This window comes from Phaethon aethereus (genome assembly GCF_964289735.1).
Source record: "Phaethon aethereus genome assembly, chromosome: 4".
Lineage (NCBI taxonomy): Eukaryota > Metazoa > Chordata > Aves > Phaethontiformes > Phaethontidae > Phaethon > Phaethon aethereus.
In genome coordinates this window covers 7,172,985-7,424,129 of record NC_138578.1, presented here as the reverse complement: position 1 = coordinate 7,424,129, position 251,145 = coordinate 7,172,985, and the positions used below count along the sequence as shown (strand labels likewise).

Sequence of the window (251,145 nt, the reverse complement as noted above, 5' to 3'; positions counted from 1 at the left end):
GCCAAGTCTTCTTTGAATCAGCCTTAAACTAGAAAACTCAAAATCAAGAAAAGTTTTGTTCTCTCTTGTTTATGCTAAATTACTGAACACATTTCCTTGCCTGCAAATTTCGTTTCGCTAACAAAGGAGCGCGGTTTGTTTCTCCCCCTGGTTTATATAAGACATAAATACACAAAAGTGACCACAGAAACGGCAAGCTCCCATAAAGCGGTAACGCGTCTGATCACAGGAGCCGCACTGTATGCCCTCCCTGGCAAGGGAACGCCCCAAAACGCCTCTCTCCAGGTACACAACCGCAGCTGCCACTCGCAGAGGTAACCGGAAATGCAAGTGGGCACGGGGCTTTGGGGTTTTTTTGCTTGCTTGTGGGCAGTGCTGAACACCCGAGCCGCTATCATTGCCTGTCAAGGGAAAAATCCCCAATAAGCTGTCCTCCTGGCTTGTCCCCTTCAGTCCTTCGTTCTTGGCTGAACGACAAAAACCATGCCTTGCGCGGGAAAGCGGCTGCCGCAGGGAGACCGAGCGGAAAGAGTTTTCCTGACACGGACTCACAAGCACTTGGAAACATCCCGCCGCAGACAGCCGCAGTCTTAACCTCGGAGCCGGGTACGTTTGCCCCCCACCCCTTCATCAGCTTCTCATCAAATGGGAGCTCACTGGGAGCGGTGCCGGAAAAAGACAAAAGTTGGTTTATCCCAGTAAAAAGCACAAGACCACCAAAATGCACAAGACAAAACAGAAGACAGATTGCTGCTCTCCCTTTCCTTTCCTTCCAATGGTGTATTTAACTGTGCAATGTTAAGTCTAATAGTAATTGTCTAGTTTTATCACAAATTTACTTTGTTTGCTAGGAAATTAAGTATCAAACACCGCAATGCCAATCTCTGTAAGGCGCCAATTACCCTGAAATCATAACTAATCCCTCCCTCCGCTTCCACAAATAAGAAAATAAACCATCAAACAAACAAAATCCAAAGCAGCTCTTTTAAACGGGCAAAACGCTTTTGGTTCTCCTCCCCGACAATGGGGATGTCAAGACCAATTAGCAGTTGTAGTCATCTTGGGTTTTGCTCCGTTTTCTTCCACTGCAAGTGGTCAACCCAGATCCGATGGCTCACTTTATACATGCAGTGCCACGGACAAATTACAGGAGACTAAGGCCTGAAAGGTTTTTTTCTACCCGACTATCCTTGACATTTTCATTACTCAAAGACAGGAAACAAAAAGCTTAAGCTGACAGCTAGGTGATAGTTTGAAAAAGTTTAATTAAAAGCAAAACAGTCCATGGAATTGCTTCTAACATAGCTAATAATTTGCTGCAGAGTTATTATTGTGCTGTTGCCATCTGCCAATAAGCATTTAAACCTTTGGCCAAAGGCAATCTAAAGCTTTATGTATTTCCATATGTACTTAAGGGAAACCATAAAAGATACCTTGGAAATAACAACTTCCAGTTCTTGATATACAAAATCGGAGCGAGAGTAGCGCATGCACCCATCAGCTTTTCAGTAGTGCTAAGAAACGTTACTTGACAGCTTCTACTCCAGGCAATGGTTTGAACGCTAAGACCAAAGTTTTGTGCCAATGCAAAATCTTTGTTAGGATTTAAATACAAAACAGCTACAGATAGCTCCCCTTAAAGTGCCTTCCTCAGTGGGACTGCAGCTCTCCTCCTCATCAACAGCCAGTGTTCAGGCACGCTGTGAAAACAGAAGTTACATGGCAAGAATGAAAATTTCCCTGTTTGACAACGTAGGTTTGGCTGCAAATACTTGAAGGCTTCCCTGTTCCCACATTCAGCATCACTGACTATCTTAATTACCAACAACTTCTCAAACTGTTTAAGAATGACTGCTGAGCAGCTTAATCTCACCAAAAAGCCTCCAACAATGTTATTGCTAAAGTTTGTGGACAAAGAAAGAGAGCAGAACAAAAGCAGATATTTCAACTATCCTTTTGCAAAGAATCTCAGAAAAATAAAATTATACATAATCAAAACCTCTTTGAAAGGAATACAGCAGAACGCATTTTCAAACTCAACTCAATGGGATGACAAGCAGCGTGTAAGCTTGCGGCTCATACACATTTTTAGGGATGGGAAGTATTAAAGCATATCACAATTAAAACGTTAAGGAAAAAAACCCACAAAAAAACCTCTCCAAATACTTTATCAATAACGATCATCCCTCCCAAAATAAACTCAATATTTACTTTACACAAATGAAATACTACTTCAATTATAGGAGAAAGCAATGGAAGCAGAACAGCTGATGCACGGTCTATACAAATGTAGCTTTAATAGTGACAGCTTTTAAGTTTGAAATTCAGTTCATTTGTTGTTCAAGATATTCACAGTCTAATGGCACACTTATTGATTTTATTATTCACTGTTAGGTTCCAAATTTTCACAACAGATACAATTACTTTGCTGATGACTGACAAAGGCAAACATCCTATTTTATATATACACAACGATACCAATATATAATCAAATATTTTAATTCATACACACATACCTATCCAATCTTTGCAGTTCAGTGAAGTGCAAACAGTTAGTGTTGTCATTAAAATACATGTTCTTTATTCACGGCAACAATACCCAGGTAGATTAATAAGCTTTTATACCTGGGCTTTGTTGTTCCTCTGCCATTCATTAACATTTCTTCCACCTTGACAGCAATTAAACTGGCGCAGTACCAGAAATACAAGTAGGTCAGCACAAGGTGTTCCTCTGTATGGTTTCATCTGGTATAAACATCCTATCTGAGTTAGCCTTCAGGTACTACGTTTAAATATTCCTAGTGCCAATTAAGATAATCATCAGAACTATTTTGGATATCATTGTCCAAATGCTACCCTTATTTCTGGAGGACTGATTCTGTGAAGGACGGAAAGGAAATTTTACTGCAGGAGCGGGGAGCCCTCTGCAGCTCTCCTGGCCAAGGTGATGCCCGAGATTATGCCTCAGTGCTACCTCCCTGGGAAACCCCCTTGAAATCCTCAGCATATCCAAGAGGAAAATGTATGTACACGTAGAGAAAGGCAAATTGAACACTGAGGTTTGATAGTCAGCCATTGTATACTATTAAAAGTAATCATAACAGGCACTTAAGCCAGTCGGACACACGCTAATCTTAAGGAGCATGAGAAATAGCAACGGGTGTGTAAGAATATTTACTTTTTTCCCCATTTATGAAAGAAGTCGAAACAAGTCAGTGGTCTCACAGGAAATGAAACAAAAAACTTGGGTCATATCTTTTGCTAACGTACTAAGACGTATTTAGTAGTTACAGCAATTTGTATACGTTGAGGATCTGGACCTGAAGTTGGAGTATAAGAGTCAAGGATCAGGAATTAATTCTCTATAAGTGCAATGACTTTTTGGTGACTTTCTCTAATTTGTATGCCTTGTCTTATACTTTAGGACTAGAGTTGAGTCAAACTCAAAGCAGCAAGCTCACTTCTAACAGCATACCCTGTCACACATGAAAACTTGTAAGACCAAGTGTCAGTACTAGAGGTTTAAATCAGAAAAACAGGTCAGTGTGAGGAAAATGTGCGCTTTTTTTTTTCCTTTCCTTTTTTTTAACATAAAAGCAAATTCTACCACTCTGAACTGATACGAGCATTTCTATTATGTAAATGAAAATACTTCAAAAGGCAGAAATAAACCAACATTTTAAATTCCTTCCTGATCATTACAAATGCAATTTTTACTCGGAATATTATATACCCCCGTTTATGATCATTATACTGAAAGCGTGTGCTTTTAAGACATTGAAGAATAATCCCCGCTGTCTGATTGAAAAAAAAAAAAAAAGAATAATGAATTAAATTAAAAGTTGCTAGAAATAACTCACAGGCAAAAAATAAAACTAAAAGAAAACAATAGCAGTAGCCTGAAGAGACATATTTTTTCCTTCAGGAATGAATTCCCATCTGCTTTTAAAGAGCAACATGTTTTTCCATTGCTGGGAATTACAGCCAAAACCAGGATAATAAAGCAGCAAAGCCAGAGGCGAGAGCAGAGGGCAAGTGAAGCTGGCTGATGGAGTATCAGTCTAGGTCCCTCTTTTATAAGCCTGTGTTTCGGTGACAGCTCAACCGTCCCCCGCTGTGCTGGCAACACACTCCCCTCCGCCGCCCTCAACGAAGGGGAGCTCCTGGTAACTCCGACCCACGCGAGGTAGCGTGGAAAAGGGAAGGCAAGGGCAGGGGAGGGAGGCAAACAGCAGCCAGCGCTGCCGCTAAAGGCGGGCGTCTCCCGCGGCCTCGGCTGGTTTGGTGAAACCAGAGCTTTGTACAAGCTCATCGGAGGCGAGCAGCCTCGTCGGCAGAGGATGGCTCACCCCGACACAAGTGATGCTCCTATTGCAGGCTCTGCCCCCAAACAGGCGTGCGACAAGAAACAACCCTTCAAAGGCCCAGGGAGGACCAAAGGAACACAAGTGCTCATTCACAGGACCTGGGTGCATGATGTCATTAAAATAGTTAACGGAGACACACGAAGGAAGAAAAAACCATACTGAAATTAGCTGTAAGGCCCCTGCACCCCACCTGTTTCAGCATTTAAGGAAGCAAAATGTTTACCTCTTTGGGCTGTACGGAGGAAGAAAATCTCAGGTTTGAGACACAGGCTAAATTTCATACCTCAGCACTGGCGGGGGCTCATTCAAATTCCCTCTGGCGTTTTCCCCAAGTCCCTCTGAGGATCACTGTTCTTTTGGGTTACTTAGGAAGCAGTTTCGATTGTGACCTCCTGAGCTGTTAATGGGTCTGACCTTTTCGGAAACGCTAATGTCCCTTCAGCCAGATGCATTAAACCTCCTCTGCTTGATTAAACTATTAGCAAATCACTATCGCACCGAAGGATAAAATGTTCTTTCCCAAATGAGCTCGCCACACATAAATTTCAGAGCAAATACCCTCCTGTAAACCAAACCTTACGTTTTGCATAAACATGCTAATTGCCAACCACGCTTTATATGCTCATAGGGTGAATGCATACAGTACTGCGTCGGGTCTCAGCTGAGACAGGACGTGATGAAAATCAGCCCACTTAGGGCAACAACCCCCCCACCCCATCTCTGAAAAATGCGGGAGGGGAACCAGGTCTTCCTAAAGCGACTGAAAAGGAGAGCGGGGGGAGGCGGCGTAACGCCACACACTTGCCGTTCGGCATCGCCGCGCCGGTTCGTGATTACCCAGACGCGCTGCCCTCGTTCCCAATCTGCCCAAGCACATTCTGCACGTACAAGGTTCTTGCGAGACCAGCAGTAAGCAAAATCCCATGGGAAGTCCTGTGTAGTCAGTTATTTCCTTTCCGGTGATTCATCTCGTTTATCCCAAACACTGACATTCGGAAAACATTCCGAATGCCAGGTATTTCCTCACCTTCCAGCCACCTGGGCCAAACACATCCTCAGCACTGATAAATGTGTGTAGGAAGGTGGTGATCCCGTATTACCCATATTGGATGAAGGCTGAGTCTCTTTTCCTCACCCACCCACACAAAAATGTTCACTTTTCAACGAGTGATATAAATTAACAGATCCTATGCATCATTCCAAGAGAAACTTCAGAGGTTCATCTGAGGCCTTAACTTTGCCGCGTTCCAATTTGATGGCATTCCTCCCTTTCAAAATTGTATTTCACTGTAACACTGTGTCCTGGTGTGGAGCTAAGCAGAACCCCTTCAGAAGGAAAGGCCGGCCAGCAGAGTCAGGCCAGAGTCATTTCAGCCACAGATGCTTTAACTACCAAAGTCTATTTTCAAATCACATATTTCTGATGAGACATACGCAATTTTTTGTGGTGTCTTAGAAGTTCCAAATCTGAGGGCCCCGTCCCAAGGCATGATGCGTTGAGCGCCTTTTGAATTTTGTTTGAATTCAACACCTGTTGAACTGAACACACTCTGCATCTAGCATAAGTAAGCATAAAAGGAACAAACGTGTTTGTATTTAAAAACTAAAACCATGAGCTTTAGCCAGGACATGATTTAAAGGGTCTACTTTTTTTTTTCCCCATACAGAAACTCCATTCCTTTGGGTTTCTTTATTTTTTTAATGCCTTCACTCCCAAAATCCCCTGTCTCTTTTTAAGATACTATACGGGATTGGATCTGTTACACTTTAAAAATGTTAAGCAGAAAGCCTTTCCCTTAAGTTTGGAAGATCTTTTCCTTCATTGAAAACTAGGTTTAAAGAAAATAACATATCCTAATTTGTTGGATATTCTTTTTCTTCCCCTTTATCTAAATCCTCTCTCACCTTTACTGCAGATGCTCTTTACTAAAGAGACAATTTTTTCCCAATCTCTTAAAAGACTGTTTACCCTCCTGTACACCTAGGATGGAATGCACCCTCATTTCTTTTGTAGTTGGTACCTTCCTCTATAAGAAAGAGAGGAGTTTGGGGAGGTTTTGGTTGATTTAAAAAAAAAACAAACAAACAAACAAAGTTTATAGTTTAAATAAGTCACTATGATAAACAAGAACATGCATGTTTTGGAATACATATTCTAAGAGTCAGAGGCTTTAGTTGATTCGAGCTAGTGTGCTGCTGCAAAGATACTTTTTGGCATCAAATACGGTCTTATTTGAGCCAGAGCAAACTTTCATTGGCTTGCTTCTTTCCCCCTTCATTCCTGTGTTCCCAGTGAGAGTTATTGCAAAGTGAGAAAGATATTTTTTACATTAGCTATTCTACTTCAACTAAGAACCACTGAAAGATTTACAGGTTCCCAGATTCCCGCTTTACTATTGTGTCCTGTAAGCATGGAAACTGATAATACTATAGAAACAATGCCAGCTTCTGCTTTCACCATGACCTGCTTTAAAAGCAGTCAGTCCCATTAGCTTACTTTTATAAGCACACTTGTCTTAAGAATATTGTCATCATATTCAGAATATTTAATTTTTTATTACTTCTAACCAACTTTAACCTCAAAACAACTCAACATTTTATTTCAGTTTCTGCCCAAAACCTCCCTCTCTGCTGCTGCCTTCTAAACTGTAACAAAAACATAATCTAACTAGGGCTCAGACAATAAAAGAAGGTCCCTCCTTCTACTGGGTTTATTTTCCTTTTTATCACCTACTTTCTGGAACAAAATATGTCTATGGTGGGGAAACACTGTCTTCATCCCTTGCTCGTCCCTTTTTGCAGAGCAAGGATTTGAAGACGGTCGCAGCCCTCCCACTTAATTTGTAAAGGCAAATGATACAATCTTTCCCCCCCTCCACAGGTCTAATAAAGACATAGGTCTTTGCATTTATAAAGGTAGGTGTCCTTCCTCTAGGCCAAGAGGTGTTCCAGCTACAACCTTTCTTCTTTTCTCTTTGAGACAACGTCTAATTTAAAAATTACAGGACAAGCAATTTCCTATCAGGCACTGTCCCCATGATTTTGTTCTTACTTGCACTAGAGACTACTGGGGTTTTCTATTACAACAGAGAGCAGCCAATAATATGAAAAACCTAATCTGAACCCCAAATTAAAAAAGTAGAGCACCTGAGTTTGTGGGAGGCCCATCATTCCTAAAGCAAGTTGGTTGCAGCAGCATCATGAAAGCAACCAAATGAGACCCAAAGAACTCACACTGTTTGCACTTTAAAACATTGCTTTCAAATACTTTGGTGGTTGGATCTTTAATTAATCGTATTTTATAGAAAGCCCAGTGAGAAATCAAAACGGAATAAACTTCTCAGCATGAAGTATAACAGTGAGAATGCTCTAGGAAAAAGCTATGATCAAACTGAAGAACCTACGAGTGAAGACATCCCAATTACATAAAACCATTAAAAAAATCATCCATTTTATAAAAGTTGGTTCTCCTGCAATTTTGCCCAAAATAAAATGCAGGAACACTAGAATAAACCTTATGAAAGTTTCAGTGCAGCACCACGCTTGTTGTTTTAAACATTTTCATTACTTTCAAAGACTAGAGACTTCTCTGTGTCCATCAGCGCTCCTTGCTAATGCTACAGCGTCTGGATGTGCCGGCGAGGCCAGCAGCGCAGCGCAGCCTCCTGCTGAACCACGCCAGGCGTCAGCTGCCCGGGCACAGCCTTTAGTAGAAATTTCCCAGGGAAAAAAAAAGCTGGGGACAAAGACAAGAGCAGTTCTGACTGCTCCTCCGCCACACCGTGAAACCTGCTGGTCTGCGTGCGAGGGCAGATGAGCCATACGGTTACTGCAGAGCTGTCCTCGCAGCAACCGGACCTGCCCGGCGCGTGTCTCGGTCACACCCGCTCAGCTAAAAAGGGGTTGAGGTGGTCCTGGGGAAAGGCAGATGCCTTCAGGGCAGAGATGCAGCCACATAGGTTGTCTTAAGAGGGAGGAGAGAACGATCCTCGGTGCCAGCATCAGCTCCAAGGCCAAACTTCGCTATTCAGAAATTTCTAAAAACAGTTTCTTACTTTCCAGATTTACAGATACTGAAGTATCCCTGAAGAAGAGCCTCAAGTGCTGCTGCAGGGCACTACTTCAGAAGGGCCTGGAAATTAAGATCAAACTCAAATCCAGATATTTCTAGAAAGCTAAGGCTTTGTTTGACCTATGCTATTACCATAATAAAAGCTACAGACACTGCTCCTCTAATGCACTTTTTTTTTTTTACATTAAACTTCACTTGCACATGAGAAGGAAATTCTAATTCACCCTCGTAAATTATCTTCCATCTTCTCTCGCATGAAACAGTGGGAAGTAATCACCCTATTTTGCTATCTTGATATATCTTTAAAGGTACTCATTAAAAGAAAGGTACATCCAGCAGGTGAATAGAGATAACTGGTCATAAGTGATGACAGGCAAAAATACACAAATATCTGATCTGAAAAAAGGCCAAGTTGGAAGCCAGATGCATACTGAACTATCCACTTTACTTGCTGTTTATTCAGCTCATGTCAGGATGATTCAATGCATCTTTACATGCAACTCCCTATTCATACAGCATCTTCTAGTCACAAAACCAAGCATTTTCCATTTCTTTTTCTAAACAAAGGGCAGAACAGTGGAATGGGAACTTGCCATTCAACAGCGGAAACTGTTTGTAAAGCTGGGAAGCTGGAGACACTAGGAAGAAAAGGCTTTAATGAAACTGGCCACTGTGCGTGCCAACTGTCAAGACTTTTTATATATTCTTCCAAGGAGCACTGACTGAGGCTTTTTCTGTATTTACTCTTTACATCCCAGTTATTATAATTCTTTGAATGATGCAAAAGAACAGAATTCATGAGAAATGCTGTATTAGAAACAGGCAGGCTTTTTTTCCCCTGCAACTAGTTTGTAGATGCACTCAGTGACCCATTAACTTATTTTTGGTTCTGTACAAAGCCAGCACCAAGACATTTGTGACTCATTATCAACTAGGCACAGGAATTCACCACTAGAGCCTCAGCTGATCCAGATCCAAAGGAAATCCCCATACGCTTGGAATTTCTGAAATACAAGCATTACAGTTGTTGCCTGGTAAGAAGAGTTTCCATACACAACAGAGGATATGTTTATATTTATGTTTTTGGGGCTTGTAACTCAGCCAGAGGCAGATAAATTTTCCCAGGGCAGCAAAAATCATATCACTGCCATCCGGGTAAAAACATAGTACTGTTTCAAGTCACTAGTCCAAAGTGTGGAAGCAGTAGAGCTGTGACAGTTTTCCAAACCAACATTTAAGCCTGCAGTCCTTTTTTTCATTATGAGATCCCATGTTCTGCAGCAAAAAAGATGTGCTACACAAAACAGCTTTGCTCACTACGCAGCTTTCATTCATTTGTTCCCAGAGCACAGTTTGTCCTGTGCCGTGTCGGAGGAGAGCTCTCGCGGGTTTGACTTCGGTGTCTGCTGTGACACAGCTTCCCGGGCGAGCCTGGAGGCTAGCCCAGACACCGCTGCTGCGTACGGCAAGGCCTGACCCCATCCCCTGGACTTGGAGCACTCACAGCAGTGCCCTCACCAGCCAGAGGTTACTAGGAGGCAACGCAGCGTTTTACAACATACCAGCATTTAAGCGATAGCTAAGTGAGCAAAAGTTTTGCCTGGGATCACGTCCAATGACCAGTCAGTTGAGGAGGGCCTTCAGCGTTATAGGAATCACACAAATACTCCACAGTCACCCTCACTTTTGGACCAAGACAAAAGTTTAGCTTATTTCCCGGCCTTTGTAAACAGCACATAGAAAGATGGGGGAGCTGAGGCAAGCACATCATATTTTCCACTCTGCTATGGAAAAAGTAGGTGACTATGTAATTAAAGATGGTGTGGTAATGCATACACTAGGTCTGGGTACAGTAAGGTGGAAATTTTAATTCCGGTATTTCATACCTTTTAAGAGCTGGAACTGGCAGCCTTAATAACATTCTTTGAATTTTTGAAGTAATATAATTACTTTCAATTAATCAAAATGAGGAAAGAGTGAAATATCCTTTCACGAGACACTGACATGAATAATATTCAGGGAACAGAGTGGTGACCACTAACGTACCAATGCTTATTGTAACTGCCAGGCAGCAGCATCTGAGAAAGTTTCTCCTCCTCCCCAAGACAGGAAATAATTGTCTGACGTCCATTGTCAGAAGCTGAGTAACTAACAGCAATGAGCTATAACAATAAGTGCTGCTGTGAGGTCTTGATTATATAGAATAGGAAAATACGAGCTTCAAAGTGACCACTGACTCCCTTGCAGTTCCTCTACGCTGTCTCATAACTGTCTTCTCCTCCCTCCATCTGCAGCTCTCAGTCACAACCCTAAATGCAAAAGCCTGGGGGCACTTGCTCCCACCTCCCTCCACTCCTCCTTGCAGCACATCCTTAATGAGGCCACCCATGATCCTACTAAGGCTCACCCTGGAAGAGGTCCTTCCCCTGGCAACAATCATCTGATGGAGACCTTGAAGGAAAAAAGCCCCAGATCGTATTCAGTTTTCTGAGCAGAAACACAGAAATCTCTCAAACATTCCCTTTCATAATTGCCCGCTACCACTTTGAGAAGACTCAAGGGATGATATCTGGATGATACCTGATTTCAATTTTAAAACCACAATTTTGTGCACCGACTCCGTGGCCATTACCATTCAGAAAGTTTTACCTCTGCTCCTGAGTACTTCTGTGTGCGCTGAACAAGCTCCGCTAAGCAGACTTCATCACTGACTGGCATGGACTGAAAATGAAGTTTGAAGATCTCCCCACGGGTGGCTGCATCTGGCAATGGCACATAAATAATTCTGTCTATTCGTCCTGGTCTCAACAAGGCCTGCAACGAAAGCGTCACAGGAAAAAGTTATAGCACACGGCACGTCACATCCAGAAAGTAAAAACCACAGCTCAATTAAAAACAACAATGCCGCCAAATAACCAACAATTTCAGCCAAAGCAAGAGGCTGCACAGGAACAATCGAGCTATGTGCAAGAGGGCTTATTCTCCTATGTTAGCATGGATCCGTCGCTGAAAAGACTAGTAAAGCTACTCAGCTTGAGAAATACCAGTTTATGGAAAAAAGGAATCATAAAGGAACCATAGCAATTTTCCTAAAATCATAATTTTAGGCCTGTTGCAAGGTGTGCTGGAATGTTAGGACTTGGCAGAGGGACAGGTGGCAATGGACACATCCCAAGTTCAGATCTTCAGTCAAGACAATTCACTTTGAAGTGAAGCTTATATTCTGGATTCATGTTGCTTTATCCCAGATTACTAGAGCTGCACATGCTTGCAGAAGAGCAGATTACTCTGACAGGGTTTTTTATGCAAAATAAGGTAACAACAGACAGAGGCCAGTGATGCTTAGCTTCAAAAAGGGAGAGGGAAAAAACATAGACTTGCAAAAGCACTATAGTTAATCCATTTTAGCATCAGCTTTGAACTGTTGGAGAATCCCTAGGTTTCTCTTGTGCCACAAGACAACTGAAAATTCAACAGAGGAGTAGAGATACAAGCTAAGGCTCCAACTTTGCAGTTTCATACGCACATATTGGCCCTTGCACTTTGGTTTACTCAGATTACGTGTACACTGGGGAGGTGACAGAGCAAACTCTGGGCAGCAGCGACAGACAACGTAAGAGGGGACAATGGCCACAAAGGGCAGCACGGAGGGTTCAGACCGGATGGGAGGAAAAAATCTCTAGGAGAAGCACAGCCTTGGGGCAGGTCATCGGTGAGGCTGCCAAAACTCTGTCCTTGGGGGTTTTGTGGCTCGGCCAGACGAAGGCAAGCCCTCACCAAACTGGTGCTCGTGAGTCCTGCGTTGTGTGGGAGGGGGACAACAGGGCCTTTGGAAGCCCCCTCCAACCAGCCCCCTCCAGTCACAGACCTTCTGTGACTCTATGCTTTCTGGACAGGGTCAAAAAGTAAACACTATCTATATATAAAACAATTATATCCGATACACAGGAGAAGCCAAGCTCTTAAATTCATGGGAAGAGAGGAAGCCTATTTCCCTATACTTCTAAAAATCTCCAAGATTCTTGAAAACAATCTGAAGTAAAAAAGTAAAAACCCTCCCAGCCTTCTTGACATTTGAAAACAACAACAAACTGTGCATAGCAAATGCAGATAAAGAGTATTTAAACTATTTTCTAAAAACTGAACAGTGTTTATAAGATTCAGCATGTAACCTAAATTGTTTTTATGTTATGGTTCTCCCTTGGGCAGAGTAGTTTGAGTTCCAGATGACTACAGATATTGCATGGCTGTCCTGGGCTGTCAGCCAATAAGTCTTTTCCCAGCCTGATCATGTCAGTGAAAGTCATGCTGAAAAAATAGTAGGAAAGAGCTTTCCTTCCTGCACGGCATTGATCAAGTTAACACCCTTCCTAGAGTTTCTTTAAAAAGACTGTTGTGGTGCTTCAGAGTGGAAAAATGTATCCTGAATGTTAAGAGATGTCTTGTTATTTTTAAAACAGAACATGAAAACGCTCAGCAGAAAGTGCGTGGCACTGCAGCGTGTTGCATCGAGCTGCGTAAGGAAGGCCGTACGAGGAAGACTAAAGGTCCCTATCCAGCCCGGTACCCTGTCCCTGGCAGTGGCCTGTGCTGGATCCCTACAAACAAGAGCGAGAAGCATGCCGTCCACTGATATTTCCTCTTCAGACTGTGGTACTTTCCACAGCACTCTTGATATATTCACCAAATAACCCACTGATGATAACTCACCCAGCATGTAGTTTGGTGTCTAAATCATGCGTCTATCAGGATACTGCCATTTTTTGCCAACACACTTGAAAGAGAAATTTGCATGTTTCAAGACGAGGCTTGGAGGGAGAGGAATTACACCACAATTGCGTTCTGCGTGCTCTTACGGAAATGCCCATAGCTAATTCTATTACTTAGAAAAAACACAAAATGTTCACATGAGTACAATGGCGTGCCTCTTTTAAATCAAGGCAGGTTTAATCAGGACACCTAGATAATTAGAACGTTTTCTAGAGCCAGTTTAGCTTCACACTGATAATGACCATGGCTCTTTTGCAAGTGGGACAGGAAAAAAGCTTGATGCCAATCATCTGGGAGCAAGCGCTCCCCTGAGTTCCATCGGCTTTCGGTTCTGAGACGGAGCCTTCTAACACGACGGAGCACCCACGCTTGCAAAGCGCAACTGCAGAGGTAAAACAGTGAATATATTTTTTTTTTTTTTCTTCTCAGTTACTAAAAATTGCATTTCCTCCAGTTTGTCCCAAATGTTTTGCGTTTTATATATAGTCATAGTTGGGGGCCCAAGTTTGAAGCACGCTATCATTACTTTTTGCTACAATCAAGCCTAGGGACTTTATCCAAAACAGCCAGATGTGCTGGGAACTGTACAAAAAAAGCACAAGTCAGTCTCTGCAGTGCTTGCTGCTTAAATAGACATAGACAAAAAGGAGAGGAGAGAAAAAATTCTGAAACCTCACTTGAGAGAAGAGTCAAACTCCCTCCAGCCCGCTGAGCGAAAAGCAGATTGAACTGAGAGCTGGTCTCCACGGGCCCTCCTGACAGTCCAGCTGGATGGGAAATGTGGTGACCCTGGGCACAGCCCCACGGCTCCGCACTCTGCTGTCACCACCCTTGTCCCTTTGGCAAGCCACTGGCCCCCTCCCCTCTGTGCTCCCGAGGAACTAAAAACGGAGGCAGAGAGTGAGGAAGGGGCCTGCCTTGACCTGTCCTGTGATATTGGAGGGCAAAGCCGCAGTAAGAGGCTGTAGATGGGCTGAGGAGCTGCACTGCTGCTCTCCGGTCTGCAAGCAATCGGAGGGCAACGGCAAGTTGAGGCCATTCTCATTTGCAGGACGTCACGTTGCCCTCTCAGGGCTTTTGTTCTCTCCATACTTCTCATGGAGATAATTTTCCTTTTTGGACAAAATAATTCAGGACTCAGAACTGAGCTGCACGTAGAGGTCGGCAATAAGGGAACAAGGTTTCCCTCTTGATGTTTTTGCACACTGAAGCTTCCTCTTGAGGAAAATGAACTCTTTCTGGGTTGCTTAGAGAAGCCTACTGTGGCATCTGATGCGGACACCTGCAGCAGCGGTGTCAGCTTTAACACCAAGGCTGAGGTCATGCTTACTTCTGCTGCTGGCAGCAGTACGGAGTCTGATGGCTGCTGGCACTACCTTTTTTCTCAACGCCGCTTTCCTTGCAGACCTGGAAGCTATTTCTCCTCTCAGAGGGGTGTTGTCTGATACAGGCTTCGCCACAGGAAGGGTTTTGGAGGCGGTTGCTCCAAGCGTGCCATGACTTTCACAGGCCATTCCAGAAGACGGAGCTTCAGTCTTGCAATCTGCGCTTAGAAAATCGCGAGGAGAGCGATAAGGGCACCCAGGTCATCTCCAGACCAGCCCCGCTGCCCACGGGGCACGTTGGGATCCGGCGCTGACCCGTTGGCGGGGCGGGAGGTGAAGCCGCCTGGGATTGATCCTTGCTGCCGAGCTGGAGGAGGAGGAATTCCTCGGGAGAAGGCGGTGGCTTGGCTCTGCAGGAGGAGAGGCAGGTAGGGGAGGGTGAAGAGTTGAAGCGGGGCTGCAGGTTCAGGCAGATATGAGCTGCCGGCAGTACAAAATTAACCGCTCGCGGCTGGGAGATGCAAAACTGATTTGAGGCTAGGAGCACACAGAAGGTGGGAAGTTGATGGGGCCAAAATTAATTGATGTGTGCGCAGAGCTACATAATTCACTGATGTTGAGATGTGAGGGTTGCATAATTTATGTAGGCCAGGAAGGGCACAAAATTAAGTAATTGGGGTTTTGGTAGAAACCAGAATACTCTGTACCATTAAGCAATTCTTTTGCAAGTTTATGTAATTTTTTTGTTGTTACCACAACAGTTACAAAAGGGGTCTAAGTGCACATGCACTGAAAGGTTACTAGTGGTACACACATACAATATTCTTCGGGGGAGCACTAGGAAAGTGGGATAATCATCATGTAATACATAATATCATCAATAGCAAAACCACATTTTAATTAAGAAGAAACTGCTCCCCTTTCAATAAGAAATGCTTAAATTCTTTGGTAATTAAAATAGAGTATTACTTCAAAATATGTCATTGGAAAAGATAGCTAGCTCAAAAATGTGTATTTTGTGCGCAATTACAAAGATAATTATTTCAGGAAAGAAAACTTAAATAGGTAAAGCCAGGAAAATATTTGTGGTTCCTGTTAAGAATGGACTAGAATTAACCTTAGGGCTTTGCTAATTTTCCTACTCCTCTTTTCTTTTTTTTCTTTTTTTTAAAAAGCATCCATCTGTAGTTAGCGTTTTCAAAGGATATTTGGCCATTTCAAGAACACTGACAGAAGCATACCCAGCTGATGAGCTTTCTGTGGAATAGGAAAAAAATAGCTTTCCTACTGACATACTTCTACAGCCATGCCTAACTCATCAAAATCATTCTTAACCAGACCTTATAACAAAATGTCATACATAAACGGTGCAAGAGGGTAAACTGACGTTAGAAAAAATAAATACAATTTTTTAAAAAAGTGGCAAACTGACAAAATTTTCAATAGCAACATGTAATTTGCATAGCAAAACGTAAACTGCACAGTAAAAGGCATATTGAGGTGTGTAAGAGAAAGCAAGTATGTTCAGCAGGTAACGAAGTTCATCTGGAGAATCAATGTTGCTGCATGTTCTCTGCTGCAATCAATCTCCACAAGTAGGAACAGATTTTTTTACTAAGTTTAAGACATTTCCTTTCAAGTAAATACATTTATTTTAATGCAGAACCTAAAAAATGCAACTAAAGGTTTAATCCTGCCTTTGCAGTCCATTGGGATTAGACCAGAGATGAAAATGAGAAGACTGGAAATAACAGAACAATCTGTTTCCTTTGTAACTAAATCCTTCCAACTTAAATTAACAATTGCTATTTATGAACCCTGGTTGTGGTCCCTACTTACACAGACTCCCAAATATGAGAGGTACTCTACGTCTAATAGTAATCTCGTTTGGTAATGTGAGGTTTTTTTACTTTCATCGTTACAGCATTTGAACGTATCTAAAGCATTTTAAAGTCAGTCATATTCTTCCTGTAGTCTGCGCAAGCAATAACTGCTTGCGAGAGCCTTGCAGTGTTTTTGCCCATCTCAGGACAGATGCATTGCAAGGGTGGAAAGTATTAAGGTAAAAGATAGGCTGAGGAAGTGAATTTGGTAACAACGATGAGAGGGCCTTCTTGTGCCACCACATTTATCTCTTGCAGGCGTGAAGTCAGTTCCCATAAAGGTGCTTCTCCTACGCTTTTGAGGTTCACCTTGGTGCCTGATATTTTCATGCTCACTCTGAGCCACAGCAGGTCATCCTCCTGACACAAGGGACCAGGAAGCACTTGGCATTTTAGGATCTTTGAAAGTTTCAAGTACGGGAAGCTCATCCATCCTGTTTGCTAGACAGGGTACTGGAGGCTTTTTGCAATCATGGATTAATTAGCAGAATTAGAAGGTGCTGAGGGGAAAAGACACATTAGAGTGTCACTGTTAAAGACTTAAAAACCACAGTCCCATGGAGAGCTAAATTATGTTGTTCCACAACGTTTTTATTCCCCCTTCATCTGGCATGAGCTCCTTCAGAAGGCAACCTCGAATTCCTCTGTTTCAGGTGACACACTTATCTGCTGCGTCACAAGGCTGAAGTCTTGTAATTACAGGCTCCCGAGTCAAGCGATACCGCTTTTTTCTTGCCAAGAGCCCCTTTCCCCACACTCTTCCTCCTCCCCACCTTCCTCCTCCTGTGCCAATGTCTGTCACCACTGTCAGCACATGCCAACATCTCTAACCAGTTCCCCTCTTTGATAACTTCTTTGCTGGTCACCACCCTTGTACTTCTCCCAAGATTTCTGCAGATTACTCTCTGGTGTTGTTACACAACATCTACGATTCCTCTCAGGGTGGAGCAGCTTGCTTCTTTAACCTGCAGTATATCCACTACTTCAAACACTGCATTCACAAACAGAATTTTATTAGATATTATTGGAAAGTAGTTCCCACAAAATGTTGCAGTTTCCTACTATCAGTCCCTATGCAAAGACTTCACCTTCCGCACAGAATTCTAAAAATCAGGCTGTACAACCCTTCCATCATGTCAGTCTTGCTCAAGACCTGGAGCATTGTGCAAGCTGACAAGAAAAGACATGATAGGTTTGACAGCAGGTGTTCAGGAAGAATGCACACTATCAAGTGGCAGCGAGCACAGCGGGAACATTTTACTCGGGCATTAACCAGAAGTACTAATTAAAGGCAGAGAACAAACATGTGGTTTGATACGCCAACAAACAGTAAACCAACTTCAACAGGGAGACAGTTTATGTCATCCGAGTCCAAACCAAGATGAAGCGATACGGAGAGCTAACCATCTGAAAAATAAGAATGCAATCTGTCCTTCGCTGCTAAGCGGTCAAATGCCCCTGCTTGTGCAGGATTCATCTACTCGCTTTGCTTATCCTCTAGGTCTGCTACACTTAATTAATCTTTTTCCTTCAACCGCTGATTTTTACCCGTTTCCAGTTTGCCTCATCAACAGAAGGAAACTTTTCCATGTAATTCAACGTACCTTCTGGAATTGCTCTCCTTGCTGGCTACCAACAGGAACTAACACCTTCAGCTATCGCTACAGATCAGTCTCTTAGTTATTACAGCAAAACACAGTTTACCCTATAGTTCCAGTATGCAGAAAAATAACAAATTCATCTTTCCTTATAAAAGGAAACCCGAGGAAAGAATCTGCCTTGACACAACAGAAACCATCGGCGTGACTTGCTTGAACGACATACCCTGCTTTAGCATGTTTCACAGCAAATCAGTCATTTCCACTAATGGTGGTGATTTTAAACAGACATAAGCGTAACTTAAATAACTAAGTTATAAATAGGCAGCGCTAAAAGTGCTTCAAGAAAGCAGAAATTTCCGGAGGTGATGTGAAAGCATATCGAGCCTTGACACAGACAAAGCATTCAGAGCTGCTTTTGATTTTATTTTCTTCCCCTGACGTCTGCTGTCAGGCACGGACGAGGTCCCACCATGCTACCACCACGCAGAGCCCACCGCACAGCCGGCTCATACGCCCCAGCAGCCCGCGGTGCTGCCGGCACTCTGGCATCTGCACCACAGCCCTCGCCTCGCTGCCAAACCATGGGGTTTCGGGCTGCTCTGGGCTGGAGGTAGCTGTGCCTCTGCCTTTGGGGATATGGCACCAAGTGTGTGGCGCCAGTGATTATTCAGCTGCCTTATCTTGCTTACACAGCTCAGGGAAGAGGCTGCTGTACCCTCCCGCCTCCTCCTAAGCTCACCTCCCACGGTCCCTCCTGCCCCACGGGCTGCACTCTTGTGCCAGACAGCAGCTGCGGTCACACGTGGAGAAGGGGCAGCAAGGAAGAGGGATGGGTAGTAGGGTTATCACCTCTCCACCGTCGAAAGAAACTGCCTGTGGATGCAGAAGGAGAAAAACTCTGCAAAAAGCCATGCTTCTATTTCCAAACCTGGACGCACCAGAATATTCTCCTCTTTTTAATCAGAGTAACATCAGTGCCCCAACCGCTGTACATCACAGTCCTGCCTCTGACAGAGTTTGATTAATATAGCTAATTCAAGGGGAGAAAGATGACTTGAGGAGACTTGTTTCATTGCAACAATGAGACCATGTAAACACAATTGTGAGGAACAATGTGCTCCTTGGCCCAGGCAGACAATACCAGAGCGCGTTTTTATGAGGTTTTGTTCAGATAGGATTAAAATATCTCAAGAAACCGAGTTTCAATCACTTTTCTTGGCAGAAACATTTGCAGGCAGATACTCTGCAGCTGCAGAACCAGTATCTCCATGCTTTTTCCCCCCCTGATATTTCAAGCAGTGAAATTGGCCAGGTGGCACAAATTACTACAGTGCTCACTGGGAGCCAAGGTTTGCCCAGGCCTCCATCTATAAAAGTCTAAACCTGTCAGTAACACAGCACATTTTCAATGCAGTAAAAGCAGTGCAAATCCAAGCAACCCTACTGATACGATTCCAGATACTCCAGTTTGGCACCGCAGAAATTCAGCTCCAAATCAAGAAGCTTACACATATTCAAAGACATGGAGGCACTGACAGGGAATCAGGCTCTCCTCCACTCTGCTTTGTGAACATGGTCTCAGAAAAAACTGAAGCAGTTTAGCAGATTCTCCACAATCTACCCATGCTTTTTGGGACACTCAAACACATGTTTTCAAGCCACAAACTGTAAAACACAGCATCCAACCTTTTTCCCCCTGCTCATGCAGGCTGCAGCTGCGCCACTCTCTCCTTGCACCCGTGCTGAGCAGCAGTCTCAGCTCAGGGCTGCGGCACCGGCTTCCTTCGCTGGGGGGATTTCAGCCAGAAGACCTTGTTCTTCTCTCCCCATGTCCAATCTGAGCAGTCTTACCGTGGCGGCACGTGGACAGAGGATGTCCCAGTTTTCGGCTGTTTGTCTGCAGTTATAGTAAGGAGTCGGAGCAACCTAGTCCTTTGCCACTTGCCGGGTCTCACAGAGAGGTTTTGATGTGGAGAAGGCACTGGAACTGACTCTCTTCTCCTTTAAACACTATGCAGCTCTTCCTCCCCCATTTCTAATAAAATGTTTTTTAGTAAAGTTAAAATTAACTGAAGGAAAAAAAAATAATCTATCATCAGCTAATAAACAACGTAACACACCCTCTTCAGTGTATGTTTACGTAAGAGAGTCCTCCATGCTCCTGTCTAAGAGGTGCAAAACCTCAGGAATGTCAGTTCTTTTTTTCTTTCCCCTCTTTTTTTTGGGGTGGGGGTTTAATAAAAGAACCCCTTTAGAAAAGATAACAATTACATGTAATGGAACCTGGAACCAGACTCTTTTGGCAATTAATCACCCAGGAGCCGTTGCAATCCTGCAGGCTGTTTCTGACAGATTTTGAGAGCTTTACAGGAATCACTGGGATAAGATGTGCCTGGGCTGGCTTCTGACAGGGACCGATCATGTACAAAGTGGATTGTTGGTTTTGGGTTGTTGTTTTTTGAGTTTGTATAGACGCACATACATATACACACGCACATACATATACACACAGATGTGTGCACCCATATACATATTTTTATAGGAGTCTGTCTTTACATAGATGGAACAACTGCAGAACTCATTTATTAGCCCAGAGGCAAAAAAAAAAAGGAGGGGGGGGGAGAAAAAAAAAAGCCTTTTCTTCCTCTCAGCAAAGTAGAGCTATCCATCACTTAACAGAGATACTTCCTGTTTTCAAGCAGTTGGGAAGGCATGACTTCCAACCCAAATACTTGGCTTGGCAAACTATTCCCGTGTTGACAGATGCTTTTATAACCACTTCATTCCACCTGAAGTTTCAGTATAAAAGGAGGTGGTTTTTGTTGGTTTGGTTTTGTTTTGTTTTCTGAGGGAGGAGAAAGGGAAAGCAGAAAGGAGAGGAAAGAGAAGGAAAAGGAAGGAAAATACCACAACTATAACAGCTGGATGACAGAGGTTAGCATAGCTCTGACAGATGTTACCATGTAACCTCAAAATGACATGTTAGAGAAAAAAAAACCCAAACCTGTTCCTTGTAGTAAAAAGAATTTTGAACTCCTGCCAAAATATTACAATTCTCCTCAGAAGCTTTCAAACGCTGTAACAATGATCTACCACATAACACAGTATTTTCCATAGATAAGCTATGCCTTTATATTACCATTGCTTTGACTGATTAAATTACCAGCACGGGATCAGAATCTTTTCAGAGAGACGACTTAGCCACCAATGACAAAAATCCACAGTAGGTCAGCTCCATCAGGACCTGCCTCATAACAGCTTTTCGTCTCGTATATTCTGTTTTCATAGGATTCATGTTTAACAGGACATGGTCTAAACACATCTCGAGACTGAATTCTTCGGTGTGTGACAAACAGGAGCAAAAATATGCTGCACACAAAAAGAGGTATTTGTAAAGCTGCATGATCCATTTTAGATTTCTGTATTGCTTATACCCGGTTACTTCAATGACTACCCTACTACAAAAATCTTGATGACTTTACCTGGCTTGTGACCAAACTTTACAGATGTGTCTAGCAAACTACAGATAAACAAGGTATAAAAGAAATGTTCATGGCACAAAACAGGTGTGTAAAACAAGCTGCTTCTAAAGAAAGAAGAGGTCGGAAGAGAGGTAGGCAACATCAATGAAACGATGCAGAAACAGTTTCAAAAGGAAATCAATGACTTTCCGTCGTTACAGCCAACACCGTGGCAGAAAAGAAAATAGTTTCTGGTTTTCATTATTTGAAAAATCTTATTTTACTGCCATGCTCTGGAAGACCATTTGAAGCAATGAAGTAGACACTGGTCACAATAACTGTAAGCTAAAGGAAAAGTCATTCAACGTGTAGAGAGAATAAAGTCACGATATAAGAAATATCACTCATTTGTATTTGAAATTGGAAACCAAGGTGACCGCGCCTTTTAAAAATCTGTCTTGAGGCTTGTATTCCAAAAAGAGAGGGAGTGAAACAAATAAATCCTGGTTTAAACCCCTCTCTTTGGGAGGTACAGCCCTCGTGCCCCTTCAGTAACTAACACACTGGGTACAATCCAGTTGCCAGTACCATTTAAGACCAGCTAAGGTATCTTAGATATCTCCCTGAGGCTGGCAGATATTACCAATGAGGCTTTCTCCCTGCCAAGAGGATAGCTGGTGGCCAGGCAGGAGCCTGCGGAGCAGAACAAATAGCACAGGATGCCTCTGTTCAGGCCACTGAATCCCAGGCACGCTTTTGGTATAGGAACAACCAGAAGACACAGCAAGGGTTTTTAACTCACTACCCGACAGTCCAGATGTTCGAACACCAATGAAGCCCACTCCCCCTTTCAAAAAATGCACTCTCAATCCATTTTTTAGTTATGCATTCAGGAGAAAAAAAGAAACAGATAAGTATATGCAGCAGGAAAGAAGCCTCTAACCAGCATCTGCAAAGAGGTGCGTGCGCAACAAAACACTGCTTGATGTAGGACATCTAGCAGCAGACACGCAACATACATCTTTAAATACAGTCACGCAGCTAAGGAGGCTTTCTGGGGCCAGCCGAGCACATCAGAGAAGACGACTCATTGGGAACAGCTAGATGTGGTCACCGAGGATGCCACCGGCATAACAGCACAGGTGACACAGTTCCAGAGGTTGAGAAAGTGCAGATAATACCGAAGAACTGCATGCTTGACTATAAAATCCCAGATAGTTACATGCCAGGATGTTAATATAGTCAAGACACAGCCTAATTAAGAACAGCGGTGCACTGGCTGGGTCAGAAGCCAAGATACTCTGCTTGAAGAAAAGGCCCTGGCAGACATGCCTTCTCTTATTATTGCAAGCAGACAATCACCGACTTCCTCCACCCGGATGCAGGAAGACAACCTGGTGGTTTTCTCCCTCATACCGGCAGAAACCACTTTGTGTGTTGATCTTAGAAACTTGTGGGTGGTGCTGAGTTTACATAAGTTACAGTGCTTACTGCAGCTGCCAGTTGCAAGTGACAGATAGAGCTTGGACTCTGGGATTAAAATATGTACTTTCTAGACATTAGGCCTGAAGCGGTGCTGATAAAAGTCCTGAGATCATTTTAGAGTTCTGCCAAGTGTTTATAGCCCCTAATAGACATGAAATATTAGATGAAAACCTTTGGTGCCACTCAACTCATATTTTTTTCCCCTACACTGCCAAGAGTTCCTTCAAACATATGTGAGACACTGCTGGTCATTGTCCATCTGGCTTTCTCCTTGACTGTCCCCAACTTTGTGAAGTCACCCATAATGTTTCCATCTCTAAGCACTTTTCAATGGAGGAATTATTTTGGTCAGCCCCTTTTACATGTTCTACAGTCAGCCCGAAGGCATTCCTGCCCTGGCAGACAGTCTGGCATCAGATCTGGCTTCAATCTTACCACATATCCTAGATATTTCCATCTTCATTTCTGGATAATTTAGGAGATTAAGTCTTGTTCAACTCCCTGACGAATCTCAGTATTTGTTATAAATTCATTCCACTTAATACCTACTATTTCCCCGAGGCACTTACTTTCAAAAGCTTTTAGACGTCTGTCTGTACCTTTGGTGGATTTCCAGCTTTCACATCCAACTGTTAAGGTGGAAACAAAATTTCAGTGGAAGACTCATAGATTGGTTTTAAATGGTGGATTATCAACACCTACATCTTCTTTATGCTGGTAAATGCAGCTGCTGTCTTGCTGATGTATTACACTATTCCTTTCTGGACATCCTGTTTGTTCACATCTTACTGCCATGCAATGGGAAGACGTCTGTTTTGCGTATAGCTTGTTTTTGTATCATATTATCGGAGTCGAAAATTACTGTGGTTCCCATTATGTCTATTTGTTTTTTAATTTACCTTTTTTTTTTTTCTTTTCTTTCTTTTGTGCATGAGTGTCTGCTGGATCTAGGTTACCTGCAAAACAACCTAGCTGTGGTTTCTGTTAAGTAACGTAATGCATGTTCTACTTGAGTCAACTTTTTCTCTCCCACTCTTTCCACTTAAACAAGAGTGGCTCCAAATAGCAGAGGTGAAGGATTGCACCTCTACTTGATACCATTGTCTGCATAAAGGAGTCTTCATCCTGTCAATGTGTGCTTCAATCAAGTAAGCTGCACCTTGATCTAAAGCCTTGACGAGGCAATTACTTCTCTCCACAAACCCTATAATTTCAAGATGTTACAGAGTCAATCCTGATGGACACAGTCAAATATTATCTTTAAGTCTATGAGTATAATCTAGGTTATAAAACATTGGGGAAGGTGTTGCAAATGAGTGCTTTGTTATGGTGGGGATTAAATCTGATCAGCACATGATCTTCTGTTCTACTGAACTTCAACTGATCCCTTTATTCTGCCTGAAACAGCACAGGAGAAGACCTTTTTTTTTCCCCTCCCCAATTACACTTTTTCTACTGATTCCATACTTTAAAAATTCAGTTACTTTTACCAATGTCTTTTTTCATTTTATGGGGCTGTATTCATTTATAGTCTTCCCTGTTTTTGTTTTTGTATCAAGTCCTTCCCTTTATGCCGTGATCTCTAGGATTATATCTACTTATAGATGATATATTTACTAAGATTGAAAAATTATTGCACTGTTCAAATGTTTAGTATTACCATTGCTTATTTTCTTCCCTTTTTGTTATAAAGAGCTGTTTTTTCCTTAGTAGACCTCCTGAATTGTATAAACATATGCTGTAAAGTGTTTTCCTACCATCTTTTTAACACTTGCTAATGCTTCTTTGATAAGATCCTCAGTGTATCTCTTCCCTTTTAATACTGCATTTATTTGCAGTATAATCTATAGAAATTTGTTTTTCCCTCTCCGAAATGGTATGTTTGAACAGTTGATTTCTACAGTTTTCACAACTTTTACATATATAAACCAACTATGATTTATTAATACTTGAACGTCTGGAAAGCAGCATTTATTGTGCCAGCTATGAAGCTGTCAGGCAGAAAGGACCAAAACAAACCACGCTGAGCTCCGGCAGTAAATTTGTTCTTCAGATAGGCTTTCTTGGTAAGTGTTGTGGGAGTTTTACTCTTCTTCAGTTTGTAGGTGTCCAAATAGATGTGAGCATTCTAGCTGAACAAGCCTACTTCCCTTATGGAATGCAAACTTTGTTATTTGTTACTCAGCTATTTCAAAACACAAATACTTAAGTTATTGCCATATCCGAGCCGTACATTTTCTCAGCTAATGTATTGAGAAGCCATTTCAGTCCAATCCTGTCGACAGTGTCACAGAATCCCACTCTTCAGCACAGGAGAGCTGTAACGTATTAGCCAAGCAGAAACAACACGTGATCACGCCATCACTTAAAAGAAGCATCGTGTTTTTCCTACCAAACTTCACTGGTGAGTCATTGTTCATTTGCAAAGTGGAAACAGGAAATATCTTCAGTGTTCATAGCTAAGGTCTTCCCAGAATTTAGCAGTGTTTGATCCTAAAAGCTTATTAAGTGCCTTGTTCGGGAGTCACTTTGAACTATTAGATTTATCTTGGGCTCTAATCACTGTTTAGAAATAGATTTGAACTGTAGTCAATTTAACATAAGCATTTGATTACTCCATCTGTCTTTCTGTAGTAATACTCTGCAGGGGTCATGCAGGCATGCAACGTACCATTTAAGACAGACAAGAGCACAGTTCAGGATACAGTTTAGGAATGATGTGCCCAGAGCTTGATGTTGCCCAAGGGCAATGTGGCTTGTAAGGAGACAACTATTTCTACCTTCTATTGGTCTGGATTTCCCAAAGCATTTGCAAATTGCAGGAACTGTATCGAGACATTTTAAATTTAGATTATTATAACTTACTTCACAGAGGCATCAGTACTCTCAGCTGCCCTCTTAACGAAGAGAAAATATGAACAGTTGCCCTTTGAATATGGACAACTCTTGAGCTCTAGGGTTAGGATTTATCAAAGGAACCTAAGGGGAAAAAAAAAAATAATCCTACTTCATGTTAATAGCTACATTTCTAACACTAAAAGCTTCAGAACTACTGATATTTCCTCCCACATATTCTTTAGCGTTCAAAATTATACTAATATTCATTCTTCAAGTTTCTGAATCCATAAAGCAGTGCTTTGTCTGAATACGCAGGATGAAACAGAGAATTTCATTTTACTCAAGGTGCTCTGATAGAAAAATCAGAGTTTCAGATTCTTTCTGGGGATACACAGATAATCTTTTGGTACCAATAGCATATACATGTAGAAATTAGTCTACGGGAAGTCTGCGCAGCTTCCAGAAGCAAAACAGTCACAGAAGCTGGGAGAATTGTCTGGGTGTTCCCTGAATGTTTGCACATATTCCCAAAACCCAGACCTGGCACATACCAAATCCCAGTGAAGAACTGACACCGTCACCAGCTCAGCCTGTGCAAAGGTACTTCTGGGTAAACACTACACTAAAGCAAATGCCCTCTCTGAACAAGTTCCCTCCATGGCCTTAAAGGGACAACAGTGGACCTAAACAGAAGATGAAAGTCCTTTCTTGGCTGCTATCACATATTCATACATCACATATCTGGTCCCGGCCCTCCGCCTGCAAATCATGTTACCAAAGAGAAGAAAACATTTACCTGCAGAAGTTCAGGGAGCTCTGAAGGGTCCTCTCAAACACCAGGCTTCACTTGTTTATAAATTGCTCCGATTTCATCATGAAGCACCCATTTCCCTCCTCCTGCCCAAGAGGAGCTCTCCTCAGTTCCGTATCCGTAAACCTGCTCAGCCAGGCTGGACGGACACAAGCCGCGTCCCTGCCTTCCCTAGCGCGATGGAACAGTGACGGCAGGAGAGAAGGGTAAAGGGTACATACATCCCTCCCAAGCCTCTGGGAAGGATGGGACAAAGGTGGTCTAACACAAAAGCCTGAGCCTGGGAAAGCAGTAACAGGTACCGTGCTCCAAATGCGATGCAGACACGTGGGAATTTTAATTTTATTTCCTAACACTAAATTCCAAGCAACAGGATGGGTAGTAAAATAATTATGATACTCTGCACCACAGGAGGGTATCACAGAACTGCCCCCAGAGCGTTTTTGCTCCTTCAGGGTAGGTGATATTACTAAGACGGCCTCTTACTTCAGCAGCCAGTTCATCCATCAGATGATGTAGCGCTCTGACCCTGCCCTGCGCTCAAGCGGCTTTTGTGGCTGTACCTGGGCACAGGCCACGTTGGATGCACAGGTCTACACTGGGGCCAGATCCCCCTGCGGAACAGGACATTTAACCCATCGCATGTCGTCTGTGCAGATCTACAGTGGGTTTGAGATATTTTTAGCAAAGGAGATGGGGCTAGGCACAGGCACTGGAGGGGTGCTCCTAATTGCAGCTATGCCCTTGCGTGCCCTTTTAAATCAAGTATGGAAGTGGGAGTTTAAAGCATTTGCTGAGGATATAGAATACAACAGGAATAGAATGGCTAATGGTCAAGTCCCAAAAGTTTTTCCAATTATTTGTTTAGCTGAGATTTCAGTATCACATCTGCCATTTCCTTCACAAAGAAAGGGCCAGATTCAGGTAAAATACATACTGGAAGTAGATAATATGAACCCAGAAAAATAGATTTTGCCAGTGAACTCAAAATGAAAATACTTCAATTTGACAAAAGACCCAGTCGACACAGCTCTTGTCTATGGAGATCTAAGAAGAGACTGGTCCTCGTCTCAGTTATTCACCTTCCTTTCTTGAACTCAGACTATAAATGCCCTAAAAAAAAAAAATTCATTTTCTAAAAACTGGATTTGAGATTATTATAATTATTGTTGCAATGTAATTTAAACACTACTGCTTGGAGAACCATGCAGACAGTAATGTACACAAAGTAAGCAGAAATGGTTCTGATCCATTAGCAAAATCAACCTTACTCAAACAGGTTTTCCATTCAAACAAACCATTTTTCCCCCATCTTTACAATAATCACCACAAAACTATAATGAATTTATCAAAATGAAGGACTATTTCTCACTTGTTTTTGAATTATGAATTTATAAACCTAGAATAAAACAACAAGTCTTTTAAATTTCTATATACTATAAATTGCTATCTACTAAATGGATGCTAAATGACCATAATACAGCTGATGTTACTATTCATATTGCTGAAACAGAACTTGACACATTGCAAGTTATATCAGAAACAATTCCTTTAACTTCCTATTTGTATTTTCTTCTAAATTAAGGCAGACTATTGTAATATACCAAAAGATTTTTTTAAATTACATCATTTCCTGCTGTTTTTTCTTCAGGTTCTCATTCTTGTGAATTTCAGTGAAGCTGCTGTAAGAGGTAACAATTACAGCAGAAATATTTAATTACCCAACTAGCTTTTACACAGTACCTGTGGGCACATACAGTCCGCACATGAAGTTACTTAAAAGTAAACCCACAGGAATTATTGTTAAATAATGGTACAATTATCAAAGAAAATTATTCTCTGTGAGTCATTTTACATTAATTACAATATATTATTTGAAAGGTACCGTAGATGCAGTTTATTCCACAGTGCTGCTAGGAGAGTTTAATGAGCAGTCCCATTAGGATCCATAGGCAGGAACTGGACTGACACAGACCTCGCATAGACCCGCTGCCTACACCAAATCCACCCTGCGTATGCCAGAGTCTATATTGAACTTGGCAGGAATGGACTGAAGCAATAAAACTAATGAAAATCGGTTACAAGAGACTACAAACAGCTGTAAAATATTTAGAGAAAACCATGGAATTGAAAACCTGACCAGATTTCCAAATCCCGTTTTCTAAAACTCTTCAAATACCCACTCTACTTTTTAAAAATCTCTCCAAACGATGGTTTGATTTAACAGTATACTCTGAAAGTCTGAGAATTAATTCAGAAAAAAGATATTCAAGTACCGTTTATAACTGATGGGAGAATATCACTTAGGCAACATTTATAAATGTATAAAGTAGAAAAGTAGCTGTTAATCTCTATGATTTTCATTCTTCCAGTAGGAAACTGGATCATGCACACTTTTTTTTGAGGACAAAAACATCTTCTACAGCAGCCATAATTTTAATATGAGATTTAATACTACACATAGCTTATATATCACTTACATGTGCAATACCATGTTTGTATGTATTGAGCTCAACTGGAGTGCTGATTACTCAGTTCTATGAATTATACTACAGAGATTTTTTTTTTTCCAGAGCTTGCTTCAGATTATTACTCAAAGAACTCCTCCATTACCTTCCCAAATTCTTCACTGACAAGTCTACCGAAGGACGAATCACTGTAATTATGTACATTTAGATTTATTAAGACATAAGAACCCCAGCCTGCTGTTGTAAACCAGTGTAGCTCCACTGTCATCTTCTGGCACTTTGCTAATATTTATAGCAGCAGAAGCTAGTCCCAGAAATTAAACAGTGGCCAGTGGCTTCTCCATGATATGAATCAGCAAGTTTTTATAACCTCAAAATCCTAAAACTTGGGTGGTTGAATCTTACTCATTGTCCCATCATTGAGTCTTTTTGGCCAGCAGGGAATTCCAGAATTCGGAAATTATCTCTAACTCACTGTGATCAACACTCAAGGATTACAGACGGCTCTATTCTGCCCCAAGGAATTAAAGCCCAGGTTAAAGAGCTTCCTTACTGAGGAATTGCAGCTAAAATGTAAACGCGCACTAAGTGTTTCCACCACAAAAGAAAAGCGCCTGGAGTTGGAGCCAGATCACGGAGGAGGGAACAAGAGAAAAGTATGGAAAAACAGAAGAGCAAGAAAAGAACAGAAAAAGCCAAAAAGAAGAAAGTAAAGAGAAAAAATTTTCCATGAAGGTATGTCAAGAACCAAAGATGTCAATAGGACACAAGTGGTTCTTAAAAGGATCTGCCATAATTAGCACTGCAGTTTGACAGTGAATGAAAACGAACTAGAAGTTTTCAGCTAGAGCTGCCCAGACTTTTGCGTCCCTTCATTTTCTGAGGAAGACTTTGGGCTAAGAACTGTTGGGTCAGAAAAGCAAGTCAAAGACTCAGAAATGGTTATATGGTGCCTCCCTGGGGTTTCTGCTTGGATACCATAACCTTTAGCAGAAACACATTCAGCAAGCGTCCCGGCCAAGCTATGTCCCTTGGGATGCAGGTGGCTGTCTGTCCTGCTGCGCTGCCGCAGAGCGCGTAGGCTCTGGGGACACCCATCCCTGACCAAGATCCGCGGGGTGAAGCAACCGAGCTGCAGCACCTAGCAAGCACGGTAACAGCACTTCCAAACCACAGTACTTCTTCCAGTGAAATAGGTATCTCATGGAAAAAACACCCAGCTGCTTAGTAAAGAAAACCCTAATTTCTGTTAAAAGAAACCAATCAGAAACACTGATTATTCATATTAAAAACTTTTTTCACCACAGGACCATCTTCAGAAAGTTACATGACATACGAGGAAAATGAAACCTGTTTTTCTTCAGTCAGATGGCTCTGGATATCTCGACTACACTTCGACAACTTTAGGTGAGATAAAGGAACTGCGTCAGGTCTTTTCCACGTTCAAGGGAACTATTAGCACAAAGTTAAAATGTCGGCTTTCTAGAAATAGGAATGGCTAAAAATTCTAGCTGTTTCTACCCAGGCTAGCCAAGGTCAGACAATTTTAGAAATTATTCTTGATAATTTTGGGAGCATGGAAACTATTTGCTAATATTTTACAGGAAGGAAAAATTGTTTCAAGTTGTTCCACATTAATACGGTTTGTTTCTTAGCACAGAAGTTCATAAAAGAAAGCACAGCAATTTGGTACATAAGACCTGATCTATATAACCATAACTGAAAATTAATCTGAAAGATGAACATTGTAACAATGCCTGTTCTTTAAATTCCTCTGATAAGCTTATAGTGGAACTCCTGCAGGGAATATGCCCAACTTTTCCTACTGTCTAAACACGTTACCCTGAAGTCTCTACTATCAGCTACACACAACGTACAATGACGGGTTATCCTTGTATAGTTTGACACAGCATTAGAAGCAGGACTTGGGAAGCTAGCCAAATACCTAAGGCTAAATCCCTAGCACGTTAAAAGTCTATTTACTATTGCCCATAATGCTATTTCATATATAAAAATGCAAAAGGAGATCCATATGGAATTAACTGTATTGTTCATTTCTGTGCCTTTTTTTTTTTTTGTACATGAAAGAACTAGATCAACATTTTCCAGAATTACCCAACTTGCTTTATACGATGAGAAAGGAAAAGTGTTCCTATTCTGAACATTGTTTGGGGGAAAACAGTACAACATTTATGGGAATTTTTCTCATTTGACTTTTTAGAACAGGAAACATAGTAGAAAACCCCTCCACCATGTGGAATAACACAGATTTTTATGTGAAATATCAGTACAGACATCTACCGCTGGAGCTAATAAAGCAGTAGCACTCTATTTGGTGGGCCACTCACCAGAGGAAAATGAAGACTATATTGTGCATTTGGGTTTCACAGCTCTCTCTTGATTTCATAAGCATGCAGAGGAATTCAGATTCTATGTGACATTTCATATACAAGATTCATCTGCTTTATTTTACCAGTATCGACTTCTACATCAGTTCACTCCAATTTGTTTAGCTACTTGATACCCAGCTCCCTGGATGCCATTTCTCTCCACTTCTCTTCTACATTTCTGGGTGCCCCACTCTCAACTTGCAGTCCTCTGAGCAAAATGGGTGAGAAAACCCAAATGTTAGCAATGCCAGAATTGAGCACACCCAGTGACAACTGTTTAATTCAGCTGCCAAACTCGCATCAAGCCTCTAGCATCCATGCAGAAATCAAGGTTTACTAGAAGCAAAATCTTCCCAAATCTTTCACAAAGCTAACAAAAGGTACATACCTAACAAAAGACTGAAGTCTCTCCTCTAGTGTACAAAGGGTGGCAGAGCTCAACCAAACCACAATACCAAAACCGCCACAGTATCAGTCTGGCAAAACCAAGCACTTGGGGGAAGAGATCATTCCCCTGTTTGTTTTGTCCTGAGAAACGCAAAAGTTTGTGGTGTTTTTGCTGGCATGAAGAAAGCCTGAAGCAGGCAACGGTCCCAATGGTCAAAGAACCATAATGTATAAAGATTCCTATAACTGAACCATTTGACAAAGAGTTAGACAACTTTAACTACAGGCAGCACTATCTAGATTGCCTGTAATAATTCTAAAAAGCATGCAGGACTTCAGCTTCACTAATGCAGGAGTCATGCTTGTGTCATCCTACCTTATCAGTGAAGACACAGTATTTTCAGAATCAGCTAATTGCAAGAGACTCCACAGACAGCATTAAATTGTCACATGGGATGGTTAACAGGTGTTACCTTCACATGAGTTAACACATGGTGTTAAAAGAATGGGCAATGTCTGTATGAACCCCACTGCTGATGCCACATTTACATTAATATCTTTAAATCCATCCAATTCTGTCTTAAATTTGTTTGAAATAAATACAAATGAGATCTTTTAAATTGAAAAAAAAAGTAAGTATCCCTTTGAGTAGAAGATGGCAGGCGAATTGGTAACATATGTGTTCACTGAACCAACGCACCTGGTGTAGGTCATTCCCAAGAGTCTTGCCCCACTTCTTTTCAGCCCCGCTGCCAGGCAAACACTTGCTGCCTCAACAGTAGTCAAAAGCCTAGATGAGTGCAAAGAGGAACACATCATTCCCCAACATGTACCTTCTTTATTACCAGCCATTCATAAAAAACACAGACTCCAGAGATGCCATTGGGTCTTAAGATGCCATAGTTTATATAGTTTATAACCATAGTTTATGCACATTAACAGTATCATGGGTGGATACCCACTTCTGCGCACTGCCACAAACTACATCTAAGTCCCTTAACAGTCTATGTCCAAAGCGTTTTGGGGGTATTGGGCTTATTTTAAGCTTTATTTTAGTTATTCTTCCAGCACACTGACATTCCAGCTGATGGCTCCGGAAGACTGTTCATATTCTGCTATCTCTACTTAAAATATTTAAAAGGCTATAGTAAGCGGAGGAAAAGGTAGCAGATACAGATAAGTATAGTGAGTCACATACTCAACCCAAGGAAAAGTATTGCTTACCTTTGATGAGGTAAGTAAATAATTAGCTATACTTCTGGCACTTCTCTTCCAGTCTCTCCGAACAGTGTTACACAGGCAAAAGCTTTTGAAGACTTTAAGAAGGGAAACACTTAAAATTCATAATCTCCCTGTACAGGCAAAATACCATGCCTGCCAAACAGGCAGACATTTATACACAGGATCTTGAAATATTAAACTGATTAATGATGGTAACGGTTTTCCTTGATAGACTGCCTCATATATAAAATCAAACTGCCTCATATAGAAAATCAATAATTTTGCTAAACTCATTTTACTAAACTCATTTTGCTAAACTCATCATACATAATACTCATGTATTTCTCAGGAATGTGCTCACTTAGACGAAAGTTTTCTACAAAATGTTTAGGGGCTTTCTCTCTCTATTGAGAGATAAGCAACGGCATAAGCACGTGAGACCAGGGCCTAAAAAAACCTTCTCTTTAGAATAATCCAGTTTTTTTTTTTTAGGATAAGTTGGACTGTTGTGTCATGACCATAAATATCTTAAGTGTCAGATAACAAACCACAACAAAATGGGCTTCATCTGGCTAAATATAGATACCTGTCTTCAAGCTAATCACCCTGCGCACCACTGATAGTCAGGGGAGTTTGAGCCATAATTAAGTTTTTCATTAAAAAAAGATACCTAAAGTTATTTATGCCTTTAAATCTCTAATTGACTACAGAAGTGCAACAGACTATAAAGGGAATCGGTTTGATTAGCTTAGGTGAATCATTTTCTGCTCTTCACTGTTGGAACATTTATTTTTACCCTCATCATCATCATTACAAACCCAGGGTAAATATGTAAGAAAAACCAGAACCATTTAGTATTACATGCTCTTACACTAATAATATTATCATCTTATTTGTGTACCCCTTCACACTTATCCTACAAAACAATTTTAGCCTCTGGATACTGAATTATAGTATATAACAAATAGAATAACTAAGAACAAACCTTATTTAAAGAATTTTACTAATGGCAAGATGCTAATGTAACAACAGATATTAAATAGGTGTAATATTTCAAATTATTTGGTATTTTTTATATTAAAATATAGACGATGAAAGTAGAGAAGTGCAACAAATATATTTTGTTTTGTGTAGTCACAAGAGAAATCCATACAATTCAGGTCCCATAGATGTTTTTTCTCATTTTATTTTAGTTTTTACTGGCCAATTCTCTGTAATGACTCTTGTTCTTTGTTTAAAGGCCATTCTCTATAGTGGCTTATTTAAGGAAATTTTACTGAACACAAATGATCCACAATAGGTTACAGAAAGTCTAAAACTCTGTGAAAACAAAGGGTGCTCTGAGGATGGAAGAAAAGAAAGAAATACTGGAAAGGTTCAGAATAAGAACAAGTTATTAAGCACAGATATTAGCTGCTAGGGCTTTACAAACCCTGTGTCACCTCTTAACCTTTTGCCTTGGGTGGCTTCTCATTCTCTAGGAGCTACTGAAAGCACTTTTCAGCTCCTATCAACATTTGGTACTATAGACCCTAAAGCTGTTAAAGAATCTGTAGCAATACTTGTTCTGCTTGTTACCGACTGACTTTGTGTTAAGACCCTGGCTTTCACATAGCCTCTCTAACCTCAAGTAGCACCTCACCAGTCTGCAATATTTTGGTGTAGGCAAAGAAAATTATTTTATATACTTGAATCATTAAATGATTAAAAAAACCCCACCCCAACAAACTAATTAACATCAGAGCATGATTTAAGACCAAGCAAGAAACATCAAAAGACGTTGCAGCATTGTTTGATGCTCCTCTCTTGGCAATAAGCCTTCCCCAATTTCACAAACAGAAGGAAAACAAATGTTTCCAGTTACACGTATGCTCACACACTCTTGGCTAAGTGAGGCCAGACCTTTCTCTGTTAACTACATTGGTATGCCTTCGTTGCCAATTGGCTTCGAATATTTCTCAGAAATACGAGGTTACTCCTGCAGCAATGCCTAGATAATGAGGGTTGATTATGAGATGAAAACATACTGACTTCCAAAGGAGAATAAATCTATATGAAAACACTGCAAGACAGCATGAAGAATTCTATTCCCATATAGGTGATCACAGAACATACAATTCTTCTCCTCAAGGCATTAAGGTAATCACATAAAACCTACGGGCTTCTAGGGGTAGTTGAAAGTCTGTGCTTCGTTGAGAGGAAAGTAAAATGAGCATTACCCCCGTCATTCATATAAGCACATGCTATCAATGAAATGAGGGCCAGCTCCTTGGTGCATCCCATCCTCTTACTGCCCGCTGCCAGGCCGGTCACCTCCAGAAGGCAGGCAGAGAGCTGTAGGAATGCAGGAGCAGGACCCTTTCTGTGCCGGTGCCTCTGAGATAATGAGAAAGACTGATATCACGTGAAAGAGAAGCAGCATGATTGTATCGGCAAAATTGTTCCAACAAACGGGTAGAAATCTCAACAAAACGTTTTACGCTTTGTAGCATAAAGTCGAAGTCTCACACACAAACACTTTGAAAATATTTCTTAAAGAACAATCTTTTAAAATGGTTTCTGGCTATAAAATTGTGAATAAATGAAGTGGAAAAATAAATAATTATGGCAGTACAGATATTTACAAAGAAAGAGATGTAAATACATCTCCATGGCAGAAGAAATGCATGCAGAAAAATTTCTGCCAGATTTTCTCCTCCTCTGAAACGGGGAGGGGGGGAAAAGAAAAGGATGACAGAGGGAAACAATCAGGAAAACAACAAGGGAAATCTAATGAGATGTAGCTATTTTCTGAATATCCTCAGGTATCCAGAGTTATGAAGAACATTTAAAAGATGAATTAAAAGATACTTTCTGCAGAATAACTGACAACAGTGTTTACACTATTGCTTGATATTTCCCAAAATAGTTACTGAAAATGCCAGATTTTTAAAGAAGGTTTCCATCATTTGTTTGTTTATGGGTGCCCCTAGTCTTTATGATAACACAATGACAGGCAGCCTTTAACAAAATCGTGTACGGCCAAGTAAACGTATTCACTCCCGGACCCGCAAGCCCGTTTGGATGCTTTTAGCCGCTTTGGAAGCAACAGCGGCAGCGTAAGGAATGAGCGAGATGAAGTGCTTCTGGCCAGCTACTGCTGATGTCCCCTCATGTCGCCAGACAAAACACAGCAGTTGCTTCTCTTGTTTTTGTACCTGTGACGAACTTCAGTAATCACCTCTCTCTGCATACGAGGGAACATCTTAAGGTGCCTGGAAGCCACAAAAGTTTGGCAAACCATTTGGCTCTGTTTTAAATATTATGTAGATTACAGAGGACGGAGAACAAGTTCTAGTTTGTAAATACAATTAACAACTGTTACATCTTTCCCCATACACTCAGGTTTTTAATTTTAACAGTCTAACCTCTGAGTCGTACAAGTGTGCCCTCATTTTATTTGTCAGACACCGAAATCCACACTCTTTTCTCTAAAATGTTTGGATTTCCAGCAGCAGGCAAGACACACACTTCCCATTCCGGTTTCCAGAATAAATCGGCAGCCTGGAAGACCGGACAGAGCTCAGGAAAGCTACTGCCTGCTCATAACTAAGGAGATTGAACTGCCATCCAGTAAAGTCTTTCCATGTGTAAAAGCCAGTGAATAACCTTCTTTAGAATAAAGGACTTCAACACTTTGCTTAAGCACTTTGATCAACCAAGGCCTAAGGAAAGACTTAAGATAGCCATTTTGAGAATCTTTTCCTCTCTTTTTCAAGCCGCAACAGCAAATCTAATAGTGCTCTAAGATGTCACCAGAGCGTGTATTTGAGAATAAAGGACTCAGGAAGACATGGGGGAAGTTTTAACGAAAAAAGTCAAGCCTTGGTTAAGTGTAGAAGGTACTACATATGAACAAAGGAGGCTGCCATACAGGAAAAATAAGCTGTCTGAAAGGAGTGGATGCAATAGCAAAATGGCTGAACCGGACAAATAGTAAAATCTGCCAACTACCTTCTCAACGTAGAGCTATGTGAACAAGCAGGAACCCTCTTGAGTGACAAATGATTAGCAGATGTGGTAAGCACAGTATGCTCTTACACAGTTTTTACCTCTGTGGTCATAACGTGATCTTCCAAGGAACCCAATGGCTTTTGGTATACCTACAAGTCTAGGTATAGGACATTACAGGACACTAATCAAGTCATTTATAAAGCCTGTTAAAATGTTTAAGATTGATTTCTCAGGGCCTAGAATACTTGTTGTCTAACTTTATACTGGGTAACTGAAATTAAAGATCTGGGTGTGCAATTCAACATGCAGGTTGTGGTAGTCGTTAACCCTTTCTCTCCACCCACCTGGTTTAAACCTCTGTCTCACAAAACAAAACAAATGGAAAAAAAAATTCAGAGAAAGTGAGACGGCAACAGGCTATGCATAAAGCAAAAGGCTTTCAAATGCATCTGAACCAGAGGTGGAATCGCTTGTTTCAACTTAATTAACAGGTCTGTTTACCTCCTAACTAACAGAACACTTAATTATTGACAACTTCATCGCATTAATCAGCTGCTTGACAAAAAAGTTCTCCAATCAAAATCAAGGGCAAATGCTTCTAAATCCTCCTATGCGCTTGCATATCATCTTGGAAAAAGAAGCAAAAGTCAAAGCAGCTTGCTCAGGGAAACTCCACAGTCCTGAGAGTTAAAAGTATGAGAGAAGAATAAATATTCTGCAATACACCAGCACTCTCATTTTGCTTTGCTGTGCAGCTTCCTCTGTGTAGACAAGATAGTCCTAATTGATGTTTGTACAGAACACTGGTAATCTTGCCTATGTGCATTGTATCAGGCACAGGTAAATTAATCCACACTATGTGAGGATAGACGAGAGATTTAAGTAGGCTTTTCATGCCAAGCTGTCTAACTGGAAGAAAGAAGTTATTAGGAAAAAATATATTTGGAGTCTCCAAATATTTCTTCAACATGATATAACCTCTTTTCCCCAAAACAAAAATTTTACAAGCAAGCCTTCCTTCCATAGGTACCTTCTATTTTTGTACACACCACCCCCATTTTGTAAATAATGCTTTGGCAAAATGTATGAAAAATTCCAAAAGAATTGGTTAAGTTTTGGCAAAGCCTAAAAAGTATTGGGAAAGTCTGGGAAATAGAAAGCTGGGCACATGATAATGATAACTTTGTTCCTGTATATAGGGTGAGTTATTCATAGCCCACTAATTCGATGTTTGCCTGGATTTACAATTCACAGGTTTTACACAAGAGTTTGTATTTCTCTAGAAAGGTCAAGGTTTTTCATTCCAAAATAAAAGGACACTAGCACAAAGCTACAACACACATGGTAGCTGAAATTTCTTTCAAGCAAGATGTGACTTAGAACAACTACGTGTACCTGTCGCTTGTCATGTCCCTGAAGAGGCGCCAACCCCAGCCAGCCACTCTCTAACACAGTGTCGGACGCTAGGGAAGTTTCTCCACTAAGCACAGACTGCACTATCCTCCAATTTTCCTCAACCACAGAGAACAGTCATGCATTAGCAGGGAGGTGGCTTGCATGACCTAAGAGATTGTTTTTGTCTCTGCATTCCAATGGTGAAATTTAGAGATGTCCATCAGTAACCATGTATGCACAGGCATTGGATCCGCTTTTCCCACAAATTCATGAATTTGGCTCTATGACCCTTTGCTTACTAAATCAACCAGCCTTCCAATATCCTTTTAAGGACCCCATAGGTGTTAGTGTCTCTACTTCTTTTCTACATTTTAAAAATTCTATTTACATATTAAAATAACAACTTGTTAGTCATTTAAATTCAACTGACTGTTGGGTGTCACATGCAAGACATGTTCTACATACTGTTGTCAAAGAAAATTAACTTCTCACCTGGAGGGAGGCAAACAACAAATGGATATAAAATAGCAGAAAAAAATTGTTTTTGCCAAAGCATTCCACAAAAAAGCCAGCAGGGATCTTTTAAATCACGACCACAATTTGCTTAAATGATGTAGTAGACAAGAGTACTCAAAACATGAGTAGATAAGTCAGCTAGGGAAGATGTATCTAAATTTCATATCACATTTCAAAATTTTCTAAGGTGCTTTAGTAGTGCAAGTCCTAGATACCTGATTCTTTCTTACTTCCAGTGACGAGACAGACCCTCAACTCTGAAAACGTCTGAGCAAAGTACTTACGAAAGTTTCACCTTCAGTGAGGTGACTTCATACTGAATTAATAATATAATATAAAATACCTTTATTACCTAGAGAAACTACTACAGCTCAGGCAATTTTCTTGGACACCTTCAGCACAGTACAAGTTGCTAATAAAGTTTCATCAGCTGGAGGGCAAGGGGGAAGAGACAAATAGAAGAGTCCTTCTGGGAAAAGCAATTTTCAAAATTTGTTTTGGGAATAACTCATTCTTGAGTGCTTGTGATCCAGGTAAGTGCCACACATAATCTTGTGTTTAAAGTACAGTTGAACTCCAAAGAGGAGATGGACGGAGGCTTGAGAGATTTACGCGTCTACAGACTTGTTGGTTTTACTGTTAGGTGGCGTGTAGCTCTGATTTAAGATGTGCTGAGCAGGCCTTTATATAAAATAACAATAAATTAGTGATGCACATGTAGATTTATGTGTCAGGAGTCCAGAGCACAAAATGCATGCTTAATGAGTTTTATAAATCTGTATAAATAAATGTAAATGAAATCACACTGTGGGATGTCCCTGTCTTGTGTCTCTCAATAGTATCTAAATTAGATACGGTCTATTTTCAACATGTATATAAATATGCTCACAGAAACACACTAATTATCAGCCTGCAAAATCAGCTTGGGTTTTGAGAGCCAATTAAGTTCCCTGTGGGTTCATTTTTGTCAGGAAAGTCAGCAGAGACAACTCAAAACATACACAGGAAGTATATCTGCTGCCTAAGATGAGATTTGTACAATTACTTTTCTGACCATAAATACGCTTACTTCATTTCTTCTTGCTAACTTTACATTTCCCATATATGATTCATGGTGTTATGCCAAGGTCACGCAGGTCCTTGGTATTAAAAGGTTATATAAACACATCCCTGGAGTAACTGAAATGAATCAGAGACACAGCAGACAGAGTGCAGGCCTGAACTTGGAAAGAGAGGGAGTGTGAAAGGCAGACCCCTGACATTAAAAAAAAAAAAAATTATTTTCATTTGTAACTTCACACAAAACACAAAGAAATGTAGTATTACTGGGAAAGAAAATCAGCAGAAAACATTTCCTTTGGGGGAGAAGCAGGAAGGCAAAAAGGCAAAACCCCCAGTATTTGTGCCTCGATAAACTATCTGAGAACTTCAGAGCAATCAGAAGCAACTCTAGCTCTATGATAAAGCACCAAAGTGAAAAAGCGAGCTGCAGTGGCTGGCTTAGTCACAAGCTGTTGGTGAGCAGCTTGGGTAATAGCACAACATCGCAGGCCAGCTTTGACCTGTATTGATGAAAAAAAAAGACACACCTTTATTGTAGACAACACCTCTTTCCCTGAAACATCTCTTCGGCTAGCTCTAGACATCCCAGCTCCAGCCCCCACCTGATTCAAACAGGTGATTTAGGCTTTGGCATTAGACTGGACCAAAGAAATCACAGAATCATAGAATAGTTGGGGTTGGAAGGGACCTTTAAAGTTCATGTAGTCCAACCCCCTGCAGTGAGCAGGGACATCTTCAACTAGAGCAGGTTGCTCAGAGCCCCGTCCAACCTGACCTGGAATGTTTCCAGGGATGAGGCATCTACCGCCTCTCTGGGCAACCTGCGCCAGGGTTTCACCACCCTCATTGTGAAAAATTTCTTCCTTAGATCTAGCCTAAATCTCTTTTAGTTTAAAACTGCTGCCCCTTGTCCTATCAATCTCTTTTAGTTTAAAACTGTTGCCCCTTGTCCTATCACAACAGGTCCTGCTAAAAAATTTCTCCCCATCTTTCTAATAAGCCCCCTTTAAGGACTGAAAGGCTGCATGTAACAGCCAGGTTCTGAGCACAGCTCCTCGAAGGATATTCATCTGCATTTCTTCTTGCCTCAATACAGTCCTGCTGTGAATTCTAAAAATCTCTCTCCCAATACTCAATTCTGCTTCTCTGAATGCCTGTTCTTTCTATTACTCATCAAATAAGAATCAAAGCATAACTGGAACAAGGTGGCAGAAACAATCTTCCAGCCCTAACTTCCTGACAGTACAAACCAAAGTCTGTAATTTATAGTTTAAAAAAATTTAAATAAAGCAATGACTTCTTGTTATTGTTACCTTTATTTGAGAGGTTACAGCCAAAAACTGTCCACATTCCAGACAGTGCAGGAACAGTCACACTTTCTCCTGCCAACTTGCAGCATGTTAGGACAGGAATAACTTTTTGTAAGAAGACAACATGGTTGAGGCTTTTTCAGAGCAGCAATTTAAATTTTAAACAGTTAATTAAGAAACATTACCTATATTCACTGACAAACTGATAATCAAACACCTGGCATGCAACCTGCATGTTCCCAACCAGACCAACACCCATTTCCTCTGCTCTTGTTCTTGTGCTATGGATCATCTTTGCTGGAAATCTCAAGACCTGTCTGATGTCCTCCACAGCAAGTTCATTTTCCCTTTTAATTTTTCCACATTCCTAGCTAAGTCAGCCCTGTTTCTCCAACTCCAGTGAAAACAATTTCCAAAATCCCAAGTCCCTTTTACCAACTTCACATTCCGTGCTCCTCCTTGCCTCCACTTCCTTCCCATGTATAATCTAGAAAATTTCTTCCATAGAAAATACCAAAACATAATACCTTCATCTCTCCATTTTCCACCATCATTCGTATCTGCAAGTATTTCCTGTTGCATTTCTGTGCCACCTGCAGTTTCCCTCTTCTCATCCAGTCTCTTCCTTCTCCTTTCACTCCTTTACTTGCCCCTCTGGTCTCACCCAGCTGCTTGGTTCCTTCAAATCCACATCCGTCCTGCCCTCAGCCTTTTGGGTTCTCTGACTCGTTCATTCCACAAAACAAATGCTTAGTTTCTACCACCCGAAAAATCACACTCTTCACTCCCTCTGCCCCAATCCCAGGCCTCTTCCCATCTCTGTGTGACATCCCATTCTTCCAGTTCTAGTCCTGGATTGTCTCTAATTGACGTTTTCCACCACAGCCTCTTTCACATATATCATCTGATATCATGTTCCTCACCAATATTCAAACTATTTTCCCCCATCTTCCAATGACGTCACCTGACACCAAGCACGTGTGTTTGTCTTCCCAAAACTTGGCTGCAGGCATCCCTTCCACCATTTTTCTGTATTTTAATCTCCTGTAGGAGTCTTGCTGCTCACTGCCTTTGTTTCTTCTCTCTTCTCCCCTTCCGAGCTGTCTTTCAGCATGCTCAGCCATAAACATAAATACAACTACCATTTTCATACTGAATACTCTTAATGTTCTCTGTTGCAGTTTTTTCACTCTCTTCTTCAAACTTCTTGAGCAACATCTCAAAAAAATCCTTGCAGGGAGCCACCGACAGCTCAGGAATGACATGGATACAGCAGCTGATTTACCTCCATCACTTCTCCCACTCATTGCGAACCAGAAAATTACCTTGTCAATCAAGATTATAACCCGGTCACCTCTGACTCAGGCCATGTCCTGAGTTCTTCACACTTACGAGTTCTACACTTTGCAGGTTCTTTCTGCAAAACATTTCTAGAACAGATTCACTCATGAAAATACAGACTCCTGCCTCATCTCAGCCCACATTGATATCCTCCATCACTGAGTCATTAGAAGCTTGGTGTACTTAAAAACAAACACACAGAGAGAGCAAAATCTAAAACGTGTTACGCTGCCTCCAACACTTGGACTTCGGAGCCAATAATCTTTATCCTGCATGTCTTACCTGCACTTCTTCAGACTCTTCACAGCTATGCAATACCCCCACCCACATTAAACCCCACAATCCTTACAAAATTTGGTCCATCAACATGCTGAGCCAGTGCATGATGTCTTTGTTGGTCTGCTGTTTTCACTTTTTTGCCTGTAGTCATTTGCTGCCTCAGGTCTGGTACTGAGATTATCAGTTCTTTCTGTCAGAAACCTTACTGGCGCTCTGCCTCTGAAAAATGGGTTCAAGCCCTCAAATAAAGTCTAGAGGCATTACCACTTGGTAAATAATGAAAAATTAAAGTTTCTGCCCAACTATAATATTTCAAAATGTATTAATGTGTAGTTCTCTCCTGTATGCTAGCTATTAAAAGCCTAACCAGAATTTGCATTTCTGAGATTTTTGCAGCTCCTTAATACCTGTGTGTTATGCCTTTTTCCTACGGCAAAAATATAAAAACAAAACAAGTATGGCACTTAGTGTTTCACACTGATTAAAAACAAGCAACTTCAGTTCTCTAAGCATAAGTATCAACACTTTCACGAAACAAAGGTAGTTCTAAAAACATCAGAACTTCCATTTTATAGACGGAGTAATGGAAGGTAGAAAAATTAATTAGTTTCTACCACTAAAATCATACAAGTTGAGAAGCAGACCTTGAAATATAAAGCCATCTGACATCCTTTCATTTGGTGATCTATGCAGATAGGCATTACCCAACAAATTAAGCAAGAAATAATGAAAGAGCAATAGAAAAATAACCACTCTCATGATGAGCAAAGATGCAGAATGTTTTGTGAGCAAAGCCTCTTCTCTTCACTTAGACTGAGCAATCAGATGAAGAAATACCTTCTTGATCTGCTGATTCTGATCAGATTCTTTGCCAATTAATATTGGTAAAACAAACTAATTAATTTTATTCTAAAACAGAGTTATTGAGAATGAAGTCCAGATTACTGATAATATTCCCAAATTAGTGAGAGCACAATGTAAAACTTTTGTTTGTAAGTGCTGGCTTATAATTGAGAGCATAACATTACAAGCTGTGCTTGTGCTTTTCTGCCTATCAGGAAGCAACAGGACTTTGTAGAAATAACTGCAGAGTCACGTACACTTGCAGCTGGGACTAACAAAAGTATAATGATGCCTCATTTCATACTGAGGACTCCTAAAGCATGAGATACTGCATCACTGTATCCGGGACTAAATCACAGTCACCTCTAGGGTGGAACCTATGCCGATACAATTATTTTGCATGGGTAGTATAAATTAGCACTTTCCAGTGAAACAAGTCGCCTTCCAAGATATCCCTTCAGGCGAGCCTGTCTGGGGCCCACATCACCGAACTTCACACAGACACCTTTTGTCACAGAGCTGCCTCTCCAAGCTGCCAAAAAAATCAACCCACAACTCATGAAAAAGGGATGGTAGGCCAAAGAGAGCTCAGGCCTCCCCGCAAGCTGGTGGCACCGTCTGGGTAACCACCAGCCAGTTCAGTTCACAGGAGACGCACAACCTCCCGCTTGGCGTGGTTCATACCACAGCAGCGCATCTCTCCCGAGGGGAGCCGGAGAGGTACCGCCCCTGCCCCAGGGACAACAGCTCCTCCAGCACCAGGATGCAGCCGCAATCCAGGACAGGACCTCGGCTTCTGCTGGCGACCCTCTCTGTGCACGTTCCGCTGCTCTCCCTCTGATTTGTGCTGCACTTTCAGGAAAAGTCTTGGAAGTTTTGCCGTTCCTGGCAGATGCACGCAAAGCATCGAGCACGTACCAAAACCCAACCGCACCCAGCCACAGGCACCGCTGTGCAAAAGTCTCCGGCTACCTCCTGACAATGTCACCAGGTGAAGCAGGCACTCGGCGCCCTGAATAAACAGAGCGGGGTGAGGGAGTGAATTACTGACATTTCCGGGTCTGAAGAGAGACCTCCGGAGCCTCAGCTCCTTTCCAGGTCAGACTGGCTGCCGCCACGAACGCTGGTGGGGAAAGGGAGAGCGATGATGCTCTCCTTTCGGTGAGTGAGGGCCAGGGAGACAGACAGAGAGCAGGAAAAACATTATTTCTAATACCTCGCAGACTCCTGGGATAGAGAAACCTGTTAGCCCAGCCTTTCCCCTGTTTTTTTTGTTTGTTTTGTTTTTTGTTATTTGATCGACAGGATTAAGATTCTTATCTCGGTAAGCTATTTTCTTAAAGTTGAAAATCAACGTTAGTTACGGAACCTGGGGAGAAGAAATGGATTAAAAAGCTTATGATTATTCGCACGCCCCGGCGGATGCACCTACCGGGACTACGGCGCACACATGTTCTCCTCTGGCTGGCAAGGCGGGCAATCTCCTATGTGGGCAATTATCAGTTTTGATCAAGTCATTTAGAAAAACTGATGAATGAACAGAAGATCCTATTCCACCCAAATCCAAATGCAGGTTTCTTAGGGCAGAAAGACTGAAATTGAGGAAAAGTCAAGAAGTTTAGGGCCTCAGGAAAAAAACCAATCTACCATGTCACTTCTTTTAAAAGCACTTTCAGATGAAGACCATGGTATTCAAAGGCTTTTCAGCGTTCCTGGGAACCTTCTGACTTCAAACCACACAGCTCTGGTTTCTCTACCTCTGAGCATTAGCATGAAGGCGGAGAGGAATAATCCCAAGAAAATAAGTGCAGTTCTCAGATGCAGAGATACGTCTCCCTAGTCCTGGAGTTGGACTTCCAATACAACTTAGCAGATAAAAAGTTCCTTCAAGCTATGGGGGATTAAATGGAAATAATTCCATCTTTTCAAAGTCCCCTCTTCTCCCTATTTCATTTGTAGCGTGCCTCAGTCTGCTCCTCACCCTGGGGACTTGAGAAAGCAGCTGGCACAGACAGTGGCTCAGCAGGCCAGGCACATCAGCTCACCGGGGCTCTCTCCCTGCTCACAAGAAATTCTTCATCTTTGTCAAGCTTAAGGTCCTTACAGAACCAATTACAACCTCTCATCTTCAAGAGAGACGTAATTCAGCGTTGCCAAACTCAAATGCACAAAGTATCACAAAACACTTTGAATATATTGACTGAAGTGTTCAGAGGTCATTAATAAACAGCCTGCCATTTTCAAACTTGGCAGGAGAGGGAAAGAGTCCTCTAAAAAATGCTGAACATGTGCTACTTCATGGGGTTTTTTTTCCATGTAATGTAAAACAATATTCCTTACCTGTATCCTTTACTGTTATTGTTATAAAGCCTGTGTTCTTTCATCAGCTATTTGGGAGCATCTACGCTTCCAACAGTTATTTCCAAAATTGAACTATTACAACTAAATCTCTCTGCTCATTTGAACAGGTGTCACCTCCTAAAGCCTGTTGCTACGTCTAGATGAAAGAAGTGTGAAAATGCAGGTTACTTCATCCGTCCAAGAGCTTTTTCCACTACGTGCAGCAGCGCTTAGGAAATGCATTGTACTGAACAGAGAACAAGCGCGCAAGCACCATGCAGCTGTCAAACTCCACAGGGCTTGTCACAGGCAACAAGTCTGCCCATGTGCCTAACTAACTCCTTGAATTGCAGTTTCGACTGAATACTTACCTTAAATTCAGATTCTGTTCACATTACCCTAATTGTTAGGGCCAGAATATGATCTTCCCGGGACTACACAGGTACAGTTTCGTTAACGAGGGAGAAATATTTACAGTCTCACACCCGGGACATAAGAGTAAGAGAAGGATGGGAACAGTCTTGCCCTGCTGCCATGCACCCTTCCTGTCAAAGCTCTTGGGACACCGGATTCCAGACCACTCGGCTTTCTTTTTCATTACAAAGTCTTCTGAGTGTCTGGGTAACAAGGGTATGAGCGTGTGTGTGTGAGGCTGGTAGGAGAGTTTTTAACTAACGGTCAGGATAGAAAGCGTATGCACATCTGTACAATAATGATTTTTTTTTTCCTTACATGTTACAGGTGTGGAACCAATTCTTTTGTTTTGTGCTGTTTTTAACATACCACCACGCTTCTATGGTTTTCCCCTCAGAGCTGTCTTGACTTGACAGCAAAGGAAACACTACTATTTTTTCAACAACAACAAGAAAAAATTTCAATCTCCCGTACTCTTTCTCTGACCCAGTGAACCTCTTCTGTAACTTTACACCAGAGAACAGCCCTGCTCTGTGTTTCAATCTTATTAAATGCTTTTAAGATTTTAATCATTCATTCATTGGCTGCTAAGTGAATATTATATCCTTTTCCTGTAGGCAATCAGATACCGTAATGCTTTAATGTTAAAACTTGTTACTGCTGCATACAAAAAAGTAACAAATAGTTTCTTATTTAGAACTGGATTGGTACCCAGAACACCACCTAACTAGCTGCAAATATCCTGAAGGCACCTTTATTAATAGAGCTGATCCAACAATATTTGAAAACAAAATTGCAAAAGACAATGCTTATAATGAAAAACCAGGCATACCTGTAAAACAATAACTAGCAGCTGTGGCTTTGCATTTTTATAGGCAAACGCTACAACTGTATCAGTGCAGTCCAATGACGTTTTTAACAGTCTCAGTGAAAAGCTCCACTACCATCCTTTTTTGTTTTGTTTTGCAGTTCTCTTGGTAAATACACCATTTGGTTGTGTATATTGTGGCAATTACTCTCATACACGAGAGAGAAAAAACAGTGTAGATGATATTCCTGATAGACACGCTGGTGCTCTGTACCTGCAAGGAGGAGCAAATTAGGAATTTACATAATTCTTGCATTCTTTCTTAGGCATCTACTTTTTGGCAGCCGCTAGAGACTGGAAATTGGACTAGTTGAATCCTTAGTCTGGGTACTGTTATGCTCCCGAGATGTTAAAATAATCTGATAAAGCGGTAGAGCAGCCGCGCGCAACGCGCAGCGCGGCGGGTACCTCACCAGCTCGGAAACCGCTGCTGCCGCTGCTCCTCTCCCGACCAGACGTTCCCACCGCCCCCCCCAGCCCTCTGTGGTGTGCACCACAACCGGGGCGATGGAAATGAAGTTTATTTTTGCTAGGCTCTTTTTTTTGAGCTGAATTCCTCACTACGTATTAGCACGAAGGCGTACAAATGCACACGCACATACAGAGCAGGGGGCAGCAACAAACCACTAGCAAACGTGTAATCATAACCTCGAGTATTAAGGCATGCTCAGTTTCTTTTAAATGAATACCTGTTTTAAATACACAATTGCCGTCAGCGTAAGATTGCATTTTAATTCTTCAAAATACAAAAATTTTCATATTATGATTATTCAGTAAAGCTTGCCTTTAAGAAAAACGTCAAAATTAATTCTCTTTACTCAGGGTTAAAACACTTGCTCTGAATTAAGCTATACTTTCACACAATAATCAAATAAGTAACAGAAAACTCTTCTTTTTCAAACCTTTGGTTTTGTTTTCCTTTCCTGGATTTTTTTCAAACTCCAACAATCTGACACCAAGCACAATAAAGTCAATGAAAATCTTTCCACTATCTTCATTAGATTTTGGGTCATGACCAAAGCTGGCTTTCCCCCCGGCTCCCTCCATAATAGTTATAGGCAAAATAGACAGAATAACAACCTGTTGACAGGTAATACTAATTTGCAGTCATAGGAGAGGTAGAAGAATCACACACAGATATGCTGTAAACTGAGCTCAATACTATTTGCAACTTATATTATAACTTCACGTCTCAGGTTTCTTTACAATCATAACAACAAGGTGTTTTGGTTTTTTTTAAGACAAGTTTTCCTCCAAATTATTATGTCCTTTAAATCATTGGGTACCTCCTTAGTCTGTCATCAAATAATAAAGAACACAATACACGTATAAAAAGTCAGAAAAGGAATCCTTTAATGCACTTTTACCAAGATGGTTCTGTCAGTTTTGCAGCTCAGATCATGCACTACAGGTTAATGAGACAGAAGAGGCACATGACGACTTTTGAATTATGATCTTTTAAGAAATACTGTTTTTAGAAACCTCCTTGCTGCAAAACTACCTGAGTTAAAAGAGGGGAACATGGAGGGCGCTTGAGGGACAGGGAACAATTCTTGCCCTACCAGCAATTCCAGTGAAGGTTTTTCCTTCAAGACACCCCCAAGCATGTTAGTTCCCGCGCCATTCAATATTCCACAAAGACAAACAGCATAATGCATTAGCTGATTTTAAATTCTGAGTAAGTATATTTGCACATGAGGTATGTCCTGCTGTATTGCATACCCACAAACACGGTTTCTAGATTTCAGTATGTACTACCAGATTATAAAGAAGGTATTGCTATTTATCACTTTCTATCAAATAATAATGTCCTGCAAACCAGATGTACCTTTATTCTGTCGGTGGAATCCCCTTATCTTTCCATAAGCTATTAAACCATTACAACCAGAAAGGCAACCGTAACTTCTGGGGAAGCTTACAGCATCACTTGCAAATAAAAACAAACACCCTCAGGCTTTTTCCTTATACATTTATATTACCTGCTTTTTATGTGTGTGTATGTATATATACACATAGATACATAGTTCTGATACTTAGAAAGTTGCATATACATGGAAAATATGCTTTACAGCCACTAAGATCACTCTATTTAACAGGAAAACTTGGCAGGGAGGGAAAGGAAGAGCAGCTGGTATGAACCTGTGTTTTTGCTGGACTAACATGTTACGTGCCCACCCAACAACATGAATCGGTTCAGCTGCAGTGGAATCGTTCCTCGGAGCTTCCCACCCAGCACACCCCGATTTTTACAGAAGTGAATGAGGGTACTGTTAACCCACCACACTGACTAATAAAGGACATTCTTTCAGTTGGGAAAGTTAGTTAGATGGTAAAGGCACCATTCAAAATCTCTTCTTTTATGCTGACTATTTAACGTAAACAGGAAAGATGCAAATTAGGATAGAAACATGATGCTTCAAAGTCCTAAATTTTTGGTAATCTAGCCACTACCTTGCAACCTAAAAGGACTTTTCATCATTACTACTGCTGGGAGCTAAAGTTGGTAATAAATTCAGCATAAGACATTTTGAAGGCAATTGTCATCTTGGCAGTCGACCAGTAAGCTGTTATCAGAAAGCTGAAATACCTGTAAACTCAAATGTAAACCACTTAGATATCACCGAGAGTCACTAGGTTTTTCTTTTTCACCAGTTCAGGAAGTTGCGTCGATGTATTGATTTGCACTGATGGTCAGAGCATCTTGAACAGGTTCACAAGCAGTACAATAAAAAGAGGTATTGTAACTACATGCTGAAAAACACGAAGTCAAAAGGCCAGCAACACAGAACTAAATTTCACCTTTCAAGAAAAACAGAAAAATGACACTTTTGCAAGGCCAGGCCCTGTAAAAATATTCTCATTTGCTTTCATTGAGAAAGTTCGAATAAACATTCTCAGCACAGTATTTGCCTTTCTGAAATCACCGACTGTAATATTTTGAACTTCAATATCCATATATTTTGGTTAATCAGGAATCATATAAAATCAAAATTAAAGTAAATCTGGCGAGATAACGAAACGAGAGTTCTCGCCAACAACTACACTAGCCCGCAAGATATACCAGTGCAGACTTCCAGACAGATTTACTATTTATAACTGAAACTCACCTTGAAACAATGCAAGGTAAAGATGCAAAACTTAACCTGAAAAACACACAGGTTTTTCATGAACCACACACTCAACTTTCTTCTCTCCAGCAAACTGTTTTGCAGGACATGCTTTTGTGAAAATATGTACACCAAACAATTGCCACAAAAGGGGCTCTGAAGAATTTTGTGGCTTAATTTTTCTACCTGTAATTGTCATATTGCCAAAGTAATGGGAAAGGTATGAGCAATTCTTTAAACACTTGTGTTTTAATTCTGATGCCAAGTCTTTTGGTTATGAAGAATTTTTTTGACTGAGTTGAAAGTCTATCGCAAGTACACAGAAAGACCTAGGGCAAGAACAAAGGTGCAGGGCAGAAGCTAGTTTATTCAGGCTTGTCAAGTTAAATCTTGTAAAATATGTACACATTTAATTGTTTTCATCATTTATATATGTTTCAAGCGTGGAGGGGGCCTCCTGAATCATTTAGGTAGAAGGCAAGCGCCAATTCTGGAAGTCCTATTTGATCAGTGAAGAAGTCACTAATTTCTGGCACAATCTGAGGCTTTAAAAGTGTTTTGTTTTGGTTTTTTTTTGTCTCTCACACTAAACACAGACAGTTTGGAACCATCTAATTTATTTAAGTAAAAATACCTCAGCAGCAGCCTGAACTTTGCAAGCAACCCTAACAGTGAGTTAGACATATTCTAAAGGATTAAACAAAGCAATAAAGTAATGGGGAATAAAATGAGGGGCAACGAGCATGTGGGAGACACTGTAATTGAGAAAGCATTATAAAATGAGGTACCACTTGCAATAACTGCAGTAAAACAGTTAATGAAAGCACAGCACAAGTCTGGTTTCTCTCTCTCGTTGTCACTTATTTTTCTGAATGACTGGATTTGCTGTCTCTCTCCTTCTAAAAAAACAACGAACGATTACAAAAGGGGCACCTGGAAAAACACGGATGCGGTCTTCTTAGCTCCAGCCTAGCTCCCTGACCCCCCCACGCACACTCATCACTGCCCAGGCTCCTCCCCACCGTCTTTCTTTCCTCAAAAGCAGCTCCTCTCAGCCGCAGGAATGCCAAGCCATTCTTTCAGGTAGCTCAGCCTCACCACCTCTCCTTTCACATGTCAGGATGTGCCATTCCACAGAGCTTTGCAGGTACATGTCGGGAGGGGTTTTTTCAGCGTCGGTACCAGGAGTGCACACAAATGGTTTAAGAACAAAACAGGGAGTTCTCTGTACCAGCCTACCAGGTCCCCAGAGACCATTCCATCGCTTTTACACCAAGATTTTTCTCTTATACTTGCTTTTTATCATTGTTTTGACAAATGTTAACTACAAGAGATCCCAGGCAGGCGGATGGAGGACTTCCATATATTCCCTCACCAGCAATACTATTTTAAACAGAAGAATGACAACCGCAGAAGAATCTTTCTTATACAGGTTAGTTGAGTTTTGAGACAACCAGTTTTAACGCTATGAAAGGTAGGTGGAAAAAATACACAGTGCATCCAGTATGTCCCTTCCACCAGACCCTGTGCTGATGAGAAGAGAAACACAACAGCCTCCATGGAGCTTTCTGGACTCTGAGTCATTAACGGTGTCGTGAAAAAATACCTTTTTCCTCTGATATCCTAAAGTGAGGCCTTGGGCAAGTCTCCCACCAGCTTCCCTACACCGAAAAAGGAATGAGGACTTACCCTGCTCGGTGACCTGGCTTGCATTCTACAGCTAAAGAAGCAAGCACGTACAGAGTTCAGTGGCAGGAGTAGTAGCCAAGGATAAATAAGGCAGTATTACTACCCGCTTAGGATGCTACTGTGAAAACTGAGAGATTAAGATGCTTGTTCCCAAGTACATATTTCATGTAGTTTTTCACATTTGGAAGTTAATATTCAGGAAAATAGCAGGATTGATACATCACCCCTTGGTTAAACAGAATTCTATCTTTGACGTGTGGCTAAAGCCAAACTGCATTCAAGAAGTAGGACACATAATTGAAATCATCATTTATGTCCTCAAAATTGACTATATCGTTTAAAAGGTGACTTTTGGAACAAATGCAAAATAAAAAAATCTCTCTCAGTGTACAGTACTGGAAAATATTGATCAAATTTTTCCACAAGATTGACTTTTTTTACATAACTAAAAGTTCTGCAACATACACACTGACAACAGAATGCAGTTTAGGTGTGATGTCTCCTAGTCAGGGATGGAAAGGATGCCCTGAGAATTAGGCTGGGACAAGAGAAGCTTCTGTACAATCTTCTGCCCTAACAAAAAACGTTGCAGATATTTTGGGGAAGTCTGATTTGGTGATGTTTCTGAAATAGCAACTAGGAATGCATCAAAGCTTTGCAGGATATTCCAAGAGATCAAATGTACACCGGGAATAATAACAACTCACTGAAGGTAGTCCTGGGACAGGTGTTTGAAACAATATATTCTGTTTTCTTTTAAGGATGCTGAGGAGAATCGAACACCTCTGAGCCTCTTCCCATAAACACAAATAACACGATTATCAGCACACAACGCAATGCAACGGCAAAATAAGTACCAAAACAATCAGAAAAAGTGCTCTTCTCATCATATCTGTTGCCCGCAAAGCAAACGTTAAGCAAGCTTTAAGCATCTTCTAGAATCATCTGGAGTAGGGCTTCATGGTAGAGCCTTGGTCTCGTGTGCTCCTCAAAAAGCATTCCACAACAATCCTGAAGAATTAGATGGGTGATTTCTTCCCACAACATTACCCAATAATAAATATCACATGGCAAGCAGCAACAGCAGCATCACTCCCAAGTTAATTGCTTACCTTGCAAAGAGAGAGACATGTGTTTTCTTTTTTCATATTAACAAAAGAATACTAAAAGGGGATCCTCGTATCATGTCCCTCTTCCAAAATTCAAAATAGTTGCCAAAAATATAATCTGTATATCGTTAGTGGGAAAAAATTTCCTGGGGGAAAGGTAGTGTGCATGTAGTTTCCACTATCTACCACATGGAGTATTTAGGAAACAAACATTCTTTTCCCTATAATGGCAAAACAAGTTATGTGAGCAAGATTAAATGATTCGCAAGTTTGGGCTTTATTCCAAAACCCCTATATATTAAGCCCAACCATCAGCTGGATCATCATGTCTGTTTTCTGAAGAATATAATAGATGGAAATCTGCTTCTTAAACTGTTTTTCATATAACAGGAAACAGACAAAATAGCATCGCAACAGTAACATTCACAGAGGCAAAGTCCTGATCTTGAGATCAGAGCTCTTTCTTGCCGAATGATTTTTTTCTTTAACAAAAATTGAAAGTGTATCACTTTCAGCAACAATGCAGAGCTCAGTTTGCATCTATACTATGCATTACATACTTTTAAATGTATTTATAAATTAAAGAGAAAAAGGTTCCATTAGAACCTGATACACAAGGCTCTGTTTATACAGACATGTCACGCCAGTCTAAACACACATACAATATGCACAGGAACCTATGTGCAGGAGCACAAACACATACACACACAAACAAGACTTAAAGTTTTATGATGTTTTAAAATATGTTTTTAGAAAGAGTAGCTTCTGCCGTTTATGATGGAGAAATATAAACCATTTCTGAATATTTCCCCCCTTCTCCATTATTTAAAATTAATTGAAGAAAAGTTAGAACTTCATATACTTTGATATGTAACATTAAAAATAAATGGTTTTTCTCTGAAATTTTGTTATAATGAAATTAGGCAAACAAAAATTGCATCTCACTGAAAAACACAGACTCGCTGCAAAATAAAAACTGGTCAGCAGACAAAAATCAATTAACTTATCAGATACAATCTGGTAACTTCCTAGCCTCAACATTCAAGCTACCAACACTATTACCCTCTTGAATAAACACAGCTTTTGGAAAGGTTAAACCTGTGAGGTCCTCATCGGAAAGTCCCTGAGTAAATTATAACATGCGATGATGACATTCCTGTGTCTTTTGGAACCAGCGAGGGGAAGTAAGGGTAGGTCATTATAAGCCACTTGCCTTTACAACCGGCTGTAAAAGACAATGAGGACAGGAAGCTTCCCACCGAGATCAAGGTGCACAATCCCCAGCTAAAAATAAACAAGCCCTGATAGTCACATCTGCTGGAAAATATCATTGGAGCCTGAATTCCCAGGTGCCGAAGCAACGGGAAGAGAATGCCTCGGTACAGCAGGGTCCCGAAGGATCACAGAATAATAATTACAGGGACTGGCAACGATCACTGTTCATGTTAATGCTGTAGATAAAAATATCAGAGCGCACTAACTTGTTTTACGAGGAAAAAAAAAAGGAAATTAAAATAAAAATCAGATTAAAAGAATTTAAATTTACTTTAAATTTATTCTTGCCATCCTTTAGCTCCCAGACACAAGTCCTGGAATCACTCTGCAGCAAAAACTCTCAGAAGTAATCGGAACAGGAGAAAAAACCCATAAATTTCTACCCCTTCTCACCAGGTGTCTCAACTCTCCCCACAACTAAGTCTCCCAGAGTGAAGCGGACGCTAGCAGTGCGGCCCCAACTGAAGCGTTTCTGCCACGTACGACATACCCTGCTTTGGTTACCAGCACCTTTAGGGCTACAGGCAGCATGCTGTGGGACACCGTGGCAGGCTGCGCTTTTCCTCTCCCAGCAGATGGTGACCCCTTTCCTCACTTAAGCTCACTTATCCTTAGCTGGTTAAGCCACCGAATCGGCCAGCGCTGATTTGATACGAGTACGCACGCCCTCCCCGCACAGCCTCCAGCCTCTGCTGCCACAGTGCAGGACATGGCTGAAGAGGGAGAGGTGCCTTTTCCCCCGTGCTGCTGGAGCGCGCTCGCATCCAGCGCTTCCAACCCACTCGCCAAATTTAACTCGCCAAAATCTAACCCCCCCTGCTACCGGTTCACAGAGCATCACTTCCATGGTCTGAAGCTAACACAAACCCCTACGAGCAGCCTGTGAGCGGTCTCCAGACCCACCGCAGAGCTTAAGGATTATTTTAATTTAGCTTATGTGATTTTTTTTAATCTGCAGACCTCAACAGTTTTTATGACAAATTTAGTTTTTAATTTTATACTCCTATTCCACAGACCAGTGCCTTGCCCGCTAGACATCACTGCCTCCCGCATATGCTACCCACTCCCAGAGACGCCCCAGGCTAATTGCAGTTGTTTCGGGGATCAACAGGCATATATGTGTCCGTGCCAAGAGACAGGTACTCTTTGCCGAGAGAAGAAAGTTGCTATAGCTGCCAAGATCTCCTCCCCTCAAACTAGCTGCGTGCAAACACCCAGGACCTGTGGGCAGGCCTGCAACGGCTGATGAGCAGTGGAAGAAAAGACAGATAACTTCATTTCTTGAGAACAGGGTAGATCTCCTTGCTGGCACAGCCATGTTTTGGTTGAGCAGTGGAGGCGGAGAGTTTTCTACCTTAAATTCCCCCCTTCCCCCCACCCCCGGGAGCAGAGATATTTCAGAAGCTAGGAGGAAAAAAAGGGAACTCTTAGGGAAGTGGCAATCCTGCAGTTTTCCAGCAACGAGGTGAGGTTGGTAGACAAGGGAGCAGAAAAGTCCAGGGGACACCAGTCAAACACTACGGGTGGTCGGCAAGCTCTTCACACGCTCCAGCTCCTCACGCAGACAGAAGACGCACGCTTGGTGGTTGGTTTTGTTTTGTTCATTTGGGATTCTTGTTTGTTTTTCTTTAACTTTGTGAGAAAAGTCAACCTTAAATGCAGTGTTGAAAAAGCAAAAGGCAAAGTCTTATGCAAAAGGTGAGCTGCAGCCCCTCCCCTGCCAATCCTTGCTCTGAACTGCAGGACCATCCCTGAGGACTGGCAAGCCATTAGCAGGCTGGCTTCAGCAACATGCCTGTGAACAATGCGACTACAACTTGAGTCATAAAATTCTTTCCTATTCTGATTTTTTGGCAGCTCTTTCTGCACAGAAAGACCTGGTGATAGACCATAGTCTAGAGACTACAGTGGGAATAACAGAAATTCAGAATGCTCCAAAAACTAATTCCAACACTATGGATAAATAAATTTATTGGACCTGTGGCCGCTTCATTTAATTCATAGATACCTTAGAAAAGTTTAAAAAAAACAGTGGATTGGAAACCATTTCTGGCTGCCAGTACTAGGAAAAACTATGCACAGGAACGTACCCCGAAACCTGATATAAAGATTACCTAAATAAAAACAAGACCTGGGACTAAAACACAGAATGAAAAATATTTCAGTTGTGGGAAGGCAGGAGGAGCATCATGTTTCAGGCCCTTACAATTTTTTAATTACTTACATTTCATGTTGTACCGCTTGAAGCCTCCTCCTCTAAAGAAGAGCAGCTTTTCACACTGCCAGTACTCCTCCCCTGTATGCTCGGTGGTTCACTATTTCCTCAAACAGCTTTTAAAAAAGCCACTCTTTTTCAGCGCTACCCAAGAACATGTATAATCGGTGTGGAAGAGCTACTTCTACTGACTGGTGGTAACCATACATTCGTTATATAATAATAGAATTGCATAATACAGATCAGCTCTTCTTTAAAATAGCATACTCACATTCTAAGAATCAGCAGGAAGGGGTGAAAATTAGAACAAGTGAGGGAGGGCAAAGTAATTAGCCTTCTTTTTCTACTCTTCTTTTTAGTCAACAACTATTTTTGCAGTACTAATTTCTGCAAAGTGTTAATAGTTAATATATGTCACTCTCCTACCCACTCTGCTGCACACTGTAACCTGAGAGCTATCACACACTCGTTCTCTTGGACGCATTTTCCACATTATTTGAATATATCCTACCCTTAAAACTATTCTGGCATGACATTAAGGAAGCTGTGGCTCAGGTGGTAAATCCAGGACTGTCTTGAAAGGCAAGCTGGTAAATTAAGCTATATTCAAATTAAACGGGAAACCACTGGTTGTTAAGATTTTATAAAACAACCCCTAAGAACAAAAGGCATTTAAAGTTTTTGTTGACTGCCTAATAGCAGGAGCTATATTCTGGTTCCAAAGCATTCATATTACAATATAAGCAGCCCTCACATACCCCCATGAGAGACACAGTTCAAGCTGTAGCAGCTCCAAAGCCCTGTTCTGCCCCAGAAGCAGCTGGGTTCTCTCTCAACAAGCACTGTCCTCAGAAATGGAAGTCTTGCACTTTGGGTGTCCGGCTCTAGGTCCAAGCGGCATTTGCATTTACGGTGCAGGTGGGGTACAGCTCTATCATTCTCTCTTCCTTTCCCATATTCCCTTTTGCATCTCCTCCCAACACAGTCAACAAGAGCAATGAAGAAAAAAGCAAGGTTCAGTTTGTCCCCAGCCCCGCTCCCACAGAATATCAGATTTTTTTAAACAAAGCTCAATATAGCATTCAAACCATCTCAATCCAGTCCACTAAAAATCAAATATTTCAGGTATCAACACAAAATGAAGTTCATTAGCTGAACTCTTCCATGGGTTTGCTTTTTCCCCCCCAGTAACTTTACTTTTGCAAGATTCAAATCTGCTGCATATAAAAATGTTCAGAGCATCACTTGATCGCTTCCTGTGGAGTGCAGAAATGCCCGTTTCAGCATGGCCCGGGGTGTCAGACTCCAGGTGAGGGAAACCAAAGGTGCAATTTCAGGGCCTCCCCTGGATCAGGATCATCACCCAGAAGGGAAAGTGAGGCTTACACAGGAAAGAAGCAAGTTACCCAAGTATTCTGCCAAACCACATAGATATAAAAAAGAAATCATGTTTTTTAAAACAAACTTACCAAGACCCATAGTACCTTGAGAGTCTATTACATGAACATGCAAGTACAGAAAAACAGGTCAAGTTCTTTTTCTAACACTTAACATTTTTGCAGAAAAAAACTCTGCAAAAAATCTTTATGCATAAAAGCTCCCACCCTGGAGTTTTTACAGAAAAACTGTCAGAGTTTATTAAAACAGTAATTCACTTCAGTATTTTTGTGCAAATCAGCTTGGTTGCCTTCACAGCTCAGTTACCTTCTCAGCTGCCACCCCCCGCCCCCCTTTTTAAATTTTTTTTTTGAACGGATTAATATTACAAAGCATGGACCAGATGCAGAAAGAAACTTCCCTAAGCCAGAATGATTTGGAGGACAGGCCCTTTAGTTGGGTTGCTGCAGTGGTGGAGATCAGACGTACAGCTTTGGGGGAAACATCTAATTTCACATTTTAAACACCTGCATTAAAAAAAAATCTCACTCTGATCAGAGGAATCAGGGGACTGGGATTTATGAGTAAGACTGTCAAGAGTATAAGAAACAGAATACAGTATTTCCAGCTCCCTTGCCAAATATGTATTATGACTTCAGTTCATTTTACATAGATTCAAGCAAGCAACAAAAAAATAGAAGAGAGAAATAAAGAAAAATGGTTTTACAGTCTACAGAAACATCAGGGATTAAATGTCAATAGCAAATCTCTCAGTACTTCCTGCCACCATGCCAAATAAAGCCTGCTTCCAAGCCAAACATCTGCTTTGTCTGTCCCAAACAGGAACTCATGAGAAGGAAATGTAGCACCCTTTACCACTGTGGTCAAAAGACAACATTTTTAAAATTCCACTCTATTCAGTGATTTACCTGTAAAATCTCTGAAAGAGTAAGTATTTAAAAAAAAAAAAAAAAAAGATTCTGCTATTTGTACTCTGTTCCTCAAGGACTTGCATGACCAAGACATCATTCATCAATCATGCAAATGTTGCATTGGCAAGAATATTCAACCAGGCTAATGCTTTTTACAGAAGTTCCAGTTCCACATACATTAATTCTGAAAGAATAAACCCAACTGACATTTATTATGTGCACATGTATATAGGACCCTCTCTCTCTTTTTGCTCTCTAAAATACAAGATTACACAAAAATCAGGTGTTTCAGTGACATTAATACTACTTTGGGAGTAGTTTTCTCTGTGTCTAATGCTATCAAACCTCCACAATGGCTACAGGATTCCATAGTGTTCCTATTTTCCTGCTCTTGGCTCCAGCTAACAAATAATATTATTGTAAACCTCAGTATGTACCGAAAATTGATGTGGCAAATTAAAATATACAAATATTTTTCTAGGCCAGGATTTCTAGTGGATGGCATTAGAGCTTTTGTAGCAGAGTATTTTGATGTCCCAGGCAGTGGACACCGGCATTCGAAATTCCCTGCTGTCATTTATGAAGGCTGATGAAACATTTTCCCAACACGTAATAAGATGCCAATCTCTATGATGAGTTGGATCATTTCAAACGTATACAAGGTTTTTACATTTTCAGGTAGCAGACTGTACTCCTCCCTTTTATAAAGAAAATCCTAAAGTTGGATGTCAAAACAGGTGCAGGCAAACTTTGAAACCTGCTATGTATTTTGACAGTGAAATGCTAGTGAAATTGTTCCTGTGCATTTTACAGAGCTGAAAATTTTTCAGATATATTTCCCTCAAACAATTACACCTTTTTTTGGTAACAAAACACAAATTTTACGATGACATACCAAACAGTTCAAAACAAGTGGTGAAGAATGGTCATACACATAAAGCTGTCTTCCACTTACGTTTGAGCTTCTGTTTTGTTCAGTTGAACCGTACCAATATATACCATCTGAAAATCTTACCAAAACATTCCTAGCATCCATATAATAATTTCTGTATGTAGTTAATTAATCCTCACCCCCGTTTGTTGAGACACTCAAGTCAGCTTTCTCCTTTTATAGATGTATTGACTAGCCTAAACTACAGAGCCAGGAAGGGGCAAAACCCAGATTAGCACTTCTTGTTCCTTAATCATCTGATCAGTCTTACAGATCACAGTGTACTTAACAGCCATGGAGTTGAAGGACACAGAAACTATATTATTGATCAGAAAAGAATTAACATTTGGAATAGCATTATTTGGCTATGAACTTCAAAACTCTGGTGAAAACACTGCCATGGCATGAATATTAAAATAAGGGAGGGAAACAAGAAGGAAAGTAAAGACAAAATTGAGATAATCTACATGTGCACACAAACACACACAAAAAAACCCCTCAACAGTAAAGAAATCTATAGCACTATCAACAAATGAACAAAAAAGCTCAATAAATTTAGCATCTGTTATGACTGTGAGCTCTCTTTTAAAAGAAGATAGTGAGTTCTCAACAATGGAGGTAAGGAACCAGAAGTTCAGGTCAAATTATTGATTTGTTATGAGTATGGGTGTAGTTCAGTTTCTTTCAGTTTGGGTAAATCAGCAATGAAAAAAGAAATCCTATTTTTTTCAGGAATGTAAAACTGAGATTTTCTTTTTTTTTCTCCTAGCAAATAATACTGGCATTGCTATTCAGATCTTATAGAAGTAAATAGCAAAAAAAGACTAATCTGAAAGGGTTTTCAATAAACAATAATATTTACTTAGTGTGCATTATTTAAAGAGAGTATTTTGTTAGGGCTTGCTGGAGTTTTCATCTTGTAAATCTCTTGTATCACTTTCAAGCCAAAGTCATGTTTCCACATGAAATACTAATATTCTCATTTTACACTAGTGGGCATACTGCATTTCAACAAGCTGCAACTTGCTGTCAAAGGTAGCTTGCATTGCTGGGGAAATGTTACATTTTTCGGTCAACATTTGAAAGAAAAACAGCCATTAAGCACCTCTGTGCAATACAGGATCAGCGGATGGTCACCTTCCCTTTGCTTCCCTTAAAACATACAGCATACTTATTAATCCTCACACACATTGAGAATTCAAGGATTACTAGGAGATATTCCTTCCTAAGAAGGAACTACTCTGTGTGAATCTATATGCTGTTGGTAGATCTGCTCTTGGTCTAGACAATAGAGAAACAGATAGGAAACAGAAACTGAGATCTGCAAAAAAGAACTGTTTTAAAAGAAGTAAAACTTTCAGGCTTTCAGTCCCATTTCCTCAAATTTTCTGCTACCATGGACGTCAGAACGTGAAGAGACTTAGCTCCAAGTCAGACCACCTGGTAGGCTGCTGAAAAGCCAGGAAGGCCTGGGAACCTTTGTATCTCAGCGAAATGAAAGACCTTTTCCCATCCAGCCACCCTTAATTGCTCAGCGTATTTCCTGGCGATCGCAAAGGAAATGAGTTGCTGCTCAATTCACTGGAGCCCTGTTCTGTAGCTGACTAAAAAAATTCCCTGGGGAGGGGGGGGAAAAGCATAAAAGAGTAGTTAAGCAAAAGAGGTTACTGGACTTAAAGAAACTTGGATCTAATTCCTAGCTCACTTTTTGTTTCCTGTATGGTTATGAGCATGTGCATTTAGCCTGTGCTACCACAGCTGCTCACTGTTTCACCTGTTTCTTAGATGTATAAACACCATTAATGACTGCGACCTCGTCAGGAATTTTGGTGGAGAGTACATCTGTATGTTTGAGTACCACCACACATCCGCTCACGTGCTTTCCACTAGTGGTTTGTATCTTTTCTGCTATGCAGATTTATTTTTTCATAAAGGTATATTGCAGAATACACAGTCACACAGCAGCTTCCTAACAGTTAAGACTGCAAGTGCTTTTCCCTAACAAAGAACACGTGCAAACTCTTTAAAACTTGCGGAATTACGCAACACTAAAGTTGGCATGTGCTGGTATTAAATCAGGTGCATATTTGTTTTTAGGACCCAAATAAAGTTCCAACGGCACAAGAGAAAGCAAGTAGACCTTTAGAAAAGTCAAGCAGTTAGTAATTTACTTTCTACTGTGGAACCAGTTTTTAATCAACTTACCTTGCCATCAACCAGTTCCCATCTTCTATGGGAACTTTATTATCACAGCTCATTTTTAACCTGGTCTTTGCAATATTTCCCAAGAGTGGTCCTTTGTAATTTAAAAAGCAAACAAACAAAAACTTTGACCAAACTGGAAAGGAACAAGACACCACTTATCAGTTCTCTGCAAGTGAGAACTAAATCTACAAATGTGAATATTTAGGAAAATTGGATACCTAAAATGGAAGCAATTTCTGTGCATCTTTTAACATGGCATGCCACATTAGAAGATTTAAAGACTTATTTTTAGATGTGCTGTTGCTAAACTCATGGAGGACTCCTCCACTGCTATAAACCAAATAAAGAATTTTAAATGGTGCATGGCTACTCCTCTGAAGTATCTTCACATGATGGCAAGCAGGAAGAGACTATAATTACCTTCATTAGAAAATAATAATTTAATTTATTGAATCTATTTTTAGGAGACAAAAAACTTTTGACAAGCAACACTTTTCAAAGGACCTGGGCACCATTCACTTGGTAATTCCTCAAGTGTTTGAGTAAGTATCAGAACGAAACTCTGTTAAACTAAAATCTGGCCTGTTGTCACACATTAGTTATTAGTAGCTTGTGAGGGGAGTAATGAGAGGAAGAGGAAGAGAAAGAGGGAGACAATGAAAGAATGTGGGGGAATGAGAAGATAGCAGTAACTCAGAAACCATTAAAATGATAGTAAAATGTTCACAAAAGGGAAAAAATGTTAGAAAATATGAGTATGTTTAGTTAAATCTAACAAGTAACTTAAACCATGTCCTAGGAGGCACCAAATCACGTCCAACCCTCTTCAGCAACAACTTGGTTTCAATGGTAGATTGCAGTGTTTATTTTTGGAGGAAGGATTTTCTCAAAAAAAAAAAAAACTATAAAAAAAACTCGCAACAAATTTAATTTGAGGAACACATGATCGTTCTGCAGCTGGAGTAGCAGGAATGTCAGCCATGAAGAACTGATTTCATACACAAGTGGCACAGCGGAGCACGGGTGATAGTAAAGTGCAATAAATCGGTAAATGTCAGGTTGGCTTCCTTTCTCTCCTGGTGAGTGGACAATTTCACTCTCTTAGTCGTGAGACAGGTCTGTGAACAGACCTCTGTTCATCTGGGCTGCTTCTGTGGCCTGTGTATTGCTGTCAGGAATAAAGGAGTTTTTCAAACCACTATACAGCTAAGAATAGGCCTGTCCTGTTTGGTCCCCCTAGTTATAGTAATTTCTGAAATACAAATACAGCTGATCCAGCAAAACATTAAGAGTTGCTTCCTTCTCTCACACAGAGTTATGATTAATTCAATTAGTTTAAGTATTTTTAGTAGACATAGAATATTTTAGATTTACTTTAGACATCTAATACTGAATATAATCTAAAGATACCACCACCGGATTCAACCACAGCTCCAGTCTGCGTATCTCATAAATTGAAAGTCATAACACAAAGGACTGGCCCATGAAGTTACCTACTCTCTCCAACTCTCCTGCTCCTTTACAAGCTCAAGGAATTTACAGGACAACCAGAGAAAAAAAAAAAATGTAATTGAAGCATTTGGAACAGGAAGTGAGGAATGGTTATGTTACGCTTCAACAACCTTCTAGTCTTCAGTTTCTTATAGCTAAGCCCGCCGTAGCTGAACAAGCACCCCTCCCTGAAGAACCACCAAAGCATGCATACGTTACTATACTTGGCTACTTGCAATATTACCATAAGGGTAGTCCAACCTTACCCCACCTGTTTATCAGTACTAATTTTGTCATGCCAAAATGAGGATAGCGATTTTCTTGGGGCAAGAAGCTTGCCTATGCTTGTACTGATAAGAATCTAACTTAGTTTTAGGCTTTAGCAAAATGAGGAAAATACAACGATGACACTAAAGTACACACTGAAAACCTAAACTCCATTATTTTACAATAATTGAAGAGTGCGTTTGTCATCTTTCTTTTTTCACATGGTAGCAGATAGACAATAGTAAGAAAAAGACATACTTTGGAAAGATTTAGGTAGTATTTCAGATTAATTAAGATTAATGGAAGGCTTCCAAACTAGCTCGCTAATGTATCATGCGCAGCCTATTAAGCTTGACACAGTAAGCTTTTTCTCATGGCCTTGACTGCAATGACTATTTAATGTATCTGGTGTGTGCTGTCCCCTAGGACCACAAAATAGTCTTTATAAACTGTTAGGACAAACACTGACGTGCATCTAACTTTGTTTATCGCTGAAGCCAGGCCAAACAGTGCTAATTGGAGTTCTTCTGCTAAACAATGTTTACGCGCTAATTAGTCCACTTCCTAAGCTAAATGTTCCAAGAAAAACTACGAATATATGGCAAACTGCCACTAAGATGCCGTGTCATCAAGTATGTTACTTCACAGACAAACATGGACAGGTAACAAACGGTAAATTCAAAAGGATGAACCAACGTATGTGGCTAAACAACATAAAGAAAGTCTCCCCTATCTGAGAAAGGAAAGCAGTTCTACGGTTTTAATTCAGATGGAACAAAACATTCAACCCCTAACAGTGAAGTAAAATACACTCTTGTACGCAACAAGACAGATCGGCAAGGGTGAGAGCGTCTCCAAGAAAATAATATGCTACATTTTGATTGCAAATGCACTATACTACTATCATTTATAGTTTGGACTACTAACAAAAAACTTCAAGAGGACATGTTGGTCAAATGATTTAGAAAGCTAAATCATTCACATCTTTAAAGACAGCAAATTGAGCCACTCGAGACAAACAAAATCTGGTTGTGTTTTGCAGACCAACAGCAAATCCATTTTGTAGGGGGGTGGGGAAAAGAGGCTAAAAAAAGGACTGAAACTCCAGTAAGGGCAAATGCTGATGTCCCTGCACACAGGTTCCTCCTGGTCAAGGAGAGGACAGGAGCATGAGATGAAGAAGAGAAGCCACTGCCAGGAAAACAAGGCTACAAGATCACAGTAAGGAAGGGGACGGGTGGGAGAATGGTCTCAAGGGGAACATCTCTCTCCTTTCCAGGATGGCTTCAGTTATGAGACAGTGGGCTCTGGAACATATATGTTTTTGTTCACCCTGCATATGATCAAGTATTTTTTTATTATGTATAATATAATAATTTAAAAAGAGAGTCAAAACATTCAACTATGAAGGTTTCCAGTGCTTTTTTCTCTTAAGGTAAGTCACAGGTTACTTGCCCAAAAAACATAGTAATACGTTTGCATGCGTCAGTCTCAATTCCAAGAAAGTTCTTCAGAGCATGGGCAGCCAGTGCAAGGCCAAGTACAAAAGGATCCAGATCTCTAGACGCTACTGTGTAATCAGGATCACTGGTAATCAGAAATGCCTTTTGCTTTGTTTAATGAAAGGAGGAAAAACTCTTGACCTGGAATTTCAAGCTAACTTTGCAATTTTTGTCTTCTGACCCCGTAGTCTCTGACCTGCATTTCATTTCTCTCCGACGCTGAAAGACTTCCTCACATCGTTACAGCCAAGTGCCAGACACAGTCTGATCTGGTCCGGATCCTCAGAAACCTTATCTCTAGCCAGCAACTTCCTCTGCAACTACAAAGGAGACCTGGACCATGGCTGACTCCCTGCTGTAGCTCCAAATGGAGCAAAATCCACAGGCATGCCTAACTGATCCAAGACGCCTCAGGAGTCCCATGGCTTCCCCTCCCTGCCCTGCTGTGTGGTCTCTTGCTTGCACACCTGGGGCTAAAAGGGGCTCCCTCCCGCCATCCATGCCTTCAGAGCCTGGGACCATGCCTATGAAACACATACCACAGTCTCAAAGAGCATCCTTTCTCCTTCCTATACACAACCTCAAATGCTTTCTCTCTCTCTTGCCAGGTACCGTGTGAACTTCGGATAAGAGCAACCAGCTCTGAACTGTCCCTCTCTTAACGGGGGAGATGCGGGGAAGAGGAAGGGGAAAAGGCATGTGTCCCCCGAGAAGCCAGGAGGGTTAAGCGCCCATGCAACAGGAGATAAAGCGTCCTGCAGCAAGATAAAACCCCCTTCAGGATATGAAAAAGCGGAGGGTGGCAAAGGATAAGCACAGCGGACAGGACAGAGACAGACATAAGGTACATTAACCAACACCTGACCATTTCTAGGATGCATCTGGGAGCTGTGCTTCATTTCCCTATTTAACCTCTCATGGGGCTATATGCCTAACTTGGCTAAAGAGGTTCACTCAGCAGTAGGATATGGCTGCAAAATATCCTTCCAGCTGTGACTCTTTTTACACCACTCTAGGAGAATTGGTGGTTTCTCCTCCCCACAGTTTCATCTCTTCAAAACCACAGCATCTTCATACGATCTTTCCCAAATCACACATTCCCACTTCTGGAGCTGCCTTTTTTAGTTTGTTGGTTTCTCAGTTACCAAAAACCAAGGGTATAGTATTCCTTAAGAGGTTATAATCATAAGAAAACAATGATTTGCTGAATTCCCAACAGTTCAGCAGTCTCAAAAGAAAGCGAACAGCTCATAAGCTATTAAAACTGTTCCTTCAAAACCTTCAACTGAAAAGACCAGTAATTTCACTTATTAACAGGTTCTTATATCAACCTCCATTTTCTCTATAATTAAATTCTTAATCTCCACTCTCATTAAAGGAATAAATTGCCTTTCCAATGATGGGGAAACCCATGTAGAACCCAAGGCTACGTAGTTAATTGACAAACACATCACATTGCTGATAGAGGAAAACACAGTGTCTGCAACTTTGCTTATGCTTGTGGATGCCGAAGGATATACTCAAAAGGTATGTGTAATCAGCAACCTGCAGAGTATAATTAAGAATAAAGGACAATGCTCCACACGTGGTCTATATTACAATGTAATCTGCTTCAGATGACTTCTTTCTTAAAACATGAAAATCTTGAAAAAATCCATGCCCTCAGTATAACTGAATTTGTCACCCAAGTTTTAAGAATGCTCCCATGATTGACGACTACAATTCACTCTGCCATTTCTTTCTAAAGCAAGAATATTGTTTTGCCTGTACATGAGTTTGGAAAAATACTTTAAAATCTGAGCTGTTACTGTTGAGGATCCAATATTCCTAGAGAACTAGTAGTTGTGCACAAATCAGAACGTCAACTATAAAGCAGGGTGAAGACTATTTCAGGGTAGTATGCACTCAAAAAAGTGAACAGTAAATTCTCTATTAGCATAGCTTTGGAGAAAAAAATGTAGTAAGGAAGATTTGCCAACAAAATACAGCTCCTCTTAAACATTCAGGGCGTGATTTTCAGAATCCCACTGCCCACAGAAATATTTTTGGAAAAGCAACATTGCTAGCAGAGAGTAACAGCAATTAAAAAGAAGAGTAAAGCTGTCAGCAGCTTCCTTCTTAGTCAGGCCACTGTGATTTCTATACTTAAGAACATGTTCTTTACTGATGAGAGAAACAGAATAATGAAGTCGAGAATGATTGTACATGCTAAATAACCCCAAGCTCTGGAAGTGAGGCAGCACGTATCTCGTTTTACTTTGCCTCACAGCAAACACTCCCTACCAAAGTCTGTGATCTTTACAGGTGGACAGCCTGCTGCAAATTTCAGGTGTGATATGTGTCAGAGGAAGGCCCTGAGCACCTTCCCACCAAGCTCGGTAGGTCCTGCCCCTCTCCCATGCCGGTGCTTTTGGAGCTCCGAGCAGCTTCTCACCCCACTTCGTAGCAAAGGTCATGTTTCGGTAGCCAGCACCTCACCTCTCCTGATATGCATGAACCTCTTTGTATACAGGGACGATAGCAGGTATGGAAAAATTACCACAATGAAGTATCCCTCAACTTTGAGCTTTGCCTCAGGCATGGTAATGAGTGTTTTTAACTTTTACAAGAAAACTAAGAGACTACAGACTGCTTTAACACTCTCTCCTCTCAGGCTTGTCTACATAGACGTTAACTGCTATGCTAACCCTGTTGGTACACTTGCATTCCAGGATTAATGCTTCTTACCCTCTTCTGCTTGTATTTTGTACACAGCAAAAACAGAAAGGGAATCTTCATCCTGGCATACAAGCGTCCTCATGAGGAGTTACACTGGGGTAGCCACCACAGGATCAAAGAACTTCCTTGGAGGATAAAGCCTTTATCTCCACTGCTCATTTGTTCCTGTTAACTTGAAATGAAAAGGAAAGCTAACACCAGCAGTTCCCCTGACTGCTAGTTTGGGAACCACTGGACAGCTCAGGGACTATTACATCTATCATGAAAATTTTCTTTCTCATAAGATAACACAACTTTCTATGATTAAGTCATGTAGTTTCTGGGCCAAATTCACCCACAGTTTTCAGTGTAGACCCAGTAAATCCAAAACATCTGGGTGCATAAAACAAAGACTAGAAATAAGCCTTCTGAGCGTGAGAAATACTGATGTTTATCTCCTCATGCTTATGAATCCAAACACTTAAGATAAATTTTTTAACAACTACAACTTATTTTACAAATTCAGATTATGGGAGAGACTTGGTTTTTTTTCTCCCCACTAACTTAAAAAAAACCCCCACACACAAAAAAACCCCCAAACAAACCAACCATAAATGTATCTGTTACTTGTCTGTTAAATGTATCAGCTACTGTTCCGTTCCACTAAAGCAGCGGTCTGATTCTACCATAAACTGACAAGATGTAGATTATTTCTCATCATTGCAGCTCTAATGCTGTAGATGTCATAACCATCAGATTCCTCCTGCAACATCTGTCAAGAACTAAGACATTTACTAACACAGAACAGGATTTGCTTAGCTGGGCCTTAAGCTAATAGAAGAACTGAATTGTAAACAGGCAGTGCTCTAGGACAAAACATGTCAAAAGAGCAGATTTTAAACAATGACATGTAAGGAAAAATGAAAAACCAATCACTTGCAATTAGACTCAAAACATGTTCAGTCCGCGTTGCTCCCCGCCAATAGCTACAATAAATGCGAGGCATAAAAGCGTCGCTTTAGCAACTGTAAAAAGTAACGTTTAATAGAGGGGAAGCCTTATTTGCTGCAATGGGTATGAACAAAGTAAGGGAGAAAAAATGTTCCATGACCTAAATAACAGGTTATTTCCTCAACTGCCAATGGAATTTAAAAGTGCCTAAATGTTAGTTATTTCCATAGGAAGCATTCTCATGGTTTCAAGCTGCCTGTAATTTCAAAGCAGCTGAGCGCCTTATTTATGTAGCTCTGGTAGCAGGTTTATGCGAAAACTCTGTGTTGGTGTTCCCTGCCATTCACTGGTGCAGGCCGATGCTAAAGGACAAGCAACGTGCTCAGGCTAACCTCGTACTTTCTTCAACCATTCAGACAGAGTTCAAACTTTTTTATTTTTGCCAGTCGCAAGCAACAGTAGCAGACAGCTGGGATCCAGTTTTCTTTTTTTAATTAAGTACAGCAAATGCTATACATTCAAGCAGAAAAATAACAGGGCTTTAAATAAAAAAAATTGTTATATTTAATACTCTAATTTGTAAGCACAGAAGTAAAAAAAAAAAAGAATTCACAGAGTAAAAATGCTCCTTCCATTCACATTACTCACCGAGTAGATTAGATCAGAAAAATCAATGCTTACTTGAATTTTATTATGTTATAACCATATCCACAATTGTTTCCTAAAGTTCTTTCTGTTGGCAAAAATAATGAAATTCAAAAGTACAAATAAATTAAATACAGATAAATACCTATAAAAGTAATATTGCCATGAAGAAAAAAAATCACATACTGAAAAGATGTACCCTCAGGTATATCTGCAAACGGGTCCCAAAGTCCAAATCAACAGAAAAATGTATTTTCAGAAGTCAGCCTAACAAATCAATAGCCATCATGTCTACCATGAAACTCATTCCTAATTTATTCCTACCAGGTTCTTCAATAGCTGAATATCTCAAGTATGAGAAATTCTGCAAAAGCTACAGTAGCAGTAAATAAGAAGTAATGCAGTAAATAAGAAATGGGATGCTTCACAAGTTACCATACGAAGTGATTTCCATCCTGTGATTTTTGATGTAAGGCTTTAGCTGTCATTTAAAAGTGGTAACGTAAAATTAAAATTGTCATTTTATTCTTCACCAAGAATAAAATCCTACAGACCAGGAGAGAATCAATGTAACTAACAATGTTCCTTTCCTAATACATACTTTTTCTTATTGCTTTTTTCTCCACCTAGTCCAAGTCAGCATGCTTGCTTTCTACACAGGGGTAGCTGTATTTTCCCCTCTTGACAAACACGCTAGTTCCATTAACACTTGCGGAGCAAGTACAACAGTCTTCTGCGTACCTTTATAATACGCATTGTCCCTAAGCACTTGTGGAATTAAACAGTGAACTTTACCCTTGGGGCTGTGGCTGACTGGAAGGCAGTGACTGGATACAGAATGTTTTTGCAAACTGGTCAATCAGAAAGGTTCAGAGAGCAGACAAAAAACCAAGAGAGCTGAGAATAACCCTGCGACTCTTGTTGCCAACTTGCAGGAAACCCACAATATATTTTAATAGATGTCATTACTTAAACCTCTCGATACTCGCAGGTTCCGTGCCAAAATGGGCAACATCATTTCTACGGCAACCAAAGCAATTTTGCTACCCACTTCTGCCATGGCAAGTTCTTTTCCATTTCTCCTTTGTTGTAACTTTAATTCAGTGAGTATTGCAGGGAGGGGAAAGGAGAAGCAGGGTGGCATCACTGCTTTTGTTACTGAAGAAACCACTTATCCATTTCAGAAAAGGATCTGAACAGTCAAAAGACAGTGATAATGTGAATTTAAAACACAATGGCTTTGCTTTAATAGGCAGCAGGGAGAAGCAAGGAAGAAGTCACAAAGAGTAGAAATGAGAGGATAAGAAACAAAACTCACTGATAAAGTTTCAGAGAAAAACAGGAAAATTTTATATATAACACAGCAACTGTCAGTTCAAAACAAGAATCTGGGAAGGAAGTGAAGAGGTGGGGAAGGGACAACAGTCAGTAAAGAAAGAAATGCAACTGAAGAAAATCTTGGGAGTGGCTAAAAGGAATCAGAGCAAAACAGAAGTTAGAAAAATACCCAAAGCCTTGAAATTTGGATCAAGATACAACAATCAAACAAACAAACCTCAAAACCCAACATACATCAGTCTTCAGCTTCCCGAGTTGTATTTTGCAAAGTCTTAAGACCATTGACATATTTTGGTCTGGTTTCACCAGGAAATTATGTCTACGTCCAAGGATAACTGAGCCAATACTATCCCTACCACTGGCTCACATTATCCATATGCATTCAGAAGGGCAGAGCTACGATGTTTCTGGACACACCATGACTGGAGGAGAGCAGAGAGAAGATAGCAAGTCCATCAACATCACCACAGTGGAAAGTGTGGAGCACCTTCCCACCTTTCCCCAGGTGTCTGAGAGATCCCATGGCAAAGTCTTTTCCAATACTAAGAGCAAGAAGGTGATCAGAGATCTTCCTCTAACTAGATACCCCTGAATGTGCTCCAAAGTCACCATTTCTCTACCACGTTAATTACCTAGTGTCTAGACTGGCACTACCTCCAATTAAGGTTTTTACCCCACTGATGGGGCACAACGTTTCTTTCCTGCAGTGGGTTCTCTGGTGTTTACTACACCATAAGTTCAGCTACAACCTTCCTAAAATTCAGCGGAGGAAGTCAGTCAACTAGGAGACAAACAAATCCATCAGAAGTTTTATTAGTTACTGCAGCTTTGTGAAACACTTTGTTTTAGCTCTGGGAGGAAAGGATATTGATGTAAAAAACCTGATTCTGTTGCCATGAATTATTTTCAAGATACATTTTTTTCAATTTATCATTTATTTTCACTTTTCGAGAATAACTATTTTGACTCAGTACCTCTCTCAACACTAATCAATTTTTAAAACCTCAGGTAGTAAATGATTACTGGAAAAGAGGCAGAATCGGAGAAACCATATACAAAGCAAAAAATTGAAAAGGAAAGGAAAATACAACACAATTGGATTTTTCTTTACAAAGGTGTTTGATTTTGCCACAAATGACAAAATGAGAGGCAGCTAACATGAACAGGAAGGGTGGGACACAGTAAGATGGAGAAATACAGTGCCAGGGAAAAGACAAGAGAAGAAGTACAAAAAGAGAGGGAGGAAAAGCAGGCGAAAATTTGAAAGCATGAAGTCAACAGAATGAAGAAAGGTCAAGCTGGGAGCAACAAGAAATTCAGCTGTTGAATAGGCCAGTGTTCACAAAAGGAGCAAGTCAGAAGGAAAAGCATCATTAGTGGTGGAAAAGGGCAAGTTGTGGTTCAGAGAAAAACAATTGAGAAAGATTTGGAGGTGGGGGAAGGCGGGGGGAACCCACACAGAGTTTGGTAAAGACTAACTCAAGTGAATGAACTGAAAGAGCTAACAGGAGGTGCCATCCAGAGAACAGCAAGATGGCTCAAAAAGAAAAAAAAAAGATTCCAGAGACACTGGGATCTAGTTGATTTTGACCTTGGAAATAGAGAACTTGTTTGGCATGTTTGAGAAGAGTCTCAGATAATTTTAGCCATTAAAGTACAATTTCACCTCCTTTGACAGGACATAATGACTTTGTTCAATTTTTTTTTCAAACTTACAAGACTACAAAGTGTAAAGACAGACTGTGAAAGAAATGAGTTTTGAAATTAAACAAGCAAACTTACGAACTTTGTATCATCACCATAATTGTTGGCACCTCTAACATTTCTGAAAGAATTCTGACACTCCACTGCTTTGTGTTTTGCAAGCAAAACTACTGATACAGACCACAGGCAGGAAAAAAATAAATTTTGAGTATGTGAGGAAAAAGAGAGCACAATGACAATTATGAAATGTAATTACATGTATACATACATAAACATGCAGTCTCAGAATTACAGCACACCTTGAAATTCAGCAGCTACGGTCTGAGAAATGAAATAATACGTCCTTTCACCAGTAAAATGAGTATCTGATATAATGGTTCTGAAAGGACGATGCAATGCAAACATCAGTCTTCACTACCTAGTGCTAGGGTTGCTACAGCCATCCAAAACGCAGTTTGTAACTCTCTCTTCAACAGGACACAGGAAAAGCACTATCTTCTATGAATCAGCTGACAAAGGAAAAAAAGAAGTTTCCTGGCACACATACTGCTCTCTAGATCAAGGAAACATGTGCCTGCAAGTTATTCCATTTCTTTTACGTATTTCTGTACAAGCCTTGCCTTACAGATCCAGACCACAATGACCATAACAATACGATTACAACATAGGACATAACAGTAATTAATCTGCTCCCATAAATTGCCCTGGTCTTCTATTCTGCATTTGGGTTTATAACAATTCTTTGGTTTATCACTGGAAACCAATATTTTCTGGAAGAAAAAAAAGTAACAAGTACTAGTTCATAGCAGTCGTTACCTCATGAGCAACATTTTAAGAAGTGTAATTGCTCTTAAACACTACAGAATCTTTTGAATGTGTCACCTTACTCCCATTTCACAGATACCTGATGAACTAAATCAAGAAACAGGCTTTGAAGGCAGAGGACAAGACTGACAAAACATGTGTTATGCAGCAGAGGAAAGACATGGACCTGTTGGAGTGGGTGCAGAGGAGGCCACAAACATGATCAGAGGGATGGAGCCCCTCTCCTATGAGGACAGGCTGAGAGAGTTGGGGTTGTTCAGTCTGGAGAAGAGAAGGCTCCAGGGAGACCTTATTGCAGCCTGCCAGGACTTAAAGGGGCCTTGCAAGAAAGGAGTGGACAGACTTTTTAGCAGGGCCTGTAGCAATAGGACAAGGTGTAACAGTTTTAAACTAAGAGAGGGCAGATTTTGACTAGGTAGAAGGAAGAAATTTTTCACTATGAGGGTAGTGAACCACTGGCACAAGTTGTCCAGAGAGGTGGTAGATGCTCCATCCCTGGAAACATTCCAGGTCAGGTTGGACGGAGCTCTGAGCAACCTGATCTAGCGAAGATGTCCCTGCTCACTGCAGGGGTAGTTGGACCGTTACAGGTTCCTTCCAACCCAAATTATTCTATGATTCCCCAGAACACAATGTTTAGATAGCTGCAAAAGAGGCAATTGTAAAATTCTAACCCAATTAGTTCAGATATGTATTTTGCGATAGTTCAGAAGCATTTCTTGATATTAAGGTATTGAATATGTATCTTTAAGAAAACCAAAAGGGAAAAAAGCAGATAGTAAAATTAGCTAACTAAATAAATAACAGTAGAAGGTGCAGTAGTTGAGGAGATTCTTATGAAATAGCTGCAATAAGTTTGCAGCTAACACCTAATTAATACTTCTACTTTTTTTTTTTTTCTTGTGAACTTCAACATGGCACCAAACCATGCTGCCATTTAGGTGGGCTTTCATCCTCGTAAGCTGTACAGCAGATACAATCCCATGTGAGGATTTCACTTCACTATGAATTAGTGTCTAACATTGAGAACGCCTTTCATCATCGGCTTGTATTGCCTTCAGGTGCCTATAAATTCCTCTCAGACTTTATGTAGCACTTGTCTATCAGACCATGTCATCAATTTTACTGCAGGCAAGAGGCAGACACACCTCTTCCTGAGACACAGACAACACAACAATTACCACAGCCACTCTTGCATTATCATTTCATATCAGCTCATTGCCAACTGCTAATCAGCCACGACTCGCTATGGAAAACACATTGCACTTTGCAGGCTCTCTTTCTATCACTGGCACTGAGTGCCGTAAGGCTACTATGGTCTCATCACCACCAAGTGTACAACTCTGATGCCACCACTGAATACGTTCATGTGGCAACCATGCCAGTTCCTCTCTCTCCTTTCACTAATATACAATGATAAACAAACTATATTCCAAGAGATCTTTTCTTTTATTATGACTTCATTATTTGTGTATAGCCTTTTTATTGACTATGCCAAGCTTATGTGAAAAAAAAACAAGCATTACATGCTATCTGAACAGAAATAAATAGCTAACAAATATTTATAAAATAACAAAAGGGACTTCCAACTTTTTTAAACTAAGTCTGTGCTGCACTTGCTTGTAAAATAAGTTCTTTTGTTAAAGAAGAACTGACTGAAATTATGCCTTCTCTTTTGAATGTTCAAAAAAAAAATACATGAACACAGCTATCCCTCCAGGCACAAGGCAACTCAAGAGATGAAATAGGGAGTGCTTAATGTTGGTCACCAACTTACTCTTGCGTATGGTCAAGAGAAATCTAAAGCTGTAACCGTCACCTTATAGCTGTTTTGTTAAATGTGCTGGTGCTCAGCTAACTAGCTGATATGAATGGTTGTTCATTCATACCACCTCTGCCACCAGTCAGCTGTGAGATTCCTCACTTAGACACAACGATCAAAGAAGAGGGATCAACCAAAGTGTTGTCTACCTGAAGATACCATCCTCCACCTAAATTCACACTGGAAGGCCTAATTCCGATCCCAGTTAAAATCTGTATTTCCACTGATAAACAATAACTCAGGTCCTAGACCTGAATCCTAAATTTAACACTGTGCACACAGACATATTCCAGGTAAAGATGCGTATTTTTTAGTTTAACTTCCATTACTGGTGAAAGCAATTGCAGTAGGGCAAAAGCATAGATAAAATTAAACCAGTAGCCCTCTGCCAGAATGAAAGCCTAAATATAGGGGACTCTAAAGACAAACCTTCCCATATATTTAAAACCTGAAATGTGTCCTGTACAAGGTAGGAAGCAGTCTCCTCAAATTAATTTTAAGACTCATTAGCAGAGTTGAGTGAGGAAGGCAGAGACCTGAAGAAAAGGATTAATTTCTCAGGGCTGCTATTTTACATTTTTCAGGATTTAAATTCAATTTGTCTAAAGAATGTTTCCCCCAAAAAGGGACAATGAGAACAAAGGCACATTCCTGTGCAGAGCCCAGAAACACTTCTGACAGGCTGCAAGACTCAAACCTCAGGTGTCAGCAGCAGGTCCAGGTCTTAACTAGCTGATAAAAGTACAGACAAACAATGAAAAGCCATTGGAGTTTCCAAGTGTCTGCAAAGTTCCCCCCCTTCCTCTGAAGCACGGTGATTGACCTCGTCAATCCTAACCCACTGCAATTAATCCCAGGCAAAATGAGTTCAGTTAAACCACGTTTATGGCTCAAGTTATGATGCTTGCTTTGGCACAGTAGAAGAACCCACGCATAGTTCAGTTACTTCATCTCAGCAGCAACTCCTAGCTCAGGGGTAGGAAAAGTCACGCAACCTGATAACTCCATGGCTTGTGACCGCCAATCCATACTTTTATTGCATACGCTGTCGTATTGCTGCAGTCATGAGATGCAGCTCATTTGTGCTGCCAAGCACCTTTTTTCTGTATCATGTAGAAGTATTTCAGGAACCTAGTTCTATGCAGTCTACTGCTCTCTCACGTTTTCTACTTCTCTCTCATGTTTTAGGAGCAACTGTGTCCCCTGCAGAGGTGGAACATCCTGCTGCTTTTTTATCTCCTGAAGAGCACATCCCAGCAGCTACTCCTCTCCAGGTCCCCACTGTATGAGGGAACAAATGCACACTATCCGATTATCCTTAAGAAAGAATTCCGTCTTCAAACTGTTAAATCTCATCCAAATGTGTATTTTGCTTGTCATTCCTTTCATTCTGTTTTCATAGGAAGGAAGTAATGATAAACAAATTACTGCACAAAAGCATGTGAGCTCTGGCAGGCAGTTTCAAAGTTATTGACAAAAACCAGTCTATTCACTGCAAGCATCCTACTTTTACAATCTCTCTGATCAGGCTGCAGAGGAGTAATTCAATAGTTCCCAATGGAAAAGCACCTATGGGCGTGTTTAATTTCCAGAGACAATGGTTTGCCATGTGGAACTTTTCTCTACCTCCATCCCTCTATTCCCCCTGCTTTTTTTTCCTTTTCTTTTTTTTTTTTTTTTTAAGATCAGAATAATTTGCTCTGAAATACCACAGTAATACTTCACTTCCACAAAACCTGAGAGAAGGGAGAAGAAGGGGAGAGGGAGGAGGAGTGAGGAGAAGGGAGGAAGGGGGAAAAAACTGGGGGAGAGGGAGAAGCTTTTCAGTAAAGCTGGGACCTTACTAAGTATGACTTAAATTGGGACAGGTGGCTTCCCACAGTCAAGTCCACATTATGTGGACTACATATGGTAATGAATGTCAGAAAATATCCTGTATTGTAATTTGTTAATCAATTCAAAGAGAATAAGGTCTAATGCAGGACTCTAAATTGGAGTATTTCTAAACTGTTTCTAGAGCAACAGGCTAAATACAGCAGACCGTGCAATAAATGCTGAGTTCACAGCAATTCACACGCTACCCGAAGCCTGAGTCTCTGGCACTAGCAAGTTAATTTGTTCTCTGCTCTTCAAACTATGACAAGGCTTTTCATACATGAGCCACCAGGCACATAAAAAGAGCATGTGAAAACATGTTTCTAGCCATAGCTTGTTCTCTTCTTGGCTCTCCAGGACACATTCTCTGAAAGGTGTTCCTGAGCCCTTTCAGAGTGACAAGCGTTCTGCACCAAGTGAGCCTCACCTCTCCAGAGAGTTTGCTACCACAGACTACAGGTTCAGCGATGGGGATGGGCAAGGCAGAAAAGGGTGAAAAGGTGAGTGAATACAATTGAAAAAGAATTGTAGCCGTACCAAGGCCACCGCATTCCCACCAACCTGGCAATCTTCATAGCGTGTCAGAGTTATAAACACTGAAGAGGTAAGAGGCAATTTTCTAAAATGTCATGCTAAAAAGCAGAATTTTTGGAGGGGAATTGGGCATAATTTTGAAGTTGTCTTCCTTCCCATAATCATCACAGATCACCAGTGAGAGTCTAAAACTTGGAAAGGAACAGGCGTATTCTTTCTTTCTTCCTCTTTGACCATTAATGAAAACTGATTTGAATTTGAGGGTTAACATTAATCTACTGCCTCTTACAACAGAAGCGCTCCTTTAAAAAAAGAAGTTATTGCCTGCAGATTTTCTACCCAAAGCACATTAGCTTAATACTTCCTACTAAATCGACACAAATAAGCAACTAATGTCAACATCTGAGTATCGACCATTAGGCTTTATACTTCGTGTTCACAATTTACCAAAACTAAGCAGTTAAAAACCTTCATATTCTAAGCATAAAGACTAAAAACGTAGTACTTGAAAATTTAGATCATGGTTCTAAACCTACGATGATGTAGTACGTTCAGAGGAGTGGTGGTTATGGAGGCATTACCACAGCATTACTTGTGGGATTTTAGACAATTTTATGTGGATGGAAACCTGTGTTGGCTGTATAGTATTCGTCAGAGAAAACACGGGATATGGGCCTGAAAAATGACCTTTGTTCAACTACATATGTAGAAATCCTGAGGAGAGAAGAAACTCCCTTTTGTTTTTTAATATCAACAGTTTTATACGCATGGTAGAATTACAATACTATAATCTGACATTTCGAAGTATAGAACAATCTGCACAATCTCAGGAATTATTTCCTTTCCACAAGTAATATTACATGAGAAGTCAGGTGTGTATTGGAAGGGTGTGGCTGATTAGAACTCATTAAACTCAACAGACAGTGTGAGCTACTCCATTAGAAAAAGATACGATTGGAAAGAATTACCATTGACAAGGAAATTACTATCTTCTTTGATTTCTTTTCCTTCCCTTCTTTTTTTTAGGCAACATATAATAATCAACTTGCAATTTCCATAAAGCAAGTAACTCTCAAAAAAACTGAATTCTGAACATCCTAAAGATACACATCCCCATGAGGAAATATTTTTCAGGTTTCCCTTGAAAACTATCTCACAAAATACTGGGTATTCTTTATTTTATCCAGTACTTTTTAAATTGAAAAGATTAAAGACATTTCACCGAACTGACAGCATCTGCTGCCCCCGTGACCAGTAAGCAAATAGAGCAACTAGCTCATAATTCAGTCATAACACTAAGTTTTAGGCCAATTCAGAGGCAGCTGACACCAGCTTGGGGCTTACCACCTCTTATGCCACAGGAGCTTTAACTTGCAATTGCATCAATGAGATAGCTTTTCAGTCCAGCACACAGTTCACTTAGCTTTCTCTTCTCCAAATCCTCCAAACCACAAATCCAGGGGATCAATCCAGAATTATTCTTCTACAGAATGGCACAAACCAGTGTTATGGTACAAATCCAAAAATGAGCAGAATGAAGAGTTTTCTTTCCCTTATCTCCAGACACTGCCCAAAAAAACAAGAAGCAGAGCTCAGCCCTTCAGAATGTAAAATATATACACTGGTTCAGTTGAGCTTCAGAAGGTCTGAGAACCCAGAGGTTAATATTTCTATTAACACCTATGACTGCCACAAGTAGGAAGACTGGAAATATAATGCAGGACCAGAAAGAATTCTGAAATTAGCCCCATCATTTTATGCTCTGATCAATAGGAGATGGCCTACTACTATGAGTACTGCAGTTGGAATAAATGATGCCCTTCTGAAATTAAAAGAAGGTATCAGTAATACCTCATTAAAAATGTAGAAAACGGATAGACAGAGTGGTTGAAATAGTACTAGACACAATGCTAGGGACTCCTTGGGTTATATTCGGAGATTTCATATATATATATATATATATATATATATATATATATATAAAATTTAGAGGACAAAGATATATATATTTAAGATTACAGTAACTGCAGCTCGCAAAAATTTAATTTATGTTTATAATGAAGCGTGACACAGGATAAAACATGGCACATGGCAAAATTATATTATCTATTAATGGAAATATCAACATTTACCCTTTTGAACTTTCTCTTTCCCTCAGTTTTGAAACCTATGTTGACAGCAGAGGTGGCGATACTCCAACGTATCACACCACTATCGATCACTGGATTCCTGGGAACACAGGACTAGCAGGCCCTCAGGATTGCTGTTTCTTTGATCTTGAAGTCACACACGATTTTCTGAAAAATGGTTTCACTTGATATGGGTCTCTCTCTTCACATTAGCTAAACCAGACCTGTGACTTCATTACTAGAAGAAAAAGTAATTTTCTTCATGTCACACTGTTTTCAGATTGATTTTTATACCCACTCCTCAGAAATCAAAAGTTCAGAGCTCTCACAATCGCCTTTGTCTTTGCTCTCCAAACATGCACAGACATACACACCATTAGAGGACTTTTTGCACTTTGCAGCTTTTCTTTGTTTCAACAACAATCTGGATGGAGAAAAAACAAAGCCCCCTCCTTCTTCCCCACTCCTCCCCCTCCCCCTCCCCCCCCCCCCCCCCCCGCAATGATCTGCTTTTAATCACAACTAACATTTAAAACAGACATTAGAAAGGAGAGGCTACCCCTTTATAATTACGGAGCTTGATAATTACCTGGTGACTTGTAACAGACCCATTCTCAATGCATCTTCCTTCCTCTCTCCCTTGATAATGTAATCTAATCTCTTGGCTATGCTTTCATCTGGCATCCAGTTCTTTTTGTTTATCAAAAAACAATCTTTTCTTAGGTAATGACAGAACAAAGGCAAGGAAGAGCAACTATGGTAATACTACAGCACTTACCACTTCAAAAGTAACTGAATCGGTATAATTTACATCGCCTATGCGCTTTTTTCTTCTTTTAAATCTAGTATTATCTCCTGCATGCGAGACCATGACCTACCTTCACCCTTTTACGGGACTCTCTATATATTTACACATTACAGAAGCTATTGTGCAAATGTCAACAGAGGAAGTCAAAACTAAAAACATGGATCCCAAATACAGAAAGCCGAGATAGTCCATATCTGTCTTCATATTTAAAAGCACAGGCATTTTCTGTGAGAAGAAAATCACATGTTTTATGTTGCTGGACTATCACAAACTCTTAGCAGTAATGTGTAATGACTTTTTTTTTTAAACACACATTTTACTCTTTCAATAGCATATTCAGAAATTCTGATAAGACTCTAAACACGAGTTAAAGTTCTCAAACTTCTTATGCCTCAAAATGGAAGAGAGGTCACGTTGCAGAAGTTCTGCTTTGGATTTTCTGGGGCCAATGATCCTGTTTCCTAAAGATGCTTGTACTCTGTATTCCCTATGTGCCTTAACTTTCAGTAGTTCCCAACATCCACAAATCAGATCAGGATGATCTCTGCAACATCCCACATGTGCTATGTTCAAGACACAATTCTGATGTAACAAAGAACTGAGGCCCCAAACCCCTACTATTTTGACAGTGTACCACTACAAGGAGTATAAATGGTAGCACAGTAATAAAAATAAACCTGCCGTCAGCGATTAGCAGCTGGATATCAAATCAGACAAACAGCTGGGTACATCTGTCTACGTGGTATCTGTACATCCAAGATAGCAGTAATCATTGAATCCCAAAGCTTGGTCACTGTTATCAGGTGTCTTTCACCACAAAAAATATAAAACAATTAAAAAATAGATCTGGGTGAAGGAAGAGATAGATGAGTGAGGCATACAGATATATAGTACCACATTAATCTAAGCTTTAAGACTTTTGTATGAAAAGAAACTGAATACATGCATTATTATAAAAGAAAGCCCTTCAGTTATCAGAGTCACATCAGCAGAAGCCCTTCACAAAGGTGATGTGTAATACACCTTGGCTGTGCTTGTATTTATGACCGATTACCAAAGTGTAATAGCTTTACGGTGCATGACACTGACCCAAACTAATATGGTTATTAAGATGATAATACACTTCTCCTGCTCAGTTTTCATGTGATTTGAACAGGTTCATGGAGAAATTCCATCTTCGTTACCGTAAGTTGAAACACACAGCTCTGACGATGCTCTCCAAAGATACAGCATAACCACCTACTTAAATAGGAATGGAGCAATGAAGGACTGAGATTAGTAAGTCAAAAAGCACATAAAAATGCGGGTGTGAGGATGCTGCCAAGTTGTGATGCTGTTTCAGTCTCTGACTGAAAACACTGTCCTGGGACAGGCAAATCAGATCAACTCCAGAACTGAAGGTACGGGGAAAAGGTGTAACAGCACTGCCAGTCAAGTGTGGGATCGGTATATTCTTCCATAATTCATCAGGTAAGACAACCATTCCACAAAGCACTGAGCTACCTAATGACACTAAGTTAACCAACATTATTAGAAAAAAAAAAGAGAGAGAAAAAGGCTCACAGGTGTTTCCTGGGAACTCTTTGCTTACTTAGTGAAGTCAAAAGAAAACAAATAAAAAAGTTGTGTAAAAAGTAATTGTTATCCTTCATCACAGTATGATTTCAGAGGCCTTTATAATAATGGTCTTTGCAGACATTGACATAGTTATAAGGAAGCTCATAAAGACGAGCCAAAAAGAGTTATGTCAAAGTTTTGCTGACAGAACAGAAAACTGTTCTGATTTTCCAGAAAGAGGAAAGGCCTCAGGACCTAGTTATCCAACTAAATTAATACTTAAAAAAAAAAAAAAACTCAGAGAATGTATTTTTCATTGACAGTAATTTTTTGCAAAAACTCAAAGCACTTCAGATAGGAATGCATAATAAAACATTTTTTAAAAGCCACTTCTGTGATAAAACATCCGTTACAAAGCCATTTCTCCAGCACATAAAGAGCGAGCTATAAAACTACGAGCCGATTTCTTTAATGCCAGCGCTTAACCCGAGAGCTTTTACTGCCTCAAAGACATTACGCCTCTGGCGATCTTGCGAGAAAGTAGGGCACTTTGCTTCCCCTCCGCTGCTCCCCCCATGCGCAAAGGAAGTTGTTATGACATAGAACAGGTGTGGAGCTTTGACTCAACAGCCACGCACGACTTCCCATTATATACCTATCACTTATGGGACCACTTATACTGTCTTCTGCCACGAGCTTAGGCTGGAGGTGAAAGAAGCCCTGCCACATCCTATCAATCCTGCAGCATGCACACAAAACCTGTCTCTCTGCATTTGTTACGTGAAGAGACCCTCTATGTGCTGTCCCTCCCCATGCGTTCCTGCTACTGCTTTAGGGAAAGAACAAGAAAAAAAAAGGAAAAAATTTAAGAGAGCACTCTGAGAGGCATTTAAATAAACAGTATAGAGCCTAGCCAAAGGAAAACTTTCATCAGCATGCTAACCATTTAATTTCCTCCCAATTACTTGTGTAACACCAGTGAATAAATTAGATGGATTTAGGTTGTTTCTAATGGTATTTATTTTTAAGTGGTTATACTACCCTACCACGACAGCAGCAACAGTGCTGTAATTGGGCCTTAACAGCTTTTGCACCTGAACCTTTCAGTAAAATCCTCTCACAGCAATTCCACTTATATCCCCCTGGCAAAATACTGGGTCATGAGAAGATACCCAGGGTAACTCACAAGTTAATTCAGGTACCGGTCTTACAGTTTAATTAATTACTGCAACTCTCAGACTAAATATAGACCCATTTCTCCACACCGTGTGAAGAGCAACGCTACTGGTGTTGACACCGTACTGATACCTGGTCTGGCTCATTCAGATCCAGTTTCTCTCTGTGCAGCTCAACGTCAGGTCAGACAAACACATTGACTGTCCTGCTTTTAAGTCAGCTGGTTTTCCAATTGAGAAGTGCCTCTCAAACTAGTGCAGACAACAAAATAGTTTCTGCAAGAAGCACTGCCAACCCATCTGTCTCTCAAAAATGCTGTAATTGGTAAGTATCTCCCTGTTGTCCAGTGCACTCTGGTTGCTACCAATAAAAAGCTAAATTCTGGAGCAGTTGCAAGTGTTAAAATACTTCACACCTGGTTTTGCATCTAAAACTGTAGCGTTTTAGCAGTGCCAGCTTTAGTTCAGTCTTGGGCGGAGCTGATGAGGGTGGGGAAGGCGGGATGCGCTCTGCAAGGTTTCCTCAGCTGCAGAGTCAGAGGGGAGGGAAGAGGAGAGGAACCCAAAGCACGTTTTCAGCTCCCTTCCATAATTCTGTAATTAAGAAAAAATCTCTTAATTATGAAACAATTTCCACAAATGTCACCTATCCAGCAAATTACCGCTACTCTTTGCAAACTATACCACTGCCAGTAATTCTTGGCAAGCAACGGTTAACAAACCTGCAATACTTATTGGATAGCTCTTGTAAAAATGACAAATGGTGAGTGAATCATAGCTTTGTTAGCCATTGATTACCCCAGTCTATAAGAAAACTGCCATGATTAACCTTCCCATTGCTGTTTCCCACCTTTCTTACCTTTTGTAATAAAATCTTAGCGCAGTTACTACTTCTATTTTACTATAAGAGAGTCATGCTATGATTTTACTACAAGAGAACATTTATCAGCTGAAGTGTGTGTTTTAAAAAATTAAAATTGGGGTTATTTTCTCAGTTTTCTAAGAAACTACTGTAACCTTTCCTGAATAAGGAAAGGTTATTTTAACCTCCAAAGGCTATTGTTCCTTTTTCTCCCAAAAATTGTCTGGAGCCAGACAACACAAGGCTGCTGTGCCCTCGGCTGGAATGGAAGGGGGGGATGACAGGAGAGGGTTGCCTGTTTACAATTACTCCATTCCTGTTTTTAATGAATCTTTCTGAATGGCCACTAAGTGCTGGTTTTGTTCTTTGGAACAAGAGAGCTATTACTGGAGGACTAAAAAAGGAAGGAAAAGGGAAAGCAAACGGAAAGCTGCCAAACTCAAAGGAGTTTCAAACATTTCAGCTGTATGTCCCGGAGGTAATCTGCTCCGCAGGCACAAGACTGTCCCTACACATTTGCAGTCTCTTTTCTTCCTCTTCCTTGACATGCCAAAAATGAAACAGCTGAGATAAGGGGGAACAAGAGAACATCAGAACCAAAGTAAAAATTCACAGATACCTACTATAATATGAAGAATTACGTTATTCAAAATTGGGTAACTAGAACTTAATCACTGTCTACGTTTGGCTACCACTGCCACTTGCAAGCAAGCCTTCCAGAACCACATAAGCAGTCAGCTGCAAGAGGAAGGGATGGGTCATGTTTGCTTTGCACCATCACCTGTCCTCCCTGCACACCATCTGATAGTCAAGAATCTCATCTGCCATTCCAGATAGCTACCCCTAAGACACAAAAAAAAAAAGAGCAAAATCCCCATTCTGTCTCCCTGCTGCACATACACACTTCCCCTCCTCCTTGCAGGGGCCAGAACTTCAGAAATTGTACTGTTAAATACAATAATCCTGTATCCCTGGCCCAGGGATTTAAACTGAAGGACCAACAACTTGCAAACCACCACCGGCAACCTTGAGAGCCTTCACTGTGGATCTCGAGTATTTCACTGAGGAACCTGGCTTTCTGGGACCTACTTAGTCCAGCAACCTGATAAAGCAGAAAAGGTATTTTAGATTTTGTTCTTACTGTGTCTTAGTTGAATACTGTCCTTTTCTACAAGCACAGGGAGGAGTATATTGCATGATTAACCAAAAAGTATCATAACAATAACTAATACATTTTCCTTCAACAAAGTTGTTTCAAAAAATTATATGGTACAGACATACAAAAATGGTACTACATGGTTTGTTTTGTGGGGTGTGGTTTAAATACTCTATTGACAAACATTTAGAGAAACCTCCTTACAGCCTCAGAGTTTGAGTAATGTAGCCATGTCAAATTTATGCCAGTGAAACCATCATGCACCTCAGCAAATTACCAAGTTTTTCTATATGCATAACTGAACATGTCATCACTCCACTTCATTGAAAATGTTGCTTAGCAGAAAATAGCTTTCCTCTAATTCTCAGGAAAAATGTGCAATGCTGTATGACTTGCTATATGGCAGCCCTTCTAAAAAGCTGGCTTTGGGTGGACAGTTTCAATTAGTTAACTGTTCATCATTTATGACATTTGTTTATTTACAAAAGATACTGGTCCTCAACGGTGTATGAAACTATCAAAGTTGCACAGGGGTGTTAAAACATCACGGCTGTGATCTCACATGCCTGTAGTACTGCTCCTTATTGCGCTATGTCCAATATCTTCAACAGCTGTCAAATAGATCTGGGCTTGTATAAACGAAAGTTGTACATGCCTATACTCTATAGAGGTATTTGTATCTAAAACAAACGTGTTAATATTCACCTGCTGCAGACAAGGCAAAGCGGGCAATAGCTCTGCATTGCTTTTCTACTTGCCCATTCATATTCTACAGAAGTTTTTATTTTTGCCCCTGTTAATTGCCAGCGTGGTATTGCAGAAGAGGCAGCTCCAAAGCAGGAAAAGCAGGAAAGGAGAGAACATCACCCAATAAAACAACAATATTTTAAAGTGGGGCGGGGGGGGGCAGGGGACGGGGGACGACACGACACAAAGAAGAAGGAAACAGAACAGGAGAAAGTAGTTTACTTTTTGGCTTTTTTTTTTTTTACATTTAGAGAAGCAACAAATCTGCCAAAAAATTGCTTCAGTTTACCTTCACAGTAAGTGTTGAACACAGAAAAAAAAAAATTAAGGAAAAGATTTTTAAAAAAATGCAAGTATATTGTTATTTCTACTTCTGTGAGAAGCAGCAGTGCAAAAGAAAGTTTTCCTTGAACACAATTAATTGGCATGCACACATGGGATTCCTACCCTATAAAAGTGAAATAATATATATTATTTAGCATACCGATTAATCCCATGTGTTTTTGCTACAGCTCACCATGAAGGATTTGGCAATACTTCTGCAGCCAACATGATAAAAACAATAATAAAAATAAAATAGTAATAAAAAAGCTTGCAACAACATATTCTCTCATAAAACATTGTATAAAGCAAGAAACTGCTCTAAAAAAAAAAAAAAAAGAGCAGCCGTTATTATACAAAACCAGTACCTGCCTATTTTGACATCTCTTTTCACACATATCTTTGACAGAGAGGTTGTCGTCAGCTAAGAAACATTACCTGCGTACTTTCCATGTTCAAGCTGAACATGTACTTACAGACTTGGAACCACCATGACTCATTTGATGACAAAGTTGCATTACCTTTACACTCTGTATGTGGCAACCACGTTTTGCCTTTCAGCTTCCCTCAATGGTGGCTGGAACACACATTTTCCCTGCAAGGCAGCTTATGACTTAAATCAAGATGGGTAAGTTACTACATGTTTACCGCAGCAAATAAAGAAGGACGTGCCATGCAGAGGAAGAGTTACCGCAATGCAGACGACCACCTTTGCGTCTGTGTGTATATCAAAACCTTCAGTCTCCACTTGGTGAGGATCCTCCAAGCTCCAGGAAGCAGTGGATGACTAATATCGTCAATTATAAGGACTTACATTCATTTTAAAACATAGACATTACAAAACACATTTATATAATATTTCTTCTTAAAATCTGGATAGTTTTATACCTGAATAAATAGAAAATCCATTGTGTAATCTGGCTAAGATGCTCATATCTGACACTGTATGGCAGTGATTGTTATGAGCTATTTCTCTCTTCTCTGATACTTTTTAAAATTCAGTTCTTTCATTAGCCATTTACTTAGCACTGTTACCCACCACGTAGCCATTTATCAGCTCAACGTAATTACGTCCTCCAGGTTACAAGTAGATATTTTCGTTCCATCTTCTTTGCCATTCACTATGGTGTTCGCTTTTGCCTTCTTTCTACTCACATTCAGCCAAGATTAAAATTGTAACAATGAAAGATATGTTCAATTTGTTGTTGTACTCCTCAAATGATTGAGATAGCTGATCTCTGAACCTCCTCCACAGCACCGTATCAGCACTGGCCACATTGTTCCATTTGAGAGCATAACACCAAACTATTTTTATATCATCCCTATACTGCTCAGCATATATCTTAACACTTTGTTTGTTTTTTGATTGTTGCTGCACTCAGAGCATATATTTTCACTGGCATTGAGCCATCCATAAGTAATCCCTCAAACAAATACTTTGTGCTCCTGAAATCTCCGGCAGGACCCTATAACATACACACAAAGGAGAACAAAATAAGGTTGCAGCTGCCCATGCAAGTCTGGTAACTCCCAGCATCTGGCTTTACAACCTTAAAGTGTCTTTTATCAGATTCTCTCTATGTGTTTTTTGAAGCTTACAAGAAGAGCTATCTGCAAGGAAAACCAGAGAGTCTATCACGTGGCACACTGCTAAGAAAACGGCGACTTGGGGTCCTCACCTCCTACGGTGGGCAAGGACAGGTTTTTTTCTGTACTATGCCCAGCACAATATGGTCCTGGTCTGCCACCAGGGCTCCCAGTAGCCCTCCTGCATATACTAACATAAATAGCCAATCCACAGACCAGATCTTTCTATCTGGATGGAGAGAACAATTTGTGGTAGCAGAGGAGGATGTTATTCTGTACGTGCACCAGCCACTCGAAAGCCCTACCACAGATACGCAGCCTGTGGACTATACTACTACTTGCAAGGCAGCAGAGAAATTTTTTAAGACTTGGCTTCTTTTTCTGGCCCCTAAGGAGGAATGTGGTTCAGTGGTTACCAGCATCACAACCAAACACAGACTTCTCTGAACGTCTGGGTGACTAAATGGATGCCATTTAAGAGCTCTGGTACAGTTACAATTAGACCTCCGCTTCTCCACAAGTATCTAATATGACCACAAGCAATATCTCAATCATGTCATTTGCAAACAGGGTGAGTGCTCCTTGCTTGCCTTCTGTCTGCGACACCGTGCCACCACAACCATGAACTGCAGAGAATTAACATTCACTCAAGAGACTAATAGGAGTGCTTTTTTTGGATGTGTTTACCCTTGTCTTTACCACAAAGGACAGTGGGGGGCTTCTGAATTCTAACCTCCTTCCTCTCCCCAAGCCCAAAGTCTAGCTTTGTGCTTCGCGAACAGAAGACAACTGGAAGACGAGACTGGAGCTAACACACAGAAAGCAGTATCTTATCCAGACTACCCAAAACACAGAGAAGATGTTTACAAAATTTTGTGATAAGCTGATTAAATTTGCTGAGCAAATATATTTTCCATGGCCAAATCTAGGTGAATCCTCCCAGGGAAAAAAATTCTCCTGTTTGGATCATCACCAATGCTCCAAAGATGAAGAGCCTGGAGTTTTTCAAAGACTTGATTTAATCTTGATAAATTATCCCCACTCCCCTTTTTTTTTAATTCTCAGAATTAGCTACAACAGTGCCCTGAAAACTTAAAGAAACAGGTCATCCCAAAACAAAGAGCAAGCCCAGAATACTTCAGTTAGAGTGGTTAATGTCAGACATTATTTCCTTAGTGGTACCTATAGGTTTTGATACCACAGCAGTCAAAGAATGAGAAATTGAGGCTTTGGGGTTTCTTCCCTGTTTTACATACTTACACATACACACAAGTGGGGTTTTCGAGTTCTTTGTCCTTTTTTTTTTTTTTTTTTGGGTTTGGTTCACATCGTTCAGAGAAAAGGTACAGCTACATCAGCAAAAAATCTCCTCCTGTCAGAGGATGTTGCTGCTCCGCCAGAGCCTTCTGCCAGCTGAGCTAGAGATACACAGCTCTTGGGGACACCAGCACCGTCACAACTGCACAAACCTTGTGAGCAGACCAGACACGAGCAGCATTTCAGGAAGGAGAAAGGCAAATCGAAATTAGTGCACAGGGGAGATTTATTGCCAAGTTACTCAAATTTCTGTGAATTCAAGTTTGTCTGTGATTTGCGTTACCTTGCACACAAGTGCAACGGTTGAATTTCTTTTCAGTTCAGGGCCTGCACATACAACATCGCTACTGCTAGTCTTTTGCCAGCTGACATTTCTCTAGGAAGCATATCTTGTATGGAGATTAAAGAAAAAGCAGGAAACAAGGGTATCTGAAAAGGAAATTCCCCACATTTTTTTTTCCCCCTCAGACTATAAAACAGGACGAAGATGATTTCAGGATTAAATGCACGGTATCTTTGGGGTGTCATTTACAGACCAGATGAAGACTGAAGTGAAACTGAGAGCACAAAAACAGGAGACTCTTTTTCACAGGATTTTCACAGAGATTTTAACTGGCAAATACGTAAAGCTACAGCTAGCAGCTTAAATTTGAAGGAGAAAAAAAATATCCTCCTTGCAAATGCGTAGAAAAAGTAAACCAATAGCCTAGAACCCAACTGCATCTATGCAATGGAACACAAAAAGCCATTTCACATGTCCTAGAGAGCAGTTGTGTATGTACATCATATGGTAAAAACTAATTAACAGGTAAAGAAAACAGAGCCAGTGATATGGCCCTGTCTAAACACTGTCATGTCAAACAGCAATATTCCTTCTCTAGTAACCTTTACACAACCTATTCTCTGTCTTTCATATCCCATGCTTCTCTTCCTTTGCTTTCTCCTGCCACCAACATTTGGATATGCCCTACTGTCTCTCTGCCTCGCCTGCACGATGCAATGCTCCTGCAGCTGTTAAGTGCAGTACTTAAAAACACAGCCGTAATGGCAACACCATCTTCGCACTGAAAGAAAAGAAAACAATATCTATTTTCTTCCAATCGCTCTTTCCCCTTGACTTGCCTTCTTGGTTCCTGGCATCTTTTCCCACTGACACACGACAGGGACTACTTCTTAGAGCATCTGTTTACATGGGCTGTTTAGATAGGATACTCACTGCTGCCACATGACTGCATGGAGAATACCAGGCAGCCACTGCATGCTGGCAAAAACCCTACCTGTGCTCCCTCAGCAAAAAGCTGAAGGAGAGTAGGAAGGGAAGGGTACGGAGGGTATCACTTGCTATCAGGGCAAGCAGCATCTGCAGTAACTGCGGGCAATTTAAAATGAGATAAGGTGTAACCTTTCTGTGTTACACAACTATTGGTCAGAAGTTCATGCTAGAGAGACAGACACAAGCCCTTTCCAAGCAGCCATTACGAGCACGGTTTTCCAGCAGCCTTGCATCTATTTTGCCCTTCTTCAAAGGAGAAAAATTGCAGGGATTATGCCCAGAGTGCGTAAGTAAGACTCCCGAGTCTTACTTTCACAAACCAGAACAGGTCTGTGAAGATCCTTAGGAACTTCTTCTTCATTCATGACACAAAAGCTGCACTGCATTTCTCTGGTAATCCAGGGTGGCAGAATTCAACTAAACGCATTTTCCAGAGGAAAAAAAGAAATCTTTCAGTCTTTACCATTTACACAGACTGGGCCATCCTGGATGAGGCAAAACAGCCTTTATCCACCATCGCGGAAGACAGTCTTACCAGTCTTTACAGATCATCATACATTTTTGCTGAGGAGATCTAGCGTGTTCAGAGAATCAGAGAAAATCAGGTCCTTCAGCAGGCTCTTTCAAAGAAGTGGGTGTTTTTCACCTGTTCGCAGCACACTGCTACAGCTCAAAGGGTTGGAGGAGGAGAGAGCGGGGCACAGAACCGGAGGAGACAGTGGGACCACAGCAGCTGAAGGTGCTAGATCCTTGTCTCTGCTCAAGAGACCCCGTTTGCCGTTGCCAGGCATGTCACTTCGTCCCAGAGCAAGAGTCACCTTGCACAGGAAACATGAACACCACCGTGCTGCGTTGGATATAGTTTACACCCCTGTGCCTTCGGTTTGGGCAAGGTGCAAAGCAGATTGCAAGCATGGCCCAAATTCACCAGCAGGCGTGTGGTCTAGCTTTGATCCCCCGAGCTATTCTGAAGGAGAGGAGGTTCCCTCACTGCGTTTTCCTCAATACCACAGCAATTGTACACCACTAATGCCCGTGTAAGTTCAGATGGTGCAAACGGCCCATGTAAATAATACCTAGGGAGCAGATAAGGCTTAGAAAGGGTCATTTGCAAAATCGGTCTTTTAGAGGCTTCAGTAAAGATATAGATTTTGTGCATTCTAAACAAATAAATAATAAATGTAAACATTATCAGAGGACTTTCAACCCCTTAACAGGGGCTAAATATTTTCTATTAATTTCAACGTTAATGTAAAAAAAGTCCCTATTACCATTATCTCTGATCTTTTTCTCCTTGTCTAGAGACTCAAAATAAGTTTCACAAATAACCAGATGGTCAGTAAGCATTAGAAAATGGCTTTTGATAATAAAAACTAATTAGTTCTGACCTGATCTCCATTGCGTATTATCAGCTTTGGCCATCGTAAGAACTTTGCAGTTCCACAACCACTACAGACAAAACTTGGACACAAAGTCTGGTGAGAACCCTTACCCCCTGGGCTCCCCCAGTCCCCTTTTTTGCAAGAAATTTTAAATGGGACTAGTAGATATACAAGGAAATTAGTACTTGCATTAATAGCTTAAGCTTATTCTGCAATTTTCACTTCCTTTTAACACAGATACATTCTGCAGATTCGCTTATTCCATATGACGGTATTTCAGGCTTACTGGCAAACCACTACAGTAGCAGAGAAAATTCCTTGCTGAAACTACAATTTTCCCTTCATGGTTTATTAGAGTCAATTCAAGCCAGAATAACAAAAAGTAAAGAAACAAAGCAAATGCATAGCTGTCATTTAAAACATATATTCTTAAAAGGCTTTAGGAGTATCATTTACGAAACACAAAGAGATTTCCTTCTTTAGCAGTGTTCCAACACATTACTCTTTCGTGCTTACTCAAAGACATGAATATACTTGCCTAAAATGTCAGTGAGGTATTTATATAAAGGCAACTCTTCAGAAACCTATTATTGTGAATACAAAACAGGAAGTACAGTAATACCAGCACTATATGTTAAATAATGCTTAGTATAAACTGTGATCTTCAATTAATAAGCAGTGTTAACCCCTTTAGGGAAAAGGGAGATGCGAAGTGTGAACCGAAAATACTGACTCATGATAAAAAACTTCGAGTAGTTTTCCCACAAGCTTTTTTGTTTCGTTGGCTTGTTTTGGTTTTGTTTTTTTCCCTCCTAATAGCAGACAGAACACAACAGAGGACAGAATTTTCAATATAAATGAGAAAAAAAAAAAGAGAAAAAGCAAGGGTTGAAGTTTGATGACATGTCATAAAGTGAAAAAAAGGAAAAACATTAAAATATAATGAAATAATAGTATAATAAATGCTTAATGATACTTCGCATTCTGCAACTCCTTTCAGTTCTCATGCTTTCACAAACTAAGCCTTGTAACAACTATGTCATACAGAAGGTGCATCTTTAGGAAACTACGCCATCAACTATTCAAATACATCTGTACTAGTGCACAAGTGTCACAAATAATTTAGAACAGGATGTAAATAAAAGTACCATAAAGTATTGAATATTCTTCAGCCACTTAGCCGGTATTCTACATAACAGCACAATTAAAGCAAAAGTTAAAAATTAACAAAAAAAAATATTTTTTGTAAGCATTAACCACTATGAATTAGAGAAACATATGTTTTTTTAATAAAAAACCCAAACTGATTAATAAAAGCACATCACCCCATAGTGAGACACACACTCCAGGCATAAAAGTACATTCTTTCCTCACAGATGTTAAATAAGAAAATACTTTTCAATGAACAGATTTCTAGAATACAAGTGGGACAACCTAATCACCAGTTTGTTCTTTTCAAAACATCCACAGCTGCAGTAGAAAAGAAAAAGTGCAAGAGCTTCCCAAGTGCAAAGACCTGAAACAAAAACCACATGTAAATTCCAGATGGGCAGAAATCAAAGCTCCTCTTTTCTAAGGTCTGACAAACCTATATCTATTTACAAATGCGTAAGAACATCTCTTCTGACACAACTTAGTCGTTCGGTCTCTCTCTCCACTTTCTCCTACAAGCACAGTATTTTTAAATCTTCGTGCAAGCTAACAGATTGAACTTTGGTTTGACTGCCATCTGCTGATCCCATGTTTTGGGAACCTAAAGAGTCATTTAAAAACATGTGCACAAAGCTTTCAAAGTGTTCAGTGTTTTTTCTTCCAGTTCTTGGTAACAAAGAACTGAGAGAATTAGTGGTAATAGGCATTTATGTTGAAAGAAATCAAATCAGAACAAATGTCCTGGTATTTAGCATCCTGTAGCTAATATTTAGATAAACAAACACAGAAATGTAATAATTTTGTATGCATGAATAAGATGACAATTGAAACAAAAGCACGTGATACACAGGACCAATGTGATAGTAAGAAACAGAGAATCTGGTACAACAGCTACTCCTTAAAGGAAAGAGAAACATAGTTGAAGCAACTATTAAAAAAACAAGGAAAATATAAAACAGTAATAGAGTACCTTTATACTCCTCTGCAAGGGAGAACATCACAGCAATCCATTCTGTCACAAAAGTATTTGTTATTATGTAAAGTCTTTGTTTCATTGTATCCCAGTGAACCCCCCCCAAACGCACACAAATCTAACCAAATTCACTTGCAGGATCCTCACGTTTTGCTGTTTTCTTTCCTTCAAGACACCATATACTTCATGAAGGGTTGAATGGGTTGCTGATGCTGAAATGATGGGATCAAGATGTGAATACAATCAAACCTAACAACTTCTTTGGAAGTGACCATAACTGTGGATGAGGACGGGACTAAGTGATTTGTTCTGTTCCATATAGGAACAGCTGCCCTGGTAAAAACAGCTTCAGCTTGTGTAAGTGTCTACACTAGGTGACTGAGCAGCCTGTGCATGTGCAGAAGTTATCATCTCAGGACACCAGGACCATCTGGCCGAGAAAATACCTGGTTTATTTTCACTCTCTCCTTCATCTTTAATGAGGTGTGAAAGCTCTCACATCCCACTTTCCTTCTTCTCAATTTGTTCCTTCAGCAAAGCTGTAATTGTTTCATTCTTTTATTAGATGAGAAAAGTGGAAAAAACCAAGTGATTATATTTATCCAAGCAGACAATGTTAAAACCCAAAGGGTTCAGAACTGCCAAAGCAACGACTGTTCCAGTCCAGGTTGTATCCATGGTATATTTCTGCCTAATCAGACACTAACTTTTGTGACCCTTTTCTAGTTCCCAAACTTCCAATTCTGCAAACGTTCAAATACATGCTTAGCTTTAAAGTAAAGCTTATGCATAAATGATCCCAGTGTTGGAAACAAATGCAATCTTTGGCTTATGGGAAAAGAAAACAGTTATAAAGGCTTGAGCGTGGACTGAAGGAGTTCCAGCAAACCTACCCAAGTTCCAGGTTAAGATCTTTTGTATCAGTATTTTTATGGGAATAAGATCCACATGAATAAAAAGAAAACCCACGGAAATCTTACCACAAAAAAACAAACACACACAAAAAAAAAACCCCAACAAAAACAGGCTGCCATTTGAATAATGAGTTTGGATTTTTCTACGAGCCCAGAACTTCAGGTGGCACGCCAGGTACACAAATTCTGGCGATTCTGAATGAAACCGCAACTTTTATTCTCTTAGAACACTACTAATTAAAATCATTTATTTTAAAATATATGCAATGTCTCAGAAGGTTAATGGTTCCAATTCATATTTTTCCTCTTCCAAGAACTTACATTATTTGTGTTCTGTCACAGCACTGCTGGCAAATCACATCAAAATACGCCTTTGTTGTGGAAATGTGTCTGTTTAAGCAGTTTCTTTATTTGTGATGTGGCATCTTCTGTGAAACATACTCTATTTTCACACACAAAACAAAGACAGAACAGCTTCCTATTCTCTACAAAACCTGTAAATGATCTTGTACAAATCCTGCAAACAATCTAGGACTTGGCTTCTTTCCTTTTCTTGCTCTGTCCACTAGAAATAAAAGTAACCCAAAAATAAAAGTAATCCAAAAAGAGGAAGCACAAGACTTCCCCTCAGTCATAATTCTGAAATCTCTTTAGTCGCAGTGGGGTTGCACAGTCATAGAAGAGGGAAGAATTTTGCCCTCCGTGAATGTTAATCAGCAATTTTCCTGAGAAGCAGTGACAGAACAACACCTAACACCTCAATTACAACGCCTACAGCAATTACAACTATTTTACTTTGTTTCCATCACTATTAAAAGCACTCTTGTTCAGGATGCATAAAGGATAGAGAGGTCTTCAAAAAGAAGGTGTCATTCTTCTATAGGCACTACACTAGCCATAATTGCAGCGAGAAGCACAACCTGTTTCCACTTCACACCAATTCTTTGCACTCTTCCATCCCTTGACATCTCCACTTTTTCTGGAGAGCAGGCAGACAGTTGAAGCAATATAATAAAATACCTCGCTGTTGGTGTGGCAAGTCTACATTCTGATAGCAAAATGCACACAAGCAAGACAAAAAACCCACTAGTTATTTTCCAAACAGCAAAAGTGCATTATTTAGCACAAGCCAGTACTGCTGAGTCTAGTTAAGAGATACCTTTCACTTAAGAAATGAACTGTTTATCTTGATGTCTGTTGCACAGAAACAAACCAATATTTAAGGGTAATATCCTTGGTAGCCAGCATTTCTGGGTGAAGAACTAGGTTTGCACTCTAGCTCCCCTGGGAAACACATTGTTTCTAAGTACAGGCAGGGAAGCTCAGAGGAGCACAAGACAGGAATCTATGGGGAAATCTAGGATGAAGCCAGGTGCATTTCCTCACACCTACTCAAATGGCATCATTAGTGCACAAAGACAACAGAGAAGCTCAGATATCAGATCAAAATAGTACTTAAGCACTAAAACAGGTATTTAAAGACTTTAACACGCTTCAGTATTAAACGCATGAAAGAATGGCGTTCCAATTTTATAAAAAATTTTTTTTGTAAGTCAGCACAGAGTACTTACGTTCTTTCATAAAATGGCTATTTATTTTAGTTTTATAAGTGCAGTAACATGTTCCAAGGTGTGTGTTTGCCAGTTGCACACACCTCATATGTTGACTGATGAACACACACACCCTGGCGTGTGTTCTTGCTTACATATCTCACGTGCCGCCCTGTTAGGTAATGGAATAAGACTTGCCTTGCAAACTGGCTACTGCTGCCTCTTCTCGCTTGGTGACTTCTGCAGAAAACATTCACTGCTAAGAAAAACAACCTCTGAAACAGAGGTAAGCTATTTGCAATCTTAAGTACACTCTCTCAGTCTGCAAGACCCGGCTCTGTGATAACCTCCATTTTCTGTATCACCATCAGGCATGTGATTTCCCCCAGACTGGGCTGGCATTCAGCTTTTTATTATATGCATTGCTGCCTGCTGTAAAGGCACGGTCCTCCTTACAGATTGCTTTGTCCACACCAGCTAGTTAGTCTCAATGACTGCCTGCTTCACTGTTTTCCTCTTTATTAAAAGATGGGCACGCTGATGCTCTCCACACAATGACAAGGTACACTGTGGTATGGAGACGGCCTTGTTGTAGAATGATTTTTCTCTTTAATTTTTTTTTTTTAAATTTTGTTTCTCCTTGCTTTCTGACTAGTGTACAATAGCTTTAACAGAAAGGCATGCTTTGTACAGAATAGATTTCTCAGCCTGCTGGAAGACAATCTGTGATTATTTTTTTTTTTTCTTCTCCTTCCCCCCCGCCCCCACCCTTATTCACAGGACTTAATTCCACAGAGATATCGACACCAGGACCTGCAGCTCACCTATCATGGTCATTTCTGACACGACATAGCAAAACCAGTGTCATGCTTATTGTTCTTCTCCCTTTCCTTTTCAGAACCAATGTACAATAGTGCAAAGGAATCCAAATTCTCTTAAACTCATTATATTGTGTGATGCTTTAGCTCTCATACCTCTCTTTTCAATAAAAGTCCAACTGTGCTTGTCAGGATCTGTCTATAGATAACAGCATGTACTGGCAGGGTATAGGCCTTTCCTATGTTACCTCTCTATTGTGACACAATATAGACCCCTTCATCTCATCTATTTTTCCTGTAAAAAATTTGCATCTCCTTTATGAGGTCTAATACCAAAGAAATGATGTAATACAGGAGCCTAATTTCTGATGGCTTAGTTATGCAAAGCAACAAGATTGAAGACTAAAGTACTGTCCAAGACGCTCAGGAGACTTAGCAATTGGATAATATTCAATGTAAGTAAACACAAAGCAACGAACATGGGAAATTCAATCTTTCCTTCATATAGAAATGGATGGGCTGTGAGATGAATCATTACCACTTCTACTTTTAATAGACAGTGATGAAAACTTCAGTTCAGTTCTTGGCAGCAGTCAAAAAATCAAAGCAAGTGTTAAAAATTCAGAACCGCTACTAAAAAAGACCAAAACAGAAAACGTCACTATGCACCCATACAAACCCATGTTGCACCCACACCTTAGATACTGTATGCAGTCGTGGTCCCTTTCTCTCAAAAACGATATAATAGATCTAGAAAAGGTTCAGAGAAGGGCAGCAAGGATGATCAAAGGCATAAAACAGTTTCTGTTTAAGGAACAGTTGGCTCTCCCTTTCATTCTGCATAGGACCACCTTGTTCACCTATTCCAGTTATTCAGAAATCTGTAATTTCTTTTTTAAGGAATAGATAATAAGAAATAAAAAGAAAAGATTACATAGCTTCACAGCAAGGTAAAAGGGTGTGCACCAGGGAAAGGTAAAGTTTCAGGTTTGCACAACAGTTGTTTTAAGAACCATCTGCTTTACCAGAAACACGAGCAGAGAGACGTATGGAGTGGGGGCACAAAGGCATGATTTGGCATGAAAAGCACCATTCTTGTTTATTTCCTGAGAGAATGTGAAAAATCATTATCAGCTCTGATCAGAAACAGGTTAAAATGCCCACAAAGTTGTTTTGTTTTTTGACTTGTCCATGAAATACAAATGAGAAAGCCACAGCGATGTTTCACTTCATCCTCTTCCGTCTGTGAAGTGATGGCTACTTAATCTGCCTTCCCTTCTCTTAGCAGTGTTTTACAAGGTACTTTTTACAAGGTACTACTGCAGGTGAGGTGACACAGCAGCGTATTCATACACAGGCCATAATGCCTAAGCCAGCAATGGCTGCAGCCCTCTGAATAAATATCCCGGTGTTTCAACCGGTTTATTTACCTTTGTTTATTTACCTTCATAGTCCATTAGTTCTGTGTCTTCACCCGAGAAAAAGTCTAGTGGCATTGATACAAGTTCTGACATCCTTTTCTATCATCCTGCCAACTCAGTTCCCAAATGCAGTTTCCAAAGCAAAACTCCCTGTACAGGAAATAACAATGTGGATGGCCGGGGAGGGGTGGGGCGGAGAAGAAATACAGGGGCATATAGGGATGGAAACAATTTGTTATAGAGAGTCCTAGCTATTGAAGTGAGGTTGCAGGGAAAAGATATATTGGCAGTAGCAGAGTAACTTGCATGTCCATAATTAATTTCATAACTGATGTTTCTGTCGTCTAAAATCTATTTTCATAACAGACTTTTTAAAATATTGGAATTATAACTTTGAGTGAGGCTATTAATGGAAGACACATCCTATGTGAAGTAGTGGCTAGTAAAATCCAAGTAGTTAATTTTTAGGTTTGAGAGAGATGAATAATACAAAGCAAGAATAGTCAGTATCATGTGATCACCAAAACAAAAGGACATTTCCCAAATATCACCTTTTTCAGCACCTGACAGGGAGCAGTAACTCAAGAAGATGCTGCAGGCAACAATCAGAATATTATTATAAAGTGTGTACAAAGCACTATTAAGAGAGGGCTTTTTCAAAACCTTTTCTGTACATCTGGTATATGCTTCTCTGTAGCACAAAGCTTAATTTGCCATGGAGGGAATACACATTGAAAACAAAGGAAGAAGTAACTACACCCTGTTTAATTAAACTCTTCAACTAAGTAAGAACATGTAACAGACATAACCCCCAAAAGGAGCAGTCACTTCAGATTTCCAGGACTGCCGAGTCCTACCAGCCATTGCTTGGCACCACTCAATCAAAGCACTCATTTGACTTTCAGACCCTTCTCTCTCAATCAGCTTCAAATACCTTGTAATCTACATGTTCTTCTAGGTTATCCCAAAAATCTAGCCAACTGTTGTGATTCTGAGCCAACTCTTACAGTTGTATATACATCAAATCACACAGAGCTTCAAACAAGCTTTTGTTATTAAATTACTTTGGCATATGCAACCCTGAGGTACTCCAGTGACCTAAATAGTCATCCACCAAGTTTCCACTGTTCATAAGAGATGTTAATGTCTCGTTTGGACATGAACAGAGCCCTAGCTTTGCACTCCTGCATGTATGCATAACAAGCCTTCCACATTCCTTATGAAAATGATATGAATCAATGACCCCCCGCACAGTACTGCCTTCATTTAGCTTGGTATTAAGAATTTTTTTTTTTTTAATAACTAAGATATTATAGAAAGAACCTGTTTTTCCTGGACAAACCTATTATCTTTCATTGTTCTATGTACTGCACATGAATGATATTTCTGCTTATCCCTAAGCAGTACATATGCCCCATGTGTGAGACATCCGGCCTTCACCACTGATGGAGCAAATAAAATGTAAAGCTGGATCTCCTTCAACACAAAAAAAAGTAAAATAAAATCAACTAGTGGAAATTCTGACAATGATGTCCTATTTTTCCTTCTCCCCATAGATATTTCACAAACAAAAAAACAGTCCTAATCAACTGAATGGACTAATGGTAGCATCTAATATCAATAAAGAACCCTAAGCAAAAGATTACTAATATCCTTACCGAGAAACAAGCGTGTATCAGCTAATCCCTAAATTCAACAGCTGTTTAGAATCCTTTACTAACGTGGAAAGCTTGATAGTATTCCAACTTGCTCATTATAAAGCTCTGAGGTCCAGAGGCTTTCTGGACCTAAAACTGAAAAAGTCACCCCTTTAAAGGGTACCACCAAACAAGGAAAGCGTACACCAGCCACCTCACCCTCCCAAGCTGCACTCCATTATGATAGGTACAGAACCGGTGATACGTACAATCCTGGGCTTTCTATTACCCCATGACTTCCATTTTTACTGAAACAGCTTCAACCCTATTAGGGGAGAGATAAATATCAACACTTAATATAGAAGTCACTCAACATTTTACCCTATAAAATCATGCATTTAGTAACTTATGCTGTTCTGAGCTTTGACTTTCCTGCCCTTTCCAAGCTGGCTGGCTGCCTTCAACTGACTTGTTTTATAACGTTCCAGTCAAAATATTTCATCTGTTGCATGAGAAGGAGACCAGAAAAAATGTCACTTTATGTACAACTTTTTAAAAAATTAATAAAAATTAAATTATTTCACCCTAGCCTTTGGAGGGAGGTCTTCAGACCTGACCACATTAGAAGGACTTGAGACATCTCAATGTGAAAAAGCTTTGTTGAGGTTTCTTGAGATTTTGCAAATACATTTTCCAAGTTTTGACCACTCAGATCCTACCAAGGGTCAAGGAGTCTGCAGGCCACACGGGATCCAGACTCCCAAAATGACAGCAGGAAAATGACCTCTCCTCTTATTGGAGTCATTTGAACCTAGTCAAGCAGGAGGAGAAGAAAAAGGAGATCAGAACTGGCTCCACAAGAAAGAAAAGCCTGATATGTGGAGTGAACACATTGAAAACCAGTAATCCAGATACTGGGGCAAAACTGATACTCATTAAGAAAGGACTCTGAACATGGAAGCCTAGGAGTGAAAAGAGGATTGGGGGATTCTGGCTGGACAGGAAAGCATCCAATGAGAAGCAGAAGCACAGGGAAAAAAAGTTGGCATCAATTGAGCAAAAAGACTAGAAGCAAGAATCATACTGAGATTAGATGAATAGTTTGCTGAAGTCCATGAAGTCAGTACATGTAGGAAATACAGACCAAGAGGATACTGCATAAAGAGAGAACAGGCAAATCGAAGAGAGAAGCACCAAGGAAAGAATATTAGGAACAAGTTATGCTTATAGAAAGTTGGAAGAAATGCTACCACTGAAAAAGTAATTTATCTATCCGTTCTTATGTTGTCAGAAAAATATCCTGGATAACAGGGAAAAGTCCCATTCTTGCATAGTAGACCCCACAATGAACAGCAAAGAAGTTTAATATTGTTGTCAATTTACCACCCGTTTCAAGCAAACAAGTCTTCTACGGCAGATCTAGCGGGTCCTGTACTACTGATAAGCACAAAGATCTCAATATGACACCACAGATGGAATCTGAATACTCCCCCCAGAAACTAGTAATTGTTCTTCCGATTAAGTCAAAGCCCTCAAAAGTAAGGAAATGAGTAGTAAGGTAATTAGAGGCGATCATAATGACTTGTAAAAATAATTTACTAAATTAATGTAATTTAATTAATCATGCACAATGAATACCACTTTATTTACATTAATTAAAGATTGCATTATGCACATGCACAAAGAAGAATGAATTAAGACTGTACACGCAATCTTACCTATGGCAGTTCTTAACCCATGGGTGCTCAACAAACAACATTCTCTATAATGCTATTTTAATATACTACACACAAAAAACTACATATATACTGTGCATTGCGCATCCACAAAGAGGAAAGCTGGGCAGAAGACCAACTGCAAAGCAAGCCCTAAATGTGTCTGTGGCTACAGCCCAAGTACCATAATTGCCGCGGTTCCTCTAGCTTCTGTAGCTCACAGTACTACACTAACATTCTTTTCAGTCTCGCTCCCATAAATATTTAAAAACCAAGACTTTTTGGAATGTCTCTTCCTTAACTGTTATCACTACCCTAATGAAGCTTATTCAATACAATAAGACTCATGCCATCCAACACGCTGTGAAAATACGCCTTGCTGCGCTTTGCTTATCTGCCATAAAGCCCAGTATCCCCAATTACAAGCCACCAAGGCCCTGACAGCTCCTGAGGACGCTCCCATGGGATCCGAGCCAAGCCACACATCTCTGGAGAGCTACTCAGCTGTACCCCTCCCCTGCACAACCCAAACACTGACACAAAGTGGCCAGAGTGAATTGCAAGAATTTATAAGGAAGAGGTTATCATCACATAGACTGTTCTCAAGTAACTCAAGTAGGAAGTGAAAACCCATACCTTTGTAAGTACAGACACAAGTGTTAGCAGCTAAAACTTGCTGTACAGGTAGAGGGAACAGTCATAAAATTAGTGTTACTTCTCCAGATAAAGTTGCTTGCTTTGGTCACTAAACCCGCATTGAAGAATAGAGTTGACCTAACCCAATTCTTAGGAATTTAAACCCAATTTACATGTGCTGCTCAAATGCATCTCACTTTCAGAGGCATCATTCATTTTAACCCCATATGTTCCCATGTTATCTTGCAAATACAGTGTCATTTCCATGTCACTGTTAAAAAAAAACCAAAAAACAAAAAATCCCATCCGATATCACTATTACAGACTCATTGAACTGAGGGGTGGCATTTACACAACAAACATGAATCTGACACCCTTTCAAGCTTTCCACTTCATTGATAATCTGGAGGCTTTCTAACACCCTGTGTTTCTCATCTAGACTTTGTGAGTCTAGGAGGTATGAATAAGAACAAATTTTGGCCCTCAGCCTTTACTTTCCCATCTTTGTACTTTTCCAAAAGAAATAAATATGTTTTGATACCTTCAAGTAAGTTTTCTGGCATGAGTTGCAGAGAAGTTTATGAAAGTATCAGAGATGCTAAAATACATGGCTGAGTAGATGCAAGGAATGCTTTCCGTTATAAAGAATAAGAGCAGGTATACTTACTTTTCTGTTCTATTTGAAGTAAAACTATTATATTTTTACATACATTGTTTGGGTGTATGTTTTCACAGACAAAATAAAGCCAACTTATCCTGGCCCTATAGTATATCTGTTAAAGGAAAAAATATGCAGCTCAGCAAGTTTTTCCTCCAACCCTTCTTTTCAGGCAAGTAATAAATCTTGAGTGAAAAAGTCACTGTGCTCTTCAGCTGTCACCACTAAGATTTTGTTTTTTAAAACCGTAGCAGCCTTAAGGCTGATTTACTACTCAGCCCTCCACACTCTGACAATCGAATAGTTGGAAACAAAAATCACTTTTGCACACCTGGAAATATTTTATTTGCTGTGCTCATGAGAAAACAAAGTTTTCATCAGTAAGGAAGGAGGCGGGGGAAGGGAGAGAGGAGAGAGATTCAGGTGAATCTTAAAACCTAGTTCTTGACTTGAAGAGAAACTTCATACCTATGTACATGAACACAGAGCCTACCTCTGCATTCAGAGTAGTCAGGCTCTTTAGAGACTATGGGTTCACTATGCAGTCCAGCCTCAAATCATCAACTTTGAAGTCTTGGCCAGTAACCAGCAGTGCTCATCAACTGTGTCTATTTAGTCATTTCAGTTTGGCATGTAAAAAGAATGTGTGACAACTTTTAAGTAACTTCATTCACTCTTTTGCTCTTCTTTTTTTTAAATAAGCTTAGTAAGCTCTTAATCACCCTAAAATGCAAACATCTAATATTAATAAAAGCAAAATTAGACCTCTGAGAAACAGCTACTTTTCAGAGCACCTCTTTGCCCTAGTCAGAGTTGCAAGTTTAAAAAGGTTAAGGGTAAAAACCCAAACACATACCAGAGAAAACCAACTGATGGAAAATGTGATGGTGCCAAGATTGTGAGACTATTTTAGAATATCAGATCCTCTTTTCAATGGCATGTAGTTTGATATCATTTTTCCCTAAAGCTTCATTTTCTGAAAATTTATTATATGCTCCAGAACAATCTTGTCTTCAAAAGAAATCCCACATCTTCTGTTATTTCGAATAACCATACTTGCACCTGGGGAAAATGATGTAAGCACTCTAGGTGCTGGCTGACTGAAAACGAGACCCACAAAATCTCACTCTCTATTTTTAATCCCAGGGCTTTACAAGAATATGAGGAGTGCCCTTTGACAAACAGAGAAGCAATTCAGCATTTAAAATTAAAAAAAAAAAAAATTAATGGTTCAGCAGTGTGGAGAGACATGGCGATTACATTTACATACTTTGATTCCTACTCTGAAATACTTTCCTACCTGTTCTAGTCTTGCAATGCCTACAAAGCCTGACTACAAATACCGATTTCAGTAATCCGGTATCAGGCAGGGAAAACAGGTTACTTCATCTCCGGTAACCTAGCAGTGCCAAATTAAGTATGTAAAAATATTTTACTCTAGCTAGTGTTTACTTAGTACTAATTTATTCAACTATTCTGCCAAGCAGTAAGTTTCCCAGCACCATCTCCTTCTAAAAAGCACCCAGTTTTGTGCCCATCTTCAAAATTTGGATGAAATCTGCACAGAATTAATACTGAGAAATGTCAGCCAGAGACATATCCCCCTTCCTCTCCTCATATTGTATCACTGCAAGGCCAAGGGACACATGACTGCTCATCCTTGAGCCAAATCCAATGCAGAGCAGAATGAAAAGCTAGATATTTACATTTCCCCATCCAGAGTCCTAAAGCAGTGTAGCAGAGGTGGGACCTTCTTCCAGGCACAGCTTGATTAAGGGGTTTCGCACCCGAGTACTAGGGCCAGGGGGAAAAAAAGAAAAAAAAAAAATATCAAAGTTCACCTTCACAATTCCATGTACAACTCTATCTGTGTTCATGTACCTAAAGCAGCAGGCAGTGGTTGGATGGTTTGTTGAGAAGACTGAGCCAGACACTTCTCAGAGGTACAGAGCAGGCACAAGTTAAAGCAAGCTAGGCTGCTAGACATAAGGAAAGAAATCTTCCCAGTGAAGGTGGTCAAACAGCCCAGCAGGTGCCCAGAGGCTGTGAAGTGTTCATCCTTGGAAAACTCAAAACTCTCCTGGAGCAGCCTTGAGCAACCTCACCTAACACTGAAGTTGACCCTGCTCAAGCAGGAGGCCAGACCAGAAGACTCCCAGGGGCCCCTTCCAACCTAGACTGCTTTACAACCTTTGATCAAACAGGGGGGTGGAGGGGTGTCACACAGGGAAACGTAGCACATGACTGATGGATTATGTGGCTTGTAACTCTACAGTCCTACACTGTATTTGGGAAAACCGAAATCCTACGGAGTCCAGGTTGTAATATAGGAAGAACCTTTAGTAAGGTATCTCTGACCAAAATGGAAATCACAAATAAGCAAATATGTAAATAAGAAAATATATTACATGGTAGTGAGTTAAGTTTATGCTAAATATGCTTGTAGCATCATCAGCACATAAACATTTCTAGACAATAATGAATAAATATGCAAGATTCTTTCCTATTCCTTTTAACTTGTAAAACTGCAAACCTAAATATTTGAATTTCTTCCATAAGCCTTCAGAAAGACAGAACTTTGATGTTTTTAAAGAGGAAAGATTATTTACTTTTGCTGCAGGCAAGAAATTATAATTTCTTCACTGATTCTGCCAAATGGCTCTATCATGCATTTTTTATTTTCATCAAAACAAGCCACTTTAAATTAAGGTTGTCCCATAACTACACAGTAATCAACATTTTGAGGGTCAGATCAACTTGATGAACCTCTGTTTGACTTCTCTGCCCAACACACTCCTCCAAATCCAAGTGAACCACAGGGGAAGGGAGTTTTATTCCCTTTCTTCATGCTTAGCAGTTGCCAGGAAGAATATAGGCCGCTGTTTTATTTTGTTCACATAAGCAGAACACAGAACTCGGTAGTATCCACTTAGTTCTTAAACTAAATCAGCTGAATTCAAACCCAGTGCTTAATACAGCAACTTAATAAACCAACAGAGCTTATCTAAGGAACAGCAAAACTTACAGGTGAAGGAAGAGAGGGTGGAAGAGGAAGGAAGTGAGGAGGAAGCCTAGGGAGCAGGAAATTTCTAAAAAGCAAAATAAATATACAAAAGGAGGCAGCAAAATCCTCTGGACTGGCACAATATACAGAACACATGTTCTTATACCAGCATGCAAGATGCTTCAAGCCCTCCAGTACTAGCAAAGCATTTGTGAAGATTCAGCTCTTCAGTATTCAATGTACCAGGATAGTTTCTGGTTTAAACTACGCTGAAGTCCATGAATGTGGGGACAAAATCCAGACCATCATCAATCTAGAGACAATGGGCAACGTTGACAGCACAGCATCTCATTAATCTTCATTTGTCTTCCACATCCTGTCATTCTTATGCAAATAGCATGTTTGAGGATACATCTTTTCTGCAGCCCATGATAAGGACAACTGAAGCTCTCAGGAGCACCAGGATGTCATCCTAATACCATAGGCCATCACTTCACTCAGAGCCTCGTGTTTTACATCACAGCTAATGTGTTTGACATTCAAATTTGACCTAGCAGGAGGTAAAACTAGCTGATGCTGCAGCAACATGCATCTTGCTTCCTGTGCTAAAACATTCACCAAGGTCCCTGGGGATCTGACAGTCTCTCTTCCTTCTCTGTACCCCTGCTAATGGAGATTGAAACAGTGCTTAAAGAGGAAAAAAAGATATCTGCATGAGCAGGTAATGATAGCAATTCACCCTTCTGACCCAAGAAATAAACCCAGCACTAAAAGCCTACGAAAACAGGTTCCACTAAAAAAGACAAAAAAAAAGGACACACAAATCCTGATGAGCTGGTCTAGGTTTTCTTCCATGGAAATCTGTCAGACTACACTGCAAAGCTTGTCCACGTGTATGACTGAATAGAACATTTAATTTCAAGCTAATCACATTATATACAGTGTTCAAAATATGCGAGGTTTGTGGGGATGAGTGATCTCTCGTGTTAGGCCAACTGATACATGGGAAAATACACAGAAGCTTTGAGTCATAAACAGCTCCCTAAAGTTATTGCAAAACATTTTAGGTATGAAAAAAACAACTCCTGAGTGGGTAAATCAAAAACCAAAAAGCATTGTTCTAATTATTGCTCATCAATTCTACTTACAGAATGAAGAAGAAAAGGGAAGATTTTACTATTATTACTGACTCCGAGTGTTTTGTTTCTGTATCACTTTCAAAGAATGTTCAGAACATCTTGTTCCAGAATATTTCCCTTCCAAGAGAAATCACTTTCTCTATCATACATGGCTGAACACAGTACGTGCCGTTTTTGTTTTCTTATGAAAAACAGAAACTACCCCAAAGTATTTCCAGCATCACATGAATGGGATGCAAAGTAGCTAAGTGCTACGAACATGGGACACAAAGTTGGAATAATATTTCAATACAATCATGACATCTTAGAGAAATTAACTTATTAACAGACATTTGTAACAAGTCAAAACAAGTTTACCATTAAACATAAAGTCTGACTCAAAATCTATTCACTACCTGAAAGCAACACACCGTAGTGTTTGCAGGGATGATGAAGTCTGCACTAAACTCAGGGGAATACCCTTGCATTTGATTTTTCCCACGTGCTGTTTTCAAGTTACAGAAGATTAATCATCACATATTTTCAGTTAAGAACGAGCCACATAAATGAAGATGCTGAATGGATTATTACCAGCTTTGTAAGTATATAATATAAAACTCACAAAGCGTGCATTCCTCAAACATTTCTTGGTTTGAAAAGCTAAGTCACAAAAAGTATACCAGACATCTTCCCAGCCCCTGAAAGTAGAGAACACAGACTGCCTTGTGCCTTTATACCACATGTAAAGTTCATGCATTAAAAATTACTGTACAGTCATCATACACCTATGAAAACAGGACACTCATTTACTGTAATACATAACTGAACTGATATTTCCATATAAAATATTAAATTGATTTAACAAAATGTTGCCTTTTCAGAGGGATCCCTGATCACAAAGTAAACTAAAAGCTCCTACTGAAAGGTTTCCCATTAAGTGAAGTTCACAATAAAAACACTTTCTGGTGTCAGCCTTCTTTCTTCCGGGGGTGGGGGGGGAAAGCGCAACACATGCACTGCAAATTCTACACAGACCCAGGAGAAGATGGTGGTCTAGTATAGCCTGTCCGGTATGGATGAAACACAATGTGAGCAATACGAACTCAAATGGGATTTTGTCCCTTTAAATCACAGTTTAAAATCCCCCTTCCTCCAGATTGGTGAAATTTTGCTCTGCTATCCTGCAAGTGAATGCTTTCTACAAAATTACCAGAACTTCCCCCCCGCCCCCCCGCCCCGTAATACCTTGGTAAAAGCAGTTTTCAACAGTTCTCGGTATTGCAGGGTGGCACCCTTAACACATGGCAGTACTGACAAAATATTGCCAATATTTCAGATAAATACTGTCCCAGTATGCCAATATTTCAAATAAAAACTAAAATATAAGAAAACAGCATTCATTGTGGGCCCAAGAGAAATCCAGCAAAAGGGATAATGGCAGAGAACTGAATTCCCAGGCAGTGATGGAAATAACCCAGCACAGTGTTGAACTGACTCGGAAGAAAGTTCCCTTTCTGTTCAGAGTTTTTTTTCAAATTCAGCTTAGGCTGAGCCCAGAGAATGGTTAAAGACAACTGAAATCAAGTTGACAAAAATGGAATCTTGAAAATTTCTATTTTGCACAAGCATATTTTTCACTGATGAGTTTTATGGACTTTTATCTCTTTGCTAGCTCTACTTTGCCATGGCAGGCACACAGGTAGTGTATAAGTAAGCTCAAAGTGAGCCTTCGTCAGGACACCATCAGCTGTGTGGCTCCCTTCAGTTCAAAAGGGAAGAGGCTGTGTTCTGGAGCCAAAATACAAGTGTTTTTTTTTCCCTCCAGACTTCATGTGTATATGAGCTTTACTTTAAAAGTGTGTGCTTCATATGTATTTTATGCCTGAATGCTCCAAGACAAACAGAAGAGACTACTCCAGGAACAGCTTAAAATGGGAGAATTTGTTAACAGAAAAAATATTTAAGAAACTTCTAAGAAAACCTAGAAAAGATCAGGAAAAATAAATTTCATTAACTTGTCATCAGATTCATGAATGTTGTGAAGGTGAAAAGTTGTGGACTAAAGAACCTTACCAACACTACAAAACGTGTCTTAAAGGAAATCACTTCAGGCTGATCCGTCTACTGCACTTAGCTGTGAGAAGACACAGCAGTGGTAGACAGTTTTAAAGTGGATTTTCTAGAGGGCTGCTGGGTTGGTTTTGTGTTTGGAGGTTTTCTGCAGTAAGTGTTACAACCCTCCCTTTTTTACAAACTTGCAATGTTCTTGTCACTCCAGCAGAGCTGCCGCAGGATCTAAGGAGAAATTACTCTGTTTACAGTTGGAAACCGTATTGCTGGCAGCAGGCTAATGGCACCGAGGAGATATTTAATCGAGAGGAAGTAACTAATGAAACCAACAAACTCCAGCAAACTCCTGCATAAACAAAACAGAAGCAAAAACCACAGAAGCAGTTTGACAGAAATGTTGCTGCACAAGTTCCATGAGCTTGATTTAAGGAAAATTTCTTCTAGGAAACAGACACTTAATGCTATCACAAAACATTTCGGTTTTGTTAAAAATTCTGTAGAGGGGGGAAAAAAAAGCAAGGGACATAATCCTTTCCTTTGCCTCGTCTTCGTTTTCAAACTTCTACTCTTAATCGTTACATTGATTAGACAACAGTTTGGAGAGTAAAAGAGAATGGAATTATACTAAAATGTGGTCTTCTCCAGAGAACAGGATATACAACAGTGCATCTATTTGTACCTTGTCTATCATGTCCGGTCTGTTTGTAGCTGCCAAAATTGTCACGTCCTTCAGCTGTTCTATCCCATCCATTTCTGTTAACAACTGAGCCAAGACACGGTCTGCTACATTGCCAGCACCTGAAGAGCTGATTTAAAAAAAAAAAAAAGGTCACAGCATTAGCTTTCCCTTCCTAAAAAAATGAAGAAAAAACATACAGTTCTTTTCAATTTGCAGGGATCTATTTTTTTATCTTAATTCTTTCTGAATTTTATTTCCACCTTCAATCCCTGAAACAGTACCAGTCATATGAAGTGCGTACAAGCAAATTAGAGAATTAGTCCTTCAAAAGATTTCTTGGTATCTGGTAAACTAGCTGAAGTGGTTTTCACTTACTACCCTGCTATGTAGGTTGTAAAGAATTTAACAAAATGTTGATGTCTGGAATAAACATTTTAAGATAACTGAATTCATGCAACTTCTTTACTAGTCAGACAAACTTTCATTTTTAGCACCATCCAAGTGATTGCAGTATAAAAAAATTAGGTCGTTATGTATTTTGCAGAGTTGCTCTACATTTTTATATTCTCCTCATCAAATGAGGATAAATCAAGTGTTGACCAACTGCCTCATAATACCGTTGTCCTTTAACTCAGCTGATTTTCCCTATATCAGGAAAAAAAACCCCCACACAAGACTGAGAAACACAAAACTCCAGTTCTGAAATCACAAATATGTGAAAAACCTAAACAGACAAGGCATAAATTATTCTAGGCATTTATTTTTTTTTAGCCTCAGATTAACTCTGGTAACCTTGAGGTTTACAGAGAATTTGCTCAAATTGCTTAACTATATGCAACAAAAAAAGCATTACAGAAATAAACTATTATTTTCATTAAAGCTTCTAATATTTTAAAATGAATAACCAAATGATGTACCACCTTCTTCCTAGGCAATTTTGACACATAAGTATGTGTGCACATACATATATATATATGTGCATATGCACACATGTAACAGAACGCAGAAAAAGACAACATTGCATAAATCAAATCAAGAGACCAAGCACATACGTTGCAATAAATAATACAACTCATGAATGGTTGTGTTCTTTATAACATCCTTCTAATTCTCCATAAAGAGGCTTTATTTCTATTTTTCACTCCTATTTCTTTATTTCTATTTTTTATCACTACACAAGCGATATGTATGCGTTCCTTGCAGCACCCAGCTCGACATAAATACGGGAGGGGCCAGGGCAAGCGCAGGCAGTGGCTTGTCCCGAAAGTTCCCTCTGCTGAGCAGGGGCAAGGAAGCTGAAGCAGGCTGAGGAAAGCAGCTGAGGCTTGCCAGATAGCACCAAAAACGCGCATTTTATCCTCCTTTGCCAGAAACTAGGAGCCCTGCTCCTAGTGCACACCAAAAGCCTCGCTGTTTTCGACAAAACCTTCCCTTGCGGACGGCACACATGCCCCTACATCCTCCTTCACCAACAGGACTGCTCTTCCAGGGCTATTCCCCCTTCCGCTGCACACGGGAGGGCTTCATTTCTCTACCCTTAAACAGGCCCTTTTCAATACTATTTTAAAAAGTTAATATCTCTCCAGTTCTCCCAGATGCCTCTTAAATTCATACTAAGAAGTAAAAAGAAGTCTGATACTTAAAATGAGGCTGGGTTTCTTCCTGCAACATATATTTTTCTAGCGTCACCCCAAATCTACATAGGATTAAGAAAATCTTTTAATCTCAATTTTTTTTTTAAGTCCTTTTCCAAAAGTACTCTTAAATGTTTATACATATGTACAGGCACTGACACACACAAATGCAGTACAATTGTCCTGCTGAACACTAGTTTCCAAAAAGAAATACTACATTTTAAAATATAAGCACTCTAATTATTTCCAGCAAATAGAGGATACACACATATAGTTGCATAGTTATTACACACATATATAGTTGCAGCACTGCCATTCACCACCAGCACGCCCGCAACCACAGTGCTTCCTAAATGTCCCAGAGCCAAAGCAACAGTAATGACTGCATTGCTGCTGTGGACATCTCCAAATAAATTCTCTAGCTTTCCTATTCTACAACTGGTTCTGTAATCTTCCAGTGCAGAACAGTTAACTTATCAGACCTAGTCTGGAAAATATCTTTGAGGAGCTATAATAAATGTTGGCTAACAGAACATTTAGATTGCTAAAAAAGATGAGAGAAGAGACTTGGGTTAGCTAGTCATCAGCTTTTCGGTTTGCTGCAGCCGCGTTAGAAATTCCCAAGTGATATTAGAGCATTTCTAACATACCCATGGGTCACGGTCCCATTGACTTATAGAGGGCTGAACATGATAAAACACTTCAGGTGTTGGACAAGGATAGTAAATGCTTTTCGAAGGACACAGAGCTTAAAGGAAATTAAAATCAACTTTGTAACATGAGCTAGTCTCAGTAGGGATTCAGGCCTCCCATCTTGCATAGGTTTCACATTTACTTGACTTTATACCCAATAGACTGCACACAAGAAATAGCTAAGCAAAGGAAAAAAGTAATTGTGAGACTGGGACCAAAATGTTAACATTACATGAGATGATCTGAAGCTAGAAGACTTTGGGGGAGATGCTAAATTTTTTTTTTTAAGAAACAATGAGGAAATATTTGGTTTTAAAGAGAGGTGGCTAAAACGGATATTACATCTTTCACCCATATAAAAGTTTCCCTTACAAGCTTCAGCCAGAAAAAAAAGAAGTGTTTATTCTAAAGAAAAAACCCACTGTTGCAGGGAAATGCACATTGCAAAGACTTTCATGCATAATCAGAAAATTGCAGTTGAAAGTAACTGATGGCGTAATACCACTCAAACAATGAAGGGGGACACCAGTGCAGTATTAGGGGCTTTATTATTATCTGTTAAAAGTGGACTGAAAATATTTTAAAACCACGCACACAAAAACTATCAATAATAAAAACAGTATCAAATGAAGAGATGTCTGGGACCTACGACACCAGGAATTTCCAATTTCAGTGCTTTTATTTTCATAGTTCACTAAAGTGTCATATGATGCACCATTTTTAGCACAGAGTCTACAGCAAATCAGCTTTTGGCTTAACAGGATACCCTATAAAAAAATCACAGGCAGGCACAGGTTTACAGTGAGAGATCTCTTTACCAGCTGCTCGGAGCTGCATCGGAGCCGTACCATGCGCTCCAAGAGCTGTAGCGCTGCCTAAACCGTTAATCTGAAGGGTGACACGCAAGTATGCATTTTTCCATTTTCCCATGATTTCCCAGCAAAGGTTTCAAAGTAACACAGGCAACGTTCATTAAGGCTGCCCGGACTTTTGACGCAAACGGCAGCCAGAGAAACAAATTATGATTAGCCCTCCAATCCCACGGAGGCATTGCCAAAACCAACTTCCAGCCAAGGGGGTGTCTTTGCCCCCCCCATCTGACCTCCGCACATTGATGTCATCATCACAACTGCATGGAAATAGTCCTCAAAAGGCACGTCCTGGTACAAACTAATTTCCTGTCAACACACTGCCTGCAAATCCAGGCAGTCAGAATTAAGCCCCTCACATAATCCACGCAGGGCCATGTGTGCGCGGGTGCACAGATGCAAGAGTCGTGCCCTAACCAGAAATACCTTGAACTTCACAATAAAAAACGTGTGAGCAAAGAGGCGTCTTGCTGCTCCATAAGGGCCTGAGAATTTCAAGAAATCTCTTGTGTTGCCCTAATGAAATACATCAGTCTGAAGGCTATGTGTTATTTTAATCTTTTTGCCAACCCCTCTTTCTTTAAAACACTCAATGAAGGAGTTTTAAAGGGGGGGGGGGGGGGGAAAGGTCTTTTCTTACTAGTCTATTACATTATTTAGAGGCAGATATCCTTCCCTCTATATGATGCTTCAGCTAATCCTGCAAATGTCCCACCAGTCTCAGACCAAGCAGACAAGTGCTTCTGCACAGGCACTTGACTTCACTTGACCACCACAAAAGCTTCCTGAATGGCAAAAGCCTGTCAGGTAAGACTATCAATGGATTAAAGCAGACTATTGAAGGTGACTATGGAGAACAAAATCTGTTCTTGGTATTTTACTTTAGCTAAAGGCACTGCCAATACATGTTTTGACAGAAAAAAACATGCATTCTACAGTGTACCAAAGCCTCACAATTAATCTGAGTTAATTCTGACCTTGTCTGCTGGAACTGAGAGACTGTGAGCCCCAGCTCCAAATCTAATACAGCAGGTGAGGGCTCTCCATAGCACCTTTTCTTTTTCTTACCTCCTATGGCCTTATCCAAGGACTGTTCTAACCAGCTGGATTCAGATCTCAGCAGGCACCAACATTTCCCCTTGAACATCTTAAGCCATCTCATACTTCTTCCTGGGGATATGAAAGGAACTGCAGCCTGATTCTATCATTGTTTCAAGGACTATGGTTCACCAGCTTACACAGTTCTTCAAGCCAAGGAGATTTTGCTTCCCAACATAATCAGATGTATGAAATCACCAGATTTAAATCTGTTACTCTTCTTGCTATAGGCATTCTTTTGACAGCAACCGACTCGTTTTGTACCGTTTTACTTATTTAACTTCCTTTTCTTCTCCTCCCCCCCTTATCGAACAGATGTTTTAATATTTGAAAACTAAAAGCAGTCTGAGAATGCAGTCATTACGGTTTCATTGCATGATGAAATTTAGTAAGCATCGCCACTGTGAGCTAATGCAAACATACACTTGCACCATCTGACAACCTAGAACACTTCCCAAAGCCAACAGAATGAGTGTTTTTTTCAGAACACCAGATGTCATTTTCATTGGAAAATGTATTTAAGTCTCAATGACCATTTAAATCCTGCAGAGAACCAGTGACTCTCCATCCCATCACTGACTTCAATGGCACTGAAGCCTGTCTGAAAGCCTTAGCTTCAGAATCGGGACCTTAATTTAGTTAGGCTGCTAAACTGTAGACGTGGAAATGCAGGAAATATCCACACAATAACATTTTGAGCACTCCTAAATTCACAGCAACTGTGAAGCTACAAAACCAGAAGGAAGTCTGGGAGGGCCCCTCTCCCGAAAGGCCGTATTTCTGCACAGATGACCCTACCTCAGGCAGATCTGTGAGGTCGAAGAGGCAGACCTCAGGAGAAGTATCCAGGATAAATTACTGCAGAGGGATTAATCTCCATGCAGCTGAAATCTATAATGCAGGTTTTGTGAGGAGGGAGTACAGCCCACCTTCTTTTCCAAAATGTTGTATCAGGCGAGATTTACATACAGATAAAAACTGCCTTTGTTAATTTTTTTCCCCTAACAAAAGAATTGCAATCATCACAAAAATTTACAGGTTTTAAAAATACTTGTGGATGTGATATCATCTCAAATAATTCTTTCACTGGAATCTCTGGAAATAATTTCCTATCAAAACAAATGTAAAACTCATTGACATGACAAAATGGTTGGTATCAAAAAATTAATATAGGTTGAAATAGACCTTTCTGGCAGGACTCTCCACGACTCCACAAACTACCGAGGTAAAAGGTTCCTGAAATACCAAAGCCCCCTGCCAGCACACTCCCACGCGAGAGTCCCCTCGCTCGCACAGTCTGAAGGATTTTTATTGAGTCTGACATTTCTGTCAGGGCTTTGCAGGGGTAACCTGTCAGCAAGGAGCACCTGCCAAGTCTGTCTTTTCAGTCCAACTGCCATGATCGTAATTAACTGTCACACTGTTTTATTTCCTTCCCTCACAAATGCTGGTGAAATACAGCTTTGGCAGTTCAAGGTTTTCCACAGCATTGGGGGGGGGGGGGGGCAGGGAGGAACTACTCCAATAGTATTACCAGAAAAATAATAATGGCAGCATCTTCCCAGATATTTCACTCAAAAATTCTAACAGTGGGGCATTTTGTCCAGCAGAATGGACACTGCCATGCCAATTAGAAAAAGCAGGCTCTTCCACACAGATATATCCTGCTGAAATATTAATTAGGTCAGAATATTCCTGTATCTAAAGATAGCAGAGCGGGCCCTTATGTTAGTTTTGAACTTTGTTTCCCTTGAATGCAATTGGGGCTTTAAACCCCAAACTTTACAAAACATATTAGGTTTACAGAGACATGCATGTTTACATAAGCAGCACAATAACACTATTTTTTGTCTATAGCCATTTTCCCCTCCCCCTCAAAATCACAACACCTTTTACATCGCATACTTATTTCTGCTTACAAGTACCATTCCTGTTTTGAGTTGCAAAACTGTCACCCACAATTACCAACTGATTCCTCTACGTGCGTGCACTCATAACAAAGGAGGTATTTCATAAAACAAAAAGGCATAGCAAGCATACCTAGGCCTAAGTGATCATTATTAAAAAAATTGGCCAAATTCACTTCTGGCACATGTATGGTACAACTACAATGCCTATTATTAATTCAGACCATAACAGATACTACAGGCTTGGACATAATTAAAATGTTTAGGAGAGATATACAGCATGCAAATCTTGTATGTTATCACTTAAATATTTTGGTTATTCATTAAAAAAAAAAACCAAACCACAAAAAAACAACTAAAAACCTCTTCAGTGCTAAGATAAGAAACATTCCCCATAGCAGGGCACTTTCCTGCCTGTGCCATCAGAAAAGTCTGAAAAAAGATAATCCTAAAACCTTCCCTCCATCAGCACCCTACAATTAGATGCTGTCGTATTCTGTACACACCTGTATCAGCTATTACTATTACCCACTGTATTGTTTCGCATCTTCCCCATTTCTTCAAGAGCAAAATTCAAGTACTACAGAAGGGAAATCTCCAAAGGAAACCTGGGGAAGCCTGGGAAATTCAGAGACCAGACAGAACATTTAACTTTATGGTCACCTCCAGGCCAAAATGGTGTTTTGCCAAGTCGATTCACTGATTAAGGGCAATTCATGTCATTTTGGTTTTAAGACATTAGAAAAGGATAGAAAAATAAAAGAACGCCTAATACTCCTTGAGTGGCCTCGAACTTCTAAGCAAGTTTCCTAAATAGAGAAGATGAGCTTTGTGAAAACAGTGCTCAGCTGCCATCAGGTGACTTTGAAAAAAATTGCCTATAGTCTGTTGCAGAAACAATCTAATTATCCTCCACGGTCATACGACCAGCCTCTTCCATTTGCCCAAATTTCTTATTATTGAAGCTTCCAGGAGTTAGTGAAGTATGCTCAGAAAAATTAAATGCAATTTCATTGTGAGAGAACAGGAAAGGAGCCAATTTGAGACAGGTTTGGAATCAACAGCCTTTCTTCCAGAGGGCCTTCCCCAAGCACATCTCCCGATCCTTAAGTGCCTAGGTGGTGAGCCATTGTCCATATCCATCTGCCTGCAACTGATTCCAAATGCACGTCCATGAAAGATGGACGTTAGACCTTGCTTTCAGCTGGCCCTGGCACTGCCTAGCTGAAACAGCAAGGATGCTAACGTCAAGAGTTCTCCTATTCTGTTAACACTGATGTTGCCTTAAAAACAAAAAAACCCAAAAGCACGCCTGATGCACAGTAAATTTCCCATTTCCCTTCTTTCCGTTTTCCTCAGCATTTCTCCTCTGTGCATTCCTAGAAGTTACTCAAGTTGAAAACTGTAATCAATCATGCTTACCAGGAAAACAAGTACAGTTTAAGTTGGAAGTATTACAGACCTAGAATTAACTAACTAGACTGGATTTCATTTCATTATAACAATATTTAAGTATATGAGGTTCACTTTCATCTGGAATAAGTTTCATTTACAAGTTTTAGTTACAATTCTGTTCCCCTTGTATTTCATTTAAAATTAAAAAAAAAAAAAAAAAAAAAAAGAGAAGAGACCTTCAATCGTTATAATCCTAACCCTGCAGGCAGTTGTAGCCTGCTTGGGCCCATTCAGTGTGGCTAAGCTGATCTTTTTCCATAGCCAAAGCCACTCTGAGAATCGAAGTGGTCACCATGTATGCCGAGTTCTGATCCGTCTAGTCCTGTTACCCATTTCAGCTGGGCCTCTGGCAGGAATCCAGACAGAGGCTCAAATTCATGTCTTTGGCTGAAGCATCTTGCTGCAGGTCAACTTTGCCACAGCATTCCCAAGCCCTGCAGAACAGGCTTACCTATGTTAACAGACTTGATTAGTCCCTCTAAACCCTGCACATTTATCCATGCACTTGAAAGACTTCAAGAAAAGGGTTTACAGATCCAGTCCTGCTTCCACTAATGCCAATGAAAGTCTCTACTGAGTTCAAATGTCTGAATTATAATACAGGCTGGCAAAGTTAGAAATCATTGTTTTCTTTAAACAAAAAGGAAGAAAAACAGATTTAAAACACATTGTGATAAAGGATTCTTGCTAGACAAGCATCATTAACAAGTTTGTTTTAAAATGAAAGGGGCTGCAGACATTGATCATATATGTACACAACCTATGCATAATGCTATTTGTAAAAATTGCTATTCCAAAGCAAAGTACAAGAATTACTGTATGATAAAATCGTTTCAAAACTTTACTTTTTCACCACTCCTTGCTAGACTTAAAATAGAAAGCTGGCACTGGACATGCAGCTTTTTTCCCCAGACAATATTTCTATTTGGATACCAAATTCCAAAACTTTGAAGAATTCAGACAGCAGTCACAAAAGTTTTGAATGCCTCAACTCTCTATCACATCCAAACACAGCTCAAATATTGTGTTTTGATATCCAAACACAGCTCTGCCTCTCTATTCCACTCTGGTGAGACCCCATCTGGAGCACTGCATCCAGCTCTGGAGCCCTCAGCACAGGAGAGACATGGACCTGTTGCAGCAGGTCCAGAGGAGGCCACAAAAATGATCAGAGGGATAGAACACCTCTCCTATGAGGACAGGCTGAGAGAGTTGGGGTTGTTCAGCCTGGAGAAGAGAAGGTTCCAGGAAGACCTTATTGCAGCCTGCCAGGACTTAAAGGGGGCTTCTAAGAAAGGTGGGGACAAACTCTTTAGCAGGGCCTGTTGTGATAGTATAAGGGGTAATGGTTTTAAACTAAAGAGGGTAGATTTCAACTAGATATAAGGAAGAAATTTTTCACAGTGAGGGTGGTGAAACCCTGGCCCAGGTTGCCCAGAGAGGTGGCTGATGCCCCACCCCTGGCAACATTCCAGGTCAGGTTGGACGGGGCTCTGAGCAACCTACTCTAGTCAAATATGTCTCTGCTCACGTCAAATATGTCTCTGCTCACTGCAGTGGGGTTGGACTGGATGGCCTATAAAGGTCCCTTCCAACCGAAAGATTCTACGATCCTACGACTGCAGGGAATGAGCTGATGTTCTTCAATTCAGGGACAAGCAGCACCAACATAAGCCAGAAACACAAAGCTCCTTGACTGAGCCAGCTGCTAGAATCAGGTCTCTCACAAGTATGGCACGGGGAAACTCCATTTCTTCAGTGTATACTTTGTTCACTTTCTTTTGCCTTTGCATGAGTGGTATTAGGGTGACAATATGTCCTCCAGTCTACTACTGGTATTTTACCCTGCGCAGGGCCGTTTTCCACCAAGAACCTCTTATCCTACCTAATGCCACTTTGCTCTGTCCCTGCAGGGTCCAGCCTGCAGGTTTCATTGCTAGGATTCAATACACTAACCTCCTTCATGACAGATGCTGCCAATTACACCAGGGAATTTGCATAGATACAAAAATGTGACTGTATGTTCAAGTGTTCAGTGTAATATGTGCTAAAGTGTACAGTATAAATATGTGCTAAAATATTCTGGAAAGACAGGCAGCTTGGTTTAAAAACAGAAGATTTATCACAGTCCCTGTTAAAATCAGAGATGCCACAGTACAGAAGAGAAGCTGATGTTCTTCACAGCTTCATTTAGAAGCCTGAGGGCCTCAAAAGTTAAGGCTGCAAACATTTTAATACCTAAAGTGAAAACAGTATGTCTTTCACAGGTTCTGAGCATTTTAAGTTGTGGCTTAGGGATGTACCTATCCTCCCCCCCAGCATCCAGGATAACATACCTCCCAAAAAGCAACATCATATTGTAGTTTCAGGAGACTGGTACCAAAGTCCCTCCACTTTGTCACTTCTGCCCTCACTCTAAAAAGGTTAGCATTACTCCTCTACCAACTTGTTTTGGCCTCCACAAGTCAAGTGCAAAGAACTGATTTTGTCCCTTGTCTTTCCCCCCGCCTTTGAAAATGGAATTTATCAATGTCTTTCACATCAGTCTACAACATTTCCTATCTTACATTACAAAGATTTGCAGTTAAAGGGGAAAATGCTTTGTTTCTGAAAAACAAGAAAAGGAACAAATATGTCTCTTGCCCAAAAATCCTAAAAATTCTACTTATATAAACAATGCCCCATTTCCAAAGCACAGATTTCTTAAGTTCAGCAAACAGACTGTCTGTGCTGCATTTACACAGAGCCACGTTCATTCATCACTTTCAAGTCTAATTACCAAGCCATTTCCCTCTTGGCAACCTCTAATGGCCAGAAGAATTAGTTTTTACATGGTCAGGATACCAAGGGATAACAAATACCCATAACTCTTTGCAGCTGTGCAATTTGTAAAGCCTCTCAAGCTTTGTCCAGGCAAGGGATTACTGTGAGGCAAACTTTCCTCCTCGTGCACTGCTGCATCTGGACCAGTCCTGCGGGTCTCGCTTCAGCACTGTTTCTCCTACAAGAAGTCACAACAGCAGCTTTCAAAAGTAAGGAGAAAGAAAAAAAAAGTCGTAACCTGCTCGTGGAAGCAAACACTAATTAGAACCACAGAGCAGTGGAGAAGGCTCCGTGCATCACATAGCTCACCTCCCCCAGTGCCTGACTCCTCCTCGCTGCACGTTAATCCATGAAACGTCAGTTTTGTTTTAAAGATGTCAAGTGGTAGTTTGCTGGAGCTTCTTCTATATGACTAACTCACAGTGACGAGAATTCTCTACCAAAAGCCTTTCTGATGTTTCCTATCTCAATCATTTTTCCCCGATCAAAACTTACCATGACACCTTTAACCTTCTACCATCTTTTTTTCCGCTGGTTTGTCATCTATTCTTTAGAATCAGTTATAGTGAATACCTCCCTTTTTCTTTATAGTCAGTCCATGCAGGTCCTGATTTTTTATTTGCAATTCCCTCTGAACGTCCTCTAACGTCTCAACATAAACTAGAGAAAATGGGAAAAACCTTCCAACAGCGCTAGAAGCGCAGTGGAACAGAACAAAATGCAGAAATTAATACAGCTCAAATTATCTTTGTCTTCACTACCACAGTGGAAACTCAAGTCCACTCAGAATCACTCTCTCAATCTCCTGCTTCAAGGATCTCCAGAGTTCTCCATCAAGCAACTGCTCCTTACACTGAACTGTTTTTCTTTCAGAGGTGCAGGATTATATTTTTTGTAAATTCTCTTTGAGGCTGACATGTATCCTGCCCACAGTTTTAATTCTTTGATTAATATGTATTAGTTTGTTGCCTACATGCAAAACATATGAAGCTTCTAAGCAGGCTGGATAAGAAGTAATCCTTTCAGAAATAATACATTTTGACACTGAACAATGTCAATTAATACAATTTTTGCTGACTTCAAAGTATTATTTCCTGTAACTAATAAAACACACACAAATAAATTTTGTAAAACAAAACAGCTACACGAGACAGTTAGATTAGGTAGAGTGGTAGATGTATTACAATTATGGGGTTATGGCTTGTGAACGTATAATAAAATTCCGAATGCAGCTACGGTGTTTGCCATAGAGTATTGGCTTGTGCAGTGACAGAGACTCCACTACATGAGGAAAAGGAGACATTATATTGAATGGTGCAAACAAGAAAATTCCTTAGCTGTCTTGATAATACTGGTATTATAACCGATTACAAAGTCTAGTAGTTTGTATGTGCCTGTTGATGAGAAGGGATTGTTTAGTGATCCCTGCAGAGGGTTGGGAGAAATACATTTGTGTTTTAAATCCACAAGCTTTAGTCAAATCTAAACAAGTCATAATGGGTTAATGAATACTTGGCAAAATGCTTTGAAGAGAAAAAGCATTAAGCAATTACTCAGTGTTAGTTCACATCTGTATTTCAGATCTGAACTATGCATAAAACTACCCTCACAACTTAACAGTTTAGGCTTCTCTGTATCTCCGGACACATCCTGTTAGGATCAGGAAGGGTTACCTATCTGGGAGATTTGGGATGCAGCACATTCTGCACAAAGCCCACAGCATCTTAACAAGGATTTAAACTGAGAGGAAAAACTTTTACAAAGCTGTATCACAGAGTGTTTTTCACTGCCAAGGCAGAGAAAACTAATGCAACCAACAGAGGGAATAGGGAGACAATATAAACAGGTGTTTCCTTGAAAACCTAAGTATGGTTAGTAATAGTACAGGAAATGGATCTCCAGAGGCCACAAATCGTTAGCATCTCTAATGCATTTGCAAATTCCTACTGTGCAAAGTCAGCCTGTAAAAAAAAAAAGGCCATTTCTAATAAGTGCCTTGTCTGGTTTCCTACACCATTTAATTTCAGATGAATTTTATGAGAACTCTGCTACATATTTTACCTCCCATCTGGTTCAGATTTGACAATGAAATATTTGTGTCCCACCCTGTTCTTTTTAAAGCTCCAAAACCAGATGTCTCGTGCACAACACGACTGCAGCAGGTCATACCACATTCTTCAGTGAGCAGTGCCAGGCCTACTGCCCCCCAGACAGTTCCAGGTAAGGTAAAATTGGGTTGTTTACTCCCTAAAAGAATAAAGCAAGCAAGCAAACACACACAACACCTCTAGGGCACTGTGTGAAAAGGCTGATTAAAATGTACTACGGCTTATTCTTCCAAAAGGTTTTATCTTGATGAAGTGGTGCTTCCGAAAGCTAAACACATTAAGAACTGCAGCAGGAGGAGACATTTTCCCCCCCATTGGCTTGATTCCAGCACACATTTTTGCAACTTCTCTATTATGACAAGCAGGCAGGTGTTTCAGTGCGTACCACAGGGTGGCTAGCATTTCTAGAAAGTTTACAAATTTCACAGTTGCATACACTGCATATGAGAAGGATGCCGATGAAGACATCTTCTACCAGATTTTGTATTTTCAGCAGAAAATGTGTTCATTTCTCAGCAGTTTCACAGGGCAGCTCTATGCTGCACATGATGACACCTCCTACAACATAAACAATTTATGCCACTGAAATGTCAGAATGACACTTTTTATCCTTTCCTGCAGATACAAACAGCCCTTTTGCAATACAAAGGAATCTGTATGGATGCCAAGGTAGCTTCTTTTCCAGAAAAATTAGGAAGTTGTGATGCACCTTTAAACTGGAGAAATAATTTCTATGTGCACATATTTGATAGTTTTTCATGCAAAACAAAACAGAAAAGAAGTACTTGCTCACAAGTAGTAGTATTTTATAAGAAGGTGTCCCCCAAGAAAGACCACTTACAGAGCCTGTCAAATCCTAAATGCTATAGTAGCAACTAAAGTCTGCTATAATCCTCCTTCAGACAAGAGCTAAACATCTCTCAATCATTACAATGCAGGATATTAAAAAAAACATTGGTAGCTGCTTGCACATTAATCCCTTTTTAAATGTCACACATAAAAGGCCATAAGTGTTCCCAAACCTTTTCATGACATTTTTCCCGGTCTGGCAAAATGTGTAAATGAAAGTGTAAATGCGTAGTCTCCTTGGAAAGTCATGTTATATAGCATATGATCATATTGTTTGCATGATAGAGACACTGTATTAGGCCAGTGCAACAACCCTGGGAAAAGAAAGGAGTTAGTTACTGGAAATAAATGCAAGCTAAAACCACAGAAAAGAGCCAAAGGGCATGAGAACCAGTAGAATCATCCCTGCTAATGAGATGAGAAAGGAGGAACTCCACCTGCTTACCTGTTTATGCCAAGTTAAATACATTTGTATTTAGTAGAAGACACAAATGCTATCCTTCTGCATGTGGAATGAATGTATTTAATAAAATAATTCTAGAAAGGTAAAACACTTGTGATTGCACAATGTAAGAGTAATTTATCAGAAAATAACGTTTGTGATTTTTCTAACAGGATTACTTACTTTCCCCTTTCAACTGCTAAGGCATCTATTTCATCAAAGAAAAGAATTGAAGGAGACACCGCTCTGGCTTTCCTGAAGATCTAGAAAAACAACAATGACACACTCAGTGTTTACAGAATGCCATCACTCCCTGCACACCTCAGAAGCTACAGAGCATCACAGAACAGACATAAGCCTTGTCATCTGTTTTTGAGGGGTTGTTTTGATAAAACCGGACCTTTTAGAACTTATTTATGATACTGTCAGACGCAGGCTTATAGTGAAAGCTGCTACTGGATCCCAAACTTGACATGCAATCACTAGGCCAATACAGGAAGAATTTAAACAACACAGAATAGCCCTTCTACTTTTTTTTTTTTCTTTTCTTTTCTAAAACTTAAGCCAGAAGGAGGTTTTCTGGATAGTTTAAAGGTAACCTTATAAAGCAGAGAATTTGAATGCCCAGAAGGCTTAACGTAACACTAGGTATAGCTTGCACTTTCTCACCTCTCTCACTGCTCGTTCAGACTCACCAACATATTTATTCATCAGCTCAGGTCCCTGCAAAATTTAAAAAAAAGTTTAAAAAACATATTACATATACATACAAAATGACCAAGACAATATGCCAGTGCTACATTTCTGATGCTGTGTTACAAGGAATTTTGATAATTTGTCACTTGCAAGTTTTATTTGTGCATTTTTAGACTTACCTTCCACCTGTACCAAGTTTTCCTCCATTTTTTATAGCACTGTGCATGCATGTAATTATGCATGTAGATTAGTCGTCTCATCATAATACTTTCCTAGTGTTTTCATGAGAAATGGAATTAACCAAAAAAACCAAACACTTTGGGGTTTTTAAAAGTTGTTGGCTCAACAAGAGGAACAAAGGGGCTGCAAATCAGCCAAAGAGATGAATTACAGAAAAGCATTTACTTGTGCTTTCAATATGCATCCTGTCCAGTCAAGCACCAAAACAGTGACTTCAACCAGTGTTTAACAGCGCTTATTTGAGCCTAACAGTTTGCAGGTCCAGAAGGAAGAAGCTGCCATAGCAGCACACCTGAAACCCATCCATGAGGTGCTCCATCCCCAGCAAGAAAGATCTTCAGTGTCTTAGCTCATACACATTCCTTCTCCTCTCTGCCAAGACTGCCAACCACACTTATTAGTGCCAGGATAAGTGCCAGCTGCTGCAGTGCCTGTTTATACTCACAGCCCTGTCCACTAGGAACAGACTGGAAACCACAGGGTCAATGTTCAAATCTTGAACAAGTACTTACAATTATAAAAAGTAAAACAATTGAGAATTCTCAGAGTATTTTGTGTTCTGCTATATCCTGTAGGATAGGCTGCTTAAATAATACTTCCTAATGGGACTAAGATTCTCATGGGACTGGTAATGACTCACTGACTTCAGCCTGGTTTGCATCAACATTGATCTGCAGCCCCAACTAGCGATTATCAGCCACTGCCCTGAACTAAGAAAGCCAGTGGCTTCAATCTATTTTCCAGGGAACAGGTGTCCTCGTAATTTCACCAGCAGAAACAACATCCCTCTTCACAGTCAGAAAACTGAACTTTCCTATGCTTCACAGCTGCGAGTACCTTCAGGTAACACTCAGCTCAGAGTAGTAAGGCAGCTTTAAACAGCAGGTATGTTAGAATTAAGAATGTGTGGCAGACACATCTTTATACACTGGCAGTGACAGAGCTTGTGTTACAACTGCTCTTTGAATGGGACCATCTGGACTTTGTACCCAGATCAGCTGAATACAGATTCATTACTCTAAAAATGCAGCACACTTTTTTTGCACTCTCCTCTCTCCACACTCATTTTCACTCTTGCAATAACAGTTAATGAACTGACTTTATCTTGACACTGGCACCATTGGAAAGTACCTGCATGTATGTAGAGGGGGAAAACAACATATACTCAAAAAAGAAAAGCACGAGTTATCTGATATAAGCAAAGCATCCAGGCTATATCACTATTTTTATGTATTTATTTTCAAAGAGTCGTCCATTATCCAAATGTCTATCTGCAGTAGCCAGACCTAGTGTAGCACACAGGTAAAAGCAGTCATGTAAAGGTTGGAAGAAGAGCACTGCGTGCCTTGCCCATAGGAAGCATAAATGACAGAATTAGCATCGCTTCCTTTCATCCACCCTTAAAGCAGCTGCTGCAGTAGCTAAAGTTAGTGTCACCTGCAGGCTTCCAACAACTTCAAAATTTGAGAGTATGTTGGATACTTGTGTGGAAACGGAATTATTCAGACACATAATTTAAAAATGCAGGAAATAGAGAAGGAAAAAACAAGGTAAGAGAGAGAAACACAAAGCCTGTTCCTACTCTTCACTGTGGACACTGAACATGAGGGGCATGCAGCAGTTCGTGCACAACAGGCTCGCAGCTCAGAGACAGCAGCCAGCTGCTCCGGGCCCTTGCCATTCATCACGTTCAGTGCCGATAAGGAATCCGATAGCGTGGGCCTAACAACTCCTTCAGGAACGAGACCGCAGCCTTCTCTTTCTGTTTAGCTTTCTGTTAACTGAGCTGATAGGCTGAGAAACCTCTGCACATTCTACCCACAATTATAGATTTCTTTTATGAACGTTTTCATGGAGCCTGTAGACCTTCTCTTTCATGCCCTTATTCTCATAAGTAATCTTCATTCACATCAGTAATCTCATGGAAACCAACATCATATACATCAGTGCCAAGTGCACTCCTCTAGTATGACACAACATCAAATAGCCTGACATTTTTTTTCTTTTGTCTGAGAAAAAAATACTTAAAACCAAAACTACTCTCTTTGAGCTTTAAGGTACAATATAATTTCAGATGCTTGGAGTTTTATTTTTAATTAAACATTAAAATATGATCAAGGCAACATCAAAGCAATAAATACTGTTTAAAATGATTCCAAAGAGAATTATTTTGAATGCATGGTTTTGCTGTAAGCTTTGACATGAAGTTTTTCTCCATTTTTCTCTTCATTAAGCAGCAACTCCAGGTGAAAGACTACTATGTATTAATGACCTGTGCCTCTTTATGAAGAATTTTCATGAAAACTGATTTGAAGATCTCCTAGTTCACCACTCATGAGCAATACCAAAATTGCCATTGAGAACCATGTTTTTTGCTGCAAGTGGCTTGGAGCTCTTACTATGCATGGCAATAAAGGAAAAGACTCCAAAGTAAGAGAAAGCACACACAGAAGAGGAGGAATTGGTATACATTTCATCTCATGCAAACACTTAAAACCACAACACAAAAAACTAGAAACGTTCAAAGAAGCTGAATGCAGAAACTGAACTGGGTTAGCTCTGGTCCCACCTGAGCTGAAGCTCTGCCTTACCCTGCCTGCAAATGGGCTGTTCTTTAGTCAAGATTGATGGCAGTTCTTTCAAAAGATAGGTGTGTATCACAAGCAGTCTATAGGCCACCACGAAGTCACCTGCTGGCAGCTAAGACAGTTTCTAATATTTCACAAAGCTCACCTTCTCTTTTTAGGAAGGTTGCTTTGAAGTTGGAGGCCACTCAAGAAATACCAGGAGGGTTTGTGGGTTTTGGTTGGTTTGGGTTTTTTTTTTTTTTTGTTTGTTTTTGTTTTTTGTTTTTTTAATTTTTCAATGCTTTTCTAATGCTTTAAAAATCAAATTACGTGAGCCCGACTTAATCAGAAAGTTGACATTTGGTGAAGCATCATTTTTGGCCCAGAAGTGAGCATAATGATTCCTTTAAAAGCTGTTTATAGCTGTTGATATATTAAGAGGTGCTAGTAACAAATGGTCCAGTTTAATGATGCATAGCTCTATTCTCTTCTGCAACAAGCCATCTTCCATACAAAGGGACCTGAAGAAATAAAACCTATTCCTTCTGGTCATTTGGCACAGTGACTCCAAAACCAGCAAAAGATTTGGAACAGGGAAGTGGCAGAATAGTTGTAGCTTAGCCATGCATATAAGCATTCCATTTGTGAGCTACAATCCAGACTAACAGTATAAAATCTGCCAATTCAGGCCCACTGTACACTGCTGAGTTTTGTTTATTCAGCCTCAAAGTAGAAAAAGTTTCCACATATACTCTGTTTAAAGACTATCCCATCCTCATTTACAAGATACATTCCCCTTTTATCATGAAACCTTCACTTGTTTATGGTCTGGATTGGGTGTTGATTTTTGTTTTTTAATAAAAAAGCAAGAAAAAAGAAAAATTCCTTACATTTAAAATATGATCAGAATAAGCTCTTGAAAGATCAACTGCACAAAAGATAAAACACTTGTATACAGGCTGCAATATGAGATAAGCTTGTGTATACATGCTTATGACGGAAGTTCTCAAAGTGTTTTTAAACTGCAAGAGTAACATCTGGGACCCCTGAAGTTAAAGAGTATCAGTCATTTTTCTAAGCAGTGCTTAAAACCACTTGCAGATTTTTTCCACCTGAAAATACAGGGGTAGTGACTTTCAACTGATAGGAAACTGAGTCAGTGACTTCCCTCTATAAATAATGTTTTTACTATTTTGACAATCAAGTTATGCACTTCTGCTTGTTGAGCCAGATGGACACAGCTCCAGGTTTCTCCAGCATACAGCTCTGTCTACTTTCTTCAAAAATACCACCCTAACTTCAGTGGTATTTATAACCTTCCATGCAGGTTCTGGGCTCTAACAGACACACTAAACCATGTTAAGCCATAGAGCACGATTTGTATTTTTTAAAAAACCCCAATTAATTAGAGAATTTATATCACATCCTACAGATTATTACTCTACAATAGCTAATGGACAATTCCTTCTTTGCCTTGTTCAAAGTAGAAATGATCAAACAGACATTAAAATATCAGCCATAATTAAGATTTCATTTCAAATGAAATATCTATGATCTGAGCTCTGTACTGTAAATCTCAAAACAAGAGGAAAAAAAAGGACAGGGGGTGCCAAAATTAGTTTTCGACTGTTCACAACGTGTACCTAGGGCAATGTTCATCGCCCACACTCGGACATCTGCATCTGAGTTAGACATTCACACTAACCTATTTGGACAGACAGACGTAATGCACCTCTCTCTGATGTGCTAATGTCTCGTCAGACTGCAGGAGGAGTGTAGACAGCCAGCTCAGAGGAGCGAAGCTTGATCCCACCCCTACCAGGACATCTTTCACCGAGTTAAAACCAGTGTTTTGGCTTTCCCCCCCACCTCTTTTTTTTTTTTTCTTTTTAAAATTCTTTCCAGTTCTATGACAATGCAGGTGAGATGATCTACTATAACAACATTAACTAATTTCTGAGTCTCTTCCAAGGCAGTTAGTCTTCTTGATACTGTCATCTCAATGGCAAAATGGTTTGACTGTGGTAGGGATGGGATAGCAAAGCAACATACGATTCAGGCGGGCTGCAGGAGAGAGTTAACAAGATAAACAGTGAGACTTCCTTTATTTTAACAGTACGGCTATTTCCAACACGAAGGTTGTACATGTGTGATTTGGTAATTGATTACGCTAGATAGAAAAATATTTGCTCAGAAAACGCATTATATTTGCTTGTTAAGAATAAAGCCTAATTCTTCTTTCAATATCGTTTAATAATTTAATCTGCATCACTCCCAGCTTCTCAGCACAAGTAAACTCCAGGCTGAGTGCCATGCACCATTTTAATCACTTCCTCTCCCTCTGCCCTGCATTCCAGAGGACCTTAAAAACTTGTTGACACCTGTCTGGTGTTTTAAAAACTTCGATTTCAACAGGTGCTTGTGGGCTCCAAAGTATCTAAGGCTGGCAAAAAATTGTCATCCTCAATCCTTGCAGTGAAGTTGCTAAAAGCAACGTAATTGAACTGTGAAGGCAACTATAACATCCATTTTTCTTTATTGGCATGTCTCAGAATTCACTTGTTTGTCATTTGCCTTGACTAGCAAATTTTAATGACAATCTTTTGAGGCTTCTTTACACAATACCGAAGCCAGCATTTGTAGTATGGAGTGAACTGCCTGGCAACATTGAATTAAATTCACTGTATGCACCGGTGCCTTCAGAGAGGCCCTCTTTAGCACCTGGGCATAGCTGCCACTCAAATTTACCAGGGTTTTGCACACTTACAGAGTGCTGCACGAGTACAGGCACAGCCATATCAAGTTGGAGGAGAAATTCTAGCATGACAGAGTTGAAGCAGATCTAAAAGTAACCCATCCTGCTCACCTGCCCCATCCACAGAGAAATCCCTTTGCAAATCATTCCCATTCGTCATGGATTTTCAGCACCCATTCTTGTTCATACCACTTTTAGCTACAGGCTTAACAACTGCCATTCACTACTCTGTCTAGGACCAGGCTTGGCACCATCAGGGCAGTATCCGCGTAGGATCAAAAATCATACAGCAAGACAACACAAAATTAGCCATCCGCACTGCAAAACATAGTTGGCTCCTGACACTTCACACCCCCCGCCCAGCAACACACCATTCTGCAATTGCTACTTTCACCTAACTGCTGACAAACCCATGGTAACTTGAAGAGGGAGGGAAACTAAGTGCTAATAAAAATTAATCTTGCAAAGTAACTGAGAAGGGACAAGGAAACAGAGACAGGGGATTACCTTTTAATCATTTTCTGTCTGGACATTCACTTTTGCGAAGCTTATGGTAAGGATGGATGAATGCCTTATTTTATTTTTAGTTGAGTAAAACATGCAGATAGCTTCAGGATTAAGAGAGTTAATTGAAGTATCTCAAATTGTTATCCCTTGCAAAATATGTTAAATAAATTTTTCAAATACAGTTATTTTCACTCTCTGCTAATTAACTAACAAGGTACTGTAAATGTGTTACCATGGATCCTTTTGGAAGTTTCATCAAATGTTTGCCAAAGTTTCTCATAACACCACAATGCTTCTTCATTTTTCATCTTAAATGTTTTGCTTAGCTAGTTACCAAGCTTTCTTATTTCATGCTTCTGCTCACTGAAATCCCCATCAAAAAGCTAAACTATCTCTGCAAAATTTAGTGACAGTTCTTCACAAAGCAAAGCAGTCGGCCTTTCCAAGCCTCATTAATCTGTTTGAGCTGCCACAGCCAAGAGCTGAAGGGAAAAGCAGAGGAAACTTCAACTGGAAAATATTTTGACGTAATTGACCCAGATGACAAACTAAGCTTAAGCACATGTCAAGCACGGGGAGTGGTACAAAAGCATCGGCAGGGTGATACAGGAAGTTAAATCAAGCCAAGGTGAAGTCAGAGCTCCGAGAACAGTGTATATTTTTGTAATCACTGCTAATTGAAAAAATAAGAGATTCCTTCAGCCCAAGCTCTTAGGTAACAGCAAATTAAATGCCAGGACTATCGTCTAACTTCTTTTTTCCCCACCATAGCTGGAGCTCCTAACCAATGCAAATAATACTGTAGAAGAGTATAGTACACACCATCTGTACCATTGGCTTGCTCGGTGCTAACATCCTTAAACACTACTTACCATCATGGATGGGTTGGGGGTGGTTTGGGTTTTTTTTTAATTTTAAATATTGCTTCATCATGTTTTCAACAATTAGTGTGTCTTAGCTGAATTCCAAGGGGTTTAACTTTTGGAGATCTAAATTTTCTGAAAATTTAAGCTGGTTTTTTGTCACTATCACTAAGTGAGTTTTCACCTTAGTTTTGATTTCAAACAGACATATATTAAAAAGCACTAAGCAGCAAGAGAAAAAATGATGCTTCCAAAACCAACACAAGCATATAGAAGTTAGATAATTTTTCTTGTTATTTATTTTGTGAACTCAGGTAATCTGCTTGTTGGACAGAAAACAGAACTCAGTCTCCTGTTAATATAACCCTGAGCACAAGCCTCCTGAAATGAGCAGAAAGTCTCCTGGTTTTAGCAGGCTGAGTAATTAGAAGGTAATGCAATGCAGGATACCATCAACAACATACATCCCCTCTAGTATGCAGTATCCTGGGCTTATGGGCAACTCAAAGGGCAAAAAGATTTTGCAATCTCCAGAGCCCTTATGGGACTTTCAGCTAAGGAACACTTTGTAACTGGGTGATGGCATTTCCCTGGGTATGTGCCATGATGGTGCTTCCCAGCCTGACAACGTAAGAGGAAACTTCAGTGTTCATCTTCAAATAGGTTAAAAACAAAAAAGCACAACGGTTTTCTTATTTGGTAGTAAAGTTAATTACCTACATACCAAAATAATGAAGGAAAAAAAAAAAAAATCCACTGAGATTCTCTGCAAGTTGCTTTCCAGAAAAGCAACAGAAAATCCATGAAGAAAAATAATAATTAGATTCTTAGCACAACACAATGATACAGGATTTCCCAAAAATAAAATAAATTAAAAAAAAAAATCCAAGAGGGCAATCATAACAAATCTAAATAAACGAAGATGCAAGACAAATGCAAATATAATTATCTATACCATACAGCATTGCAGCTTTCCAGTATTTAAATGGGTCTTATAAGAAAGACGGGGACAGGCTTCTTAGCAGGGCCTGTTGCAATAGGACAAGGGTTTTAAACTAAGAGAGGGCAGACTTAGACTAGAGATAAGGAAGAAATTTTTCACAATGAGGGTGGGGAAATTCTGCTACAGGTTGCCCAGAGAGGTGGTCGATGCCCCATCCCTGGAAACATTCCAGGTTGGACGGGGCTCTGAGCAACCTGATCTAGTCAAATATGTCCCTGCTCACTGCAGGGGGGTTGGACTAGATGGCCTTCAAAGGTCCCTTCCAACCCAAAGATTCTATGATTCTAAGATATGGAAGTTTCCTCTAAGAACATTCTTATAATATCACCATAATACCTTAGTGGTCTAATCAACATATGCCTCAAAAAAGCAGCCAGTCAAAGCTGACCCTAAGTGCAGGAACTGTCAAAACAGTACAGAGAGATACTCACCACATAAATAGCCAAAAGAGCGAAAAAAGGCCACAGAAATAACACAGTGACAAAGGGTTTCATTTTCTTCATGTTCAATTTTAGAAAGCTAGATGACATCTAAAGCAAAAATGTCACAGAGACAGTTGTATATAACAGAAAGGTGTCATCAGCCTGGCAGAGGCTGAAAATTATATCCCCCATCCTATTAATATTCATAGGTCCAAGACCTGTATCCAATTTTCTTCTCCAATTAGTAAAAGGAATACATAAAATACATTTCAGAAGAAATGCAAGCTTTGGGGCAAGCACAAAAGGAGTGTGAAGAAGTACAGAAGTGCATAGAAGGCTGTCTGAAATAAGAATTCAGCCAGATCAAAAACTATTGGCAAGTCAAGACTGAAGAATGAAAAAATTATCCTAATTCATTCCTTCACACAGCCTTATACTTGCTTGTATCCATGACCACAAAACACTGAAAACTCTCCAAGAAGCGGAGAACAATTCAGTTGTCTTTTTGTAACAGAGGTTTGGAAGGGGGTAATGATCAAGATGACCACTAAAACCCTGAAATGACTCAATGCTGCAAGAGATTTAGAAAATGGGGTGGTGGGAGGGAACAGGAAGAGCCATCCCCTGCAAAGTAGTTTACAGCCTCCTCCCCAGTAAATTTAGCAGACATATTGTATTAGAGACAAAGAAAGTCAAGTGAAGGAATAAAAATAAACAATTCCCCTTAGGAATTATATGCAAGATTGCTTTGTAAAACAAACAAACCAACCAACTGCTTTTCTCTGGAAAAGCAAAAGGTCACCAATCTTGGTGAAAATATAGCTATAAAAAGTTTTGGCCAAATATCAAAGAGCGTGTTTACAAAACAGCCACATTCATTGTGACACTAACCATTCAAACTTGACAATAGATTTCAGGAGAGAACAGGATGCAACGTCAAACATTTGTTATCACATTATTTTCTTCAGCTCCTCTGCCCAGAAATTACATCTAGACTTCGCCCATCTTCCAAACCTCACCGGAGACAAGTCAGATATGGGCTGGAGGCTGCACCGTTTTGACCACGCATCATGAAGCACTGTGACAACCAGCCATGCCCAAGACACATGGAAATGTCACATTCTAACAGATTACATAAACCCCAGCTGAAGTACATCATTTAACAGAGCCAGCTGTCCAAACTGCACAGACATTGCACAGACACATCTGGACAAATAGTGCAGAGCCTTCCTGGAGCCAGGCTGGGGCAGGGGTGATACCTGTTGCACCCGAGCACGACAGCCAACTTAGACAAGCGGAGTACATTCAGCACTGCTTGAGAGAGTGGGACTTACTGTGCCCATGTATCTTAAATGTAGCATGCAGACATAATAGGTCCATCTTCCAAAAATCACTGGACCAAGTAAGCGCTACATGTAACATACTCTATTTCCTCTCAGGTTTCAGACACAGGGGAAAGAGACGGCATCCAGCAGCAGGCTCCCACAGCCAGAGTTATGCCGTCTGTCTGCAGTCTGTTCTCGAGACGGACCCAAGAACCTCAGCCACCTGAACGATGCTGAATGAGTACACGTATCCTACAAGCTGTACAGCAGACACTTTTCATCAAAATTACTTATTTGGGACAGGAGAGACTGGAAGGAAAATGCAAGTTTGAAATGTAAATTATCAAGAAACACACTTCCATTTCAAAAAGCCTGATATATCAGTTCCAGGGACAGATATTTGAGACTTAACTTAGAGAATGGGAAAATTAATAGGGCTATAAGCAAGAAAAGAAAAATCCTCTCTTCAAAAAAAAAAACTCAGCCCAAAAAAACCAAAAACCCACATATTCATCTATTTTGGATTTACTGCTGGAACACATGCAGTGGAAATTAATTCATGCCTGTTGTGCTTTAAGAAGTGCTACAGACAATGATGTTTAACACATTTAGTACATGATGGATGTTGCCTTTTCTGTCCAGGAAGCAAATGTGAAGTTAGAGAAAGTGCACTATGTTCGCTTCCTGGAGTCAACATATCCAAGGCTGGACATGCTCCAGAGATGTGCTTGTTGAAACATCTGTACATTGAATATTTGACCAGTTCCAGGCCAAGGGATTTAAACAGAGAGAGAATAAAAGGCAGTTTCCCCAAGCCAGCCACTTCTGCTGCAGGTTGTCAGTGACAGGGGCGTTTGCACCATCAGAACCCCATCACAAAGAAACGCTGCACTGCTGTACAAAAGCATTCCGTATCAGTGCACCTTCGGATACCTCCTATTCAGCATGAGCCACCTTTTACTTTTGGACAATTAACTGCATCAGTAAAAACGCCTGATGTAGCTATGACTGATGAATACGGGATAGCAACAAAGTTCATTTTTAACTGTTTTTTTTTTCCCCTCCAGACTGCTAGCTTTTTTGCCCTACCCTCTCAGTGCTTTGGGTGAAACAAAGAGGAATGTTTTCTTTTAAGCAGTGCAGGAGGAAAAGGTTACCTTGTTTACAAGTAACTCTGGAATACAAAGAACTACTTTGTCTTTATGGAAGAGGCAGTAAAGGTAGCAGTTCTTAAGGGCTGAGGTTTCCAAGGCTGCTTTTGTTGATGTGACCGTGACCCAGAGGCCTATCTGCAGCACTGGGAAGCACAGCCAGCGAAGGGCTGCTGGCTTCAGGGTCAGTGCGACTGCCTCTGCTCCCAGAGAGGACAGGATCCAGAGCTACGGTTAGTGTGTCTGAAAGGATAGGCAGAGGAAGAAGCTGGGTAGAAATTACACACAAAGCTTTCTGTGTTGTTAAAGAGATGGCCAACGGACAATAGTACGTGATCTTACTGCTGAGAAGGAGATACTTTTAAAATACTTAAACAAATGTTTTTTCTTGCACTTCATTAACATTCTGACACAGCTGCAGGACTACCCCATGTGGAATCACTCTGCTATCTTTTTTTCTTCCTATGCTCAGTATTATTACTAAATAACTTCCATTCATGCATTTTCCATCAACCCACAGTAATCAATTACAGTGATTCATAGGCAATGAAATCCGATTTTTTTCTATACTTAAAGTGTTTAACACTGAGAGAATATCCCTCTTATCCAAAAGCACTCCAGATATAACTGATTTTGCAAACCTTCTAAAAAACTAATGAACTATTTCCCTTGAAAAAAGGCAAATAGGGCAAGAAAAACTTGTAATGAAACATGAACAGTAAGATAAAGAAAGTGACTTTCCTGAGGAATGAAAAGGAATTTAAGAGATGAGATGACATTTCCATGCAAGCTAGTAATTACTATGGTAAGAAGAGCTACCTACTACCCAGAGTTGTATTTCATTTATACTGCTTTCAGAATGTCATTGTTTCAATTTTTAAAAAGATTTTAAATAATGCCAATAATTAAGATGTCACTACACAGCTTACCCACCCATCCAACATTTAATTTCTGTGCTGTGATAAAATAAATAATACATGTTTAAAAAGCATACATGAAAGCATTAGTCCTTTTCATAAGAAAACACAAACCTTACTTGAGATTTACAAGGTGTTTGCTGTAGCATATATAACGATCAGAAACACTAAGAGCCACTGGATTGTAGCACTGGAAATTGGTAAACTATCAACTGTTACGCAGGAGTTAAGAAAACGTATGACTAAGTGGCCTACCTTCACTGCCAAGAAGTTGAGACCACTTTCATGAGCCAAAGCTTTTGCTATCATTGTTTTTGAGCACCCAGGAGGTCCGTAAAGCAGCACACCTTTTGGAGGCTGGATCCCCATTCGGATGAAGGAGTCGGGATGTTTGAGAGGCCATTCAACTGCCTGCTTCAATTTCAGCTTGACGTCTTCTAGTCCTCCTATGTCTGACCAAGATACCTGCAAAGCAGACCATTTTGCCGAATTCAGACAATGAAGCAAAACTATTAAGAAAGAAAACAAAACAAAAATGCTCTGTAAAACACAAACTGGTTATTTCATGAAGTTGTTCTTGACGACTCACTTCAAAAAGCTTTTTTAAATAAGAAGGAATTATTAATCAAGTCACACAAAGTAAAAGGGGATTAGACTTGCTTTATGCTGGGGGACGTAGATAAAACATTTTGTGTCTACTTCAAAGGTCAATAACAAAACATAGAAAAATAACAATAAAATGACAGCATCATCATACAGGCAGTCACAACTCCGTTCTCTTGGTTGTTTTAACGTGATGCTGATGCAGAATTTGTAAATTACTTTGATGTCTTCCCTGAAGGAAAGGGCTGTACGAGCTCAAGATGGTTTTATTTATAGCTGCAGAGTAAGGCCCTGATTCCAGCTGTATAATCCCACTAAGCTGAACAGGACTGAGTGTTGGAAGTTTTGGGGGTTTCTCCACTTGCCAACACTATCACTTTCATATAGGACTTGGGCACCAGAGATTTGACTAGAAACTTGAGAACAATCAATTCTCCAAACAGACAACTATCTACAGAAAAGAAGTTCCACACACAAAAAAAAGCAATAGTCAAACCCAGCTGCAGTTAAATTTGCTCTACTGAAGACACAAGGCAGCCTTGCCAGTCATATATTGGGACAGAACTAATATGTCTTATCCAAAACAGCAGACGGATCTAAAACGTGCTACACCTCTCCCTGCATCATTGTCAACAAGCCTGAGACTTTTCCTCACATCCCCTGGCCTGTTCTTTGCTCTGTCACCATACGTTCCCATCCACTTCAAATATTAAACATGTCAAGGTGCACCTAAATCAAATGATCTTCTGCCTTGAAATACTCTTCCAAAAATTTTCTAGATATAAATCACCCTTCAGCTCTGGAAAGTCAGCTACACTTGAAAGGCAAGCAGTATTACCAAAAGGAAATGTATCACCTTTCTCCTGACTCAAAAACTGGTGTCACTGCTGGCTTTGTACCTATTGCTATTTTCCTGATACCAGTGAACAGAGTGGAAACTAAAAGTAGAAAGGCTTCAAAAGAGGCAATTCAGTCTACTACTGAAGTAGAAGAAAAAGAGCATTTGGATGTGGTGCAAGTATTTTTGTGTAAGTCCAAGCACACTGCAAACCAAATAAAACTTCTCCCCGATTGTCAGTCTTTGACATAGAAGAAAATTACAAAGACGGCAGAGAGCAAACAGCAAAGATGAATACGCATAGATCAATCCTCAGAAATATTCTGAGTTTAAAGGCTAACTGGAAGATGAGGAGCTGCTGATCCGCTGCCTGCAGAACATCATCTCTCTCATACCAAGAATATGTTACAAGAACTTTAGAAAAATAAAAACTACAAACAACTCTTTTTCTTAGTGACCGACAGCTTCTGGCTCTTAATTACTTTATAAGCCTGGGGAGGTATGAAATACGTAGAGCTGATCACCACTGCCTTCTAAGAAGGATCTGAGAGCAGAGGGATCTGCCAAAGGCAGATTCCCTTATGGGGAAAAAGAAAAAACAAAACTAAAAAACCCAGGAAAGAAACACAAATTCAGTAAAGCTCAGAGCAAAGCGAAGGCTGAATCAGACACAGCAGAGTATCCCAGTAGCAGAGGGAGGAAGATGTTTTAGCAGGGGCATTACCAAAGCAGCATGCCAGTTCTCGTAACTTGTAAGCCAACTTTTGCAACCTGCCAATATTCCCTTCTGAAGTGCTGCTTCATGCTACAAGCAAGACTAACTGCACAAAACAGATTAAAGGAAAGGTAGCAAACAGATGAAAATGGGCTGTGCACAACTGTAGTCTTGAAATGAAAGTGTTTGTATGAATTCAACAAAAACAGTAAAGGGAGAAACTCCACAACACTGTGAAAAGGAAGAGGGAAACAAGAGCATGAATTCCTACCACCCAACTTTAAGCTGGTTATCTTGGGTTGCCAGTGCACTAAAAAGAGAGAGAGATTTCACAGAGCAATTCAGCTATAGTACAACTCTCTCTTGGACATTGGACAGGAGTCTCACACCCAGTTTCTCTCTCTTTCCTTTAGAGGCAACATATGATGAGGAGAAGTCCAATTTAGGCACCTCAGTTAAGTGCTTAAAGATAAGAAGAATCCTCCCCTCCTGCCTAAGTTTTCACAATAACAGACAGAAATCCACCTGCAGATTTTTAATTACAATGAAGCAAACGTACAAGTTTATAAAAAGTGAAGATGTCTGTCAGATACCTCACTTGCATCTTGCCACTGTTCCACCCATGCAAACCACCCCTTTTCACTCAAATTTCATGGCTGAGTAACATAATTAAACTCAGGACAGTTAGTCCCAACTCTCCCGTATTCTAAAAGCTGGTGTTTCCAAGTCAGATTTTAAACAGTGTCAGTGTTTTACATTTCATTTAGAAAATACTTATTACCTGTCCCTACAACCCTTAATTTTACCTAGCAGCTCTGTAAACTGCACAGAACTAAATATTGGCACTTTTAGACAAGTTTTTCTTAGTGAAGTCAACATATAACATAAGCTTGTTCTCATTTTTCATTATCAGTCCTTAGTCATATCTGGTAAAGATATGGTCTAGTCATTCCTGTCATCGTGTCTTTCTAGCTAGATAAAGATTTTGACAAACATGAACAAGAACTTCTTAAAATCAATTAAGCCATCAGGAATTCCCTATAACTTTCAGCAACAGAAAGCAAAATCCACTAGCAGTACTTTGCACATATACAAAAAGCCAAGGAGAAAACACCTAAATGTTATTTTTACCCTCTCGTAAATATTCAGACCATCGCACGAGTCTTCTGAGGCATTATTCAAATGCTCTTTCAGACCCACTACATGTCATTTAACATCAACACAAGCGACAGAATTGTATAGAAAGGGTGAAGTAGGGCCACCTTACAGGAAGGTTGTTTTCAGTAATCTGGAGATATACTCTGATTTTGCTGACATTGAAAATCGGGAAAGGGAGGAAAGGGAGACAACTGGGTCAAGACATACAAACAGGGCCACTAAATGTGACCTTGTCCATTCCGAGTTTAAAAAGAAAATAATTAACCAGCCAAAAATTCAGTTAACTTATTTAGAATTTCTCTAATACAAGGTGAGGAATTCAAGCAGCAATGGTATTAAAAGCAAAAATAGCTAACAAAACACTACCTTCACATTCTGGTCACGTCCTAATCAAAACTTTTTCTTCCCCCCTTGATTTCAAAAGGACAAGTAGGGGAAAAACAGTCCACCAACAGATCAAACACTCAAAAGTAAGAATTCTTTTAGATTCATATAAGCTTGGAAGAACTAGGTGGATTGGTTTTGCACACAAATCCTCAGTAACTTCCTGACTGCAATTAACACAAATTCTAGTGTGCACATTTAGACCGCTAGCTAGACTTTACCTGCACACAAACTCAAAGGAAATGTCTTGCAACATAAGCAATGAAGGGTGATACTCCATCACTGTGGAACTGGTTTTAAAGACTAGCCTTGGGGCTGAGCTTACACGTACACAGACAGTACTCTGCTACAGTGTGTAAGACACCGAGATTTCATTACCGCTGTAATCTTTAGCTCTCCCCAGGTCAACAGAGCTCAGAATACGATGCAGAGCAACAATTCCCCAGAGGCTGTTAAGGAGCAAGCAATAAAGAAATAAAGCAGACATGCAAAGGATGTCTCATCCAGAACCTTTTGGCTGCAAAGACACAATTCTGAGTATTGAATTACAGTAAAGGGAGTGAAACAGGCAAGCAAAACCCATAGCACTCTCAAAAATTTCAGAAAGACCCATAGGAGAGGGAGGAATGGCAACTACAGTACAACTCTCCAAAGAACTGAAGTATTAACTTCCTGATTTATAATGTGCATCCCCCCCTCTCCTAAATCCCTGCTGCAGAAAAAGCAGCTAAGAAGGTTGTAACACGTAACAAAGTTCAAGAAAGGTTCTGTAAAAATGGAAAACAAGATGCTATGTGGAACCAGGCAGCAAGTATTTTTGCCTTTGGCTTGGTCACAGCCAACGCACACAGCAACCCAGTCGGCACCCAGGATGCAAGTGGAAGGACAAAAGAATGCAGAAAAGAGGAACACAAAAAAAAGCATGTGGTGGCATCTCCACCTCCAACAGCTCCTCCTGCACACAACCTCGCTTTCTGTCTACCTCCCCAAACTCACTTCATTTTGGCTGTTTCCCCCACCAGTAATTTTGCATATGCTTGGAATAAGAAGAGCTCAATTTATGTCAAACTAGCTTGTCATAGAGCACTTTTCAGAATCAGACTGCAAAGCATTCTATAAAGATTATCAAATACCCTGAGACACCAAGAAGTGACTTGCTCAAGGCCACCCGAACAAGTTACTTCTAATATATCTCCTTGTTCTTTAGCTACTACCCCATGTATATGCATAAGGAGGTTTTTCCAGGTTTTCAGTATGAGAAGACTGCAACAAAGCAATTTAGCCTAGTAGCCTTCTAAACAGCCAAGCAACTAGTGCTCAATTCTAGGACCTAAAAAACAAAGACTGTTTTGAAAACTAAAGTTTTCTTTACAGCCTACTCAAAGTTCTGCAGATTTCAGAGAACAAGCTCCATGTTGATGAAAATTTGGAGTTCATGACAACACAAGTAATTATTTTCATTCCATACCAGAGGGTGATACCAGCTTCAAAAAAACCAACAGCCCATAAATGGCAAAGGTGTCATTACTATAAGGGAAGGAGCCCTTCAACAAAATTCATTTACTTGTGGCTTTATTTAGAAGTTTCTTTGAACTCTTCTCATTCAGTTGACACATGGCTACTGCAAAGCAATGAAATGTGGAAAAAAAACCCACAAAAAACAACCACCCTCCATCTAAAAAGTGGAAAGATAAAAATCACAAAAGTCTCAGTTTAATTCAGCGTGTCCATCAATGGTTTTACTTTAACTGCACAGCCCAAAAGCCATCCACACCAAGGGGGCTGCCAAGTGAATAATATATCTGCAATAAACAGCAAAAAGGGGAATATTATTAATGTAGCTCAGACTTCCATCTTCTCGTTGAAAAAAAAAAATCGCTGATCATTTATTTAGTGTTTAAAGTTATTTTTAGCACGTATTTTTTAGATGACAAACAATGTTAAGGTCAGACTTCAAAACATGAAGGAATGTAACCCCTGATTTTCTAACAAATTTACCCACACAATTAACTGTCTAGCTGGATAGCTTCTGTGGCAAGGAGAGCAGGGGAAGAAAGCCTATCCTTAGAGACAGAAAGTGTCTGGAGATTAATCGATACAGGATGACTTCACAAAATACCATGCACAAAGATACATTAGCCAGGAAAAACAACAACAACAAAAAAGAATCAACCAATATTTTTAGGTTTCTTGAAGAAAGCTGGACTCCTATCTGGCTCATGCTTTCTATTTCATTTCCCACACACCCAGCTATAATGTTTACATTTTGATAAGAATGCAACAAAAGGCGTAAGTAAGGCAGTTTCTGCTGGTATAAATTACTTCAGAGCACATAAGTGACATACCACAGTACACCATGGCCAACAGCCAACTAAGTGTTGAATGGGTAAGTGGCCCAAGTCAGTGGACTGAAAGCGCTGTGTTGAAAAGAGGAGTAAATTAGTAAAGAAGAAGAACTTCTTATTGAAATTAGGACTACTAACATCAGTTCTGTGGCAAGCAAGTAATTTTAAGGTTTCCCAGAGGTGTTGCAGGACTGGACATTCAAGCATAACAATATTAAACAGCACAGCATTCTAGGACACAGCATCATCAACACAAGATGATGCAACCAATTAATGGACCTGCAGTTGCATTCATTTGGCTTCTTAGCTACCTGGTTTCTACTGAAACTGGCAGTACTTCAGCATCCAATTAATTGCAAACACTAGTGCGATCAAACACACAGCCTTCAACCAGAGCAGTTAAATACACAACTGTCATGAGAGGAGCAAAAATGTAAAAATAGATTTAAGACATACCTAAAATTCATTACTAGAATGATGCAACATAAAATGTTGCACACTCCTCTTAAAAAAATAGGTATCCAAGGAATTAGAAGCTGCATTACATTTTCTGCTAAAATCTGTGTTCCAAACAGCAAATCAACCATGTAAATTCTCTGGATAACAGTACATTAAATGCTAAGTGACTGTCACTCAGAAACTAACAATCAGGTGAGAATAAGACATACTTATTTGCTAATAAAGAACAAATTACACTAACCTAAGTTTAATAACAACGATAAATAGAAATATTTCTTTTTACTTGTGCATGTCTATAAACCACACAGTGGTGAAATTTTTTTAAATGCCTACACTATGCTGAAGTACATGAATGAGTTGCAGATGTTTGCAAGTGTTCCTGCATCACACCCAAAGCCCCCAGCAAGCAGCCCTAACCAGAGGGCTGCAGTTTAGATTCCTGTTGCTTGCTTCCCTTGCACTGCCATCCCGGCCACCCCGCTGCAGCATAACCAAGTTCCTTCAACTAACCCATGGACATAAACTGACTTAGGTCACTTCCCCACCTCAAATACAAATTGTAATGGAGTAATTAGCCTCAAGGCTGATGGTGGTGGTGTAACAATGCTGGATTTACACTACTGTCACTTTCATGGACAGTTGTGTTGGTATTTCCAGATATTCACACTGCTTCTGAGCATGCACAGGTACCTTTCACTTTGGTAGGCAGGTAGTTCTGCACCCCAAAATAATGGTTAAACTGAATTCTAACACCTCCTTTGGTAGGTGATGTGAGAGGACACCATATCTGTTGCAGCCAGTAATTTAGATTCCACTTTAAACTCATCCCACGCACCAAGTAGATGGCCTGAAATTTACCCTACATCTTCACAGAATATACATTATTTTGGAAAAATGTAGGTCCTGTCAGCACAAAAGGAATCTGCACTATGTTGTTACCTTCCCTTCAATAAACGAATGACTTTCAGTAGTATTTCAGTGACTCAGCTAGTGTTTAACAAATAAAAACAAGTAACAATCAAGGAAGTCACTGGCAGGATGGTTTAATGGACAACACGAGCCTGGGTAGTAGGTTGACCTGGATTCAGAACAGATTTCCTGCATTACTTCGAGACCTCACGTCTATCTATCTATCTTCATTGTGCTGTTTAGCAGCACTCCATCTTGCTCCAAATGGGCTGGTATTTCTAAAAGGCACAGCACAGTGATAATGACGCGAGCCCAAGAGTCAGTAGCACAATAAACAACGAGAGAACTAGTAATTCTGGTTCTCAGCAGAACTAATTAGCCCTTGCGGATATTGATGCCACTACACAATTTCCAGGAAAAGCTGTCTGGGGCCAGCCCAGGCATTTCCACCCAGCATTTCACTGCACAGCATGGACTCTTAACAAGCCAAGTGTGATATCCGAACTGGCTGTGTGCAGCATCCTGTTCGCAGAATTTATTTCCCATTCCTATAGTTTGGGAATAAGGTTCTACAGTTGTGCAATCTAATTCCCAGATGACTCATCTTCTTGCAATGAGATGTAAATGTTTATTCTAGGGCTCGAGGAGCTGCTGAGAAACACCAGCACAGCAGCTCGCACAGGTGAGATTTAGTAAGATTAAATACATTTTCTTATGCCGAATCTTCTTAAGCCAGATCAGAGTCGTCTTAAACCAGATCAGTCCCCCAGCCCAATTTACATTGGGTCTCCTACTAAACTACCATAATACATAACTGAGAGGGCAGTGAGCAGGGTAAAGATGAACCCGGCACTGCCAAAAGAACTGTTCACGTAATGACAGCCCCTGATGGGTAACTGCTTGGCAGTGATAACCTCCCCACAGTATCTAATTCTGCCCTCAGGTAAAACCATGTAATGTCACTGAAGACGTTTAGATCACAGCAGTATGAACTACATGTAGAATTAGTCAACTGCTTTACACAAACTCACAGCAACCCATCTCTTCACAGCTTTATTTCCATACACTTTGGTTACAAATCCTAACAGTTGGTTTCTGCTTAAGTTTGTGTCTGCTTCACAAAAGGCTCCAGCTTTCACAGCTACTCAGGATCTGCTTTGAGAAGACATCTTAAGCTTTTTACTCCATTAACCCACTCAGCATATAAAACTACAGATCAGTATATAATACGCTCCTGTACTATCAACTCTTCCTAAAGTACTATGAACTTAAGCTTCTGTAAATGGCTCTTCAAAATTATAATTAAACAAACACACACACAAACAAAAAGATGATGCACAACTTTAATTGACAACTTGAGGCTTCCACTTGACAAAATTACTGTCTTTTGGTATGGCATTTCAACACCTAACTGCAACTTTTAACGTGGCTCTAAGAATCTTGCTAGCATATTGCAAAAAATAACTTACTTTTGGCACATCAACGGCCACCTCCCTCATGGCGCTGGGCCTGACATCATTCATCCCCTGCAGGAAGTCATTGAAAGCAATTGTCACTGACCCAGCCACCTCGTTGTCTAACAGGTTAGGTCTTTTCCCCAGTGCTCTCCGCAATGCATACAAACCTATTAAAAACGAAACAAAAAAACACATGGAAATATGTAGACTTCCTCCTGGTTCTCACAAACAAAAAGCATACAACACACAACCAGACAGCAGCACTGGAAAGGAAACAATGTTCAAACTGTCTCAATGCTGAGCCTTAGCTAGGTCAAAGAACACGCAAGACACTTCTGATGAGAGAGCAAGAAAAAGGGGATTTAATGACCACAGACAGAATATAAACTAAATCTGTTGCAAAAGACAGAATGAAACAGCCTTGCCCCTGTGTTCCCGGAGATGAAGCTAATGGGGAAAACCTCCAAATGTCCATACATTGATCCAAATACATTTCTAAACCACAGAGGTAGAGGAATAAGGAATATTCAAGGCAAACATTAAGTCAGCTCACATAAGACAGCTGCAACTTTGTCCATTCCTCTATTATTAGGACTGTGTTTTCCAAGTTGCTTTTAAAAACAAACTGATGATATTTCCTTTACTTTCATTGGAACCCTATTTTGCTGACTAGTAAGAGACTAGATACCTATATTTTTCTTGATATGCAACAAACGTTCCCTGCAACACTCAATAGCTCTTCGTTCCCTTCAGCTATCACACTTTTCAAACACAGGCATAGCTTTTACCTTCTTTCTTTGGCCAAATTACTCACATACAATGCCAATAAACCTCAGTATTAATTCCTAGCTTCCCCCTATAATTCAATCCTTCAAAAGCCACACAAGTCTCACTTACTCGCACATCAGAATATCAATACTTCTCGGGCAGGACGAAGCGGTACCATTTGCAGCTCCCAGGCATTCCCCAGAAAGAGCAACTACAGCCCCTGTTGTGTAAGATGCCCAGAAGCATCATGATTTTCCCACTGTGTAATTACGCCTTTTAAGGTCTAACATAATTGAGAGTTCTATTGCTTCTATTTCCAACCCCGTTCAGTGAAATGAATCTGCTAAATATGCCACTTAGCATATTACTACATGATGAGTATAATCTATATACAGGTATACGCACATCCACACGTACACAGATACATTTATCTGTTGTCATGCATTACAAAAAAAAAAAGGAGGCAGTTCGTACAACACCAGTTCACCTTGCACGACCATAAGAGACAAACATTTGTTAAATCTTTTCTATATTTAACCAAACAAAACATCACTTAGTGCTACATGAAAGGACAAAAAAAAGGGATAAGCAGTTTCGCAGATTGTTGCCTTTTTTTCTATGGAGGCACTGGTAGATGTGGACATGCAAAGTTTATGACAATGACAGGAATTCTGCATTTCCTACAATATATACAACGTGTGAAGAGATATAATATCTCCCCTGTGAAGCAATACAGCTGGTGTCTCTCCATAAACTGCCAATTACGGCAGAGTCTGAGCACCTGCACTCAATACCCAGGCTCTTAATACAATAATGAAAAAAAGCCCGTAATTCAGATTTCCCCTTGCACAGAACATCCAGAACTAATAAGATATATAAATAAAAACATTCCATGAGGCCAAGGAGAAAAATGAAAATCTGATCACCAGAGGACAAGTATCAAATATAACTGACTCATTTTAACAACCCAGACAAGTTTCATGTTATTCCTCCCGCCCTTTCTTCCTTCCTCTGAAACAGTTCATCTTAAGCAAGACAATATAGATTCACCCCCCCAGATTTAAAATTTACATCCAAGCAAATAACAAACTCGACATCTTATTCTACTGTCATTGCAGCTAACACACTTTGAGGTGTGGGAGCAGGTATTGGGGTTGAGTCCTGCATTTTCTTTTTGGTGAAGTCAGTTCAAAAAAACGAAAGAATAAATAACAAGGCATGAAATTGCATCATAGAGAAAGCAAGTAACTGATAAAGATCTCTGCTCCTCACTTCTATACATATCTGTTCCATCAGGTACCAGTTTAGCCCAGTGCCCATTTGATACATTTTAATCGTGTCATGGTTATCGCTTTTTCATGACATGAGGAATTCTTAAAAACAAACAGGTTTATTTTAAAAATTGAGAGAGAACAGCACATAAAAATGCCCAAAGAGAATACTGCTCTTAAGGATCATTACTGCCAGTGCTGCTGGGGGTACGAGTGAAGTTTCAGCCCTCAGCAGTGGATTTCAAATATAACAACCTTGATCCAGAACAGGAATAAAGAGGTCACAGCTTTCCAAACAAAGCCTGAATTCATTTCAGCATGCGCACGCACACAGGTCAGCATTTAATTGAAACAATGTTTTACATTAAAACAATAATAAAAAACAGATTGAAAAAGAAAGCATGATTCTTCCTGTTTCCTCCTGTTATCATAATCATTCTTTCCTGCACTTCAGATTGACCTCTAACCAGAGGTGGGGAAAAAAGTCTTATTAACAGGAGAAGGGTACAGCCAGTGGCTTGCCGGAGGCAGAAAAACACATCCTTGTATCAAGGCACTGAAAGATGTATTTAATGTAAGGAAATACAGAGTAGGGTGCAAAACATGCTGCTAGAAGCAGTACAGAGGCAAAGGAGGTGAAACACTACAGCAAACCCAAGTTTATCACTACAGAAGTTATAACACAGATAAGCTGAAGATTCAGACACAGTATCTCAGAAAACAGCTTAGCTGTTGGGTATCTTTCGCATGGGAATGTTTTAGTTTGAGTACATGTCATTGCTGTAAACTGACTGAGCACAGCATTTGTTTCAGCTTTGCTTGCTCCTTTTCAGATGCTATTTCATTCTTTCGGATTTATGAATATCAAAAGCCTTTTGGCAGTGACTGCAGCTCAGAAGTAGGCAAGTAGGTTTTCACGGTTTTGTTCCAGCACAAGTCCGGCGTGAGGGGAGGAAGGACGCAGACGTGGTTAGCCTGCCATATGGTCGGCACGCCTGTATGTCTAGTAAAGGGATACATGACTGCTCCCCAGGACTACCCTGCGCGAGCAGAAGCGTAATGCAGAAGGCAGCCTTTGCAACAGTGAACAACACTGATTCTCAGTGGAGTATAAATGGAAATTCCCAGTTAAAAAAAAATAAAAGAAACAAGCGTAAGTCATGCATGATTACAAACAATGGAAAATAAACAATTTGTTCCAGTCCAGCAACTGTGTGCTCTACCTCACCAACTCATCCTGTCTGTCTAGAACAGAGGAAACTAAGTGGACAGAGGGGAAAAAAAACAGCAGAACACCCTGTCCTGGTACAGATGATCCTTCTTTGGTACCAGGCTATGCATGAGGTCGATAGCATTGTTTCCCTGTAAGGTTTTCTTGCTCATAGCTTGGCCAAGTATTGGCACATTAGATCATAATCACAAATGTCTGAGCCTAAAAATAGACTCTATGACACTGCTATATTTGTCAGAGTCTGTGTATAATTATATACTACTGTAAGTAATAGAAAGCATCCACTCAAAATTACAAACATATATAATTTAGGTTTCAAAAACAGAATATACGCAACACTTGAGGAAATTAACTGAAGAAAACAAAACTGTTAATCATGTATCTTTCACTGCCCATCAGCTATTTCTTCTGCAAATCCATCTGGTCTGGACTTACTCTACCAGAATTCCAATACCAGAATTTGTAAGTAGCTTCAAAGTAACTGCAATCTTCTTGTAACATTATTTACAAAAGGAAATGTTTCTTCTTTCCTTGCTAATCTGTCATTTCCCTCCCAAACTATTATGGACAAACCCAGAAGACGCATACCATTTCTCCCTGTGACAGCTGTGAAATCCAACATGATACTCTCCTGCATGGCTGGAAATGGAATGCTCAACAGCATATGGAAAGATTTCCTCCTCCTAATGGCACTGGATGGGGCATCTTTCTCTACTTCTAGATCTTTACATACTATACTTCAATATTCAACAGTTTTATGCATAGAAAAAGCATTTCATATAACTTAAAATCAATTTTGAACTTTAGAAACCATCAGAGGAGCATACCTGATTTCACAAGCAATGGATACAAAGTTATTCTAGTGTTTAGCATTTTTGAGATAATGAGCTCTTCTGCTTTATATTTGGCAATTTTTAATCAGCATGGCTTTCTGCACTCATTCATGACAACAATCTCCAAATTATACTAAGAAATCTTTTCTAGAACTTCAAGTATCATATACCACAAATCACATATATTCTTAAACATATCGTAGCCTTATAAACAAAGGGAGTTTACAGCACTTCATTACATCAGGATATTGGATGGTCAAATCCAAGGAAAAAAATAGAGAACACGTATATGTATGTTGTTTGAAGTTACGCATAAACATACAGTAACACAGACAAAGCCTATTTGCCTTGTAGACGGAAGCCTCGCCCATCACCTGGTAAGGACCACTGCTCCACTGAGACTGCCCCACAGACACATCCTCACCTGTTCAGTCAACTTTCATCCTGTGCAGACCCAGCAGACCAGCTCTCCTGCCCATCACAGTGAGATAGCACTAGGTAGTAACAACAGCAGCTGCCATGAGCAATGAGGGACAGCAGGGACATGTCTAGGCAAAGGCTCTTCTTCCCTTTACTCCCCAGACAATGGAACAACAGCACCAGGCAAGGACCTGATGCCTGTGGACCACTAGCAAGCTTTCCTCTGACCTGGGGGCAGGAACCACCATCCACAATAGCTGAAAAATTCAGATGTGTTCTTCCACTTGCATCCTAAGAAACTTCTACAGTTTGCAGGGGTTTTTGGTGTGTTTTGGTTTTTGGTTGGTTCATTGATTTTGTCTTTTTTTTTCCTCCCCCAATGTACATAAGCATGTAATCAAACACACCAACAAATTTACCAAGGAATTAAAAAAAACAAATATTCATGGATCAAACTCCTATAAACATATTTTTAAACTTATTTTTTTATTTAAGCTGCACCTAAAATGCACGCCTATTTAGGAAAAATTTCATGAAGCAGAAACCTTTACTTTTGCTCTTGAAACCATATTCTGCAATCTGTCTTTAGCTGCCAACGCTATATGGGAAAATCCCTGAAGAACTTTCATACACTGTTTGCACAGGAAAGATAATGCCCTTAAATCCCTTGTAACCATAACATTGCAAATTCACTCGGCTAACCTGAGCACTAATCTACTGTAGGGATTATGTAGGCGATTTATAGTCCATCGTGAAGAGCTCTGGCATTTGCTGGAACACATCTATGGAGCTGACTAAAAGTTGCTGAGAGGTACGACAGGGGAGGGAAAGGAAGGAAGGAGGAACTGTATTTTCAAAACTTCTTTCATACAGGAAACAGTTTATTCACAGATCAGCTACACACACATCATTTATCCTAAAACAATGACAACGGAGGGAAATAAGGAATACCAGACTGCCTGTTTCTAGCCTGCTCTTATATGCAAATGTACGTAAGCTAAGGTTAGTCATACGTGTGTGAGAAGAAAAATAAGGACTGCCAGGCTACCAGAATAGCAAGGGCAGAAAGACAAGCAGCAACAGTTAGTCGCTAAATGCCGGTCTAACTTTTAGCTATATTCTGACTTGACAACATTTATAATTACAGTTCAAGTCAGGAGACGTACGAAAACTTTGCCTGAAAAAAAATCTAAGCTCTGTCCCCCAATAGTAGCTATTCATTCTACATACAAATGCCTACTGCTAACTGATTCTATTCCCGTAGAGCTAACACAGACATACAAATTAAGCTACGTTTCACCAGAGGATCTTTTACAATCTTTTATCAATCAAACAAAAGAACTAAGACTGCTTTCAGATCCTAAGTTTGCCATTATATATTCCAGGAGAACATTTTACATGGAGCCTGGCAGGGAGTCAGAAAACATTGACATTTTCTCCTACAGTACCATTTCTACACAAATACCTTGTCTGAAGTATAGCTGATGCTAGCTTATTCAGAAAAAAAGCACAGCTATGGAAAAACGTCATTTTTTTTACTCGGATACTGAGAAAGCTTGCAACTTTGCAACCTGAAGATGACCATTTACTCTAAGCAGGTTAGTTCAGCCCTTCTAAAGCCAGCAGAGCAAGATGGAGTGAGGAATCGTAACACAGTCAGTCCCTCGCTATGTACTATGAGGAGAACAAAACTCCTACAAATTTTTAGTATGGGAAGAGCTGCACGTCAAATGTATTTGAAACAGAGTCTACTACCATTGCTGTTCAAGTTACATTTGAAACCAGACTCTGCACAAAGGCTGAAAGGAAAAAAAAAAGCATAACAATTGCTTCACAGAGATGACACTGTACTTAAGCTCTAGACATTCCCATATTATGGTCACTCAAAGAATGTAAGAGCAAGCCAACTGCTTTGATGAGCACCAAGGAGAAAAGTGTTAGCCAAAATTCAGAAGATATCTAAATCTAGAAACACAACTGTGTCAAATGAAATTCTGCCTAAAACAAAAGTGGCATAAATGAGTATCAGACACATCATAAAAAAACAGAACAGAGAACAAAATTAAAAACAATTGCCTTTCAAAAATTAAAAAAAGTTACTAAAGGCTTCTTAAAATGTAATACGCCTTTCAAACAAGTAATTTCCAAAAAAAAGTATGCTTGCATCTTGGAGGCAAAAAAAATAGTTTTAGTCCAAACACATAATTCCAATTCATAACTGGAGCCTGCTGCAGAACTAGGAAATATAATAACTTTCTGCATCACGAGGAACCAAGTCTGAATCACCTGCGATAATTTAATGCCAGATTACTGGAGGGCTGCAGCGAACATGAACTCTGTTAGTAGAAAAACACCGCAGTGCTTGTGTGCTGGTCAGCAATAACAGTGAGCATGGTTATCCTACTTCAGCTGGCAGGAGGCAGAAAATTGGAAAAGACATGAGGGAAGAAGGAAGTGTCTAAGTCTGCAGAATATCTTTCAGTTAGCAAAATGCCAGTTAAGATGAATGACTCTGTGTACAGCATGTTGTATTACCAAGAAGAAAGTCCACAGATTTGCCAAACCCTTCTCAGAAATTAAAGGTCAGGAAGTTGTCTTCAGTTCTTAGATGTGTAAAACCTTTGAAAGTTAACACAGGGGAGCAAGCAGCTTGGATGATTGTAGAAAAAAAGAAAACCTATCGGATGATTTAAAAGATAGTGGACTGCAGAGTGCTTTCAAAAATCAGTAACTTTCATGCATTCAAAAGGTGCTGTATAGACAGCTGAGCATTTCTTCTGTTGCTACAGGAATAACACTGCGTGGCGCACAGCTCTCATCCAGCTTTGCATCCAGGGAGCTGGAGCCCGATGGACACAAAACCAGATAAGCAGAATAGTGACTCGCACACTACTCCTGTCCATGTGACTTAGAGCTGGGTTACCGACATTGCGTTGATTCCCAGGTCTAGAAGATAAACGGGGACCACGCAGAACTGTCTGTTCCTACCACAGCTGATCCAGTGACACTGCCTAAGACAGTATCAGCCCTAAATTTATTCTGTTCTTCAGCAAAATGACATAATGCTAAGTTTTCAGCATCTGCAAGCTGAGGAATGACATTCTAATTGCCAATTCACATCCCACCAGTCTGCACTGGTAGGGCTGCACCAATGCAGGCTACTATGGCGTCATGCACCCCCTCACTGTTCAAACCAAACAGCTGTTTGGGGGCTGACCTTCCAATCCATTCAAAGGCAGAAGTTTCTATACGCATTGCCACACATGAATAATATCATTTCTTCTGTACCACTAAAGCTGCAGAAGCAAGAACACAGTGTTTATCTGCCATGAAGGTCAATTTAAAATATTAATGACAGTTATTGATCAACTCTTCTGAAAATATTCTTTATTTCCTGCTTATATAAATATTGGCAGACAGAATGGGATGTGATTTAAACAGACTATTAAGTACTCAACCCACAACTGTGTATATGAAGTCAGTAATCCCATCATCCAATTAACTGCAAGCCAGTTTCAAATAAAAACACACTTAAAACTAGTTATGATGAAAACCAAAAGTTCACATGCTTTGACTGCAGTAAGTGCAATGTTCTCCACACAAAACCAAAAATCAAGTACCGTTACAAAATGGAACAAAAAGGCCAAAGATTTTATACAAGAAAAAATAACCACAAAAAGCAACATAATATGCACCAGCATCTCTTAAGAGGGGCAAATGGAGCAAGACTTTTTCTCTCTGGATACAAGACATTTGCACTAAGGAAACATGTCTGCATTCAGCATATGCAAAGACGGGGCGGGGGGGAAGAATAAAAAAATAAGAGATTCAGAAATTTTGCAATCACATTAGAATGACACCAAAGCAAAGTAAAAGGGTAACAATCTAACCCTATGCATCTAAAATAACACAATTTTTCTGGAATATTAGGGAAGTAGTTGAACTACTTTAAATGTCTAAGACAGCAGTTCTAAAATAAATTCTGACTCTGTCTTTGCCCCACAAGATGTTGGGGGAAGGAAATCCTACAAAAGAGGGCAACGGATCCCACAGACAAGAATAAGGTCAACACACTCCATCCAGTCTCAAGCATGTTCCTTCAAACCACTCAGCAGCATCCAGATGTAGCCACTTCTGCACGAAAGCCATCATTCTGAGTTAATGCTCTCAGAAACAAATCAAAAACCATGTGTTACAGTCCAAGTCCAAAAAAGCCACACTGCTTTATTAAGTTTGCATGCAAGCAAGGACACATTTATTCATAACCTGTTAAGACAGCAAACTAGGTCAATTGCTTTGGTTTAAAAACAGCTTCTGCATTAAGCACCCAACTTTAAAGTTACAGAACATAGCACTAACTTAAAACTCATGAATGCTGAAGATGGGGATTGGATTTTCTTGGTCTTCCACCATAAATTAGCATGATGGAACACTGTATCAGAGGACTCAATTGTTCCAGTCCAAAAATTAATTTGTAGCTTTACTTCTGTACCATATCTGGCCTTTCCAGTGCATTTCAAAATCCAGTGTTCTGCTATTTCTGCAAAAATCTTCCAATTTCATGAAAATATATCTTTTGGTATTGACTGTCTGACTATACATATTATTAATATTCCACAAACCCCCCACATTTTCTACATGACCTTTTTATAAAAAGGCAAGCAAGCCTTTTCCACCTTATTTTGGATGTCCCATGGGAACCAACATTCAGTTAGAGAATGCAATAGCAGATCATTTGCAACGGCATCATTTCAATCTTTTTTCCATGCTACAAAACAAACAAACAAACAACATAGACATAGTATTTTCAGTCACCTTCCGTACGGGAATAAAATAACTACAGCATGTCAAGCAGTGCTTTCCCTTTAAAATCTGTAACTGCAATCAATTAATTTGAAAACAAACCAAAAAAACACCCAAAAAACCAAACAATCACATTGCCTTGGTCATTAACTGCCTTTGTCAAAATTTACACTTTCAACAGTGTCTCAGCCCACATTCCTCTGTATTTACATTTGTTGTAGACCCCCAGCAGAACTCAGGTCCAAATCGTGTTGGGAAAGGTTCAGACTGAACCTTAATGGCTTAAAGGAAGGATAAATATTCTTGATGCCCTAACACTAGGCTGTTTCATCAAGACTGTGACTGAGCTGAAATGAAGAGCTCGGATTTGAGATACAAGGCTGAGAAGCCACATATTGAACACAGTGTTTGCCTAATTGAAAGACCAGTTAGAGGCTGGTCCTCAGGGTACACAGAGACCCACTGTTAATCACATTAGCCCAAACAGCTCACATTTCCTGCAGGTGGCCAAGCTACCAGAACTGCAGAAGCTGGGGAAAAAAAAACCCAACATAGATCTAACAAAGAGGCATTCCTGTGTTTCAGGGGAATTTACTTCCCCATCAATTACAGGGAAAACCAAAAAACCTAGGAGCCAGCCCTTCAATTGCCTTATTTTTTTTTGTCTTTTTAATGCAAGTGGATTGCTGAAACTCTTTTTTGTGTCGTAAAAGATACAGGAGGAAGCTTCCCAATTCCAACAAAAGCCAAGTACAGTATCCCCCTAAATAATTTAGACTTTTACAGATCTAATATCTACATATAATCAATATACAAACCTATTAATTAAACAGCATAAAGACTCTCCATACTAGCTGTTTCATCAGAACGCAGAGGTAAAGGGACAGATGAATACCATAGACAGTGAGATCTCCAGACAACAGGGCTCTTAAAATTATGAACATAAGACAACAGACCATATCATATGTCTATGCAAGCAGCTTCACAGATTCATCAGAGTAATGCTGATTCATATTGGTCAAAGATGTAGCTCAGTTCTTATTTCTGTAATGCTTTTTGTAACAGCCAGCTCAAGCCAGTGAACCGTTATAATCCTAAAGGCTAACCTTTAAACGTATTACAATCAGGCAATTCAAAAAGACTTTGATGCAAAACAAAGTGATGAGTGGTTCTTTCACTAAAGTCTCAAAAGTTTCAGTGGTTGCAATGCAGCATCCTCACTGGAACCAAATAGATGTTATTGCAAGAGAGACCGCTATTTAAACAAAGACATTTGTTCTTCCTCTCCTCATGATGCTATCTTATCACAGTCCAAGTGTGTTATATCAGCACATTGAAATTATGTGTAATGAACAAGGATGTTACAGATAAATTCTAAGAGTTACAAAGCAAATACTTCCTTTCTCTGTAAACAGTATGACTGAACCCACTTCTTGAAGAAATCAAGCTATATTTACATTCATCCTCTTGAAATGCTAGAGGCAGCCATAGAAGGCTAAGTTTATAATAAATTGCTATATTTGGAAACTTTGTTGCTAAGCATCTTCTAACATTCAGTACAGTTTATACCATTCACATCCCTGCTACATAATTAACATTTCATGTGTTTTTCCCCAAAAAATGCAGTGCTTATCTTAGTTGTTAAATTAAAACCATTATAATTTTTTAGGGAATTAATAAAAGATTGTGGTCAATTAATTAAAGCAGAAGCAACAAGATCTCAGGGGCATACAAACACTGACATTATATGCAAGGATATGGCAGAGTCTATCTTCTAGACACTGCCTCTGCTGTAGATAAAAATTCAGAAGGCAGCTCTTCACACTAAAAGGTAGTCTGCTACGTAATTTAGGACACAGTAGACCTTTCCCAGTCTCAAGAATATTACTTTCTTTCTCAGCTGCCCAGATAACTAAGCCCTCCTCTTGTCAAGAATTCTGTGCAGATGAATCCCTCGGAGGATACTCAAGTCCTCAAGAGTCTATCAACGAGGAGCCCATTGCAAGCTGATGTCCACAGGATGTGGTGCAGTGCCCATCAAGGTATTTGCAGGTTTTCCATACTATGCTGTTAACCTATACAAAACCATGCAGCTAATTGTGGCAATCGCAAGCATATTGCTAGGCAGTACAGAATCAGAGCAAATCCCAATTTCTCCAATGCTACAGATAATGTAACCTTGAACAGAGATGAGGTATACTAATTCTGAAAATATTGCATCTAAGCTAGTGATGCTTGCCATGTTAGAAATACCAGTTTTACTTTTAATTTAGCTGGAAGGACCATAGTTATTTATAAGACAAACAAATAATACTTGCTTAGCATGCGAGGGGGGATACAAGTACTCTGCACACAATTAAGGCTGAGATAGATACATACACAGAGCTGATCCTTGTCACCCCGTTGTCAACTGTTACAACAATACTCTAAGCTACACGATACCTAGCATTTTTCCTATAAAGTCACAAAACTCCGTGGTTTCATTTTCTGAGAAGCTATAACTGTGTCTTTAGTAGAGAAAAAGAAGGTATTGCAAGAAAAACAAATCCACTAATACTTTTAAAATTCAGCATATCAAATAAAAACACTCTTAACTGATTATTATAACCTTCATATATAAATATTTCACAGGTGCTTGGTCATAATACCCTGTCTGGAAAAGCCTACAGTACACTGCACAGATTCTTCAGGTTTCTTGTCCACCTTTCCTCTCCTTGCCCATTCTAGCAAACACAACACCGCATTTCTGTACACACCATATACACAGGGGCCTAGAAACATTCAGGGCAAGCTGAACACTAAAGGCCCCTAAAACTTCTTAATGACTTCCATGAAAATGCACAGAGTTTCTGAACAGAATAGAAAACTTGCCTGTCTGAGCCCAGAAGTACCACCAAGCAATTCTTGCACTGCAGAACAACTTCTGCCCGGAAAACAGTTGAAATATGTTTAACTCTACAATAGCTATTTACCTTTCATTAACACATGTTCTCCAGAATTATACAGAAGACAAACATCAAAGCTTTTATAATGAAGTATCTTCAGAAACCTAACTATAGATGCAAAAATGAAAGGTTTGCCTATCATAGCCCTACGATTCCTACATTTATCATGATACATTAATTACTACACCCTTGGTTTATGTAAGTAGTATATACACAATATTACACATGTGTCAAAAAAAAAAAAAAAAGAGTTGAAGTATAAAGATAAGGACGGATGAGTGCTTTGGAAATGATGTAAGCTTTGTATTAAGAATATAAACATATTTAACTTGTAAACTTTCAGGCTTTCCAGCCACAAATGAAGCACCCAAAGATATAAACGGGGTAACTAGGACTCAAGAGTCTCCCAAATACCACTACTGCAATATGATTAGCCAAGTGACAATAATCTTGTACTGAAAACTGAACATGTATTTCTGAGTTCAGAATTCCTGCTTCTAAATTAGTTTCCACGTTTCACCTGTTATTTACACACATCATGTGCAAAGGTGGCACAAATAACCTTAAAATTTGTGAAAGAACTCAACTCAGATATTGCCTATTAAGCATTTTGTTTATTTAGAAATGCGCACCAGCAGTCCTAACTATATGCTTATATCACGTTTTACGTTGTAATATATACAAAATATTATGTTCAATTCTGAGCCTTACATTACCAAAAGGCTATTGACAAACTGAAGAGAGTTCAGAGAAAATCAACATGATTTCTGAGAAGGCAGGAAGGACTTATTTATGAGGAAAGATTAAAAGAACTAAATATTTATAGTTTGGCTCAGTAATGAACGAGGAGGTAGGGGACATGAGAACAGCCTAGAGATATCTGCAGGGTGTAAACACTAAAGAGGGAGACTGAACGTGTTATACAAGGATGTAAACAGAAATAATGGGATAAAACTAGACAAGAAAAACTTAGGCTGAATATCAGAGAGCATTCCTGGACAGCAAGCTATCTTGGCCCACGGCACAGTTTCATAAGTGAAGCAATAGAAGCCCATTGCTTGGAACAACAAACAAGACTAGACAAAACACTGGAAAATTTGCCATATGGAATAACCTTGCTGCACTGAGGAGAAATATTACCTCATGAAAGCTAGTCTTTTCTAAGTTTAACTCTGGTGAAAGCAGTAATATTTTACAAGGTGTTGAAAATTTAATATAAAAATAAGATATTGAGAGCTTAATCAGAAAAAAAAGACTCCAACTAAGAACATTCCTTAACCACGAGCAACTTAAATTCAGTTTATGTAATACTTTGACTGAATTATACTTCTGCAACAATTTTGAAAAATATATGCAGGTTGCAAAGAGTTAACGGCACTGGACTGTATTCTCCCCAGCAGAGGTCACTCCAAGTTAACAAATAACAAGGAAATGGGTTCAAGCTTCAGGAAAAAAAATCAATAGAAAGGAGACATCCTCCTTCCCTCATTCGCAGCACCGCTTTTGGATGCAAAGCTCCCAGACAACAGCATGTCCTGCAATCGGTTGCAGGTAGATACCAGAAGCTTCGGATCTACATCACACGTAATGCTCAATTTGGACAACACTCAAAATTTATTTTCTAAAAGGCCCTCATGAAGTGGATAAACATCGCCTAGTTGCAGATGGATTTTGAAGTGTCCAGAATCGATGTGCACATGCACAAGTAAAGCCTAGGCTGGGCCATGTTTGGAATTGAAACCACAACACTTTTCACTGAAAATTTTAGATTACATTAGTAAAGTATTTACTATGTGAGGACTGTGACACAGGCAGACTGACAGGCTTTCAAGAACACCGAGGAAGGAAAATAAAAAAGATAAACTTTTTTGTTCTTGTTTGTATATATTTTTTTCAAAAACAATGTTTTCTAACTTAAAACAGAGCTTAAAACACAACCAAATCCAACCGAAGAGCACTATAAAAAGAATAGTCTGTGTCCACACATATTTTTTTCTTCTTGATTCACGCAAAAGTCCACAAATTTGAGAACTATCCCTTAAAAATTCTGGAAACCGTCAAGTAAAAACCTTGCTGTTCCAGGTGCCATCACCCCTAATAAAACTTCTGTCATCTCCATAGTTAATTCTGATGCAAGCATTAACCATGCACTGTGCCACTGCCAGAGGAAGCTGTCCCAGTGCCAAAGGAAATAAAAGTAACCAGCACATACAGCAAATATGTATTTGCTAACTACAAGGGAGCAAATATGCGCAAGCAGGGATGAAGAGTCATATTTTGACTAGACTGTTTTAAAAGGTTGCTCATTTTACGGCCAACACTTAAACCGCGTAAACGCATTCTATCAAAATGTAAGAATTGGTAGAGCGTACTTTTAATATTTCATCCAATGAAAACAGAAATGAACTCGTGTTTAAGTATTCCCTGGAACATACTGAACCCTGGCTGCATGATGCATGGATAATTCTCCAGGGCTATGCCTGTACTAGAGGCCAAGGGAGACTTTCCAGCCCCCGGCTCAGGTTATGCTCACCAGCTGTCCCAGCTCCACCGCACAACCTGACCCAGGTTCATGGAGTCCCTCAGCCCCTGTCACAAGCTCCTCATCTGCAGGCAAATGAAATACAGGCACAAAATACATAAGGGAGCCACAGCAAACACCGCACAGGCCGACAGTCTCAACATCCTGGGAACCAGGACAAGCTGTCTGGTGAACAGAGTTAAATCCAGCTGGTGGCTGGTCACAAGCGGTGTTCCCCAGGGCTCAGTACTGGGGACGGTCTTGTTTAATATCTTAATTGATGATCTGGATGAGGGGATCGAGTGCTCCATCAGCAAGTTTGCAGACGACACCAAGTTGGGTGGCAGTGTTGATCTGCTGGAGGGCAGGAGAGCTCTGCAGAGGGATCTGGACAGGCTGGATCGAAGGGCCGAGGTCAACTGTATGAGGTTTAATAAGGCCAAGAGCCAGGTCCTGCACTTCGGCCACAACAACCCCATGCAACGCTACAGGCTTGGAGAGGAGTGGCTGGAGAGCTGCCCAGCAGAAAAGGACCTGGGGGTGCTGGTTGACAGACGGCTGAATATGAGCCGGCAGTGTGCCCAAGTGGCCAAGAAGGCCAACAGCGTCCTGGCCTGGATCAGAAACAGTGTGGCCAGCAGGAGTAGGGAAGTGATCATGCCCCTGTACTCGGCACTGGTGAGGCCACACCTTGAATCCTGTGTGGGCCCCTCGCTACAAGAAGAACATTGAGTTGCTGGAGCACGTACAGAGAAGGGCAATGAAGCTGGTGAAGGGTCTGGAGCACAAGTCTTGTGAGGAGCGGCTGAGGGAACTGGTGTTGTTCAGTCTGGAGAAGAGGAGGCTGAGGAGAGACCTTATTCTCTACAACTACCTGAAAGGGGGTTGTGGTGAGGTGGGTGTTGGCCTCTTCTCCCAAGTAACTACCAACAGAGGGAGAGGAAATGGCCTCAAGTTGCACCAGGGGAGGTTTAGACAAGATATTAGGAAAAATTTCTTTACTGAGAGAGTGGTCAAACATTGGAACAGGCCAATGGAGGGAGGTGGTGGAGTCACCATCACTGGAAGTATTCAAAAAAATGTGCAGACGTGGTACTTCAGGATATGGTTTAGTGCGCATGGTGGTGTTGGGTTGACAGTTGGACTTCATCTTAAAGGCCTTTTCCAACCTTAACAATTCTGTCTAGCCTGAGTGACTTGGGATTTTTGTACGGAAGGGGTAGGCTCTGTAGTACAAAAACTTTTAGGGATATGTCAGTTAACTCACTAAACCATTGGTTTACCAAGAGACAACTAGCTATCTAATATGCTAGAAATGGCACAGGAGATTCCCCAGTGTTATTAATGTTAACGTTCAATTTTAAAATCTATTAATACTCAAAGAGTTTTTCTAATCTGCCCAGGAACAGACTGGTGTTGCTCATATTTCATGCTTGGCTATATTTTCTTTGACATAAAAATTAACTAAATCTCATTGTTTTAAAAGCTATTAGTACACAAAATAAAGAGATTAACAATAAAGTAAATCCTAAATAAGATAGGCAAAGTCTTACCTGCTTCCTTGCACAACGCTGCTAAGTCTGCACCCACATAACCATGTGCACTATCAGCCAGTTGTGCCAACTCTGCTGTTGTGAGGGAATGGGGAACTTTCTTGAGAAGCTTTTGGAGTATGTCCAGACGGTCTTGGGCATTAGGAATTCCAATTTCTATCTCTTTATCAAAACGTCCAGGCCTGCGCAGTGCTGCATCCAGTGCATGAGGACGATTAGTGGCCCCAAGTACCAAGAGCTGCCCTTCACTGCCTTCCTGAAGGCATCAAACACCACAAAAGACTAATTTTAAAATACAATTAAATGTCACACAGCTTATAAACATACTTCTGGCTTACTGTTCCCACTATTACACACACTAAAATCCTGATACTAGCTCTAAAGGAACAAATAGTTGTTGTTGCCTTTAATAATGCAGCCTACATATCACCAGAAGTATTTCTATTACTTTGATTTCAGAGCAATTAAAAATACCCGGCTTAGGTCAATGATGGGCTATCACTAAAATTTCAGTTTTATCTGCAAAGCTACAAGAGTGGGAGAAGGCAAAGGAAAGACAGTGAATGTAAGAAAGCTTACTTTCTTTTAATCTCAGTTATCAGGAGATATTCCCCTCCTGTGTCTTCTGCTTAGCTTCCAATAAAGTATTAGATTACTATATGAAGTCTCACCTAAGCCTTTTTTCTTTTCTCCCAAATAGCACATCTAAAATTGGCTGCATTATAGAAGCAAAATTACTTTGTTCAGCTAGTCCTCATATACATTGATTGCTTCAATACAGTCTACTTACTGAGCCAATGCCATCCATTAGTGTCAGCAATGAAGCAACAATTCTCTTTTCAACTTCATTCTGAGCCCCTTCTCTCTTTGGACAGAGTGCATCCAACTCATCTATAAATATAATGGAGGGGCTACTGGAAAAAAAAAGAAGGAAGAAATCTTAAAGTTCTCAGGGAGATTTAAAATACCAAGACAGAGAACTGCAAAACTGTTTATGGAGAACATCCAGTTCCTACAAAAATTAACAAGCATCTCACTCCTTTAAGCAACTGAAATTCAGCCTTGAATATGGTGTTACTCAAAGAGATAACTAAACTGACTAATATATTAGACAACTAATACCTTTAAGATGACCTATCAATCTACCTTTCTGTGACTTTCTCCTAAAGCCTCAACACTAAATATACCAATTCATGAGTAAAACGACAGCATTTTATTTGCCACTTGAACAAATAGAGTATGTGCTAGCCTTTTGCTAAATCTATTATGAACACCAATCATCTGGATGTCTAAAGTCTGCCTTAACCAGGTCTAATAAATTTGGGCAGAGTACCACCCTAGTCCCGAGGCATGCTATATCCAGTACCAACACTAGCTCATTTAGAGCTGGCTTCCATGTCTCAGCACAGTATTACACTGGACTCTAAAGATAAAACTAGGCAGAAAAATTTGGATCCAGGTGAAACTCTGGCTCATACTTCCATCTGTTGAAACAAGCATACAATACGCTAACGATACAGACTGAGCGACTTGGCACCATCTGTAACAGTCCCTTAAAAAGGTAGTGTCCAAAAGCATTTAATAGGCATACTAGAATTTCACTGCTTTCCTTCTAGCTAAGCTCTATATAAACAAATTTATTTCCTTTTAAAAACCACTGCAGGAAAGAATTACAATTCAAAGATTCTTGCAAATGTTTTTCTTTTAAGAACATTAACGCTGGAACCGATACCGCAAATAAGAGAGCGTGAATAAAATTATCCGAAAGGACATACCGCAGAGAAGCTTCAGCAAATATCTGACGCAATCTTGATTCAGACTCCCCATAAAACCTATAATAATTAAAATATTTTAATAAAAAACATTTTTTTGGTCTTTTCCAGGCAACTTGGAGAATTACAGCTCATGTGTTCCAAAAAGCCACAGCGCACCCTTTCAAAGTCCCAAAGTATATGCAAATATACAATAATCTTTATTTCCATATGGTACAAGAAATTGAGGCAAAATGGGGCAGAGGCAAAGACATAATCATCTTGTGACTAGAAAAAAGAATAAAGGGAAAAGCTTCTCTCTTCTGTGTTAGAAAATTTCATCTATATTTTTAAAGAACAAAAAAAAATTACTTCCTTGGAGACATTAATCTGTGCAGTATCATCTTTTAATTTCAAATATGCTTTAACAAGTCACTCTTCTTGTTGCACAGCTAACAAGCAATTGCAGATGCAGTTTTAGTCCCCGCTTAATTTAGTCCATGCCTTACATAAATTTCTTGGCCAAATCCAATAAACCTCTTTTACTACAAGAAGAAACATAAGCCCTACTTACGAGAACCCTTTCTTTGACTCTCTTGGGCAGATAGCCCATAGCCAATTCTATATCTGCATCTATCCACAATGGACAGATGCCAGGACAGATTTTGGGCTAATATACTTATAGAATTAATGAAAATACATCGGGTGGACTTACTTGCTTATTATTTCAGGACCATTAATAACGGTAACATGAGCACCAACCTCATTTGCAATGGCTTTGGCAATCATAGTCTTCCCAGTACCAGGAGGGCCATATAATAGCACTCCTCGAGGAGGAGGGATTCCTTTAAACAAGCACACAACACAGAGAAGAAAGTTATTTGTGATAAATGCCAGTCTGAACAACCTGCACTTGCACATTTCTCTGTCCCAGTTATTACCGATTAAAACTTGACCCCAGCATTAGCTTCTTTTAACAGAAGAATATGGTTTTGATAAAATTGTAGGCTTTCAGTAGGAAGAGCACTCTTATGAGACATACATCTACATTTTTTACTTTTAAAGTCCAAATAATTCTGTTTAAAAAACAGCTATTTAAATCATTATATTTTTCAATAGTTCAACATTATAATTCTCCCGATGCTTTGTGTTGTTTGTTGGTTTGGGGTTTTTTCCCAAAAAATTTATTGGACTAAGTACCTAACATCCATTAGTGTACTTTATTAAGTTATTCATGATTACTTATTCATGATTACAGTGTCATTATTACAAATTTCCAACATCAGAAAACCACTTCACTTCAACACTCCAAATAAATTCAGACTTACTGTGAGGCTTGATTCAAGTATATTTACAAAAAGATGAAAAATACACATCAAAAAGATGAATTTGCCTCTTTAATGGCAAACGTTAAGAGCTGAAACCAACAGAAACATTCAGGCATAGAACACGAGGGACACTAGAAGAACAAGGTACTACTGCATACAGTTAAAACTGGACAGAAACTACAGGTAACTGCATGAAGTAATACTATGATCCCACGTAAAGAGCAAAAAAAAAAAATTTCAGACCGGCAAAGCCAAATTAAATGGGCACAAAGCCAAAAACAGAAGGTGAAAAATTAGAAAGCAAAAAGAAGAGAGAAATGTTTGACAAAGGACTGACCCCGGCACCAAAGACGTTGCTGAAACATGACCAAAGAACCAAACACCGGTTGGGTACTGTGCTACTAGACAGGGCATGACGCTCAAAGGGCAGGTCACATCCCAATGGTGGAGAGAATAATACAGATGGTGTGGACAGAAAGCCCGAATCTTAAGAACAAATATATTCAAAAAGAAAATAATTATCTGCAAACTGACAGAGAATAGAAATAAAGTGCCTTTACAGACAGGTTACTTTACAACAGCCCATTAAAGCACGTGCTGCTCCCTCATGTGGTGTTTCTGGTATTGGCAAGAAACAGAGCTGTTGAACCAAAGGTCTCGCCTCAACTGACAGCCTCGCCCCCCACAAGCGGACAAGGACTCTCAACGTTTGGATGGTTACTAAAGCTTTGCAGCTGGTGAGGAAACAGAGTCATCTCTCATGCAATTAGTAAAGAATCTGGTCAAGCACTTTTGGGACTAAGTATGAAGAACGTTGATGCTGAAGCAACCTTCCCGCTAACACAAAACCATGCAGTGATACTGAGGTCAGCGAATTGAGCTGGACCACATGTGGGTGAAGACACCTCACACCACCCCACTGACACCTGCCGATCACGCCCAAGCAAAACACACCGGAAAAGCCAGCAGTGTCTTATGGAAATTGCCCCAGTCATCACTGAAACCCCTTCCTCCCTGAAACGTATGCGTGGGAAAATGTAAGGCAAAGAAATAAAAAGCCTTAAAGACATGATATTAAAGAAATACGTATAGCTAAGAGCCCTGTCTCACAGTGATGCACACCTAGACAAGTACAATGAGCAGACATGCCTGCTTTATGCACATATCCATTTGTGACAAATACACAGTACAGCCATCACAAAAATCCTCTAAGTTCATATATATGTTAGATACAACTTTATACATGGCAATAGTAATAGTATTAGTTTTTCCCACCCTGCAATTCCATACTAAACATGCTGAGCAGTTTGAGTAAACAGCCTCAAACACTTCCTTAAGATTTTGCAGGAACCCTCCAAAACACAGGAATAAAAACAGCAGAAGAATTAGTCTGGCTTTTCTCTCAACTGTTTTTCTCAACTTAAAAAATATAAATAGTTGACTCTACCAAAATAAATTAAAATCTTAAGACAAACATCTGCACCTTTCAAATGCCCAAGTATAGAAGTCTTTCCTATTTGCTATAAATTCTGCTCAGGCATACCTGAATTTTCTTAGAGACACATCTCTCTTTCCTACTCAGTTATTTTTCACACAAGCTAATCATAATATTTTCATAGTATTCACACAGTACAATTATAAAACAGTTTGACATTCTTCGGACACACAAGTGTACCAGATTGGTATTACATAAAATTCAGTGCATACTCCTGGAATAACTTGGTTTAAAAGAAAAAAAGTAATGTTAAAGTTAATAAAAACTAGCATCAGATGAAGAAAGCCAACTCTTAGGCATCATACCGTAACTCTTGAACAGTTCAGCTTGCTTCAAGGGCACTTCAACTGTTTCTCTAATAGTTTTGAGCTGGCTGCTTAAACCTCCTATCATATCATAGGTGACTCGGGATTCACAATCACCATCTTCTGCTACACGGGTCCTCGTTTCAGTAAAATTGATTCTAGTTCTTGAAGAAATGAAATAAAACACATCTGTATTGCTTATTGCTCCAGTTTTGCCAGTTACTGGGAGTCCCTCGCTGCATCCTTTCCCAGCCAACTCGTCATCGGTGAAGTCTGCACCATCTCCCTTGCTGTAGGTTTTACCTGCCTGACCAGAGTCTTGACCACTGGCTGCCACAACAGAACTGGTTGTAACTGGTGAATCTGGATCCGTCCATTTGCTTGGTGTGCTCATAGATGCAGCCTCTGGACTAGCATCAATGTCCATCTTGCCAAGCTGGAAGGACAAATCTAACGTACTCATCTCCAAGTCAGATCTTTCAAGGTCTGGCTCATGCGTACCACTGGAAATGGCACTGCCCGGGGCAGACAGTTCTGCACCATCAGTTCCTTTCACTTTCATCACTATGATGTTACAAAGTTTGCCATAGAAAGTGAAAGCCAAGAGGTTTCCTGGTAAAACTATTTTCCCATCTATGAGAAGATAAAAAAAAAAAAAAAAAGACACAGAAAAAGAGATTTCAACCTACTTTGGCAGCAATAACATTCATAACATTCAGACATTCTTCTATCAGAATAATTCTTTATCAGGAAACCTAAAGAGTGCTATAAATTAACGTAACAAAAACGTAGTAAGCTAATTTCAGGTAATTTAAATAATCATTTTGTACACAAGCAGACTCTACCGCGTAAACATTTGTCAGTATCTTATGTAATCTCTCTCTCATACTAAGCTCATCATTAATTTGAGCTTTTAAAATTTCATGCAGCATACGAAGGGAGATTATGCAATTAGTATTGTAAGAAGTAAAAATTTTCTATTTGCTGTGTGCCTTATAGGTTCACAGCGTTTCATCTTTAGCCCAACTTCTTTGAGAGTTGTGACCTAAAAAAAAAAGTAAGGGTTTAGCCTTTGCGTTGCCAGAGAAAGATTAGGAAACGTGATCCAAATGCACCCTACAGGCACAAAAAAAAACAAAGGCAAAAATGTAAACAAGATTTATTATTTACAGCCAAATTCATGAATTCAGAACACAGTTCATGTTTCCTGCTTATTACCAGGAAATTAATTCCTAAGCCAGAGTATTCCCTTTGAGTTGACCTATTTGTAGCGAGTGCTTTGAGTAGCAACACCTTGAATAATTCACCTTGCTTTTTTGCCTTATTTACACATATCTACCACCCAATGAATAGCAATTTTGCTTAATTACCATCAAGCATAAAAAAAGATTCAGAGTATGGGATTTCATGTTAATACTGATCCGTTATCAGTATATCCCTTATCTTGTTTTTAATGCGTAGTACTGCACTTTTCTTCAGGGTGCAAGTAAACTCTGAAGTGCATCATAGTATCAACCAGAAGGCCAGCTGCTGAACAACCATAACTTGAACCAGCAATACGTATAGCGGGCAGAAGGAATGGAACCAGAATTAATGCAAATTAGATATTTATCGCATAGCAAAATTATGTAGCCCAAAGAAAACAGATCCCTAAAAGAAGTGTGACCAGAATAACATCCTCTGTTTTACCATAAGCCCTTGATTAAGAACATAAAAGGAAACTGTTTGCTTTTCTATCCAAAAGTTGTTACCTACTACAAAAATTAAACAATCAGAAGAGAAGCAGCACAACTTATACCTAGGTTTCTCAGTAGACAGACAGACATTTCCTCGGCATTAATGGTGGCATCTTTGTCCCTATGGCAGGAAGAAAAAAGAAAATATTTTTCCAAGCTGTAACTACTTAAAGAGTCCGCACCACTAAGGCACCAGGATGATGAATACCACCTATTTTATAGTATGTGATTTAACCCCCCCAAAGAGAAAAGATGTATGAGCACTTCACAGTCTTCAGATGGTATCAGCTTTACTCTGAAGATATTAGACACACAGTAACAAAAGAAGTGTATGTATTTAATTTGGGGTTATTTTTTCCATACAAAATGCTGTAATAAGCAATATCATAAGTCATATTTATCATTTCTTAAGATTACAAATCTGGAACGCATGCTTCTTATCTCACTAGGCAGAACAGCCATTGCTACATTTACTGAATTGGAAAAGTTACAGGTAACATAGGTGTCTCAGCCCTGCAAACACACATACACATCTTTTACTGATTAAACTAGCGTCTTGAGCACTTGCAAAACTGTGCATGTCTTAACTACCGCACATCCACTACCAAAACAGTACAAGTTTTCCCCACAACACATTTTCTACTCTTATTTAATCGAGTTTAAGTGACTCAACAGATAAACCTTAAGCCACTTCCCCCACTAGCCCTGGCCTACAGCATTTTCTCAAACACGGTCTCATCACAGGGGTTTAACGCACGACTGAACACATGCGTTCTTAGCCCAAAGCAAGTGAAAGGTAAAATGTATCTTATGTGAACCTCTTTCTCTGGTGTTCACATTAAGACGTTTTACATCACATCTACAACTCACTGAAAGCACAGACATCATTAACGCTCCCTCCTCCTCAGATATGCTGCAATGTATAAGGCTGTGGCGAGTCAATCATTTTTTCAGTGATGGTTTATCCGTACAATCTTTCTTAGTGTTTCATTTGTGGCTTTACCTTTTATTAAAGCCCAGTAAACAATTTTTTTTTTAATTCCTTAGGATTTACCCCTCCAGGCCAATCTGTAGTGTCACTACATCCATTTTGCAGATGAATGTCCACAACCTTTGTAAGCATTTAGACCTGTATGATGAAAAGCATTACACCAAGAGTTGAACAGCAGCGTCACCAAAGGCAGATTCAAAGCAGACACAGCTGCTGCAAATAAGTGTGATCAACAGGGAGAGCTCTAAACCTAGAAATAAAAACCTGTTTCTCCATTCTACTGATCAAGAAAGGGAGTTGAGGGAAAGAGGGCTAACTTAGAGGAGAGCTCTCAAAATATAACAGCTGTTCCTGAAAAACACATACCCTATTACATTCTCGGAGTCTGTGGTTGGGTACTGACTTTTTAACTGGAAGAAAAAGCTAAATCATGCATGCAAGCAACCTCCACAGAGCTATTAATTTTCAGAGAATGAACTACACCTGGAAAGTGTCTAGATACCTAGGCAGTACCTGAATAATAGGATTTCCATTTATTCCTTTAATAATTTATATTCTGACATGAGAGGACGGCACTATGGTTTGTAGTTAATTAACAGGCTTAAAACCAATTACAGTTTTCATGTTTTCTCTCCTACAGTAATTCTAGAAAAACAGTCATTTATGTGTCTTTTAATCTGGTGGTACATATGTATAACCACCCTTGGAGCCTGACTCTGGCTGAGAGGGAAAGCTCTGGCTGTGGAAAAGTTTCAAAAAAAAAAAAAAAAAAATCACAGTAATCATAAATATGTCAGAAGTTACATGCAATTCCTCCAACCTCATCCTTAGTTTGTATTTCAGTAAAAGTTACAGCTTTAAAGGAAGAATACATTGCATATTAACACAGGGAAATAGAAATAGATTAGGTTTATTTCATGTGGGGTTGGTTTTTTAATGAAATGAGTGTTTTCAACCATCTCTATAGCTCAACAGTATGTAATAACACTTCCTATAGGATTAAATTAACTGTAGCGATACAATTTTTTTCATTTTCTGGTGAGAAGAGAGGCATGGAGGTCAAAGAAAGCTGGGGCCAGGAAGTCAACTTGGCTGCACATGGTATGCTAACCAGCAAAAACTATAATGGTAAACTGGCTATATTGCTGATAAAAAGCAAGATTGCCTCACCAACGTTTCTGAGAGTTGGTATGCTGGAAAACAGCATCTACCCCTTAAAATGGACAATGACAACGCCATGTTTGAAAACAGAGGTTTGACAGGGAAGTGATGTTAATTTATTGAAATTGAAGTGTTGGGACACTTTCAAAAGCAACTGTAAAATAACTTTAGGAAATTATCATAATCAGATTCTGCATCAACCCAAATGCTGACTCTCTGGAATGTTATGAGAATAACAAATACAGGAAGTCATTCAGCAGATCAGTAAACTACTAATTTCTCAGTGCATTCATGATTTCAAGACAACTGTGATTTATACCCTTTGCTCCCTTTTTTGGGTGAATTTCAATTAAAAAACAAAAACATACCTCAGAGTTTCCAATTGTAAAAAATATTCCAGTAAATAAAAGCAGAGCGCAAAACCACACATATACAAAGGTGAAGTTTTGAAGGGAAGTGGTTAAAAAAAAAAATTCACTTCACTCTCCTCAACCTGTCAGCCAGTAGTTTTCTTAACCACAGCAGGACTTCTCAGCAGTTTGCAGTATACTTCTTAAGAGCAGCAACACGGGCTCCTTCTAACCTGACATCAACTCTGTGCACAGAGATCATCCTCATCCTTTACAAGTGACTTATAAATTAAGGAATCTGCCTTGATCATGCAGTTATACACCCCTGTCTACTGCAAATGCAACACAGGCAGCTTGACCTCTGCTTCAGGAGATGCTGGGCTATCATTACTCTTCATTAATTTAATGTAAAATGAAGAATCTCATAAGACTAATGAGCTTAGTATATTCTCCACAACAGCACCACTCAGTTGAGATTTTGTTCAACAAGTTGAGCCACCCCACCACCCACAGAGGAGGTAGCAGTTAGCCACCAGTTACTAAACTTTAGTCTTAATACTAGAAACATCTGCACATGTTTCACTTCGTCTAGGTACTAATTCCATCAAAGCAAGAAAGAAAAATAGCACCTTCTAAGATATAAGAGTCTGCAGTGCAAAGCAGACACCTCATTGTACATCACTAGGTTATAATAAGTTGCATACCTCAACTTTACATCGACTTCCTCTGCCTGGATGACTGCACCAGTCACAGGCTGCACAGTGACGGCATCACCTGGATTTACTTTCAGGTTCTTCTGCGTGGTTTCACTCAGCCCAACTTTGCCACCTGGAAAGCCTGTGGTGGGCCAAGCAGTACAGACCTGGGAAGAGTTTCAAAGCAAGCAACTGTCAGAGATTTCCCACACACATCATTTCCAGTCTTCCACTTAAAGCAAGCAATGTTTTGTTACAAAAAGCATGGGCTGAGAGGGAAGGATGAGGGTAAAACCTGGTGCCACAGAGTAAGATACAAGTAGCGCTGTGTTCTTAAGATATCATCCAAGGCACTTTTCAACAAGGAAGGGGTTATATTTTGCCTACAAAGGAGGTAAAATTTCACCAAGACTTGACACATTTTGCAGATGACACAAAAGCATACGCTATGCTGACTAGGAAATATGACAAATCAATGAAGAAAGAAGAGTGAAGGCTATATTCTTTCTTTGCAAATAAAATACATGTGTCGTATATTATATATGCACACACATATATTCACACACATGACATAAATTCCTTGAAAAAAAATCAGCAGCATAGATTTTTTTTTTTGCCAGTACTGAGAATAAAGATGTAACTACGGTGTAGAAAACACGGAAAAGCACATTCATTATCTTTCCCAATGCATGCTCCACTTCGGTCCCTATTGAACACACCAGGGACACACGGAAAGCACGAGAAAAGCACTTGCAGGAAGAAGAGCCTCACCTCCTGTCGCCCACCCGCAGAGGTAAGCAAGACTGGACGACCGATGCATACGTTTGCAGACTTCATGCTGCTCAGCGACAGCTGGGCCAGGGCTCTTCGCAACATTTTCGGAACTTTGTCATCTTCTAACGTTTTCAGGAGGAAGAAAAAAAGCATCATTTTCTCCTACTTATCGGACGAATTCAGTATTTCTCGTGCTCCCGCACCAGCACAACTAACAAAAGCCTTCCAGTCCCTCACGAGGGGCAGCGCCCAGCCGTGAGGGAAGCGCGGGGACATAACGGGACAACGTTTCTGACAGGCCTGAAAACACCCCTGCTTACACGCTGCTGCTTGCTGGATTTTCCACCCGGTTTTAGCTACCGGCGGGACCCTTCTGCGCCGTCCATCACGCTCCGACACCGTAATAAAAAAAGCAAATTTCACGAGGTCTCAACCGACCTCGCCTGAGAGACGGGGCCCGTCTCCGCGAACGACGGGGCGGCAGCCCGCCGGGCCCGCTCTGGCGGCGGCGGGGAGCGCGAGCCCGGCTTTGCCGGGACTCATTTTTAAACGAGCCTCCCTCAGCCCGCCGGACCGGCGTCCGCCCGTCCCCGCCGCCCCGCACTCCCGTACCTGCCTCCACGGCGTCGGCGACTCCCAGAGCCAGCGGCCTGCCCTCGGCAGCGCCGAGGGGGGCGGCCCGCGGGGAGCCGCCGCCGGCCGAGACCGGCCGCCCCTTGCTCTTCCTTCTGGAGGAGGCGGCCATGCTGCCCCGCCGGCTACCGCCGAGCGGTTCCGGGAGCAGAGGCCGGCACCGCCCCGGGGGCGGCCGCTTCCCGCCGCCCTGCCCGGCTCTGCCCTGCGCAGCGCCATGGTGAGGCTATGGCGGGCGCTGCACCGGGCGCGGGGCTGGGGGGCCCTGGCGGGGCTGCGGGCGCGGCCGGACAAGTTCGGGGGCGTGAGCGTGGACCTGGCCGACCTGCGCCGCCCCCTCCGCCTGGAGCGGGCCGCCTTCGGGCGGTGGCTGCGGGGCAAGTGCCGGGCGAGGGCCCCGGGGCAGCTGGGCGGGCGGGGCGGCGGGTCTCCCCGTGGACGCCTCGGCCCGTGCGCGAGCGCCCCTCTGCCGCGCTGGGCGGGCGGGGGTCGTCGCCCGCCACACAGAGGCACGCGGCCGTGTGGCGGAGGGTGTTGGCGGAGGGGAGCAGAGCCCCGTGTCCCTGCGCCTTGTGGCGGATCCCAGCGTAAAAGCCGTCGTTCTACGTGCGAAAGGCAAATCGTACCTCATTAAATGCCGAGCTGGCGGCGCCTCCTGCCCTCCCGTCGCTGCTGACACACTTCTCACACCGATGGTAGTTTGACCCTGAGGTAAATGAGGTGAAAACGCAGATTTTTTTCACGCATTAGTCCCGGCTGTTTTGCACGGCGGGGTTTAAAACCAGAAGGAGCAAGGACAAGGCGGGGGGGGGGGGGGGGGGGCGGTGTCTGCGAGCGGTGGCGGCGTCCCTTACCCCCCTCACCTTGCTCTCTCTTGCAGACGCGGTGGCCCGCTGGCGGGAGGAAGGCCGCGTCGCCGTCTGGCTGCACGTCCCCATCCTCCAGAGCAGGTTTGTGGCAGCGGCCGCCTCGCAAGGCTTTGCTTTCCACCACGCCGAGCAGGGCTCATCCACCTTGACGCTGTGGCTGGGAGAAGGGCCCAGCAGGCTACCGGGGTACGCCACCCACCAGCTGGGAGTTGCAGGTTAGTTACAACAGCAGTCGGACGCACGAAAAGCCTTTTGAACGAGCCCGTAGGACCAGGTTCAGTAGGCAATCGACTGTTCCCTCCGCCCAAGTAATGCGTGGAAGCCAGCTGTGTAACGTTTGGGTAACTTTACAAAGTGAAGCGTGTCATTCGTGAATGCGCCCGTACAACTGTGCGTGTGGCTGAGAACAGGCCAATAAAGAGAGGTTTCTTAAAACAATACCAGTTTGAAAAAATCATAAATAGCTGAGGGAGAAGAAAATGTGGTCCTGAAGCTTTAAAATTTACCTCAGGAATATTGTTTTTAAGCACTATTTTGAGGAACATATCTTGGCTTTTACCTTGCAGGTGAGAGAGGTAGGATTTCAAGCAGTTTTTCAAAAGTAAAAGAGTACCTACAGTCTTCTCAGACAAGAATCATTTCTCTGCTCCCTGTCCTTACTGTAGATGCATAATATATGCATCTGCCTAAGCTATGCTCAAGTTAAGGTCTGTAAATGGGGCAAAGTTGACCCAAGAGGGATTGTTCAAGAGCTAACACACCTGTTAGCCTAAATTACAACAGTCCAAAAGCTGTGCATAGAAGTCCACAACCCAAACAAGCAAACACACAGACACCATACTCTTACCCATCTAGACCTCCCACAACCACAGTTAGAAAGGAGTTGCTCTAAAACCCTGAGGAAATTCCCAAGGAACTAGATAAGATGGTGTCCTCTTTTTTTATACAGCACAGTTACAAGGAACTGATGATGAGTTACCTTGAACACAGCTTCTCCAAATTTGAATGTTTTTGCTCTCTGTCTCAGCAGTCTTCAACAAATAGGTAATTACCTGTCCCATCACTCAGTAATCTGGAGTAGTGCCAGTACTCCTCACGTACTGGTAAAGGCTATATAACACACAGCAGAGAGACAGCAAATCTCTCCTGTTACAAGGCTGACTAGTTTGTCCTTGGCTTGCAGGGATGTTAATTCTTGTACCAAGTGCTGTTAAGACCCATAAATAGCAATTTGAAAAAATGTAATTAGGAAGGACTCGTAAAACCTGGATTATTCTATGTAGCAGCCGGTCGGGTGAAAGTAAGTTTTGGAAAAACAAAGCCTTCAATTATAAAACGGTGCTACTACTATCGGCAGTGGGAGTTTTCAGTTAGGAAGCCAGCAGAGGGCAGCGTAGAAGTTGAAGACGGGCTTGGATTTTTTCAATGGACATGTTAGAGCATGTTTTACTGAGGTATGAAAACCTCACCATTAAAATATGTGGCATTAACCTCGAGTAAGATAATGCATTCTGCTAGCAAAAGCACCGTGTTACTCCTCACGGTTATAGCTTGCATTTTTGAGGAAGCATGACTAACTGAAAGGGGATTTTTTTTCTGAAGCAGCCTTTGCATAGCTGAAAGTGCTATTTAAAAGAAAATCGTGTAACAGACGTGTTGTGACCCTAATGATTATCAGGAAGGACTTAATGCAAGAAAAATCATAACTTTGAAAAACTCTCAAATAAACATTTGAAAAGACGATAAATGCACTTTCAAAGCATAGTTTGCTGGTGTCCTTTGAGAGAAGCACTTTGCACTCTGCAAGTAAGAAAAAACTTCAGGGAAAGAAAAAAATTTCTTAACTACAGTGTGGATTTCATAAGATTTAAAAATTGCACAACATATAATGTAGGTATTCTTTGCTACCACTTTTCAAAGCTGTACATTTTTATTCATTATTGGGAATTTCTTTAAAAGAGGTAGAGACTTAAGGCAGGCATTTGTGCAGGTAAACAAACAGATTTCTGTGTGTGAAGTAATGACTGCAATTTTTTTTTTTTTTCTCTGTTCCACTCACTCTCAGTGGATCTGGAACACATTGCAAGAATACGCTAAGCAGTGTGGATGTCACATGGAATATGTTTATTCCATTATCTTTCTACTTCAGGAGGGAGAGCCTGGGTAGTGGAAGGGCTTTGGTTTATTTTTAATTAATTTTATTGAAATATTAAATTATTTAAATGTTTGCATTTATACTGTGTGTATGTGCCAACGCCTCGGCAGTTTTATTTCCTGCATGGAAAACTGTATTTTAGGAAAGTTTCTTGCAGTAAAGAGAAGCAGATCTGCTGATGAGAGTCTTCATCTCAAAGCTGTAGCCAGTCAGCTAAATACAGGACTTAGTCCCTTGAGCATCCTGCAAATAAAAAGCGGAGAAGTTGAGGGTGGGTGAGGGAGCCTTGCAGGAAGCCAGCACAGGGAGCAGGCAACAGGTAGTGAGCCTGCATTGCCAAGTAGACCTGCAGCTGCTTTTCGTCCCATCTGGAGTTTCCCACATGGTAAAGGCTGCTCGGCCAGGGCTAGTGACTTGGCATCATCCAGCCAAGTGATGACAAAGGTGTGAATAAGCAAGGTCAGGTCATACTTTGCCAGACGAGATCAGAGTCGCCAAGCAGAGTAGCAAACGTTACTCATTGGGCTTGGCCATTATTGTTTAGAAATAGTGGAATATGTGATGTGTCTTCCAGCTAACTTGCTGCATCCGTTTGTAGGCGGCAGGATTTTCCAAGTATGTAAGGTACAAACAAGCTTCTGGTGTACGAAATGATTAAGATGTTTTTGAAAAGCATTTCCAAAATTCTCTGCCTCCTAGGAGGAAGTGGTCTGCCATCCAGAAGGTGATGTGTTTGTAAATAGACCATGTAACAATGGCACAGGAAGACAAGTTGAGGAAGGAAAGTAAAAGGAGAGGAAGAAAAGTAAGTCGTTTTCTTCTCCCTCATGTGTGGTGTAAGCCTTACATTGCTACCTACCTTAATCTAGTTGTTGAACCAAAGTCATTGGAATTGAAGAGAGAGAAGGGTCTCCACACGCTCATAGACACGCAATGTCATCAGCCTCGGCCAGTCCTGTCACTTAAGGAAATGTGTAAAATGAGCAGCTGCATAAATGTCAGACTGCACAGGAGGGTGGAGTTACATAGGTTATGATGGTCTAAGGAATCAAAAGTGATTTCAAAGCAGTTCACAAGTTGTTTTACAAAGTAATACGTATTCCTGCCTGCTGATGTTTACAATGCAGGCAGTTGTGTGTGCACTGGGTACATGGATGACAAGTGCTTTTCAACTCAACATCTTTTCATACACGTTTACATCAGTCATAAATAAACCAGTAGAATAAGATATTTTTCCCCTCTATTACTCATTGTCTGAAGTTCTCTAAGGGATACTTTTTTAAAAAAAATTTTCTTACCTATTTCCCAAAAGAGAACATTCAAAACAAAGCAGTGCTGTAATAGCAATTACTTGGTTAGGTTACAAGTGTAAACCTTTCCAGAAAGTCATCCTGGCATTGGATGATTTAAAGCTCCAGGTACCACATTTGTAGCAAGAGGGAGAGTTTTTAAAACGGCAGTGCAGAGCCTGCAGCCAAGCTCTGATCTCGCCGATACTAACCAGGCGTGGCCCAGCAAGCTTCAGCAGAGGGACTCCTGAGTTACACTTGGGAAAATGAGACCAGACAGCAAATCCCGTTAGTGTTTTTCTTTTCTTCTTGCTTTGGATTTAGGTATCATCTAGCAGAGATTCTGGACATCTCTCGGAGAATTTCACTGCCAAAAATTACATTCAGAGGCATTGATTTCTGGGGAACAGAGGAGAGAAAACGTTCTTTCTGTTTGATTCAAACTGCAGTTTCCTGTCTTCAGCAGTCCTCCTTGGTCTCAGCAAAACATTTGGCTGAAGAATGTCTTTTCTAGAAAATAATCCCTGTAATCACAGCGTGCATCAAAGTTGCTCCTGCTTTCCTTTTGTTTTCTCTTAATCAGTAGAGTACTTGAACCTGGACACTGCTAAATAGTTACAGGAGGAATGAAATCATAAAGTCACAAGCCAGGGGGAGGGAGATACGTGACTACCCTCTTAAAGCACGTCCTTTGACATATCTTGAAGGAAGATTGGTATTTCATCTTTTAAATATTCCCTCCTACACGTCTGCCATGTATTATTAAAAAACAGAGAATGTTTTGAGCTGGACACTCATTCCTTAATAATTCCCTTCTGTGGAAATATGTCCCCATAGCATTTTAAATGATCATCTGTGGCCAGTCCTGTTACTTAAGGAAATGTGTAAAATGAGCAGCTGCATAAATGTCAAACTGCATTTTAAATGTGCATATAATCACAGATCCGTCCATATACTTTTCCTCCTGCTGTAAAATGATATAAGCATTTTTTTATCATTACCTACTAATTTGAAACCCATGCATGACTGATGTGGAAAAGAGCCTGGTAAGTCGTGCAACCGTCCTCATTCTGCTCACCACAGAGCACTTGAAAATCTGAGAAAAATACCTATTTTAAAGGGGAGACATTTTGAAGGCATGACCAATGAGTGTGACGTGATGATTAAACATGAAAGCACTTGGGTTTTAAAGAGTAGGAAAGCTTGTAATCAGCGGGAGAAAGTTATGGGCTGAGCGTGACGACACAAGGAAAAGCTGAACTTTTCAGTAAAAAAAAAAAAAGGGGGATGTATGAATCAAGTGAAAGTGTCACTCTTCCACTTGGAAGCAAAGCTTTTTGATTAAAAAATTGACTCGGATTGCTGTGCAGTTCCTGTCACGAGTTGTTAGCTGGGTAGTACAGTATGAGTTTATAGTGAACCACTTGAACTTTGTCAGCATAATCAGCCCACTGAGTACTAAACCTTGTGTATTATTAACCAGAAAACACTCAGGCAGGCATTTTGTTGTGAATTTCACTGGAGAAGGGTTCGTGCCCATCATGGCTACTCGGCCAGAGTCACTGGAAGAATTTCTGTTACTTGAGCAAGATTACAGGCACATCTCTGCCAAAGCAAGCAGCTCTGATAGATTATTTGGAAGACATCTTGATCGTGCATTCTTTAGTTCTGATAATATTAATACAAGCAAATTATTCTTTTCATTTCTTGTCTTATCTGGAACTTAGATGTTGGAAGTACTTATCTTGGTACTGCTAACTCTGAATTTTTATACAGGATCCTTAACCTTTTTTTCACATTTTATTGTATATCAGTTTTCCACTGACAAAATGTGATTCATGCAGACAAATCTTGCTAACTGTAAGACGAGTATCATTAGGGGTTTGTTGTGCTTTATCAAAACATGTTAAATTATGGTTGTTAAAATTGAACGTAGTTGTCTAACAATCTTTTTCAATATTCTCTCTCTCCTAGGTGCTGTTCTAGATGAAAGCACTGGAAAGGTGTTGGTCGTACAAGACAAAAACAGGGTAAGTTTGTTATAGGATTATAAAATAGAGAAGTTAATTTAGATAAGCCTACTCTATAATATAAAACAAAGATCATCTTTTCAGTACAGTCCAAAAATTGTGATAGTTAACTTGTGTGTGTCTTGGAATACATCTATCAACAGATTGCTGTATTGCATTTGAAGGGAAAAAAAAATAAGATTTTGAAAATCAACAGCTTTGTTCTTAATTATAACTGGTGATTGAATCAGCAGAACTAAGTATCCTTTCTGCTTTGAGATTTCCATTTTCTCCTGTAACTGACCCAAGAATCCCTGATCTTGTGTTTGGATCCATGCAGACCTTTGGAAAAAAACGCATGGCTCAAAGCAGATTTTGGAAGAAGATTCTGATGATGTTTGGTTTCGAAAATTCCAGGCCTATCTTGGCTTTAAATAAGCAATAACATGGTTGGCCATGCCCTGGAGACCACCTTTGTACAGCAGGTGTAAAGATCATTAATTTCTCACAGACTGAAGTGCTTGAGCTCACTACTGAGAGTGCCAAACCAGAGAGTATTAGTGTGGTGATGGTGGGCTGTGTGATGTGGCTTGAGGTAACCAAGCATCCCTCGCTGGTAATGTCTTCCAGCCTCTCTCAGGCTAACCTAAGTTTTAGCACAGCAAGTGCAGAAAGCTCGCTAGCTCTTCAGCAGTTGCCTGTGCTATTCCATTTAATGCATGCTTGACTTCCATTATGCTTTCTTTTGCATATTAAATAAAAGTGTCTCTAGTGCAGTGAGATTAACTGCAATTTTAACACGCAAACAAGCCAAACCTACACTAACTGAAGTATCCTTGGCTGCATCATTTTCATTTTATGTAGTTAAACTGTGCCAGAATCTCACTGGCTACATTTTTCTGTCTTTCCTGAAAAAGCTATTAAGAGATTCCTTCTCGGGACCCAAAACGTCAGTACAACACAGTTAATGAACTCCCATGAAAGGGTGCTTTCACAGGCAGGTTCAATCATACATGTTGAATTTGTAACGGAGTGCAGAGGAAGAGGAACACCCTTATTTCCTGTAAATTACCGATTTTATATTTTTACTTACCATAAAGTAAAATTCCAAGGACTTCTCTACAGCAGGACCTTCAGGCTTACATTCAGTAATTACCGATTAAAGCATAAATCCAGCATGCAATCTATCCCCTCCAAAAGCGGTTCCAGTTCCAGCAAGTCTCCAGGAACAGTGCAGTGTAAACTTTAGAAATGCTGCCATTATTGTTCCTTTTATGCACACAGAAGTTATAAAACTGCATGCTTACCTGTTAGTAAATGTCTTAAACACTCTCAAAGAATAAAAATGGAAATTGCATATTTAGAAGAAAATAGTAGTTTCCTACGCCCAGGAGGCTTGAGGTTTAACAACTTAATGCTGTCGTTTTGTTAAAGCTCACCCACGGCCATTTTAAGTGCAGATCTCTCTATCCAGTTCTTACAGCGAGACACCAGATGCTCTATTCAGGCTCTGGGTCCAATTCCCAACCCCTGGCCCCAAGACACGAGAGGACTAGCCTGGCACCACTCCCTGCTCCAGCCCAGCCCAAAACACGGGATGGGTATATTCCAGAACAGAGCTGACACCCAGCACAGTGCGTGAGGAAGGTGAAGGGGAAAATAAAAGGTTGTTTCCAGCTCCCCTCTTTGTAGCTCTCTTTCACTGAGTGGATAAAATAAGTATAAAAACTGAAGTGCCTGAACACACGTACGTTTCTTATGCAGTGAACAAATAAAATAGCTCATTGCAAGCAAATTGGCTGAGACTGTGTCTGTTTCCCACTATCAGTTCCACCACTCCTCTTGTTTCTCCTTCCCCACGAAATTTCCCTGAAGTGGCGACTTTTAATACAAATGATGTTCTGAACACTAAAAAATAAAAAAATTTAAACAGCTAGTGGAATTTTAAGAGCTGTTTGGGTTTAATCATGAAAGGACAATTCCACAGCATAAAGAAAAATTTCCAGGAACTGAAAGCCAATAGATGAATATATGCAAATTTTTCATCTGCACTATTTTTAATCAATTACTTTAAAATCCTATCCAAGCCCTTTAAGAGTGCCCAGAAAAAAAAAACATTCTCCAGGGTAGTCGGTGGGGTTTCAAATCACTGGAAAGCACACAACTTCCCTCTCTACACTGCCTGTACAAGAAAAGCTACCTCTTCCCCCCCACCCCACCCCGAGTGTACCATTTTACTGCATTCATTTCTAGTTGAAGGTTAACTTCTTCCTACATGAACTTTTAATAAGGAAAGAAATAAAAAGAATTGTACATAGATGTAAAGGTAAAGCCTACAAATCTTTATGCATTTGCAAGAGGTGTAGGAACTGGGATTCCTTTACCAGTATCATTAACAGCATCAAGTCTGCACTTCACATTCTGTTTTAAGTACTGAACTTTATTGCAATTCAATAAATGCTTCTATATGTAAATCACACACAAGGCCTCAGTTTTTGTCTTCCATGAAAACGAACGACAAGTTACACTAACTGGTTATTACAGACACACAAAGTCATCTTAAAAGCCAGTGCAGGATAGAACAGTACTACAATCATAATACTTGTTTGTAGCTTAAATATAAATACATTTTTTAAAAGCCAAAACCATAGAATTGGAATACATTAGTGATTAAATATAAGAGTATATAGTCTATAGCAGCTTTTTTTAATATTCAACTACTTTACCTAGTTATCTAGCAGCAACGTTGTCTAATGACTGTTAGACAGTTTGTATTTTCAATCAGTAGGTGTTTTTGTTCCAATATTTCATACAGACTGTAGTTACCTCTGATCCTCACCTTACCAAGAACAGAGAAGTTCCTACATAAAGTCTTACTGATGTTTCTAAGAGTACTTACAGTACTGCAACTTCAACAAAAAGTCATGTGTTAATTGTCTCCTCCATGTTAGAGAATACAAAACAAGGCTGCATACTTCATTAGTATTTTTTTTCCTCCAATACAGACTCTAAATGCGTGGAAGTTTCCAGGAGGTCTGTCTAATCCAGGCGAAGACATTGGTAAGTCCTAGGATAACAGCTCAGACATCAACAGAATTATAAAGACATTAACAGTACTGAAGCACATCATGACCCACATCACTCCTATGACTAACCGCTTCTTTGAATTAGTGAATAGACGAAGTGACATGACCTGAATGGTAATGGGATAACGTTATGTTCAGGGCAGGGAAGCTTTGTATTTATAACACTTACCCTCTTCCACAATTTCTCTTAAATGAGTGCTTGAAGCCAGCTTATTTTTTGTAGGCTCGTTAGATATGCTGTCATGAGCCAGAAGTGCAGAGGATTAAGGTAGTCAGTATGTAACCCAAATAAAACTGAAACAGCGAGCTCTCGGCTCACACTGGAATCCAGGGCAGTGAGCTCAGCGATGTAATGAGCAAAAATTTCCAACTCTCCATTTTTATGTGCGAAACAGAAATAAATACACTTGTTTCCTTCTCCCCTTGTTCTTTTGACTTGTTTAGACTAAGAGCTCTTTGGCACTAGACCAGCGTTAAGTGCAAGTGCCCAAGGCTTGTGGGCACCTACTTTCAACCAGAGACATAAGGCACTTCTGTATTAAAAAACAATGCTGATTTGAGGCAATCTATCATTTTGACCCAGGTGACGGTGAACACTGCTGCAGTTACATGCAGAGGTGAATGAACAAGGGTGTTTATGAAGAGAGAGGAAACTGTGCTCTTTATCCTTGTATCTCACCCTTAAAATTATGATCTGCAGACTGATTAATTCTTAAGTTATACTGCAGTTATTAGGTAGGTCTTGTTTTCAAAAGTTACATTTGCTCCCATTAATTTAGCCCCGTATCAGTATTCAGATATGAATATATTCTTCCAATAACTCAAAAATGCAGAACTCAGAAATGTTGCCCAGAGCAACGCAGCAGCTCTGGCAAACTGGGTATCGAGCCCAGGTTTCCTGACTGTTTCATCTGCTATTTTTAGCAGTCTTCCTACAACAACGTGTGGAGGGCCTGGATTCCAGTTCATTATTTCACTACATGGAGAAGGTTTCTAATTAGCGGGGATGTGGCCGAGTTGCAGTTTTCGTAACTCACGAGTCACATTTTAAGTCTTTTTGTCAAACATGGTGATAGAAATCAAAACCATTTGCCTGACAATGTAAATACATACAACACAGTGAAATGGATTCGTGTTTTCAGAAGAATCCCAAAGGCCATGTTTTCCAGCCAGGCTCCCTTTCACTTCTAGGAGACACCAGAGGGTTTTTTTACTGAGGGAAAAGAATGACCAGCACTGGCAACAGCTTCCCCAGAGGAATACCAAGTAAGCCAGTGGCCATCCCTCAAATAGCAGGCGAGACTGGGGCTGGAGCCTGCGCGTAGGTATAGAGAAACACCTGGGAGGAGACAAGTCTCTTACAGCTCCCCTCCTGCCACTTCTAACTATATAATAAAAGTTATGATTCTCTGCAACACATCTTAACAGTACAAGAAGATATAAATTAGTGAAGCGTAAAACATAGTAGAGCTTAATTTTACTTTTTTTTATCCTTACATCAAACCTTATAAACTCACAGTCATTCAAGGGACTAAATTTCAAATGACGATTACAAATTGCAATTGCAATGCTTGAAGATCCTGCAATTATATGAAGGGACAAAATATACGGCTGCCTACTTTAATGAGTACAAACTGACTTGTGCAAGTAATCAGAATAGTTTCATAATGCAAATTAAGCAAAGTGCACACGTTTTTGTATTTGAGTATTTCTGAAACTCAAGCCCTAGTGTTTCTTCTAGTTTAACTGACATTATATATTTATATGTATATACATACACGCTTAAATAACAGGGAAACAGAAAAAGGTACTTTAGATAAAAGCAAAGCTCAAAGCTGAAACGAAACCCCTAATTACTTCATTTTTCTTACCATAGCCTGCCTCAGCATTCCTCAGGATCTCAGTTGTTTACCTTCTTTGACCACTTTTGTGTCACACAGCCCCTTGCCTAATAGTAAAACCACTTGCCACAGGGAGTCTGCTTTACAACCACTATTTTAAATGAGAGGACTGCAGAGGCCTCTCTGGGCAACACAAAATGCACTCTCTCCAAGGGTCAGAATGGGAAGGGAGTACCTTCCCCATACACAGTAGCCTTTCAACTAGTTAATGCTGTAATAAAGTCACAAACGTAAATGTTCTGCAGGCACCATGTATTAATGGGTCTCCAGTCCCACAAAAATCTCTATACACTTGGTGTAAACTTCATACAGCTCATTCCATTGCAAGATGGAAGCTGAGCTGAGGCAGAAGGACGTGCAGAATCAGGGCCACTAACAGTGTTGTCTGGCCTCTGCTGGATAAATCATTTGGTTTGGATATTGCTAGCCTCTGTGCGTCCTGAAATTATTTCCAGTATTTGAAACTACCCCTAAAACATCTGGTTTGTTCACCTCTGACATGTCAAGATGCAAGCTTCCATAGGAAGGCAAATCTCTACAAAGTCCTGTTAAAAAGCTGTTCGCTTTTAGAAGCCAACGCACTCATTTCTTACTGAAAATGAACTAAATGGAAGCAGGTAACATTTCTAAATGGCTATATGCATTTACCACTCAAAGACCACAGAGCTATGGGTTTACATAGATTTGGAAAAAGCTAGTATTTTACCTACTAGTAGTTGTTACCCCAGGCAATTAGGATTTGACTACAATGAAACTGCAGAATTTGGGGAAATAAGTGGAGTATCAAAACTCTCATTTGGGCTCTTCAATTGAAGTTACTATTCAAGAAAAAAAAAAAATCTTCTCTTTTGAAGAGTGCTGGCTAAATGGGTAATTCTCTGGCTGTAATTGCAGTACACGGACCCTCTAGACCCTTGAAGCCTCAGCTACTTTTGTAATGAGGAACGTTACCACATCACTTAGCTTGATGTACACAAAACATCCACGTGCAGCATGGCTGCCACATGCTTTCTGCAAGAACAGGCTACGTGCCATACTGGTACTATGGTGTATTTCAAACTTCACTTGACACTTAAGATACATTTTGAAAAGGACTTAGTGCCAACTTTCACTTTCTGCAAAGAACAGTTTTACCTATTTTGTTACCCCCTGTGGCAAAGGGCGATGAAACTGAGCTGACACACATACAAGTGTTCAGCTGCACAGAGTCTGGGCAGAGGCAAGGAGAGAGATGGGGGCTGAGATTCAAAGGACTGAAAAGAGGGTTGCAATGCCATCTTGGATTAAGAGATCAGTGGAGCCGGCGACCATCAGAATGTCCGTTTCAAAACCACACCCTGTACAGTATTATCAAAAGTTTCTTACTTTCACCATTTTGTAGGATATACATAAGAAAGGCACGTAGCAATTAGTTTTGTTATCCTCGTGTCAAAACAAACAGGCTTACATTCTGAAAAGCTTATGAAGCAGAATAGAGAATGCTTTGAGTTAGAAGTTTTCTACGATTGAAAGGTTTAAAGAGCGTGAAGCTATTCATTCTCGCATGTATTGTAAGGATTGCTTTTTTCACCTAGGAGACACAGCAGTTCGAGAGGTTTTCGAAGAGACTGGCATTAAGTCAGAGTTCAAGTCCATCCTAAGCCTCAGACAGCAACACAGACACCCCGGAGCCTTTGGGAAGTCGGATATGTACATCGTCTGTCGCCTGGAACCCTCCTCCTTCCACATCAACTTCTGCCAGCAGGAGTGCCTGAGGTGTGAATGGATGGACCTCGATGAGCTTGCTAGGACGAAACACGCTACTCCCATCACCAGCAACGTAGCGAAACTCTTACTTTACGGATATCAGGAAGGGTTTGATAAGATTGATCTAACCATGAGAGAGTTTCCAGCTGTCTACACAGGCCTGTTCTACAAACTGTACCACAGGGAGCTGCCCGAGTCCTATAAAAACATTACATGATAGCAATACATTTCACATTTCATTATATTAATAATTTAGAATTATTACTGTAGTGTTATTTAGACCATATTAAAGTTACCCATGCACTTTTTAGGTAATTATTAGAAAGTAATTATTTATTCTCTGATAAGCTATAGATAAATAAATTTATTATTTTTAAAGGTAAATATGGCTGTAAGTGTGCATCAGATTTGTTTTCCTTTACTCTGTAAAGCAAACATAAGGTAAATAAAATAGCTCTATATAGATATCTAGCAGAAAACAGAAGTGTTACTGATCCTGAAAGTATAATTTCCAACTAATTTTATCTCCACACACAATGGCACAATAGGTTGAAAGCTCAATGTAAAGACAGTATGAAAACATTCATGTTTTAATCTGGTATCTACAAAAGTATTTAATATCAGCAAGTAATTGCTTATATTTTTGCTACTTCCGAGGGGAGGAGGAAACTCGACGTCTTTAGTGTAGTGTGGCGTACGTGCTCGGAATCTGCCATGGAAATCAGCTTTTCGCAGACATGGGAAGAAAAAGGATAGCTTTCTGTCCAGGTCCAGTTTTTGGTCCAGGTTTGTACTGTCCAGTTCTTTTCAGTGCCACATACCAATCAGAGTATTTCCGTGATCGGTAAGTGTTATAGTTATTAGATTCCAAACGCTCAAAAAAGAAACATTCCTCTGTTGCACATTTCTGAAGGGGAAAAAGAAAAGGATTATTGATATTCCATCACATCAAATCAATTCTTCAGATTCATGGGACTAACGTATCAAGCACGTAAGCTGGCAATACATTTGGTTTTAAGAAATTCACAGTAAATGTTTCATATTTAAAGAAAGAGTTACTGTTAAAGTACAGTTTTTAACTATGATTCACTTGTAGCCTTCAACATAGACCAGGCAGATTCTAGTTTGTTCTCGCTAGGTGTTTCTTTGTTCTGACCTGAAACTCGTTCAAACAAATGAAGAACCCTGTCCCTTGGCACTTACTGATTGATCCCAAGTTCCAAGCTCAGCAGTTTTGCCACCTCGTCCTCGTGTCCCCCCTCGTCCAAGTATTCCCCTTGCCTTCCTCAAACCAACCTCTATCAGAGAAACAGTATGGCATAGTTTCAGCCTTTGCCTATTCTTTTCCAATTTTGAGGTTTAACTTTCCTAAAGCTAATTCAAGTCTGTATTTATAGCACTCTGAAACAGTGCCACGTCTGCATCTGTTCAAGATTTTTTAAAATTCAACACTTTTAAAATCATTGTAAGAAAGACCAGACCTGGCAAAGAAGTCTATTCCACAGAGAAACCAAGCATACTCTGCCAGTGCTTACTTAGAAGAGCATCTATGGAACCATTCTGCTGCTAGAAGTAAGCCTTCAAAACCAACTCCACCTGCGTGGGATTAAGATGCCTTCACACCTACAAACACGAAAGAAGGTGGTTCTTTGTGCAACGAGTAAAAGTTGAGCTGCTGAGCCCCCTACCGTAGGGAGTTACTGTTTCCCCCAGCTTACAGGGATTCAAGTCACTTTTGGACAAGTTCATGGAAACAAAATACACTGAAATTCATTAAATACGTAAAAACCATTCTTGGCTCAGAAGGCCCCAACAGCTGAGATGGGTTGGAGGCCGGGAGACCCATACAGGGAATTACTACGTATGTCTTAGGTGCTGCATTTGACCACCATGAGGTAGGACATACTCAGCTGCATATAAAGCCCTCAAAAGGCAAGCCTGCCATTAATGAATACAGTGCGATACTTTCTTCCGCACATCTTTGCCCACAGCAGAAACCACTGCTCCCTCGGGATGGCCTTGCTGAAGAGAAAGTCTTCATCTTCAATTGATCCCACTGCTACCAGTGAGATCATGTGAGGTAGGCATCATCTAGTGCAAGACTTCAGCCCACACATTTTCCTGGATAGTTGTTATTGCCTGGGGGACTTTAACCAAGCCCATTTAACTATGACTAGTACTTTGAGCTGCTCATAGTCAACAGAAAACATGAATGTTTATTCACGTTGTGAAATCCACCACCAAGAAATGACATGGTTCCTCTGTATTGGAAACGTAAGAGGACATACAAAGAGCCTCAAGTAAGATCTCGTTCTATAAGAGGAGGATTTGCATCGGTGTTTAACTGCTTTTATCCCAAGGCATATTCACAACAGCAGAACCCCTGTCAGTGGAGAAACTGCTCTGGTAGCAGTCAGTGCCAGACCTGCTGCAGAACCAGCGCTTTAAGCAAGAGAAATTATTTTCTCAAAGACAAAGATGGCAGAAGTTCAACATTACAGGAACTTACTGGAGCTGGCGGGGCTCTTTTGTTTCATACACACCATCTTTCAGTCCATCAGCTCATACTCATTTACCTAGAAAATTTTGGGGAATGCCAGAAGAGGAGAAAAGCTAGTCGTTAAAATGAAAGCATGTGAAATCTTGGAGAGGAGACAGGGAATGTGAAGCAATTCCCTAAACGAGCAGGCTACTCTTTGTTGCAATCTTCTGTTAATATTCATGAACATATGAAGTATCTAACTAGAACTAAAAAAGTGAGCTTGGAACAACTAGACTTTCTACAGTATGCACGAAAACATACAAAAGAGCAGCGACTCCTCATATACGCCAAGTTTCTGTAGCTACAAGCAATTAAGTCATTCAAAAGCAGCCTGGAATAAAGTGATCTGTCTCCAAACATATGTCTTCAGTATTTTCCTCCACTTCAACCATTTTCAGCTATGACTTTTGCTTTCTGAGGAAAAGAACTTACAAGAGAAAATCCATATGCAATTTCTCATTTCTATAACTCACTAATATTTTTACATTGCACGTAGCAGAAATCAAATTAACAATTTTCATATAATTTGTATTTTGAGTAATCTTCCTCAAGATAAATTGTATTTCAATGAGTTTTGTTCCAGTAATGAAAACAGACGCATTAATTGCCTTGAGCTACAGATCCGAGCCTGAAATGGATTACAGCAGCCTTACGAGGGCACAGAAACCATATAAAGAAGCGAAGTATGTAAGAACAAAACCAAACTTTAAGCAGAGTTAAGGCAAGTTCAGTACAATTGCCCAAGCTGGAAATTCTGGCAAAGGGACAATCGCAGCCGAAGCGGTGGCACTTCTGGAAGTGCCGGGACAGCGGGTGCCACATGGGCAGCAGAGGTGCTGGGGAGGTACCACGCAGAGCACGGCCCCCCCCAGCGCCGCAGCACCTGGCTTCTCTGGGCACGCTTCCCGGGCAGTCCCCATCGGGTATGGCAGATCAAATGCCTAACACCAGCAGAACCGAGTCTTCACAACGGCCCGGCTGTACCAGCTTCAGCCTCCAGCAGGAAGGAAATGGCTTCCAGTGCGCCCGTGGTGAACTTAAGCGGCTGCTACAAAGACCCATGTACAGACGAAAGGCAAATTCCCATGACCCTGTCTCCTACGCACCGAATCCACAAAGTAAACACAATCACAACTCAAAGAAATGCATCGTTTTTATTTAGCCTTCCTCATACCACTCGGGTTTAAAAAGTAGAATAGATCAGACTCCTCAAACAGATTCTCAGGCAATTTATGGGTGTTATAAAAAATAATCAAAAAAAGGTGGAAAAAGAGAGAGAAAAAGAAAAAAGGTTTTTGTTTTGTTTTTACATTCATAAAGGTATTTTGAAAGGTGCCATGCAATTCGCTCTGGACACTCAAGTCCTTATTTCTCCACAAAGGATGTGTGATACCAGGGCTTTCCTACAGTACGTTGCCAATGTAAATATTTTGACATAAAAGTGAACGTGTAGGTGACAAATGACAGTTCAGGCTTCACAAACTACGTATTCCTTAGCATCTGCCAAAGGCGACATTTCAGAAGCCGGACTGCCATCCAGCAGGAGTGGGATGCCAGCCACCACATTGTGAACCTCAGCCCCTGGAAAGACCCTGGATATCAATGTGTTTTTTTTAAATACACCTTGGTCTAGGCTGCACTCAAAACAGTGATCTGGCAGTGAAAGCTTTCACAGCACATCATGGAATACCTGAACTCTACAGCCCTTCAGGAAAAGGATAAAGGAAGGGAAAACACTTGGGGCAGTAGCGGGGAGCCAGCACCACTTGGCACCTGCCCTGCCACCAGTCAGTATTTTGTCTGCTGCCAAGCAAGACGTCCATCCAGAAGAGTCTGAGCGACTAAGTAAAACATGGAGTGCTTAGCAACGTTGGTCATAGCCATGCTTGTACTACAGTCTGCTGCATGCCACCGCCCACAGTAGCTAAACGGCAACGACTGCCAAAATCGTCAAGGTGATTCACCCAGGGCAGCTTAATTGCCCAAAAGAGGCAGCAGCTTCCTGCAACAAAGTTCTTCCTCCCTTATTTACATGGCCAAACGCCATCCCCTGGTTCATTTTCCAGTGTGAACCATGTCCGCCTTAGTATCACATTATGCCAATTAACTAGTTTTGACATTTTTGGACTCAGACTAGGAATTAAAATTCCTGAATTTTGTTCATTCTCAAAACTGAAACTAGAGGGTTAACCTGGAATAACCACAGCAGATGGATTATGACCCAAGAAAGGTAATGATGACATTTAGCCTTTTCTAACTAGGAAAGGGCCAGGAAATAGAAGGTTATTCTCACAGATATTCTTGTACCACAATTTTAATCTGTAACATCAAAAGAGAAGAATTTCTCTTCAAGTCTTTCAGTCTGGCAAAACCTGTCTGGTCATAGTAAAATGACATAAGCATGACAGACAGAACAAACAGGTCGTATCCTTAAATGAAAGATTATTTCTCATGTACTATAACAGTGAGTCAAAACTGTAATTCTTCCTTTCATGGGAAATTTTGAGAAATCTCTTCATGAAATAATCAAAACACATTTAATTCCATGAAGTGAAAATATTTCATTTTTATAATTAAATGAAACTGGAAAGTCAAAATGAGCCATTATCAGATAGATTTCTGCACAAATATTTTTAGTTAAACCAGCATTTTTCCAAGGGGAGGTTTTGACTAGCTGCATTAGTAACCAGACATTTCCTCCAGTGACTGAGCTGGTAAAGATTACCTCTCCTCCACAACAATTGAATCCGTTAGTAAACAGATAACATGACACTGCTGAATTAAAACCCGTATCATCCAGCTTTCAACAGAAGAACGTGATCCACTGCACCACCACGCAAATCGCCAGTGTAAGCAGTGATATGCCGGCTATGCAATAAATCGGTTTGCAAAACCCAACTCAGAACAAACCATAAAGACATGTCTCAACAAAGTACTTACAAAAACATCCAACTGGATCAAAAAAGGACTGAAAATAATTTGCGACAGTATTTTTTAAGATGTTGATACGTTTATAAAACAAGGACACTATGTAAATTGGATCCTTGACACTGAAAAGTAATAAAGAAGAAACAAAACAGACGTTAAAAAGGACAGAATGGTACTTGAGTGACTAGTAGATTGGAGAACAAAATAGGTGTTTAGAAATTAAAGTTCCATGATGTTTTAAAAGAAATAACTGAAGGTTTCAGTAGATATGAATTCATGTGCACTGATGAGATCACTTCACCACAAAGATTTCCAGCGTATGTTCTTTTAAAGCTCTCACTGAAACACAACACTGCTCAAACTGAAAAAGAAACACTGGCAATTAGGAACAGTTTCATGAATGTGTTTATAGGCAGAAAATGGTAGAGGCACAACTGGCCACAAACTGTTGGAAGTCATAGTACAGAAATTCTCATGGAAAAAACATTGCCTGTGCTGCAGAAAATGATCATGAAATTGCAGAAGTATTCATTAGGCTGGCTGAAGAACAAAATCTTAAAGAGTAGAGAGTTTTCACCTCCGAAGAGCAAAAATGAAGAGCTGCAGGAAGTAACGTTTGCAGTAAGCACCATTCAAGTAATACCCATTTCCAGAAACAGAGCAAAACAAAACAAATGTTTTCTAAGCTCGAGTAAGAAGCACAAAGTGACACAACTTTACCAGATTTTGAGAGAGTAATTCTGAGTGAACAGCAGATACTTTCCAAGCACACGGCCTTACAAGAACTAAGCAGATAAAACTGCTGCATATAGCTGCATGGGAAGCATGTTCTACAGCCAAAACCCACCATGCAATGGCAAAGTTGGAAATCCCAAACATAAACACACCTGAGTGTTTGTTATTTTACCAACAGTGCTAAACACCCTATTTTGACCATTCGCTGTCGCTCAGGGTAAGGAGGGCAATTTGAACAGGAAGCCGAATGCCACCACACCAGCACCACAGGAAATTCCCAATTACCCTTCATTCAAGAATAGCACAGTGTCTACTCCTCACACTTTCTTCAACAGAGCTGTCACACAATGTCCGAGTACATAATGCTGTAACCTGAAACAGGTTCTTTAACTGTATTCACAGGCATAAACAAAATGGGCTTCCTGGAGGCAGAGACACACGGTGCTGAGGAACACACCAGGGATCCCCGCTCACGTAAAACTGCTGAAGTGTTTGGGTTTGCCTTCAGACCTATTTCACTTCAGCAGAACCGAGGGGAACCAGATGTAATTTCCACAGCCTTTGGCACGGGTCTTTCATAAGCTGTAGTTCAGAGAAGGTTAGGAATTCACTTTATTACTAACACCTGTTACAGGTGGGGACTTGCACGGAAGCTGAACAGAGCTGTGTTCGAGATCCTAAAGCACCGGGGATTATTTCAAACTAAAATTCTAGTAGGATGCCCTACGGTGGTACTTCACAGTGCTGAAAGTTTGTCTGCACTGAAGGTTGTAAGTATGGATGAGAGATTTACAGTGTCTACGTCTCGTAAGCAAAATGAACATAACTGCAGCTCTTAAAATTTATCATCTAGCTCTAGGAGACCTTGCTAACTTTCAGAGTCTGCTAAAAATACTGGCTTTAAAACATGGTTAAAAATTAAGCCAATACCAATAAAATGCATGGAGTTTAAAACTAGTCTCATTAAAGACTAGTTTAATTTACCTACATTTACTAACTTTTTGAAAAATTTTATCACCACATTTTCAAAAATATTTTTCTTGCCAGTTTTCTACTTCGGAAGTATACATGACCAAAAAAACTTGATTCTTTACAAAGAGGAAGATGAGAATACAATATATGCAGATTACTATCAAACACATAAAAGTCAAAGTTAAAAAAAAAATTGGCTTTCCTTCCTACTTTAAAAGGGTCTTTACAATCACGCTATATAAAAGTAACTGAAAGAGGAAAAAGTTACTCATGGGGGAAAAAAGGGAGAGTCTTCATTTGTTCTTATAATTTCCTTTCTACATGATCACTGTGATTTTTCTCTCTCAGACAGGCCATTCCAGTTAAATTTTGCAGCTTCTAGGTGAGGGCAGACACCCATCTCTTCCTAGTTCATAGTTAAATTAATTGACTGAAGTTGTGCAGAGCTAACTTCTCCCTGATAAATCACACAGAGCAGCTGAGTACGACCTGCTGGAGGAGAGGTTACTCGATGCAGACTGAGGGGAGGACCCACCAATACAGACAGGCACTTAGACATGAACATTAAAACAACGCTGCTTACCAAGGCCAGCAATCTGCCATCCTCCTTCATAGCCAGGAAGCGATTTGCACTTACACCTTTGATTGACACCACTCCTCTTTCTTCTGCCTGCAGTTGCAGTTTGACTGCGAACAAAAAAAGACACAAGTAAATTTTCACAGCCATTGTGGTATTCGTCACTTGACAGCAAAGCCTACTGCTTCAAACCTAAAACCAGAGAAAGCCTGAACTTCAGCTTGCGGCGAAGGTAGTAAACTTTCAACCTCTAGCCTTCTAATCCCATTTTTCATCAAAGAAAATGCTTATTACAAAGTAAGCAGCTAGTGTAAAATTGGCAACAACAAGCGCGAGTTATTCTTCTACCTTCATTTAAAAAAACAATTTAAAAAACCGTAAAATTCCTTGAAGGACCACTTATGGCAGGGTCAACTGGTCATAGAAAATGGAAAATTTTCATGGCAATTTTCTTACGGAGATATTTCTTAATATTTACATTGGACACTGAATGCATGCAATTCTATACAGCTAGATGGCCATTGGCATGAGGACCATATCATGCACTAAATGTCCTAGCAGTTCCCAACAGAAAAATATCAATTACTTTACATCATACATACAAAATGTATGAATGAACAAAAAGAACTGCAAAAGTAGATGAGGATAGTAGACACAAGAAATGATGTTATACAAATTGGGAACATGAAAAGCAGGTTTATTTGAATCAATTATTTAAAAAAAAAAAAGTCGTAGTTTTCTGAAAATCTGTTGAGGTCGTATCACATGGCTTTTAGCTACTGCCTGTGAAGTAACACAAAGTCTAAACTCTTTTTTCCAGCTGCAAATGACATCCAGTAGTTTAGATTAACACACAAGTGTTTTTCCCTTTGTCCGCAGCTTGTTTCAAGCTATAAGCCAAAGGTGGCCTCCACCCAGTACAGAAGAGCTGTCTGCTAGTTTCTTTTTTCTTCACCGACTATTCCTGTCATTGCATTCAGAATGAGAAATGAATCAAGCCTTAGGTGGTTAAAACAGCGGAGCCAGAAGTTGCATCTGTGCTGCATTCCAGCTTAACCTTAACAGGAAGATCTGAGACACTGTACCTCAAAAGTTCAGGTTTTTCAACCATTAGCTACACAGCATGGGGAATACTACAATACAAGAACCTACACCAAATACCATAGAAAAGTCCCCCAGATACCTTCTACATGACTTAGGTATTTGGGGCTCAAAAGAAATCTAAATACTCTGTTGGAACTGCCGTTTTTCTGGAGAAGAATAGGAGGAAAAGGAAGCAGAGTACGTGCTGTCCTAACACTCAAAGCAACTCAGGTGAGCACTTTAGACTGCTTGCAGCTTGACATGTGGCCCTTTCTCCTCCCCCTCACAGAAAACATATGCCCATTCCCTGCAGCTCAAGCCAGCTTGCACAGGCAGTACAATTCAGATTTCTGCTAAAAACAAACGCAACCATTTCAGTAACAGTACAACACAAGAAATTGGATCTGCCAAAATCCCTTGGTTTTCCTCTATTCTGGATGGCCATTATTGCCAGTGAAACCTGCATCTGCAAACCCTCTCACTTAAAAACGAGCAATTAGAAGTGAGACCAGATGAGTAGTATTCTTCTGTGCAATGCTCTGCTTTCATCCACAGTTCCACTAAACAGGGATTTTTAAGAGCAATTATACTTCCGTCATAGGAAGTAAGATCACTGCAACACAGGCATCAAACACGAGAAACGGCTTCTCACCTTCTTGGGATGTTTAAAGACTTTTGCCAAAGAACTGCAGCAGCTAAAGAAGAACAAGCAGGGTGTCACAAGCTGGCACTGATGTGTCCATCAGGTGTCCAAACGAAGGATATGACTCATCTGGTGCAAGACTATCGCTGTGTCCAAAAATGAACTAGGCTGGAACCTCTCCTTCCTTCTGCTTGCATCCCAGACATTATTTTAGGAATTTGTTAAAAACAATTTCTATCTGAACACACTACACAGAGATCTGACCATGATAAAAGCCCAGCTAGAGGAACCAACAGCTGCGCTCCATGCACTCAAAAGTGCTCAGCCAAGGACTTGCACTGGTTTGTGTTTGCCCATTTCTTGCTTTGAAGGGTTCATAAGAAACACATACCTGTTTGCATACGGCAAGACTGGTATTATACCTTAGTGGGGCAAGTCTAATGGGCAATACTGGCGTACATCATCTAAGCCACGAGCTTCATTCACCTACCTGCCTTTATAGAATATAGTTTTTTCTATTTAATGATGCAGTTTTTAAAAGCTTGACCTTTTAAATCACCAGAATAAACGCTTGAAGGGACTGTAAATTTTGGAGCGGGAGCATGTCTGAAGGTTCAGAGGGAGGCTGCTGTTTATTTGGCTTTTTGTTGTGGGGGAAAAAAAAGAGGGTTTTTGCAATACAAATGAAGTGTTTCTTGGTTTACTTCTGCTGTTCCCTAAAGACAGGACTGAAGAAACTCCAACAATAAGAATACCAGGAACATGAAATCTTTAGGATAATTGCTACAAACCCTTTTTTAAGCATTAAAATTATATAATCTGATTTTTCCCTAGATACAGGCAGACATCAGTAAGAGTTGCTTGTAAATACACTACTTTGTATACATAACTGAAGCCACATTAATGCAAATGCTGCACACCAAAGAAGATAAAATGGTTTCTTAGAAATTAGGTATCTGTTGCCATTTTGCACAAAGGAAAGAAAAAAAAAACCCCACAAAAAAAACCCCAAAAATCAAAAGACCTCCTCTCATAATTCACTAATAACTCCAGACTTCCAGGAATACAGAAACCTCTGTAGTCGTAAAGACTGAGGTGAAATGTTTAATTTCATCCCAGAATCAAGTATCCAAAATACAGCCCTTCCGACTTATTAGGCCAAAATCAGGCTTGTGAACAGCTTCAAAAACCTTCAGTGCAACTCCTTGCCCTCTGGGGAAGCCAGAACATGGAGAAGTGCTCTGGGCAGGGACTGGGGGAAATGGACTTTTGAGATGCGCCCAAGCATACAGCTTTCACCACACATTTAACAAGAAACAGCTGTGTGAAATATCTGAACAATAATATTAATTACTGCAAAATGGCCTCATTATGCTTCGTGACTTTCTCTTGATGAAAAAAAAAAAACACACCAACTCCTACAGCATCATACCGGGACAGAAGTTCAGATTCTGTAAAAACAAACTTTTAGTAAAGGTTTTCAAGGCCTGTAAAAATATTTGTGTAGTTTGGAGAAGCTTGTGAAAAGTGTTACTCTAAAAAGGGGAGAGGAGAGAAAAAAGATTTTCCTGCAGAGTTTGAAAAGCACTGCAATACTGAAAGCCTCAAATGCAAAATCAGCTTCACTAGATTTTCCTCTCCAACTGGAAAAACACATGAATAACAGAGCCAGAATAGTACTGTAAGTTTTTCAGGCTTCAGCATTATTTTATGGCCTTATTAATGGCAGGTTAAGTATTTGCCACAGTGTTATGTTGATCTGGAGATGCCTTACTAATCAAACACATTTTGACCATGCAGTCATCACCAGAAGCAACAACTTTTGGTTTGGCTCAATGCAGCTCCGTACAAGTGATCATAAAAGAAACGTGACACCTCACACCGATGATCTGTATCTTTTGCAGCCTTTAGGTCACCCATAGCAACAGTTCAGCCACAGGCCATCATTTCAGATCTACTCATAATACCTGCTTTCAGCATACTTGAACCTTAAAACCAGATCCATGAAAGCAAACTAATTATGACATTTGTAATCCAAAGTAGTAGCACAGATTGTTGTGAAACAGCCAATTAACAAGCTGAGGGCCAAAAAGGCACATTTTCCCAGTTACTCTGCTGGCCTTTGAGAGGGCCCCCCTGCAGCACAGCAGTAAGTTATTTCAGCGCTCACATGTGTAGCATGCCCTTTAATTTGTGATGAACACCAAGTGCAAGGCTACAGTCGGTGCCTGCTGGTTTTGCAACAGAGAACTCGGCATGCTGAGCAAACATCCTGAGGACAGAGGCTAAGTCATCACAAAGTTATGAAATAAAAAAAGTCCTATCCCAATTATAACCTATGTGACCGTTATGCACTGATAACTAAAAAGGACTCAGTACATTTCATACTACTATTAAGACTTTTTTTTGTATCTCTTCATAATAAGCCAAAGTACGATCATCTTCCCGTTTTCTGCCAAGTAAGAAATGAAGTGTAAGACATACAAATTTCCTTTCATGCCAAGGTAGAAACTCTGAGGAAGAAGGATAAAGTTATATCTTTGGGAAGACAGAAAAAAGTCTTAGAAAACATGAATGGAATAAAGTGAAGGCACTGAACTATAATTCAGGAGATGGATTTAAAACCTTCCTCTGACACAAACTTCTAATACTGTAAGATAAAATTATAAATGTATCCTAATAAAACTCTCCTTTGAGACATCTCCTTGTTCCTGTACTCAGCAGAGACACAAACCTGTCACCAGAACAAATGAATCTGTTAACAAAATGCAACTTATCGATATAACAACACGGTCCATAATACTGCAGTGAAGATTTCCCAGAATAAAAGCTACCAAGCCCCGAAGAAGCCAGTGCACAGCCCTCTGACAAGCTGGACAGTTAAAAGCACAAACACAGATGTGGCATCCTAAGATGGAAAGAGAAAGAAACCACATAAAGACAAAATTCTCAAACCAAAATTAAATTAATCAATGGGTATTTATAGCTTGCAGGACAGAAGGCATTAATTTTTTTTTTTTTTTTTAATCAGAAGGCGCTTGTTTAAAAGGTACCTGGCTCAAAAGCAAGAAACATCTATAAATGTTCTAATTATAGAGAAAAAATATACAATATCTGACAGTCCACGACCCTGCCCATGACATCAGGAGACCCCGTCACACTCTCCTCCTTGGAACCACGCTTCCCAATTCCTCTGTGTCATACGAAACATAGCAGTCAGGTACCACTAGGTGTGCCACGGCCCTTCCTCAGTTAAGTCACCCGCACAGCAGCGGCACCAGGTAAGATCACAAAACTTAAGTATTCAGCAGAGGAAAAACATGCAAATGTACAAACCAGAAATCTTTAATTATGGGTCCTGAGATTTTTTTTTAAGTCATTCTTTTATGATACTGAGGTTTTCCTCAAGTTTTGCAAAAGGATTCCCATACCAAAAAACTCACAAGCTGTTTGTCATCCTCTTGAACGGCAAAATGCTTTCCACAGGCAGACTGCGGCCAAATCCTGTCTCCAGCTGCTAGCCGAGGGTGGTGCATACCATTTCTAGAACATGGGAATTTTGTATCTTACAGCAGCTGAGCGGAGAGAGCTCACTGAGCCCCAGCTCTTCCCCCCAGATCCGTGGCAACCTCTGCATCTCAACACAACATTCAAAACTGAGAGTGTGAATGTTTCGTCAGCGGTTTTTCACAGCAAGGTCTGTGAACCCTGGCTGAGCCAAAATGAAGGAAGACTCAATCCTGTGAAAATTTTGACCATGTTCATTTTTGACAGGATGTGCAAAAGGAGCCCTAACTCAGCACCCAGTTGTCTACGTTGTTACAGCTGTCGTTAAAGACTGTTTGTTTATATATATATATATACACACACACATATACACACACACAGAGCCTTCTAAAGTTGTAAGGGTAATCTAATACTCAGAATTTCCAGATTTTATTTTACAGTCATATGTCTTCTTGCTTATAATACCATCTACATCTCTATATGGTAGATATCCAAACAGCTACACATTCAGCTACACATTTACCTAAGGAGATTATCACTAACTAGGAAAACACATCACTTTGGATGTAGCTTGAGTGAACCTACCATGCCTTCTAGTAGTATAAAAAAGGGTAGAGGGAGGACATGTTTTCTTCACAGTACATAAAGGCTGTGTTAAAAATATGCATTTGCTGATACCAGCTTTGGATGAAAAACAATAAAAAAGACAGCCCAACCTGAACTTCCACTGAAACCGGTCCAATTTGTGCGATTAAAGGATGTTGAACCACACTGCAACATGCACCAAAATGCCTGGCAGAGAGTCTTCCCCGTCTCCCGCTACAGACAGCCCCTCAGGGACAAACACAGCTGTTCGGATATGCACACAAATGCCCATACAAGATGGACCTAGGGGGGTTTGCCGGCTTCCTTTCTACTAGCACAGGAAAGCTGCAGGTGCGCTCTTTCCAACAGTGGCACTTGGGCAGAAAGATTCTTACCAGCACCTGAAAGGCAGAATGACTGAATAGTCCTTTCCCTTTTTCTTGGAAGACAATTTACAGAAGGATCAAACCTCTTCAAGACCACTCCCTGATGTATATATTTTAAACAGGTTCAACAGTTTTGGGGTTTGGGTTTTGTTTGTTTGGGTTTGGGGGTTTTTTTTAGATCAGGTCCTGATCCTGTGACATGTTAAACACAGAAAACACACTAGTGGCACTGACATGTTCCTCCCTTGCGGCCAGCAGAGCTCTGCAGGCACGCATTTCTGCATGCATTCATGCCATTAGTGGATCGCAGACATAAAATTATAGTTACACATACATGACTATCCCTCTTTCATATGGTATATGGTCAGGACAAATCTGCAAGTTGTAAATTAAACTAGCCAGCATATTTGAGGGAGTTACAAGGGGGCATTTATTTCACAGTTAGGAGAGACTTTTCTAAGAATGTGGAAGTTGAAAAGTGGTATTTAATAGCACCGTGGTTGGCAAGGTTTCAGATTTCTGTTATGAACTGGATCTTCCCCATCTTTTCTTAAGGAGTTCAAAAAAGTATTTCCGATGGAGTTTTGCATATGCCAGTGGAGAAAAGAATTTTATGGAGAAGTAGCAAAACACAGACAGAAAAGATGCTAGCAAATGCAGAGAGTAGAGAAAATGTCTACATTTTCCAAAAGTTCCTTTATTGCCCTGAGCACCGAACTGAAAAATTACATATACAGTGAAAACTCTAAAGTCCTTTTACAGTTCTCCCAACCCAGCAAAGCTTTTTACTGGTCCAGACCAAATAATACTGCACTAACTTGAACGGTCCCAAATGGTTTCGTTGCTCTGCATCATGAAGAGTTCAGCCAAAAATCTCCTTCAAAATTGGTTTATTTAGAAGATCTTGGCAAAATCTAGCAACTTAATACTTTAGAAAAAGAGGGCTGCACATTTTGGAAGTCACTCACTGCTGAACTCGTACTACCTTTCTGACACCCTCCCAGTCAGACATCTGTCACCAGCCTGCTGCACCCCAAGCCCTTTGCCCGGGACAATCAGCATGCGCAAAGCCACGTGCTCTTATGTAGAGCATAAGAGCTGCATAAGCTGGCAGCTGCACTGGCTAAGATGTCCTGGGGCAGGAGCATGCCACAGTATCACTAAGGAAGAGGGAAAGCAAAGGTCATAGTGGGGAAGGAAAGGGACAGAAACATGTTAGGAAAAAATAACAGACAGAGACTTAAAGAGCAAGCAGCAGTGAGGAAGAGGCAGGGTAAGTGTACAGTACATGAGGGTGCTGTACTGGACTGTGAGGCAAACTCCTGTGCCTCAAGTACATGAAATTTGAGATGTATTAGCCAAATGGTTTCATAAAATCCGCGTTTTCCTACTCTTCCACAAGGAAATGGGAAATCTAACCACCACATCAAAGCAACCCTATAATAAAACCCAAGCATGAGCTCCTGGCTTTGGATACTCTTACACAGCAAGTAAAGGTATGATTACAGCCTAAGCTGTATTTCCACTATAATCTACCTAGTCTAGGTCCCTACAAACAGACTTCAGTGTGGACTAAAACCACGAGCACCCAGCCACAGTCTCAGAATCACACAAAATGCAGTCAGAAGGACCCGATCTAGTCCAGCCTCCTGCTCAAAGGTCTCTATCACTTCACAGTGAAAATCCTGCTGCCACATTTCCGCTGCTGTCACACATACATGCAAGCTAAATCAAAGCTCACAAGGGTTCACCAATGTTTACTGTAGTCACACCTCTTACTGCTGTAAGGCACAACCACAGTGCCCCACACACATGCGCAAAGGCTGCTCTCATGCCCTGCAGAGTTTTTCCACCACACCAAAATGCTACTCCCAGGGCAGGACCACGCAACCTGGATATCCACGTTCAGTAGCTCCTTCCCTGCAGGACCCCCAACACCACCCTGAATACCCGGAGACAAGATGACAGCATCATTACACCGCCTACCATCTGCACACACAGCTCTTCACTGTTCTGCACCTCTCATTTAAATAGCCTTCTTAAGACAGCAGGAAAGAGAAGCCCTTTTCATGACTGTAACATCGCTATTAACACGCTGCAAGAATGTGGTGTGAAAGACAACATTTTACCAAGAGGACTCCGGGCCCAAAACATTGATCAGCCAATGCTCCAAGAGATTATTTGGAGTTTATTAACAACTCAACAGCAAATACATGCCTTACCCAGACACAGCAACTAACAGAGCAGCTCATGGACCCTGGAAAGAGGAATCTGATACTATTTCACCTCTCGTTTTCACTAACATACAGCTACTTTATTCGAACTAAAAAGGTCATTAGCAAAACACCTCTCACTCAAATTACAAGAAGGGAGAGTTTATGTACCCTCTGAAAAATCCCAGGCTGCACATCTCTGGATCAATGACTAGCATTACTACAGTCTCTGCTATGGAAAAGCTAAACCCAAGCCAAGGCTCAGGGCCCATCTCCAACATATTTGCAGAGGCCCTGTTAGGAAAATCCTTCCGTGAGGCCCCTGAATGGCACTATGAAGGTATTGCGCCAGCTCCCCATCACTCGCTCTCTCACACCTCAGTGCCCACAGAAAAGAATACAGCAGCAACTATTTTGCAGTCTTGCTGCGACGAGGGTGGATCACCTCTGGAGGGAATAATTATGAGAAATGCAAGGAAGTTCATGAAAAAAGGGGGGGGGGGGGAAATAAGAATCAACAATGCTTTGCTAACTGCAACACCCTACAACCCAATTCCCACTCCCGCATACTCTATAGCTGAAGCTGGCTGATTCCTTCATGCTTGGGGGCAACGTCTATTCCCAGTCAGGTGTCCAAGCAAGACAGTCGGGTGTGCTTGCTCCACACCTAACATAACAAACCCTCCCAAATCCAAGGGCTGGTTCAAAGATATGCACACTTGTACACACACACACAGAGATTAATACCCCCATTTTGGCATTTCCAGAGCCAAAGCTGCCTGCTCAGTCTGATCCAAACCCCAGCCTGTGAGCTGGTGACGCCTACTGTAACTTATATCTAGGAATTAGAAATATCTGTGGCTCTCTCCCCCCCACATCTAGTCTCTGCCACTTTTTGATGTCTCTTTCTCAAAGACATATTAAGCATATTAACATCTTCCGCTAACTGATAAGCTTTGTGTCGACGTATGAGGCATCTCCAGTCTTGAGACTGAAAAGACCAAAACAACTCTTTGTTCACTTTCATACGCTCGTTGTAAAACAACTGTGCCATCGCCATTTGCTGAAGTACATGCTGCCTAAAACCTGCAACACATGTGGGGGAGAAAGAAGAAACAGATAGAAAAACAGCAAGTGAACCTTTGCAGAAGAGGTGATCTTTTAATAAACAAAAACCACAGAACAGTAACAAAAACAATCAAGCAAATGAAGTGTCACACTGAGAAATAGTGAGTCACGCTCCTGTACAAAGGCACATTTCTTTGCTTTTGCATGACAACATTGTAAGCGTATCTTTTTCCTTTTTGCCAGCCAGAGGCATAAAACCACTCGCAGACAGACCTAAGGTCTTTAAAATGTAAACATCTGCAACAAAAACATAGACTTCTGAAATATGAACACTTCAAAAAGTTCCGGTTACACTTAAGAGTAAATCCAAGGCTTTAAACAGAATAATAACTAGTGTAACTGTTTAAATATCAACCTGCTAACCTAGTCTACCACACAACATGGACATTCACAGATTTTAAGAGGTTTCATCTTTTTAAGTAGTACAAACACTGAATACAATGAACATTATTTCCCTATTCAGGTTCTCCATCTATTCTCACTTGTATCTTAACCTCAATTCCTACAAATATCCAACTCCACCTAACTCCACCATGATATACCTATCATACTGGGAATGCTTCCCAGGAAACACTGATTACCAAATACACAGCATCCTCAAATGTTCCCTCTAAATTTCATAAAATAAAGTCATCCTGCAGCAGAAAAATTTCAGAATAATGTGACATACAACATTTCTGGCAACAGCCTAGCTTAGTGCTCCTTGCCTACATGCAAAACACGCACAACTACATTTCTCCACTTCACATGCCTTGCATAAACTGGTTGATCAAACTTGATCAAGCCCTTTAAAAATTAGAAGCACTAGAGTTTCTGTATTCTGCTTACAAAACACAACTTGGATATTTTGTGCTGCTGAGTAAAGTAAACAGTGATTGCTTGGCATTACAGAAGAATTTCAAACACCAGACACTGTAAGTACACCATTGTATAAAATTCTTCTAAATACCTAGCTGCCACACTGTTTGCAGTCTCCTTGTCATTGCAGGTGAGCTGATCGTATCATTTACAGTCAAGAGGGCAAAACCAAGCAGAAAAAAATTACTAACTTTATCAGGGAAGAACTTCATTCATTACTGGGAGCAGGTAATAAAGCTTAGTCTGCAAGTTACCGGTACTTTTACCCCAAATTCTTGATTTAGAGCAATGTTTAAGAGTTTCCTTATCAAAACAACAAATGCAAGTTCACATGTGTTTTTTAGTACTTTTCCCAAAGTACTTTTCTCAACAAGGGTAAGGTAATCCATCCTGTTTCTTTCGACTGCTTTCACTTCATTTAGTATTCACTAAAGTAAATGGCAGAATAACTACTTTCAGTTGTTCTGCTTTAAAACAAAGCTGGTGCAAGTGTTTAGCCAACATAACAATGTCACAAATATCAGAAGATGCATACAGAACTTGCAGCATTTCAGCTCTTTATATTTATGGTGCATTCACTAATTTCTTTGTAACTATGACCTGGTTTTCACTTGCAGCAAAACAAACACACATAAAAACAGGGAGAACTTGAGACGAGCCCAAGACAGAGAAGGTAAAATGTGTCATTTTAAAAAGGTATTTTTAGTGCTCCTTCTTCACATACAACTCGCACAACAACTTTTCAGTAGCACATTATATTTTAGGGCTGTAACTGATGTCAGAGCAGTGGATAACAGATCCGATGAGATGAAAGGAAGCCTGCCAGTGCAGACTTTGGGGAGAAATTGCCAACACACAGGCTTAATAAGCCTTAGTGTCACAGATGGAAAGGAAAAGCTGGATTTTAGAAATGCCACAAAGAATCAGCAAATTGGATTTCAAGAGAGTCTGAAGCACAGCAGTGAAAGAGGAACTGTGTCAGGCACGCAGGATGCCAGGGAGATGGCACAGCAGACAGCAGTAGGAAGTACTAACACGCTGATAAGGGGGAGTTCCTATGAACTAAGTTGCCCTTTAGAGTTGATTGCTTTTCATCTGGTCAAAAGGTTGAGAGACAATGACTATGTTGTTTTGCATTTCCCCCATCTCCAATACCAATTAAATTGAATTAATCACTGGGTCTTTAATAAATATTTTTGAAAAAAGTCAACACAGAAACCCAATCAAAATCCACACACATGCACACACAGTATTTCACTGGTGTGTCTTCACCTCGTTTACTGCAAGGACAACACAAAGACAACATTAAGCCCAGAGACTTTGTTCATCCTCCATCTATTTTATCCCCTTCCATCAAGCTGTGTATCCACCCTATGCTGACATTTAAACAATGCATCCACAGGGGGAACAGCACGAGCGGCAATGAAGGACAACAGCTGTCAATCACTGCTGACCCCAAATAGTAGTGAATCAGCCTCTTCACAAAAAGGCTCTAACCTGCTTTTGAATGCAGCCTTGCTTGAGTATAAGGAGTTCTTCTTAATAAGAAACCAAATGCTCTAGCACTGAAACATAAAATGCACAGTGCATTTTTTAGACTTGCCTTCGAATATTTGGGTAACACACTTCACTTTTACAGCCCGCTACGATCACTCTGAGGAGGCAGACAGAATATACCGTGGGACCCAGCCTGTACTGGGGAGCCAAGAACTTGGGTCTGCAGGAGCACCAAGAGAGGGATCAGGCCGTCGTCACCTCCCCAGCTTCCGGCTCTCTGAATAAGAACCCACTGCTTATTCTGAATGCCTTTGAACCATACTAAGAAGGGACATGAGCACTTTCCTGACAAGGAAAAACAAAAAAGACAAGAGAGATACCTTAGAATCTGCAGCTTGGCTGCTTCGGCCAGACTGTTACTCTATTCACTGTGCTGGTTTACATCTATCTGCTGGTTTAAATCTCCATGCTGCTTCAGACTCCACTGCAAGAATATGCATCCAAAGTATGCCACAGCTACAAGCACCAGCAATCGCACCATCTGACCTTACGCCACATCAAATGAGCAGGCAGGCCAGTTGTGTCTCATCCCTAACAGCATTTTCTCCCAATATAATATCACATAGACAATACTGATCCATGTTACTAGAGATTGATCACTGAAATGCAGCCTCGTTTAGAGATACCTTGCTCTGCTCTTCAATATCAAATAGTGACACCTTACAATCATTGATACTAGCTCGAGCACAGAGAGTTAAACCCTCTGGAAGACTTCTCGAAGCAGTAAAGCAAGCAGAAGGTTGGGACTGAAATAAATTTAAATAAATAAACAATAAATTAAAACTGGCAACATGGGACAGTTCTGTAGACCTCTCCAGCTTTGAGGAATTCCTGCATTTCTAAGGGCACAAACATTATAGGTCTTTTTCCTCAATTCTCCTGAATGAACTACATTACTGTCAGTAAAACATCAACAGTGACTCTGTAAACATCTGTAAAACCACAAAATGAATCCTTCATATTCACATATTCAGAGGCACAGCCAGATGCACGTTCAGCTATTCATCCCAGTTGCGCCATTACAGTTGGAGAAACCCAATGAACTGAATCCATACACTATTTCCCAGAAACTGCTCAGCCTAGCAAGTATGTGCAGCAGGATAGCCTAGGTGACTCCCAAACAGAGATGACAGCCTCTCCCTGTACATACTCTATATGGCCTTCACTGCCTGCTTCTCCACACTAGAACATGCTCTCATTTTTGTATCCGCCTCTGTTGGCACAGGTATCGACAAGACCTAGTGGAGTATTGCTCAAAACTACTCTAACAGGCATGGTTCTCTACATCCAGAAATCTCAGTCTCACTATTGGCATTCCCAGAGTTGAGGGACTGTATTAACACTCATTGTAATATGGTCCCAAATTACTATTCTAACCTGAAATGTAACATAGGTGACAGCTGCATGGACTCTTAGCTGTTCATCGTCTTCAAGCTGTCCAGCAGGGAAGACATTGTATCTTGTCCTGCATTTTAACAGACAAAGATGGTTCAGGACGTGGTACCACAAGACAGGCAGTGACAACCAAACCGCCAGCTGCTGCTGGAAAGGGGCAGCTCCTGTCCCTCCATCCCACACTCACAGCTGCACACACCTACCACCTCCCCTGCACCAGCTCTGGCACTTGACACCTCAGTGAGCTGCTTCAATGCATTAAATCCCTTTGCTGAACTTGGTGCTAGAGGTGGTGCCAACTACAGCACAGCTAAGACTGAGGGAAGGAAGAGAGACCATCCCTTTTAGCAGCAGAGACTTGTTAGATCAGCAGAAGTGTCTGACCAAAGGATCCCTTGGCCAGTCACCAGTGACAACATAACAGGTGGAAGGGTGGAGAGGAAGGCAAAAAAGGGACATGTGGATAGAAATTAAACACTTGAGTATTTGTTCCCCAGTACCCAGAAACACCAAGAAAAGATACAGTCTGCCAAAAAAAAAACAGCGCCAGTCTCAAGAGGTACTGCAGACATTTCCCCAAAAGAAATATACCAAACACAGATCGAGATGCTGTGATGCCTACACACTTGGGTATGTTAAGGACATCCTTTATCAGCAAAAATAACCACAGAGCTACAGAACCACAGAACGGCAACAGAACATCTAACAAAATGCATCGGCATGGTAAAGGTTTGCAGATGGACACCTGCCATCGTGGGCACCAGGTTGGGTCAGCCTGAGAGCATAAAGGAAAGAGCCAAGAAACAGATAGCAAATATTTTCAAGCTGTATCACAGCTGGCATCTATCCTTGTTTTTACAAAACAAACACCATGCAGTATTCCATAGTCACGAGCATCAGGATTTTGTGACTTGCGCATTCCAGCTGGAATCCTAATGAGTGCTGTTTTATGAGATCTGCTCAAGTCTCATCACAAGGTAAGAGGCAAGCTGACAAGCTCCACAATACAAGAATATAATTTCACCACATTGCCACTGCAAATGGCTACAGAGTCTAGTTCCTACTTCGTCCTTTGCTAGTCCCCTGAATATCCTTCTCCTTTGAATCACTTGAGCAACGCGGTTTTCAAGCTCTAAAAGTCAAACATGAGTGGTAAGTTCATACAAGATCACCCAACCAGAAGTGTACCATGACAGTTTGTGCAAGACGACCTCCACCCAACTTTGTAGACATCATCTCATTTATATCAAGCTCCAGTCAAAATCTGGCCCTACCCTGAACAAACAAAAAAACTACATAAGATAATAATCTTGAAATGCCACCAGCACTCCAGAGAGTCACCCTTTAAATATTTTGATTGAGAAGCCAGGAGGCAGCAGAGGAGGCAGATGGGAACTCAAGCTTACCCATATATTGTCACAAAACATGCTACTGAAAATGATGAAAGAGTTGCTTTATTTTGAAATGCACTGTCCTAAACAGACATGAATAAAAGTAAAGGCTAATAACTATCCATCAGTATTGAAATGCAGTCTCATTACAAACTTTTGAGCTCCAAAAGTCATGCCATAAACATTTCAAATACCACCTGGTATAGATAACGCAATTCACAGATATCATGCAAGTATGTGCTTTTTTCAGTAACAGTAACTTCAGCATTCTCAGGATAACGCAATCCTGTTTTGAAATAAAGGTTAAGGTTATACAGTCCATTTTGGTTTTACTAGATAATTGCACTAAACATGCTGCCATCAACAGTCAAAAAGTTCCATTGTTTCTAGGGTTATTAACCAGTTTAGTACAATCAATCACCCCTCAAGTTTTCTGAAACAACAGAGGGACAGTGAATCCCATGGCAACGCTCACAAGAGTGCTAAAAACCATAATAATCAAAATACAAATTTCAGTCTTCCCTTGTCTACATCAGAAGTTATGGGTGGATTCAGGGATTTAGTTCAAACTGAACACATTTATTTTTCTGGAGAAGAAAAAGGTAAAAAAATATTAAGCTCAGAGAAAAACTTACAAAGAAACTCTGGTTACATGTTTCACTTCAGTGTGTTAACAACTTTAAGTACATAGAAACAACTGAATAATTATTTTTTAAAACTGCTTGCCATATACGTAATCCAAGGGAGCTGGGAAGAGCTTACAAAAACAAAACGTCAGTGAAAAGATTATGACTTAAAATTCAGGTGGAGACACTGATTAATTAAAGGGCAATTAAACAGAATTCTGCACAAAAATCTGCAGTGGAACACGTCCCCTTTCTTTTAGAAAATATGATAGGTGCATGTATTCTGTGGAGACAGAACATGAGAAGAGAGCATTTTTCTGGGATTTATCTTTAAGCACCTTTTGAACCCTGTGACTGTTAATTCTACTGCCAAAACCAGTGCTACATCTCTTCTTGCCCCTTCAACTGCCTATGCACTTGGCAATTCTCTTTCTTTTATTACAGGATACCAAACCTGGACCTGCTTTTACTACAGAAGATGAATCTGAACAACTTCTAAAACTCTTCAGTAATACACACCAAAGACATTTTAAAATAAAGGAAAGAGAAAAATCCAAACCCACAGGTTTTAACTAACTGCAATTTAGTCCCTTTGTCTAGTATATCAAAAGAAATCATACCTTTAAAAAAAACGTTACTAACATCGTTCACCTTCTCTAAAATGCTTTTAAATATCTCTCCACCACAGGATAGCTTTTAATTAGAACCAGCTGCACAAATTTTAAGCATTTATTAGCCAAATAAAAACAATTATCAGCCACCTGATCTTGTTTTCTTGACAAGCAACTCAGGAATACGCCACTCCACTTTTCAAGATTACAAACACCCCAGAGTCTTCATTCTGACTTCACTAAATGTCGTACATGCATTGCTGCAATTTTTATCAAAAATTTTAATCTATCCATATAAGAAGGTCATAAAGACAGCTTTTGCAAGAATCTGCATTTACGTGACTATCACCACAATTATGTTATCTGTACTTGTCTTATTCATCCAGCTATGGCTGTGCAACTGCTAGGCAGGAGTTGAACCATTTTTTTCAGTAAACAAGAATATGTAAGTACCTATAAGCACTCCAGATTTCTAAAGCCTGTGAGAAGATTTAAGGGCTAAATCCTGCCCTCTAGTGTACCTGTGCATGGTGGTGCTCTGGGAACCTTCCACACTCTTCCAACAGCCCTTCCCAAACCAGAAGGAAAACAGCTGGGAGAGACAGGACAGTTCATTGCCCACTACAGACATCTCATATTTGCCTTGCTCCACCTTCAGAGTGTACTCGCTACTCGGTCACACACCTTCAGTGTGGGTAAGACTCACTAAGAGTAAGAGTGGGTAAGAGGATTAACAGACATGATGACAGATGAGAGAGCATCCTCCCCTGACCAGCACTGTCCCTCAGCGTACCCAGCCAACACAGGTGGTCTGTCTCTCGTTTTATTCATTTACCCTGCAGGACCATGCAGGAAACAGTATGATGGTATTTCTGTGATAAAACAAGCTAAAGACACAAAGGAAACATATTCCCAACGTATTTGCACGGGGGCTCTCTGCTACCTCATTCCCTAAAACAGCTACATCTGACAGCTGGGAGGAATTCCTGTGCTATGTCGCAAAGCATTGGTATTTGGCAAACCAGTTAAGGTCTGTGCAATAGATCAAAAGTAATGCAAAAAGACTCCGTTTTCAGAAGGACTTGGATAGAAGCAATATATTCAGAAGTTTAGGGCCAGGTTTTAAATAAAAAAAAAAAAAAAAGTCGGCTTTTACCTAGCGTTAAGATTTGGAACACAATGTCCTGTCAACAGCTCCAGACACATCTGTGGGACATTGACATGGGAGTGGAGATCTCCCGAGTCCCAAATAACTTACGCACCTATAAAAAAAACCCTAAGTACCAGGTACTGAATCTTCATACTACACCACTTCTTGACATTTGCTCAATTTCTTCTTTCTGAGGATTGCAGTTAGTTTTCTCCCGTTTGCACGAACAGTGATCAGATTCCTATCTTCTTGACTAAGCTGGTATGCTCTAAAAGTCTGCATATACTTCAGTATAGTCTTTTCAAAACATTTACAGCATAACCATTTAAATGTCGTGTACAATACAAGTAAAAATCATAACATTAAATGACTACTTATGAAAGGAACTTTCTTAAGAATTTTTCCTGGACTAGTATTACCCTAGTTTACATTTTATTGAGAGATTTGTGGAAGAGTAGCCAGCTACTGAGCAGGAATGAGGTATTTCGGACATCTGCAGGGTTGATAAAAGCTCACACTGCTGAATCCTTTCTGAGTGACAGGCTGGAGCCTCGTCTCCTCATTAACAAGTAGACAAGAACAGCTCGGGATTCCTTGGACGCCTTGGTTTACGCTCACCATGAAATAAAGTTGCTTGAGAAATTATGGAAATACATAAATGCCAACCATTCCTCAGTGAGGGGAACTGTGAAGGGAACCAGCTTGTGCTATTAGACATTTTCTAAAATGTATGGGTAAGTGTTCCCTTTCCATTCCCCTTACTTTTCCCCTTCACCGGCACTGTAGCCTCTTCGAGGCAAACACCTCCGGAGGGTTTCTAAAAGCCTTTCCAAAAAGACTGCTTTATTTGTACATTTTCCAGGGTATAAAAAAGTTGTTGATCAACAACAAAAAGAGACATGTTTTTTGTTTTGCTTTAAACAGTAAAACTCTAAGAAAGCGCCTTCTGTTTCTTGTTTGTCTGAAATGTACCTCTTCAAGGGGAAAAAGACGCAGCAGAAGTCCCTGGGGTGTGTCCAAAGGGGCACTTCACGGAAGTTGCTGTACAACACACATCAGATGTGGCAATATCGACCACGTAAGACATATTGTCCTGTTTTTCAGCTGTGTGAATCATACGATTCCAATCCTCCAGCACATAGGACGTCAACTTCCATTCCCCATTTCACTAATTATGAATAAACCAAGGTGAATGGGGTGAGTGTAAACCAGTCAAAACTCTCAGTGCCATGACATAAAACAGACCATATACTTCGAACAAGCCATCCTTAGTACTAGAGGCAGAAGGGGAGGAGCAAAATAGGACATGGAGAATGGAAATTTGTTTACAGTATTAGATTTTGGTCTGAAACATAAGGAGGTAGTCATTCGCCTTCTAAAGAACTTCCTTTAAAAGTAAAAATGAGGATGTGTTAATCAAATGCTATTTTGTATAATTAATTCATAAGAATAGCAACTACCACAAGAATCTCTCCTAATTGTCCTTTAATTAGATTTCTAAACCAAACTCTATGCAGCCATTATACTTCTTTTTCAAAACCATCATACAAAACCTTTTACTTAACTAAGAAAAACACCATGAGTTGAGGTGTATGTTTACATCATTAATTTAGGTTTTTTTAATGTCTTCTCACGTTGTCCAAGATTTATTGCCATCTGCCATGCCAACGTGACCTGCCAGGCATACCACAAGATTTCACAGGGACTTCCACAGAGCAGCATTCACCAGGTCAGAGTTCAGCATCGCGCAGATTCGGATCAAATGACGTACTTACAACAAAGATGCTAAGGATGTGAACCATGTAATGCCGCAGCACCATGCCTCACTGACGCTTCAAGCACTGTTTTCTCTACTTCTCAGAACTAGAGTTCTTCCAGGAAAAAAAAAAAAAAAAACCCCACAAAACACAACAAACAGAGCTGTCTGATAATAAGAAAAGGAGAGCGTGACAGCAGGGGACACGGGAGCAGCTCAGGCACAGTGGCACTCCTGTGGCTAGGCACACTTGTTGCAAGCGAGTCCCACCAGCCCTCCAGCTGTACCACTCTTACTAACTGCTGTTTTTAAGCAAAGCGATTTTCTGCAGATGGCCAGTGAGCACCAAGCTGACAGCTACCTGAGGAGCTCCCTGGCAGCTGAATTTATGCAGCACAGGGCAGAGGCCACATCAGTCATTTGTAACTGCGGTTTTCCTTTACCTGTTGCCATCATTCATTTAAGAGGAAAAAGGGTAAGGGAAGAGAGGGGCTTCAGAGACACAAGTGCCAAAGGAAAGGGCAAAGAATTCTAGTGATCAGATAGTACTGAAGAGGCAGAGAAGAAAAAGTACAGGGACAAAATGGAGAGCCATAAAGCAATGACAGCAAAAATAAAGCTATAGAGCAAAACAGAGAAACCTAAAAGGAAAAGAGTAAGACAGTACCACTAACACCAGAAAGATTTTCAAACATAATTTACTACTAGGAAAGCAGCTTAAGAAATCAATTTAAAATCTTCTAGCATTGATAAGGCTTAACAGGAAGAGAAAACACATATTAGACAAACTCAAGAACGTAAAACTAGTACTAGTTTTCCTGGCAGAATAATAAAAAAAGGCAGGGGGGAGAGAGATGATTATGGGGGAGGTCTATGACGAAAAAGATGACAGCGACGAATACCACCACCACTCATGGCAGCGCAGCCCAGCCAGGCAAGCACAGAACACCACACACCACTACTGGCACTTCTCATCACAAACAGCAGAGTACTGAATGAGCCAAGAACCTGATAGCCGTTGCAGTGTCTGGAGACCCAGCATCAGCCTTGTGCATCCCTGACTCAACATCACCTCCCTTTGCAGCAAACTTCCAGCATATTTTCATAGCTACTTCTAGGGGTGAGGTGACATGTTCGATGAAGTAATGAGACTTATTTCCTGTAAGAATTCACACATTTCCCAAATACAAAAGGCTAAAGCAAGCTGAGTAACTTACTGCACGCTTACCAACACAGACTTGATCCTGTGCAGCAACCAACTGGTACGTGTAAAAAACCACTTACCTATATGGTAAATTAATGCTTTGCTTTAGGCATCAACAGTTGAAAAGTCCACATGCAATGATTTACTGCATTGTATTGGCAATAAATATATTTTGTTACTACTAGCACATCGACTACACTTCCCTTTAAACCATTATCTGAGGAAGACAGAAATGCAAACGTGTAGGACCAAGTCTGAAAGCTTCCTATCACTTTTCCTAAGAGTATTAGTTAGCCTGATAAAGGATGCTAACTTTCCCAAAATGCACAGTTCCACATTTGTCTTCAGACCATCATATGTACAATATCTCTACCAAAGAGTCACAAAATAAAGTACCCTCAGACCGAAACCCAACTTTGCAATACTGTTATTTGGGAACAGTCTGTTACAGTAATTCTTTGGAATTGTTGGAAAAGCTTTTCTGCAAATGGTCAACGTCCAAAGTGGAAAGTAACAGTAAGAACCTCTGGTCTGTTTCCTCACTTCCTTCTCCGCTTCATCCTCTGACTTCAGTCCCGTCCGTGCATCTATGACTCAGAGCACAGGTGCAAAACAGACAAAGAATCACAGTAAAGACATTTCACCTGCTCTTTATGCCAAGTGCTGGCAGGCAGGCCGCTGGCTGATCCAGGTGCACACATGGTGCAGTAACGAATGGTCTCAAACCAGGAATCACATTGAGACTATCAGACTATCTATCCAACAGACAGCTATACAGCACCTCCTTGTACCTGGTTTGAATGAAATACCTCTCAGGCATTTCAAAACCTTGCCGCTACATCCACAAAAACTCTGTAGTAAATACTTTTGAAATATTCTGAGGTCTGCAAAAAAGCATTTTGTTCTTGGGACGAAGAACGGCCTGTGTTTGTAACAGCGACCTGCCCCATGCTCCCTGCGAGACTGCCTGCCGGAAAGCGGGCAGCTGGCACTACAGAGGGCACCCTCAGGCCACACTAACCACTCAACCCTCGGTGTTCCCAGCTCAGGAGCTTCTTTCTCCCTCAAAAGATCAGCTGTCAGGCGACAAACTGCTTCTGCTGGAATGCACATGTTTTGTTTTAGCTGTATTTTTATCCATCCTTAATTAAGTTTAAAGAAAAAAAAATGAAAAAAAAAAATCACAGCATGCAACACTTTAAGCCAAAAAGATGCTTTGACAGTACTTTGTCATGAACCCTGCTTCCTGGAACAGATTTACGTGTCTGTTCCTAAGAGCACTTGCATGCTAAGAGCACATTTGTGAGGACATACCTGCACCGGGAAAAAAACCCAACCTTCTGCCTACCTTTGTGCCAGTAACATATTTACCGGGGCCTCGTAAAGCAGTCAAATGCCATTACACCCATTTAAGAGCCACGCAAACAAATTCAGACACCTTCAAGTATGTAAGCCAATCTTTGTGCGGGTGACGAGCTCTGTACCGCAGCAGGTTGAAGGAGAAAACGCCAACAAGGGCCTTCAGCGGGACATCCTGCCGGTGCCGATGTGGTTACCGGCCGTCGGAAGCCCGGGTCCTCCCGGCGGCCATAGGCGCCCGTACGCGCATACGAACAAGCCGCATGTCCGTGCATAAGCGCCTTTCCTTACGGACAAGCGTACGCCTATTTACGCACGCTGTCTCAGCATCACGGCCGATGCTCCAGCAGGCCGGGATGGCCGCCGAGGCGCCGGCCCCGCTCGGGAGCGCCTCTGCCCCGGGCGAAGGGGTCGCCCGTGGCCCCAGCCCGCCGGGACACTCACTGTGCGGGTCGCTCTTCTCCCGGACGCCGTCCACCCTGCCGTCGGGGTTGATGCGGAGGAAGAAGCCGCCGTTCTTGCAGTACAGCCGCTTGGGGTCCTTGAAGTGTCCGGGGGGGAAGGCGCCACTGCCCCCATCGTCGGGCAGCGCCGGCAGCGTGGTGATGCTCCCCGCCGCCGCCATGCGCCGGGCCCCGGCGGCGCCCCGCCGCCCCGGGCCCCCACCGCCCCCCGTCGCCAGCCCCGGGCGGCCTCGGCCCCTACCGCGGCCGTCCAGCTTCACTGCACCGCCGCCCGCCCCGAGCACTGCCCGGCCGGCCCCGGGTCCCTTCGCGTCCCGTCCGCGGGAGCTGCGCAGCGGGCGGGAGGGAAGAGGGCGGGCAGGCAGAGCCGAGCGCGGCGGGACGCGCGCCCCGGCAGCACCGGGCTGCCCCCGCCCCCGCCCGCCCCCGCGTCGCCCGGGGCCGCTCCCTCCCGCCCGGGGCCGGGAGGGAGAGCCCCGGGAGCGGGGTGAGCGAGCACCGGCCTGTGCCTGAATCGCGGGGCTTCGGGCGGCGGGAGCACGGCGCTGCTCCCCGGCTCCCGCCGCCGGCCCCCGCCGCAGCGCCGGGAACGTGATGCGGCACCGACGGCAGGTTGGGGGCCGGACATCTTCTGGCTTCATGGATAAAGTCACGGAAGAGTTACGCGAAACCAGAAGCAGTTGCGTGGCCTCTGTATCCTCTTAAATTGTTTAAACCACAACATAACGAAACGCGGGTTGGCCTGTTAAGACCCATGCGGCAACCATTTAACTCCTGTGCATTCACCGGAGAGGAACTAGGTCTGCTCCCGTTCAACAGGAGCAAGCTGATCAACCGGTACAGACGTGAAAATTCCGGCACTGGCCTTCTAACAGCACTAGTTCTTTCTAAAACAAAGGCATACATAGTTCATAAAGTGTATCAACCCATCAGACACGTTTTGTGGTTGAGGCTGACAGAAAAGCAGGAGAGAGAGGTCTCTTTCCAAATCCATGCTCTGTGCCTCAGATCTCCTGTCGAGCAGCAGGCTGTTCCCACCCGTACCTCAGACTTCAAAAGGTGGCACAAGCAGCCCCGGACAATGCCAACCCGGACAGCTGACACTGCTCTTCTCATTTCACTGAGCCAACATACAGGAACCTGCACAAAGAAATAAACACCCAAGCAAGACGCTCTGTCCAGCATACGCAATTTGTAATATTCTTTTTGCTAGCACATAGGGAAAGGAGTTTTGTTTCCAGTCAACCTCCCTTTTCAATTCTGACCCCTCACAAGCCATAAATTGTAATTCTTTACCAGAATCGGTGACAATTACACTGCTTCCCACACCCTCACTCCAGAGACTTAATCATGATGAAGGGAGCAGGCAGAGCACGGCACAGCCCAGGGCAGGCACAGGTTCACCCCGTGTCAGTCAGCCTCGCCCCCCTGGCACGGCCAAGCATCACGCGCTTGCCGTCATCCCATCCACACATGGGGATTGCAGCCCTGTCGCTCATGAGCATCCCCCCCCACCCCTTACATTCTCCAGCTTTTTGCCACCCGTCCACTTACACCACTTTCTGCTATTTCTCCTGAAAACCCCGCTGTTACCGCTGTACCTGAGAGTTTTGGACAGTCACAGCCAACAGCAAAGACCCTCCTCATTTCCTCTTGCTCTTCTGCAACAGGAGCTGCGTTCAGGGCATTTTGTGTCCTTGCTCTATGGAGTCTTCCAAAGTCCTTCCCTCTTTCTTGAAAGGTAGATGAAGGGAAGATGAAGGTAGATTCAGGTAGATGAAGGGAAGTGTTGAAAACGTCGCTCTTAAACCTGTAAGAAGTTTTGTTTTGTTGTGTTGTTTTTTTTAAAAAATGCCAAAACCTCAAAAATCTGTTCTAAAGACTAAACCTCCATAGTTTCACTCAACCGTTTCTGTAACTGTCTTGTCTTCCCCTGCACATGCAGCTGCTCAGAGCTCTCACATAGCAAACCCTAAGCACTGCCCTGGGAAATCACGTTTCAATATCTCACAGGTCAGCGCTCCATCTTCTGGAAATAGGGGCATGGCTGCCAGGGCAGGAGCAAGCCCCTGCACCCCACACGAGCGCAGCCTTGGCTGGCTGGAAGCCCTCCCACCGAGCTGCCGGCAGCTTAAACACCGTATTTCACAGGACAGAGCCCAGATATTTCTCAGTCTTCCGAGCCCTGGCCCCCATGATAGGGCCCAACCCAGAGGTGGCAGGGTGGGTGAGGCAGTCAGCTCAAATTCCTTATCAAACAATCCTTTTAAAAACTTGTGCAGCTGTAAGTGGCTACCAGTAAAATTACAGGGCTTGAGAGCTCTTTAGAAGCTTGTATCTGTGGAGCCTAGAAATAAAAGACAGGAGAGCTAAAATGGAAGGTCATATTCCCTAAACTATCTGCACTTGCCTCAAGATCTGCGAATCTTTTTTTTTTGTTAAATATATTTTCCTTTCTCTTCTTCAAATGGAAAACATAGCAGGTTTTGTTTTCTCTATTCTGCTTTCTTCTGCACTCCAACCTCTTAATATGGTCATTAATAGTACTCTTAACATTGACTAGAGCTATTTTGGCAGTAGCATTTTCCTTTCTTATGGCCTTGACCACATTATTCCTACCACCACCCTTCCTCAACTCAGATCTTGTGCACAATTATTACACCCATACAGCTACCTTCCCTCCACCCAAACCACTAATTATCCCTGCCTCCAGCCCCTTCATAAGCCTTCTCTTGGCCTGTGTAAAACATGCTCCATGTTAAAAAGCCTTAAACCCTACCTTCCTTCTATTTCAAAAATGAGACCTGTTCTCTAACCTGTTCCATTTACTTAAATTACCTACATTTTTGTGTTCGTCTTGCATTGTTTTGTAACCAGCTAGATTTTTTCATAGACTCATACAATATCTTAAGTTGGAAGGGACCCATAAGGGTCACCGAGTCCAACTCCCTGCTCCCCGCAGGAACAGCTTACCTCTTAGAGAGAAAAACCTGTTTTATCCAGTGCTGCTGTCATACTTGGGAGTCGTACTGAAGACAAGGCACTTCATAAACAAGACAGACACCCCATTCCCATGGTAGATAACTGTAGACCATCTGTATGTTCAAACATTGCCTCAATATGAATGCTTAAATTTCTAGAGACCCTCAGTAGCATCATACTCAGAACATCTAAAAAAAAAAAAAAACCCAAACCTAAATTATATTGCTAGTCTGGTTACAATAAAACCTTGAAAAACACAAGAATAATTTTTGAGATATTTCGAATTAGGAGTAAGAAACTCCATCAGTTTTTAATTTTTAATCCAAAGTGCAAGAATCCAGCCTACAACTCTCCCAGGCTTTGCTGCAGTTACCAGTACAAATCCTGCCATATGACAACCCCAGAAAATTTCAATCCCCTTTCACAGAAGCTGTTTTTCGAGGGCTTTCATCCATATGTCCTTAGCAGTTTGCCAGGACTATGTGTCCACAGTGTGTTTGGTCACACGAGTATCATGAGGATGGTGTTTGAAAAGCATGCTCAATTAACCTGTAGAAGACCCAATTCACTATAAAATTAAAACAAAACAAAAAAGCCCTCTTTTGAAAAGCAATTCAAACTACGGGAAAGCACAGACACACAGAAACACCTCGGCTCATCCATCTTCCCACCATTAAGACATAGCAGCAGGTGGTTTCTATCACTACGGCAGCAGGAAATGCTTCCAACTGTTAGAAATGTAACATCAGCCCCAGGCCTCCAGTGCATCACAGCACTTCTTGATTCTCTGGGCTTCCTGGCTTCCCAATCCCTCTATTCGGTGCATATCCAAGTAACGATTAGCCAACAAGAGATGGATAAGCTGTGTCTCTTTTGAAGTTTTTCCTGTGTTGTCTAGTGCTCAGCTAGCAGTGGAAAAAACATCCCTCTCGCTGCACCAGCACGTATCAATGCTGAATGCCTCCCACCAAATTCTCAGACATTCACTTGTCAAAGGCAACATTCTCTGCAGAGTTCAACACTCGTGGCCAAATCTTCTGTAAGCATCTTTGACTACAGCATTAGCGCTAGCACACAGTCTGGCCCCCGGTTTATAGGAATGCAGGAGCTGTCAGCCAGCCCATAACACTCCATCAGGGAGTGCCAGGGCTGGGTCGGAGCCTCCACGTCGCCGGGCCTCAGGCAGTGCCTCCATGAGGGTAAGCCTCATGCTCTCCAAATCGTCAATACATATCAATGTTATACCACACACCCTCTCCTGAATCTCAAGAATGCAGTGATAAGAAACCTTACATACAGCCAAGATGTAGCGAGACTTCTCTGACAGTGTGTTGCAGTTCTTCTAAATCAGTCTTAGGTGGTTAATCCTTGGCATTAGGGAAGGCTGTTTCTTCCTCCAAATAACCCTGCATGAAGAGGGGCTTGCAAAGTGAGAGGAAGGCAATTTTGTGAAGAATAGAGTTGTACTAGGATCAGAAAGGGCAAAGAGCATTTTGCCTCTCTCTTTTTCTTCTTACTTTCTGGATGTTACAATTCTCTGCTCCAGATGTCTCCCCCATCTTAGAAAAATAAATCAGAAAATATGCATGATGTAGATGGCCCTTGAATAAATCCACCTTACAGCTTCTGTGCAGGCAGTCGGGGCAGACATCTGGGCAGATGAAATATAGTGTCTTAATCTTTCACTTAAATAAATCACTCTTTAAAGTGAATTATTTATGCTTGAGATAACATACTTGTGCGGAAAAAATTACTGCTTAACTTCAAATATATTTCCTTCCTTCAAAGTCTGAGCATAACTTTTAAGAATTCAGGAGCAATTTATTCCCCAGAATTCTTAGTTCTTTCACCATCAGCAGCTGATATTTATATTCTGGGTCAATATTCATATGCTCACTCAGGAGCTTAAATGCGTGCTTCAGCTGCTTTGTATAATGGAAGCATACAGCCACAAATCTGTCTACAACAGACGGAATTTTTCTTCTAAATATCAGTTACTACAGAAAGCAGTCTCATTTTTTGCTCACCTAATTTTATAAGTGCAGTTTATCAGAACAAGTTTCTGTATTTTAAGCATATATGCATATTATTAAGTGCCTGAGAAAGTCTTCTTGCACAGACACTTTAAAAAAAACTAAATCTGTAACAGGAGTTCAGCTTTTCATTTACCTTTCTGATGACTTTATGACACTTCATCACTTTTTTTTTTAAACAAAAGCTTATTTCTTCCCTCTTTACCTTTTTTTCTGGAACAAATAGTAGAATTAAATCACATCAACAATAGAAAAATTCTCCTCCCTATTATAAACCTCTTATAGTCTCCATCCCAGTTCAGAAGAGTACTTTATTCCTGTAAAGCACCAGTGGACACTTGTTTATGTCTTTCTAAAGTAAACGTTTCTGAATATATGCTTAATCTGAATATGACCACAGATGGCCAAAACTTTGTTTTGGGTTGTCTTTACAAATCGTTGATGTTGGAAACATAACGGCCCAGGATGGCTGAAGATAAGAGAACTAACAATCCAGTGAAGCTTAAATTGGAAGTAAATCAAATTTGTTACAGTCCAAAATGATTGCACTTGGAAAAAGAACTGAACTGTCTAGAAGCAGCGACAGCTGTTGCAGATATAAGAGATACAGTAGTGACCTCAACTTAACGAGAAACAAGAAATAGTGTTCTAAGTACAAATATTTATGGAGGTTAGAGTTCAGAATTAGCAAAATCCCCACTCTCCCTCTTCCTAGTGTATATACAAACATATAAACACTCTCTCTCTGTATCCACATTATATAGAGTAGTACATACAAATTAGCAAAATTACTCCAGGCTAAGAAAATAAACACTATCAATATAAAGATTGACAATATTAAAGAAAAAAGACAAATTTTTAAAAATACTCCAAAATCAAACATCATGAACTCAAAGAATTTGAGTCAATATTGGATTTTAAATTAAATCCAAATTTATTAAGGGAAGAGATTCCTTAGTGGGAACAATCGTAAAACCACATCTCTTTCTCGCAGCATTGCATTGTAACCATAAGATCATGATTTAGGTGTTTATCACTCCTGATCCCATACTACTGGAAGAGTAGTGGCTGAAAAGGTCAGTGGTCCAGCTGTCCTTTCTATCTTCAGGACAGCAGTGGCTGAGCTGCCCCAGCGTGGGCTCTGCATCAAGGCAGTTTAAAGACCCTTACGTTAAGTTGGTACTCCTGTCAGTTGTCCCAAAGTAACTTAACCCCTGCTTATGACTCAAGACACGTTTCACTTTCATTAGATCACTACAGGGTAAAGCAGTTGCTCTTGCACTGGAAATGATTGGACACCCGTTAAGAGATTATAGGGAGATCTTTTCCTACAGTGGTGGTGGGGGAATCGGTGCTTGTGAAGCAGACACAAAAACACAGCCAGTGTCTGTTTGTGGTGTTGTTATTTAAGAAACCCATTTGAACAGAGAACATACAAACATTTAAGAAGTGGATCTTCACATAAACACAGAATAGTTGAGGTTGGAAGGCACCTCTGGAGATCACCTGGTCCACCCACCCAAGAAGGGCCACCTAGAGCCGGTTGCAACGAGTCTACTTGCAACAATTCTAAAAATTTTAACTCAACATTTCTGCATCAACTACAAACCACTCCAGGTCAAAAATTGTCTCTCTCACTGTGTTATGCTGCCTAGCAAGTGATCAGGAAATAGCAGAAGACCTGTTGCAGATTCTTCTTTATCCTCTTTTAAATTAGGTTCTTGTCTTATAAGGGTCATAAGATTCATAAATTTCATATGGGCTAATTCTGGAGAATGCTAAAATATTCACAGGAATGCAGTTGGAAATTAAAATATAGGTGAAAGTGAGGAAAATACTCTTTCCATTCACTGGTAAATTACAGTACAAGGCCAAACTAACTTCATGGAGGAATATAGCAAAGACAGACTATTCCCAAGGAACAGGAGTTACCACATCATGTAGCTTTCATCATTTCACATTTAAGGGCAAGGAGAGCCGAGATCAGCGAGATGTTACAAAGGAAAAAAATTGTTTTTTACTACATCATTAATTTAGTTTCTACCCATTGCTCAACTGAAATCTTGCTCTGCATTATTTTTGTAGACCGTATTAGCTGGTAGGTAGAAAATAGCAAGAATAAAAAAAGAAAACCAAAACCCTCTCTCTTGGTAACAATCTGTACCGATAGTATTCCAGAAGGAATGTCACAACAACTCTCCCATTTGTTTTCTCTTTGTTTCAGGATGGTTTCCATGGATCCCCAAACCTAGGCCCCACTGAAGGGCTCCCCAGAGTATAACACCATGTAGCGGCAGGTCACAGACCAAGCATGACATGCAGAACACAAACAGAATTCCACTAGCACAGTCAACACATTAAACCTCTTGCAAATACAGTGTACTGTTCAGGATACCATCACACTAGTATTTGAGAAAGGAGAGGCAGGCCCTGGAACGCTATTAGAAGTGCAAATGAATTATGCGGTCCCTTGCGCTGCATTAGCTTTGAGTTCTAGGGAGGGAGAATTATCCCAAATGAGTTTGAGGCAGCATTTAGTGCTGGAGTGGTGTAGTTATTATTGCTCCGCTACACCCCAACACATCCATCCATGCAACGACTAGCTGAGGTGAAATGCTTTCTGCAATTCTCCCCTTTCTCAGCTATGAAATCATTCCTATATGTCTTTAAGTTTACCATTATTGAACACAAACCCACCCCTCCTACAATAATCTGAAGTTACAAGTACTGTAAGTGCAACTTAAGCCAACGGGCTCTTGTGAAATCTTGTTTGTTTCTTGCAGAGACGCTTAGCGCATTTCTTCGTGGTAGTTTAAAAAACTGTAATCTGCTGTCCGCATGCCAAAATATAATTTGTTATCTGCCAAAAAATGACTTTCCCAAAACTGTCCAGGCTATTATCTCAAACCTGACCTGCAACAATTAACTTCCAAGAGTCTGGGAGGTTAAATTGCTCAGCGATCTGTCTTTTTCAAAAGCAATACTCATTACATGAGAATCACTATTAATTTACATTCATTTTTCCCCCTCAGGAAAAATTAGAGAATGAATGCCTGCACAAACCACTTTGTTACACCCCCATTAGTTTTATCAAGTGCAGTCTTCCACCAAGCACTTGATGGAAATTTTGTGAGAATATGTCCATCTTTGAAAGCAACCTGAAGAGTGAAAAGGGTTTGTATGTTGCTACATAGTCCTTATCCCAGTGATAGTAAATTGATGTGTGAACAGATTTTGCTTTTTTACCACTAATCAAATATCTATGTAAAGATTATCACTGCTGACAAACATTAATGGCAGATAATCCAGAAAGTGGTAGAAGAAGACCTGCTCATACTTTACTGGTTGCATGTTAATTTTCTCTACAGAAGCTGTTGTACCTGGTCAAAGGTATGCTGGCGAATGCTAAAGAGGAAGTTTGCTCTGACAATTAATGTGGCCAGAGACTGGCCTCTGCCTTGTTCGACTGCAGCCATGAATTCCAGCCATTTCATACTTCAAACGACATTTGGGAAAACTTCTCTACAGAGCCCTGCAATGTTACAACAGCACACAAGAGCTAGCTGTACCTTAAAGAGAATGCTGAAGGTGCAAACTCCAAGCAACAGAGGCTTGAGGGTGAAATGCAGGAGTGCCATTGGAATGCCACGGGTGGCATTACCAGTCTGAATGTTTGCTCTGAAGACTTAGTGGGCTGTTAATGCTGTTAATCTGCCCTAAAACTCACACATTCTCTACTGATACGCTAAGGCGGCTAGCAGCTGATAATGCAGCTAAAGCTGGACCTACTAGCTTTGCCACAGGCCACAATTACTCTGTGACATTATAACAGTAAAAGGTTGCTCCTCCCACGACATTGAGCTGCAGTAGTGGGAGTCAATGTATGCATGTTATCAGAGGATTTCACAGCCTTCTGACAGCAGACCTGGGGAAAGGCTGTGTAATCCTCCCCAGACCCAGGAATGAAACCAGGAGGACACCAAAATAGACACAGACTCATCTTCCTTTCTCTCATCTGCCCCACCCTCCACCCCCAGCTTGTCTCGTCGCCTCATCCTTTGTCCCCACCCTGTTCCTTTCCCTACCCCTGCACTCAGGCACAGGTTTCTAGCCTGTTTCTAAATCTTTCCTCAGCTCCTCATGCCAAGCTCTGTCCCCTGGACTACTTTTCCTTTGTATCTCACTATAGCTCCTAGCCACATGCTCCCACAGCTGAATTTCCCTTCCCCACTTCTTAATCCCTGCCTCCTTTCTTGAAGTTCAAAGCCCATGTTGTCCTTCCCCAGGAAATCCTCGTAACCCTGTAGCTTAGTTTTCCCATAGACTTTTTCATTTGCTTTTCCCCTAACACTTTGCCTCCTCACAGTAGTTCCAGCTCCCCATTTCACTCTCCTTGCAGGGCAGTAGCCCCCAGTCCCATCAGATTGCCCATCATCATCAGGACTGGCTATGTACAACAGGTAACACTGGACAATCTCCAGCCAGCTCTGCTGGGAGCCCTGCTCCTCAGGCCACTCTTCAGCCCTTGCTTCCTGGCACAAACCAGCCCAGGGGACCCAACAACCACCCCATGCTGTCACATCACTGCGGGCCTCACTGTCCCCAGAACATGATGGAGGGGGCAGAGGGAAAGGGAGGCTGGTTTGCCCTGCTTGGTGCCTCCCGTTCAACTGTTCTCCAGCCCTTCGGTAGAGGAGTTCTAATTGAAGCTATTCTGAAGTATCTGGACAAGTTTAATGGTTATAACAAAATCAGTCACAAGGCTTTCTCTAAAATTTTGAAGTAGTCAAAATTTTAACAGATCACTTTCAAGCTCACATGAATTGCTTTTTGACAAAAAGGTTGAAGAACTGAAACAATTTTAAAAACTCTTAAAACGTTTGTCACAAAACTCTTCTTACAAAACTCTTCATTCTTCTTTAAAGAAGGTACTATTGCACAGATTACCTCAGAAACTGCAACCAATCACAGACTCCTACATTGTCTAGGAGTGCTTCACTGCGGGGAAAAATAACAAAAACATATGTGGCTAACTTTATTGCCATAAATATTAAGGGCTTTCATTCTGACTAATCACACACCTTGAGTCATTTCACTGAAGTCAACAAGTAACTTGTAAAAACAACAAACAACTCAGTAAGCAAATAATGATAAAATTCTTCCCCTCAAAGACCAGCAAGTCAAATTAATTGCAATTAAAGCTACTAATGAATTAAATGAAATCAAGGTGGCTGGCTAGCATTTTTAGTGCAGACGTCTGTGTACATATATTATACCCACCAGGATTCATATAACTGAGCGCTCGGAAGTCTGTTTTGTAAAATTCACTGGGCATCCTGGCCAAGATGAACACTGGATTTTAGCTGTTATTTCCATTCATAATTGAATTGCAGTTTTTCAGACAGAATAATCTCTGAGTTTTCATACTAAAATGACAGCAGTTTATGAATCAATTTATGGGCTTTGTCATCTAATGATTCATTTCTTTTAAAAAGACCAGATTAATATTGATGATTCCTTTCACTGGGTTACACATCACATTTTATGTCAATTGCTCCTAATGCGAAGCTGGGCTTTTCTTTTATTAATTTCTTCCCCATTGTTGCATTTCCCACTGTTGTTGTTGGAATACAAACAAATAAGGACACTCACCTCAGAGGTATTAGCCTTTTCTTATGACATCAGTGTGTAGGCTGTGCAAAATCGAGGCATCAGTTAGTCACTCGCACCATCTGTGTGGGCCCGGAGAAAGCGAGACGTAATACATCATATGGTGAGCTTTGTACAAAACAGCAACAATCCGTATTCAGTTGCGCAGATGAAATGGATCCCTTGAGGAGCTTCAGTCTGCCAGAGCGTGCGCTTGTGGGTGTCAGCTGCTGGGGGTCAGCTCTTCATAATGCAACGAGGGAAAACTTTCTGTTTGTCCAGACAAGAATTGGGAGGGTGGTGGCAGTCAATTTCACAGACTAGAGTTTGCTAGCCAAGCTGTGGTGGTATTAAGTAGCACTTTAAAATTTCAGAACCAACATCCTTTCTCATTTTTACTGACGTAAGAAAATTTGATCTGGGATGATTGAATACAAGACAGGAGAAAGTGATGAAATCATTCCTTTTCAGTTTTTACTTCCCACAGGAGTAAACCCATTGTCTTCCCTGGCCTCTTTGAAGCTACCATGATGATGTTCCTCAAAGCAGGGAAGGCAGCGTTCTACCACGCAAAGGAATAGACTAAACGCATAGTTAGCAGGTCTACAAAAGTCTCCCTGCATAGCAGTGTGCAGCAGGACGTGCACAGGATACATCCCCAGGCTACTTCACCTATTTGGTTGGAATTTATGGTAACATTACTTTCTACTCACATCCTGCAAATAGCACCTCTCCACTGACTTCTTTGTCAGTCATCTCTAGATTTTGAGTGCATACAGGTGACAATTCCATGAAGGTACAGCAACATTTTTACCTACGGCACTTACATGTTGCCAAGAAAAGTACACAGGAGCCTTTGCGGCCCTACATCACATTACTTCAGCTTGTGCTGAACAGAATGCCTGTAATACATATTTTCACTAAATAGGTGTCTTGTCACAATCCCAACTATTACAGATACTGCAAGATGACACCAATGCAATGCCAAATACTTCAGTTTTATAAAGGATATCTCTGGAGAGGACTTTCAAGGACAATTACTTATTCCAACCTCCTTTTCGCAGAGGTACCAAGTAGCCTAAAAGGCATTATTAGTTGCTGAGCAATGGTTCTCCTTTCTTCTGTATATACTGCTCGCTACTTTTTTGGATTACTTTTAAAAAAAAAAAAAAGTAAAAACTGATACTTATTTTCACATTAAGAGTACGATCTCATACACAAATTTATTACTGAGCATAGTTATTTTTATGGAATGCTTTTTTCCTAGTGGCTAGTTTCACTACAGAGACACAGATGAGCATAAATACTTTTCCCAGCTGTGGCTGGGAAATGGAGAACAGAACAGAGCTGCAGAGAACTGTGATCTTTAGCAAACAAAAGACACTGAAATTCTGAGGGAGGAGGAATGTAGTCTGTCTTCTCATCCCAATAGTCACCAGAAGGGGAAGACCAAAAGCTTTCTACTGTATTAGACAGTACAAAAAACAAACAAACAAAAAGTGAACCTGCCGAGTACAGCCCAAAGACATATGGTTAGGAAAGCCAGAAAAAAGCTTTTCCTTATGCTTTTTCTGTAAGCACTACAGCCAACACTTTTCATGTTTTGCTACATCTAGTAGTGTGTGCTCTTGTTGTCTGGTTTCTAGGAGAAGTCTCCATGCTCCATAAGAGCAAACAGATGAGACAGTTACAACTATCATAAGAAAACTCTCAGGAGCAAGGGGTAGGAGAGCAGGAAGAAGTATATATAGGAAGCAGTGGAAAATGCAATATAAGGAATGAGTTACTGCCAATGTATGTTTTCTCCAGAGCCTACAACAAAGAAAGTTGGGTTAATCATCTAACAAAATCCCTGGTTTTATTAAACAATTAGCTCAACTATTATTTTGAACTACATTAATTCCATGTTTAACACAGCCCAGCCAGTGTCACAGGACTGGCAGACACACACAATTAGTGAGTGTTTTCATGGGTCCTACTGGACCTGTTTGGGAGCTCTATTTAAAACTTTTTGAAGCATAGGGGATGACTGCACTTCAATTAACTTAATTGGAGTTGTTAGCTTGATGACAAGCCTCTTCAAATCAAACCTTTTCTGTCATTCTTACAAGCTTACCTTCAATACCCCAAGCATAACTTTCTAGATAAATTAATATTTTAGGGTATCTCCATTTTGCCTACCATTCTTAAATAGGTGATTCCCAGCCAACATCTCCCATGCTCTCCATGCTAAACACCAATAAAGCATCTCAGCACACTAAAACTGGAGTCAATTCAGGCCTCAATTGAAATCCCTTAGAAGCCTACTGGACTCTCAACTGATCATGGTAGCCATTGGTTTTAAGACATTTGAGTTCCTAGTCAGTTCTCAACAGAAGTCTTGGCCCTATGCATCACATATGTGAAACCACTTGGTTCTAGGACGTGCAGTAAGGACAACTGAGTAAAGATGTGACAGAAATACTGATGAAGTGGTTTGGGTAATAAAAAAAGTAGTCAGCATAATTTGTAGTTTTATCCGGTTATTTTTTAAGCAATTAACTTAGCAGATGGAAGTAATCTTTCTGAAAAAAGGAAGAAAAAGAGGCCCCTGAAATTTTATGAAGGGGTGAACAAACGCATTTTAGCTGCCACATGCCCAAGACATAGCACTAAGTTCCTAGTGGTCTAGGAAAAAAGCTGCAAAACGGGTCTTACTATATCACATGTTAGGAGGTGACAGAAGCAAATAGTTTTCATTGTTAAAATTAGTAAAGCAGGCTACCCTTCTTGTTCCATTCACATACAAAATAGATCAGCTCTGAACAGTCCCCAACTATTTTTATTTCACTCTCTTTATGTCAAATTTGTGTACTGTGTTTAAAAAAAAAAAAAGATTAGCATATATTATGATGTTTGGTTTACTACCATGTGGGATAATTGAAACACAATTACATTACCTCTCAGACACAAAGCCTTTTTGCAGGATGGTTACATGCAAGAAAGGCAAATCACGCTGTAAGCAATGAGATTAAAAGACTAGAACAAACTGTATGCAATTAGCTTAGTAGACTAGATGGAATTGGCCAGAATTCAGATGTGGTACAAATTAATATAAACAACGGAGTTGCATTTGCTTACCTCATGTCTGAATTTGCTCTATTGATCTTGGCATACAAAAAGCAGTGGTACTGGGAGTAATTTGGATGCAATTCCTGCTCTGTTATAGTTACTGACTTCAACCTGCAAAAGATCAAGTTCAGAATGGTTAAGAATTTCCCCACTTTTAAAAGCATTATCTTCAACGTACTACAAAGCAGAGGCAGGGCATAGAGGTTTTGATCCCAACTGCTTTTAAAAGAAAAGATAAATATCAATAAGACCTTGTTATGAAACTTCAGTTGAATCGGGTTAAGGTTCTAGGCCACACGAGAAAAATCACACGTGATAAAGTAACACTGTACTGTTCCAGACTAGTGTAAGAAAATTCTACTATAGTGTGCTTCTAGTGTTTTAAGAGAGGCCAACCAAAACCTGTTCAAAAAAAATCCTTACAAATATGTAGGAATATAAAACAGCATTCAGAATGAGCACAACTCGGAGGAGGGTTACACATAGCAAACAAATTATGTTCATGTTGAAATGTATGAGACATGCTTTCTCTCACTGGAACACATGCTTTATGATTTTCAAATCACTCTATATTCTCACTAGAAGTGACTCCATCTTCACTGGCCATAAACTATGATCTCACAACATTACTTTCAAAGGCAAGTAATTTATCAGAAAGAAGAAAATAATAACTGGTCTTAGACGTAGTACCTGTTGCTAGTCCTTTCTCAGGATGCAGTTGCCATTTGCAAGGCAATTGTACTACTCTGTACGTTAGGGTAAAGACACAGCCCTAACAACTGTGGGGTTTTTGGTTTTGTTTGTTTGTTTGTTTTTAATCTCCCTTTGGTGCACTATTGCCCTTGCTAATCTTTAATTCCCAAGTGTTAGGGAAAGAAGAGATTTTTGACTCCAGGGACTACAGCCACAGCCCATGGAAAGCAGAAGCAAGCAAGTGTCTCTTGGTACACCCAATTCCCTCCCCAAGACTGACAGACATCATTTTTTCAGATGATACACAACCCGGCACTCCACAAAACAAAAACAAAACAAAGTTTTTTTTAAAGTGTATGACATAATGGGGGAGAGGTGCTGGGGGTAAATTCCAAATAGTTCGGCATGTTTTCCTGGATCGTCTCTTACATAACCCCCAAAATTCAGTCTCGTTAACAGCCTGCTGGGAGCAGAGGGGAGTGGGTCTGGAGCTCACTGACAGGATCAAGCACATGGGCGCATACACATGCAGCCACCACACAAAGGCAACAAGAATTAACTAGTCCACTGCAAATGTCAGCCAATTTATGTAATATCCTTTTACTCAGCATTTCTTATTCACTGGAGAGTAAAAAGTCTCAATAAACAGTCTCTGAAGAATTGAAAGTGGGGGAAGTTAGTTGGATTCATAGTCTTTCTCCGGTCACTGCTGTTGTTGGCTGCTTGATAGTCTATATGTTACTTCAATTAAGTACCCAGTGAACAAGCAGACATTTTATTTCATACGAATCACCACTGCAATTGGTGTTAACAAGTTCTAATCGTTATTAACAGCAGCTGTCATTTTAAGTTGACTAAGCACAACAGCTCTGGGCTGCTGCTGTTCATGTTATCCCATGAGGCACACAGAAGACTTACTCCAGCATCCAATTTGTCCAGAGAATAGTTTTTCAGATGGTAGGGAGCCAGAAAGTACAGAGCAGATGACAGCAGTGCTAAGACTTGCCGATTTAACACACCTAGGAAACAAAGGAAGAGCTGAGAAGTGGAAGGAGAGTTTGGAGATGAACAGACTGGATATAAATAATACCAATGATTTCCCCAGCCAGCCTTTCTAGTAAAAAAATACACTGGTTGTATACTTACACCACCTCGAAACAGGACCAAGAATCTCACCTGTTCAGTGCTTCAGAATTACATACTTGGTAGATGATGAACTACAACTTTTGTCACTACAATACATTACTTTTCTATGATTATTTTTAAATTACTTTCATTGCAGAGCTCTAATTTCCTGTTCTTTCTAAGAGAGTGAGCAGTAATAAGCTGCAGCTTTTTCAAACAGGAAGGAAAGAGGAAGAAAACAGATTTTCTACTCATCACAAAACAGAAGAAATTTCAGTTAATTGGCTTAGGATCAGAAACAAAAGCTGTCAGAAACAAAGTAAGCTTACAATGCATATCATACAAAATTCTGAAATTAAATCATATCCCTTTACAGGTTAGAAATCTGTAAGAAATCTAAGAAAAATTTAGGGTTAAAGTTCCGAAACCAAGTACAGAAATTCACAGTTAAACACGTGGTCTCTATTTCTATAACAATGTCATAAGGGAAAAACAAAACATCTAATCAGCAAGCACAGAAGCTTAAAGTTTTACATTTGTTACAGTACTTGTGTTTACCACAGATTCCTTTATTGACTTGGAATGTCAATAGAAAACTTACCTGACGAGCCTTCCCTTAAAAGCCATTGGTTTGTGCTCCTCTTCAAAGCACAAAATTCAGTTTTTCCTACTCAAAATGTCTTAGTAACTGATTGAACATTTAGGATTATCTATATGAGTGAGAGGATTTTTTTTTTTTTTTTTAATTATGAAGGTTCCAAAAATTGTGTAATGTTTGGTCTACTATTTTGTACCTGACTGGTCAAAACCATTTTCTGCAGCTATTTTGAACTTCCATGATAAAGTAATCTGTCTATTCAGTCTCATGATTGATCTGATCTACATGAAGAAATTTTATTCTGGTGAGTTTCATTATAGTCATCTTCAGTTCTACTGGTTTTGATGGAGAAGGATCTATTTAACATACGGATCTAACCTTTAAAATTGAGGGTAAAATTATTCTGTGAAAGATAGGGCATGTGTAGAAAATTAAAAAATAAATCTGGTTTGCATGAAAGAAAAAGTTCAGCAATGATCTTAAACATTGTGTCAGCATCCATTTCATTTATTTACAAGATTTAAGTTCTTTTTCTGGCATTTCTTTTTCAGTAACTAAAGTTTCCGTTTGTTACTCTTGCTCCTCCTAGAAATATAGCAGTAAACAATAACATGAATTGTTACTACAAATACCTAGATGACTTTACTGAAAGAGTATTTACCTCAAGCATGTCCCAAGAGTCATCAGATCCAGTTTGGCTTAAAGGTTCTAACATTAAATGCATATTGTCCCTTCAGATAAAAATAAAATAGAGGATATGTTACTAAACAAACCTCCAGGAAATGAGAAAGTATTAGAAATTGTGTTCTAGTTTAAGTGTAAAAAGATTATGTCTCAACATATCATTGTCAATGACCCTTTACTTAAATGAATCCAGTTGATATGAACTGAATATACCATTTTCCGGAACAGGAGGCACATTTCTATATGTCATAAACATAGAGTATCAATACATGCCATTATGTAGTATCCCTAAGAAAAACAGTGAGCTCCAGACTTGTTCCAAATCCTCCTGAATTCAGTCTCTTTTGACTGAAATATGGACTTGAGCAATGCCTGATGAGGTGCTTCCTCCAAGAAACCCCACTTATAGAGAGCATGCAGACAACACAGACCTTGCAGTATGCAGGAGGATAGATGGTAATTTCTAAAACTGAGATTAAGATGATCCTCTGCCACAAAGAAGTAAGCAGAAGTGATGGATTTTTATTTTATTTTCAACTTGGAATTTGTTTTATTTAGAGTTGTTTAATTTATAATTATATCATGCTGGCTCAGATGCTTAGTTGTGTTATGGCACTCTGCCCAGACATCCTCGTGGATGCAGCTTTTAACAATTTCTTTGTGTTTCACAGCTGGTCTGTATTTGCCTTTTTTTTTTTTTTATATATTAATTGCAATATTTTAAAATGAAAAGAAAAAAAGCAGTAACAACAGTGGAACAGTTTTAGGCTTCAAGCAGTTACTTGTCTCCAGAATTTCTTGTGGAACTGAGTTGCTTCAGATTAACACAAAGTCTGCAACACACATATCATATCAATCTCTAAGTATAATTTAAAATATTAGCAATATGTAATGCCTTCAGAATTATGTCTGATGTAACAGTAAAATATTATCTGTTGTAATAGCAACGACTACAAAACCTCTCAAAAGGAACTGCCATTTATTGTTAGTTGGCTATAGTGCAGCAGATCTTTGCTGCCTTAAATGTACCTGTAAGGCAATGAGCAGACATTAATTATTACAATGAAGTAATTAACCTTTAAAGACCTACCTGGAGGCAAGGCATGTGGTCTGGGCTTACTTCGTTAACACAAGATAGGTAATGCTGGAAAACTAGAAAAACAGGAATGGGGATTTTCTCCCTAAAAGGGAAGAATGACAATACATCCTGCCCCAGAACAGTTCTTTCTGAGAGTGCACAGCCTATAGGCAGTTCCCTATAGGGTACACTGGAGTCCCCATAGACAACACAGTAGTTCAAGAAGGTCACATGGTTCCCACAGGTATCCCAAATATCAACTGGAGCCAACCTCTGGTAATCAACTTACTATAAAAATAAAACAAACTAACAGCAACAAAAAAATTACTCATGATACTCTGCAGCCTGGTTTATGTATTACTCCAGATAACGTCAGGGAGATAGTCCCATCCACTGCTGGTACTGTCCTCCAGACAAGGCTACACGGTGACTCTGTCCTACAGTAACTTCATTTTCAGTGACATTTTTCTTACAGGACTGGAAAATCCTGATTGATTGCAGCAAATCACAAGTAGCTCTAGTTCTTCTCAGAGGCAAACGCTGGGATCTTGATCCCAAATATTTCATATCTGAGGATGTTTTGGGGTTTGGCTTTAAGTCCCTCGCTTTCCTGCCAATTTCAAATGTGATTCAAAACTGAGTTCATTTTCTGAGCTGTTGCAGTCATTCTCACAGGACTTTGTTAGAAGCAGAATATAGAGGGGATTGTAAGAAAACAAGTTGGAAGAATTTCTGGAGCTGGCACGTCCAAAAGGATTTGAGAGGCTAGATCAGATGATGAGGCCATCATCTTTATATTAATCTCTTCCTTTCATGCACATTTTGGAGGCGTTGGAAGAATTCTCTCTCGCCTAGATTTTTAGTATGAAAAGCTACTCATGCAGAGACAACCTCTGCTGTAAAAGATATGCTCTGTTTGACTGTCTTGTCATTACTGAACATGAAATTATCAGCTAATAAAAGATGGTGACCCAGTAAAGCAACCCAAGAATAAATCCTATACCACTTGTGACTTCTTCTCAGGGAAGTAAGCTAAATTTCAGTGGGACTTTTGCTATTGTTCTCAACAGGCTGCAAAGAGAAACTCATCTGTAATAGGCAGTGATTTCAAGGCAAATAAAAAGGACTAAATAAATACCACAATGAATCCTTAGGCTGCTGGCAACAGCACAGCTACAAAATTAGCCTCTGCTTGTGACGTTCAAACAGATGGGTGTCACCCAGGTGGAACGGATGACACCTGAAACAACAGTCAGTCTCTCACTCCATCGTATTGGACCCCAAAAAGAATGACAAAGCTCATATTTAAGAAAGAAATTACTATGATCTGCTATATATATTATGTAAGTCATCCCATGTGCATTTAGAGACATAGGTACAGAACAGATTGTGTGATATAAGAGTTTTATCTACATTAATTTAACCTACAGGCATTATGGAAAGATAAGTTTATAGCTGAGCTTCCTACACAAAATGAAACCTTTTTGATCAGGCTATAAAGCAGGTATTTTGTTGCACAAACAACAAGAGGAGGGAAGATTATAATTAGTTCCATTTAAAAACAAAACACAATGGAAAAATAAAGCGCAGTGAAAGAAGAGAAACAAGCTAATGGTAAAGTTACCTCAGCAGATTTACCACGCTTCTCTCTTTATGAAGAGGCATCAGCAGAGCAATGCATGTGGGCTTAAAAAAATGAGTTTACAACTGCTACAAGCACAGTTGAGGGCAGTCCCATGTTACTGTAGGTCACACAGAGATAGACATACGAGCCTGATAGTTGATCAGACTATTTATCTGATTATTATTCATGGCACAGTACAGAATATCTTGCTGAATGAGGTCCCTTACTGGGCCAGATCCTGGCCTGCCAGGCTGCTCTGGGGAATTGAGCCACCCTGGTGGGCTGACAACCGGCCTCCTGGGGACAACCATCCACCCACAGGAGAAGCCTAGCACAACACTGAGCGTACGAGAAGACCTGCTGTATAGCACATACAGGTCCTAGAGGATAAGTAAGACTTTAAAAAAAGCTGGATCAGTTCAGTTCAAAACGGATTTAAACCCAGTGAAATTCCTGAGATGTCCAGCCAGGTAACTTCTATTGTATTTTCTCCTCTGGAAATTTGGGGTTTTTTCAGATAAATATTTAAAGTAAAGCAGGTAGGTTTTCATCTATTTAGGATTCCTGCTGGAAGCAATGAATTTGTAAACAAGGGAAGCAAAACAGGGTATGAATCTACTCTAAAGGCAGCATAATTAAGAGCACTTTATTTTTACAGCCCACAGTAAAAACCCTCAATAGCTAGAAACATTTGCTGTTTTTCAAAGCTTGAATATTTCAGAAAGACTGTTTTCCATCCAGCATCACAAGAAGGAAATAACCAAGACCAAAATAATGTCTCACAGATTTTATTTTATGTATGAATCAACTAGTCTAAAGGAAATACTACCTTCTTTGACTAGAAGCATGGAGAAGTTCAAGGATACAGTATGTATTTTTAAAGAAAAACCTAATACACATGTTTGGAAAGGAAGAGGACAAGACTTAAGCTCCTGGCAGTATTTGCAGACATCCACAGACATTTTGAATAGAGGTATTCTTCTGGGGGTTTCACCTTGTCTGAAGGTTTTGTACTTGTTCCAGGTCTTGCACTGTTTATTACATTTTAAAAAGTCAAGTTATTCTTTCCTACTGCACTGCAAACTAGAACATTACTCTTGCTAATTTTGGGGACTCAAGAGCAAACAGAGCAGGGGAAGAGCGAGACACAGATGAAAGCATAATTCTAAAAAAGCAATTTAAGTTTCCACTTAAAAAAAATCCAACACCAAAAACAACAAAACCAAACAGAAAAGATAAGGATTTTCCTCAAACCTGCAGCAATAAAGTCTGTTAATTTTCTGTTTGCAATATTAAAACCATTGATGTAAAAAATGCCTGACCCAGCACTGCATCACATCAGCAATACAGGAAACATGACAAGGGGCAACTTCTTAGGCTTTTGTCAGACCAAGACAAATAAACAGACAGAGATTTGACATTGGAGATTAATATTAAAGCCATAAAGACATCACATGTAAAGTAAGCAATTGCAGATTATAAGGAATTCTTTAAAAGAGATATTAAAAGTGATTAGTGCAACTCAAAAACACAAAACCCCACACATATACTGCGGTCTCATTTCATTTCCAGAGTATTTAAAAAGACAACATTCATTCCATCCTGCCAGTATGCCAATTCGTATGTAGAGGAACCGTTCCGCTCTACTGAGTTTGCACTGTATGTTGTATGACTACTAGTAGCTCTACTTGGCACACTATAACTGCTGTGGTTTAATCTCCACCCTGTATTCCAAAAAAGAGCTACTGTGTTCATTGTCAAGGTTTACCGCTACCCTCCAAGAACTACCCTGTCCTGGATATTATCCTTACAGAGTCCAACTTGTATGAATTCTGTATGGCCAAGCAACACAGGAAGCTTTTAGACAAATCCCATGAGCTTTATCAGGTTTGCAAATCAAGGAAATATATTTCAAGGTGAAGAAGCCAAATCTTAAATGACGTCAAGCATTCATTCATTACTACAGTACTTCTGACTCCTATTAGTTATCCAAGGCCTATATGAACAGAATAAAGAGATTCTTCTGTTCAGAGCTTGCAATTTTAGAGATCAGAAACAGATGGATAGAGCTGGATATGACTGTCTGACCATTCTCCCTAAGTGACATGCACTGCAGGAGACATCCTTTAACTACTACAGATGCTGAGCTCTTAATCCTCATGAAATTCTTCAGTGGAAGGGATGGCTCAACGTACTGCATCTCTGGAGCAAATATTTCCAGGTCATCATTAAGTACTCAACTGCTATTGCTATTAGAGCTTATTGGAGGTTCATCCAAGAAAGTGGCTTTTAAAGAAGGTTGCACTCCTCATCAGCATTAGCAGTCCTCTATTTTACATTTCTTTCCACTAAGAAATGATCAGAAAGACACCCTTTTCCAGTATGCAGAAGGGTGAGGAAGGATGATCATGTTTATGCAATAATACATTTCTTAGGGACCAAGCCTTTTAACTCCCCAAAGCAATGGAAACTTCACTGACGTTTTTAATGGAAAAGGGATTGCTTCCTGTATTAATTCACAACCAAAGCATGATTCCCCCTTCCCCTCCAGTCTCCTGAGAATAACATATCAGCTAAATAACATCTTGTCACACATGCACATCAGCAAAAGCATCTGTAAACTCTCATTGAAGAACTGAATTTGTGGTAGTGGCTCATAGCAACACATAAAACAGAAAGAAAACAACTTGATTGGCTTTTTAAAAGAAAATCCAAACCATAACAAATCCTATTTTAACTTGTTAGCTGAGGAAGATGGACATGAGCATTTGAAGGAGGGCAGGGAATGGAACATCTTATTTGTATAATGCGTCTTCACGTCATGGCCCCGTGTTAAATTCCAAGTATCATGTTGTAGGGCAGTCTAAAGTTCCATTTTACAGGTAAGCAAATACAGTTAATTAAAGCAGCAGCTCTTGTCACAGACAGAAGCCACATACTTTTAAATTAGCCCCTGTATTTTGGAAGGCCTTTCTTCAGCAGTTTAATAGTAAGTCTGTTTAATGATCAGACTTGAACAAATGAGACACTGGAATAACCCAATTTTAAGTAATTTCCTCCAGCTTCTGGCGTTGAAACTCCTCTCTTCTTTCACAGTTCCACTAGCCTCATGAATCGTTGTGAGAAGAATCTGGAAGACTGGAGGTTCTCCTCAAGCTCTGCTGGGAAGCAGTCCCGAGTATCCATCACAGGAGCTGAGACTTGAGAGCCCTTCCCATATTAGCTACAGCAACTCCATGTATAGTAATTACTGATCTGACATTTGGCAATTCCGTTCAGCTTATTTACAGCACTGCTCCGACATGTCAAATACTTTGAAAATGCAAGCTGGAATAATTACACAGACAGGGTCATGCATAAAACCATTTTTTAAGTTAATTGCCTGGTACTTCAGATAAACAAAGCAAGATCGAGGCTTCTTTTCCAGTAAGTGCTCTCACTGTCAGTTACATCTGAGTTTCCTGGCTTCTGGCAGCCATCAGCACACTGTCACAGCTAAATGGCTCCAGAAAACAAGCATCCTTGAAAGAAGAACAACTTGCATGATGTGCTTGGGATGGTTATTTAAACAGTGCTTACATAAACTAAGAGATGAAGGGCAGTGAGAAGTGAGGTCCTGAACACTGACTGTCCCTTGCCTTGAGCAAGGCATACTCAAGGAACTGGAATAATGTTATATTAGGAAGACTTTGCCAGTTAATTAAACTGATCTCATCAGCATTATCTATATCATTGCAGGTGTACTAGTCTAATTTTCATCACTGTAGGGAATCAAAAACATTATATTGATATGGAATTATACACACGTAACTGCGTTCCCGACAGCTTCCCCTAAAATAGTACATGCACAGTATATGATATATAGTATATATCTTTGAGCTGCAACCCACTGACAGAAATACAAATGCAGGGAGCAGCAAATGAAATACAGGAATCAATACCCAAACCAAGACATAATTCTTTTCAATTTACTGGAGGGGTTCTTTTTGTAAAAGGCTGTTCTTCGACAAAATTAGGATTTACTGATAATAGATGGGTATTCTGAAAAAGGAGGTATTTTGATGGGTTTCTTTGATGTAAACAGTAAGTGAATAGATTAACTGCCCTAGCTCAGGACTGTATCACTAGACTACAGGTTAGTGTTGCTAACTGAGAAACTGTGTCTGTTCTGCTCTAGAATGTATATATATATATGTAGATAGATAAAATTTATTTTATACAACAACTCTGGGCTTATTTTGGCTCTCCAATACTAACAAATACGTGTTTTCTGTTGTTTGCTTTTGTTTTGTTTTTAAGTTTAGTCAGTGAAAGCAGTGACTCAGATTATACCTTGGAAATAAATCAGTTCACCAACTGTGGTATTTTTAGTCATCTCTCCAAATCTGCAACACTGGTTAAATATTTGGTCTCACAACACAGCCAACAAGAGCTGCAAATAGCACTATACCCCAACCTACCGATTTAAGCTGAAATAAAAGACAGTCAGGGACCAATTTTCCCGTTACTTCTAAATAAAAACTGCATGCTGTCTTTCATACTCTTGCAATAATTAAAAAATAATCCTATTGTTTGGAGTAGCACTTGGTCCCCAAGGAAAGAATTCCTTTCCAGCTAAACAAATTTTTACTTTTGTTTTGAATCTCTGCCAGGCAGGGAAACCAAATACAGGCCTTCCTCACTTGGTTCCCCGTCTTCCCATGAGCTCTTTCACCATCTGTGCATGATCATGGCCCAGCCTTTCATTCCACCCTCCTGAAAAGCACACAAGGATCACTCCCAAACATGTCTCGTTATGGAAACACGTGGCATCTGGGGATGGTACTGATGAACTTGGGTTGGGTTAAATGTGACATGAAGCCACTCCCCAATGGCCATTGCAGGCCTAATGTGGAGGGAGAAGTTGGGAACTGTTTTTCCCCTCCACTCAGGGAAGCACCTCTTTCCCGAACTGCCCTTGTCCCTCCCTGAGCTGTGTGTGACAGGGAAGGCCCTGTCACTCCCTCCCCTCCTGCTCCCAACCACCACAGCTGCCACTGAAGCCTGCACAGGTTTTCTGTGCACCCCCCGTTTTAGTGACTTCTCTATAGACTACTAGAGCTGCTCTGCAGGGTTTCTGTCTCTAAATCCGTGCACTAATGAATTCACTGATAACTCTTCTACATGGCCTTGCTGAACCATTGAGCTGTTATGTATCATCCCCCTCCACGGGTGCTCAGGATGTTCCCTGTCATGTCCTCTCTGGGGATTCAGTGCTTTGAGCTCAAAGGCATTAATGCAAGGGAGATGGTGAACGCTGTGGTCAGTACTTGGCCCATAGAGATCCAGCGTTAGCTTGTCTGCAGGAATCTTCGCTGTGACCAGTTTACACTGACAATGTCTTAAAAAGCAAAAGCTAGAAACTCCCTTCTGAAAAAACCTGGCTTTTCAGAAGCCACCAAAATACTCAACACTGCAGACATGCGACTATTAACATCATTTTTGTTCCTCTGCTAAATCTTGAAATGCACCCTACGTGCCTGGAAAAGGGGGTGCTTGCAGAGGAACAGAAATGCAGTTGCACCTCATACATTGTTTTCTTTGATTACACACTCCTGTCTAGTCCCTGCTGTATCTGCAAATATTGCAAGCATTTCTAAGGACTTGCAGAAGTACTTGCAGAAGATTACAGATCAGGTTATGTTCTCAAGTCTTACTGTAATGCACATAACACAGTTCCAGATCTGTTGGACACTGTGGAATGCACAGTCCAGAATTTGCAAAACGTGCACACATGGACAGCCAGAAACGCTAAGTGCAGCTTTCAAAAGGGGAACAACAGAAAAAAATAACAAAGTTTTCAGGAGAATAATGCAACAAACTGAACCCCTGTACTCACAGCAAACCATCACTGAAATGCAACTTAAGATACCACTATGGGTGTTTTTCAAAAGTCTGAAGAAACACATATTCCAAACAGAATAAACAGATAGGAAGCCAAAATAGGTGTAGCGGTATGTTCTTTTCTACCTTCCACCATTCAGGATCAAAACCAGTCTCTAGTTTGTGCACATACCTGAGCTGTTCTCACTCTCCCTTCAACTGTGCCGAAATCACCCCTGTAGACATTAGTTCTTGGAACAAAGTTACCTACAAAGAAAAAGCCCTTTAAGACTACAGATCTATTCATAGTTTGTTAACACACCATCTTGCAAGAAAAGGGTTTTGGTCCTGCAGCTTTGCAATAAATGGTTAATTGATGCAACAATGCTGGTGGCGAGTGGAAGAATTTAGTCTGTGATTTTTTTATTTTTCCAAATTCACGTCATACAGACTATGCTCTAGCTGCATTGGTGTGGAATTGATCTCAAAAGGATTACTGATGTACAGAGAGAGAGGACTAAAACTGGAGTATACTCCCTCTGCTTCAAAGTGCTATCAGCAAGTTACACTTCTACAAGTGACTCTGAGGAAAAAGCTGCAGAAACAGCAGTACACATGGTCATAGTCTGGAAGTTACCAAAAGCTAAAAAGTTGAGCTTAACTCCCAAGGTAAAGAATTACCACAAAGAAGTTGTGCAAGGGACAGAGCAAATGTATCATGGTGTCACACTTCTGAACTCCCCGTCACACCTTGATCCCTTCAAAAAGTAGAAAATATCCCATGAAACCTGTGGTCTCCATACAAAAAAGAGCATTTATAGCCGGTCAGTACCAGATCCATATTTTATACTGGATGTAGAAAAAGAACCGAACAATTTAACACCCTCTGTCAATTTGTCTTATACAAATTGCAAGGCTTGTAATATGTGTCTGTTGTTAAAGGTTCTCCCAAAAGTGCCTGTTGTGCACAGCAGTCCTGGCAACATTGCAGGTTCCAGTAACAGCAAGTACATCCTTGAAGCTGTAGCTCAGTCACATTTGAGTATGGCACTGTCATATAGCAGGGTGTTATGGAGTTTAACCACTAAAAGGATTTAAAAAAAATAAATCAGTAACAAGACATTGTATTCTTTTGTTACCTGGCAGAGTTGGTGCAACTCCTCTAGATGTCCTGCCTAATCTGGCTATGGGAAGTCAACACGCTTTTCATAGCAGAAGGCCAGTTATTGATGCTGGCCTGCTGCAAAATCCCCAGTTACTTTGATCCACTGCAGAAAGCCTTAGACAAGGAAACTTCTTAACATCACTGGGCAAGACGCATGCTGAGAACATTTGTTCTAAAACAAACACTGGCAGGAATAAATCAAGAAGTTCAAAAGGAAATAAAGAGGTTAGGCAATTTCCATACACAGACACCAGTGTACGCTTGTTTCTTATTCAATTAGGTAATACTACTACTAACTCCACCCAGAGACATTTTATGGGGGCCTAGAAGTGCTTGGAGAGTACAGAAGACATATAGAAGATATAATTTATAGCTGCTAGTGTCATTTGACATTGTTCAAAAATATTTTTGTGTGAGTTTGCACCAGTTTCCAAAAGTAACATAGCAAAAAGTAATCTAGTCTCACTAACTACAGACCCCAATGCATGAGAAGGGAACATGCTGGACAGGTGATGTTTCCAAGTAAAAAAGCAAACCACATTAGTCATCCTGAATGAGAAGCACAGGACAGCAGGCAAGATTTTTTAAATGTTGAACCCTCTTAAAAAAAAAAAAAAAAAAAAAGGCCAAAAACCCCCAAAACCCCAAAATTCCACTGCACTCTCCATACTTGAATCTTTCCCAGGATAAACTGGAGATAGGGCAGCCCAGAAAGAGCATCCCAAACAGTCTGCTTCCACATCCTCCCACCGAGCCTTTCCAAACCATCTTGGCTCGTTAAAAAACAACCCTAGCTATTCGTGATCCCAGACTGCCTGGCTCAGGGAGGTTTAGTTTTGTCTTTGCTGGAAGACACCCAGCTCCCTGCTCCCTGCCTCCTCGACATGGGCAGGTGAAGGGCAGGGCAGCCAGCTCACCATCAGGCTCAGCAGCAGGCAGCCAGGGAGGCAGAACTCAGGGGTGGGATGGCTGGGGCAGCAAGCTGACACCTGCCAGGCGGCTCCGTGCCCCAGTAGTAGCATATTTGGCCTGCTGTGAGCACCAGTCACACACAGCCCTCTCTCTAAATATATGCACACACATGATTTATTCTTACTTCAGTTTTTCCACATGAGAATTTAGAGAAAAGGTCCAAAGGGAAGAGAGGGAGCCATAGCAGAACTCATCTGAGACACAGCCCGTCCCAGTCCTCTTTGCTCTTTCTTTTCTTTACCCACTGTGCTATAGCAAGGCATAGAAACTAATAAATCTTCTGCCAGTGCTAACAGGTTACTTTACAGTAGACACATGCCTTGGGGAAAACTTTGTAATCAAGACTTGCTTCTGCCTTTGGGATTTCAGCTAACACCTTTGCACTGGGACAGTGAAGTTTTTTCTCAAATACTGAAAAGAAATGCAAGGAAAGCTGACAGACTTCCCACTGCAGAGAGAGCCAGACCACATTTCCCCTAACTCCAGAAAACTGGGCTTTGCGACACACACAACAAACCTCCTTCCAGTAACCCCTGATGTGCTACTTGCACCATAAGCTCTAGAGGAATACAGCTAGGAAAGCAACTTCTCCAACAGCACAGCTGAAACACACCTCACCAGTTTGTTGCTAGCTAGTGCTCTGCAGCACATTCCTACCTCTATAATACCTGCGATTATGCCAGCTGATACAAACAAATAAAATTTGGTTTCAGCAAAGCTCTATTTTTATTAAAAATTAAAGATGTATATATAGAAAGCAATAGAGTGAGGGTGACAAACACTTGAACCATAAGTTAACTGAGATTCGGCACGGGCTCACTCCTGTAAAGGTATGGGGTTTATCTCATTCACCTAGCACATGCAATCTGCACTTAGCCTTCTTGTAGCCCTCTCCTGGCTCCCCTGACAGAACACCTCACCCCTCAGAGCAGAGATGCACCTCCTACATCAGTCCTCCTTCAACTGATGGGATCATTCAGGCCTAGCAGTCACTTTGACCTCGTCAGCAAAGCTGAAAATCTCTTGTCACACCATAACTTTTCTCCTAGATTAGATCCTCCTCTCCACCTCCCTCCCCTAAAACAGGGATATGTCCTCCCAGCCTCTTCAGCAGCCCTGGCTTGGGATATCAAAAGGAGGTCAGTACAAATAAACTGTCTCAACTCTCCCAATTCTCTTGTGAGCTCAGGTTTTCTCCTTCAGTCCTTCATGCTCCATAACTACCTTAGCCTCCCACAGTCATTTCTTGGCCTACCTGGGGATCATTGCCTCCTACATTTCCTAGCTCATTTTTTTCAGCATGCGCTGGTACCAGGCAAACTCTAAGATGCCTCTTGACAAACCACTGATTGTCAGGCTATGGGTCCTTAGGGGACCAGAATTTGCAAGCAGGCTGTGCCCTCTAGGATAGCCCAGCTTGGGAGAAGGGTCTTGTTGCTATGATTAAGACCTTTACTACATTTCAGGAAATCATGAAGGAGAAGAGAGGCCTAAAATGTCAGCGTTATAAACGTTAAATAAAATGGTATCAGCCCTAAACAGGAGGAGGAGTGAGCAGGGAATGATGACACCAGGATGCAAGGGACCAATGAGGCACCTGACTAGGACAGGTTTTCAGCAGGGCACGAGATGCTGCCTACTCCTCAAGACAATCTCTTCCCTAAAATCTCTGCCATTTCCCAATTTCCCAGACACGTCAAACATAAAAGCTTAGCTCTTCCATCACATCACACTTTGCACAAACAGCCTTTGTGTACCCTAGGAGGAGCCTCTGCCCAGGAAAAGCTGAAATCACCCACGGCAGTTGCTGAAATCAGTCCCTGTGCTGAGAGCCACAGCAGACACGCGCAGGACCTCATGCTGTGCTGCAAAGACATTTGAGAGATTTGAAGATGAGGAAGCCACACGAGTGTATTATATTTCACATTGCAGAAGGAGGATGCCTTGAGGACAGCATGCATGTTTATCTTCTATGCATATCAAAGAAATAATTTTAAGTAATCCAGGATACAATATCTAGCTAGTTCATATAATTTTCCATTTCGTTGGCCTGTAGAAAAGCATGTGTTAAATTATCAAAATATGTCTGACAGCTTTTTAGAAAGCCTCTGCGTCACATAATGATAAATATATCATTATGTGCTTTTTAAAAGCCTGATTGGAAAAATTACATCATTTGGGATTTTCTCAACATTTGGTGCGTCAGCTCTCAGTGTCTAAGAGCCCTATAAATAGATGTTTGGACCACCTCAATACAATTCATGTATGCAGTTTTTCCACAATCCACTTAACTCTATTATTCAAATAAAGTGCAACTGGATCTTTCTTGGGAACAGGGATTATGCAATGTTCGGTACAGGAGGTTCAAGAAAAACAGTATAAAGTCAAACATGAGCTGCAAATACTTGCAGAGCAGCAGAGTTTGTTGATATTTATTTATATGCTGTATTTCCATTTATTTCTCACCTAACAGTCACTAGCTCCTTTTGCCTCTTTTGGGTAAACTCTTTCTCTCTCATGTCTTAGTACAAGAAGAGTGTGGGCAAGCAGTTAGACAATTGCAAACTGATTAATAATGAAAATATAATTGCAGGATGATCAAAACTTTTATATAACTAAATCCCAATGCTGCTAGGAACTAGTTTCAAATTAGAATTATAAACTCCTACAGTACTGATGAGATTTTGCCCAAATCCACTGAATTCTGGAATTTGTTAGAAAACCAAAGTATTTACAGGTTTGGGTCAGAGATGACTAAATACTATGAGCATAGCTTTCTACTCACAGCAAAGTTTTTCTCTCATATTTCTGAAAGGCAACTGCTATTAATATGCTCCCTTAACCTCCTCAAGAGCCTTCCTGCGAGTAGAATATAAAAATATGCAATTAGGCAATGAGAACTCTGAACAAAACCTTTGAAAATACACTGTACAACACTAATACGCACGCACACACATATATACCTGTATGTATCTAAACCATATTAGAGAATTCATGTCATTATCTGTGTCTTTCTTTTCCTTATATACTGAATGTATCAATTGTTCACTAGTGTGAACCACTTGGGTTAACAGCTCTATGAAAGACCTGAGTATATAATTTGATACAATATATATTAGCGTAGAAGAAAGCTCTGGGCTAAAATGCATTTAGATGGATTCTTTTCTTCATAAAGATGCAGTTAGGGCTTCTGGTCAGTTCAACACCGAAAAGCTGTTTCTGAGGATACCAATTTCATCTCGTGCTTAAGGTTAACTTAGAACCTCAGTAGCCTACTCTACCCCTCTGGGGAACTCATAAGCTGTGAGCAAGTCTCAAAAAGGGCTATTTTTAGCAGAATACAGTGTAGGTTATGCAGTTATGTGTTATGGGGCTGAAGACATCAAAGGAAGCAAAAAAATTGGAGAAGATGAAGGAGGTAGAAAATACCAGATACTGTCAAATATCTATTGATAATTATAACAGAATGTAATACTGAAGCATTAGCAACACAGGGCAGACATTTTGGGAACTGTCTTTTTCATTAACCCAAGCCCTCTGGAATTAGGCACTGTGAAATGCACAAGTAGAGGGGAAGTGCCTTCCCAGCAGGAAGGAGCAACTCCAACAGGGAAGAGAGGCAGAGAACTGTGTTAAGGCTCAGCACAAGTCAACTGGGGGACTGCCAGTGGTCACAGGGGTTTGAGGCAGCCGATGGCTCTTCTCTGAGAGGTCTTCTGCAGTGGGGAGATACCACAAGGAAAATAAGTCCAGAAGAAAAAACATCCACCTAAGGTAGTAAACATGTAGCAGCGAAGGCTCTAACAGTAAAATAACCACTTGGTTTTTGTCTGCCTTTCCACTGAATCACAACTCAGAAAACACTCTGTCCTGGTTTCAGCCAGGATAGAGCTGGTTTTCTTCACAGAAGCTACTGTGAGACTGTGTTTTGGATTTGGGATGAGAAACTGTTGATAACATGCTGATGTTTTGGGTTGTTGCTAAGTAGTCAAGGACAGTCCAGCTTCTCGTGCTGGCCTGCTAGCAAGAAGGCTGGGGGTGCACGGGGAGCTGGGAGGGGACACGGCCAGGACAGCTGACCCAGGCTGGCCAAAGGGATATTCCCTACCATACGACGTCATGCCCAGTACATAAACTGGAGTTGGCTGGGGGGTGGAAATCGCTGCTTGGGGACGGGCTATCGATCGTTGGGTGGTGAGCAATCGCTGTATTGGGCATCACTTGTTCTTGTACATTCCTTTGTTGGTGTTATTATTTATTATTACTTTTATTAATATTAATTAATATTAATAATTAATAGTAATTATTATTAATATTATTATTTGCCATCATTGTTGTTTCTTTCTCTCTTTCTATCCTACTAAACTGTTTTTATCTCAAGCCACGAGTTTTTTCTAATTCTCTCCCCCGTCCCACTGGGGAATGGGGAGTGAGTGAGCGGCTGCGTGATGCTTAGTTGCCGGCTGGGGGTAAACCACGACACACTCTTTAGCCCACCCCAATTATTTCACTACAGAAGGGCTGTCTGCCACCAGCAATCACAAGGAGTAAGTACTTAACCCAAGTACTGCCAGCCATTAGCATTATAATGAGAAAGTTCCTGAAAGCAAGAATCTTGTTTAGTATCACCATTTCCATTCTTTTTCCATTCTGTTTCCACCTCACCCGTGAGATATTTCACTTTGTGTGATTCAGATTTCCAATTTCAGAAAAAAATATCACCATAGTTACACACTTCTTTCTCGCAATAATATGCCAGTTCTCCATGGTTCTGCTTTCAAATTTTAAGTGCTGAAACGCAGTAAAAATGCCTTGCCTCAATCATCACTATAAATTAATTTTTAGCCAACAGCTAAAATATTCAACCACATTTTCCTTTCTGCAAGGATAACTGAAAGAGCTCAAAGGAAAAAAAAAAATCCAACTCCTGATGTAAAAGAAAACTTTGTGTAGATACATCCATTCTATAACACCAAAAGGCAGGATTCAGCCTGAATTTATGTCAAAATGAGATACATTTCAAAAGGTATATATTTGAAAATAGGAGATATATGGCCCATATAAATATGCAAAAGTAGAATATACTAATACAGTCTCTTAGCATAAAATGTAACACTCAAATGTAACACTCAAATTACTGCAAGTTTAACTCTTACATTTGCAATGTACAGAAGAGCAAGATACTAATTAAAAATTAATTATCTTATATATTCTTTCATTTAACACAAGTATGCCAATGTTATGCAAGAAATCCCTACTTGTCTTTAGAAGACATTAAAAGACATTAAACAAGAATAATTGACAGAACACAAATCCAAACACCTTAGTGCATGTTCAGAACATAAGCACATCCAAGGTATCAAACTTTTCCCCAACTAGACTCGACATGTACCCACCTGCCCAGTGCTCCTCACTGTAATGAAGAACTTGCGCATCTGCTCTGCTAAATGCGATTAGAGAAGACAGATTGACTGGATTAATCTATTCATACAATATAATTAGTTAAAAGTGCATGTCTGGGGTTAGAGGCAAGCACACAACTGATTTTTGTTTGTTATTAACTCCTGTTTCTAGAAATGGGAAATTACATCTACCTTGTGACTGTCTCACATTGCCATTTCCGCTGCTACGCTGTAAAGTCACAATCACATCTAAATGTTTGCTTTACAAACTATGAAGAAATGTAGGCTGCACCTGGATGACTTCCACTGACTCATGGACTTATAAATAAAGCCTGCAAGTCCTATAAAAACATAAATTCACTTGAAACATGTGAGTTCAATAGCGAATTCTTTTTGGGACCTGTGATAATTTCGGCATCTGTTTGAAGCACTAGTAGCACCAAGTCTAGAGCTCTCCGCCACGCCTCTGTCTTGGCTGTAACATTATCATAAACCTTTAAACCATCTCCGTGGTTAGCAAAGGGACCAGAACCACCGCTGAGCAGATGACTTCTTCTAAGCTCTTTCAATATATATGCTGAAGGAGAGCCACAGTCAGCTGCTTTTTTGAGGTGATGATCAACTAAGGTACACGCTTCCAACTCCGATGCAGCTTTTGCAGTGTTATACATAACCACTGAAAGATACTGCTTCCAGCCGCTTGCTAATGCTTGGAGCACAACTGATTTACACTCTGTCGCAGATGCTGCCAGCCAAGGATTGTGAGACTCTTTCACAGTGTTTTTATTTGCTGGCTGTAATGGCTGTTCTGCAAGCATCTGAATGTGGCTAAGGCACAAGAGCTCCACTGCACCACCACCAAGAAAAACCTTGTCATCATTTAAAGCATGATGGAGTCGATACACTGAAGTCCAGAACTGGTCTTCAATGAGCTGCATCTTTGAAGATACAGTAGTGGTAAGCACAGCCGTGAGCAGGGGAATTCCTCGCACTTCAATCTTGACTGGCAGAAGCTCACCCAGGTCCACTGCACGATCATCAGAGGCCTTCCACAGCTCCACTTGGGCCCCGCGCCCCACACAAGAAGCATTCAGCTGGGTGAGGTATGTCACTGGCTGGGCGCTGGTGACCTCCCCAAAGGCACGCAACACATCCTGAGCCACAGAACCAATTACCAATATACCGTTTGCTATGCATCTTTCCATTAAGTTTTCGCACACGTTTCCTTTGACCAAAACCAAGTTTACTTCAAAGCTTACCAGAATATCTAACATACTGCTTAGCCACAAGCCTCCTGCTTTGCCTTCCTGTAGGCTAGGATGCTCCAATATGGTCCTTACATTACATGGTCTATTAAAACCTAAGTGACGATATTGTTCAGTTAAGTCACCATCCATTAGCAAAATCCGAAGGGATTTGTCTTCAAAACATTTGATAACTGTGGCTTGTTCTGGTGATACTAACGTGACAAAGCCCGGGGAAACACAAGAGTAGCTTTCAGGCAGGCCCAGTAAACAGCACGTCACAATTTCTGCGATATTAAACTGGGAAGAGCCACAGCATTCTGCTCTCTCTTGTTGATATGCAACAATGGTTTGTAGCAGCTTCATGCTAGTTTGATTTCCATGGCTCAGAGTCATTGCCAGGTGTCCTAAACCATAACATTCACATGGATCTGCTGATTGTTCTGAAAGGTACCCCTGAAAGTTACTTTGCTGACTTGAAAAATGGCCTTCTCCTAGAGTACTGAAGTATCTGCTATGGGTTAACTTTTGTTTGTTACAGCTGGATGCGATAACACCACTTCCAGAAGTCACAGATGTACTTTTGTCACCCGCTGGTTTGACAAGAGAAGCTGTTGAACCAAAGCCCGGCACAGGTGAAACCAGACAGTTGTTAAAATTACAATCATCATCTTGATGGGAACAAGAATTTATTGGAATTACTTCTTCTGATGCAGAAATATCTTTCTGAAAATACAGGAGAATCTGAGGATTTAGAAGACTCTCACATCCAGTTTGGCAAGTTTTGCTTTTAAAAGCATTTGGCCTAACACTGCTAGAACACAGCTCTTTATTTATATCATGTATTGATAT

At 40.5% G+C, this 251,145-nt stretch overlaps 4 protein-coding genes across 4 annotated transcripts in view; 1 reads left to right on the top strand and 3 right to left on the bottom strand.

Moving 5' to 3' along the window:
• Positions 1 to 11,143: 11,143 nt before the first annotated feature.
• AFG2A (AFG2 AAA ATPase homolog A) lies at positions 11,144 to 173,458 on the bottom strand (the record flags this gene model as incomplete). Its single annotated transcript, XM_081999155.1, has 13 exons — positions 11,144 to 11,253; positions 110,591 to 110,717; positions 137,170 to 137,379; positions 145,795 to 145,949; positions 162,128 to 162,383; positions 162,918 to 163,041; positions 163,903 to 163,959; positions 164,594 to 164,723; positions 167,007 to 167,639; positions 168,805 to 168,863; positions 171,949 to 172,106; positions 172,711 to 172,835; positions 173,326 to 173,458. The coding sequence occupies 13 exons, from the start codon at positions 173,456 to 173,458 to the stop codon at positions 11,144 to 11,146; spliced, it is 2,277 nt and encodes a 758-aa protein (XP_081855281.1).
• Positions 173,459 to 173,554: 96 nt separating this feature from the next.
• NUDT6 (nudix hydrolase 6) lies at positions 173,555 to 186,618 on the top strand (the record flags this gene model as incomplete). Its single annotated transcript, XM_081999156.1, has 5 exons — positions 173,555 to 173,723; positions 174,227 to 174,430; positions 179,634 to 179,689; positions 182,674 to 182,728; positions 186,230 to 186,618. The coding sequence occupies exons 1-5, from the start codon at positions 173,564 to 173,566 to the stop codon at positions 186,616 to 186,618; spliced, it is 864 nt and encodes a 287-aa protein (XP_081855282.1). The 5' UTR covers positions 173,555 to 173,563.
• Positions 186,619 to 187,122: 504 nt separating this feature from the next.
• FGF2 (fibroblast growth factor 2) lies at positions 187,123 to 216,359 on the bottom strand (the record flags this gene model as incomplete). The annotated part of the gene is made up of 3 exons (XM_081998677.1): positions 216,052 to 216,359; positions 194,162 to 194,265; positions 187,123 to 187,308 (listed from the first exon to the last, which is right to left on the bottom strand). The coding sequence occupies exons 1-3, from the start codon at positions 216,230 to 216,232 to the stop codon at positions 187,123 to 187,125; spliced, it is 471 nt and encodes a 156-aa protein (XP_081854803.1). The 5' UTR covers positions 216,233 to 216,359.
• A 33,031-nt stretch (positions 216,360 to 249,390) lies between these two features.
• BBS12 (Bardet-Biedl syndrome 12) overlaps positions 249,391 to 251,145 on the bottom strand; it is a gene marked incomplete at its 3' end in the record, with an annotated part of 2,151 nt that continues 396 nt past the window's right edge. Inside the window, exon 1 of the mRNA XM_081999664.1 lies at positions 249,391 to 251,145. This exon is cut by the window's right edge and continues 396 nt beyond it. Within this exon, the coding sequence (XP_081855790.1) occupies positions 249,391 to 251,145 (1,755 nt within the window).